The sequence below is a fragment of the Pelobates fuscus genome, chromosome 5 (genome assembly GCF_036172605.1).
Source record: "Pelobates fuscus isolate aPelFus1 chromosome 5, aPelFus1.pri, whole genome shotgun sequence".
NCBI classification, from domain to species: Eukaryota; Metazoa; Chordata; class Amphibia; order Anura; family Pelobatidae; genus Pelobates; species Pelobates fuscus.
The window spans coordinates 53,951,508-54,239,015 of NC_086321.1; the positions used below are offsets into that span (position 1 = coordinate 53,951,508).

General features: G+C 42.7%; 3 protein-coding genes across 3 annotated transcripts; 1 reads left to right on the forward strand and 2 right to left on the reverse strand.

Annotated features, from left to right (window-relative positions):
• Window positions 1-43,253: 43,253 nt before the first annotated feature.
• Window positions 43,254-165,650, reverse strand: PSTPIP2 (proline-serine-threonine phosphatase interacting protein 2). The gene is made up of 14 exons (XM_063456797.1): window positions 165,501-165,650; window positions 123,321-123,421; window positions 101,265-101,342; window positions 100,087-100,121; window positions 88,005-88,111; window positions 78,673-78,735; window positions 60,927-61,028; window positions 54,305-54,350; window positions 53,296-53,375; window positions 51,528-51,626; window positions 49,142-49,238; window positions 48,545-48,623; window positions 44,050-44,084; window positions 43,254-43,309 (listed from the first exon to the last, which is right to left on the reverse strand). Exons 1-14 carry the CDS (start codon window positions 165,531-165,533, stop codon window positions 43,254-43,256), a joined length of 1,011 nt encoding a protein of 336 aa, XP_063312867.1. The 5' UTR covers window positions 165,534-165,650.
• A 9,202-nt stretch (window positions 165,651-174,852) lies between these two features.
• On the reverse strand, window positions 174,853-197,993 carry LOC134612441 (tetraspanin-36-like). The gene is made up of 7 exons (XM_063456799.1): window positions 197,778-197,993; window positions 184,183-184,374; window positions 181,768-181,842; window positions 180,093-180,188; window positions 177,863-178,015; window positions 177,537-177,620; window positions 174,853-175,127 (listed from the first exon to the last, which is right to left on the reverse strand). The coding sequence occupies exons 1-7, from the start codon at window positions 197,835-197,837 to the stop codon at window positions 175,059-175,061; spliced, it is 729 nt and encodes a 242-aa protein (XP_063312869.1). The 5' UTR covers window positions 197,838-197,993; the 3' UTR covers window positions 174,853-175,058.
• A 33,531-nt stretch (window positions 197,994-231,524) lies between these two features.
• Window positions 231,525-275,291, forward strand: CFAP53 (cilia and flagella associated protein 53). The gene is made up of 9 exons (XM_063456800.1): window positions 231,525-231,730; window positions 258,592-258,687; window positions 260,910-261,139; window positions 262,361-262,534; window positions 267,476-267,779; window positions 268,902-269,120; window positions 269,965-270,181; window positions 273,066-273,168; window positions 275,035-275,291. The coding sequence occupies exons 2-9, from the start codon at window positions 258,616-258,618 to the stop codon at window positions 275,273-275,275; spliced, it is 1,560 nt and encodes a 519-aa protein (XP_063312870.1). The 5' UTR covers window positions 231,525-231,730; window positions 258,592-258,615; the 3' UTR covers window positions 275,276-275,291.
• Window positions 275,292-287,508: the final 12,217 nt, after the last annotated feature.

The following is a 287,508-nucleotide window of genomic DNA, read 5'->3' on the forward strand; positions in this document are numbered from 1 at the left end:
AACCAGGGCAAACTAGTATCTCATCACAAAAAAACCCTACTACAGAGATAACCAGGGCAAACTAGTATCTCAACACACAGCAACCCCAACTACAGAGATAACCAGGGCAAACTAGTATCTCATCACACAGCAGCCCCAACTACAGAGATAACAAGGGCAAACTAGTATCTCATCACAAAACAACCCCTACTACAGAGATAACCAGGGCAAACTAGTATCTCATCACACAGCAACCCCTACTACAGAGATAACCAGGGCAAACTAGTATCTCATCACACAGCAACCCCAAGTACAGCGATAACCAGGGCAAACTAGTATCTCATCACAAAACAACCCCTACTACAGAGATAACCAGGGCAAACTAGTATCTCATCACACAGCAGCCCCAACTACAGAGATAACCAGGGCAAACTAGTATCTCATCACACAGCAGCCCCAACTACAGAGATAACCAGGGCAAACTAGTATCTCATCACACAGCAACCCCAACTACAGAGATAACCAGGGCAAACTAGTATCTCATCACACAGCAACCCCAACTACAGAGATAACCAGGGCAAACTAGTATCTCATCACACAGCAGCCCCAACTACAGAGATAACAAGGGCAAACTAGTATCTCAACACACAGCAACCCCAACTATAGAGATAACCAGGGCAAACTAGTATCTCATCACACAGCAACCCCAACTACAGAGATAACCAGGGCAAACTAGTATCTCATCACACAGCAACCCCAACTACAAAGATAACCAGGGCAAACTAGTATCTCATCACACAGCAACCCCAACAACAGACATAACCAGGGCAACTAGTATCTCATCACACAGCAACCCCAACTACAGACATAACCAGGGCAACTAGTATCTCATCACACAGCAACCCCTACTACAGAGATAACCAGGGCAAACTAGTATCTCATCTCAGCAACCCTAACTATAGACATAATCAGGGCAACTAGTATCTCATCACACAGCAACCCTACTACAGAGATAACCAGGGCAAACTAGTATCTCATCACACAGCAACCCCTACTACAGAGATAACCAGGGCAAACTAGTATCTCATCACACAGCAACCCCTACTACAGAGATAACCAGGGCAAACTAGTATCTCATCTCACATCAACCCCTACTACAGAGATAACCAGGGCAACTAGTATCTCGTAACACAGCAACCCCAACTGCAGAGATAACCAGAGCTGTGTATTATCTCATCTCAGCAACCCTAACTATAGACATAACCAGAACTGTGTATTATCTCATCTCACATCAACCCTTACTACAGAGATAACCAGAACAGTGTATTATCTCATCTGAGCAACCCCAACTACAGAGATAACCAGGGCAAACTAGCATCTCATCACACAGCAACCCCTACTACAGAGATAACCAGGGCAAACTAGTATCTCATCACACAGCAACCCCAACTACAGAGATAACCAGGGCAAACTAGTATCTCATCACACAGCAACCCCAACTACAGACATTACCAGGGCAGTGTATTATCTCATCTCAGCAACCCCAACTACAGAGATAACCAGGGCAAACTAGCATCTCATCACACAGCAACCCCTACTACAGAGATAACCAGGGCAAACTAGTATCTCATCACACAGCAACCCCTACTACAGAGATAACCAGGGCAAACTAGTATCTCATCACACAGCAACCCCAAGTACAGCGATAACCAGGGCAAACTAGTATCTCATCACAAAACAACCCCTACTACAGAGATAACCAGGGCAAACTAGTATCTCATCACACAGCAGCCCCAACTACAGAGATAACCAGGGCAAACTAGTATCTCATCACACAGCAGCCCCAACTACAGAGATAACCAGGGCAAACTAGTATCTCATCACACAGCAACCCCAACTACAGAGATAACCAGGGCAAACTAGTATCTCATCACACAGCAACCCCAACTACAGAGATAACCAGGGCAAACTAGTATCTCATCACACAGCAGCCCCAACTACAGAGATAACAAGGGCAAACTAGTATCTCAACACATAGCAACCCCAACTATAGAGATAACCAGGGCAAACTAGTATCTCATCACACAGCAACCCCAACTACAGAGATAACCAGGGCAAACTAGTATCTCATCACACAGCAACCCCAACTACAAAGATAACCAGGGCAAACTAGTATCTCATCACACAGCAACCCCAACTACAGAGATAACCAGGGCAAACTAGTATCTCATCACACAGCAACCCCAACAACAGACATAACCAGGGCAACTAGTATCTCATCACACAGCAACCCCAACTACAGACATAACCAGGGCAACTAGTATCTCATCACACAGCAACCCCTACTACAGAGATAACCAGGGCAAACTAGTATCTCATCTCAGCAACCCTAACTATAGACATAATCAGGGCAACTAGTATCTCATCACACAGCAACCCTACTACAGAGATAACCAGGGCAAACTAGTATCTCATCACACAGCAACCCCTACTACAGAGATAACCAGGGCAAACTAGTATCTCATCACACAGCAACCCCTACTACAGAGATAACCAGGGCAAACTAGTATCTCATCACACAGCAACCCCAACTACAGAGATAACCAGGGCAAGCCAGTATCTCATCTCACATAAACCCCTACTACAGAGATAACCAGGGCAACTAGTATCTCGTAACACAGCAACCCCAACTGCAGAGATAACCAGAGCTGTGTATTATCTCATCTCAGCAACCCTAACTATAGACATAACCAGAACTGTGTATTATCTCATCTCACATCAACCCTTACTACAGAGATAACCAGAACAGTGTATTATCTCATCTGAGCAACCCCAACTACAGAGATAACCAGGGCAAACTAGCATCTCATCACACAGCAACCCCTACTACAGAGATAACCAGGGCAAACTAGTATCTCATCACACAGCAACCCCAACTACAGAGATAACCAGGGCAAACTAGTATCTCATCACACAGCAACCCCAACTACAGACATTACCAGGGCAGTGTATTATCTCATCTCAGCAACCCCAACTACAGAGATAACCAGGGCAAACTAGCATCTCATCACACAGCAACCCCTACTACAGAGATAACCAGGGCAAACTAGTATCTCATCACACAGCAACCCCTACTACAGAGATAACCAGGGCAAACTAGTATCTCATTACACAGCAACCCCAGCTACAGAGATAACCAGGGCAACTAGTATCTCATCACACAGCAACCCCAACTACAGACATTACCAGGGCAGTGTATTATCTCATCTCAGCAACCCCAACTACAGAGATAACCAGGGCAAACTAGCATCTCATCACACAGCAACCCCTACTACAGAGATAACCAGGGCAAACTAGTATCTCATTACACAGCAACCCCAGCTACAGAGATAACCAGGGCAAACTAGTATCTCATCACACAGCAACCCCAACTACAGACATTACCAGGGCAGTGTATTATCTCATCTCAGCAACCCCAACTACAGAGATAACTAGGGCAACTAGTATCTCATAACACAGCAACCCCAACTACAGAGATAACCAGGGCAACTAGTATCTCATAACACAGTGTAACGGACCGTTTCACTTACAAGAGGATAAAACCCAGTTTAGGCGATAATCCCCTTTTTGAGAGACAGGCACAGCTACTGCAGAACACCAAACTCCTGAACTGGATACAAGATAACACTCCGAACTGGAACAGCTGAACAAGAAAAGCATACACTCCGCTTACACTCCTGGCAGTCAGCTTACAATCCAATTCCCCCCAAGAACGAGACGACACTTCATTTTGAGGGTTAAACAGGAACTCTCGACTGGCTCATCCAGCCTGGCTTTTATTTCCAACTCACACATACAGGCCACACCCAGGGGGAGGCATAAAAGAACCAATGACATAGATGTTACATCCCACACATCCCCTCCCCTTAGTGTGACACATAATCCCATTATGCATACAGTTCAAAATATACTTTTACACAACTTTCATAACTTTAACCCCTTAAGGACGGGAGGACGGTTCAGGACCGTCATCGGCATTTTTGCACTGCCGACCGGTGACGGTCCTGAACCGTCCTAACCGTCCAATGTACTTACCCGATCGCCGTCGTTCCCCCGGCGGCGATCGGCGGTGCTCCCGGTGTGGGGAGACTGCCTGCAGCCCAGACAGTCTCCCCATGGCGGTTTAGGACCCCTGTGGCCATGTGATCGCCCAACAGGGCGACCACATGGTCACAATAGGTGTCCTAGTCTCTGCCTGCAGGGGGACTGTCTGTGCTGACAGGCAGTCTCCCTGCATGTGTAAAATCAGTGTAAAATCAAAAAAAATTTTAAAGTTATAGTTAATAAAAAAAAAAAATATTATTATATATGTGTATATATATGATATATAGACATATATTATACCTATATAATATATGTCTGTATATCATATATATAATGTCATGCTAAGTGTATTTTTATATTAATATGTACATATATTAATATAAAAATACACTTATAATTAATTTACACACGTATATATATAATATATATAATAACTATATATATTGTATAGAAAAAATAGAAAAAATAGAAAAAATCCCATGCACTCACGCTTTAATGTTCCTGAAAGTGCCGGGTGCCAAAGCCTGGACTCCAAAGATACATAGAACGCCAAATGATAGCTGCTCACCGGTCTTGTTAAAAATCAAAAGTTTTATTTAATCATATTAAAAATCTGTGACCAACGTTTCAGTCCCCGCTCGGGACTTTCCTCAGGGTCAGACAATAAATGATAGGACAACACATATTACTTGCAATGTATGTCAATATATAGCCATAACAATAATTAAAAGTGACTCACCCAGGTGCATGGTGTCCTCGGCGTTTCCGCCGTGTGTACTTCCGGGTATGCGCATTAGGTATCAGCCCAGCACTGCCCCTTTCATCTACGTATCAAAAAATCCTGTAGCTCAATAGGGAGTGGGCGGCATATTAACCGTGCGTATGGCCTCGGCTATGCTTCCGGGTGTGCGCGAGCACTCAACCCGTGGCTCCACCCTCGATATGACACGTGACTCATATCGTCACGTGACGCGTGCCGTGTAGGAAACGGCAAGCGGGGCGTTGCTAAGCAACGTAATGCGGCTTTTACACCGGTAGTATCTTAAACAAACTCCATGTGTGAATTATAAGGGCGAATACATGTGGATGTGATGAATATAATATTTGATGTGACATAGTCAACTAAAAGACCAATAAATGTTTATCTTATAAAGACATGTAGTGTAATTGGGTCAAACCAAATGACACAATCAAACAGTGTCACTAAGGATACATACCAATATAGTGAAAAGTGTATATATTGTTAAAGTGCTGTAGAAGATACTACGCGAAGTAATTTATTAAAGTGATGACGTGCAATAAATAAAGTGCAAAAAGTTGTGCTGAAAACCATGCAGGAATAATGGTGCAAAGCTTGTGTAAAAAAACATAACTCTTAACATCATAGCCATAACATATCAATTGTATCACTAAGGTATAAGTACATGTCTACAACACCCTAATGGGGGGCAGTAGCTTGTATGTCTAAAATCATAAGGTAATAAAATAATACTGGTACTGTTTTAGGGAGCTAAATAAATGAGTAGTAGGGGATATTTTCATTCAAACCCCTAGGGGCCACCGTGTCTAACTGATGTATCCAATATGCTTCTTTCTGAAGTAGCATTTTGCCTCTATTACCACCTCTCTTAGGAGGGGGGATGTGGTCTATGCCCACAAATTTCAGGGAGGCTAAAGGATGTCCTTTGTCAAAAAAATGCTTGGCCACTGGCTTGTCACTTAGTCCATCCCTATAGGCTAGCCTAACCCCTAATGCGTTCACATAATTGCGTCTCCGTCTTTCCCACGTAATAAAGCCCACATGGGCACATAAGTTTATAAATGACGTGGGTGGTTCGACAAGTGATAGTGTGCTTGATGTCATATACTCTATTAGTATGTGGATGATTGAATTTTTTTGATGGAATCATGTGTCCACATGTCACACAACCAAGGCAGCGAATGCATCCTCGTATATTGCTCTTGGTTGTCTTAGAGTAACTGGCGATCGGATCCGTGTGCATCAATATGTCGCGAAGATTTCTATTGCGTTTATAGCAAATCATCGGAGGTTCTTTGAAAATCTTAGGATGCTGATCGTCAGTAGCCACCATCTTCCAATTTTCTTTAATCATTGTTGAAATCTGATGTGAAGAATTGTGGAACGTCATGGGGAACACCATCCTCTGTATCGGTTGTGCTTTATCTTGATTCGTAACTGTTTTAGCCATATTAAGAGCGTCCTGGAGAACCCGGCTTTCATAGCCTCTATTTGCGAACTTCTGCGTCATGGTGTCCAACTGGACTGCCATCCTATTCGGGTTTGAATTGTTGCGGATCACCCGTTGGAATTGTGCCTTAGGTATCGATCTTTTAAGTGCAATGGGATGAGCGCTGTGGGCATGCAGGAGGGTATTTCTATCGGTGGGCTTTGAGTATAAAGAATACTCAATATCATTCTGCCCCCAGGTTAACTCCAAATCAAGGTATTGTGCCTTATCCGCACTTATGTTAGCTGTAAACCTGATAGGTGATGGTAGATGGTTCAATGCAAGTACCATTTGTTGTGCCTCCACTTGTGTCCCTCTCCAGATTATTAGCAGATCGTCGATGTAGCGGTAGTATCCTATGATGGAGTCCCCATATGGCAATAGGATGTATTCCATTTCGTATACATACATGTATGCGTTTGCATACATTGGGGATACTGATGACCCCATAGATGTTCCCGCCACCTGGAGGTACCATTGTTCCTCAAATCTGAAATTGTTGTTATGGAGAATGAGGGATAATAACTCCAAAACGAACTCTATAGGTGGACTATTATAAACTGGAGAGTTACATAGGACCTGTCGCATGGCCTCTATTCCTTCTGTGTGGGGTATGACCGTGTAGAGGCTGGACACGTCCATTGTAATGAATACCGGTGCAGTGTGGTGTAGTTCCAGGCCCTTAATTCTGTCCAAGAGTGTCTGTGTGTCTTTGACACAGGTAGTCAAGGCCTCTACTGGTTTTTGGCAACATGGTCAAGCCATTGTGCAATGGGTTCTAATATCCCATCAATGGCTGACACTATAGGGCGTCCAGGCGGTCTGTTGGCGTTCTTGTGTATCTTAGGGATACTATAAATCACCGGGGTACGAGGGTGGGCTTTGTTCAAAAATTGATACAGTTCTAATCCTATGTAGCCTGCTCTTAAGGCCATATCCAGGACATCCATGATTTTCCTCTGGATATCTGAGGTAGGGTCCCCAGGGAGTGGACGGTATGTATTTTCGTCCTGAAGCTGCTGTCTAAGATCTGCTGCATAATCAGTGTAGTCCATGAGGACTATACCTCCTCCCTTGTCCGCTGGGCGAACGACAATGGTGTGATCTTTAGCCAGATTGGCCAACGACTTTCTTTCTGATTTCGTGATGTTGTATTGTGCTGTAGGATGTTTCATAGCGATATTCTGTGTCATCTTGGCTGTTGTCATAAGGAATGTCTTGATGGAATGTTTATTACTTGGTGGATCAAATGTTGATTTCAACCTAAATTTATCAATGTCCATATCATTGGACCTGGTGGTATCTTTGGCAGCATGATGAAAGTGATCCTTGAGTCTCATGTGCCTTCCAAATTGGAAAAGTTCAGTGCTCCATTGGAATGGGCTGAGTTTGCTTGTAGGAACGAATGAAAGTCCTTTACTGAGGATGGTAGTTTCTGAGTCGCTTAGATGCCTATGTGAGAGATTAAAGATGGGCGTTATCTCCTGAGAGGTGGTTTGCCCCTGGGTGCTATTTTGGCCCTTGCCCCCTCTCCTAATTCTGTGCCTTCTTCGCTTCGTATGCGGCTCCTGGTTACCGCGCCCATCTCGGCTACATCTAAAAAAGGTGCCGTATGTGCTGGGATGTCGTTGTCTGACGCCGATTCTCCCGATGTAATGTCTATAGTGGGTATATTTGGGCGTATGACCCTTTTTCGGAAGCGTCTTGGTCTGGGTGGCCGGTCGCCAGATAGCCACCTATATACACGATGATCTTGATAATCTTGCTGTACCCTCTCATATTTTTGTTTTTTGAACTTTACGAGCTCATTCTTGTATTTCAGGAGTTCACTTTTGAGCTGCTGTTGGATTTTCAAGCCTTCTGTGGAAGCCAACAAAGCAGCCTGTTCCGTTTCAGCTTCTAATATTTTTTGTGTAACTTCAGCCAGGTCTGTCCTAACATCCCTGATGGCTATCAACATGAGATCCAGAGAGGCTTTATTCAAAACATGGGTCCAGTCTCTACATACCGTAGCCTTAAGTCTGCCTATAGTGGGGATGTTGAGCAACCTGAATCCACGTGGAATCATCTTAGCTTTGTAATAGTCCGATAGAAATAGGCCATGTAGGTCTAAGTCAATACTCTTTTTGTGCAATCGTAGAAGTTTAAAATAGACATCTTTAGGGGTGGTATGGCTAGGAAGCCCCTGACTTGTTTGTTCCCAAAGTATGCCTGCCACTTCATCTGTGGTAAATTGAAGGGTCTCAGCATGTTCTGCATATGCCCCTGCTTGTACCAGAATTCTATATATATAATGTCATGCTAAGTGTATTTTTATATTAATATGTACATATATTAATATAAAAATACACTTATAATTAATTTACACACGTATATATATAATATATATAATAACTATATATATTGTATATATATATTATTATAAAATATGAATAATAAATCATTTAAATTAAATTTAAAAAATTTAAAATAATAATAAAAATTAAAAAAAATTATATATCTATACGAAATTTTATTCTAACTGTATTTTGATATTAATATAGAATGAAATTGTATATATATCTATGTATGTATAAATAAATAAAAAGAATGCGAACTATTCAAATGTCCATATACAAAATTACATAAATAATTATATAAATATACACGTAGACTTCAAATATATAAATATGCATATATATTTAAATTCTACGTGCGTATTTATGTAATATTTTTACATAATTAAGTTATTTTATTGATTGCAATTTAAGGGACCTGCCTGCCAACCCAGGCCGAAAGTACAGAGAATTTAATTTGCTATCACTGTATTTTATCCTGTAACGTTCTACGACACCCTAAAACCTGTACATGGGGGGTACTGTTTTACTCGGGAGACTTCGCTGAACACAAATATTAGTGATTCAAAACAGTAAAACATATCACAGCGATGATATTGTCAGTGAAAGTGACTTTTTTGCATTTTTCACACACAAACAGCACTTTTACTGATGATATAATTGTTGTGATACATTTTCCAGTTTTTAAACACTAATATTTGTGTTCAGCAAAGTCTCCTGAGTAGAACAGTACCCCCCATGTACAGGTTTTATAGCGTTTTTGAAAGTTACAGGGTCAAATATATGGGTAAAATATTTTTACATTGAAAATGGCCCGGTTGGTTACGTTGCCTTTGAGAGCGTATGGTAGCCCAAGAATGAGAATTACCCCCATGATGGCATACCATTTGCAAAAGAAGACAACCCAAGGTATTGCAAATGGGGTATGTCCAGTCTTTTTTAGTAACCACTTAGTCACAAACACTGGCCAAAATTAGCGTTCAATTTAGTTTTTTACTTTTTTCACACACAAACAAATATGAACGCTAACTTTGGCCAGTGTTTGCGACTAAGTGGCTACTAAAAAAGTCTGGACATACCCCATATTGAATACCCTGGGTTGTCTACTTTAAAAAAAATATGTACATGTGGGGTGTTATTTAGCAATTTATGACAGATAATAGTGTTACAATGTCACTATTGATACATTTTAAAAATGTATGTTTTGAAACCGCAATATCCTACTTGTACTTATAGCCCTATAACATGCAAAAAAATAGCAAAAAGCATGTAAACACTGGGTATTTTTGAACTCAGGACAACATTTTGAATCTATTTAGCAGTTTTTTTTCATTCGCTTTTGTAGATGAGTAAAAGATTTTTCACATAAAATTCAAAAAACGTGTATTTTTTTCAATTTTTCATCATATTTTTTCATTTTTTAAAAATTAAATTACATGAGATTATATAAATAATGGTATGTAAAGAAAGCCCCTTTTGTCCTGAAAAAAACAATATATAATTTGTATGGGAACAGTAAATGAGAGAGCGGAAAATTACAGCTAAACACAAACACCACAAAAGTGTCAAAAAGATGCCTGGTCGCAAATGTACAACATCGCAAAAAAAGTCCGGTCCTTAAGGGGTTAAAACCATACATCACATTCACAGAACATATTAAAAAATGGCATGAATCCGACCAGGGGTTCAAAAGTTACTAAAAGTATCTTTTGTCCCTCCTGGCTGGCAGAAAAACATCCCCACAATGCACCCTGGTTTCCTCCCTTCTGCCCTGGAGTTAATTGGAGAAGTAATCCAATTATCCAGGACTAGAGGCAGACTCCATTAACCACATGGTTGCAAAACGACATAAAACACTTTAAAATACATAAAGTCACATTTACACATAACACACAGACATTTCACCTATCCCCAGATAGCTGGGATCTGCGCGCACAAAACTACCGAATAGCGCGCAGATCCTACTCACACAGTACAATTGCCATGGAGCTAAAGTCTTTCCCATAGTCTTTCATTATATGAATATGCTCCATGGTATGGCTATCTGGGGTATCACATTCCCATAAAGTCTGGTCCATAGTCCAAAGGCAAGAGGCAGGCAATCAGCCCCCTCCAAGGACACGTGGCGAGGTCGGTTTCGCCACACTTCTCCCCTTTACCCCCCAGACTAACAGGGTACTTGACCTCCTGCCGGTCAGTGCCCTTGTTAGTCCAGCAGCCCACCCACAAGACAGAAACAGCAGTACAGCCCACCCACAATAAACCATTACTACACCTGGGTAAGGGAGAATCTTGTCCATGTCCAGGTGCCTTACCACGGCTGTGTGGGGGACTGGTAGGCTGCCTTGGTGGGTTGCTGACGGTGCAGAGACCAGCGGTACTCTGTCCTGGTGCCAGCACTACCCCGGGAGTAGTCTGGTTGGAGCCTGGTTGCTGGAGATTGACTGTCTCCACTTTGGATATATCGCTCTGTGGCTGGGGGACAGGACCGACCGTCCCTACCCCTGGTGCTGTAAGTGCAGAGACTACGGTCCCATCTGCACAGTTGTGGGGCTTAACATCTCCCCTTGGTGGGTTAGGCTGCCGTGGGAGAGAGGGTGTAACAAGCTCCTCTCTCTGGACGGTGAACTGCCGCTGGGGAGAGGGGTTAGCAGGCTCCTCTCCCTGACACTCTCTCTGCTGGTGGAAAAGGAGACCAACTGTCTCCCCTTTCATTCTCTGGTCCTGCTGCTGGGGTGCGAAACTGACTGTCTCTGCTCCCTGCAGGACACACTGCCGCTGGGGAGGATGGACGACACCATCAGCTCCCTGGGGTACACACTGCCGCTGGGGAGGAAGGACGATACCTTCTGCTCCCTGGGACACACACTGCCGCTGGGGAGGGAGGACGCTGCTCTCAGCTCCCTTCACTTCACACTGCCTTCTTGGCATATCACTTTGCTGTTGGGGGGCAGGAACAACTACCTCTGCCCCCTGTAACTCAGCCTGCCGCTGGGGAGGATGGACGACACCATCAGCTCCCTGGGGTACACACTGCCACTGGGGAGGAAGGACTGCACCTTCTGCTCCCTGGGACACACACTGCCGCTGGGGAGGATGGACGACACCATCAGCTCCCTGGGGTACACACTGCCGCTGGGGAGGAAGGACTGCACCTTCTGCTCCCTGGGACACACACTGCCGCTGGGGATCTGGGCCGACTGCCCAGCATCCCTGTAGGGCCGGTAGAGAGATCTCGGTCCCATCTCCCCCGGCCATCTGTGGGTCTCTCCAGGGCCAGTCCATGAGGTCCCCCACTTCTGCAGCTGGTAGTGAAGCAGGAGGTACCTCGGCCCCGTTTTTCCCAGCTGTAGGCTAGCAGGTCTGGGTCTGCCACCCAGTTTTCCCGGTCTGCGTCCCTGCTCTGCGGCTGGCCGGAATTTAATAGTTCTACATAGTCCATCTCCAGCCCTTGTTCCATGGCAGCGAAACGGCGGAGGTCTTGTCCCAGTCCAATAGATCTCGGGCCCTGTAACATCTCACTCCGGTAATGCACAATAGCCCAGTACCGTGACTCTGCTGGACTGCGGAAGTCGACGTCTTCTGTTAGGGCCTTCCACAACAGGCCAGGGCTAGTGTAGTGATCCCCCTCCGGCTGGATGCCCTCTGCCCTCCACGTCTCTGGATGGACAGTGCACCACCACAGTGCCCGGTATGAGACGTCCAGGCTCAGTTCCCTTTCCACGAGGTACTCAAGTTGTCTTACCCGCTCCCCTCTGGGTTGGTCCCCCAGAAGCGGCATCCGCCAGGCCATTCGTTCCTCCAACTGGTATGCGGCACCAGGAAAGCGCTGCTGCCGTTGATACTGGACTTCTTCCAGGGCATCATACCATAATTCTATCCGGGCATTATCTCTCCATTCTAATTCACTATCTTCCTCAGGTGTGCGTGTTGCCCAGGTGTGCGTGTTGCCCATTTTCCCAAAATCCTTCGTAGATAGGGTCGCTGTACGGGTACTAGCGTTGCCCTCAATTTGTAATCCAGGAATGGTGTTGTCTGCAGCTGTCCCTCTGGTTGTAGGAACGATCCCGCCGCTTGCCACCAATGTAACGGACCGTTTCACTTACAAGAGGATAAAACCCAGTTTAGGCGATAATCCCCTTTTTGAGAGACAGGCACAGCTACTGCAGAACACCAAACTCCCGAACTGGATACAAGATAACACTCCGAACTGGAACAGCTGAACAAGAAAAGCATACACTCCGCTTACACTCCTGGCAGTCAGCTTACAATCCAATTCCCCCCAAGAACGAGACGACACTTCATTTTGAGGGTTAAACAGGAACTCTCGACTGGCTCATCCAGCCTGGCTTTTATTTCCAACTCACACATACAGGCCACACCCAGGGGGAGGCATAAAAGAACCAATGACATAGATGTTACATCCCACACATCCCCTCCCCTTAGTGTGACACATAATCCCATTATGCATACAGTTCAAAATATACTTTTACACAACTTTCATAACTTTAAAACCATACATCACATTCACATAAAAATACATATCCACAATCAATCCATTCAGGGGAACAACATATTAAAAAATGGCATGAATCCGACCAGGGGTTCAAAAGTTACTAAAAGTATCTTTTGTCCCTCCTGGCTGGCAGAAAAACATCCCCACAATGCACCCTGGTTTCCTCCCTTCTGCCCTGGAGTTAATTGGAGAAGTAATCCAATTATCCAGCACTAGAGGCAGACTCCATTAACCACAGGGTTGCAAAACGACATAAAACACTTTAAAATACATAAAGTCACATTTACACATAACACACAGACATTTCACCTATCCCCAGATAGCTGGGATCTGCGCGCACAAAACTACCGAATAACGCGCAGATCCTACTCACACAGTACAATTGCCATGGAGCTAAAGTCTTTCCCATAGTCTTTCATTATATGAATATGCTCCATGGTATGGCTATCTGGGGTATCACATTCCCATAAAGTCTGGTCCATAGTCCAAAGGCAAGAGGCGGGCAATCAGCCCCCTCCAAGGACACGTGGCGAGGTCGGTTTCGCCACACACAGCAACCCCACCTACTATCTATTTCATTACCCCTACTTATACCCTCTGTATCACTATGCCCCAAGGTCTGTCTATCATCAATTCACACAAAAAACACAAATTCAAGGGTAATAAGGGCTATCAATAGCCTTAAAGGGGCACTTCACTACCCACAAAAAATCACTATTTAGTAGATATGTCCCAATGAAACCATGCATGCATTTAATTATGCATTTTTTAATTGGGGTTATATCTAAAAACAGTTGGCAAAAATATCTCTTTTCAGCTGCCTTTACAAGCCATCCCCTGCCAACCCCACCCAGACATTCTCTGTCTGTCCAATCAGAGACATTCCAATGCAGCCCAATTATAAGTCTTCGCAAAGTGGGTGCTCAGGGCAATTGATGCCTCTTGATTTGGGACACTATATTCACCACATCTACAGCTTAATATAGTTGTTCTGGTGAGTATAGTGAGTCCCTACAGACAGTTTCATGTACACACTAATGGATAGGAGCCAGGGGGATACAATAGGTCCCCCCTCTTATCAGTTGGGATCCCCACCTTCCGCTAATGGGTATTGGCCAGGGTGGAAACAATAGGCCCCCACCCTTTTCACTTAGGGTCCCCGCCCGCCGCTAATGGGTGTGAACCCGGGTTGGAACCCACATTATTAATTAGGGCCCCAATCTACTGCTAATGGAAGGGAACTGGGGTGGAATGCTATATATTTCTTGGGTGGAATGCTATATATTTCTTTTTTTTTATTATTTCTCAAAATGTATCACAATAGACAATAAAAGACTTACATTTAAAGATATAATCAAAAGACAATACAACAATAAATACATTCCGACAGTTCTAGCTCTCTAAGATACCAAATTTTCATTTATTTTACCTTAATTATCACATTATTTATAAATTAATCGTCATACCAAATTTAGTATCTTCACTTCGTCTTGAGAGGACCTTAAATAGTTATTCACTGTCTATGACAAAGAAAGTAAACATAAAAACATACAAACATAAAATCATACTGTGCCGAGATCTATAAATCCTAACAGGTAGTGCCCTACTATAGAGCTTGATATTTCCCCTTTTTTTCCATTTTCTCTTACTTTCTCTCTTTTCTTCTCCTTTTTTCCTCCCCCCCTTCTCCCCTTTCCCATCTTATCTCTGATTCTGGGCTTGACCATAATCCAAGCACACCATAATCCAAGCACAACATCAGAGAATATACACTATAAATAGCCAATAGACAGCTTTATGTAGAGATGCAAAATATAGAAACATTACAACCATATGAACATATCGACAGTGTTAGTTCTCTAAGATATAAAGTTATTAAAACACTTTTCTAATCTGTCTCTATATTCATTAGTTATTTGTCATACTAAGTTTATCATCTTTAGTTCTTCTCAGGAAAATTTTAAGTTATTATTCGCTACCTGTATTTAACAGTAATGTCTAATATTCATACTGTGCCAAGATCAAATAATAGATACAATTATTTTCCTAATGTAGAGCTTATTTTTTTTTACCCATTCCTTCCATTGTTCTATTCAAGAATTAGTATAGTTATCTTGTCTCAGGATTCCAATCTCCATTTTGCAATGGTTCAGGACCTGATATTTTATCATATCCCAAGAGGGGGAATCAGATAATTTCCAGTATCTCGCTAATGTTGCTTTAGTCTCTGTTAAAATGTGTATCACTATATCTTTTTTACTTCTTGAGATTCTAGGCCAACCCAGATGTAGCACAAAAGACCTACAGGTAAAGTCAAGATCAACTTTTATCACCTCTTGACAAAACGTTGCTACTTTATTCCATAGTTGACTTAAGTTTGGGCAAGACCACCAGATATGGACATAGTCTGATCTAAGTGAGCCACATCTCCAACACTTATATTGAGAGGATGGGTACATTTTTGCCAATTTAGTGGGGACATCGTGCCATCTATTAATGATTTTATAATGACTTTCAGTTGAATTTAAACAATGAATAGCCTTAGTTACGGCATTATTTGCATTTATCCACTAATTTTTTGTGATAGTAATTAGTGATGTCCCGAACTATTTGCTTGCTAATAGTTCCTGGCGAACATAGCATGTTCGCGTTCGCCACCGCGGGCGAACACATGCGATGTTCGATCCGCCCCCTATTCGTCATCAAAAAAACAATAAGGGGGGACTTACTGTCCTCCCCCCCCCGGCCCCCAACAGCCTTGCCACGCCCTGCAATTAGGCTAAGAACACTCTGATTGGCTGGTTTAAGGCAATCAGAGTGCTCTTTGTCATTTTACCCACTCCATGGGTGAAGATGGATAATTTTTTTAATTTTTTTTTATTGCGTCGGTTATTATGTTTTTTTTATTTGGCCTTTTTTGGGGCTGAAAAAAGAAGATTTTAGAAGAAAGAAAACATCGAATGGTAAGTTGTTTTTTTCTAATTTCTTTTACAGGTTCTTAGTTAAAGGTGCCCCCTCATTATTTTTAGGGTGAGGGGGGTAGGTAGGGGGATAATTTTTTTTGGGGGGGAGGGGGTGACTAGGGTCCCCCCCATTTGTATTTAGGGCCTCACCCGCCGCTCAGGGGTGGGGGCCAGGGGGGAGGACATTAGGTCCCCCCCCTTATTAGTATTTAGGGCCCCCACCCACCGCTCAGGGGTGGGGGCTGGGGGGGGGACAGTAGGTCCCCCCCTTATTGTTTTTTTTAGGGCCTCCACCCACCGCTCAGGGGTGGGGGCCGGGGGGGGACAGTAGGTCCCCCCCTTATTGTTTTTTTAGGGGCCCCACCCGCCACACAGGAATGGGGGCCGGAGAGGGGGAGGACAGTAGGTCCCCCCTCATTATTTTTATGGCCCCCACCCGCCGCCCAGGGGTGGGGGCCGGGGGGGAGGAGAGTAGGTATCGTGACTCGTAGACCCATATTTAATATTTTTGTATTCACCCTCTGGTTTTTTTCAGCCATATAAACTTCTAGAGTTCCCGCATTTACTTTAATAGCCCCCACTCACGGGCACAGGTGGAGGCTGGAAGGGACACCACTTGTTTATGTCTAACCACTTGTTAATGATTGTAAAATGTTCCTCTCCATGCTTGGTGGACCGGTGTCAGGTCCTCCTTAATTGAATTTGCGGGGGAGGTCTTTTTTACAATATGATCCCCATAGAGTGAAGGGGAGCATGGGGGGGAGGATATAGGAAGTATGAACGAAGACCAAATTGGAATTTGGTCTTCAATCTTTGTAATTTATATTTGTTCATTCTCCTTTCTGACGAATGAACAAATAGCCGAAATTCCTGTCCAAATTCAGGACAATAGCGAATGCCCATGTCTGCAAATGGGCATGCACAGAAATTTCACAGTGCAAGCTACTCTCAGCAGATGTAGTGTCTTCATCTGCCAACACTAAGTTGGTGGCGCCTAGGACCTACATCCGGATAAGAAATAAAGATGTTAAAAAAGTGGAACTGTAGGACCTTAAAGCAGTTGGGGGGGACTAGGGGGACAATAAAGTGTAGTGGAGTTGGGGGAGGGTTAATAAAGGAATGCGGCCATGACAGTGCCATTTTAATCTCAGAAGGGCAGTTATTAGGTTGCCAAGATATGACCTGCCAAAATGGGATACATTGGTATTGTGGCAGGCTTATGCAATGTATGTTCATATACTGTAACTAAACACCCGACCACAGCAGCACACTTATAATGCTTGCATGTTCGGGTGAGTACAGTCCTATTGTTTTCATATGCAATTTTAAAAGTACACATTTCTATTGAAATCTGCACTTTTTTGTAAAATGCAAGCTCTTCATACAAACATAAACATATCAGCAAAATAAGAAAAACAGGAGAGAAATCTGTCCTATAGCGCATATAACAATATACGCAATGTAGAAGAAAAACCAGTTAAAAGAATATACTTTAAAGTATATTCTTTTAACTGTTTTTTCTTCTACATTGCATATATTGTTATATGTGCTATAGGACAGATTTCTCTCCTGTTTTTCTCATTCATACAATTAGGGTTACCCCCTGTTCTGTCCTTTAGGATTGATTTAGGCCTTTTTCTCTTTATTTATTTATCAGCAAAATAATGAGCGTTAGGTGTTCGAAGTGTTTTTTTTTTTCTGAACCAAAATAAAACCTGGAATTTGTGCTATGTGTTTGTTTCAGCATCAAAATTATGTATTCGGAGGAGGTCGAAGGAAATTAATGTTTTTTTTTGTTTTGTTTTTTATGTCCTATATGTATATCTAACACAACATTAATTATGAATATAATGTTAAGATAAAATAGTGACAGTTTTGCTTATAATATCCGGGAGACTGGCAGGATGGGAGCACATTCTGCATTCGCCTTGTCTAACCCTGCATCAATTCCATACAATGTCAGACTATGTTCCCTTATAATGTTGATATCATGCATCATTCTAGGGTGCCAGTTTCCATGGTGTCATTTGGTCAACACTCGTACCTTTTGGCACTGCAAGAATGTCTCTAGTAGGGCACAGGCTGTCCCTATTTAAGCATCTTCCACTCTTTGTACAATTGCCTTGTCATGGTTTATAGTGCTTTAGAGCAGTGGCGCCTCTAGACTTTGTAAGGCCCTAGGTGAAACTCAAACATGATGATCAAGTTAGGAAGCCGCGAGGCCCTAGTTAGCACAAGGCCTTAGACAGCCACCTAACACGCCTAAGAGAGCGACCTCTGCGTTTGAATGCATCTCAACCTTCTGTTCTTCTGACCTTTGCTCTGCTTATTGTGTTGTCATTTATCTAGTATCCCTGAGTTCGACTTGCTCCTGTTTTTTTCTCCTGATTTTTTCTCCGGATTTTTCTCCCGTCTTCACGTGTGTCTTAGTTACCTTTAGGTGTTTCTATTAAGCCCTGCCACCTCTGAGGACCGGTAATACACTCTATCATTTCTTTGACAATACTGTCTCAGGTTTTTGAGTTCTGGATTATACCCTTTCCTGACATTACAACAAGGCCATGGGCACTGCAAACCTGAACCAGCAAATAGCATACTGCAAATCAGAGGTGGAAAACTTAGACGATAGTATGGGCTAGTTTGCTCAGTCATGACACAACATCCTAGCCAGAAAATCTAGTGTACAGACAGAGCCATCCATTGCATCTGTTACACTGCTGCAATATCCCCATCAGCAAGTCTCTTCATTGCCGTTACTCCTCTTCCTAGGTATGGAGTGTAGAGGTTTCCTTAATCAAGTGCATCTAGAATTGTCACCCAGATTACTCCCTACTGATAGAACCATCAGTCGGTTTCTTAATGAACCTCCTTACTGACCTTAACTTAAATAAATTCTCTATGGGAAAATAACAATCCCATTGTGTACGATATTAATGAATTCCTATCTACATTCTGCTGATTTCTAAAATCACCAAAACACTGATAATGATTAAACAAGGAACTAGATCAGTAGTGGATCATGCTATTGAGTTCCTCTATTGTTAGAAACCAGGGCATATGAGGAAACAATGTCCTGTAAGGCCTTGACTCTCTAAAGCCTAAATATAATTAGGAGACTGGCCTTGGGTGTCATGACATTGTTCAAACAGCTACTATTCAAATTGTGACTATCTCTATCCCTTACATTGAATGCTCTCATACTTTTGATCTTCTTAATTTGGTTTCAGCTGAGAATTTCATCAATGTGATCTTTGCCTCTTCTTTAGTTGCATCTCTCAGCTGAGAAATCTTGTCATTATAGAGAGACTATATATCTCTTAACTGACAGCCAATTAGCATAAAATAAATATAAAAGCACGGGACTTATCACAACTCCAAGAATACTAGGAAAGGCCAGGCAAGTGGAGTCTCGTCTGACTCTGCACCCCATGGGCTGCTGGCCGTAATATATTGAAATGGCCCAGGATGTGCCCAATATCCTGGGCCCTTTTATAATAAAAGTTATAAGCCTAGAGCCCAGGAGATGCTCAGTCTCCTGGGCCATATAGAATATAAACTTGACTCACATAGGCCCCAGTGTATGTCAGGTTTGTGAGGGCCCTAAAGGGTTAATCCTGTTAGGGATTAATCCCTCTTAATTTTTACATGCAAAAATGGTCCAGTAAATACCCAGTCTTACTGGTCCAGTAAATACCCAGTCTTCTGAACCCATTTTATGTATTATGGGCCTGAAGGGCCTAGGATATTCCTAGTATTCTGGATTCTTAAATCATAACTTTGTTAAGTGGCTGGGTTCTCCTCAAAATAAGTCCTATAAAACCCACAAAAACCTGTAAAAATAAAATGGAATAATTGCAATTTAAAGTCTTGATCTAGTTTCTCTAATCTTCTTTCTTTGGCCCCATGAAATGCCATATAAAATGCAATCAAAGCCTCCTGAACCATGTATTCAATTGACCTCTCTTGAACAACTCTGTATCTAGGTCACAACATAACTTAACACAGGAAGTTGCAGATAATTAGCGTCAACAGTTCGGACAAAGAAGATTTTTTGATTACCAAAAAAATAAAAAAATTGGTCATCATAATCAAAATGGCTGCCAGACCGTGTGGCCTATGACTTTTTTGCTGCCTAGAATAAATTACCATGTGTTTTTTTTTTTTTTTTTTTTTATTACCGGTTTGGTTTTTATAGACATTTGAAAAAAGAGGTAATACAAGAATATTCTGAATAATAAAAATTCAAACGAAAAATAGATGTTCAGCAATTCCTTTGCTACCCAATAATAATGAAAATGGAGATAGCAAGCCAAGTACTAGAGCATAGGCCCAGCATTTGTGCAGGTACGGATTTCATATATTAAACACGCTGTAACTTAATTCAGGAATTAAATAAGTGCAAATGTATGGTACTCTTGATTTGTTTACATTGACCGTCTTGATTTTGATAAAGACTTACTTTCAACAACCGTAGAAAGAGACCTAACTGTGGATGTGTCTGCCAAAATCTATATTGCTCTAACAAACAGTTTAAAGGTTAGATAAAGGTCAAAAGACGTCACAACGTAGGGTGAAGGCAAAAAAAATATTTATTGAAGATCAAAATGGACAAAAAAAGATATAATGGCCTAGAGTCCTTAATTATGTATGATGATGATTAAAGCCTCTAGATCGAAACTTATCTTTTTTTTGTCCTATTTGTGTGCAGAACTCGTTTGACGTTATGCAGTTTCAGATAACATTTTTGAAATATTTTCTGCTAAAACAATATGGCCGCCTGCCAACAAATCAGAATTTAGGTTACAGTATACCTCACACAGAGAGTTGCAATTTTGTAGCATAAGCCGTTCTAGAGAAGAAGATTTTTGAATATTTGCTAAATTGGTTGACAAAATAAAAATGACTGCCAGACGTGTGACCTATTTGTTGGAAAATATACAGCACATCATAGGTCTCTCCCATTGCACCAACTTTCAAGTGTTTTCGATTAGTGGTTTAGTTTTTATATGCATTTATATGCATTTTCTATCACAACAGTTTTTTAAACATTACAAACAATTATAATAAGTAACAAACAAAAACAATTGCTTGTCCAGCAACTGAATTACTTGTTTACCTACTTATAATACAGAAACAAACCAAAACAATAGGTTGCAATTTTGTTACTTGACTTAATAATATATTTAAATGGACCTGCGACTAAGTTTACTAAGTTAGGCTGAGCTAACGAGCAGGAAAACTTCTGCAGAACTACTTGCTTCATGATCCTCTGCATGATTGTGACTGACCAAGTAAAGCATTATATATGTTGTAATTTACCCGGGCCTCCCAACTGCCCCGCCTTTGGTGTCCTGTACTGCTTTAGTTTCCTGTTGTCCTGTGATGTAATTCCAGTAAAATACAAGTTTAGCAGGCTAAGATTGCCACAAGGCATATGTATGTATATGTGTTTGTAGTATCAGTTAGTTAATTACACGTAGCTAAGATACTGTTATCACTGTACTGACCAGGTGCAGGAATGTAAGAACTGGAATTACGCGTCCCTCTCCTTTGTATCAGATGAGCCACGTGGTTAGACCGGATGGATGAGTTTAGACTCTATTTATTAAATAGGTTAAGGGTATGTGTGGGTGTAGTTAATTGTGGGAGGAGCTACAGTGCTATATAAGGAATGTACTCTATGTATTCAGTACTCAGACTTTGCTGTATTTTGGTGACGCTAGTCCCTCTGAGTCCCGATCGGTGATCCAATAAAGAATCTCTTCCTTCCTGAAGAAACCTGTGTCCATCTCTCTGTGCTTGGCTTCCGTCAGTTTCTCCGGTATCATTTGGTGCATTGGCCGGGAAGCTCATCGTTCAACGGTAGCTGAGAGGCAGAGGCGTGAGACGGTCTATCTTTGCCCACGTTCTCTACGGCTGCACCCCTGAACTTCTGCGTGGACCTCCCTTCGTCTCGGCGCCACTGGTCTGTTGTCCAGGAGATCATCGGCCTCTACGTGAGAAGTGCTGGGGTGTCCCCGTCGATGAGTGTGAACTCAGGTTCAGGAACGAGGAGGTAAGACAACTGCTGTTTTAGACGGCAGGACCCACTAGGGGTATACCGATTGTGCGGTAGGCCCAAAGGGGTTTTGAATCTGTGTATCTGCCCCCTCTGTCGGAGGGAAGGAGCGAAGGCGCACCGCTCGATCGAACGCTCTTTAGTCAGACCGTTTGATTTGGTTAGTCAGGCGGGGTCCTGGTGTAAATAGCCCTAGCCGGACACCGGTGTCTTGTCTAGACTAGCGTTCTAGGGTGTATATTACGTTCGCTAGGTCGGAGGGACCGGGAGACTAAGCGGCGCCTGTGTAAATTCGGTTCGCTAGTTCTCATCCTATCTGGGCTAAGTGGGAAGGCGTGTAAATTTGGAACCCACTAGACTTTTGATAGTGCGACTAAGAGGCGCCTGTGTAAATTCGGTTCTCTAGCTCGCTATATATGTGGTGATTGGGCAGTGTGGCTAACCAAAACGGGTGTATATAGTTTTAGGTAGTCCATTCAAGGTACTGGCCAATAGTTTAGTTGGGAATTGTAAATGTGTTAACGATTGTTTTAGTAAAGTGTATATCTTGTTAGATAGCGCGAGCTCAGCCGTCTAGCGAGAGTGTTAATAGTGTGTTGCTGTATTATAGTGCACGGTACCATAACCCTGTATATTTACTGACATTATATAATAAGTACTAATCATTGTCGTCCATTGCATGTTTAACACCATAACCACTAATAATTGTATTGTGACCTTAACTTGTGCTTTGACCTATGCTAACCGTACTGTAACCGCTATTTGTAAAAGACGATGTTACTGGGGTGTGTTATAGACGGGTAATTCGTATATAGAGAATTATAGCGTGGGTGACTGTATAGTTACGCCAAAGGGCATAATATTGATTATATAGTGACTGGTGTAACAGCTGTGTGTGTACGGGAATTCCCTGAGTGTTTATTGTTATTGTGTACGTTTCACTTGGTAACCGTACCACGTGGTGCTGTTGCCAGAGGAAACGGGTGTGACTGTTGAATAGTACGCGTGTATAGTATTCGTTGTCGACGACGTTCCATTGTTAAGTATGGGTGCGTCGCAGTCAACGATTCCGGATCCCTTAGGATGTATGGTTAAGAATTTTAAAAAGGGATTCAAAGTTTGTGATTTTGGGGTAAAGATGTCTCCTGTACGTTTGGTCACTTTGTGTACTAGGGAGTGGCCTACTTTGGTTGCGGCATGGCCGCCACGTGGCAGTTTGGATCCAACTCTGGTACAGCGCTTACACGTGGCTGTATCGGGTAGGCCTGAACTTTACGGCCAGTTTCCTTATATTGACTGTTGGAGACAGGCCGTAAATGACTCGCCAAAATGGCTCCAGACATGCCACGAGGAGCAGTGTCGCCTCATGGTAGCTAGGACTTGCTCGTCCACTAGGACTGGTGTTAGGCCCATTTTGGACACGCCCCCTGAGTCCGAGATCCCTTTGCCGCCCCCTTACTTTCCGTTAAGAAGAAGTGACGCAAACGCAGGAAGTCCTGCACCCCTCCCCTCATTACCCTCATCCACTTCCGCTTCCTCCTCCAGTACAGGATCCACCCCCCCTCGTACTAAATCTCCCCTTCCGGAACCAGAATCCACCCCCATTAGAAACGAATATCCTGATTTGGCGCCACTTCAGACTTCCGGTCAAGCTTCATCTAGCTCGGCTCGAAGTGTTTTATTTACGACCTTTTCCCAAAACCGACCTCCCACATCCCCATACCCTATCTCTCCCCGACCGGAACCCATGACTGACGCCTCTCTACGTAGCCCCATCCAAACCCGACAGTTGACTGGTGCCCAACAATTAAAGCACTATCAGATGCCTCTTCGTCTGAATCCCGGGTCAGCTTATATCGATGCCGCAGGTCAAATGGCACACGCTGACCCAGTCTTCGTATATGTCCCATTTACCACAACCGATCTTTTAAACTGGAAGACCCATAATTCCTCGTATACTGAGAAACCACAAGCTATGACTGATCTGTTCACCTCAATAGTACAGACGCATAATCCGACATGGGCTGATTGCCAGCAGTTACTAATGACTTTATTTAACAATGAGGAAAGGACAAGAATAAATCAAGCAGCCATTAAAGCATTAGAGGATAGAGCCCGTGCTTTGAACCAAGCCAATCCAGCAGCATGGGCCGCGACACACTATCCCAACACCGATCCCGATTGGAACGTAAATGGTGCTGATATGGTTCAACTCAGAGCCTATAGAGACGCTATAATTGCTGGCATGAAAGCCGGAGGAAAGAAAGCCATTAACATGTCGAAGACAGTTGAGGTGATCCAGAAAAGCGATGAAGCGCCCAGTGTCTTTTATGACCGATTATTGGAGGCATAACGCTTGTATACCCCCTTTAATCCGGAAGACGCAGACAATTCCCGAATGGTTAACTCCGCCTTTGTCAGCCAAGCATACGGAGATATTAAGCGCAAGCTACAAAAGTTAGAAGGGTTTGCAGGTATGTCCATCACCCAACTAATGGAGGTAGCAAATAAGGTCTATATGAACAGGGATACAGAAAGTAAGAAAGAGGAAGAGCGCAAGATGCGTAAAAAGGCTGATATGCTAGCGGTAGCGATCGCAGGCGTAGATAAACGGGGCCCAGATAGAGGCAATAATAGATGGAGTAGGGAGCCTTTGAGTAGGGATCAATGCGCGTATTGCAAGGAAGAAGGGCATTGGAGGAACGAATGTCCGCAAAGAGAGCAGTACGAGAGAGACCAACCCAGGGCAGGCTACGGAAACTTTAGAGGTAGAGCGAGAGGTAGAGGAGGCCCCGGAGGGAGTAATGGTTATAGAGGGAGTAATGGGAACAGAGGAAGTGTTAGGGAAGACAGGTATATTCCAGCAGCGCAAAGGTCCCGCGATAGAGAAGGTAGGGACTTTGTAGGATTGGCTGACACTGTCATGGAGGACTATTGATACCGACCGGGCTCCATCCCCCTTGGTCGAGCGGAGCCTATGGTCGATGTATCAATAGGGGGGAAAAGGAGTGCGTTCATGATCGACACTGGTGCTGAACATTCAGTGGTGACTAATCTAGTTGCTCCTCCATCTGGAAGGACTATTACTGTGATAGGAGCAACTGGAAGAAGTGCTGAAAAACCGGTTCTTAAAAGTCGACTCTGTACATTGGGAGGCCACGTAGTAAAACACCAATTCCTTTATATGCCTGAATGTCCAGTCCAATTGCTGGGACGTGATATGCTATCAAAATTACAAGCGCAGATTACGTTCCTACCAAATGGAACAACATCCTTAAAGTTTAATGGACCTTCAGGTATTATGACTTTATCCGTACCAAAGGAAGAAGAGTGGCGACTTTATACAGTGTTGACTAGCCAAAACCCTAGGAGTGATGAGACATTGTTTAACATACCAGGAGTTTGGGCAGAGAACAACCCACCAGGACTGGCCCGCAATATTCCACCAATAAAAATTGAACTAAAACATGGGGTTTATCCAGTGAGCCTAAGACAATATCACATTCCGCAGAAGGCTAAGAAGAACATCCAATCCTATCTGGATAAGTTCATACGGTATGGTATCCTAAAATTCTGTACTTCCCCCTGGAACACCCCATTGCTGCCTGTTCAAAAGCCCGGTACAGATGAGTATCGACCTGTACAGGACTTAAGAGCAGTCAATGATGCGGTTGTTAGCATACATCCAGTTGTACCCAATCCATATAACCTGCTTGCTTTAATTCCGGGCGGGGCTACTTACTTCACAGTCTTAGATCTCAAAGATGCCTTCTTTTGCCTCCGAATTGCCGCAGAAAGCCAATGTATTTTCGCTTTCCAATGGGAGAACGCTGTAACGGGCTCAAAACGCCAAATGACTTGGACAAGACTGCCCCAAGGGTTTAAAAATTCACCTACCCTATTTGGTTCAGCTCTAAGTCAAGATCTACTGGATTTCGAGTCTATCCCAGGAGAATGTGTATTGTTACAATATGTAGATGACTTGTTGATAGCAGCAGTTACAAAAGAAAAATGTCAGCAAGCAACGCACGATCTACTACATATTCTCTGGAAGGCAGGATACAAGGTGTCCAGGAAGAAGGCTCAGTTGTGTTTGCCAACTGTCAAGTATCTGGGATTCCATATCTCTGAAGGTCAAAGGATTATGGGGCCAGAGAGAAAAGAAGCTGTCTGCCAAATACCAATACCCAAGAATAGAAGACAAGTGCGAGAATTCTTGGGGGCAGCAGGCTTCTGTAGGATATGGATTCCCAGCTATGCGATACTGGCAAAACCTCTGTACGCAGCCATCAAAGGTACAGAGCACGACCCCTTCTTATGGACCCAAGAACAGCAAACGGCATTTGAAGATGTGAAGAAGGCTTTGATGAGTGTCCCAGCATTAGGTCTACCTGATCACACACGACCATTCTACTTATATGTACACGAGCAAAGAAGAATGGCTGTGGGAGTATTGACACAGTACTTGGGATCATGGCAAAGACCTGTTGCCTACATGTCTAAGCAACTGGATGCAGTGGCCAGCGGACTTCCACCTTGTCTAAGAGCCGTAGCTGCAGCCGCCCTGCTAGTAGCTGAAGCCGATAAACTCACTCTGGGTCAAGAACTTTATGTACGAGTCCCACATGCAGTACAGACGTTGTTGGATTACAAAGGAAATCATTGGTTTAGTAACAGCCGTATGACCAAGTATCAAGCAATGTTGTGTGAAAACCCAAGAGTGCATTTAGAGACTGTAAACACCTTAAATCCAGCTACCCTTTTGCCGCAACCTACTGAAAGTCAACATGATTGTTTGGAAGTAATGGATGAAGTATTTTCAAGTAGACCAGATCTTCGTGATTTTCCCATCCAGAACCCCGATGTTCAATATTACACCGACGGCAGTAGTTATGTGAAAGAAGGGATCCGCTATGCAGGATATGCAGTGACAACAATAGACAAGGTGATAGAAGCTCGGCCACTGGCGAAAGAAACATCAGCACAAAAGGCAGAATTAATAGCACTAACACGAGCGTTACAATTGGCTGAAGGTTTAAGAGTAAATATCTATACGGACTCTAAGTATGCGTTTTTAACCACTCATGCCCACGGAGCTTTGTATAAAGAAAGAGGACTACTGAATTCAGAAGGCAAAGAAATCAAGTACGCAGCTGAAATCCTACAACTATTGGAAGCAGTGTGGGAGCCGAAAGAAGTCGGTATCATACATTGTCGAGCGCATCTGAGAGGAGATGGTGATGTAACCAAGGGAAATCGGATGGCAGATAGTGCAGCTAAGCGTGCTGCTGAATCAGGAAGACAGGAGTATGTGGGGCATATAGCTGCTCTTATACCAACTCCACTGTCCCAATGGACTCCAGTTTATACAGCTCAAGAAGAGGAGTGGTTAAAGACTGAACCGGGAAAGTATTTGGAGAACAAGTGGTATCAGCTAGAAGATGGAAGAATAGTCATACCAGCATCACTAGCGGTAGAAATTGTCCAAAATTATCACAACGGGACACATTCTGGGAGAGACAGTACTGAAGAATCTCTCAGGAAACATTTCTACATACCAAGATTGTCCAACTTGACTCAGGCCATTGTACGCAGATGTGTAACGTGTGCTAAGAATAATGCAAGACAAGGACCAGTAAAGCCACCAGGAGTCCAGTTTATGGGGGGACTCCCAATGTCCGATCTACAAATAGACTTTACAGTAATGCCTAAATCGGGTGGACATCGTTACCTGTTGGTAATTGTGTGCACCTATTCAGGCTGGGTAGAAGCATGTCCTACTCGTACAGAGAAAGCAGGAGAAGTTGTAAGATTCCTGCTACGAGAAATAATACCCCGATATGGACTACCCTGTTCTATAGGATCGGACAATGGTCCAGCTTTTGTTCATCAGTGCCTACAACAACTGACTCATATGCTTGGTATAAAGTGGAGGCTTCATACTGCATATAGACCCCAGAGTTCTGGTAAGGTAGAGAGAATGAATAGAACTATAAAGAACCAGTTGGCTAAAATGTGTCAGGAAACCCAACTTAAGTGGAAACGTTCTCTTACCCATAGCTTTATTGCGAATCCGCAGTACCCCTACCAGAAGGATGGGCCTCTCTCCTTTTGAAATCATGTATGGGCGACCACCTCCCGTACTTGGTAACTTAAGGGGGGACTTGAGTCAGTTGGGAGAAGGAATTACCCGGCAGCAGGTTGTAGAGTTGGGTAAGACTATGGAGGAGGTACAGAAATGGGTACAAGATAGATTACCTGTGAATATTTATCCCCCTGTTCATAGTTATCATCCAGGAGACCAAGTGTGGATTAAAGAGTGGAATAATGTACCGTTAGGGCCCAAGTGGAGAGGTCCTTATGTTGTTCTTTTGTCTACCCCTACAGCGATAAAAGTAGCCGAAGTAACTCCGTGGATACATCACTCCAGGGTTAAACCAGCAGCAGTCGATTCTTGGCAAATTACAGCAGATCCAGAGAATCCCTGCAAGATCCGGTTGAAACGCACTACTCAGTCGGAGTAACGAGGAATTATTGTGGATTACAAATTTTATTGTTACAGGTGTGAGTGAGAAGGCCATAATAAAGCCTGTCCGCTTACCAACACATAGTGTATAAGCCAGGAAAGTCTCGAAGGGACACCTGTGAAGACGAGCAGAACTCCATTCCCTGCAGCCCTCACATCCTGGAAGCTGAGGTTCCATCGCACGGACGAAGACTGAGGATGACGGCGAAAGATGTGCTTTTGATTGTGTTTATTTATATGTGTTTTTATATTCAGGAAGGTAGAGGTACCGACACTCCTAGCTGTGAGGTATGCATTAAGACTACGAGAACAGGTAACCATATTTCCCAAACCCTAATTTGGCATTCACAATACGAATGTAAAGGAGAGGTATCAAGATGTAGATACCTAAATATAGACTATAGTGTGTGCCATTTAGGAGTAGGAGAACCTAAGTGCTTCAGTCCAGAGTATCAACCTCGTACAATTTGGTTGACTCTCAGGAATGGAGATCCTCAGGGGACCCTAATTAATAAGACGGTGTTAGAATCCGTACATTCTTCGGGTGTTCTGCTATTTGATGCATGTAAGGCGATATCAAGTGGTAGAAAACCGTGGAATGTATGTGGGGATCTTAGATGGGAGAGGACGTATGGGTCTAATGATAAATATATTTGTCCCAGTAGTAAAAATAAATATGTGAGTCCTAGATGCCCAAATAAAGACTATAACTTTTGTCCATATTGGTCTTGTGTGGGGTGGGCGACTTGGGGACAGACAGTAGATAAAGACATGATAGTGACTAAGTTGCCGACTAGCCCTTATTGTAAGTCTATGGAATGCAACCCAGTCCATATACTTATTAATAACCCCGACAAGTTCCTAGATAAGTATGGAAATTTATTTGGGTTTCAGATATACGGGACGGGTTTAGATCCTGGGACATTATTGTTTATAGGAATAGAGACTGATACGGTATCCTCCCAGACTCATCAAGTATACCATTCCTTTTATGAAGAGATGAGTATAGATAATAAGATCCCCCATAACGCTAAAAACCTGTTCATTGACCTAGCTGAAAGTATTGCCGGTAGTCTTAATGTTACCAACTGCTATGTGTGTGGAGGTACTAACATGGGAGACCAATGGCCTTGGGAAGCAAAGGAGGTAATGTCCGGTTCTGAGGCAGTTGACCAACTAATATCTACACAAGCCGATTATCATTTGAGTGTTAGAGGTAAATCTGAGTGGAGATTAAAGACCTCCATCATAGGTTATGTTTGCATAGCAAGGAAAGGAATAATGTATAATACTTCTGTAGGAGAATTAACTTGTCTAGGGCAAAAAGCTTATGATGATGATACTAAAAATACAACTTGGTGGTCGGCTTCAAATGTCTCAGAACCATCTAACCCGTTTGCTAGATATGCCAGTTTAAAGGATGTGTGGTTTGATTTATCCATCACATCTACCTGGAGAGCCCCAGCAAATTTGTACTGGATCTGTGGTAAGAAAGCCTATTCGGAGTTGCCACAGGACTGGGAAGGGGCATGTGTGTTGGGTATGCTCAAACCATCCTTCTTCTTGTTACCGATTGAAACAGGTGAGACTTTAGGTGTTAAAGTGTATGATGTGAATCATAGGAAGAAAAGGGGACCCTTAGAGATAGGCACCTGGGAAGATAATGAATGGCCTCCCCAGCGTATCATAGATTATTATGGGCCAGCCACGTGGGCAGAAGATGGTACCTTTGGTTATAGAACCCCAATTTATATGCTCAACCGTATTATAAGATTACAGGCGGTGGTTGAGATTATTACTAATGAGACCTCACAAGCACTCAATCTTCTAGCGAAGCATAATACCAGGATGAGGACAGCAGTGTACCAAAATAGATTAGCCTTGGATTACCTTTTGGCAGTAGAGGGAGGTGTATGTGGGAAGTTTAACCTGAGCAATTGCTGTCTTCAAATAGATGACGAAGGGCAAGCAATAGCTGAGCTTACTAGCCATATGGTTAAACTAGTGCATGTGCCTACTCAGGTATGGAAAGGGTACAATCCAAGTAGTTGGTTTGGTAGCTGGTATGAGTGGTTTGGAGGGCTTAAGGCAGTGGTAGGTGGAGTCCTACTGATTTTACTGTTGTGTCTACTCCTACCGTGTCTTATACCCTTAGTAGTTAGGTCTGTGCAAAGCCTGATAGGAAGTATAGCAGAGAGGAAGGCTGCTGCACAGATAATGGCGATATATAAGTATAAGGCTCTAGATCAAGGAGAACCAATGCAGGAAGATGAGTGTTAAAAGATTCACATCATAAGATAAGTCTGGTCTGGTTCATGGTAACCTGAGGTATATGCAAACCAAGGTTAAGTGATGCCTCAAGTAATTGTGAAATATCAGAGGCATCAAAGGGGGGAATGTGATGTAATTCCAGTAAAATACAAGTTTAGCAGGCTAAGATTGCCACAAGGCATATGTATGTATATGTGTTTGTAGTATCAGTTAGTTAATTACACGTAGCTAAGATACTGTTATCACTGTACTGACCAGGTGCAGGAATGTAAGAACTGGAATTACGCGTCCCTCTCCTTTGTATCAGATGAGCCACGTGGTTAGACCGGATGGATGAGTTTAGACTCTATTTATTAAATAGGTTAAGGGTATGTGTGGGTGTAGTTAATTGTGGGAGGAGCTACAGTGCTATATAAGGAATGTACTCTATGTATTCAGTACTCAGACTTTGCTGTATTTTGGTGACGCTAGTCCCTCTGAGTCCCGATCGGTGATCCAATAAAGAATCTCTTCCTTCCTGAAGAAACCTGTGTCCATCTCTCTGTGCTTGGCTTCCGTCAGTTTCTCCGGTATCAGTCCCACATCTGGAGACACCAGGAAACTGTCCCTTTAGTTGCACTAATGTGAAGCTGGCACTAGAACCCTGGAGGGAGTTCTTTAGCGGCGCTCCCTGCATGGTCCTGAAGGCTGGGGGGGGAGGCAATCAAAGAACCTGTCACTGGTAATGCCTCCTCTAGTGGCCCCTTCCACACCGTTTCCATTTTCCCCATCCAAATGTTGGTAGGTATGTAAAATTACCAGCAGCTAAGGCAACCAATTACGGTAATTTAGGCAGAAGATGTCAGACCTGCATATCTCTGTGGGGGACAAAAAGCTCGGTTGAAGGTAAGAAGCTGTTACTTTTTGACTTTTGCTGGTTATTTGATTAGTTTGTGCTTAAGTTTATTTTCTTTTTTTTTTTTTTAAATTATTTATTTTTGCGGGTAATCAAGATCAACAGGTTACAGCGTGTGCAATAAAGGTTTCCATCATAGATCACAGCGTTAAACAACAGCAGCATCACATGCATATTATAGACCCATTTTTGTAATTTTTAGCTTACATTCCTCATGACTGCACTGTCTAGTTGACTAATTATGACCTGGAGGTTGTTGGTAGGTTGCTAATGCGCCCTTAAGGTTTTCAGGGTATAAGCTATGCTTCAAAGGAAGACCGTTTAGGGTGCATAGTAAGTGGTGAAGGTCGTCATATGTCATGTACAGACCTAGTATTTACCTGGTGGTAATCAATAGGTATTTATGCCAGCTAGGTATTCTGATTTATGTGCCCCAGGGTGTCAGCTCGCGTGTTAGGGGAAGGAGCACGTTGAAGTAGAGGGGAAAAAGGGGGGGGGGGGAGTGAATTGCAGGGCCTTTCGACTGACTTTTAGCTTACGGAGCCAGTTATTGGTAGCGGTCATTCATCAACTGAAACTAAGAGTACATAAAATGTTTGTGAACTTGCAGAGAAATAATACAATAAAAATATAAAAATATAAAAACAGTATCAAACATTGTTTGGCAAGATTATAAGCGGCAGCATAGGCTGCATTCCATGGTGGCGTCAGGTAGGTGAGTCAGGCGTGCCCGTTCTCATTCCTCTGGGTACAAATGGGTTGATGTTAGCGACAGTCCAGGAATGGCTCGTGTCCGTTGGGGCCGCCTCTATTGGTAGGCCTAGGGCCTGAAGGAAAGCTGGTGCTTCTGATTTGTGCGTTAAGAGGTGCATTTCGCCTGCTTTCTCTGCCATCAGTCGATTCTGCCCCCATCTATATGTGATGGTGTGCTCTCGAAGCTGCTGTGTAATTGGTCTGAGAGACCTTCTCCCTGTCAGGGTGTGCCTGGAAATGTCTCTAAAGAAAGTTAGGTGAGCCCCTTCAAAGGGAACCGTGGGCAAGCTTCTTGTGGCTCCCATGAGAGCCCCCAGATCAGAGTCCCGGATAAGTTTAACCAGTACATCCCTGGGAGCCCCCTGGGGTGCTTTAGGGAGCCGAAAACAAGAGTCCACTCCTATTTGCTTAGCTTGGTTTGGTAGCAGTAATGTGGCTATCAGCCTCCGGCAGTAGTGTGGTAATTCAGAGTCAGTGACTGAGTCAGGCACCCCTCGGATCCTCAGGTTCCGTGCCTTTGCCTTGTCTTCCAGGGTGGCTAATTGTGGTAAGTTTATTTTCAATCTAGAATGTGTACCTAGATTTTATTTTATCTGTTTACATAAACATATGTCTTGTCTATGACAAACTGTGCTTGGAAGCTTTGATACATTGACACTTTGCTGTCTAAAGAGATTGACCCTTAATACTTTCAATGTGTGAGCTCTGCAATGGTTCTCTAGATAAAACGTGTTTTATAGGGCATTTTCCAAATGGAATACATGCAGAGAAAATTATTTTTTATGTAACATCATTGTACACCGTTGGCTTACATCACTGCACAGTGTGAATATCGGTTTTGTACTAACATTGATAATTGCTCCAGTAGATTTTAATTTTTGGAATTGGGTTTTTAGTTTACCAGCAACTGTGCTTTCTGGGCTGCGGGCAACTAGCTATGGCTGAACTTACTGCGTCATTCTCTGCTGTATGAATGTGACTAAAGGAATCCCTGAGTGCTGTGAAGGAGTCATTAATCACAATCAAGACTATCACTAAAACAACTGTAACTTAATGAAATTTTTTGGTGTATAGATCATGCATCTACAGTCTCACTGTTCAATTATCTGCCAATTTAGGAGTTAAATCACTTTGTTAATGCAGCCCTAGACACAGCTCCCCTTGCTGTGACTCATACAGTCTCCCTGCACATTTCCTGAAAAATAAATCTAAAAGTTTTGGCTTCCCTTATTGCACAGTGTGTTTAATTTAGAAGTTCTTATATCCTGCTCTGTTAACCCCTTAACGACGAGTGACGGACGAGGTCCGTCACTCAGGGGAAACCCTTAACGACGAGTGACGGACCTCGTCCGTCACCCGTTAAAATTAACCCCAGATCGCCGCAATCGCGGTGATCGCGGGGTTAATGGTGCTCCGGTCTGCCTCTGTATTAGAGGCAGACCGGGAGCACCGGATCCGGCTGTCCCAGATCATGTGCCCGCTCTGACAGCATGTCAGAGCGGGCACATGTGCTCAGTATACTCACCTCCGCCTCCCTGCACTTCCTGGTTCTGTGTGAAGTGCAGGGAGACGGATCAGTGCTGATCCTGCCCCCTGGTGAAAAAAAAAACAAAGTTAAATTAAAATCCCACCCCCCTTTACCCATTTTAATTAAAAAAATTAACCCCTTCCCTGCCAATTGATCACTGACTACAGTGATCAATTGGCAGGGATTACATTTTACTATGATCTGATATTTTTTTTTAACCCCTGATGGTTAATTCTTTTTTTTTTAACCCTCAGGGGTTAAATTTCTTTTATTAATTAATTTAAATATTTTAAAATTATAAATTTAGCTAGCTGGGGAGGGTGGAAGTTAGTGGGGAATTGGGGGATTTAGTGTTAGGCTAACTAGGGGTTAACATTAATAAAAATGTTTTAAAATAAGCTTTAACAAGTAAAAAAATTAAGTTAAAAAAAGTTTTAATAACGTTTAAGTAAAAAATTCAAAAAAATAAACCCTTTACCCAGTCCAAATAAAAATTAACCCCTTCCCTGCCAGTCGATCACTGCCTACAGTGATCAAAATACAGATCACAGTATTATACTGTGATCTAATTTTTTTTAACCCCTGACGATTAACTTTTATTTATTTTTTAACCCTCAGGAGTTAAATTTATTTAATTAACTAATTTAAATATTGTATAATTAAATATTGTGCTAGCTGGGGTGGGTGGGAGTTATGGGAAAATGGGGAATTTACGGTTAGTGCTGCTTACTGCTAGTTAGGGGTTAACGGTAAAAAAAAAAGCTTAGAAAAATGTTAAATCTGTAAAAAAAAGTTTTACGAAAGTTTAGGAAACTTTAAAAAAATTAATAAGCAAAACAAAAGTTTAAAAAATAGTTTTAAAAAGTAAAAAAAGTTTTAAAAAGTTAAAAAATACATTTAATAACGCTCATTACCACTACACCTGGTACAAGCTAGCGGAGAAATGATCCCACGCTAAGGTTCAAAATATGCCTTTTGAAATACCCTGGGATGTCTTCTTTAAGAAATGGTATGGCTTTATGGGGTATTTGGATTATATAGCCTGGTAAAATACTCTAAAATGGGACATGGGCACAGCGTAAAAATGTAAAGTTTGAAAAAAAATGGAATGGCTGTGTCCAAATGTGCCCCTCCGATGTCCACATATACATGGCAAAGGTACATACGGGGGTATTTTTGTACTCAGCAGACATAGCTGAGCAACATATGAAGTATTATACAGTGCTAGTACACATATGGTTTGCAAAATATACTGTGCAAACTGACTTTGTGTGTCAAAAAGGCAGAAAAAAACGCTTATTACCACTGCACTTGGTACACGCTAGCGGAAAAATGATCCCACGCTAAAGTTCAAAATATGCCTTTTGAAATACCCTGGGGTGTCTACTTTAAGAAATGGTAGGCCTTTGTGGGGTAGTTTGAATTTAAAACCTGCGAAGATGCTTGGAAATTGCACATAGGCCCAGCGTCAAAATTCAAAGTTCGGTAAAAACTGATAGGGCTTGGTCTCCTATTTGGCACTGTAGCTTCACGAAATAGTGCCAAAGACATTCATTGGGGGTGTCTTTTTACTCAGAAGACTTAGCTGAGCATAATTTGGGGGTTTTGAACTTAGTGGCACATATGAAATATACAAAATGCCCAGCAAAAATGCAATCCGTATGTAAAAAAATGCCCCAAATAATTTTTTACCACATACTTTGGCATATATTGGTGGAAAAATGGGGGCATGCTAAGGCACAATATGCACCTTATGAGATACCCTGGAGTGTCTACTTTTACAAATGGTAGGCCTTTGTGGGGTTTTTATGAACAGTCAAACTGTTATAATACCCCAAATGGAAGCATAGGCTCATTAAATCCGTATCTCTAAACTCTACTGTGAATACTGAAAAGGGCAGGTCTCCTGTATGGCACTGTAGCTTCACGAAATAGTGCCATAGACATACAATGGGGGTGTCCTTTTACTCAGAAGACTTAGCTGAGCATAATTTGGGGGGTTTGAACTTAGTGGCACATATGAAATCTACAAAATGCCCAGCAAAAATGCAATCCGTATGTAAAAAATGCCCAAAATTATTTTTTACCACATACTTTGTCATATATTGGTGAAATGATGGGGGCATGTTAAGGCACAATATGCACCTTATGAGATACCCTGGAGTGTCTACTTTTACAAATGGTAGGCCTTTGTGGTTTTTTTTTTGAACAGTTAAACTGTTATAATACCCCAAATGGAAGCATAAGCTCATTAAATCTGTCTCTCAAAATTCGACTGTGAATACTGAAAAGGACAGGTCTCCTATATGGCACTGTAGCTTCACAAAATAGTGCCAAAGACATACAATGGGGGTGTCATTTTACTCAGCAGATGTAACTGAACACAAAATAAAACTTTGTACAGGAATAGCACACACTAACTTTACAAAATACACATGAGAAATTCTTTGTTATAAGTTTGTGTGCCAAAACCCCCCAAAAATAAAATTTTACTCCAATATTTAGCAGAGGTTGGCGGCATAGGCGTGCGCAGCCTATTGCATTAGGGTATGCACCCTAAAGCACAAACACACGCCGCATGTGTAATATATATATATATATATATATATATATATATATATATACACATACACTGCTGTGTGTGTGTGTGTGCTGCTAGTGTGCTGTGTGAGGGTGGCGTGAGGGTGCTGTTAGTGTGTGTCTGAGGGTGCTGTTAGTGTGATGTGTGTGTGAGGGTGCTGGTAGTGTGCTATGTGGGTGAGGGTGTTTGTGTGGGTGCTGGTAGTGTGATGTGTGTGAGGGTGTTTGTGTGTTTGTGAGGGTGCTGTGTGTGTGAGGGTGCTGTTTGTGTGATGTGTGTGGGTGTCGTGTATTTGTGAGGGTGCTGTTTTGTGTGTGTGGGTGTTTGTGAGGGTGCTGTTAGTGTGCTGTGTGTGAGGGTGTTGTGTGTTTGTAAAGGTGCTGTGTGTGTTTGTGAGGGTGCGGTTAGTGTACTGTGTGTGTGAGCGTGCTGTATGTGTCTAGGTGCTGTGTGTGTGTGGGCTGTATGTTTGGAGGGATTGTGGAGGTGGGGGCAGATTAGTAAATATCCCCCCTCCCTACCTTATGTAGGGAGGGGGGATCCTTGCTGCCATGCGCCATCCCTTGTGGTCCAGTGGAGAGTGAACTCTAGCCTGCGGAGCTAGAGTTAACTCTTGCAAGATCTGAGTGTTGCCGTGGCAATGCTCAGATCTTGTGAGAGGAACCTGGCAGAGCTGCTGTCTAGAGCTCCCCGGGTCCTCTCCTGCCTCCCTCCATGTTGCTGTGGGTTGGTGAGGTAGATCTTTGATCTCCCCGCCAGCCCATGGAGGTTAAGAGCAGAGCCGGCACTCAGATAGTGCCGTCTCTGCGTGAGCCGACAGGGGAGATCCGGAGATCTCCGGAGAAGTCCTGGGGAATAAAGTGTGGGAACTCTTTTCCCACCCCCAAAAAGATAATATACGTGTGTGTGTGTGTGTGTATATATATATATATACTGACACACATACACAGACACACACATATATATATATACACGCGTGCACACACATACTCCCACACACTCACATACAGACACACACACATACACTCACAGACACACACACATTCACAGACACACACACACACACACTCAGACAGACAGACAGACACACTTACAGATACACACACATACACTCACAGACACACACACTCAGACAGACACACACACATACATTCACAGACACATACACACTCAGACAGACAGACACACTTACAGACACAGACAGACACACTTACACACACACACACATACATTCACAGACACACACACACTCAGACAGACACACTTACAGACACACACATACATTCACACACACATACACACACTCAGACAGACAGACACACACACATACACTCACACATTCACAGACACACACACACTCAGACAGACAGACACACACACATACATTCACAGACACATACACACTCAGACAGACAGACAGACACACACACTCAGACAGACAGACACACTTACAGACACACACACATACATTCACAGACACACACACTCAGACAGACAGACACACTTACAGACACACACATACACTCAGACACACACACACACTCAGACAGATGCACTTACAGACACACACACATACATTCACAGACACACACACACACTCAGACAGACAGACACACTTACAGACACACACACATACATTCACAGACACATACACACACACAATCAGACAGACAGACACACTTACAGACACACACACACATACATACACACACACTCACTCAGACAGACAGACACACTTACAGACACACACACACACATTCACAGACACACACACACACACACACACACTCAGACAGACAGACACACTTACAGACACACACACATACACTCAGACACACACACACTCAGGCAGACACACTTACAGACACACACACATACATTCACAGACACACACACACTCAGACAGACACACTTACAGACACACACACACACATACACAGACACACACACACACACACTCAGACAGACACACTTACAGACACACACACACATACATTCACAGACACACACACACTCAGACAGACACACTTACAGACACACACATACATTCACACACACATACACACACTCAGACAGACAGACACACACACACATACACTCACACATTCACAGACACACACACACTCAGACAGACAGACACACTTACAGACACACACACATACATTCACAGACACATACACACTCAGACAGACCGACACACACACACACACACTCAGACAGACAGACACACTTACAGACACACACATACACTCAGACACACACACACTCAGACAGACGCACTTACAGACACACACACATACATTCACAGACACACACACACACTCAGACAGACACACTTACAGACACACACACATACATTCACAGACACATACACACACACACAATCAGACAGACAGACACACTTACAGACACACACACACACACATACATACACACACACTCAGACAGACAGACACACTTACAGACACACACACACACATTCACAGACACACACACACACACACTCAGACAGACAGACACACTTACAGACACACACACATACACACACTCAGGCAGACACACTTACAGACACACACACATACATTCACAGACACAGACACACTTACAGACACACACACACACACATACACAGACACATACACACACACACTCAGACAGACAGACACACTTACAGACACACACACACATACATTCACAGGCACACTTGCAGACACACACATACAAATTATTTTTCTTTTAATAAAAAAAATGTCCACCCAGCCTCCCTACCTGGAGTGCTGGCGTGGACTTGTCCCTGGGGTCCAGTGGGTCGGGTGCCTGTGGGTCGGGGGGGGGTGCCAGTGGGTGGGGGGCAAGAGATGAAGGAACCCCCCCCCCCCCCGGTCGGGTGCCTGTCTTCATCTCAGCCACGGCGAGGGAGCTGTGTGCTCTCTGCTCCCTCTCACCGCGCGGGCTGTCTGCTGTAGCTGGGAGCCGGAATATGACGTCCTATTCCGGCTCCGGCATCAGCAAACGGCGCGCGGCGAGAGGAAGCAGAGAGCACACAGCTCCCTCGCCGCGGCTGAGATGAAGACAGGCACCCGACCGGGGGGGGGGGGTTCCTTCACCTCTTGCCCCCCCCCACCCACTGGCATGACAGGGGGAACATGGGGCCGCAAGGGGGCATTTGGGGGCACTGAGTGCCCGCAGGAACAGCGTTCCTGCTCAAATAAAAGTGCAGGAACACTGTTCCTGCAGGACTCAATACATAGTGCGTGCCATGGGCACACCCCGTGCGCACGCCTATGGTTGGCGGTGAAATGGCTACGTAGAAAGTGTCAAAACAACCTTAGATAAATAGCCTGTGGTGTCTACTTTATTTAAATATATACTTTTGTGTGGCAATTTTGTTTTCTTTTATGGCTATTAAGCTTACAAGACAAACATACCAAATTCTAAAATCGCTCCACATTAAAAGTTTATTTTACTCCTTGTGCTTTGTGACCTGTAACTACCAAAAAAAAACTTTAAATCCCAGACACATTATATATTCTGTAAATCAGAACAACTAAATGAATTTATTTTTAATTACTTTCCTTAACCTGCACTAATTGTGCACACATTATTATTGCAAAAACTGTAAAAAAAAATCAACATTTTTCATTTTTTTTGCATTTTTCTGTATTTTTTAATAATACATAAGCATTTATGTATATATATGTTACATCAAATGCCCTTTCTGTCCTTTAAAAAACGGTATATAATATGCGTCGGTGCAATAAATTAGTAAAATGCAAATTGCAGTTGAACGCAAACAGCAAAAAATGCAAAAAATGCCGTTGTCATTAAGTGAAAGACAAGCTTCTGAAGCTCTGTCCTTAAGGGGTTATTTGCTTGCTAGCACCTGCAGCAGCCTCTGATTGTTATGAAGTTAAATGGAACAGGTCATAAGAGTTTCTAAAGTAATCAATCTGTGCTGCAAAAGTGTAACCTTTTTGGGTTTTTTCCTTGGGGGCTGCATGAGTCACAACCAACAAGGTGTGGCTAGGGCTGCATAAACAAGTTGATTAAACCCCTAAATGGCAGAAAAATATATGCAATAGTGCATGGAGCAGGATATATACAGAAATTTCTTAATTAAAGAAATGTTCCAAACACCATAACCACTTCAGCACACTTCAGAAAGTTGTCAAATAGTAACTTTGTTGGTGTTAGCCTTTTTATTCACGTACTTGTTCTTCAAGTAAAAATGTATTTTACTCATTCTTAACCAGAATGTAATATTTGAGACATGGATGGGAGAAAAACATTTGCAGCCAGACGATATCTATGTAAGAGAGTTTTGAGATTTTCTTTTTCTGAACTTGTTGGGGTGTACATAATATTTAAGTATTTGCCATGATTTTTGTACATATTGTTTCCTTTCGTGTTTCCATTCTCGCCTCCAGCACAAATTCATTTAATGCAAGTAACCAATAAGGCTACATAGTCTGTTAAATTCAAAATATGTTATACACTCAGCAATTGCATAGACCACATATACTTTATTGTATGATCGTCTACAGTGACTTGTATCTTCTCAGTAACTGTACAGGACTACTAGTGATGCCAGAGTGTGCAGTCCAAATTATTACCACCAGAGTACCAATTTGTAGGCTACTTTAATGTCCATTTTATTCTTCCTTCCATGGAATTTTAATAACTTCTATAAGAACATATTTCATCTCGTGTCATTTCTGTTAGATTTACATTCCCAGCTGGATGGGACATTTGTAAATAATTATAAAATATAGAAATTCAAACCCGAAAACAAAAAAAATACATGAACAAAATTGCTATGTAACTTTTTCCTTTCTTCAGCTAGAAGCAAAATGTACACTGTACAGTCTTCCGACTTTGTGACCTAATGGAAAGAGAAGGCTATTTTGAGTAATGCAGTAAATGAAATGGAAATGTGATAATGAGAGACAAAATAGCATCAAAAACAAATCTTCATACGTTTTTCACCAGCCATCAAATAACCCCAACTAAAACCCTTTGAACATTTTCCTGGTGATCTACATGGCGTTGCCGATGTATACACCAGCCAGCTACAGTTTCCTTCTCCTCCGCTGCTGCCATGTGTGGGATCAATAGAAAAAAAATAAATTATCCACAGAGCTCTGATAAATCGGTTTCAGTTCTCAGTGACAAAACAAGGATACATTCCCGTCCAATCCAAGTTAACATTGTGAGCTGAAACTGAATTTTCAGAGGTGCATGCAGGAAGCAGCATAGCTATGTATACAGCTGTCATACATAGAGCTCACCAGCTGGGGGCAGGAGTAGAGAAATAAACTGTATATAACTTTTTCTGACATTTCCAGTTGATACTTTGCCTATAACCATCACAGCCAATAAGGCATTTTTCAGATTTGCCATATGCAGTGGTGTATTTTGGATTTGTGCTGCCCTAGGCACGTCTAAATCCGGGCACCCCTAAAATCTGAATTTGCCCCCCCCAATTCGTGTCAAGGCCACTTTTTTGACTGACAGACACATGACCTCATTGATACATACACTGATATACACTCATTGACAGATACACAGTCATTGGCATGGCCAGTTAGAGCGAGTCTCCAGTGCCAAGAAAACAATCCGTTTTCCTGGCACTGCAGGTACCCTCTCCCTCACACCCCCCAATCCCCAGTTGCTGAAGGGGTGAAAACCCCTTCAGTCACTTACCTGAGACCCCCGCCTATGTCCCTGGGCGGTGGTTTCGGGTCGCCACCGCTCCTCCCAGTCATTACGTCGGCCGGTGGGCGAGACTGATCCCGCCCGCCGGCCGCGGAGACCTAATGCGCATGTGCTCACACAGTGTGAGGACGTCCAGCGACACTCTAGCACAGGTTTTCTGTGCTATGGACAAGGAAGTGCCCTCTAGTGGCTGTCTAGTAGACCGCCACTAGAGGTGGAGTTAACCCTGCAAAGTAATTATTGCAGTTTATGAAAAAACTGCAATAATTACACTTGCAGGGTTAAGGGTAGTGCCCAATGGGCAGAAGTGGTCTGGGTGCCTGATGTGTCCCTTTAAGACCTGTGATAATTGTCACTGTTTAGATTGATCCTAATGCTTTTTCCGAATCACTTTAAACTACCTACTTTCTCACTCTACATATAACTTTGTTTTATCTATTTCCCTGTCTGTGTGTCTGTCTATCTATCCACCTTTCAATCTGTCCATATTTTTCATTCAGTTGTTTACATATCTCATACCCTCTCTTTCAATATTTTAATATTTCATAATTAATTGTTTTACCAATATTTCTACACATCTCTTATTTATATCATTCTCCACCCTGAATCAAACTCCTCTCTGTGCCATCTGTGTCTATCACTGCATTGGTAACTAACCAGTTATTTTCTCTCACTCTATTTACGTCCCATTTCTCTTTCACTATTTACCTCTTTTTAATGCAATCTTGAAGGAGAAAGACTTTTACTAATAGGCTGCTTACATAATCATACTCACTTTTTTATTGGTGATGGTGATATCGTTGAAAATCATCTACACAAGCATACTCAGGATCCACTATTTAAAAAAAAAAAAAAAAAAACATGTATTTTGTGATTTATTTTTTTAGGCAATTCTAATGACACTCTCAGCACAAGAGTGAAAATCAGTTATGTAAAATTGTACCTACGTTTTCTAAAGATAGTATAAAAAATGGGTGCTGAGCGTTTTCGACCACGGAATGAGTATCTGTGCAACAAATATGCACATCATTTACATTAGCCAACCCAGAACTATTTTTCCAGTTGACCAATGGCGATGTCAGAGGTGGAGGTACCCCTCTCTCTGAAACATCAGATATTTCATGCTTAAATGCTGCACATACTGGCTCCTTGCACCATGACCACTTTGGTGTTTTGAAGTGGTTACTTGGAGTAACTCTGCAATAGTAACAAAAATTATACCTTACTATTTTGTCTTAGAATTTGCAGTATTTTGTCAATTAAAACACAGTTCTCAGTTTAGTGACTAAATTAAATACTTCTATTTAAAGAAAGGAATTAAGACAAAAAGAGAAAATCCAGCAATTTCAAGTGTGTGTCACTGACACGTGGACTCTTGTATAAGTTAACAATCTTCATTCTCTTAACAGTATTAAAACAGAGCTTTTGTCGCATACAGTATGAAAAGGGATATAGTTTCATCCACGAGATATATTACAGGGTATCACTATTCCATTGGTGATAGAGAAAACTATGAAATAATGCTAATTTTTTTTTTCTTGGAATTTGGGTCAAGGAAATAATTGAATGACTCACCTGGCTTGTTTGAGGGGAGTGGAAAAGGATTTCGCCTGAAAAATACAAGATTCCTCTTTAGTAAAAGCATAAAACAAGCATAAACCAGAGACATTACTCATCCAAGTTTTTCTACGCTATGTAACATAGGCCTCAATTGTTGGCTAAGCTTTAAATATATATCATATCTAAAAAAAAATATCAATATATAAAAATATTACATTGTAATATTTTTCATCATTTTAAATCGTTTTAAAATATTAAATCATTTGAAAAGGCAAAAGGCAAGTTGGTCATCTTGCAACTGCCCAAGGCAGTTTCGAAGCCCATTCTGAGATAATTGTGTTTTAAAAGCCCACAAAAATATCAGAATTGTCACAAATGGGTTTATGCAAAAAAACTGCACATTCTGTTCTGAACTAAACCAAAATAGAATAATTTAGATTGAAGTAACCAGGCTGTGTTTACAGCAGAGTAAGAGTTGATTTCCAAATCAGATATTGTTGCCTAAAATTTTTAATTTATTTTCACTGAATTCATTGCAATTCACTGTTTAGTGAATAAACCCAAAGTATACAAACTATTCTACTTGTTATGTGTCCAATTACATCTAGATTGAAATAAATGTATTCTTTCATTGGCAAATCCAAATATTTTATGGCTTTATAGCATCAAATTTAAATGTATTAAAATATATGCAAAATATATGAAAAGCATTGAAAACAATAAAGAGAGAATGAAGGACAAACAATTCCTGTATGGGGGTTTCTAGAGAATTCTGAATAACCATAAGAGTACTTGGACTGTAAGTGTGTAAGTGTGTGTGTCTGCAAGTGAATGTGTGTGTGTCTGTAAGTGTTTATGTGTGTGTCGGTCAGTGAGTGTGTATGTGTTGATCAGTGGAGGCGTGCGTCTCTCAGTGGGGGCGTGCGTCTGTCAGTGAGAGTGTGCATCTGTCAGTGAGAGTGTGCATCTGTCAGTGAGAGTGTGCATCTGTCAGTGTGTGTCCAAGTATTAGTGTGTGTGTGTGTGTATGTCATTGTTTGTCAGTGTATATGAGAGTGTGTGTCTGTCAGTGAGTGTGCGTCTGTCAGTGAGTGTGCGTCTGTCAGTGAGTGAGCGTCTGTCAGTCAAAGTGCGGCCTTGACAGGAAGGGGTGGGGGAAATTTAAACTCGGTTACAGGCATGTACACACACACTCAGTTAGAGGCAGTCACACATACAGGCACAGGCACACACAATGGCACAGCTAAAGCATAACACACAATTAGAGTCACACACAGTCAGACAGTCACACACAGACACACACACACAGTCTCACACACACACACAGACAGACAGTTATACACACACACAGGCAGTCACACACACACAGATAGACAGTCACACACACACACAGACACAGGCAGACAGTTACACACACAGACAGTCATACACACAGACAGACAGTAACACACCCGGGTGGAGAATAATTCATCCTCCACCCCGGTACCTGTTTTAGCTCCCCTGCACTCTGGCCATGGCGCCCTGTGCGGCCACACGGCTCGCACACCCCGGCCCTGCCCCCAGCAATATTTGCACCTTAGGTGATTATATGAGAAGTGAAGGCTGTGGTAATTAGTAATTATTGTTTAACCTTGTTATCTTTTGTTATACAGAAAAATCTCTGCTCACATGAATATCACAATTCAAACACAACCCAGGTTTATCAAAACAAATCTTTGTTAAATATATATCTGGCACAAGTATTGGCACACCTATGTATTCATATGAGAAAAATACATTTAAAGGGACACTATAGTCACCAGAACAACTACAGCTTATTGAATTTGTTCTGGTGATTAGAATCATTACCTTCAGGCCTTTTGCTGTAAACACTGTCTTTTCAGAGAAAAAGCAGTGTTTACATTATAGCCTAGTGATAATTTTACTGGCCACTCCTCAGATAGCTGTTAGAGATCCTTCCTGGGTCGTGGCTGCCTAAAATGCATCCAAATATTCAGTGTCTCCTCCCTCTGCATGCAGACACTGAACTGTCCTCATAGAGATTTGTTGATTCAATTCATCTCTATGAGGAGATGCTGATTGGCCAGGGCTGTGTTTGAATCATGCTGGCACTGTCCCTGATCTGCCGCTTTGTCAGTCTCAGCCAATCCTATGGGGAAGCACTGTGATTGGATCAGGCTACCACTTCTGATGATGTCAGCAGACTGCTTGTTTGAATCTAACAGCATGCAGAGTTACAGCTTCAGGCTTGAATACAGTAAGATTTTGATATATTCATGGAGGCATGAGGGGCCCAGTGGGGGCTAGATGATAGTTTTAACATTATAGGGTCAGGAAGACATGTTTGTGTTTCTGACCCTATAGTGATCCTTTAAAGTACATCCCCACTGATATTTAACTTTTTTTTCACAGGGGTATAAATATGAGGTAATGCATAGGCCAAATACCATTAGTCATTCATCACAATGGGTAAGACCAAGGGATAAAGCTAAGATGTGCAGCAAAATGCTGTTGAGCTCCACAAAATGAAAGTGGCTATAAGAAAATAGCAAAAGCTTTGAAAATGCCCATTTCCACCCATGGCCGGCACCTCCATTACGCCCATTAGGCAGTGGCATAGGGCGCTCTGTTAGAGGGGACGCCCACAGGGGCTGGTATGCAGTCTGAAGACCCTATGATTATGTGCTGGCAGTGTACTGGGAGTGTTCAGGCAGTGTTCAGTCACAGAGACCCCGCCTGTTATAGATCTACCAGCACCCTCCCTTAATATCTTAGCTAGATAAATGCTTTCAAGAGCAGAGGGGTTACGATAGTCCCGCCCACAAGCCACTAACCCGCGTGTATACATGCATTAGGCAGTGTGTGTGTCTATTTAAAGTGTGTGTGTGTTTGTATGTATTAGGCAGTGTGTGTGTCTATTTGATTGTGTGTGTGTGTGTATAAATGTATTGGGCAGTCTGTGTATCTATTTAACGGTGTGTGAGTGTGTCCGTCCATTTAACTGTGTGTGTGTGTATGTATTAGGCAGTGTGTGTCTATTGAACAGTGTGCGTGTGTGTATAAATGTATTAGGCAGTGTGTCCGTCCATGTAACTGTGTGTGTTTGTATGTATTAAGCAGCGTGTGTGTCCATTTAAGAGTTTGTGTGTGTGTGTGTATTAAGCAGTGTGTGTGTCTATTAGACACTGTGTGTGTGTGTTTTGTGTGTGTGTGTGTATATATGTATAAGGCAGTGTGTGTGCCCATTAGACTGTTTGTGTGTGTGTGTGTGTGTTTGTGTGTGTATGTATTATATTAAAATATTATTAAAAAAAATATTAAATCATTTGAAAAAAAACTTACCCAACAATATTAAATCGAGGCCAATATGTTGTGAAATCTGATTACAAAATAAACCCATTTCTTTCAGACCGCAGGGGCATGGTTTATACACCAAAATATGAGCTAAAGTTGATTTGGTTGTTCAAGTAGTCCACGAAAAGCATGTCACTTTTTTTTTCAATATAATTGCAGAAAATAGAACATTTAGCTATTGTTGCATGATTTATACAGTACATGGCTCTAAAAACAGGCAGTTAAATGCATTTTGAAACATTAGCAATATAATTGCAAGTTCCTATTTTCAGTTTCTAAATTATTGCTATTTCAAAGAATTGTAGAAGACTCAATACCTGGAATGTTAAAGGGACACTGAAGGCACCCAGACCACTTCAGCTCCTTGAGCTCACCTAGTGCTGCACTGTAAAACATTGCAGTTCCAGAGATCAACCAGACAGCCACTAGAGGGCTTCCGGAATGGTCCTTTATCTGACGCTGGACGTCCTCACAGACCTTAAGCGTCAGATTTTCTCCATAGCAAAGCATTGAATAATGATTTCCTATGGGGAGGTTTATGCGCGCGTAGCCACGGCGCTGGATTCAGGTAAGTGGCTGAAGGTATTTTAACTCCTTCAGCCCTGCGGGAGGGGGGTCAGGAGGGAGGGGGCACTCCAGGAGCCTATAGTGCCAGGAAAACGGCTTTTTTTTCTGGCACTATAGGATCCCTTTAATTCCTGACTGCAGCTAACAATTAAGATCTACTATCAAATTCATGTATATAGTTTAAAAAAAAAAAAAAAGGAGTCTACAACTTATTGTTGGGGTATGTAACCAGGCTTGTAAAATCTCTTTATGAACAACAGACTGGCAAGAGGCTTTCTACTCCTAAGCCTTGTTACACCGATGTACACACACAGACGCCATCTTCACAGCCATTTTCCCATAATATGATGTAATCATCATCAGTAAACAGGGACATATTGCCACTATATCACCTAATATAATATATATAACGTTTACATGTAGACCCAATTCGTACAATACCCATATAAGCTGTGAAGGTCAAACACTCTATTTAATAAACATATAAATAAATAATTTAGAAGCTCCTATTACTCTGAGATTAACTAATACTAGATTATCACAGACACCGTTGTTGGGATAGAGTGATTTAACATAGGTAACGTGTTACCTTATTCCCGGAAGCCCATGATTCCTGACAGCTGGGGCACTTTTCTGAGAATTGTAATAATTTTCATATTGAACAGGTGCTAGAAAATACAAAAGACTGCTTTTACTATGCTTTCATATCATAAAAAATCACAATGTTCTACTTGAGAAATCCAGTCACAGGTGAAATGTAAATCTGTTTCAATCCATGTCATGTTACTGGATGTTAACAGTTCCACCATATGTTGCAATATACATTTCTGTGTAGGATTACCATATCTTTCATTGTGCAATATACCCAAAAATGCAAATAGTTTAACTGTAAACAACAATAGTAAAGCAAAGGTTAATAGTAATATTGCCAGATAATTAAAAACAGTTATCAGAAGGTACAGAGAAGGACTTCAGAGTGTGTTAAACATGTTTTAGTTTTTTTTCAACAGAGAATATAACATGTGACAGGTTTACATGTAATATTACAGAGCCAGATTCTTGATAACAGACTTATTACATGTTTCTGTATTGTATTATTACCACTTTTCTGGTGTGTACGTCTTTTCACTACTTAGAATATTTAAATACTTAAAATTGTCTCAAACTATTTTAGGCGTGAATATACCTGGTGGTGTATCCCCTGTTCTATTTATTTCTGTAAAATACTCGATGTCCTTCTCAATGTAACAACCTTCTAAAGCTTTACGGACCTCTTCGTGCATCTGTACACAAAAAGAAAAGAAAGCAACAGTATATAGTTAGACAGGATAAGAAAACACTGAAAACTAGAAAAGTCTTAAAGATTTTAAAGTATTTAAGCCTGTTATGACCAAAACGTAGTCAACGAGCAGTTTTAGAACGACTTGAAATTATGAACTAACAAGAGCAGTATGAGAAATTATATTAAGGTGCTCAAACTGATCAGTATTATGTATCTCTTATCAATAGCTTATTTATTAACAATTGGGCCTCACACATCAGATTAGCTTCAAAGAGAAGGTGATATAATTACTAGAGACATATTATACACAGAAACACGCTATATAAAGGGGTTTGTTCCCGATCACAGGCCTGATATAGAATTTAAGGTATATATATGCAGTATAGCTATTTTTAGGAGTACTATTTCATCTAAAACATTTAAATGCCTATTACTCATGACATTATTACAACAGTGCTAGACATATTTTAAGATGTCAGGAAGTAAGGCACCATTACTTTAAGAGTACACAGAAAAACATGGGGAAAAAGACAGCATGACGTAAATCTAAATCTGTCCTTGTGGTCCTTATCAGCCTCATCCCACATTACTTGCCTTCTTCTACACTCTCACTCGCTCCTCTCTCCTCAATCCCATGTTGCTTGTCCTTTCTCATTACCCTATGTTACTTGTATATGTCCTTTGTCTCCAATGGCATTCACGTCTCTAACTGCCACCATGCCAATTCCTCTACCATGTCACTTGCTCTCTGCCCAACTTTCCCCTAGCTTCTCATTCCCCCTATCCATGCTCCACATGGCACTATTTCTATATATTTTCCTATTTTCCCATGTAACATGCCTACCTTCCTCTCACCACATCACTCATGGACCCCTCCTTCCCAAGTCCTTTCCCCCATCCCTTGCAATCTACCCCCACCAAGCTCATGTAATCTGCATTCACATTTACCTCATGTGTCACCAGCCAAATCTCTTTATTTTACAATTGACTTATCATTTACTTGTCTCCCATTACCCATTTTACTTGACATGGTACTAACACCTTCGAATTTCCCTCCCCATCTACCTTGATCTGCCCCTTTCCTTAAGTCAATTGTCACATCCTATCTCACAATGTTGTCACTTAAACCTTCAACCCACAGTCCACATGTAACACATACTTTCCATTACCTCTAAATGGTTCCCTCTCACCTGCCGGACCTGGTCACTTGCCAGATTTCCCTTTTTCCTGTACTCTTGTCCCTTTCCACATATCCCCTGTGCCTGTCTACAAGAGGTGATTAATACTACACTGCAGAGCTCAGAGTTCTGACATTGTACACAATGCTGCTCCTCAGTGGGGAATTACTAGCAGAGTAACCATACTATATTTGACCTGGTGCTCACTGCCATATACCACTCTAAACTAATGCCTACAACCCATAAATGTGCAGGTCAACCCTGGGTACCAAGAGAAAGACCCATATAAGCTGTGAAGATCTTGAGAAGGTTAAAGACAATTGAATATTAAATAAACATGGCACTAATGTGACAAACCTTCATATCAAGAGAGAGGCTGTCAAGCTCGAAAGTTATTTCTGCTACGCAGAGAAGAGAGACAATGAGATGACTATCAAGAGTATGACAATTTTGAGAGAAAGGGACAAGTGGTACAATAAAAGACTAGAAGAGGACCCAGTAACCCATCTTTGCAGAATGGAAAGCCAAGTGCTCAGAACTCAGAGCAAGGAGAACCATAGCACACACATCCCAGGGCTGTGTAGATAATGTAGATAGCATCCCTGTCCCCCCATGCAAGCTCCACACCACAGTGCTCCCTAATTTGATGATCTCTTGTTGCGACACAATTCACGTTTCTTTGTGTGTTAAGTTAAGGCATTTATTCATGTATTATGTAAATTACTCCTGTTTAGACTGCAATGCTTTCCAAATTTTGTCACTGATAGTAGGTTAAGTTTATTGTTAAAATAGTTCCATATGTCCAGATTACCCAGTAGTGTTAAATAAAAGAGTAATAATGCACCTTTATAAATCTGCCTTAATTTTTATTCCAATAAAATATAATTCACAAATAAAAACCTCTAATATGTCCAGTGAAGCAGAATCTTGTATAAAACAAGCTATTTTACATAAGACATACTGGTGCTGATCTTTATAGTGGCAACATATAACAAGACAGTTTAGTGACCCTTTTCTGGCCAGGAGCCATGCAAGTTAACTGGTCCATCAAAGTTAAAAAAAAAAATAAAATGATGTCAGATAGACAGACAATGACATATTACGAATCTTACCACATCGCTAGTTACACACTGCTGGGATAACTGGTTGACATGAGTCCACACGGCATTCCTATAATAATTTATTCTCTCCCATTCCTGTTTCTGAAAGTACTGCAAAAAATGACATTTAATGACATTTATAAACTGAACTGAAACAGTTTTGGTAAAAGTGCAGTTTATTCTTCCAATTCCTCACTCTAAAATAATGAAAAATTATTCATTCTAGAAAGTAAAATGGTTACTCAATAAACAGTGAATATTTGCAACATTTCTATGTTGGCCTAAAAATTGTAATCCGATTACAAATTCATCACCATTTGCTTAGTAAACGTCCTTCCATTTGTGACTATATCATCGGCATGACTGTAGGCATTCTCTACTGAAGGGAGATTAACAGAATTTATACATCATAGCTTTGCATAACATAATTCTCATTGATGGGATTGTGCAAAGTGAATAAATTAAAACAAGATATTGTAGCAAAATCTGCTCCAGGATTTGATGTTTGCACTGTATATATGTAAATAGGGTTGTCTGATTGCCATTAGTTTGCATGAATATGTAATAATGTGATGTGGTATATAAATAATCTCGGCAGTATGTGGCATGTAATTCAGCAGAATTGAAAATCATGGCAGGAATCTCAAAGCTAAAGCTGCAATTAATTATTTTTACCCATGCAGCACATGACTGGTTCATACCGCAAAGAGCCCTTTTTCCGGTAAAGTCACAGAGTAATCCAATTAGAAATGACCCATACATAACAGATGGTGAAGAAGAGGTTTACAGAAGTAACCCGTAGCATGGATTAGACCAAATTTGGTGACAAGTCTTAAAGGGGAGCAAAAGGGTAGAATATTGAATTTGTTAACACAATGATTGCTTTCACGGCTGTAAGTAGTGATTTTATTTTTTTTCATTTTTTTAAAAGTAACAATGAATCATTTTTCATTTTATATCTTACCAGTTAGGAGTAGTTTGACAAAAGCCAAGGAAACGCTACAATACTCTTGAGCAGGGCCTTCTACACCTCTTGCTTCTGCTGTATTCTGTATGTCAATTGCTTCTGGTCAAATATTCCTATTGTATAATTGTAATGTGCTGGGGAATATCTTGGCACTTTATGAATGATCATAAAATTAATATGAGCTTCATGGGGCTGGTAGGCCAGTTAACCAACCCCAGAGATAGCTCCGTAGGCTAATGCATCATCAGTACAATCTAGTTGCCGGTTGAATTCCCGGCAGGGTTGACTCAGCCATTTATCCTTCCGAGGTAGATTAAATGAGTACATTCCTTGTATTTTGGGTGAAAGTAACATTCCTAGGATGTGCTTAAAAAACAGAGAATATCTGAATGCGCCTTTCCTGGTTAAATACTTTATTATTGCTCATTGTGTTTCAGGTTAGACAAACATGACATCGATAAGGTCTAAGTGTTAGTTCTGTTTGTCAGTGCAACAGAGGATGATAAGGCAGTCTCGGGGTGCTATGGAAAATCATGATTTTGTTTTCCAAATTATATGAAGCAGAGAATATTGCCGAAAGACTATTGGCAACATAAACAATATGCCAAGCCAACATGGTTATGTTACTTAGGATACCCCATTGACATTAAATGTGTTTTTAGACTCTTCTTAGTATCAAAAGGGATTCCCATTACATTGAGGGAGAAGTACTGGAACAGTTAGCAACTTATTGTGGACAGTTGCCTGCTTCCTAATGAATAGTATTGCTTTCTATTCAAAACTGTAATCATGAAATAGCATGTAGGACATTACCTCACAGGCATTTATATGTTCTTTTTGCCAGTCTTGCCGTACTCTGTCAAGTAAGTTGATATTCTGTTGATATGTCTTATCTGGAAATGTAGAACACCAATCAGATCACTCTGAAGTTTCACATATTGTATAAGTTACATAAGATAGAAGGTGATACAAAGATACAGCAATGCTTTAAAATACATAACTTGATACAACATGCTGCATGCACTAAACAGAGAATAGTGGTAAACAGAAAAATACATTTAAATATATCAGCCAAAACAGCCAATGGAGCCTGTTGGCCATCACGTGTATAAATAATTGTGACTTGTATGATGGTGATTCTTGGTATTTTTAATTTGTTAGATGCTTAACTTCTTAGGTGACTGTATTCCTGACATTATATGATGAGTTTGGTACCTGACAAATGTATGGTTACCTTAAAACCAGCTCATTATCTCATTCTGAGTTACACAGGCATAGAAAAGTTTAATTTTGAAGAATTTACTTGGGACTACAGAGAATTAACATTTGGAAATAACTCTACTTGTCATAGGAAAATAACTCTACTTGTCATAGGAAAATAACTCTACTTGTCATAGGAAAATAACTCTACTTGTCACAGTATTATGTGTCATGTAAACTTGAGTCAGTTTATTATGCTTTGAAGGACATATCTACATACAACTGACCTAGAGTGCTAAAATTGTATTTTGTACCTCCTTTTTAAAATTAGTACTTTTTAGTAAAGTATAGATGTTATTTTCCTCCTTGTGCACACACTAATATATGTACTATGCGTGTACTATGGTGCGAGTCTTGCCAATGCCGAGCTCACAATGCAATCAGTGACGGTGTCTCACAGGTTTTTACGTCACACAGGTTTTTAATACAGTGATTATTACATCTATCATAATATCAATAAAATGATAATGACAACTATCATATGATATAAAAAACAGAGAATATGAGAACTCTGAGAACGGACAAAAGCATATTATCAATATAACGTGAATATTTATCATACCTGCATCTTCTGCACTCACTTTCGAATGAGCCAACTTGGCAAAAATCTAAATCACAAAAAAAAAATGTAATGTTTGCTGAATGTTTTCAGATTGAAAAAACATTTATTTTACTTATTAAATAATGGCTTAATGATGGTATTACAGGACATGGCGTTACAGGATAATTAAATGAGTTATTCCTCTCACTGAGGGGACTTGGATACTTGGTTTGAAATGCTTGGGTCTAATTGCAAAGGAAGCGGAACGTGCATGCAGAACAGTCACAACAGAACCACTAGGAGTAGAGAATATTGATGGAATTATTAAAAACATAGAATGGGTATTTTTAACATTAATTCTGGTTAGCTTAAAGGAACACTCTGGACACATTAAGCATTTCAGTTTGCCGTGTCTGGAGTCTATCATTTTTTCAGCACTCTCTGAGTGAGGATTTCTTCCTCTTCAGTCAGCTTTGCAAAGCTAAAGGAAGTAGCAGCCGCACTGGACACAAGTGCACCAACTCTGTTCTCAATGAGCTGGACTAAAGCTCGTTGAAAAGCATGGGAAAGCCTTGATTGCGGTCTGCAGCTTTGGCAAGTTGTTTTTTTGTTTTTTTTTTATATACAGTAACCTCCAAAGAAAATACAGCAGAATAAAATACATGCATCATTTTTTTCAGGGTTTATCAACTAAACAGTTGAAATTAACAAATCATTTTTTTTTTTTACATTTTGTATTTACTACATCAAACATATTTTTAGATAAATAAATCTATTGAATTGCTAAAAACACGTGTCACTGCATGATGAAAAAAAAAAAAAAGAAACCCTGTCTAATACAGGGAGTGCAGAATTATTAGGCAAGTTGTATTTTTGAGGATTAATTTTATTATTGAACAACAACCATGTTCTCAATGAACCCAAAAAACTCATTAATATCAAAGCTGAATATTTTTGGAAGTAGTTTTTAGTTTGTTTTTAGTTATAGCTATTTTAGGGGGATATCTGTGTGTGCAGGGGACTATTACTGTGCATAATTATTAGGCAACTTAACAAAAAACAAATATATACCCATTTCAATTATTTATTTTTACCAGTGAAACCAATATAACATCTCAACATTCACAAATATACATTTCTTACATTCAAAAACATAACAAAAACAAATCAGTGACCAATATAGCCACCTTTCTTTGCAAGGACACTCAAAAGCCTGCCATCCATGGATTCTGTCAGTGTTTTGATCTGTTCACCATCAACATTGCGTGCAGCAGCAACCACAGCCTCCCAGACATTGTTAAGAGAGGTGTACTGTTTTCCCTCCTTGTAAATCTCACATTTGATGATGGACCACAGGTTCTCAATGGGGTTCAGATCAGGTGAACAAGGAGGCCATGTCATTAGATTTTCTTCTTTTATACCCTTTCTTGCCAGCCACGCTGTGGAGTACTTGGACGCGTGTGATGGAGCATTGTCCTGCATGAAAATCATGTTTTTCTTGAAGGATGCAGACTTCTTCCTGTACCACTGCTTGAAGAAGGTGTCTTCCAGAATCTGGGAGTTGAGCTTGACTCCATCCTCAACCCGAAAAGGCCCCACAAGCTCATCTTTGATGATACCAGCCCAAACCAGTACTCCACCTCCACCTTGCTGGCGTCTGAGTCAGACTGGAGCTCTCTGCCCTTTACCAATCCATCCATCTGGCCCATCAAGACTCACTCTCATTTCATCAGTCCATAAAACCTTAGAAAAATCAGTCTTGAGATATTTCTTGGCCCAGTCTTGACGTTTCAGCTTGTGTGTCTTGTTCAGTGGTGGTCGTCTTTCAGACTTTCTTACCTTGGCCATGTCTCTGAGTATTGCACACCTTGTGCTTTCGGGCACTCCAGTGATGTTGCAGCTCTGAAATATGGCCAAACTGGTGGCAAGTGGCATCTTGGCAGCTGCACGCTTGACTTTTCTCAGTTCATGGGCAGTTATTTTGCGCCTTGGTTTCTCCACACGCTTCTTGCGACCCTGTTGACTATTTTGAATGAAACGCTTGATTGTTCAATGATCACGCTTCAGAAGCTTTGCAATTTTAAGAGTGCTGCATCCCTCTGCAAGATATCTCACTATTTTTGACTTTTCCGAGCCTGTCAAGTCCTTCTTTTGACCCATTTTGCCAAAGGAAAGGAAGTTGCCTAATAATTATGCACACCTGATATAGGGTGTTGATGTCATTAGACCACACCCCTTCTCATTACAGAGATGCACATCACCTAATATGCTTAATTGGTAGTAGGCCTTCGAGCCTATACAGCTTGGAGTAAGACAACATGCATAAAGAGGATGATGTGGTCAAAATACTCATTTGCCTAATAATTCTGCACACAGTGTAGTGAGTCATAAAAGCCTGAACAAAAGTAATGTATCAATAATTCTAGAGAGATATTTACAGTGCTATCACCACATCCTGGTGCCCAATCAAGCATCCTAGAACAGGTAAACATACTATATACAAATATTAAGTGACCAGATATGAGTGGTGGCACTGGGCAAGTGGGCACAGTATACGCTGTGAGCCTGACACACACACTGACAGACAACTAACTGCTATTCAATCTATTACAGTCAAAATTGTATTTATTTTTAAATGTACACTACTGTTACACCAGATATACGTTGCACTGGTGTGACACTGTGCCCTGGCAGGCCCTGAAACGCACACGTGTGAAGGAAACTGACTGCTATTATATTACAGTCAAAAAAGTTTTTTTGTTGTTAAATGCAAGCTATTGTGACACCAGATATGAGTGGTGGCACTGGGCAAGTGGGCACAGTATACGCTGTGAGCCTGACACACACGCTGACAGACAACTAACTGCTATTCAATCTATTACAGTCAAAATTGTATTTATTTTTAAATGTACACTACTGTTACACCAGATATACGTTGCACTGGTGTGACACTGTGCCCTGGCAGGCCCTGAAACGCACACGTGTGAAGGAAACTGACTGCTATTATATTACAGTCAAAAAAGTTTTTTTTGTTAAATGCAAGCTATTGTGACACCAGATATGAGTGGTGGCACTGGGCAAGTGGGCACAGTATACGCTGTGAGCCTGACACACACGCTGGCAGACTGAGGCTTTTTGGGGTTCCCGCCGCTGGCTTAAGGTAAGCAAATAAATGGTTAATTAACCATTTATTTGCTGCAGAACGGGGCCCTAGTCACCTAAACGGTGACTGGGGCTCTATAGGGTTAGGAATACATATTTGTATTCCCAGGGCCGGCGCTTCCTATAAGGCGAGCTAGGCAGCCGCCTAGGGCACCAGATAGGAGGGGGCGCCCTGCGCCCCCATCGCCGGCCCTTTAGTCAGTCCGGCCGGGTACAGGAAACACAAGCTCCTGTACCGCGGACCAGAGAGGAGCTCGGCCACGCTAAAGGGGAGGTGAGGTTAGGAGGAGAACTGGGGAGGGGGAGAGTAAGGAGCAGGGCCGGCGCTTCCTATAAGGCGAACTAGGCAGCCGCCTAGGGTGCCATATAGGAGGGGGCGCCCTGCGCCCCCATCGCCGGCCCTTTAAATGTTGCAGCCGCCTCAGCGCTCAGGCGACTGCCACACTGCCTCACCTCACCTCCCCTGTAGCGTGGCCGAGCTCCTCTCCGGTCCGCGACCCGGCCGGACTGACAGAAAGTGCACACTGAGTGTGCACTTCCTGTCAGTCCGGCCGGGTACAGGAAACACAAGCTCCTGTACAGCGGACCGGAGAGGAGCTCGGCCACGCTACAGGGGAGGTGAGGTTAGGAGGAGAACTGGGGAGGGGGAGGGTAAGGAGAACTGGGGGAGAGGGGGTATGGAGAACTGGGGGAGGTGAGGGGAGGGGGGGTAAGAAGAACTGGTGGGGGTAAGAAGTACGAGGGGAGGGGGGGTAAGAAGAAGAGGGAGGGGGAGTAAGAAGAGGGGTGGGGGGAGTAAGAATAAAGGGGGAGGGGGAGTAAGAAGAAGACACGTGGAGGGGGGGAGTAAGAAGAAGAGGGGTGGGGGGGAGTAAGAAGAAGAGGGGAAGGGGGAGTAAGAAGAAATGGGGGGGAGTAAGAAGAAAGGGGGGGAGTAAGAAGAAAGGGGAGGGGGAAATAAGAAGAAGAGGGGAGGGGGGAGTAAGAAGAAAGAGGGGAGGGGGAGTAAGAAGAAGACAAGTGGAGGTGGGAATAAGAATAAGAGGGGTGGGGGGAGTAAGAAGAAGAGGGGAGGGGGGAGTAAGAAGAAAGGGGGGGAGTAAGAAGAAAGGTGGGAGGGGGAGTAAGAAGAAGACAAGTGGAGGGGGGAGTAAGAAGGGGAGGGGGGAGTAAGAAGAAGAGGGGAGGGGGGAATAAGAAGAAAGGGGGAGGGGGGAGTAAGAAGAAAGGGGGGAGTAAGAAGAAAGGGGGGTAAGAAGAAGGGGGTTAAGAAGAAGAGGGGAGGGGGGAGTAAGAAGAACACGGGGGGAGTGAGAAGAACACAGAGGGGGGTGAGGAGAGGTGAGAAGAACACAGGGAGGGGGGAGTGAGAAGAACACAGAGAGAGGGGGGTGAGGAGAAGGGGAGGTGAGGAGAACACGGGGGGAGGTGAGAAGACACGGGGGGCAGGTGAGAAGAACACAGGAGAGGGGGTGAGGAGAAGTGGAGATGAGGAGAAGGGGAGGTGAGGGAAACACAGGGAGGGTGGGTGGGTGTGAGAAGAGACCCCCAGGGGAGGGTGGGGGGAGAGGAGAGACCACTAAGGGGCAGGGGAGAGCTCTAAGGGACAGAAGGGAGAGCTATTTCACACTACACGCACACACACAATGCACCCCTATGCATACACAGAAACACACAATGCATCCCTTACACACACATGCAAACACACACACACACACACACTGCTTCTCTTACATACACACAGAAACAATGCATTTCTTACACACACTCAATGCACCCACTTACAGACACACACCTTGCATCCCTTATGCATACAAACACAGATTCAAACAATGGATCCCTTACAGACAACCACAAACACACACTGCTTCCACTACACACAAACACACTGCATCACCTACACAAACTGGTATGCCTATACACTACATTCCATAAGCACACACATTAGATCCTCTACAATAACACATAACACATGCCCTACACACTACACTCCCTGTGAGCGAATTTAATGGGTGGAACATATAGGTGGACTTATGGGTGGGCCTTATGGGCATACTCACCGTCAGGCCCTGGGGCCCAGACCTTGAGCTGTGTAAGGGGCCTCAAAAAATTGAGCTGCTTCTAATTCTCCCAGAACATTGAATTTTGTGACCGCAGTTACAGCCTCCAGAGATCCGGTTCTACACCAGACCAGTGGAGCCAGACTGCAGCTAGAGCCCATCACCATCCTCATCTGGTTGTAAGTAGGCAATCTAGTATATTATTAGTGACACTAATCTATAATTAACCTCACATTAAAGGGACACTATAGTCCCCAGAACAACTGCAGCTTAATGAAGTGGTTCCAGTGTCTATAGCCTGTCCATGCAGGCTTTTTAATGTAAGCACAATGTGCAGCACTGGCGTTAGTTCATATGGCAGATCATATGGGTGGGGCATTGTGATGTCACATGGGGGGGCGGCAATTTTTTCTTTTGCCTAGGGCGGCAAAAATCCTTGCACCGGCCCTGTGTATTCCTAGCGCTATAGTGTTCCTTTAACCCCTTAAGGACACATGACATGTGTGACATGTCATGATTCCCTTTTATTCCAGAAGTGTGGTCCTTAAGGCCACAATCACAATTTTTTTTATTCACCTTGAAATTACATTAAATTCCAGATAATTATACTTTAGTGAATAACCTTATGTTAGTATGTACAATCCTTTCACTATATTAAAGGGTTCTACCTTTATGAAATACTCATTTTGACTGTGTTGGAATTTTTACTGAAATTAAAACCCAGTCAAGAGATGTAGAGAGACAGAGTAGGAACTCCTTTGTCTCTGCACATATCCTCCATCTGACTTTCTAAGATTCTGGGCAGAGCTACAGTGACAATCCCGACAGTGGGATCTTCCATAGACCTCAATGCTATTCAATGCTCGAGAGGACCCCTCGAAACAAGATGGCCATGCCCACAAGGGACAGGTTCAGGTAAGTAAATCTGACCTTTATCTGCCCCCTGGTCTATTTGTCTATTGACACATCTATTGACACATCCGATTTTTCAGTCACATTTAATGTAGCTAATCTTTATACTTCAATCCCACACAATAGCATTTAGGTAGTACAAAGGAAGCTGTCCAGCGTCATTCTTGACAATAAATGTTCTTTGTTCGTGATTACCATACTCACGGTGGTTCTAAAAATGCTTTTTTTTTTTGTTATATGACCATTTTTTATGAACAGGTAAAAGGCACGGTGATGGTGGCCAATTATACGCCAACTTATTTACGATGGAGTTTGAGGACAACTTCTAGTACACCAATACTCTGTTACAGACCACGTATCTATTTGGCTAAAGTACATTGACGATTGTTTTATGGTCTTAGGGATTAAGGTATTAGACATAAAGATACAAAGTGCAGAATAGGTAAGCCTGACATATCCAACAACTCTCTTCAATTATAACATTTTCAGACTCAGATAACGGTTCATACCTTTTCCTGTTGCTTATTTGTACTGACTGTGTTTTTAGAGCGATTCACTTGCTGTTCTGCATCATCCTTTTCCCGGCATCTCTGCTCATACATTTTCTTAGACTGTAAATAAAAAATAAATAGATTAATGGCAAGAATGGATTATGTGCACAAGCCTACAATGACATTCTAAGTGTGTCACAAGAAGTTTGCAAAACTAGGTTTGGGAGGATTAATAATATTCGCAGTGTTGTTGTTTTCTCAGGAAAACCCCCAATTTATTTATTTATTTTATTGTAAGGCAAGGTTTACATGCTAGAAGCAAAAAAAATCCTTTTCATTTGAAATCCACACAAAGTGTAAACGGGTCCAAAATTGTTGCGTTGTGGCGCAATCTCATAACAAATGATGTCCCTCAAGGCATCTTTAGAACTTGCAGTAGGACATGCTAAAATTATATAATGATGAAATTACATGTATTAGTATATATGAATATGTATTTAATATTCCCAGTCGACCGGTTTGAAAAATGATGTAGCTGTGTAAATTTTCCATTTTGGCTTACCTTTATTTAAAAGTAAATTTTGCAAAAATTTAGTTTCAACCCCTTAAGGACACAGGACATGTGTGACGTCATGATTCCCTTTTATTCCAGAAGTTTGGTCCTTAAGGGGTTAAATATCTATGACGGATGCAAACTTGTTATACGATTTAGCGTTCGTTTTTAAAGCAAGGCACAGAAAGTGTTTAGTGACTATTTCTAAAAGAACAGTATCTTGTATCTGAAATTCAAACTGTTGCCAAATCCTTCTCCTGAGAATTATCAGACTGTCAGGGTTTCTTTGCTGTTTTAAACAGCGAATCTTCCTTTTTCAGTGACTGAGTTTTCAGCTGTAATTAACGATCAGCTCCTTCAGTATGTTGCCACGGTTACTCACCTGAGAATAGTAACCAACCCTGCTGCTAATCAGTTCAGCCTATTTAACCCCTTAACCCCTTAAGGACAGAGCTTCAGAAGCTTGTCTTTCACTTAATGAAAACTGCATTTTTTGCATTTTTTGATATTTGTGTTCAACTGCAATTTGCATTTTACTAATTTATTGCACCGACACATATTATATACCGTTTTTTAAAGGACAGAAAGGGCTTTAATTTGATGTAACACATATATATATAAATGCTTATTTATTATAAAAAAAAATACAGAAATATGCAAAAAAATTAATTTTTGTGTGTTTTTTTACAGTTTTTGCAATAATAATGTGTACATAATTAGTGCAGGTTAAGGAAAGTAATTAAAAATAAATTCATTTAGTTGTTCTGATTTACAGAATATATAATGTGTCTGGGATTTTAAGTTTTTTTGGTAGTTACAGGTCACAAAGCACAAGGAGTAAAATAAACTTTTAATGTGGAGCGATTTTAGAATTTGGTATGTTTGTCTTGTAAGCCTAATAGCCATAAAAGAAAACAAAATTGCCACACAAAAGTATATATTTATATAAAGTAGACACCACAGGCTATTTACCTAAGGTTGTTTTGACACTTTCTACGTAGCCATTTTACCGCCAACCTCTGCTAAATATTGGAGTCAAATTGTGTTTTTTGGGAGTTTTCACACAAACTTATAACAAAGAACTTCTCATGTGTATTTTGTAAAGTTGGTGTGTGCTATTCCTGTACAAAGTTTTATTATGTGTTCAGTTACTTCTGCTGAGTACAACGGTACCCCCATTGTATGTCTTTGGCACTATTTCGTGAAGCTACAGTGCCATATAGGAGACCTGTCCTTTTCAGTATTCACAGTAGAATTTTGAGAGGCGGATTTAATGAGCCCATGCTTCCATTTGGGGTATTATAACAGTTTGACTGTTCAAAAAACCCACAAAGGCCCACCATTTGTAAAAGTAGACACTCCAGGGTATCTCATAAGGTGCATATTGTGCCTTAACATGCCCCCATTTTTTTACCATTACATGCCAAAGTATTTGGTAAAAAATAATGTTGTGCATTTTTTACATACGGATTGCATTTTTGCTGGGCATTTTGTATATTTCATATGTGCCACTAAGTTCAAACCCCCCAAATTATGCTCAGCTAAGTCTTCTGAGTAAAAGGACACCCCCATTGTATGTCTATGGCACTATTTCGTGAAGCTACAGTGCCATACAGGAGACCTGTCCTTTTCAGTATTCACAGTAGAATTTTGAGAGACGGATTTAATGAGCCTATGCTTCCATTTGGGGTATTATAACAGTTTGACTGTTCAAAAACACCCCACAAAGGCCTACCATTTGTAAAAGTAGACACTCCAGGGTATCTCATAAGGTGCATATTGTGCCTTAACATGCCCCCATTTTTTTACCATTACATGCCAAAGTATGTGGTAAAAAATAATGTTGTGCATTTTTTACATACGGATTGCATTTTTGCTGGGCATTTTGTATATTTCATGTGTGCCACTAAGTTCAAACCCCCCAAATTATGCTCAGCTAAGTCTTCTGAGTAAAAGGACACCCCCATTGTATGTCTATGGCACTATTTTGTGAAGCTACAGTGCCATATAGGAGACCAAGCCATATCAGTTTTGACCAAACTTTGAATTTTGACGCCGGGCCTATGTGCAATTTCCAAGCATCTTTGAAGGTTTTAATTTCAAACTACCCCACAAAGGCCTACCATTTCTTAAAGTAGACACCCCAGGGTGTTTCAAAAGGCATATTTTGAACCTTAGCGTGGGATCATTTTTCCGCTAGCGTGTACCAGGTGTAGTGGTTATAAGCTTTTTTTTCTGCCTTTTTGACACACAAAGTGAGTTTGCACAGTATATTTTGCAAACCATATGTGTACTACTACTGTATAATACTTCATATTTTGCTCAGCTATGTCTGCTGAGTACAAAAATACCCCCGTATGTACCTTTGCCAGGTATATGTGGACATCGGAGGGGCACATTTGGGACACAGCCATTCCATTTTTTTTCAAACTTTAAATTTTTATGCTGTGCCCATGTCCCATTTTAGAGTATTTTACCAGGCTATATAATCCAAATACCCCATAAAGCCATACCATTTCTTAAAGAAGACATCCCAGGGAATTTCAAAAGGCATATTTTGAACCTTAGCGTGGGATCATTTTTCCGCTAGCTTGTACCAGGTGTAGTGGTAATAAGCATTTTTTCTGCCTTTTTGACACACAAAGTGAGTTTGCACAGTATATTTTGCAAACCTTATGTGTACTACCACTGTATAATACTTCATATGTTGCTCAGCTATGTCTGCTGAGTACAAAAATACCTCCGTATGTACCTTTGCCAGGTATATGTGGACATCGGAGGGGCACATTTGGGACACAGCCATTCCATTTTTTTTCAAACTTTGAATTTTTACGCTGTGCCCATGTCCCATTTTAGAGTATTTTACCAGGCTATATAAACCAAATACCCCATAAAGCCATACCATTTCTTAAAGAAGACATCCCAGGGTATTTCAAAAGGCATATTTTGAACCTAAGCGTGGGATCATTTTTCCGCTAGCTTGTACCAGGTGTAGTGGTAATGAGCGTTATTAAATGTATTTTTTTACTTTTTAAAACTTTTTTTACTTTTTAAAACTATTTTTTAAACTTTTGTTTTGCTTATTAATTTTTTTTAAGTTTCCTAAACTTTCGTAAAACTTTTTTTTACAGATTTAACATTTTTCTAAGCTTTTTTTTACGTTAACCCCTAACTAGTAGTAAGCAGCACTAACAGTAAATTCCCCATTTTCCCATAACTCCCACCCACCCCAGCTAGCAAAATATTTAATTATACAATATTTAAATTAGTTAATTAAATAAATTTAACCCCTGAGGGTTAAAAATAAATAAAAGTTAATCGTCAGGGGTTAAAAAAAAAATTAGATAATACTGTGATAAGTATTTTGATCACTGTAGGCAGTGATCGACTGGCAGGGAAGGGGTTAATTTTTATTTGGACTGGGTAAAGGGTTTATTTTTTTAATTTTATACTTAAACGTTATTAAAACTTTTTTTTGAACTTAATTTTTTAACTTTTTAAAGCTTATTTTTAAACTTTTTTTAACGTTAACCCCTAGTTAGCCTAATACTAAATCCCCCAATTCCCCACTAACTTCCACCCTCCCCAGCTAGCTAAATTTATAATTTTAAAATATTTAAATTAATTAATAAAATAAATTGAACCCCTGAGGGTTAAAAAAAAAAAGAATTAACCCTCAGGGGTTAAAAAAAAAATCAGATCATAGTAAAATGTAATCCCTGCCAATTGATCACTGCAGTCAGTGATCAATTGGCAGGGAAGGGGTTCATTTTTTATTAAAATGGGTAAAGGGGGGGTAAAGGGGGGTGGGATTTTAAATAAACTTTATTTTTTTCCAGCAGGGGGCAGGATCAACACTGATCCGTCTCCCTGCACTTCACACTGAACCCGGAAGTGCAGGGAGGCGGAGGTGAGTATAGAGAGCACATGTGCTCGCTCTGGCATGCTGTCAGAGCGGGCACATGTATTGGGGCAGCCGGATCCGGTGCTCCCGGTCTGCCTCTAATGCAGAGGCAGACCGGAGCACCATTAACCCCACGATCGCCGCGAGGTCCGTCACTCATCATTAACGCATTCCCCTGAGTGACGGATCTCGTCCGTCACTCGTCGTTAAGGGGTTAAGGACCGGCCTGTTTTTGCGATGTTTGTACGTTAAGGACCAGAGCAGTTTTAACACTTTTGTGGTGTTTGTGTTTAGCTGTAATTTTCCGCTCTCTCATTTACGGTTCCCATATTAGTTATATATTGTTTTTTTCACGACAAGAAGGGCTTTATTTACATACCATTATTTGTATTATGTCATTTATTGTATTTAAAAAAATAATAAAATATGGTGAAAAATTAAAAAAAAAACATGTTTTTGGACTTTTACTTGAAAAATCTTTTACTTATCTACAAAAGCTAATGAAAAAAACTGCTAAATAGATTCAAAATTTTGTCCCGAGTTTAAAAACACCCAGTGTTTACTTGCTTTATTGCTTTTTTTTGCAAGTTATAGGCCTATAAATACAAGTAGGAAATTGCTGTTTCAATATATATATATTTTAAATGTATCAATAGTGACATTGTAACACCGTTATCTGTCATAAATCCCCGAAACACACCTAACGTACATATTTTTTAAAGTAGACAACCCAGGGTATTCAAAATGGGGTATGTCCAGTCTTTTTTTAGTAGCCACCTAGTCACAAACACTGGCCAAAGTTAGCATTTATATTTGTTTGTGTGTTAAAAATGCAAAAAACGCTAACTTTGGCCGGTGTTTGTGACTAAGTGGCTACTAAAAAAGGCTGAACATACCCCATTTGCAATACCTTGGGTTGTCTTCTTTTGCAAATGGTATGCCATCATGGGGCTAATTCTCATCCCTTGGCTACCATACGCTCTCAAAGGCAACCTAACCAATCTGACAAATTTCAATAAAAAAAAAAAAAAAAAAGTAAAATCAAGCCTTATATTTGACCCTGTAACTTTCACAAACACTATAAAACCTCTACATGTGAGGTACTGTTATACTCGGGAGACTTCGCTGAACACAAATATTAGTGTATCAGAACAGTAAAATATATCACAGCAATAATATCCTCAGTGAAAGAGCTGTTTGTGTGTGAAAAATGCAAAAAACTTCACTTTCACTGACAATATCATCGCTGTGATATGTTTTACTGTTTTGAAACACTAATATTTGTGTTCAGCAAAGTCTCCCGAGTAAAACAGTACCCCCATGTACAGGATTTAGGGTGTTATAGAAAGTTACAGGGTTAAACACAGTGCTAGCAAATTAAATTATCTGGACTTTCGGCCTGGGTTGGCAGGCAGGTCCCTCAAATTGCAATCATTAAAATTACTTAATTAGGTAAAAATATTACATAAATACGCACGTCGAATTTTAATATATATACATATTTATATATTTGACGTCTACGTGTATATTTATGAAATTATTTATGTAATTATGTATGTGGACATATGTATATTTCGTATTATTTTTATTTATTTATTTATACATAGATATATATATCATTACATTCTAAGTGTATTTTGATATAAATATAGATATATCAATATCAAAATACTGTTAGAATAAAATTGCATATATATATATAATTTTTTTAATTATTACAAATTATTTTTATTTTTTGTTATTTATTTTTATTAACATATTATTTGTATTTTATAATAATATATATATACCATATATATAGTTATTATATATATTGTATATATTCGTGTGTAATTTAAATATAAGTGTATTTTTATATTAATATACGTATATATAAATATAAAAATACACTTAGTATGACATTATATATATGATATATATACATATATTATATATAGGTATATATAGATATAATACATGTATATATATCATATATATATATATATATATATATATATACACATATTATTATGTTTTTTTTACACTGATTGATTTTTTCACTTTATTTTTTGATTTTACAGATGCAGGGAGACTGCCTGTCAGCACAGACAGTCCCCCTGCAGGCAGACACTATTGCGGTCATGTGATCGAGTGATCACATGGCCGTGGGGTCCTAATCTGCCGAGGGGGGACTGCCCGGGCAGACAGGCAGTCCCTCTGGACCGGGAGGAGAGCTGATCGCCGCCGTGGGACCGACGGCGATCAGGTAAGTAGCCCCAGACCGTTGTGACGGTTCAGGACCGTCAGCGGTCCAAACGCACGTTTTACCGCTGACGGTCCTGAACCGTCAGCGGTCCTGAAGGGGTTAAGCAGCAAATCCCAGAACCTCCTTGCCCTTGCGTGGTTTCCTGTTCCCCAGAAGTCTCCTTGTTCCTGTGTTTCCTGTTTGTTCCTGGTTCCTGACTCCGGCCTTGTTCCTGACTCCGCTGCTGTCCGTGTTCCTGATCCTGGCTTGTCTGACTACCCGCTCTGGTGACTGACCCCTGCTTGATTCCTGGACTTTGCTTTTGGTTATTTATTTGTTATTTATTAATAAAGGTGTTTTTGCATCTAGCTCTGTCTCTGTCTGGTTTCTGGTCACGGACGGACGGACGGACAAACAACCAGACCAGTCTCATAGCATCAAATATTGCATTTTTTTCTCCGGTTTCCCATTTATTATTACCATTACTACTGACATTCATGGCTAAGGACCCATGGCAAACCCAAAAGTTGCTTAGAAGAAAAAGTACTGTAAATGTTTCCTTTGAATGCATGCCATAAACCACTAACAACACTCTATTTGGTGAAATCTGTATTTCGGTTTCATTTTTAAGTTAATGCGTTACTCCAAGCACTATAACCACTTCACTGATAAGAAGTGGTCATGTTGCCTGTGCCCTGTATGTGCAGCCTATTGCTATGACACTGCACATAAAGAGTTTGACCTCCCTGCTGCCGTGGATATAACTCCAACTATGGCAGCATCTTTTGGGCTTCATGAGGTCCGGACTGGCAAATGTGGATTTTGTTCGAATTTGGCATCTGATAGATAAACTAAAAATGGGCTCAAGTCTGCAAATTCCCACAGTCCCCCTTACATGCCATGTTCATGTCTGAATAAGGTAGTCTAGAATCTAATGCAAAGTCTTGGTGAGATCTTTTTCTCTCTCTTCTATTTCTGCAATACAAAGTATAATTTCTGGAAACAACCAGAAGAGTTAAAATGTTTAGTGAGCATCGGGTAATTCTAGCTTTGCTGTGTTCTCCGCTCATTGTTATGCTAGACATGTAACTACATATTCCACATCATTAAAGGACCACTATGGCACCCAGACCACTTCAGCTTAATGCCTGGTCCAGCTAGGTTTGACCCTTTTTTCTATAAACATAGCAGTTTCATAGAAACTGCTATGTTTCACTTTAGGGTTAATCCAGCCTCTAGTGGCTGTCTCATTGACAGCCGCTAGAGGCGCTTCCGCGCTTTTCACTGTGATTTTCACAGTGAGAAGACGCCAGCGTCCATAGGAAAGCATTGTGCATATTTTTTTGTAATTTAATGTAGTTTAAAGACTCATCACTGTGATTATTATTTCTGTGGAAGCCAAAGGTTGAGGTGGACGGATTCACTCTTTCTGCAATGCTATTCCCTGATAAAACGAGGGCCAACCTTACCATTTTAGTGTCAACAGTTTGTTCTTGTGCTGGTGACCATGGGTCAGAGAATTCAGAAGCAGAGAGTGGACAAACCATCTAGAACTTTGCATATTGGTAACTTGTTCAAACTAAGACATAAAAGGGACAATATACCAATATGGCACCGGAGATGGATGATCTTGCTTCTTCATCCAGAGATCAATCTCTCAGTACAGTAGATGAACTGCCGGTCCATCATTTATTTTCAAAACTTCCTCTCATGGAAATGGCAGCTTCTATACAGAACACAAAAGTGGACTTGCATACCCTTCTTGAGGATATTCACCTAATAATAGCCTCAGATATTTCCATTCTCAAAGATGAAATGAAAGGCCTGGCTGGCAGTGTGAAGGCTGTGGAAGAGAACATAGGGAACCAAAAAAATTGACAGGTCACTATAAAACAGAAGCTAATGTAGCTTCAGCTCTCTCAGCAGGAGACTGCAATAAGGCTGGATACCATGGGGGACAAACTGAGCTATAAGAATATACGGATACGTGACTTGTCCGAAGACATTTCCCCAGCAGAGCTTCTTCATCTTCTCTGCAGGTTACTTACCTCACTCCTCACGCCTAACCAGACAAACCTATCTAGTCTGATAGCATGTTACAAATCCCAGAAGCACCTGCTGCACCTGCCTGTGCTCACATGGACTTCATGATTAAGTTTCAGAACGGCCTGGATAAGGGAATTTTCCTTCATTCAGCGTGCTAATGAATTTGAGGGTTTATCACTTACATTTTACACATACTTTTCAAGTTATACAGCTTCCTGTGACGACTTTCCTCCACAGGCAGACTCCCACCTCCTTTTGCATCTTTACAGGGTCCCATGAGTAACCCATCACCCCCACAATTGGGATGTCTCGAGAATCACACAATTTGTACCCATGATGGCCACAAATGGGGACTCTTAAAAAAATACAGTTGTTCCAGGAATATCAGCCATTCTCCTTATCTTTCTTATTTTTCTGTTTGATCTACTGCATTCTATTTTCTTATTTTCTTGATGAATCTTTGTCTTATCTGTATGGTTGATGCCTTTGGCTCCAGATATGTTTTCTTATGTGCCCTTCCTCTTCATAGTTACATAGCTGAAAAGAGACATGCGTCTATCGAGTTCAGCCTTCCTCACATTTGTTTTCTGCTGTTGACCCAAAAGAAGGCAAAACCTACATAAAGTCCGGTTTGTGAATAGATTTCAACACAATGGTTTGTATTGGCCCCGGATATATTTGTATAATGTTATCATATCCCATATGAGGTGACGTTTTTCTAAACTAAAGAGGTTTAAATTTGTTAACCTTTCTTCATAGCTAAAATGTTCCATTCCTTGTATTAATTTTGTAACCCGCCTCTGCACTCTTTCTAGTGCCATAATATATTTTCTTAGAACAGCTGCACAAAATTGCACAGCATATTTAAGATGTGGTCTTACCAGTTATTTATAAAGAGGCAAAATGATATTCTCGTCCCGAGAATGAATGCCCTTTTTCATGCATGACAATACCTTACTGGCCTTGGCCACTGCTGATTGACATTGCACATTGTTGCATAGTTTGCTGTCTACAACAATTCCCAAGTCCTTCTCGTGTGTTATCACTAATTTTATGGCAAGACAGGAGGCTTCATATTTGCTTATCTTTCTTTACTGAAACTCCCAGCAGCAAAGAAACAGTTAACAGCAGTGTAAAAAAAAGTTTAACCAATCAGAGTGCATCACAGCAATATAAACTGTCATCAGGCTCCTCCCAATTCCTCTTTCTTTGCTGCTTAGCCTCCCAGGTGAGTCTATTCTAATTATACTCCTATTTATGCTCAATTTTTATATACATTTATATGAGTATATTGCTTTAATATTATATATATTTATTCATTTACCTATTCTAGTATTTTCTCAGCCTTTCTGTGCTTTTACACTCTGCTTAGGTGACATGGGCTGACTCCCCAGTCAACCTATAAACACTATTGCCTCTCTTATTTTTTCTACCATACTTGTATTCTTATACCGTCTGTTTAACTGACACACTTTCCCCGCAGCGCCCGGCATTTTGCCGGCCCGCTCCGCTCAGTTTTTTCCCTCACACACTTCGTGTGTTACCTTGCGTCTCCATAGAGACGTTTCCCGCCCTTTTCCTTCCGCGTCCATTTCTAGTTACCTTTTCCCGGGCTTCCTCTCAGCGCCATCTTGCGGAAATTTTATGCGCGGCGGTTCACTCGCATTTCAGCTCCCACTGCAGAACAACGACCCAGCTGTTCGGTAAGTACTTTTTATCCCTTAAAGACCTTTTTATTTTAAATCATTAAGGATACATACTCAAAATTTCCCTTTTTCTTGACAGGTTTTTTGTCAACTTAAAAAAATCCTTGCTTGATACTGAGGGTGACCCCCTCAAGCCTTTATTCTGAGGGTGACCCCCTCTAGCCTTCCTTCAAGGGTGACCCCCCTTTTTTCTGCCTCTATACAGGGTAATCCCTATTTGATGACACAGGCACATACCTGTTATTTGATTTGGACATTTCATTGTCCTTCCTCTCTGGGTGAACCCCATTGATGTATTGTGGATGAACCCCACTGTTACAAAAAATTACTTTTCTGTATAAGTCCACCGCCTCATTGTATTAGTTTGTCTGCATACCAATATTAAAAATAATTAAAATAATAAAAATTTAAAAAAAAAAAAAAAAAATTTTAAACTATATATATATATTGTATATTATATTATTCTCTTTGTGGTGACCCCACTGTTATTGACATTATGTCTGATGTACCAGAACCAGCAGTTTCTGCCGAACTTAAGGCTTGGCTATTCAATGCCATCACTGAATCCATTCCTAAAGCTTTAGCGGCTTTCAGCGAGCAGACAATACCAGCCCCTACGGCGGCCATTACCCAACTCTCAGATTCCGAAGATTCTCACACTTCGGAACATGAAGGAGCCCCTCGCAAACGCCCTTGGAAGGGCGATAGCGCCACCGCCGGTAAAGGCAAAGCGCCCGCTAAACACCCTAAAGTGCCCTATTCAAAACCCAAACATGATAAATTTGACGCATTTGAGGGTTCTACCTCTGATTTTAACCTCCAAGTATTAGACGAATACTACGCAGAACACTCTGATACTGAGGCTCCGCCTCATAAGACATTCCGAGACCTTTATCCATCCGATTCTGCAACTAATGAACCCCTCATACCTCTAGAGGAACTCCAATCGGAGTCTGACCCCATAGATACCTTATTTGACACCTCTGGACGCCCTCTATTTGACCCCAGGTGCATTAAGCACCCTAGATCGGCCGAATGGACACCCCCAGACCACATTGCCAAATACTGTAGAATGTGGCTCCGTCGGCCTTTAGAAAAAGAGGTGAGAGCCAAATTAAGGGCTGAATGCCCACGCCCCACCATCCCAGACAAGGTGGCCAATACACCAGAATTCGACCCCTTCCTTGTGACCTTTCTAACCAAGTCAGGGAAAGACCCCCGTAAAGGTCTAGAACAGGGTCTTAAAACTGCTCAAGACAAGTTGATGGATGTGGCGGGCCCGCTCACACAAATTTTCATTATTGCAGACGAGGCTTTATCAGGTGGCACATTTGACGCACATATGGTGCGAGAGTGGGCACAAAGGGCCTTATGCCTTTTAGGCAATGCCAATGTGGCAATATCAACAGAGCGGCGGAAAGCCGTCCTTTATAAAATTGATGCTAAACTTGCCGAACTAGGCACCAAAGAACTTGGCCCAGAAGCTCAAGGCATGTTATTTGGAGACAAGTTCATAAAAGAACTAAGTAAACACGTCTCTGTTTTTACAACACTGACAAAGGCACAATCCTCTATTCGCAAGGTATTTCGCTCTCAGCGTTTTTCTGGAAGAGCTGGTCGCTATAGAGGCCGAGCGACTGGCAGAGCCGCCTTCACAGGCTACAGGCCTCGACCTTCAGACACCTGGAATTCGGGCAATACCCGATTCCAACACAGACAATTTTTCCCTCTCGCGGAGCAATCCGAGGACGTGGATCCGCTTCCCTACGCGGTCGCTCTGCTACAGGTAATGGACCTTCCTTATTCTATTATTCCTATTGCAGGCCGGTTAACCCTTTTTTCCCAACAGTGGTCTCAACTAACTCCTTGGATCCTTCAAACGGTGTCCGGGTTCCACCTGGATTTTTCAGTCGAACCAATTCAAAATTCCCTTCCTACCCCAATAAAAATGTCTTTGCTAGACGAGTCGACTCTACGGAGCGAACTCAACGATCTATGCACCAAAGGTGCGATCGAACGAGTTGTGGGCCCACAGGTCTTCGTAAGCAACATGTTTCTGGTAAAGAAAAAATCAGGGGGTCTACGACCAGTAATCAACCTGAAAGATCTGAACAATTTCATCGTATACCGTCACTTCAAAATGGAAGTTGGGGTTCCAGATAGACTCAGTTCAAGCAGTCCTTCAACTTCCGGCACCCAGAATAAAATCCATAAAAAGAGACATTCGGAAGTTACTGATATCACCACACCTTCGCCTACGGGATCTAGCCCGCACCATCGGCTTGCTCTCCGCCTCAATACAGGCTATATTCCCTGCCCCACTGCATTACCGGGCACTGCAACGATTAAAGACCCAATACCTACACCAGTCGACATCTTACGACCAACAGATCACACTCACGGACGAGGCCCGGCTCGAGCTCCATTGGTGGCTACAACATATGGATGCCTGGAATGGAAGAGCCATTTTCGGATCCCAACCAGACTTCATCCTGGAATCAGATGCAAGTTTGCTCGGATGGGGCGCAACCTGCTCGGAAACCTCTACAGGAGGACTCTGGTCCCACTCAGAACGCGCACTTCACATCAACTGCCTCGAACTGATTGCAGGCTCATTTGCAATCCGCAGCTTCGCCAAAGATGCCTACAACTGTTCAGTTGTGCTGAAAATGGACAACGTGTCCGCAGTCCGCTACGTGAATCATCTAGGAGGTTCCAAATCAAAGATGCTCTCAGACCTGACCAAGGAATTATATCAGTTCTGCCTAGACAGGAATATCTCCCTGCGAGCGGAATATCTGCCGGGAACAGACAACCTCGTCGCAGACTGGTTCTCCCGCCACTGGAGGGACTCCAGCGATTGGCAACTGAATCCACAAATATTTCATCATCACCAGATTTGCCGGGGACCATTCAACCTGGACCTCTTTGCATCTCGCCTCAACAGGCAGACGGACGCTTTTTACAGCTGGTTACCGGACCCAGCGTGCCTTGCAGTCGATGCCTTCCTACAGAAGTGGCCGATGTCAGGGGCATATGCGTTCCCTCCATTCTCCATGATTCCACGCACGCTACAACTTCTCAGAACTCAAGGTGTCAAGATAACTCTAGTGACCCCGCTATGGCGGGCCCAACCATGGTACCCTTACCTACTGGAAATGTCAGTGGAATTTCCCCTGCTACTACCCTGCACCCACGACCTCCTCAGAGACTCGATAGACAACTTTCACCCATTGGCGATCCAGGACCATCTCCAACTAGTGGCTTGGACCATTTCAGGGGATCGTGGAATGTCTCAGGCCTTTCGACAACTGCTCAGGGACTCCTTTGGGACTCATGGGCCCCAGGAACCAGACGCTCTTACATCTCTGCATGGCGCCTATGGAGTTGCTGGTGCTTGGAAAGGAACCTTGATCCCTTTTCAACACCTATAATTAATATTATTAACTTCCTGTCGTCTTTATTCGACCAGGGTAAATCCTACCGGACCATTAACGTGTTTCGGTCTGCTATTTCTGCAGCGCACGTTCCTATAGAAGGCTCTTCGGTGGGCAAACACCCGTCTGTCTGCAGACTTTTGCGGGGCATCCGCATCGCTAGACCCCCGAATCCCAAATATAATCAATTCTGGGACGTTGCCGTCATGCTCACGTTCCTGGAAGCTTGGCCGGACAACGAAGCGCTTTCCCTACGCCAATTATCAGCCAAATTAGCCCTCCTCCTCTGCTTGGTCTCCTTCCGAAGAGTTTCCGACATCAGGGCTTTCGACTTTCACGCCCTCGATTTCACACCAGAGGGGGTACACTTTCACATCACTAGACGCACTAAGACCAACTCATCTACCGTGAGCTACCCTTACTTCTCGGAGAGACCACTCCTATGCGTAGCCCGGTGCATAAGACACTATATCGCTCGCACTACCCTTCTCAGAGCACCTACCGGGCCCCTCCTGGTATCCTATGTACGGCCTCACAAACCAGTTTCGTGCCCTACCATTGCACGCTGGATTAAATGGCTCCTAGCCCTGGCTGGCATTGATGCATCTTTCGGGGCTCACTCGGTTAGAGGCGCAGCCGCCTCTTCAGCACTCTTAGCTGGAGGTTCCTTAGCGGAAATTCTATCCTCCGCTGATTGGTCTAGAGAATCCACCTTCCGTACCTTTTATTTTAGACACTCTCCTCACGTTTCTCTGTCCTTGCTATCTGTGCGTTAAAATAGCAAATATGAGGCCTCCTGTCTTGCCATAAAATTCGGGATTATTCTAGCTCCTAGTGACCGAATAATCTAAATTTTATTAAAGACAGGAGGCGAATATTTTCCTACCCTAGTTTTCTCTTCCCACCCTTCTAGGTAAGTATCCTGTACTACCTCCAATTTCTAACTATGACTTACATCCTCTCTTTCGCTAACCTAGACTCATTAGGTCGTTATTATTATAACCCGTTTTTTATATTATATCTAGTTCATTAAATTCTAGATGGTCATTTACTGTTATACCACTCTGTTATTACCATAGTTAGAGCTTGCACTAAATTGGAAGTCAGTTCACTGCATTTATTTGGTTTTTCTTTTGCCAAAGAGACCATACTTTCACGATATTTCTCCTTCCTCCTAGTGTGAAGATCGCTTGCCTTCTGCCTTGACTCTACCTGCGGGTTGATCACTACCTTCATCCTTAAAGATACCTTCACCGTTACCTGTTCATCGTTTTAATGACTACTTTTACATGGTTGACTCTACAGCTGATCGGCTACATCAAGAAAGAGGAATTGGGAGGAGCCTGATGACAGTTTATATTGCTGTGATGCACTCTGATTGGTTAAACTTTTTTTTACACTGCTGTTAACTGTTTCTTTGCTGCTGGGAGTTTCAGTAAAGAAAGATAAGCAAATATTCGCCTCCTGTCTTTAATAAAATTTAGATTATTCGGTCACTAGGAGCTAGAATAATCCCGAATTCACATCCATTAAGGGTATACGTTTTTTGTGCATTCCTAACGCCGATGTATATAACTTTGCATTTTCATACATTAAATTTCATTTGCCGGGGGGCGGGGCCCGACCGCCATGCTGCCCGGTCGCGGGTGGAAGAGGCTCCTGCAAAATCTATTCTTCAGGGGCAAAATACCTAAGCTTCCCACATACATTGGAGCCCAGGAGGTACCCCAAGTATCCAGACAGCTGCCGGTAGCGCTGCGGTTCCCGAGATCGGGAGTTTCGGAGCCCCTTGGGGGCGATACGAGGCTTTGGGGCCTGCGGCCTGTGAAGGTGAAGATCGGGACGGACGTCCGCCGTCCTGTATATGAGCCGGACAGCCGTGCAGCAACCTGGTGATGTGCCTCACGGGTCCCGCTCCCCCCCCTTGGGCCGGGGGGGTTATCCCGGACCCCACTCGGGGTAATACTGACTGACATCGGCCCCACACCTGGCCTACCCAGCACAGAGCACCAGGAGCCTGAGTGACAAAATGGCGGCAATCTGGGATGGTGCCCGCGGCTGCCCTCTCGGGCATGGAGCCCTTTGAGTGCTCCTGCAGAAACACGGATTCGCACATTGCAGATCCTGCACGGAGAAGCCAAACACGAGGAACGGGACCTCCAGGAAGCTAGAGCTTTACTACCTACACTGGGATTTCCACAGGACTCTCTGATTGCTATTGAGTCCCAGTGAGCCCCAGGGAGCAACCAAGCTGGCACACGGATGGAACACTGAAAGAGCGACACCCTTCGTTCCTTGCGGATCAAAGGCAGACCTAAACGGGTCTGAAATATGCCTGACACGAGACAGTAATATGCCAGAGCTTTTAGTTAACATACTTACCTGTTCCATAGTCACAGTTATGTTATTAGGCTGTTAGTGTTAACTGCTTGTCTGCTTCTTACACTCCTCTAAGTGGACAGTCCATCGACCAAAGTACTCTCCCCTGCCTGACCCTAATTTAACATGCCATTCGAGAATAACCCAGCTATTGCCAAGTGTAATTATTAACAGCAATAGGTGCAACTCGCTCTACACGAAATGACCTGGTGGTACCACACCAGTGAATAACCGCCAGTAGCACTTACCTAGAAGGTAATATCAATCAGGATGGAACATACAAAATCCTATGTTTGTTTTCCTTCAGGCCTTTGCTTTTTCTTTCTATTTCACCTTTTAAAAGTAATGCCTTCACCTTACTTGCGAGTATATACATACATAGGTTAGCGTACCCACGCACAAAATGTATCCTCAAATGTTCTCTACCAGCATTCTAGCTAGTCACTCTCATGTAAAAATGTATGACATTGCTTGTCTAGACCAGAACATATAGTTCAGTATTTTCTTTATTATAACAAAAAATGTGCCTAGTATCTGAAACCACATCTGTATACTCATCTGTCTAATGCTCCGTTTGCATCAACCGTTGTGGTAGTGCAAACCTGAATGTTATTTCATGCACAACCTAAATAAAGAATTAAAAAAAAAAAAAAAAATGTCATTTGCCATTTGAGTGCCCAGTCCCCCAGTCTATCTAAATCCTTCTGCAGCAAAGTAATATCCTGCTCACATTGTATTACTTTACAGAGTTTTGTGTCATCTGCAAACACTGAAACATGACTTTCAATGCTATTTTAAATATCACTTATAAACATGTTAAATAGAAGGGGTCCCAGAACAGAACCCTGAGGGACACCATTTGCCACCTCTGGCCAGGTAAATTTACCTTTAATGACAACTCTTTGTACTCTGTTTTTAAGCCAGTGTCTACCCAAGAACAAGAATTTTCATCTACACCAATTTTCTTTGAGTTTAAACAGTAATCTATTGTGTGGAACTGTATCAAACGCCTTAGCAAAATCCAAATAGATCACATCCACTGCAACACGCCGATCTATACTTCTACCTACTTCTTCATAGAATGCAATCAAGCTAGTTTGACATGACTTGTGCTTCATAAAACCATGCTTATTTTTGCTGATAACCATGTTCTTCTCAAGGAATTGTTTGTAGAGTTGGAATCTAAGCTCCGAGGCAACAATTATTTATTGCTGTCTTATAATTGCTCCTACCTATTTATGTCTCCTAGAGGCACAGGTATGTTCTCCAACTATACCTACCAAATATACAAATACTATAAGCCCACATTCTGATACTGAGTATTTAATTTATATATATAGCATCTATCTTGTATGTTTTAATTCTGATTGAAACGTGAAAACAAATATAACGAAATAATAAAGAGGTTTTGCAATCTTCACTGAAAATGAAACATAGGAAGATAACACTACATGCTGACATTCTCACTCTTACACAATCTAATTTACAAGAAAATGCAGAAACCTAACTACTTACGTCCATGGTTTTTTTGAACTGCCATTGTTTTTGTTTGTGAATGGCATCCATTGCAGCTTCAATCTGAAAAGGCAAGATAACAAGTTAGACCATTTGTCTCTAGAGAGATACGTGATCTACCTACTTTACGATGGGACACAACAATGTCTTGGAAATTCACATAAAATAGCACACTGTGACAAATTAAAACTAGGTATGTAATAATCAGGGGACTTTTATCATGCATTTATGTGTTGAATACTTTTAGAGAAATTCAGCAAAATTAGAAAGGGGTGATTAATTAACAGGAAATATGGGATGGCGGTAGGTCACAACCCCTGAAATAAATACATTAAATTTTTTATTTTATTTTTTAAATGCAGTCGGCAAGCACATTTTAAAAATAGTTAAAAATTAAAATCTAAAAACATGAAAATAGTTTTGTAACAATAAAAAATACATAACATTTTAACTTCTCCCCAATTATAAAAACTGAAGTTAATACAAATATATTAAGATTAGATACTGTATCTCCATCAACACAAAACACAGAGTCAAGAAGAGGGCCATCCATAATAACTAATAATTAAATAAAAAAATAATGCACACCAGGAAACCATAAGAAATGTCTATATATATATTTATTAAATCACTAATAGGTATACAATACTCATACAGCAGTCAGTGACACAATATAGGCTAAAAATAACAAACAATAGAAAATATTTACCGCAATTCACAAGCCTAACCGGGCAGAAACACGAGTCAAATAAACAAACCCCCCATAATAACGGACACACCATTGTCCATTGCGACCACTCTAACGTAATTTATCACTCTCCCACAAGAGTAATATGCAAACAAACACTCAACACATCATCATTGTTTTCAAACTTCCAACCTAAAAGGTCTGTGTCATCCTTTCACAATGAGCTGCTGTTTTATCATGCTTGGCAAGAATCTTGCTTGTAAACGTACATAGTAAAGTAATATGTCATGAGGGTTGGGTGTAGAATGTTGATAGAGTTGGTGTATTAACCACAATGATTTTTCAGTAGATGACAATATGTTTGAGGTGATAAAGCCAAAGTCACAGGTTAAAGGACCACTCTAGGCACCCAGACCACTTCAGTTTAATGAAGTGGTCTGGGTGCCAGGTCCCTCTAGGATTAACCCTTTTTTTTTTTTTATAAACATAGCAGTTTCAGAGAAAGGTGATTACCCACTAGCCATCCCTATGCACTAAATTATGAGTGAGACTGTTGGACCTTTTGCGTAAGTAGCCTAAAAACCACTCTAGGTTACACCCATAGCCAGCAGTACACCCCTGCTGAGGCTTCTAACGATGTTTCTAGATACCAGCTATTTGGGGAAAATGCTACTATATTACGGTGGAACCATTTTGATTTGTTTTCCTCATGTTTACAAGAAATGTACCGTTGTTAATTGAATTGGAAGCGTGAAAATATTGAACTACTGTTTTGAACCGTGACGGCCTGTTCCAAAGTTTAAAATATCTTAATGCTAACGAGAGGTCCTTTATATTCTAGGACTGTTCAACGTTAATGTCATACACCTGTTATTTATACTGTGCTATTGTATCTACTACACTGTTTATTTTCCTTTCTGTACTACTTTATAACCGAAAAACGAAAATACAGATAAAGATTGTCTAAAAAGGATGGTTGTTACCCTAAATAAATACTTATAAGTATTCAAAGTATATATAATTCATAAGTATGTGTCCCTGTAACTTGCCAGTTAATGTAACAAACCTGTCATGTTTCAAAACTTAATTTCAGAACTGTATTACGTTTCAGTCAATTCGTTCCAGCTGCAATTCCTGTTTTCAACCACTAGTGGCCTCCATAGCCACTAGTCTAACCACGTTTTTTTCACCTGTATAGCATGATCACCTTAACATGCTATAAGAGGCCACACCAGACTTCTCAGGTTGCCTTTACATTGATTGTGACAAGACGTCTGATCCTGGCTCCTACTCTGAGATCCTGCTATATTCTGAACCATCCTAATTCATCCTTTCAACTTGCCTCACTCACCGAAAACTGCTTTACCTACTTGGATACTACTTACTATTGGTACGCTTGAAGAAAACTATCTTCTATTCCTACCAACTTTATTCAGTACTGGACTTTTGATTTGTTATTGCTTTATTTCTACATTTAACTAAATACTTCTGAACTAACCTGGATATTACAACATCTCCTTATATTTGCAACCATCCATAAGTTGCCGAAGTTCCGAAGTGTTGAAGTTCCGAAGCACAGCATTGCCTAAGAACTAATATACTTACCCAGTGGAAGAATGTTACAATGTATACAATTTTAAATAAAAAGTAGCCAGGATTCAGCTGTAAGCATTTGCAACACTTACAACAATCAAGTAACACACATTCATATAAAATGTAAGTTACTTAGCCAGTCAATGTAATGACAGGAATTAATAAGTAGATAACTCCCGAATTCCCACGGCCTGTGGCTGCTCACTGTTAAAAAAAGAAAATAATAAAAAAAAAAAGGTCCCCCCTCCCGAGCCCCCAACCCACCACAGGCTGCTCACTGTTTAAAAGACATGCCCCTACTCGCGGTATAGCGAGTAGGGGCAAAATGTACTAATACTAAGTCATTTTTACTTAGTATTAGTAAATTTGGCGGAAAGACCAATTTAGGTCTTTCAGGCTTTTGGTAGCTAACTCCCTAATACCGTGGGAATTAGGGAGTTATCTACTAAGCGGCTGCAAGAGAAGTCCCGAAATGCCGAAGTTCTGAAGTGTCGAAGTTCCGAAGTGTCAAAGTGCTGAAGTGCCGAAGTTCTGAAGTGCCGAAGTCCTGAATTTCGGAATGCCGAACCAAACCGAAAATATTCTCCATGCACATGCCTAGTTTTCATTCTCTTTGTTTTACTGTAATATCTCTTCTAAATTATCCTGTTACCTTATTGCCTAACTCATTTCTGTAAGCATTCCTTCCTTGTTTACCTATAATTTTGTTTGTAAGTTTTCCTCTATACTTGTCTTTAATTTCATTTATAGGTTCTGTTTTTATTTCTTACACCCTGCATCCTGATAACCTGCTTAGGGCATATTGTCTAAACAACTAGTTCTGTTATCCTTCCTTATTTACCTATTACTTAATTTATAGGTTCTACGTTCTCCTTTGGTCTATATTTCATTTTCCCTTTAAGTTATGCTACTTATTATTTTCTTGTTAAACCATGTCTAAGATTCTAAATAAAGAATCTAATGTTAACCCTGGCATAAGTCTCTTGTCTGACCTGATGCAAAACCTGACAAAACCTTTGCGGATGGGTTAATTTTGTACTTGGGGTAAATGAGTAAACACAAATTGTTGTGTGTGGTTTTTTTTTTTTTTGGTTTTTTTAACCTACACTGTAACACAGTATAAAAAATGTAAGCGGTAGAAAAATATGCAACAGGGTCATTTGCTAAAGTAAAAAATGTCTGGAATTAAAAGTGAATTCAAAGAGAACTTCATATTTTTTTGGCCACAATAGCACAAATCTGACTGAAGCTGACTTTGACAATTGTTTCCTAAAATGTAAGATTCACTTTGGAAATTTACATTGTGGATAACCCAGTGAGAGTACAAAATTAAAATAATCTGTCTATGTAATTGTCACAGTGTAACTATACCATCACACATTCTAAAACATGAACTCTAAAGGTTTATCAAAAGCTCGGTCTCATTCGTTTATTTATCTACTGTGAAGGTCATGCTGATGTCCGTCTGGTTAATGTTTTGCTATACAAGGAAGCTTGCTTAAAAAAAATAAAATACAAAATTACCTGCTGAGCGAAAACACAATTCCAAGTTGCACGTAATGCTCCTGTAGTGCCTGTGAATATTATACCAGCAGGGGGCACTAGATGTTATCGATGAAAACCTGTCTGAGTTTTGCAGGTATAAGATATATTATTATATGGATGTATTATTATATGGATCTTTTACAGCAAATAAAAATGCTACGTTGGACATTTCTGGATGAATGAGTGTTATATGAGCATAACTGCAGTGTCTCGTTGAATTGGTTTAAGTGTCTGGAGTCTGATGGTGCCATGCTTCCATTCAGTGTTCATGCAAAACAAGAATCCTTGGCAGCGTATCCTCTTTGTGCTGCTTGAGCTAATGAGGAAGGATTCAGCCAGAGCAGCAATGGGCAGTTTTAATTGAGCGTGTTAGCAGACCGCATTAAGCTAACATTTCCTTAATTTCTGCGTTAGCCAACTTTCAGTTGATGTGTGGCTAAGGGAAGCCAGGGTTAAAAGGCTCAAAAATAGTTTAACAGTCATACAATCAGGGAAATAAATATATTTATATAACAATATAAGATCATTCTTAAAATTATAAAAGCATTTGGGTTCACATTTGGGTGAAAAAAATAGATTAAAGTATCTTCCAATAGGAGGAAGAATGGAAAGAGTTACTGGATCAACCAAAATACTAAAAATAAAATATGGGGGGCGCGGGGGGGGGAAGGACTAGGGACCTATCTACTAAGCAACTAAAACAGTCAACCAGCAAACAATACAGTATCCCCATATGGGAGTACCATAATTAACCATAAACAACCAAAAGAGAGATCAAAGAAAAACACTTGGAGGAAGGAGGGGAGAGTAAAAAAAAAATGATTTTTTAAATCCAGATTTAAATTTTCTTGGGCAATGTATTCATTAAAAAAATAAAAAAATCAGTCTTGCTCAAATCTTTAACATTATCATCTCCTCTCCAATTCTTTCTACTTCTTTTAATAGCCATAAAAGAGAGTTCCCTCTGTGAAATTTTGTAAAAACCAACTATTCTGACCTTTAGTACCTTTGTGGTCATTCCAATATACTTGAACCCACTTAGACACCAAATCAGATATATAACATTTCTAGAAATACGAAGTTAAATTATTTTTTATTTTAAATATATTTTTCATTGAGTAGGATAGTCACTCTGTTTAATTTTCTTAAAGAGTATTATTACAAGGACCATTGTTCACACCCATCCGATGTGTTATATCGTTTTTACAATCACTGTTAACATTTTTAACCAGAAATCGAAGAATTGCAATTTGGTATTATAAGAGCTTACTATTATCACTATTTAGATGTGTAAAAATACCTCAGGTGTCTCCACACCACCATCCCCCCAGCCCCCCCCCCCCCCCAAAAATCAATCAATGTATCTATAGAGGACCAAGCCCGCCATACAGCCCCGTCCCCTGCCCCCATATATAACTTCCTATTGCCAATGGGCCTTAAAAAGGTTGGCATAACTGGGCGCAAACCTTGTCCCCATCACAGTCCCGAAAAGCTGGAGAAAAAAATTAAAGATTAAGCCAAAAATAATTATTATGAAGAATAAAACAAATATCCTCCCCCCCCAAAAAAAAAATTTGAAGATGATCCATATTTGAATATAATAACAAGTACTCAACACCTTTCAAACCTATCTCAGGTGTGATGATAGTACAGAGACTCTCAGTATCACTTGTCACTAGCAAATAACCATATTTTCCCTGAGTGTTATTAAGAACTTGCATTAATTGGGTGGAATCTTCAAGATAGGATTTATTCTTAATTACAAAGGACCGTAATTGCCTCGTATTGCAATAAATTAATTTAAAGAGACTACACCCCCCAAAACTATTGGACGACCTAGTGGATTAAGTGAATGGATCTTTGTGAACATTCGGGATAATATATAGAACTGGCGGTATTGGGTGAATTTCATTAAAAAAACAATGTTCACATTAGGTAATAATACCTAGCTCCGTAACCTTAATTAATACATTGTAAATATTTGAATTTAATTTCTTTAATTGGATCTGAGCAAAGTTTGTAGGTTGCTTTAATCCCCAAGTAACCTTTACACCTCATTATTACATGTATTCTTAGGAAAAAGGACAATACCTTCTCCCTAATCAGCCAGATTTTATAATTATTTTCTCATCTGATTTGAGTTCTTTTATAACTCTAAATTCTTGAGCATTTAAATTCTTTTTACCAGATAACTTTTTAATTTGCCTTACATCCTTCATAGCTGAGGACTTGTAACCTTCATCGAGTTGTCTACAAATTATTTAGGAAAGAAATATATTTTTTTAAAGTGGTATTTAAATCCCTGTATTGGGGGTCTGTTTGCTGGGCAGCCAAAATTGCACTGCATATTCAAGGTTGGGTTCTTGCTTTATAAAGAGGCAAATTTACTTGAATCAATACTGTTTTATACATGACAGCATCTGATTAGCCTTTGCGATGGCAGGCTGGCATTGTACACTGTCGCCTTGTTTGGTATCTATAATTGTTCCCAATTCCCTTTCATTTAATGCAATCCCTAACTCAACCCCATTTAATGTATACATTGCTTGTGGGTTCCTTTTTCCAAAATGCATGACTTCCTCCAATTTAACCAAATCCTTTTGTAGAGATGTAAAAAGCAATATATCATTGTCTGTTTTGCTACTTATTGCAATGTATTTTCTGCATACAAACCTATGGGACTTGACATACCCTGTGATACCCTATTACGGGCATAACGTGCCAAATATGATCTAAGAAGACACATTTACCAGATACAGTATTACAGATAGATGGGCCTGGAGCAGAGCAGATCTACATACTTATCACATGCAAAAACTCCTGGGCAAAGTGCATACACGTGTGCATTAAAGTCTCCGGACATGGTTATCAACATTAACCCATTCCAAACTGCTACACCTATCATGCAATCTGCTGTAAAGCTTCAGATGATACATACACTTCATTTATAATACAACAAATTAACTAAAAGGATCCAAGTTCTTACATTAACCCTTTTATTGACATCAATCACCATTACAAGCTACCATAACTATAATTCACTAACTGAAGCTACCATAACTATAATTCACTAACTGAAGCTACCATAACTATAATTCACTAACTGAAGCTACCATAACTATAATTCACTAACTGAAGCTACCATAACTATAATTCACTAACTGAAGCTACCATAACTATAATTCACTAACTGAAGTGAGTGCAATGTATTAGACGTACACTGTATTAAAAAATATTTATACTTTAATTGATCCCTCTAAGCACAAAAACCTATCCATCTTAACATAGTGGCTTTGGTGCATACACCTTATCTCTGCATTACGACAAATATAAGTAAAGACAGCTTTTCAAGCACATCGCCAGTCACACTATCAAAAAACAGTAACATGGTACTGAGATTAAGAAAAGGTGATACAATTCTTACTACTTGAATGTATATGAGCAGTGTGTCAAAATGTATATGATGTGTAATAACTTTTCATGCAAGCCAAATAAATCTATCTTTCTGTCTGGTACCCTCCTCCGTCTATCCCTCTATGTCTCTTGTTCACTCTAACGTCTACCATATCTTAACCCTGCATGCTAACTCAAACACAAAACAGAGGGAAGTCATGGTGTCCATGATAATATTTATATGGCTTTTTGAACTTTCATTGACAGCACTTTCAAAGTTGGTCAATTGACTGATTTGATAGATTGTGCGAGTTTGTACATGTAAGTTACTATGTCTTACCATGTGCAATAAGATCTGGTGCAGTGTTAATTTTGGCGGCAAATTTCAATTTAGTTTTAGTCATAGTCTTTTGACTAAAAAAGCCATTTTAGTTTTAGTCGTTTATTCGTCATCTAAATTGTTTTGGTTTTAGTCTAGTCTTAGTCGAATAAAACGCCAGAACATTTGTCGACTTTAATCAACAAGACTAAAATCTAATGGGTTTAGTTAAAGCCTCTATCTGTCTTTTTGTGTCCTCCCATTCCAAAACAGTCGAACTGGACACAGAATTAACTTTTTTTGAAATTCACTTTGTATTGACTTTGAATTCCTGGAAATCCTCAATTTAGTGAATCCTGGGGCTCAAGTAATTATATTGCCATGTAATCTCTGCAACATTAGTGCTGGAGAGAGAAACGGTCACAGGTTTTATATTTTCCAATAGCCGATAGCGAGGTATCCCATTTCAGACTAAGGAATTTCCCTCAATATTTAAAGCTATTTTAAATGCTTAACCCTGAAACAAACTTTATGTATAAATTATGTAAAGGAAGTTCATGGCGACATTCACCAGTTAGTACATAATAACCATTGTGTACATGTAATGCATTCAAACTCCCGATTCTCATATGCAAAACAATAGCATTTCCCGAAGTATTTATGTAGTTCATATTAGGAACATTATATCACATTCCAATATTGGATGGAAACTATTGGCCATTGTTGAATTGCTACTCCCATCATTATTTATAAACTAATAAGGATAATAAAAGTAATACAAGTGATAAATGTAGTTCAGAAAGAGACGGAGGACATGTTAGGGAATATTTATTTGTTTCCTCCTTCATGAGACGAAGAAGCAGACTCCAAGGGTTTATGGGCAAATTCTCATTGTTTCAGATCTAATAAGCACACTCTAAGAGCCTTTTAGTGAAGATAAGGATTCACAGGATAAATTGACATAATGCCAGTGTCTTGGGGTGAACGAGCAAATTCTCTGAAGATTTGGGCAGATTCTCAGAGAAATAGGGAAGGCAGATACTCTAGATCAGGGCAACCTTTGAATCTCCACATGTTGTGGACTAAATCTCCAATAATGCCCTTTCCTGCCCTTGCTCTAGGCCTTGGAGTCGCTGAGAGCACTTCCTGTCAGATCGGGTACCGTGGTCCGCTCAGCCATGCTACTGGACTAGAGCAGGTACGGAGGGGGATAGGGGTGAGACACATGTAGGGGCTGGGTGGGCAGGGGGGAATTGAGGCACATGGAAGGGGGAGAATGAGACAAATGGAGAGGCTGAGGGGGATGAGACACATGGAGGAGCTGGAGGTGAGAATGAGACAAACAGAGGGCCCAGGGGGAAGAATGAAATGCATTAAGGGGCTGGGGGGGTGTAGAATGAGACACATGGCGGGTCTGTGGGGGTCAGACAGATTGAGAGGCTGGGGCAGAGAATGAGACACATGGAGGGACTGAAGGGGTGAGACACATGGAGGGACGGGGCAATTTTTGGTTTCTAGTTTCGTCTCTGGTGAATATAGTGCCCCTTTAACTTTCAAGTTGATAATTAACAGAGACAACCATGTCATGTCATGTCATTTAGTAAATAGACACTGCAATTGTATTATTCTTGCTTATTATTTATTTATGATTACCCCTTTTTGCAACATGACATTGCATTTTCACAGTTCTTTTTGACTAAATGGACGTCGCCCTTAATAAGTCTTCCTTTTTGGTGTTCATAATACTTTAACAAGCTCTCCCACTACTGCTCTTCAGTTTAACTCAAAGTTTACCTTTTTTCTTTCAAGCTTCTGCTGCTCTCTGAATTCTTCCATCCTTCTCGCTTCTTCACGCAATGTCTGGGCCAGCTGAATGTGACACTGGCCCACGTTATCAATTTCTAAAAATCAAATTTAGTGTTAAAATAATTGTTATCTTTTTATATGAACAATGTGAAATTAAGACTACAAGAAATGTTGTTGATTAGAAAAAGAATGCCTGAGGATTTCGTACAATGTATCTCAGACTTTTTTACCTCTTGGGTGCAAGAGGCATAGGTACATGTCATTCCTCTCTGAATAATAAATGGCACGTGTAGTATATTCTTTGGGATGAATACCTCACACTGCCTACATTAAAACATATCAACAGTATTTATTTTCACATGCTTTTCTTTGTGATGAAAAACATCATAAATTCTATAGTTAAACTGAAAGTATTTCTCACATTTTATATCGTTTAGAATCATAATGTACAGTAAATAAAATCGTTCTTGTACTAATTCTACTAAAAGTTGTTGAATTAGTAAAACATAGAAACTGTGAGATCTGTAATTAAAACATATCTTTTACTCTGTTAGTCAAGCTGATTATTACCCTTAAGGACCAAACTTTTGGAATAAAAGGGAATCATGACATGTCACACATGTCATGTGTCCTTAAGGGGTTAAAGTGGATCTGCCACTCTGAAGGTTTTGATTTTAAATTCATTTTATTTATTTTTTTTATTTATCGTTTTTTTTTTTTTTTTTCTTCTTAAAACCACCTTCTTGTGGGGAACATCATCTCTGGAAATTGGCGGAGTGAAAGCAAAGTTACATTCAATTTGCTAAGCTAATTTACCAACAATCCATGTCTAAAGGATCTCACTGATAGGCAGACAAGTGATAATTTGGTTTTACTTATTATGCTTTAAGAAATTAAAGTGTTCCTGTCGTGTTTTTTTTTTTGTAAATTTTTGTTTTTGTTTTTTTATCAGTATCTGTATGTTACACATTTTCGTATTAGGAACAGTGTGGGACACGCAGGTCACATGTAAATCATGCAGTAAATGTTTTAGGCAGTTGTGTGAAGTATCTATGTGGGCACGCAGACCTTGAACATCTGAGGACTCGCAGGTCCCATCTCTTATACGTGTATTCTCCTGTTGTCTGGATTCTTCATATTATATTTTTGGTTCAACGATAAGTAACACTAATAAACAATTCTAGTAACGAGTCGTTCTGCCTTTCAAGAATGGTTGGAACGAGTGGTGTCAGGTCCAGGTGTGTGTTGGACTCGCTAGTCCACTCTAGTTGTGTAGGCCTCCCCCCCCCTTCTGTGTCGTGTGTCATTGCCTCAGGCGAGCTATACGACAGAGGTGTCTGTGTGTGCGGTGTGAGTTCATGTGAAGGGAGAGCAACCCTCGTTACGTATGTCGTCGAGGCACTGGGTTTGTAAATTACAGTCGCTAATGCCATAAGGTGAGTGGTCTATTCTTAGGTCTCTTGATGTCCAGTCATTTCCTGGGTGTTGGTGTTTGAGTCGGCTATGTTAGCCTGGGTTCCTTGTTAGGTCTGTTTGTGTTTGTGTCATTGTTCGTCTGGTTCGTGAGAGTGGTGTGGTTCCACCTATTGTCTGTTTTGAGTCTCGTGTGGTGATTGTCCATCTCTTGTTGTGTGTTTTTCCCTGTTAGGTTGTTCAGGTCAGGGGTGGAAATATGGTGTTGTGCATCTTGCCATTACGTCTTGTGGCTTTGTGGAGTATGTTTGTTGGGCAGACGTGCGTGATGTGTTGTTCGTGTGGGGGTTGCTGCCGTAGTGTGATTAGTGTGTATCATGTGTAGAGGGTATAGCGTGGAGAGGCCCCCCTAGCTCCCTCCTCCTCCAGCCGCACCTCCCGTATCCCGTCTTGCCACATACATTATCCAGGGTTGCCATTTGTCCACGTGTTTTGTGAGGGTGTCCCTCAAGGTCGCGTGCTTTTCTTCTGTGAATCTAATATCTTCTACCCTGGTTAGCCACTGTTCCATTGTAGGGGTTTGTGTCGTTTTCCAAGGGGTAGGGATTAACGCCTTGGCTGCGTCAAGGAGGTGGCGTAGGATAGATCGTTTGTATGTTGAGATCGGGTCTCTGGTGTGGTGTAGGAGTATATTTTCTATAGATAGTTGCAACGTATCCCCTAGTACGTCTTTGATGCAAGATATAATCTGATTCCAGAACGGTTTGATATTGGGACATTCCCAAAAGATTTGTTTCAGCGTTCCTACATCTGTCTCACATCTCCAACACGTCGCTGGGGTGTTGGGGAATATTTTGTGAAGCAGGTCTGGGGTTCTGTACCAGAATGTCAATAGTTTGTAGTTCATTTCTTGCTAGTTTGAACTAATTGTAGATTTGTGGTGGAGGATGAGAATTTTGTCCCATTGTGCGTCGGTGAATACCTTGTCGGTGATGCTTTCCCATTTTTCTTTGTATCTCCGTGTTGCCTGTTGGTTGTCTGTGATTAGGTATTGGCATAGGCGTGCGCACGGGGTGTGCCGGGTGTGCCTGGGCACACCCTAATCCCCGCGGCACGCCTATGTATTGAGACCGGCAGGGGAGATCTCAGGATCTCCCCTGCCGGCTTATGCAGAGCCGACGCTATCCGAGTGCCGGCTCTGCTCTCAGCCTCCCTCCCCACCAACCCACACGCAGGGAGGGAGGCAGGAGAGGACCCGGGGAGCTATTGCCAGCAGCTCCGCCGGGTTCCTCTCGCGAGATCTGAGCGTTGCCGCGGCAATGTTCAGATCTCGCCTGAGTGAACTCTAGCCCTGCAGGGCTAGAGTTCACTCTCCACTGGACCACCAGGGATGGATGGCAGCAGCAGGATCCCCCCTCCCAGGCATAAGGTAAGAAGGGAGGGGGGATATTAAGTAATGTACCCCACCTCCACCCCCCACAATCACCCACACACATACACAGCACACACACACATACACAGCACACACATACACAGCACCCACATACACAGCACCCACACACATACACAGCACCCACAGACATACACAGCACCAACACACATACAGCACCCACACACATACACAGCACCCACACACATACACAGCACCTACACACATACACAGCACCTACACACACACAGCACCCACACACACACAGCACCCACACACATACACAGCACCCACACACATACACAGCACCTACACACATACAGCACCTACACACATACACAGCACCCACACACATACACAGCACCCACACACATACACAGCACCTACACACATACAGCACCTACACACATACAGCACCCACACACATACACAGCACCAACACACATTCAGCACCCACATACATACACATCACCTACACACATACAGCACCCACAGACATACACAGCACCTACACACATACAGCACCCACACACATGCAGCACACACACACACATACAGCACACACACACACACACAGCACACACACATACAGCACCCACAGACATACACATACAGCACACACACACATACAGCACCCACACACATACAGCACCCACAGACATACACAGCACCCACACACATACACATCACCCACACACATACACAGCACCAACACACATACACAGCACCAACACACATACAGCACCCACACACACATACAGCACCCACACACACAGCACCCTCACAAACACACAGCACCCTCACACACATTACACAAACAGCACCCTCACACTCACACAGCACACTAACAGTACCCTCCCAAACACAAACAGGACCCTAACAAACACACACAAACACAGCACACTACCAGTACCCTCACACACAAACAGCACCCTCACACACAGTACATTTACAGCACCCTCACAAGTGCGCACACACACAAACAAACAGCACCCTGACACACAGTACATTCACAGCACCCTCACAAGCACGCACACACAAACACCCTCACCCACATAGTACACTACCAGCACCCTCACACACACATCACACTACCAGCACCCTCACACAGCACACACACAGCTTTGTGTGTGTGTATATATGTATATATATATATATATATATATATATATATATACATATACATACATACATACATACATACATACATATATATATACGCCACGTGTGCTTGTGCTTTAGGGTGCACACCCTAATGCAATAGGCTGCGCACCCCTATGGGTATTGGTAGAGTGTCGCCATTGTTTTCTGGACTGGCGTTTTTTTGTCGCATAATTCCTCAAACCACGTGAGAGTTCTGTGCACTTTGTGTCTGTTCGGTAGTGTGTGATAGAAATGCGTCAGTTGGGAGTATCGGAATCTTTGCATGGGTGATGGCGGGCCCTCTACTAGTTGTTCCAGGGGGGTCAGTCCAGTAGCAGTCAGCATTTTGTGGAGTGGAATGAAGTCTTCCCCTCTCAGAAAGTCCCAGGTTTTGATTGGTAGTCCTCCTCCCAGTGTTTGGTTGTGCGTTAACGTGGTCATCGGGCTAGGAGTTGGAGAGATGGTTGCTGTTTTCCTCACTGTCGACCATGTTTGAAGGGTTTGGCTCGCCGGGGAGAGTGTGTAGGAATCGTCTTTCTGTGTCGCTCTCGTGTTCCAAAGGGGTGTAAACATGGACGGGCTGTACGATTCCTTGTCTAGGGCCACCCATTGTTAATATCTTGGGCTAGTGTGCCATTCCAGGATCCGTTCTAGGGCTGTCGCTTGGTGGTATTTGCGTAGATCTGGGAGTGCCAATCCGCCCTGTCTTCTGGTCCCGCATAGGATTTCATATCTTAGTCGTGGTCTGCATCCTCTCCAGACATAGGTCAGGAATGCGGTCTTTAGTGTGGCGAAAAAGGTCGTCGGTAGTGCCAGTGGGATCGTGTGGAATAGATATAGTATTCTGGGCAGTATATTCATTTTGATGACCGCTATGCGGCCTAGCCATGAGATGTGTGGGTAATTCCATGCTCGTAGATCGTGTTGGATACGTGTGAGGAGCGGAGGAAGTTTTTCTGATAAAGGGTGCTAGGGTCTATCGTCACCCATATCCCTAAGTATCTCATTTGGGTTGGCACCACCGGAACGGGAAGGCCGAGGCTATAGCTCTGTGTTCTCCTGTCGGGTCAGTGATGTTGAGGAGTTCGCATTTACTTAGGTTGAGTTTGAGGCCCGACAGGTGTCCGTATTTTTCAAGTTCGTTCATTAGGCAGGGCAGGGTGAGTCTTGGTTGTGGGATGAAGAATAACATATCGTCCTCATATGCGGCAACCTTGTGTGTGGTTGTTTTCCAGGTGAAGCCCGAGATGTTAATATTTCGCCGGATTGCTTCCAGTAGAGGTTCCAATGTTAGTACGAACAATAGTGGGGAGAGGGGGCAACCCTGCCTCGTACCATTTCGAATTGGGAAGGATTCCGTCAGGGCTCCGTTGATGCGTATTGCTGCCGTTGGGTCCCTGTAGATTGCTCCTATCCATTTCATTATGTTTTAAGTGAATCCCAGAAGGCGCAGTATCGCTTTCAGGAACGTCCAGTCCACTCAGTCGAACGCCTTTTCAGCGTCTGTGTATAGCAGGAGGAGTGGTGATCTGTTTTGTCTCGCTAGGTGTTTGTATAGCGAGGACCCTCAGAGTGCTATCTCGAGCTTCCCGCTCCGGTAGACCCTGTCATGTTTTATTATTTTATTATTTTGGTATTTATTTCCTTATGCCCCCTGTCACGTCTAAACATTTGTTATGAAGGAACACAACTGCAGATTTTGTATAGTTTGAATATTTATTATAAAAAGTAAAAGGTATTGACTTTAATTCCAATTACAGGTACTGTAGCTTTAAGTAGTAAACGATAACTGAAGTCCACAATTATAGGCACTGTAGCTTTAAGTAGTAAACGATAACTGAAGTCCACAATTATATGCACTGTAGCTTTAAGTAGTAAACGATAACTGAAGTCCACAATTATATGCACTGTAGCTTTAAGTAGTAAACGGTGACTGAATCAGAAAGAGTCCTTTAGTAGTATTAATTAATTAGGTGATAAGAAGTTACAATAGCTGTTCCATAGACTCTAACTGAAGTAAGACAGATGCAGCTAACTGAGACAAAGTATGAGTTGAAGTTAGCTGTAACGGGTTTGCTTTAACGTAGGACTTTGGAGACAGTAAATAACAGCTTTGAGATGCAACGCTTATCACAGGGGTTTTACTTAGCTTCCGGCACATAGAACACTGGTTCCCGAGATCTCCTCAGAGGTGGTTTATCCTGAATGGTGAGAGTTCAGCTTTAGTCGTGGATGAGGAAAGGCGAAGGGAACTTGAAGTCTTCCAGTCCGGTCCGGTAACAGAGGGCTTTCACAACGATGTTGCAGCCGGTTCGTGAGTACGGAACGTAGTTCAATAATCCAGCGTCGATCAGCTGGTGCGGTCAGATTAAATAGGGAGACCGTGTCATGAAGAGGTGTGGCTAAGCTCCGTGGAACCAGGAAGTAAGAGGATACCATAATTAAGGCATGACACCCCCATTATCTTAATGACTATATTCCTCCCATCCGCTTGTTTACTTATAGTTTATTATATTTTCTTAATTGTGCTAGATCTCAATAGCTGTGTGCAGTTACTAATAAATGAGAAAAGGACCCTATGTGGGTTCAAATCTCATTAGATTACCATCAAGTTTAAAAAACAATTCATAGAGGTAAAAATAAATAAACTTTATTAATTCAATTTAATATAAACAATAAACCTGGTACCTTTACCACCTGGTAACTTTACCGTCAGTGTGGTCTATGAGAGTTCAGTGCTACACTGCATGGGCTGGCAGGGGAGATCCTTTGATCTCCGCTGCCGGCCTCGACCCATGGCCATCGCGGCCCCCTGGGAATTTGCCTAGTTTGTCCGATGGCTAGTCCAGGCCTGATACCTAGATATGTACATCCTCTGCTGATATTTTAGCATAGCTACATAATTGCATAAAAGTTGCATTTCAGGGAGGTGGCTTCACCAACTATGGCATCCCCCCCGCACCCCCTAAAAGCCTGAGTGTGTACCCCTTCCACACTCAGCCACCAAACATGTATGAACACCTTGACACACAGATACCCACACTGGCAAATACACACACAGATGCACACATTGGTGCTTTCACACTCAGATATCCACGTACATACAAACACACATTGAAACACACACTCATATACACACACTGGCACATCTACTCAGATACACACACTGACACATATATAAACACACTGACATACACACACTCAAATACAAAGACTGGCACATACACTCAGATACATACACTGACTTACACACTCAGATAAACACTGGCACATACACTCAGATACAAACAGTGACACTCAGAAACACACACTGACACATATATACACACACTGGCACACATGGACACAAACTGGCACACACGGACACACCCAGATACACACACTGACAAACACTTAGATACACACACTGGCATATACACTTAGATACACACACTGGCATATACACTCAGATACACACACTGGCACACTCAGATACACACACTGACACACACGCAAATACACACACTGGCTCATCCACTTAGATACACACATTGGCTCATTCAGATACATACATTGACACACACATACACACTCAGATACAAAGACTGGCACATACACTCAGATACATACACTGGCTTACACACTCAGATAAACACTGGTACATACACTCAGATACAAACAGTGACACTCAGAAACACACACTGACACATAGATGCACACACTGACACAAACTGGTACACCCAGATACACACACTGACAAACACTTAGATACACACACTGGCACATACACACACTGGCACACACACTGACACACACGCAGATGCACACACTGGCTCATCCACTTAGACACACACATTGGCTCATTCAGATACATACATTGACACACACTCAGATACACCCTCTAACACACGGATGCACACAATGAAACTCAAACTTGTACATACATTCAGATACACACACTGGTAGATGCACACACACTCAGATACACACTCACACACTCAGATACACACACACACACTCAGATACACACTGACACACTCAGATACACACACTGACATACAGATATACACTGGTACATACACACACTGACATACTGACACCCACAGACATACACACGTCATACTGTATATATTTGTATCCAGGAGGGTGGCTTGCTTGGTGTTCTAATCCTTGATGAGGCTAATGGGCGTGAGCATGCAGCAGCAGCTCATTCCAGACTCTCTTCTGCCTCCATGCTGCTGTGGGCTCCAGCCTCCTGCTGCCTCCCGGCCAGCTCTCTGTGTAGCAGGGAGGAAGTGACAAGCTGTAATTTCCTCCCTGCTGGCTGATATTACAGAAGCCCAGTCTGCTCTTAAAGGGCCACAGCACCTGGCCGGGCTCCTGTTTAGGGAGTATTAGGTTGGAGAGGGACAGAAATTATATATAATAACGTGGAAATTACACACACACACTGTATGTCAGATTGCGTGTGTGATTTTCAGAATATTTTATATATGATTTGCGGGTCAGGGAGCCGCATTCAAAATGTGGGAGTCTCGGGGTACCTCCAGGATACTTGGGATGTCGTAATTGTTATCCAAAAAAACTTCTAATATTGTATGTTGCCATGTATGCAAAATTTTTCGATCCTGATGTCTATGAGAATGTGAAAAGGTATTGTGATTTATTTTTTTTGTGATGTGGGAATATTAAAAAAAAAAAAAAAATTAAATTAAAAAAGAAGAAGTGGATGCCGTGAAAATGCCCTCAATATTTTCGGTTTACTGGGAAGAATTTCCATTCTGCAAAGTACATAAGTAAATAGAGAATGCAGTCGATTACAAAGAGGAACTCTGGGAACGATAAAGAAGAAAACAGTTGGTTGATTTGATAAGGAATGCAAATAACCCATACCATATAAAATCCATTAAAATGAAATTCATATTAAGTCACTTCACATTTGGAAAAAAAAAATGACAAACATTTTGCATCCAATTTGTGGCTTTGCTGGCTATTTCCATGAACTAAGCCACATTTTTATGTGGGCCCACAAACATTTTGTCTAAATTAAGATGCAATTCCAAAAAGAGTTTGGTAACGAGAGACATTAATGCAAAAGTATTTCAGCAAGTTTAACCCAATATTTACACCATGCATGGAATATACAACTGCCTGTGCTGTTGGTAGCATTAAATCCTTGCCTGGTAAAAGTGTGCAAAACATCTCAGTATAGGGACTATAAATGTCAGAACCCATTCCTCTCACATTATATAGAAACTTTTGTAAGTCAAACTTTGCATTTTAACAGCATGGGAGGTAGAGGAGTAAGGCCCTGGTTATACTTATTATAGTACAGACAAAAATACTACTATGCCAGCAGAGAGTGCTTCAGTCTGGTGTTCTTGATGCCAGGCTGACATGTCCACCAACAGGGTAGGCCCGTCCATCATGAGTGTCAACAGTGACATAAGTTGAGTCACTGGCAATGTGTAACGAGAATATACCCCAACACGCAGGATTCAGCTAAACAGAAGACAACACAGAGGGGAGATACGTCTACCGGACCTTAGAGTGGCCGGACTCGACGTATCTAGGAGAAGTACAGAGTCAGGAACGATCCGAGGTCAAGGGCACAAAGAGACAGCGAAAACTAGGACTAGCCGGGGTCTGGTACACAGTAGACAGCAAGCCGGCAAACAGAACAGATAAGGATATAGAGATAACGTAGTCAGAACACAACAAGCGCTAAAGGGAACTGCAACAGAAACCACGATAGGGCAAGGAACTAAGGGAAAGAGGTAAGTATATATAACTGAACATCTATTTTGATTGGTCCCTGTCATATCCACGCCCCCAAAAGGTAATTGTATGGGGAGTGTGGCATGACAGGGACCAATGGGAGGCCTTTTCTAATTTAGGCTCCCACTGTCCCTTTAAGAGCGCGCCCGATACTCGCGGCGCGCTCTTAGACTCAGGCGGGACACGTGACCGCTTCTCGCGGTCACTGCCCGCCTTCCAGTTCCAGCCGTCGGATGAGCCGCACGCGGCTCGTGCAGCAGCAGAGACGCGCGCGTCTTGAACAGAGGACTCCGGCCGGCTCCTGGAAAGGGTAAGTACCGCTACACAATGCCCCTTTGAAGACCCACCCAGACATCCCGTTTTCCATACCTCCCAATAATGCGATATATGTTCTTGGAATAATTAGACTGACTGCTATGTGGGGATTACTACAAACATTGATACATTATTTTGGCATTTTTAGGAAGTTGCATTGCCAGAAATACAACAAGGCATCAAATACCAGATTTTATTTCACCTACATGTGGCAGAAATTGTGTTCTTGTGTGCTAAAATGCATATAAAAAGATAAGTGATACCATATAACCACTACAACTTTGTAGGAACAAATTAAATTTTAGTTTTTTTAATTTACATAATTATAACCCCTTAACAATGTATTTGCCAAATTCAGGTTTTATCCTTTGTTTAGGTGTTAATTATGTCCTCAATTTAATATTTTTGCATAAGCTTTTCAAATAATTTTATATTTTTAGATTAACTGTGAAAAAAAACATTTTCTAAATATTTAAATATAAAAAAATTGATATAAAAATATATCAATATATAAAAAAAATATGTTTTTAAATGTACAGTAAACAAAGTTTATACAAACATTTTAAAAAGAGCCGACGGTCCTGAAAATAACAATAGTTTTTGGGGCACTGTAGGTTCCCCTTTATTACTGTGGCCACTGCCCCCCCCCCTCCTTTGCTAGTAAAAATGTAAGTTAAATAAGAAATTACTTACCTCATTTCCAGCATTGACACTTCCCCACTACAGCAGCCTGCTCTGCTTCCATCAGCATCTTTGCTTATGTCTTTAATTATCTCAGCCAATCCAAAGAGAAGCTTTGGTGGACGAGATATCCATCTGCAGCTAAGCTCAACACTTTTCCAATTAAATGCAGCTATAAGCAGTATTTGATTGCAGGACCGAGTTTGACCCAGTTCTGTACGCAGAAGTGACGCTAGTGGCTGTCAGGAAGACAGCCACTTGAGGTGTATTTAATACGTTAATGCAGGGGTTCCCAATTAATTTTTCCCATAGTGTATCAACATCGTGTCCCCCCCTCCCCTCCCCCATGCTGTGTCAAAGTGTGTGTGTCAAAGTATGTGTATCTGTGTTTGTATGTGTCGGTGTGTGTCAAGGTGTGTGTATCTGTGTTTGTATGTGTCGGTGTGTTTCAAGGTGTGTGTATCTGTGTTTGTATGTGCCAGTGTGTGTATCTGTGTGTATGTATCTGACATAGATATACACACACACTGATACATAGTGACACACAGATACACACTGACACACATTTACACACACCTTGACGCACAGTGTGTATGTGTGTGTGTGTGTATGTGTATTTATCTGTGTGTTAAGGTGTGTGTATCTGTGGTTGTATGTGCTAGTGTGTGTATCTGTGTGTCAGTGTGTATATGTGTGTGTATGTATCTGACACACAGATACGCACACTAGCACATAGTGGCACACAAATACACACATTGACACACAGATACACATACTGACAGATACACACACCTGGACACACAGATACACACACTGGCATACACACACACACTGGCATACACACACACACTGGCATATACACACACTGACATACATATATACACACACAGTGACACATACAAACACCTTGACACACAGATACACAAACTGGCACATACACACAGATTCACACACATTGGGAGATACACACACTCACACACACAGACATACACACATGTTTAAATGTGCTGTTCACTTACCTTTTTTCTGCAGGGGGATCTTCAGTGCTGCTAATTTTTTACAGAACGGCAATGTTTTACATTGAAAGGTTAAAATGACAGGTCCACTGTATCCAGACTACTTAAATAATTTGAAAAGCTTATCCAACAATATAAAATTGAGGTCTATATCAGAGCATTTGGTATTCTCATGCCTACAGACATAACATAATTTAATTTATTGATTTTGCCCTGCCCCCAAAATACAAAATGCTTTTATACCACTCCCAGATCTATATACAACCTGATTTAAATTTTCTAAATCACATATTGGGAACATGAAACAAGCACTTACGTTGTTTGAAGACATCAAGGGCTCGCTTGAGTGTGCTAAAAGAGAAGCAACACCAATTAAATAGGATATTTTAATCTATTAGGGGAAATTGAAATCTAACACTCAGCCATTTCAAAAGTAACTGTAACATTCTGCTTATTTGTTGGAAACGTTATCAAATGGATAACAGGACTGGAAGATTTTTACAGCAAGTATAAAAAATTCATAGAAATACTAATAGAATAGAATGGCGCAAAAATATAAAAAACAAAATGTAACTGCTACAGACAGACTGTAATGTACATATACATGCAGCAACCTACAAGGAACCCTGATAACAATACATCCCGAAAATAGTTGGAGAAGTGTCAATCACAATATCTGTATCTCCCAAAAACACACTAAAACATATTAGTGAGGCAGAGACTATAACATTAAAAAAAAACACACTGTGATAAAAAGGAGGTCTTAAGTGATAAAACAGCCATATGTACTTGCACTCTTCTTTAAAATCTAAAATACAAAAAAAATAGACACAGACCTAGTGCAATATAGTAACAAAATGTAAACGGTATAGCTATGTAAGAAATAAACTCACAATTGTAAAGTGGTTATAGCACCACTCCGGACTATCGGGCACAGGGAGGACATCTTAAATGCAGCCTTTAATTCAGTGGATATCAGAAAAATAAATAGAAATAGTAATAGAATAGAATGGCGCAAACATATAAAAACCTGAATGTAACTGCTATAGACAGACTGTAAAGTACATATACATGCAGCAACCTACAAGCAGATAGTCCGGAGTGGTACTATAACCACTCCACAATTGTGAGTTTATTTCTTACTGAGCTATACAGTTTACATTTTTTTTTTACAATATTGCACTAGGTATGTGTCTATTGTTTTGTACTTTAGATTTTAGAGACCTGCTTTTAAAGTAGAGTGCAAGTATATATGGCTGTTTAATCACTTAAAGGACCACTGTAGTCACCCAGACCACTTCAGCTCAATGAAGTTGTCTGGGTGCCAGGTCCCCCAGGTTTTAACCCTGCAGCTGTAAGAGAAACTGTTATGTTTACATTGCAGGGTTAATCCAGCCTCTAGTTGCTGTCTTCCTGAGGCTTCGAAAATCGCAATCTGGTACTAGTTTGATATTGGTTTTAGTGTTACTAACAGATGAATAAAAAGAAACTTACTTAATTTCTGTGTGTCCACATGGCTTTTTCTTGGTTAAATTAACCAGGTCTTTCCCATATTTTTCTTCTATCGAGGCCCTTTCAAAAAGAAGAAAACCAAAATTAAATAACAAGGGGGGCAGAGTCTGACCGCCAAGCCTAACAGACGTGGGGGAGAAGAGCTCCTGTCAGGCGGGCAACATAAAGGGCACACACAGCGGCTACAAAACCCACAACTCTTCAAGGGGGCACTACCCAGGTTGGGGGTGCACTCCTGTATCGGATTATACCTTTCAGGGGCCTATCGGACAGAAACGCCGGCTGCGGCCTACGGGAGCGGGAGCCGGAGAGAGGCGGCCGCTCACTCCGGCACCGGATCCCCCACAAGACTTTGTTGCTCTCCTACCCCTCTGGACCGGCGGGGGTCATCCCGGTCCCCACTGGACAAGCGGACTACACTTGCAGACGAGTGAGGCCAGTTACAAGGCCTGCGAGGGGCACAGGAACACCGGGACCCATCCAAGATGGCCGTCTGGCATGGGCCAAAGCAGAGGAACACGAGCAGTCGCTTACTCTCTCACCCCCTGGAAAATCTTGATCAGCTATGCCTGAACCTCTGTGCGATCCTGGGTGACAGGGGAGTACCCCATTGCCGAGCGGCCCGCATGGTGGCCGCATGGATCCGGCCTACAACACGCCGAAGCTATTACGACTACCCTCTCCTGGCCTTCAAGGCAGCCACGCGGCCACGCAGGCACCGAAAAACCGACAATGGGGGAAACAAACTCAAGCTACCCAAGCGCATGTACCCGCTCCCACTCGCAAGCAAGCAAGCACACCGGGCAACTCTCACGCTCCGGCATCCCATCGGCCCGGGCTACCCCACACAACCCAGCCTGAAACACTACCTACCTGGGCCGGGGGTCGACACGAGATCCCCCAGAAATTACCATCTTTACTCCTCTGAGGTCCCCAGCCATCGCATGCTACCTAAGGGAAACCGAGCACATGATCCGCTTGCACGCAGACAGGAGACCCGTGCCCACCATCCACGCAGCAGCATACAAACACCACCTGCCTATCACAACGCTAGCCTCACCATGACAGACCTGAGGGGCAGAGGACTGCAGATACCCACCTCACGCCCAGCCACCAGAGGCTCCCCACTGCAGTCAGGACTGGAAACATCACAGCTGAACGGCACCCGCACACTCACGTTCCAGCACTCACAGCAAACCTACAGGATGGCACACGAGACTACTGGGGAAGCAGAGTGGCCGGTCTCCAGCTCAAAGCCGCCAAAAGGCATAGGATGACTCAGCCTGATACCAACTGGGCGCACAGAGTATGGGCCTTATTCGTTTTTATTTTGTTTTTCTAATTTTTTCCACCAGCCCTCTCTGGACTGATACTGTGCTGCATGATTTTGCTACCTAATTACTATTATTTGTGTTATTTGTATTATTATTTGCATTATCCATAACTAATCTAAATGCTAACAGTGACATATCGATGCCTTATTCAATCTATGACTTGCCTACTCAGGCCTGTTTAAATCGTCCAAATGTATAAGTCCATCATTTCTTGTTCCTCACTCTATGCCCAGGAGAATCTCGGCAGTTCAGATTGTTCTTTCGCAACCCCTTAAAGGGTCACTGCGCCTCACCCGGTACACACATTGGCATACCCTATCCTAAATAGACAACTCGGCTTAACTGCAGGAAAAAGGGGAAAAATAAAAAATAAACCTATATCCTCCCTAGCACACCTGGAGTCGTTCTAGCAAGCAGAGATACTATCTCATCTATGTCCAGGTATTAGCTTAAGCCTGTAATCGAGGCGGCTGCGGCACCGTATGTCCATTTACATAATTGAGCACTGCTGTAATGGCTGTTTATTAAACTAGTTCGGTTTTATTTTTTTTGTTTCAACATACCAAGCACTGACATAAGGGCGCCAGGCACTAAGCCACTTATACTCGACTCAAGTACATAAAGCGATGTTTCAGCATGACCTTTACCCCTACCCTTTTCTAAACCACCCTACCAACCGGTGAGCAAAGAGACTGTCTTCTCTAGGTGGTTATGAAGTACACAATGTAATCCTGTTTGTTTTTCTCTCTCAAAAAAAAAAGTGCAATGTCTCTGATGCCATGTAAACATATGTGAACGCAAATCGATCTGCACTAGCTATTGTGGCAGCGCAAATTGCATGTTTCATATCTGCACGAACAAAATAAAGAATTAAAAAAATAACAAAATAGATAAATAAATAAATAAATAAATCATTGCGCCTCATTCTGGAACACAGAGTGTAAATGTTACAGGTTATATATGCATACTGCATGAGTCTACTAAAAAATAATATATTTTGTTTTGTTATCAATTCATTAACTATACTTGTGGCAACCACCATCTGACATGCAAACGTATTTATAGTGAGCATCACGGACAAAGACTAAAACTTTGTGGGTAAAAATACTGTGAAGGTTAAAGGGACACTATAGGCACCCAGCCCACTTCAGCTCATTGAAGTGGTCTGGGTGCAATGTCCCATGTCCATTAACCCTGAGAAACTACAATAATTACCTCTGAGGGTTATCTCCTCTTCTAGTGACTTCTGAAATAAAAATGGACCTTTGGTCTGTTATATGACGCTGAACGTCCTCACACTCTGCATGAGGACCTCCAGCATCAGATTTTTCCCCATAGGAAAGCATTGAAAATAGGCCAGCTTTTGGGCTCCCATAAAATGAGGCAAACAAGGTATTTGCCTTGGCATCTGGGAGCAGCATTTTTTGCGCCCCCCTGGAAATTACCGCCCTAGGCAAATGCCTTGTTTGCCTCGCTGTAGACACATCCCTGGTCCTCTGTACTGGACATTCTGTTCACATCTATCTCCTTTTATTCTTTTGAGCTACTCTATCAATCCCTGCTGTATTGTAAAGAGGACATCCTGGGCTTTCCAGTTATATGTCATGAGATAGGCTGGGAAGCTGGGAACTTCCTTGGTAGGAAATCACACAAAAAAGAAATCGGAAGACTGTTTTTTTCCTAGGTTCCCAGAAGGATAGCAAAAGAAATAAACGGCCATAAAGGGGCCACCCAAACTACTATGTTTTGCAGCTGAAATAACTGTCAAGGAGACAGAGTCTAAAAACTGAATTTGTAGCTGTGATGGCACAAACATGGTGGGATCATTTTTGAGATTATATAATTTGCCATAACAGGTGTTCTTCCACTATTAAAATTAGATTGGAAATTTACGTACCCCTGGCATAGTTAATACATGCTTTCTTTGTGGCCACATGTTTTTGTTCAAATTGGGCTGCTAACAGTGCCCCAGCTCTCTTTCCTTGAGCAAATCATTTGTAAGAAGAAATGATTTAGAAGCTGTTGAGAGGGGCGCTTCTTATTAAGGTTCATTAATTGCCACATCAAAGTTACATATTTAAGTACTCAAGTTGCTTGTTTGAAACTATCGTGTCTGATTAACATTCCTCTTAGAAAGGCTTTGTGGGACAACCATAATGAGTTGATGGCTTGGTTAGGGTTATCATTAGTGACAAAATATGTTTCAAATTCCCCTTGCACATTGAAAATGACCTGTAGGTCCATAAGTTAAGTCCTATTCATATGCCATGTCCGTACTCTCTTAGATGGGAACTGTTCCTTAAAGGGACACCTCATTGAAGTGGTCTGGGTGCAGTGTCCCTGTCACCCTTAGTCCTGCAAAGTAGTTTTTGAGAAACTGCAATGATTACTTTGCAGGAATAACACTGCCCCCAGTGTCTGTCTATCAGACAGTCACAAAAGGCACTTCTAGGATTCTAACGGACTCTGAGTCCCCTATAAGCACTGAGGCAATGCTTTCCTTTGGGGAGGGACTAATAAGCTTGCTGTGCATGCACATTAGATATCCCTGTCGGATTATGTCAGCACGGAGGGACATTGGCACTGGAATCGGGTGAGTAAATAAAGGTTTTTTTAATCCTTTATGTGCTGAAGGGGTGGCCCCCTTATGTGCTGAAGGGGCAGACATGAGAGAGATAGGGACCAGAGGACGCCTTTGCATTCCTGAGACTATATAAACCACTTAAAGGCTAGAATAATCGGGGGAATGGCCAGGTAATCATGCCACCATGTATTGACTCAGTAGTAGTAGTAGTAGTAGTAAGGAAGAGGTATTCATTGAAAATCTGTCAATTGTGGAGTATGTATTAAAAGTCAAGTAGTGAAAATATTCTACTTCAGTGTTGTGTAGTGCTCTCCAAACATCTACACAGTCATTGGTTGAAAGAACAGCTGAGATTTTGTGAGTAATTGTCTGTGTGCTGAGATGGTGGCCGTGACTGTGGGTGAGGACGAAGTGTCAAGTTTGCAATCTAAAATAAAGTTAGTGTCACCTGCTATAATGACCTCTCCAAATGTAAGGGAGTGTACCTTCAAGAAGGAAATTTGATTTGTGTGCAAAGATTTCTCAAGTATAAGGCTTGTTATTAAGGTTGCATTGTATGATTATATATCTACCTTCACAGTCAGCTGCTTTTTAACTAATTTAAAAGAGAGACATCTTTGCAAATCAAGTGGCCAGATAGAGACAGAGGAGAGGTTACTACAGTTAACAAAAATCAGAATTAATCCTAACTCTGTGCTGCTAACCTTGCCCCCTGTTGCTTAAATCCAAGTACTGGAAATACAGAAACCAAGGAAGTGCAACTAGATGCCAGATGTGCTCAGCGAGGTGCTACATACAGTTCATTTGAAGAACCAAAAAGATAGAAGGATTTCGCATTTCCCCTTTGTCGATGTCACAGATTTGGCATTGACAAAAGGGAAACCAGAATTTTTTCTTTCTTTTTGATCCTTCAAATAAACTGTATGTAGCACTATTTGGCATCTATTGGCGCTAGTGTGGTTTCTTTTTTTTCTGTCTTTGCCAATCAAGGTGGAGGCTTCTCTCTTTTTTTAGAGGAATAGCAGAGTGGAAGGCGAGCGAGGGGATAATAGGTCAAATTTGAGGCGATGTCCCCATTTAAAATAAGTCTCATGGAAAAATGCAACAAGAGCCTTAGCTTGTTTTGTGGCTTGTAATGGTAAACAACGTTTGGGGCTGTCGAGTTCAACCCCTATGTATTCAACGAGAAAATAATAAGTGTCACGATGATACGTTCAAAACAAACACCATTGCAAAACAACCTCCATCCCTCTCTGACTAGTACAAGGTGGATACAGTACAGCAGTTATCACAGTAGTACTAAACGTGGGGAAAGTAGTGGTTCATGGTATTACTGACCAAGATTGCCCAACTTGCATACATGAAAAATAAAACAAACGAGACTTACTCATAAAAAGAATGCAACCAAAAGAACTATATACATGTGCACTGCTACAGAGATTCTGTAACATAAGTAAGAAGGGTAAATCCCTCTGGTATGTGAGTTGGGTAAAGAGGATAGCGTGGAAGCCAGGGTCACTAGACACAGATCCATAGAGACCTGTATGCCAGCAAAGGGTCCCATGAGGCTTGTAGAAGGGCATGCAGCATGCATCAGCTAATCTTTGATGTGGTAGTAGTAGATTCTGCCGACTATGACTGTGTCTCAAGGGACAGAAGTTGGCAAATGCCGAAGCTTAGGTATGCAGTGCACTCTGTCCAGCAGCAGCTTGTGATCTGTATTATCAGACAGGTGAACTTGCAGAAGCTGATGGACAAACTCGGGCAGATTGGCTTACATAATGGTCCTGTATGACCATTTTAATGTCCGTAGCCAATTTATTATAGTCTCCTTTCAGAGAAGAATTCAGTTTGTCCAGCATCCTCTCCTAGGGAGATGGAGGTGGTGTCGCTCTTATCAGAGCTAGATATAGGAGACAGGCTCTTCTCCGCACACGCCTTCTTGGTTAGTAACAACCAGAGGGGAAAGTGCCAAGATCTGGAGAGTCAGTGATTTAGTTTTTTAACGGAGCAATTTACCATCTTGCTCCGTTAAAAATGCTCCTCAACTCAGCTTATCAGGGTGACTTTTGCTTCTCTAACCAGGTTGTAGTGTTCTAACACTGGATCAGTTAAAGAGCTACATATCTTGGGCCACTGAAGCCCAGGGCATAAAAACCCCCTTTTTATTTTGTGAATTACATTCATGGCCCTATGTGAAGTTCTTCTTTGTGCCCGCTTTTATTCTTGTTGGCGTTGCGTGTATACATTTCAGTGGAGTGAAAGCATTTATCAAATACATATACAGCTGCAATCTATATCAAATTTGGCACCTTATTTTAAAGGACAGATTTATGACAAAAGGAAATGACACTGTTTCTAACAGTCAATGTGTGAATGCATTTAACTAAATTTCAATATATGATTGTTCTCCAAAATGATAATTTAAACCAGAAACCAGGAAACCATGGGTGACCACATTTTAACGGACATTTGCTTTGCTTGAGAGCAGCATTTAGTGTGGTACTATGACTTCCAGCACAACTCAAGCCACAGACGTATCTAAGAGTATGTGTTATATTAAGCCAACATGTCATGGTTATGCTAGTAAAGATAGCTGGTTCGAGTTTGGTAATGAACATCTACAGCAATTTTAGTTGATTTAAAAATCCCATCGACTTGGCTGAGATTAGTAAGTGTTTCAGTCCATAGCACCTTGAGTGCAATTACTCTGTAAATTAACACGACTAGTCCCACAACAATAAATATTTCCTAAGACAAGCCCTAGGTATCATTTAACCTTACTGGTAGGCTTTCCATATGCACATATTTCAGTAATGCAACGTAAAAGGTGAAACTAATATATGAGATAGACGCATTACATGCAAAACAAGATAGTTCAAGACGGGATTTGTCATAAGTGCGATGATTATGGTTACAGCTCATAAAAACCCCAAATGCACAATCTCAGTAAATTAGAATATTGTGAAAAGGTGCAATCTTCTAGGCCCACTCTAATTAGCTAAGTAAGCCATAACACCTGCAAAGAGTTCCTGAGCCTTTAAATGATCTCTCAGTCTGGTTCAGTAGGAATCACAATCACGGGGAAGACTGCTGACCTGACAGTTGTGTAGCAAACCATCATTGACACTCTCCATAAGGAGGGAAAGCCTCAAAAGGTTATTGCGTATGAAGTTAGATGTTCCCAAAGTGCTGTATCAAAGCACATTAATAGAAAGTTATGTGGAAGGGAAAAGTGTGGAAGAAAAAGGTGCACAAGCAGCAGGGATGACCGCAGCCTGGAGAGGATTGTCAGGAAAAGGCCATTCAAATGTGTTGGGGACTTTCACAAGGAGTGGACTGAGGCTGGAGTCAGTGCATCAAGAGCCACCACACACAGACGGATCCTGGACATGGGCTTTAGATGTCGTATTCCTCTTGTCAAGCCGCTCCTGAACAACAAATAACGTCAGAAGCGTCTTACCTGGGCTAAAGAAAAACAGACCTGGTCTGTTGCTCAGTGGTCCAAAGTCCTCTTTTCTGATGAGAGCAACTTTTGCATCTCATTTGGAAACCAAAGGAAGGGGAAAGGGGCTGTTTTTTAAAAAAAAAAAAAACACCTTTGTTGGACAAAAAACAAAACTGAAAATGGAAGATAGAATAAAAAAAAACAATACAAACTTTAACACAGATCAGAAGATTTCATGGAAATTGAAGCATTTAGTTGGATTTGCAAAAGAGAAAAAAATATAAAAAATTTTAAATGTAAAAACTTTGATTAATTTATAGAACAGAATGGGGAAACGCAACTTAAGAAACTGCTAAACAGATTGTGTAGAGAGGTCTAAAACGGAACACAAAGGGACTCTATAGTCACCAGAAAAAACTACCGCTTTTTGCATTTGTCCTGATGAGTAGAATCATTCCCTTCAGGCTTTGTGCAGTAAACACTTTTCAGAGAAAATGCAGTGTTTACATAACAGTAGATATATGCAATTCATTTCAGTGCGAATTTAAATTTGGACAAATTTCAGCTATTCGGACATTCGGATGCTTCCGAATGTCCTAATTGGCGAAATGCTAAATTGCCAAATTTCAGAAGTGCCCAACCGAATTGCCGAAGTGCCGAATTTCGGAAGTGCCAAACAGGAGAGGGAGGGAAAATGAAGTGAATGATGACTGGAATCTTACCCTAGCCCTAACCCTACTCCTAACCCTACCCCTAACCTAACCCTTCCCTAACCCTACTCCTAACTCTACCCCTAACCCTACTCCTAACCCAACCCCTAACCCTAGTAGGGTAGGGAACTGCCAAAATGCCGAATTTCCGAAGTCCCGAATTTCAGATTACCGAACCAAAGTGCCAAATTTCAGAAGTGCCGAACCAAACCAATTTTTTTTGCCCATGCAGATTACAGCCTAGTGTTAACTCCACTGGTCACTCCTCGGATGGCTACTAGAGCTGCTTCCTGGGACAGTCCTGCCTAGTGTGCAGCACTGCCATTCAGTGTATCCACCCTCTGCATGCAGACACTGAACTTTCCTCATAGAGATGCATTGATTCTATTCATCTCTATGAGGAGATGCTGGTTGGCTAAGGTTGTGTTTCACTTGTGCTGGCTCTGCCCCTGATCTGCCTCCTTGACCATCTCAGCCAGTCCTATCAGGAAGCATTGTGATTGGCTCAGACCACCACTTCTGATGATGTCAGCAGACAGCAGACAGTTCTAGGGCAGAGGCAGGAACTGTAGACTTGAATACAAGTAAGATTTTTACTATATGTAGGGAGGCAAGGTGGTGCTTTTTTACATGTTTGTGTTCCTGATCATAGGCGTGCGCACGGGGTGTGCCGAGGCACACCCTAATCCCCGCGGCACGCCTGTGAGTCCTGCAGGAACGCGTGGGAACAATGTTCCCACGCGTTCCTGCAGGCACTCTGCCACCCCCAAATGCCCTCCTCATTCCCCCTGTCATGGGGGGGAGGGCAAGAGGTAATGGACCCCCCCCGCCGGTCTCCATCTCAGCTGCGGCGAGGGAGCTGTGTGCTGTCTGCTTCCTCTCGCCGCGCGCCGTTTGCTGATGCCGGAGCCGGAATATGACGTCATATTCCGGCTCCTAGCTACAGCAGACAGCCCAATTCAAAATGTAAGTTAGTCTTATATGCATTTGATGGCGACCTGAGAAAACATCCAAAGTGTTTACATGGATGAGTACACTGTGAAACATTAATAAAACTAAAAAAATCTACCAGTTATTCACAAACTCAAGCTCTTCTTCAACAGCTATCAGAATAACAAGAATCGGAAATGAACCCAAATGCAAGAAAATAATTATCCTGAGTGCCTCTGTATTGGGTGCTGATTTTGTCATTGTTCCACTTTTATTCAACATGACTTCACAACCCACAATAGCTGGTGCAATCTTATCAATAAACAATAGTGAACAACAGTGTGGCTTTATGTACAGTGCACATTTTCTTTTTTTTTTTTTAAACAGTAGAGGATTATCTTATGAGCTGGAAATATATGTCTAGATTGCGCATATATTGCATATTTACCATAGGATGTACTGTCTAGACTGAAAGTAAATTATAGCAAAAGAAATAAGAAATAGATTGAAATACACCACAAGTAAAAAAAATTCTCAGCATTCGTGATACATATTAGTAAGGCGTGAGTGTGTGCCCTGTGTTAGACTGAACCTAAATGGGCAGCAGCAGGCTGGACTTTAGTGAAGAGTAACTGCGGTGCTATGAGTTACAGCGGTACATGTCTGGCATGTAGATTGTGTAACGGTTAAGTGGCTTGAGCTTAGGCTCAAAGAGTGTAAGTATCTCTCAGTAGGGCGCTAGGACTTAAGACCAGGAGACAAAAAGCAATGAAAGAGCAGTGTCAAACATAATATGTTAATGATTTTTAGGCTTACGCTTTCCCTGAGCGGGAAGTGCTGTGTGTGTGTGTCTAGACAGGGTTGTAGCAATCAAGCGCTAGGGGACAAGCTAGGGTCACCTATCTGAGCTTAATCTATAAGATAAATTGAAGGGATGTAGCCAGGCTAACATTATAGCAGTGTAATAACAGCGTTAACCTTTTTGAAATGTTGTTGTTCTTGTGCCGTTGGGTTATCAGCAGCTTAGGAAAGAGTCCCTGTCCAGAGGCTGATCTTGGCTGGCAGCCAGCACCCACTGTTAAATAGTTAGCCGATTCCCTGGCTGGGCTTCCATCTGCCTTGTGTATAAAGTCTGCTCCTGGTTGGCAGTGTACGATTTGGGGTGTTGTGGGACCATATGCCGTGTGAACGTGGTTCTAATAAGGCCCATAGAGACTGTCCTGTGGCTGCCATGGTGCGGCCCGTCAAGCCTTGCTTAGGCCGGTGCGGCTGGCTGAGGCGTTGCTGGGGCTGGTCAGATGTTCTCCCAACCCGCTTCCCTTGTCTAGTAGAGGTAGGCCTGCTCGTGCGGTGGGTGGTAGAATGCTTTCGCCCCTTGGTGCACCGTTTGGTCTGTGCGTTTACGGGTCTTGGGGTTCGCCGCTGGGTCCCAGCAGGTAAGTGCGGTAGGCTCGTGCGGACCCTTGTGGTTGCTGCGGGGGCCCGGCCTGGCAGTTGCTGTGGTGGGCTACGCTTTACTGCTTGTGTTGCCCGCCGGCCCTGCCTGCCTGTGGTATCCCTTACGGGCGGTGCCTGTGTGTGGCCTGGGGGTGAGTTTCGGTCGCTTGGTGGGCTTTCTTGGTCTTCTTCTGGTTCTGGCCCAGACATGCTTGCCCCTTGGGGTTATGTGCTGCTGGGGGGTTGCTTCGATGCTCCGCCCGGACTTCCGTGGGGTGCTCTTGTCAGCGGCTGAGAGTGTCCCACTAGCTTCAAGCTTCTCCCAAAATGCAGTGAATATTTTATTGAGTCGCATTTCGGTTTCCCGGCATGTGTTGAAAGGGTCAGCGGTGCTGCAGGCGTCGGCCATTTTGGAGGCTGCAGGGACTTTGGGCTCGGGACCCCTTGGAGCCTGTGCTGGCTTGTTGCTTCGCTGCAAGGGTATGTAGGGATGGACCAGGATGACCCCCACTGGTCCGGGGGGTAGGAACTAGAGCTCACCTCTGAGCGCCCGGCTTGGTGTTGGCTCCAGGGAGCGGCCGTCTCCCTGTTGTCCGCCATGCTGGTAGGACGCATCGTGATTTGGGCTCCGTTTGTCGCTTGTGAGGTGTCGGTCAGTTTGTCTCGGTGCCTTCTCTCATGTGGCGGCCCTTTAGCCTTGATTAGGCGCTGGTGTGGCAGCGTAATTCAGCCTTGAGTGCCCAGCTCAGCAGGAGCCGCCGAGATGAACGTCCTCGTGGCTCCGCGGTCAGGCTCCGCCCCTCACTTCACAACCTTTTTTGAACTACAGACACTCCTCGCTTACCGGCCGGGTCCCGTTCCTACAACAGGGTCATAGAACGAATTGATAATTTGTTGGAAGTCTTTCCAATGCTCCGCCTCGGTTTCCCTTCATTCAAACTGTGCGCTGCGTCTTGTGTGACGCCCTGCCAGTCTACTATGCCCACACAATGCGGGTGAAGTTGATTTTGGTGTCACATGTGACACAAACCAATCAGAGGTCACAGTGGTCTATATTAATCCCTTGTTACCTCTCTTTATTCCCCTGCCATGGTTCTTAGTAGTCCGAGAGTGCTTTCCTTATTTCTTGGTATTTCTGGTATCTGACATGGTTTAATGTTTATTCTGTATTCTGGGATCCTTGACCCAAGGGTCTGTTTCTCTCATTTATCTGTCTCTCTCTAATCCTGACCTAGGCCTGTATTTGACTTCTCTATATCGTATACCTTCCATACACATTAAGCCCGGACACTCTAAGGTTCGATAATAGGTCTTTTCTTTGTATAGGGTTTTACGTGACTCATTGTTTGCGAGTTAGGGTGTCCGTTCTTGACAAAATTTAAAAATCCTTGATTGTTGATACCTGGTTTAAGAAAAGATGTGAGATATCGTGGGTATATCTAATATTTATTTTAGGAATATCTGAAATGCTTGTACAGTTTCACCCAGGCATTGAGCTCTGCATCTCCCAGTAGCTCTCCTCTCTCTGTACTCCATTTACTGTTGACTTGATCTACTGTAGAGAAGGAGTCAGACTGACTTCATTCATAGCACCCGGCCTCGCTGAGTCATCAATGCAGCAAGAGCATTTAACTTTGCAAACTGTTTTCTTCATTTCTTTAAAAAAAATGACATCTTTAAAGTGATCACCATATCAATAGAACTACAAGAGGAAAGGCTATATTTACGGTTTCTTTTCAGCAGAAGGAATATGGTCTCTTAACACCTCAATTGCACCTTCATAAAATTATATATTTTTTTCTTTTACTTCTTTTTAAAATTTTACATTTTCTGGTCTGCTTGTGAACCCAACCACAATGTTTCTTATTAAGATGAATATTCATAGTTGGTCCCGTTGTTCGTCCATCTAAGCAGTCTTCTATGGCCCCGCTCTGGCTGGGGACCCATCTAAAAAAAAGTGGCCGTACAGCAGAGATCCCCACTTCTACTGATACAGTAAATAAAAGTACATTTCAACACCTGTCTAAACACCAGCAAATACAGTAAGATAAGAAACAGAGATCATGAGGATTTGTTTCAGATAAAAATTCTGAATCAATTTTAGTTGCACATCGCACTCTATTAACTAAATGGAGAAGTCTACTGCAGCTGTTGGAGTTTCTCTATCTTTGTGAGTATTTTTCATTAGTCATGCATTATGGTATTATTTTGTTTATTCTACAGATACAGAGGAAGCAACATGAAGATCATAAATAAAAATACTTGCTAAAAAAAAAAAAAAAAAAAAAGGAAAGACCTCACTTCAGCTCCTAGCACACTAGTCTAACCACCATGTATCTAATCCGAAATAGCCTCTACGCTTAGCACTCTTAGGGATAGGGAACCTATATAGGCCTCATCACCATTGTTCAAAAACACCCCAAACAAATCAATAAACCCTATTAGGCACTGATGTGTTTCCCGCAAAGCTTATACCATATGTTAGTACTTGTCTAGTAGTTATAAGACATTATCAAGTCTCGACAACACAGCATGTATTGATCCATGTTGACCCTAACGAGCGGAAAACCCTATCTGTAGACAGATAAGTTCTTTGATATGCCTATACTACACGTCTTATACAGGTTTAGTAGAACCGTGTTTCTTTTTCTATACCTATTCGGCACAACATCTCTTGCCTCACAAAGGCCCAAACAAAGGAGCAATCTCTCCTACATACAGGTATCCATCATTGTAATTAAATTATACACAATAGGCTTGTTTAAAAGTAAAAGGTGTACTAACAGGACTAGTCACTACAGTCGTTAGTATTTTGCGATGACCCAAGCGGGTTAACAATCCCTCCAGCATACAGAAGTGCCCTTAGACACATTCAAATCAAGAGTGCTGCATTTGCCTAAAAATAATTGGTTTTATAAACATGACAGCTAGTAACTATTGTCTAGACCGCTACCAAAAGAAAATGTGCAATGTTCATTAATCTCACACCTCGTGGCGCTAAGACAATTGTCTGCCAACAAAATTGTCAAAATTGTCATGACTTGTACTAAAAATAAAGAATTACAAAATAGAGAAACATTTGCAAAAAATAGCACAAGCCATCACTAATTTGAAGCAGATTATTGGATTTTGAAAAAATCTCACAGATAACAACTTCTCTTTCAGTAAAGTCATTACTATAAAAACAAAACAAAAAAAACAGCCTACGTTTGTGTGAAATTTCTTTGTGTGTCATCCCTGCAAACTAAGTTCTGAGCACAGGGAATTAGGCAAAAATGAGAGTATAAATAGAGGAAATAAGATGAAATGAAATATACGCTGTGTACCATATTCCTTGGGATGGACATTATTCTGCCATGTATCAGGAGTCATACTCCACTTCCTAACAAGGCACACATCACAGTTCACTTCTTATGAGGAAAATGTGATCACCTTTGTTTAAATTGTGAGCCCTTCACCTACTGTTCCTGTATTTCGGACATGTTTTGTTACTATTAAATGTCTTTCTTGTTTCCTATTGGACAGCGCTGGTGCTATATAAATAATTGTAATTGTTATTTATCCTAACCCATTAATGTGACGGCTTTATTTTGTTTGAACAACCAGGTTTTCCAACTTACGAGGAACCTGGGTAATTCATTTCTATCACCAGTGAAGACCTGGCCTGGTACCGGTAATTCTGAATCTCCTAGGACTCATTTGAAAAACGTGGAACAGGAAGGACTTTGGGTGGAAGTAGACCTTCACAGGCTTTTTCTGCTGCAGCAGATAGCTGGCTTTAATTGCCCTTGGGGCAACTAACACAAATAGCCCAACTTGAACATTATATGCAACCAGTACAATCTCTCGCCAATCTCCAGCTCCTTTCTTAAGTTATATGAAATGTTTTAAACTAATACTGCAGTAACTCGGCTAAAATAATAATAAAATAAAGCAATTGCATAATATATTAAGTTTTGTGCGGTATAGTAGCAGCCCACAAACAGTGGCACGGTGGGGGGAAGGAGGTTGGGAGGTGGACATGGATGTACCACTGTCCTCCTTGACAGCCCTCCCAGCCAGTCCTGCTGAAACCTTATTAGAGACTTGAATGTTTTATCCACAGAGACCGATTTCCACAAAGTAGGTAACATCGCCTCGCCTGTGCTAAAACCTCCCTGAACACTAGCGTCCACTAGATTTAGGACATTTCCACAAAGGACAATCAGGCACTAACAGTTTGGCATTAAGACATCGTGCATAATTGGTGCAAAACTTAAAACATGACATCATCAATGTTCTGTAAGAATTACCTGATTTAAATTAAAGCTAAGGTTAAGAGTGGGGTGTCAAATACATTTAGCGTGTTGCTCTTAAAATGACACTCTGCTGCCCAAACGGGTAAAAAAAAGTATAAATCACTGTTTAGTAGATATACCCCCAATGAATAAAGGCATAAAAAGACAATATCATTTGCATAGAGTAATTAGAAATGGGATGATATAACCCTAATATAGATTATCAGGATTCTCACAACAAAGCATTCGTTTTTGAGTTTAGTTTCTAGCTGTACAGAACATTGATAGGGAAACCTAATGTTATGACAAATAAAACAATGAGCATAGAAAACTACAGACCAGCAGGTCTGAGTGAAAACAGAGTGAAGATGTTTGAAAGATAAACAGGTTTATTTACTAAACTGAGAGTTTAAGGTGAATACAAAGTTAATTTTCAATTCAAAGCCAGAGTAGCCAACCTGGAAGAATAGCTTACTTAGAGAATTGATCACATTTGGCTACTACAGCCTTAAATTTACTTGGAATTCAACTTCAATTCTCCCTTTAGTGAATAACCCTGAAAGTGTTTCGAGGAAACCCTTAAAAAGAGGAACAATTGTCAATAGTAGTAACTTGTCTATTTCTTTTTTTGGTTGAGCAATTTGTCCTGTCATCATGAGTTCATAATTATCATAAGACATAGTTGTCAGATGTTCCCATACTTATACTTTCATGCCGAAATATATACATGAGTGCACTAAAGAGAGATTTAAAGGGACACTCCAGGCACCCAGACCACTTCTGCCCATTGGAGTGGTCTGGGTGCCAACTCCCTTAACCCTGCAACTGTAATTATTGCAGTTTTCATAAACTGCAATATTTACCTTGCATGGTTAACTCCACCTCTAGTGGCTGTCTACTAGACAGCCACTAGAGGGCACTTCCGGGTTTATAGCACACATTTTGTGTGCTATAGCGTCGCTGGACGTCCTCACGCTATGTGAGGACCTCCAGTGTCGCTGAAATCCCCATAGGAAAGCATTGAAAACATTTTCAATGCTTTCCTATGGGGAGGTCTAATGCAGTGCGCGGCATTGCCGCACATGCGCATTAGGTCTCCCCCGCTGACGGCCGCGCATACGCAATAGGTCTATCCCGCCGGATGACGTCGGCGGGGGATAAGCGTGGGCGGACCCTGAACCAGCGTCGAGGTACATCGGCGCTGGTTACAGGTAAGTCACTTAAGGGGCTTTAAACGCTTCAGCAACTTGGGATGGGGGGGGGGTGGGAAGGAGAGGGGACCTGCAGTGCCAGGAAAACGGTTTGTTTTCCTGGCACTGGAGAGTCCCTTTAAGAAAAACAAAAAAAATTCCCAGATTAACTTGCAAAATACATACAAGAACTAGTATAGGATTTTCTCTCTTTAAAGAAAATATGACAAACATTGGTGGATATTTCCAATTACTACATTCAGGGTATGAAATCTCTTAATAAACTCTTAGTTCCCCTTTAAAGGTAAACAAATACATATTCCTAGCTTCCTCTATTACAATGATGCCTTCCTGAAGACAGAAGTGGTTTACAAGGAGATCCTGCACAGCACGTACATACCGAGTGTGTCTTAAATAGGATGTATTACGTGACGTGAAATGCAAATTAAAACTAGGGTAAATAGATAAGAGGTAGAGTCAAAGTGAAAAAGTCCCGGCAGAACTGGTTTCCTGACTCATATATTGCAGGATTGCCTCATATCTTCCTGGTTGGGCTGTAGATTCGTATGTGTCCCTTCATCTGAGGTATTGTTTAAATTATGTAATTTATAATACTAAGATTTGCCAAGCTCTTAACTTTGCTGTTAGTCAGGGGTCCGGAACCTATGACACATGTGACATGCACAGCACTCAAGGCTGCCCAAGCTAAACAGGCTCTGGCCTCTCAGGAGTCCCAGTGAGTCTTCAGATATCTGCTAGTGTAAACCGAACGGTGTTAACAGGTGGTGATGGACAATACTCAATTTATGTCCAGTACCCACTGGACCCATGGGAAGCAACCCACACTGATATTCATGAAGCAGTAGAATAAGCCTCCCCCTCATACAAATAATGCCAACAGCCCACACACAAACATGCACAGTTCCCACAAACACAACACCACTGACAATCCACATACATGCACAAAACCCCACATGCAATACCAAAAGCAGCCCCACACAAACACACAAAAAACACACTATGTGACATATCATCCACACACACAATTCCACATGCGGCCACAATACACAGCCCTCATTCATAAGTATCAGACACAATACCACAAACTACTCATGAACATATACGAGATAACAGCATAACATTTACGAGAAAACATATACGAGATAACAAATACAATGCTACAAAACAATTGCAGCACCCATAAATAACACAAGCACAATACAGCAACATACACACTTCAGTTTAAAAAAAATAGGACCTGGGAATTCAAGATCTTGTTTTGGCACAGTACAACTAAAAGACTGCCTACCCCTGCTGTAGGTCATGATTAAAAAACGTTTGTGTATACCTTCTCTAGAAACACTGATATCTTCCTCATTCCCTAGCATGGTCCGAAAGATGTCATCATCAATTACAACATTTTATGAAAAAATCCCAATTTATCCCTATTTATTCTGGCATCTATGGACAACCACTATCCTTTGCACCTCTGTCAATTATTTATGCCTTTGTACTTTTGCAGACCCTGCCCTTTAAAACATGGTCTCTCTTGACTCTCGTGGGGGGTTTGCAATCAATATATGAGTGGAAAAAGGGGGCTCATCCCCATCACCAGGTCAATAAAGACGTGCCAGTATCAGAATTTCACTGTATGTGATGTCACCACACACTACTTCAAGGGACACGCCTTTATAAAACACATATTTGTATTGCAATAACTGCACTAAAACCATTACATAAACGTTATATCAGCTTTCTTTGTAGGCTTTCATGGGCTTTTTGCAGACTTATATTGGCAGTATTGTCTGTGTGGCATCATCATTATGTTATCAGTAGGCCTTATTCAGTAAGATACCTAAACACATCACTGTATGCTTGATTTCTGGAAGCCAATATACGCTTCATAAAGTTTGTATGACTATCCGATCATCTCTCCATTTGCGGTTTCATATTTAAGTCACTTAGAATAGTGACAGTTCTAGAAGTTGTGGTCTGAAACTTTATTAGTCTCTGGAGGCAGAAGGATGCCTATTAATGCTTCCCCGTCTCACATTTGGTATTGCCAACCAGGGCCGCCATCAGAAATTTTGGGGCCCCTGACAAAGCACAAGGTCTGGGCCCCCCGGGCCCGCCCACGCCCTACCTAGTCCGCTGACAATGATGCGGGTCTGAATGTGGTGTGTATAGTGGAAGTGAATTAGAATGTGTGTAATGGATGTAGTGTTTGTGTGTTTTAGATACTGTTTGTGCAGTGAATGCAGAGTGTGTGTTTGTGAAGCGGATGCAGTGTGTATAGTGAACGCAGTGTGTGTTTGAGTAGTGGATGTAGTGTTTGTGTGTACTAGATGCAATGTGTTTAGTGGATGCAGTGTCTGTAGTGGATGTAGGGTGTGTATTAGACGCAGTGTCTGCGTATAGTGAATGCAGAATGTTTCAATGTGTGGTGGATGTAGTGTGTGTACTGTGAATACAGGATGTTTGTGTAGTGGATGCTGTGTGTATAGTTAATGCAGAGTGTGTGTCAGTATAGTAAATGCAGTGTGTATTAGTGTGTAATGAATGCAGTGTGTGTTAGTGTAGTGAATGCAGTGTGTGTTAGTGTGTAGTGAATGCAGAGTGTGTGTCAGTGTAATGAATGTAGTGTGAGTGTGAGTGTCAGTGTAATGAATGTAGTGTGTGTGTCAGTGTAATGAATGTAGTGGGTGTGTTAGTGCAGTGAATGCAGAGTGTGTGTCAATGTGTAGTTAATGCAGAGTGTGTGTGTGTTAGTGTAGTGAATGCAGAGAGTGTGTTAGTGTGTAGTGAATGCAGAGTGTGTGTTGTACTAGTGTATGCAGAGTGTGTGTCAGGGTAGTGTATGCAGAGTGCGTGTCAGGGTAGTGTATGCAGAGTGTATTGAATTAGTGTATGCAGTGTGTGTGTGTTGTACCAGTGTATGCAGTGTGTGTGTCAGTGTAGTGTATGCAGTGTGTGTGTCAGTGTAATGAATGTAGTGTGTGTGTCAGTGTAGTGTATGCAGTGTGTGTCAGTGTAGTGTATGCAGAGTGTGTGTGTCAGTGTAGTGTATGCAGTGTGTGTGTTGTACTAGTGTATGCAGTGTGTGTGTGTGTGTCAGTGTAGTGTATGCAGTGTGTGTTGTACTAGTCTATGCCGTGTGTGTCAGTGTAGTGTATGCAGTGTGTGTGTGTCAGTGTAGTGCGTGTGTGTTGTACTAGTGTATGCAGAGTGTGTGTCAGTGTAGTGTATGTAGTGTGTGTGTGTCAGTGTAGTGTATGCAGTGTGTGTTGTACTAGTGTATGCAGTGTGTGTGTCAGTGTAGTGCATGCAGAGTGTGTATCAGTGCAGTGAATGCAGTGTGTGTGTCAGTGTAGTGTATGCAGTGTGTGTGTCAGTGTAGTGTATGCAGTGTGTGTGTGTCAGTGTAGTGGATGCAGCGTGTGTGTCAGTGTAGTGTATGCAGTGTGTGTCAGTGCAGTGTATGCAGTGTGTGTGTCAGTGTAGTGTATGCAGCGTGTGTGTCAGAACAGTGAATGCAGTGTGGGTGTGTCAGTGTAGTGTATGCAGTGTATGTCAGTGTAGTGTATGCAGTGTGTGTGTCAGTGTAGTGTATGCAGTGTGTGTGTCAGTGTAGTGGATGCAGTGTGTGTGTGTCAGTGTAGTGGATGCAGTGTGTGTGTCAGTGTAGTGGATGCAGTGTGTGTCGGTGTAGTGGATGCAGCATGTGTGTCAGTGTAGTGGATGCAGTGTGTGTGTCAGTGTAGTGGATGCAGTGTGTGTGTCACTGTAGTGTATGCAGTGTGTGTGTCAGTGTAGTGGATGCAGTGTGTGTGTCAGTGTAGTGGATGCAGTGTGGGTGTTAGTGTAGTGGATGCAGTGTGAGTGTTAGTGTAGTGGATGCAGTGTGTGTGTCAGTGTAGTGTATGCAGTGTGTGTCAGTGTAGTGTATGCAGAGTGTGTGTGTCAGTGTAGTGTATGCAGTGTGTGTGTTGTACTAGTGTATGCAGTGTGTGTGTGTGTGTGTAAATGTGCAATCTCTGTGGAGGGGGAGGGGTGGGGAAAGGGACATTTTCAAATTAATTTTCTGATTGTACATTAAATTAATTAAATGTTTCTCCCCCCTCCCTGCTTCTTACCTGTGTCCAGGGAGGGGGGAGATTCCATCCTTGGTGGTCCAGTGGCATGGTGGGGCCCCCTGGCTCCCTGTTACCGCAGAGGGGGGCCCAGCACACAGCTTCTTCACATTCAGCTCATTGCCTCCAATAACTGTCGCGAGACCCGCGGAGCGTTGCCACCGGGTCTCGCAAGAGTTATTAGAAGAGAGCAGAGAAGAGGAGACGCAGTGTGCTGCCTGGGCCCCCTCTGCGGTAACAGAGAGCCGGGGGCCCGCAGCTGCACACATAGATAGTGATATTCGCTATCTATGTGTGCAGAGAGGGAAAGTGGGGCCCAGGACTGCCAGAGCAGTCCGAGCCCCCCAGGGCCGCCAGGCCCGTGACAACCATCATGGTTGTCACCCCCTGATGGCGGCCCTGCTGCCAACTACGCATGCCTCTCAACATTTCAAATGTAAAAAGGACACTTTAATTTTATGGGTGTGGGAGTGGCCAGGGTTTATATTGAAAAAAATTTAAGTGACTTATTAATAACAATTTATGGAACTAAAATGTGATGTAGAACAAAAACATTATATTTTGTTTACACAGACTGATATTTAAACACATTAAATGTAGTTTAATACAAATTACTGTATGTATGATTGCTGTAGAGACACACCAGCAATATGGAGCTCCCATTAAAGAGGGAACAAGGAAGTGGGCCCACAAATAGGGACTGTCCCTCCTAAATAGAGACACTTGGGTACTATGGGTCAGCAGCTAACCTGATTTTGTAGTCTATCCCATCATGGTTTTACTGGGAGCTACATTTTGGTCTGTAGGAAGAGTAAGAAGAAGGACAATCATTTCCCAAGTCTTGATAAAGTCTCACACAGAGACGAAACGCGTAGAAACACAGTCTATTTATTTGACCTGCAGCCAACCTTGCGATCTGCTCCTTAAAAGGCAGCCGCTGCCTTTTATGAAGTTACCGGCCGCGGCTCTACACGAGATTCCAGCTGGTTGTGCTCCATCTGCTCTGCCACTTTGTCTGTATGACAGGCTACGACCTCTTGCTTACTTGGGCAGCTTAATACAGTGCAGTGGGACCAGCGATGCCTGTCTCTACCAGCTAAGAAGTCGAGCTCGCTGGATATTGGATTTTGGGATTTCCTACTACTGCATTTTATGATTGTGTGGAGGGGCCCCCAGCACGGATAAGTACTTTTATTCCATTGCTAACTTATTTATAGTATTCCTTTATATGCAGGATGTTGTCTCCTTAGTCCGATTAGAGTGTATTTATTACTGTGCATGGTTTATTCTTTTTCATATATGTTTCATTTTAGTTCCATTGATCTCTCCCTCACCATTTACATAGAAACATAGAAACATAGAAACATAGAAACATAGAATGTGGCGGCAGATAAGAACCATTCGGCCCATCTAGTCTGCCCAATTTTCTAAATACCTTATCTTATAGTTAGGATAGCCTTATGCCTATCCCACGCATGCTTAAACTCCTTTACTGTGTTAACCTCTACCACTTCAGCTGGAAGGCTATTCCGTGCATTTAGTGGATCTTGGCCCTGATTGTGTGAGGGATATTTCTTGGGATTACAATATATATATTTTTTATTGTATAGTTTGTATCCTTTTCCGTTCTGGTTTAGATACATTTATTTTCATTTTTATTTTGTTCTTGCTACTGTCTCTCCCTTGTTATGTTTTGGCTGTAGTTCTTACTTTTACGGCTATCCTGGGTGGATCTATATTCTGTCTCTACAGTAGCATTTAGTCCTTTTAGAGCTGATAGTATTTCGAGTGCATGCATTTAATTTATGAAAACATTCTTTTATTATATTGATTATACGGATTGTTTATTTAGTAGTTTTATTATAGGAGCGCTCACACTACACCTATATCTGATTCAATCATATACCGAGGTATGATAGCAAGATATTTCTTTCCCATTAAGCTCCCAGACCTGTATCAGAAGGCGTACAAATCAAATCCTAGATATATTTCACGTACCTTTCTTTCAAAAAATCTTCAAATTCTTTGCAATTTTTTCTGCCATTATTCATGTGTTGAATGAGACAGTCATAACCAGCAGTACTGGTAATATCTACGCTCTGCAAAAACAAAGGTAAGAAAGTCTCATTCATAATGTTACTATTGGTTTCTTATTGTACTGAGATTTTTTTCACTTGTTTAATTTGCTTTTCTCAAAGTGGTGGAGAAGGAAATTTTCCTTGGAAAATAAAACACTTTAAATGACCTTATATTATCATTATAGTATGTTTGTTAATTTATCCTACGATAAGAATAATTTACAGATAGGAGAGATAGCAAAGGGACATAAATATATTCAACTATTTAAGACAGAGAATGCGGCTTTTAACAAGAAGGAAATTGCACGTTTTAAAATGCGGAATTCACTTATGAGAAAGGAAGATGGTAAAATGCAATCTCTGAAAATGTGTGTTGCTAATTATTTCAACTAATTTCTCCATTTTCTGGTTCCGCTGCACTAAATGTGTACCAAGCATCCTATCAAAATACATATGTAATTCAAAAAGTAATTTTTCCCTGCAACTTTAATCATCTGATTTTTCATATGCCTATAAGCCACCTCCACATCTTATGAAGTGTCTCACAAACTTAGTTTCCATAAGTGGATTCATTTCAATGTGCTACATCATATAGAACCACAAATATTATAGAGGAACTGGGTTTTATTTCTGTTCCTTTTTCACTTATGGCAGAAAACCATATAGAAGCCTGTTTCACTATAACAACATTTTAAATACAGAATATGAGAGTAAAAATACACTTCCTATGAAGGTATGCACCAGGAACATAGCAGAGCAATCTTTCAATTCTGCTTCCCGAAAACTGATCTCGGTGTAATCTGCGCCCATTAGCCACCAACTGTGAAAACTGTGAATCATGGGTAGTCAGATAATTTGCATAAATTGGCATCAAATGGTATCATACCATTTGTGCATAACCAGATCGACCATAAGCAAACTAAGGTGCCAGCCTAGGGTCATGGGTTTAAACAAGGGTCTGTGCACTTGCAGATGGTTAGTTAAGCTTGGCCCCATTCACCTTCCCATAAGATGGTAACCTGCCAAAGGTCATCTGGGAATCCTATCTAAATTCTCCTCTGTATTTGTAAAATGGTATTCGATCACTATCAAACTTTAAAATTAAAATTTACTAAAAAAAAAAGGAAGAAAAGAAAGCCTACCATTAGTAATTTTTGTTAGTAATTTTAAAGATACCATGACCCATATCTGAGCGTTTGTCTCTAATGTATTAGTGGCATAAAGCACAACTAGAGATCAGTATTTGAAGTATCATAATAGATTGTGTCAAATGCACGTAAACCCAATTTTTGTGTTTTATAGATATTGGAATTCAATGAAACATAACTTAAACGATCAGTTTTATAAGCTATCTTATACCATCACAATAAAATGATACCTCGTCAAACCAATCTCATTTAACGGCTTCAACAAGTTTTCTTATGTTTATACATGGGCTTTAATGACACATGTGATATGAATAATGATGTCCAAACACAAAAATGGCTTTGTATTGAATTGCAAAGGAGAATGTCTGCCTCTCCCACTAGTCTAGGGACAGATCCACCCTTTCCAGTCGATGATCCAGTTACACGGGACAAAAGGAAGCTATATTATCAGGCTCGCTTTTGGCAATGCCATAGGGAAGCATAAATGCAGTGGAAATGGGCAGTATTCAGACAATTGCCCTTAAAGTATTATATGTATTAAATACTATATATTAGATCTATTATAGTCTCTGTGTGCATTATTTTGTTATAATACACACCATAGCTTTCGGAATACAAACCTGGAGTGTAGATACAATGTTAACTTTATTTTTACAGTTACATGCTAAATATATTATTTCAACTATACAATTGTATTGTATTTTAGACATTTATGTTACTATAGTGACATATTTAAAGTACAAATTACTCTGCATTCCATGGCTCCTTTTAATAATAACTATTACAAAAATAATGACACTAGGTATCCTTGTGGAGCATTCTGTTTTGTATATGAAATTACTTATTATTTTGTATACCTTAATTTATTTGTTAGCTAAACGTATGTGTTGCGTCCTAGCAATTCTCTGTGCAGTGTGTGTATATTTCTACTCTATGACTCCAGTTTAGCTGGACATCTAAACCAGATTATGGGGGCATTAATTCACCCTGACCAGATGGGCTTCATAAAAGAAAGTCAACTTTTTGAAAATATGTGACGAGCGGTGGAATTACTCTGGTGAATGGTGGGTTGTGGAACGCCCTCTCTGGTCTTTTCTTTAAATGCAGAGAAGGCGTTCGACCAAGTGCTCTGGCCTTACCTCTTTGAATTGCTGGGTAGCTGGGGTTACCTAAAGGGTTTATGGGGGCTCTCTATGCACTATACAATTATTCCAGGATGCAGCTCTTGATACTGGGGGCCAGATCCTACCAGTTCCGGTTGTCCAGCGGAACTCGACAAGGGTGTCCCTTTTTCTCTTTGCTATTTACATTATTTTAAGAACCATTATGTCACCTCATTAGAGTACATCCGGATATCAGGGTAATTCCTATACCTAGGTTCTATTACACGATATCTACATATGCAGATGCTGCTTACTTACACTGACAAACCCGGGGTGTTTCCCCCACTATCAATCTCCTTCAGTGTTTTGGAGCTATATCCGGGTACAATGTCAACCTTGAGAAATCCTGTACCATGCCATGGAAATATGGAGGCCCAGGATGTGGTGCTGCTGCAGTCTCTTTATGGTCTAAAAGTCCAGAGACGGTCCTTTTGATACCTAGGAATCCAACTGACTGTTGACCAATCATAGCTGGGCCCCACCAACTATAACTCCATTATACGCACACTCTGGGCTGATTAAGAAAATTGCACCTCCAAACCCATCTCTTGGATGGGTAGGATCCACACTATCAAAATGAATGTATTGCCCGGCATTCTATTCTATTTCCAGGTCCTCCCAAGTGCTACTCACAAACAGAGACTTGGCAGTCTGCAGACTGCTATAGATGAGTTTGTGTGGGGGGTTAAATGACAGAATATCCCATGTCCCTTATCTCTCACGCATAAGGGAGGCCTGGGACTTCCCAACCTATATTTATATTATATAGCAGCTAGACTGGCACATATAGTCTTGTGGCATGCTACACTGAACAAGAGGAGATGTGTGGATTTGGAATCAGGTTTGCTCAGATCTCCCCCAGTTCTATATCTGGATAGATAGGCAACACAGGGCTTTACTCAGGATGTCCTATCATAGTATCTTTGATTGCCCTGTGGGACAGGGTCAAGTACAAAATGACACTAGCAACGATCCACTCTCTGATGACCCCTTTTCTCCTCATCAGAACTTTCCCCCCAGGCATGTATGCAAGGAATTTTGGAAGGCTAGAGAGGCAGGTCTACCAGCACCTTTACACTAATCACACATTTATTAAGTTCAAAGACCTATCCAAGGCCTACGCACTATTCCCAAGAGACTTCTTCCGCTACCTAAAACTTAAAGATTTTGAAATGGACAGCGAGTCCAACAGGCAGAAGAACAGACTGCAACCTTTTTTTAAAACCTGTGCAAGGAGAAAGTAGGAGGTAGAGGGTTGATAACCTCCCTATATAGTGCAAGTTTGAAATCCACTGGATTGGGTGACCTGTCCTACGTGAGGCAGAACTGGGGGAAGTGCAAAAGAGTAGGGTATGGCAGGATATATGGGAAGCAACCAATAAGGTTTCCATTAGCATAGAAGCATGCGGTAAAGACAATGATGCGCTTGTATATCACCCGACAAACTACACCATATGGGTAAGGGTGCTTCGACCTGTGTTGAAGGGCCTGTGGTGAGAGGAGCACTTATGTCCATATGTGGTGGGATTGCGTGAAACTGAAGCCACTCTGTAGGGAGGCTGGGATCTCTTAGTTAGAGTGTTAGGGAGACCTATTGACCTTAACCCATTGAACCCATGGCCAGACCTGTACATAGCTTGTCGACCAAGCACCAAAACCGCATGAATAGGATTACCCTAGCAGCAAGGTGGGCGATCACACCTAAATGATTAGAACTCAATATATTTGGTATGCCAGAACAACTTAATGAATAAACTTACGGTGATCCTACATAACACCACACATTTCAATAAAAACATATAGGCTCATTGGACAGATCTGGGGTGCTGGGGGTGGCAGGACACAGACACAAGGACCACAAGTTTCTCAGTTAATGATCCAACATTAAAATCAGCACACCTTATGTCACAACTGATGCTGTGAATGGATTTTATTGATGTATTTCTATGTTATTCTGACTCTCATTCTTTCTTTTTATTTGAAAGTTTAAATATACAAAAAAAGGCAGCGTCACAGTTCATTCCTCGCAGAAAGCGAACAATTGCCATAAAGCTATCCCTGGTACCGGATTTACCGTCAACATCCATACCACTATCTATTGTACTATGATTAAGGTTGTGACGACATACTACGGAATGTATCACCGTTTTTGTAATTTTGTGATCTACCTATACTATGAGGGTTTTTTTTGGTTTTTTTATGTTCTTTATTTTTGTTGTGCATTGGATTTAACAGACACAGGGTTAAACACTTCAACACTTTAAATTTAAATTGGGGAATAGGGGCAGTATTGTCGGAATATGGGGGGACAGTGGCTGTATTGTGGTGGATTGATTCTTTCGTGTGGTTGGATAGGGGCAGTGTTTCCGGTGATTGGGGCATTAGTGAGGAGATGGGAACAGTATTGTGGGGCATTGGGGCTTAGTGGGGGGGGGGGTAAAGGCAGTATTATGGGAGACTGGGGCTGTGGTGGGGGGTGGATAGGAACAGTATTGAGGGCAGGGGCAGTATTGTGTGGTGGTTAGTGCATTATTGATGTAGGTTAGGGAAACATTGTGTGGGGATAGGGACAGTGTGGGGGCATGGGCAGTATGGCGGGGGTTAAGGACAGTATTGGGGGTCAGAGGCAGTATTGTGGGGGGACAGGGACAATATTATGGATCAGAGGCAGTATTGTGGGGGGATAGAGATAGTATTATGGGGCAGGGACAGTATTGTGGGGGGATAGGGACAGTATTGGGGGTCAGGGACCGAATTTTGAATATTTAGGGAGTATTGGGTGTCAGGGGCAGTATTGTGGAGGGATATGGATAATATTATCGGGCAGGGGCAGTGTTGTGGGGGGTTAGGGACAGTATTTGGAGTCAGAGGCAGTATTGTGGGGGGATAGGAAAGTATTATGGGGGGATAGCAACACTATTGGGGGCAGGGGTAGTATTTTGGATGGTTAGGGAGATTTGTGGGGGAGAAAGGAACAGTATTGGGGGGAGTGGGGCTTAGAGAAAACACACACTCCACCCAGTCTCCCTACCTTCTGAAGAACTGTGGTTGATCATGGGGTCCAGTGGACTGGCGCTGGCCTCTGCTGAATGAGCTCCGCTCTACATCCGCTCTCTTCCTGTATAACTCCCTCACGTGCCCTGTACAGTTCCTGGGAGCCGGAATATGACAGGAAGAGAGTGGATGTAGAGCGGAGCTCCCTCGCTTGCCCCCCTACTCTGGTGCCGGGCAGCTGAGCTACTGGCACTCGGCCACGCTACAAGAAATAACCGACAGGAGAGGAACGCTGCGCACTTCCCTCCTGTCGGTCACCCGGACATTTGCGCCCCCTCAGGCCGCCTTGCCACCTTATGGTAGCGCTGGCCCTACTGCAGGACTACTAACGAGAACTGTGTTCCTGCTGTGGAAAAAGTGCAGTAACACAGTTCCCATGCGTTCCTGCAGGACTTGAGCCCTGATAACCACTCATTTTATGTCACATCTGTTATGCATACAAGTCTGCCTAACTTGCCTCTCTAGATTCCAGAGTCCCGCATGGATAATTTAGAATGTTAAGATGTTATTTATGTTACCATGACAAGAGGTTGAACTGGATTGAAGCAGGGGCGGACTGACCGGTCGGGCACTTCGGACATGGTCCGAGGGCCCGGCCGGGAGGGGGGCCCGCCATCAGGGGGCCCGGCCGCCCCTTTAAATGCTGCAGCCACCTGAGCGCTCTCTTAAGAGCCTCAGGCGGCTGCAGCTTCTCACCTCCCCTCCCCTGTAGCTGTGCGGTCCGCGGTGCCCGGCCGGAGTGATAGGAAGGTGCTCAGTGTGCACCTTCCTGTCAGTCCGGCCGGGTACAGGAAACAGAAACTTCTGTTCCGCGCGGAACAGGAGTTTCTGTTTCCTGTACCCGGCCGGACTGACAGGAAGGTGCACACTCAGTGTGCACCTTCCTATCACTCCGGCCGGGCACCGCGGACCGCACAGCAGCTCGGCCACGCTACAGGGGAGGGGGGGGGGGGTTTAAAAAGAGAGTGGGAGAGTGGGAGGGGGGGTGTTAAAAAGAGAGTGGGAGGGGGGGTTAAAAAGAGAGTGGGAGGGGGGGGGTTAAAAAGAGAGTGGGAGGGGGGGGGTTAAAAAGAGAGTGGGAGGGGGGAGTTAAAAAGAGAGTGGGAGGGGGGGTAAAATAGAGTGGGGGGTAAAAATAGAGTGTGTTGGGGGGGTAAAAATAGAGTGGGGGGTAAAAATAGAGTGTGTTGGGTGGGTAAAAAGAGAGTGGGAGGGGGTAAAAAGAGAGGGGGTAAAAAGAGAGAGGGAAGGGGGTAAAGAGAGAGGGGGTAAAAAGAGAGAGGGAGGGGGGGTAAAAATAGAGAGGGAGGGGGGTAAGAAGAGAGAAGGAGGGGTAAGAAGAGAGGGAGGGGGGGTAAGAAGAGAGGGAGGGGGTTAAGAAGAAAGGGAGGGGGTAAAAAGAGAGGGAGGGGGGGTAAAAAGAGAGGGAGGGGGGGTAAAAAGAGAGGGAGGGGGAGTAAGAAGAGTGGGAGGGGGAGTAAGAAGAGCGGGAGGGAGAGTAAGAAGAGTGGGGAGGGGGAGTAAGAAGAGAGGGGGGGAGTAAGAAAGGGGTAAGAAGAGGGGGAGAGAAGAGTAAGAAGAGAGGGAGGGGGGAGTAAGAAGAGAGGGAGGGGGGAGTAAGAAGAGGGGGGAGGGGGGAGGGGGGGAGTAAGAAGGGGGTAAGAAGAGGGGGAGGGGGGAGTAAGAAGAGGGGGAGGGGGGGTAAGAAGAGGGGGAGTAAGAAGAGGGAGGAGTTAGAAGAGGTGGGAGTAAGAAGAGGGGGAGGGGGGAGTAAGAAGAGGGGGAGAGTAAGAAGAGAGTGAGTAAGAAGAGGGTGGGAGTAAGAAGGGGGGTAAGAAGAGGGGGAGGGGGGAGTAAGAGGAGGGCAATTGCCCCCTCCCCTGTCCACAGGCACCGTGCGGGCAGCCGGCAGGGGAGGGAGGAAGAGAGGACCCGGGAGCTCAGCCTGCAGCTCCTCTGGGTCCTTCTTGCGCGAGCACAGATCGTTGCCGCGGTTACCACGGCAACGTTACGGCTCTTGCAAGAGTAAACTCTAGCCCTGGAGCTACTGGCTAGAGTTCACTCTCAACACTGTGACCACCAGGGATTCCTGGTGGTCGCAGTGGTGAGAGTGAACTCTAGCCCCATAAACACACTTCCCCCACACACCATACACACACATACACAGCCCCCTCATACACACATTGCCCCACACACCCTACACATTCACACACTACACCCACTCACACACACTGAACCTTTCACACACACTGCACCCCTTACACATTGCACCACTGCTCCTATACCCTACTACAGCCTCATATCCCAGCAGACCCCAGGTAAGTTGTCAAACTGTTCTTAAACGGTTTGACTACTTACTCTGGGAGGGGGGCCCGGCCCTCCTGGCACCATAACGACTACACAGAGCAGTAGTGGTTATTGTGCATGGATTATTTCTTTAAATAATCTACAAGTGCCCCAGTAGCCAGCAAGCCAGCCAGCCCACAGGCCGGCCAGCCAGCCAGCCCACAGGCTGGCCAGTAGCCAGCCAGCCAGCCCACAGGCCACCAGTTAGGCTTACAGCCAGCAAGCCCACAGCCTGCCAACCGCAGCCAGCAAGCCACAGCCTGCCAGCCAGCAAGCCACAGCCAGCAAGCCACAGCCTGCCAGCCGCAGCCAGCAAGCCCACAGCCTGCCAGTCGCAGCCAGCAAGCCCACAGCCTGCCGGCAGTAGCCAGCAAGCCCACAGCCTGCCAGCCGCAGCCAGCAAGCCCACAGCCTGCCAGCCGCAGCCAGTAAGCCCACAGCCTTCCAGCAAGCCCACAGACTGCCAGCCAGCAACAGTAATTAAGGTAAGAGGAGCCAACTTGGCCTAGGTATCAGCGAGCTATGTTGTGTTACTATATTGTGAATAGGAACCAGAGTGTTGGAGACCCCCCTCCAGGCCCCATTAGACTCCATTGTAGTCTCTAATGGGACCTGGAGGAAATTCTTTCTAACACACTCTCTAAAGGACACTGAGATAGCCTCTGCTAGAATGCTCCCCCCCCCCTCCATGGCCCATTAGCCCTCAATTGTAGTCTCTACTGGGGCCTGGAGGCGACTGTTTCCAGCAGGGACACTGAGATGGCCTCTGTTAGAAAGACCCCCTTCCAAGCCTATTAGACTCCATTGTAGTCTCTAATAGGGCCTGGAGGGGATTCTTTCTAACACACTCTCTAAAGGACACTGAGATAGCCTCTGCTAGAAAGACCCCCTCCATGGCCCATTAGCCCTCAATTGTAGTCTCTACTGGGGCCTTGAAGGGATTATTGCACTTTTGTTCCTTGTGCCTAAAGATTGTGTAGGGTGTGGCTGGAGGCAGTGCATGGAGGCGGGACATGATGGCGCTTGCTGCGGAGTATAGGTGGGGCCTGTAAGGGGGCCCTTGATTTATTTTGCCCGGGGGCCCTGAGGGTTCTCAGTCCGCCCCTGGATTGAAGTGTACTTTTTCAAATTTGAGTCCTTAGGAAACCACTGTGAGAACAGCGTTTAACAAATCCTTTAACACTACACTCGAATAGACAGAGTTACATAAAAGCCATAATGCTGAACATTTGTGTTAATCTCAGCTTCTTTATTTTTAAATGTTATTTGAGCTTCATCTTTACAAATGCATACAGTATTTCAAATATTATTAATGCTTATGGCATTATAAGTGTTCTTTGTAACAGAACACGAGTAGTTGGAAACAAAACCTCAAAATAAAGTTCCCCTTACAGAAATAACAGGTACGTATAAGTTATAAAAATAGGAATTGGAAGTTTCCCTGGCAGTTATCTTTCCTCACACAACTACAGTAGGAGTAATTGTGGAGAGATCTGTTTCCAATTGGTAACACTGAAATCATATTCTTTTTTTTTTTTAATATTCTTTATTTTTGTACTCGACAGGTAAGGCAAGGATAAGACAACCACGAGGCTTGCGCAGAAGCCGAATTTCAGGCAAATCAAGTTCACACAAATAAGGCTGAATGTACTGTAAATGTACTGCTTTCGCAGAAGCTAGCACGTTAGGTGTGATCAATACGTATTCATACATAAACATGGTCTAAAATATCGGCATTCTCCAGTATAACCCGATCCCGGGCCTCTCTTGGGTTGCCCCCTATCGAGGAAAATTAAGAAAATTTTCATTTTTAATTTTAAGAGCCCAATATTCGGGTTGCCAGTGCTCGATGATATCCTATAAGGGTAGCTAAATGGCTCCACTGCTCCTTCCAACCCGCCATTAGGCTAGAGAAATGTTAGAAAAGAACAAGAAGGAGGACAACAAAAACAGACAAGAAAGAGGAAGGAGAGAATAAAGAGGGGGGGGGGGGGAGAGCCCCCCCCCAGGGGGATTAGAAGATAGAGAAGCGGAGAGAGACAAGGTTAGATCTACATTTAGCAGATACATAGAAGTAGATGATGGAGGGGGGGAGGGGGAGGGAGGAGGGTAACCCATCGAATAGCAATCATATCTCGGCTTCCACTTCCTTAACACCTGGTCAAAGGCCATGGGCCTATCCACTTCCGTGTCAGTTTTCTCCTAAAATGCAGTTGTCCCAAGGTTCCCATATTTTCACGAACTTCTCAATGGAGCCATTCACCCTTGCCGTCAAGTCATCCATTATCCTGCAGCCCTTGATTTTGGGTACCACTGTGTGTATATCAGGGCCCTCTGGCGACAGCCATGCGGTAGCAATAGCTCTACGGGCACATAGGGTCACCTTGTGTATTAACGTCTGTTCCCTTTTGGACCATCCCTCCACCGATCTGTTAAGTAGATACGGCCAAGGATCCAGTTGTAATGGCCTACCAAAAATCTGTAACAGTATGTCCTTGACCGCCGTCCAAAAGACCCGGACTTTCGAGCAGTCCCACCACATATGTAAATAAGTGCCGCGCTCATCGCAGCCTCTCCAACAATTGTCAGACTCTGTTTTGTGCATATGGTAAAGTTGGATGGGTGTAGTATACCATCGTAGCATTGTCTTCCAGGACTGTTCTTGAAAAGTGGTGCAAATGGAAGCTTTAGTGTTCGCTTCCCACATTTCCTGCCATTCGAGTCCTTCTAGCACTTCACCCAGGTCTGATTCCCATTTGTCCGTATATGGTAAGTTCCCCCATTCCTTGTTCTTCTCGCTTAGGTGAGCGTATAAAAACGTTATAGATCCCTTAGGAGTTACTCCGTGTAAGCACATAGACTCGTAGAACGTCATCTGTTTCATAGCTGCTGTTTTGATGTGTGATTGTCTGGCGAAGTCTCTGATTTGGAGGAATCTAAAGAAATCCGCTGGGGTCAGGTGAGTGTCTCGTTGGAGATCTGTAAATTGTATTATGTGTCCATTCGGGTATAGCTGATGGATCCGTTGTAGACCGGTCTTTTCAATTTGCTGAAAATCCCTAGGCGCCATTCCTGGAGGAAAATCGCGGTTCCTTAGTATTGGAGTGAGCGGGGATGGCGGCGATGCTAGACTGTATTTGGATCTGCTACGGTCCCATATGTGGATGGAGTTAAGCACGGCTGGGCTCGTCGTCCGTAGTATAGGTCTGCTTTCTTTAGAGGCCCACATGGTGAATTGAGGGACGTCAGATCCAACCATCATGGACTCGATGTCCACCCACCTTCTCTCGGCGGGTGGGGAGTGCCACATCGCAATCTGTGTCAGTTGAGCAGACAGGTAATAAAAGTACAAGTTTGGTAGGCCCAGACCGCCCCTATCTTTGCGTCTGTAAAGCACCTGCCTGGATATCCTATGCCTCTTGTTGTGCCAAATGAAATCTCCTATTGATTTTTGTAGCGGGACTAGTTGAGACTTGGCGACCGGGATTGGTAGGGCCTGAAACAAGAACAGTATACGCGGGAGGATGTTCATTTTTACGGCATTTATCCTGCCAATCCAAGATATAGGTTTGTCGTCCCAGGTTTCCAAGTCGCTGATCAGAGCTCGAATCATGGGGGCGTAGTTGGCAGAGTACAGGCGTCTAGTGTCTGCCGTCAGATGAATCCCTAAGTAGGTTAAGTTATCAGTTTCGATCCGGATCTTATGAATCTCCTGTATTCTTCTCAACTCGTCCTCTGGTACACCTATCGATAAAGCGCTTGATTTCTGCATATTGGCTTTATAGCCTGAAAGGTTCCCGTACTCCGTTATCACGTTCCGCAAGGCCGACATTGATTCTTCCCTGTTCGTTAGTGTCAAGAGGACATCATCAGCATATGCCGATACAGTAAATTCCTCGTTGCCCACTTGTACTCCACAGATCCCCTGGTGACGGCGTATGGCTTGCAGTAGAGGTTCCGGTGCTAAGGTAAAAAGTAGGGGGGACAAAGGGCATCCTTGTCTCGTCCCATTGAAAAGTCGGAAAGGAGACAATGGGGCACCTGTTATCTGTATTTGGGCTCGTACATTGTGGTACATTGCTTTTGTCATTGCAATGTATTCGCAAGGAAATCCCAAGTGTTTCATGACCGTAAACAAGAAATGCCATCGAACCCTGTCGAAGGCTTTTTCCGCGTCGATAGACACCACTAAAGTTGGGGCAGCTACAGTCGTTTGTTTCCATATTAGGTCGATGTTCCTCCTGGTGTTCTCAAAAAACTGCCTGCCCTGAATAAAGCCTACCTGGTCTGCATGGATAAGCGAGTTCAGGAGTGGATTCAATCTATCTGCTTGTACTCTAGCTAGGATTTTCAGATCATGGTTGATCAGAGATATTGGTCTATAATTTTCAGGAGATAGGGGGTCTTTGTTCGGTTTGGGAAGCAAAGACCAAGCAAGATTATGGTCATATCAGGAGTAAGACGTCCCCCTTTCCGCAAGTCTGCGAAGAGGCGAACCAAGTGTGGGGTGAGCTCTTCCCTGAAGGCTTTGTAATAGGCACCGTCAAAGCCGTCAGGTCCCGGTGCTTTACTGCCTTTCAGACTGGAAATGGCCTTGTCTACCTCCTCTATCGTAATGTCTGCAGCCAGGGTAGACGCGGCTTCCCTATTCAATTTGGTCAACCCTAGTCCGTTAAGGTAAGCGAGAATGTTCCGTTCTTCCTCCGGCTTGGTCTGTTCATCTTCTGGCGTGTGGTTGTAAAGTCGCTTGTAAAAATCCTCGAAGATCCTAGCGATCTCGCCGGGTTTGGATGTAGTCAAGCCATCTGAGCGTTTAATCATCATGATATGTGGCCTTTGGCGCCTAGGGCGTAGCGTTCTGGCTAGGAGCGTGTCCATTTTATTCGCGTGTTCAAAATACGTGCGTCTGGTCCAGGTCATGGACTTAGCCGTATCGTCTAGCAACAACGTTCGAATAGACCTTCTCACTGAGTTGAGCCGTGTGAGGGAATCCCCATCAGGCGTAGATTGGTGTGTTTGCTCCAGTGTTCGTAGTCGGCTTAATAGTGTTTCCAGTTGTTGGTGTTTCAGCTTTTTCTTCCTCGTGGCCAATTTAATTAGTGTACCTCTTATCACCGCCTTATGCGCCGCCCAAACTGTACCGGGGCTCACCTCTGGGGTGTCATTCGTGGCAAAATATTCCGTGATCTCCCTTCGTACCTGTTCCGTAATTAGGGGATCCCGGAGAAGAGACGCGTTCAGTTTCCACGTCCATGGCGAGGCTATGCACAGGTTACCTAGGAGTATGGATACGTCTGCGTGGTCAGACCATGAGATATCTCCCACCATTGACTTAATGACGCGTGCCATTCCGGTCTCATTGGTCAGAAAGAAATCTATCCGGGAATACGTTCCGTGAGGAGCGGAGTAGAAAGAGAAGTCCCTAGCATCTGGATGGTGGGCACGCCATATATCCATTAGGCCCGTATCATCCATAAATTGTTTAAGAAGGCGGTCCTGACCGCCTCACCCTTGGGAACACGGCCCTCCGTCTCTCGAGCTCCTGTCCGCGGCTGGGCAAGGGGTTGCGTTAAAATCTCCCCCTACAAAAACCATGCCATGCGGCAATCCCGCTATCCGGTCCCGCAGTGCAGTCCAGAAGTCGGCGTCCGGCCTGTTTGGAGCGTAAATGTTCAAAAAGTGCACGGTATGGGAATGCAGGGTGCCCGATACTTTAACATAGCGGCCTTCCGGGTCCATTTCCTGAGATGTCGCTTGGAAGGGGCAACTGCGCCTGATCAGAACGGCCACTCCATTACATTTACGTTGGGCTCTAGCCTCATACGTTCCAACATACGTTTGATCTCTCAATTGGAACCGTGCCCGTTTAGGTATATGGGTCTCTTGTATGAAAGCTATATCCACGTTCATTCTTTTCAATTCCTTAAACATGAGGCGACGTTTCTTAGGGGCATTGAGCCCTTTAGCATTAAGAGATACTATCTTAATCTCCATCGTGAGAGGTAGTGGTTCTTCTTGCTAATGGAAGTGGAAAAATAGAAAGAGAGAGACAATGCGTCCGGTACCCCATCATCCACACATCCGTATAAACGGTGGAACCCCCATCCCATCCCCCCGTCCCCTCAGAGCAAGGTAGGAGAGAAAGAAAACGCAGGGAAAAAGAGATAGAAGAAGAAGAAGAAGAAGAAGAAGAAGAAGAGTGGGAAAGAAAAAAAGTAAGAAGTGGCAACTGGACATAGTCTATTGCCATAGGATTCTGGACTTACCGCCAGCCAGAATAGTACGGGGAGCGTAGGCCCACTTCCCAGCCACGATCAACGTCGGAAGGAACAGTGGGACATCGGCCCCGACACCCATACGCCCTGACAATTGTAAGAAGGACCATATGTTATAGTACAAGCTTAGAGAGGACATCCGGCAGTAATAAAGCCTATTAGACCCCTTATCAACAGCGTAAACCGAGGGGACATACCCCAAATCTGCGGCACAAAACTGGAGGTTTTTTTTTTTGGGGGGGGAAGTGCTATCCCGGGCCTACAGGGTGAGCTATTCCCATCTGAGGCTATCCACCTGCAACATTGATAACCCGGTTCCCCCCGCTCCCCACCTCCGGCCCCCCCGCACACAGATAAATACAGAAACCTTTAAAAGCAGAGTAATAGCACCTGAAACATAAGTCACACTCCCCTTCATGATAACATGCTTCACTCGCCCCTGTCCTTCACCCCTACAATGCTAACCCGTGTATTTTAGAGAAGGCCGAGTAAATAGGGCCTGGGATATTGAATGGGCCCCGCCCTACGGCTCTGATGGAATACTAGGTGAATGAGGGTCGAGCTTCATTCCAGGTAAAAACATAGACCCCTCCAAATGGCCGTGCGTAACCCCCGAGAAATAAAAGAGTGGTTAATACAACACAGAGTTTTCAACAAACGACCCTAGATATGATGACACCGATACGTTTGTTTGGCTGAAGATTTAGGTGCCGGTTCCCACCTCCCCCCCTGCGGGCACTCTAGGTTACATAGAGACGTCGTGTGGGCCCCTGGAGATTGGATCACCACCCCCAGCCCCCTTTCGACTGTTACTGCACAGTTTTATTATTGTTTTTTATTTTTATTTATATTTATTTATTAATTTTGTAAAAAAAATAATTTTGTGTGTAAATAATGGTGGGGGGGGTGGGGGGGTGCAACCCGCCCCTCCCAATTATGCCTCCATTAGTCCTGCTCAGTCTGTTGGGGGATACCCATGTGTTACCGGAGCAACCACCCTTGGAATCTGGCACCCATCCCCTCTGTACAGGGTCTATATAGGGGGCTAAAGGGACACTACAAAGGCTTCAATTCCCTATCTCCCGGTCCTCTACCCACCCAATCATCCCTCCATCACAAACAAAACAGTAAAACCCCAAACTGAAGGCTATAAGAACCTTGTACATGTTAATATACATTTAACAATCTCAGGCAGAAAATAAGAGCGTCATACACTTATTGCCAGAAAAGTACTCAACAAAGCATGGACAGGCCACAGATATACATATCTCTCTCAGGCATCCATGTTGTAGGAGCCTTCCGGTGGCCACAACACCGACATACATGATGCCCTTGATCCCTCGATCATGAAGTCCTGTGAATGCGCCAACCTCCTCGGCACCCCTCTCCCATGGTATTCCCCCCGCCCAAATGCTGTGGGTGCTTCCCTCATGGCGGCGCAGGGGGATCGGTGCTCCGAGGCTCCCAAAGGGGGGGGGGGCAAACGACCAGGGAGTGGAACACAAAAAATAGCTTCATATGTTTATATGTGTCTCGTGTGGTGATCCATCCATGGAGGGGAAAAAAAAAGAAAAGAAAAAAGGGGGGCGATGATCCCACCAAATAGACGCAATAGCCCCCGGGGGCAAAAGCTACCGCTCATAATTGACTGGTTCCCCACCCCCCACCTCCCCACCCAAGGGCCACCAAGCGGAATCCTCCCCATCCAGCCCAAATTCTCAGCCACGTGAGCGGGTGCAGAGACTTACGGAACCCGGGGGCTTCATCAGCGAACAGCAGTACCAGCTACCTGCCAGTCAAGGCTCAGCTGCGAAATTTCCTCTGGGTAAGGAGACAGGACCGGGAAATCCAGCGGAGGCTGCACGTCCAATCCACGGAAGAAACAAAGAGGGTCACCGCCAGGCAGGAGGGTATGTACCCGGTCACCGTGGAAGACATTTAGTTTAAAGGGGTATCCCCACGCATACCTGAGGCCTGCTCCGCGCAGGGCCCCAGTGATAGGCCTCCAGTCCCTCCGTCTTTGTAACGTAGAGGGCGACAGGTCCTGATATAGGGATAAGACAGTGCTCCGATATCGAATCGGGCCGTCTCTGCTCTTCTTAACTACCGCTTCCTTGGTAGTGAAGTAGAGGAATCGGACAATGACATCCCTCGGAATATTGGAGTCGGGCCTTTGTTTTCTCATCGCCCTGTGCGCCCGCTCAAGGAACCATTGGTCCGCTGGGATATTAGGTAGAAGTGGCTTGAAAATAGCTAGCAGGAGCCCCTGCAGATCTTCGCCTCTCTCCTCCGGTAGGCCTCTTATTCGGAGGTTGTTCCTCCTAGAGCGATTCTCCATATCTTCCAGGGCCAATTCGGAGTCCACCATATGCCTTGTAACGTGGTTCACTCTGTCGACCAGGTCGTTATAGGCCCGAGGTGAGTCCTCCATGCGCTCCTCTAGCTGCGCCGTGCGCTCTCCCAGAGCCCCAATGTCAGCTTGAAGGACGGCAGTCGATCTAGCAATCTCCCCCGCCAGGTATGTCTTGACCTCTGCAAGTTTCGCCAGTACAAGGTCCTGGTCTGTAGGGGAAGCCCCGGTTGTCGCACGAGGCGAGCTCTGTGGAGAGGCTCCGTCGCCATCTTGGGTCCCGGCCCTGCACGACCTATTGGTCGTTAGGAGGTCGAGGACGGTGCTCCCGGACTCGGTAGCCCGCCTCAATTGCTTTTTAGGGGCCTTCTTGTCCATATTAAGTATTCCAAGGTGAGGAATATTCCAGATAATGGTCGCTTTTTGTGGCTTTTGGGCGTTAGGGTAGCGGAGTTCTAGCAAGGCACGTCTATTCCCATCGACGGTCAAGCCACGCCCCTGAAATCATATTCTTACTCTGTATAATAGTTGAATAAATGTCTAAAAGTGTGAAACACATGAAAGTGTGCAGGCATGAGGGGTTTCTAACACATGAAAGCAATATATTTCTAAAAAATCGTAATATTCAACCGGGTTTAGGACATATGTCGTCTCAGGAGAAATGATTGGAAACTGCGCACATCAGGTTTATGTAAACAGCGCTGCTCTCTCGGATGTGACCCATACATAGGGTTACCATATCCACCATGTTTTCAGGTACACATATAATGTTCTCATACTTGAAACCGCATGGTAATGGTGCCCTGCAGTATGTATAATGCATATTCTGCAGGAGTCTTCTTTACCGAATTACCTAATCTTATACACCTTTTTCTGAATTATACATTCCACAGGGCAAGCCTCTATACGTGCTGCCCATCAATATGTATACGTGATATGTGTCCATGAAAACATGATGATGTGGTAACCCTACCAACACATGTGGGTTTTTCCTCTCAACGTCTTCTATCATTTAACAGATATACAGGTGCAAGAAAAAGTATGTGAACCCTTTGGAATGATATGGATTTCTGCACAAATTGGTCATAAAATGTAATCTGATCATCATCTAAGTCACAACAATAGACAATCACAGTCTGCTTAACCCCTTAAGGACACATGACGTGTGTGACACGTCATGATTCCCTTTTATTCCAGAAGTTTGGTCCTTAAGGGGTTAAACTAATAACACACAAAGAATGAAATGTTGCCATGTTTTTATTGAACACACCATGTAAACATTCACAGTGGTGGTGGAAAAAGTATGTGAACTCTTGGATTTAATAACTGGTTGAACCTCCTTTGGTAGCAATAACTTCAACCAAACGTTTCTTGTAGTTGCAGATCAGACGTGCACAATGGTCGGGAGTAATTCTTGACCATTCCTCTTTACAGAACTGTTTCAGTTCAGCAATATTCTTGGGATGTCTGGTGTGAATCGCTTTCTTGAGGTCATGCCACAGCATCTCAATCAGGTTAAGGTCAGGACTCTGACTGGGCCACTTCAGAAGGTGTATTTTCTTCTGTTTAAGCCATTCTGTTGTTGATTTACTTCGATGGGTCATTGCACAAATTGGTCATAAAATGTGATCTGATCATCATCTAAGTCACAACAAAGGGTTCACATACTTTTTCTTGAAACTGTATATATCAGACAGATCCAAGTAGTTCAGTTCTAGAATTCTAGTGAAAATAAAAGAGATTTGAAGAGAAAATGTGCTGATTTCCTAATTCCATGATGATTGGACTTTTTACTTAGAGTTAGCAACCTAAAAATATATGCATTCATCCTCGCATAATGTATTCAGTGGCAAGGTTGCTAGACTCTGCCTCCCGATTTGTGGTCACTCTTTACTTAGCACCATGTATTCAGCCCTTACTCAATGCAAAGTCATGCTCTGGTGAACACCACAAACCTATAGATACACATATATGGGTAAACAATAACCACTTTAAAAAGGTTTCACTCTGCCCATGATGCTGTTATCCAATGATACCCTTAAAAGACAGTACAATGTGCAGTCCTCTTTTGTAAGAGTTGCAAAGCCTGTTGGAGACATTACAAATTCTGTTATAGCAGACTTAGCAACTCTGAGTGATCTATACCTGGAAAAGTGTAGAAAAGTGCGGAAAAGTGCGGAAAAGTGTTTTTATTTTTATTTTTATTTAAAAATTCCTAAAATCATGACTTGATTAGTCACTGAACCTCCTTGCAGCATCTTAGCCATCAGTAACGGGGGCAGGAAATTGCATTTAGAGTCATAACATGCACATTGCACAATATTTTCCTTTGCTCTTCTAATACATAGACACGTATCAGTCCTTGATCACTAGACTTGATTTTTATTTTCCCAAATTCCAGGAAAAAAAAAAAAGAAAAAGGCGATTTGCAGACACATTTTTGAAGACCATTATGTGAATGTACTAGTTACTATTGCAAAAACTATTACACATTGATCTAAATGAGCACCAGAGTAAATTTAAATCCGAAAGTCCTGAATTAAAGGAATAATCCATCCACGGACAAAGGTTTAGAATAAGTAAATACATTGAAAAGTGATTAAGTGCGCAGAATTTTTTTTGTATTTTTCTGTCATTTGTCAATTCTGTGTTTGATAAATACATGAGCACAATCACATTTGGATCTTGGTAGTAAAAAGTTCTTGGTGAGACTTATTGCTTTACAGAACACATTCCAAGCTCCCAAAAGAAGGGACGATGTGAGGGAAAGAGCACCACAGAGATTTTAATCCCAAGGAGCAAATATCTCGTGTGAGGTATCCTGTATCTGGGTCAAAGGACCTGGTCCCCGAGATGCGTTGAGCATGTGTGCCAGTGAGTACCATTTTGGAACGAAACCTTCACATTGGTAAGTAATCAAACATCAAATGGAATTTAAAACATATTACAAGGAGTGAACAGGTTTAACATATAGGCAAAAAAAAAAAGCACATCCCCTTAACATATAATAGACTAATACGAGAACAGTTGTAGAGCCAAGTTGACTAGTAACCTCTGAGACGTTAAAGTCCAAAGCTAAAGTATCATCTTGTATACAAGTAGCCCAGTTGAAAAAAATGGTAACCAAGAAGATTAGGGGAAGGGAGGTTGGTGCATTGTGAGAATAAACATGTAATGTTTATCCAAAAACATAAAATAATTTGAATCGCTTATCTAACAATATTAAGTTGAGGCCTTTGTTGGTAAATACTGTAGCTGTCATCACTTTTTGCTTTTAACCAAAAAACTAGCAACTACTAATTACTAACTGCTTTCCAACCTTTCCTCGCAAAGATACCGACTAATTGCAGATTAGCCATTGTGTGTGTTATTCTAACATCAAATGAGAAGAGTATTACATTTACATTTATTTCTAAAGGGCCAACATTTTCTGCAGTACTGAAATAAGCTAGGTGAGGTGAGCAAGTGAGTCTGGGCATGTCTGTGGGAAAATAACTTTAATTGAATAAAATAATTAAAGGGTTATTCCGACATATCTCCCAAGTGTCCCAATTGGACCCAAATCCCTCTGTCCCTCTTTTTATACTTATGTTCCTTTTTTCTAGTTGTCCCATATTGTTGGTATGTCTGAGTATATGACAGAGCTCCACAGCAATGATACTCACAGTGATGTGTCAGCAAACTACAATAAATGTGTTCAGAAATTGGGTTTTGTAACTTAGATACATTGTTCTTGTTCTATATTACATTTTAGTTACATAAATTATTAGAAAGTCACCTAAAATTTCTTAGAACAGACCTGCCCCTACCCCCCTCAGACACACTCCTAAAAGTGTCCTCTTTGTCCATTTGAAATGTTTGGAGGCACGTTCCAAACACTGAAACCACTACAGCCTGTTGTAGTAGTCATGATGGTAGGAGTACTCTTGTGCTATTTCCTGGTTATGGAGCAAAACATTTTACAATGGTTTGCCCTCTCCCTGGGTCTTGTCCAGCACTGGGTCTCATTCTGCAGAAGCCAGGTGCCGATCCAGCCCTTCATTCATTGACTGCGAGCGTCAGCTGATCACCCTTAGCTAATGAATGTCTTTCTATTTGTAGAAATATGCACCAAATTGCACCAAATAGCCAGTCCAGAACTCTTGTTCCAAGTTGGCTAATGATGCCCCAGTGACGCTGCTGGAGTTGCGGGTTACACCTTCCGGCAGCAAATGGGTTACACTCTGTGTGTGCAGTGTTTTTATGAAGAGAACTGTTCGTGGTGTGTGAGAGCTGAGAGTCAGACAAAATTATCCACCAAACTGTGAATTGTTTGAAATTAAAAGTAAATTTAAAGTGAATTTCACATTTTAGGCCCAAAACAATAGAAACGCTCCCTATATCATCTATGCTTTCTGCTTAGCTATTGTGGCCTAACATTTAAAATTCACATTTAATTCTCAATTTCTCACACTTTAATGAAGAAGCCTAAGGGCAGGGCAGAATGACCCATACGGCAACTCAGGGTGGCCGTCTAGAGGGTAGACATGGCTCTGCAGAAATTAATTTGCTTGGCTCGTTAGCCATCACTTTGTGAAGAATGAAGGGGGTCCCAAACTGGTAACCTGCCTAGGACCCCATGAGATCTTAATTATTCTCTGAGATGTGCACCATGTGTGTTTGTTGGAAAATAGATTTTTTTCTGTGCTGTGCTTTTTATGCTTAATAATTCAGTAGGTATTTCCAAGTAAATGCATGACTTTGATGACTATATGTGAGCAAATAATATGCATCAACGCTGTTTGTTTCTTATGTTTGTATGAAAAGATAGCGTTTGGAGTGTGCACATTGAATTTGATTTTAGTACTGTGTTTGTGGAGGGTAAACCCTACCTGTAATGTATTTTGCGATATGATGGAGGAAAGTTAATCTCTGTGTATATCTGTGTGTGATAGCAGAGTCCACTTGTTTGGTTTGGTTAGTTGAGGAAGTAATAGCAGTTTTAATATAAGAGATATTGCAACAAAGAGCTATTATTTGGTGTCTGTGCTAGGGGATTGGGTAATTTTAGCAAGAAAAAGGAATTGAGTGTCTGGTTGAAACATGCATTTGTGCGGTGGATGAGCAGAGTCTGTATAATCTGCCACGTCAGCAAATTGGGGAAAGCGTATCTGCTGAATTAGTTAGGAAAGCAAAACCGTAGGGGAATATTTAGCAGATTGTTCTCAAAAGTGTAATTTATTTTCGGTCCACAATCTGTTCATATTTATTAAATTGTTCTAAAAAAATGTTGGCTTTTTCTCTGCCTAAATTCCACAATTTATTTACTTTTTTTATTGGAAAAAAATGTATAAATAGAGCATTTTTTTCTGGCTTGAAAAGTAATGCAATGATTGATAAAGTAGACAAGACGAGTATAACGGATTGAAGGGCACCCCGACTGGGTACCTCAGTTGAAGGATGCTCCTAACGCTTCCTGAGGACTCCAAGCACTGCAGCAGACACCACAAACAACGAACCGGAGATGCATACGAATGCTCTGAAGCATAGGAATGCTGTTAACAGCTGAACAGGAAAAGTATACAATCAGCTTACACTCCTGGCAATCAGCATACAATCCAATTCCCCCAATAACGATGCGACACTTCGTTTTGAGGTCAAGCAGAACTGTCTAAAACTTTATTTTACTTGGGACTAGCCCATATGGTCATTACATTAACATTGCTGTGAAAACTCAATAAAATTACAAACAGTCAAATCATAGCAGGCAACATACAGTGACTTATGATAACACAATGGCATTTTTTAAAGAGGTGGGGGAGACATTAATTAACATAAAATATCTCACGTGCCTGTAGAATTAGCAATATGCAAAGCTACCTGAATATGCAAATGAACCAGTCTTGCTATTCAGGTAGTGCATATTGCTGTTGCTACCAACAGAGGGCGCTAGAAAGCTCCATAGCCAAATCCACCTAGTTGGTAGCAAACCTCAGCAGTACAGGAGAGCAGGCAATACATCCCAGGGGCCATAGTCACATGGCAGGAGGATGGCAATCAGTCTTCTCCAACTCCCAGTGGCGAGGTTGGTTCCGCCACAACGAGGTTGGGGTATTTGTGATAAGATTTTCCTCTGGATACAGTAGTTATGCAGTTATCCCCTTCCACATTTTTGTATTTTATAAGGATTTTCCTCTGGATACAGTAGTTATGCATTTACCCCTTTCCACATTTTTGTATTTTATAAGGATTATTCACTAAAAGTGAGAATTGAAAGTGAATTCGAAATGAATTTCAGATTTAAGACCAGAGTAGTTGACTGGAAGGCATTGCTGACTTAGGGAATATTTCCAGTTTGGCAATTTTGACCTTAAGTTTGAAATTCCATTTGAATTCACCCTGAATTCTCACTTTACTGAATAACCCTGATAAACGTGGAGCAAACTCGGAGCCCCAAGACCTAAATCAGTTGCCCTAACAGTTAAAAAATAATAATAATGCAAGTTCTGTAAGGATCTTTAAAATAACATTTACTAAGCTGTAAATGGTACGAATAATGCATTTCCCCGGAACACTGAAAAAAAAACCTATAATGTAAGCCCTGCAAAGAACTCTAAAATAACATTCACTGTGAAGTTAATGCTATAAACAACAACAAAAATATATATATATGTCTGCCTCGGTGCAACAAAGCAATTTGGCACTATACCCCACACTCAAAAGGACTCTAGATATCTGGCTCTACCACGTCTTTACATTAGTAAAAACAATACTGACTGACTGTACAATCTCTCCACACACAGGTAATTTAAATAACATATCTTTTTTATGTGCTGTGTTTAAGCCTTGAATGAGAGAATATAAAGAACTTTGAATTCTCCGTACTTTTTGTCTGATGCAATTGCAGACTAGCTTGTTCAACACACCTTGCCTTACAATAAACCTTCATTTGCTAAATTCTACACTCTCACACGACACGCACATCCCCACTACACAAACCCTTACATCTCTGATATGGAGTCAGGCAACGTACAGCTGCAATACTAAAATAAGCACCATAAAAAAGCAGGGTCACCCGGGACACAGACCCCCTTTTTACCATAGGAGTCATGCAATTGAAAATATTCCCTGTCACCCATTTAGGGATATGGGTATTTTAAAGTTGTAAATCAACAAAAGCATCCTTCACATCACCAGGTGAACCTCAAGGAGACAGACTTTGCGTATCAGTCTCGTGATTCGCTGAGATTGCTTTTCATGCCAACCAATCACAGTGCTGTGAAGGCTCTGCAATCAGGCAGTGGCAAATTAGTATTCCTGCCATTTTAAGAACTCGTATTGAGGCCCAGAGCCTAGTTTTTAAGACCAATTGATTTTGGCTGAAATAAAGAATTGAGACATTTTCAATCAATACATCATTGAGTAAATATGAAATAATTTTGAATAAGTTTAGTTTTCTGTTTAGGTTAAATTCCCTCCCCACTGTAATATGTATTAGAGTGAGGGGGTAGGTAGGGTGTCTACTATTGTTGGAGGTTTGTTGGGAGATGGTAGCTAGAGTTTTGTTGGCTCCCAGGCATCGAGGGGATACTAATTAGAGCCAAGGAACTCACCATTATCTGAACCTGTATTGGGTAATAGGTTTTAGATGGCATTTTGTGGGTTATTTATTAAGTGGTTGGGCCACTTAATAGTCTAATAGTCTGATAGTCTATTTATCTCTGATCTGGGGGGCCCATTGCCACCTAGCCCACCATTATTATCATAATTTCCCTCTACTCTACCAGCAGGGGAGGGCTGGCAGCCTTAGGCCTGAGGGGCAAATCCAGTCAAGTGGCCCATTGCACCAAGAGGAGAGTAAAAACACCTTTCCCATGTGATTGAAAGTGTGTGTGTGGGGGGGGGGGGGGGCAGTCACCTAAACAGACAATCAATGACAGGCACACACACTTGCTGATTTGGCACACACTAAAAAACACACACTCACTGACAGGCACACGCACACACTCACTGACAGGCACACAGACACACACAGAAAGACACATTGTTACAGGCATACTGACTCAGACAGACAGACATACTGACACACACAGGCATACTGTCTGACACAGACAAATTGGCACACACACACAGAGACATACTTGCACACAGACATACTGACACACACACAGAGATACATACTGGTACTCACACAGACACACACAGAAAGACACACTGTTACAGGCATACTGACTCAGACAGACAGACATACTGACACACACACACACACACACAGGCATACTGGCTGACACACACACAGACAAACTGGCACACACACAGAGACATACTTGCACACACATAGACAGACATACTTGCACACACACAGACATACTGACATACTAACGCACACACAGACATACTGACATACTGACGCACACACACACACAGACATACTGACATACTGAATGACACAGACATACTGACACATACAGACATACTCATACACACAGACATACTCATACACACACACCCAAACTTTACACTTTTAAAACCAGTGGGCAGGGGCTGAGTAAGGGGACAGGGCTGTAGTGGGGGACAGGGGGTGGTAGTAGAGGGTATAAGCTGTACTTGGGGGTTTAGGAAATGTATGGGGGGATAGGGGCTGAAGCAAGTTGATGGCTACAATTTGGGAAAGGGGCTGTGGTGTGGGTAATATGGGTTGCAATTGGGGGAGAGGAGCTGTAGTGGGGATGTTATGGGGCTGTGCTGGGGGGCATAGGGCTGAGGAAGGGGGCAGGAGCTGAGAGGGGGGAAAGGAGCAGGGGAAGGGTGGGACAGGGGCTGACCAAGGGCACAGGGGCCTACGTAGGGGACAGGGGCTGACTAAGGGGACAGGGGCTGACTAGGGGGACAGGGGCTGAGGAGGGGGGACAGGGGCTGAGGTAGGGGACAGGGGCTGAAGAGGGGGGACAGGGGCTGAGGTAGGAGCTGACTAAGGGGACAGGGGCTGACGAAGGGGAGGTGGGGACAGGGGCTGAGGTGGGGACAGGGGCTGAGATGGGGACAGGGGCTGAGATGGGGACAGGGGCTGACTAAGGCTGAGGTGGGGACAGGGGCTGAGGTGGGGACAGGGGCTGAGATGGGGACAGGGGCTGAGATGGGGACAGGGGCTGAATAAGGGGACATGGGCTGAGGAGGGGATACAGGGGCTGAGGAGGGGGACATGGGCTGAGGAGGGGTTACAGGGGCTGAGGAGGGGGGACAGGGGCTGAGGAGGGGGGACATGGGCTGAGGAGGGGTTACAGGGGCTGACTAAGGGGACAGGGACTGAGGAGGGGGGTACAGGGGCTGAGGAGGGTGGACAGGGGCTGAGGAGTGGGTACAGGGGCTGAGGAGGGGGGGACAGGGGCTGACTAAGGGGACAGGGGCTGACTAAGGGGACAGGGACTGAGGAGGGGACAGGGCTGAGGAGGGGAATAAAAAAAAAACACTAAAGTGTATTTCCCCCCTCCCTAAATCTTACCTTAGGCCAGGGAGGGGTGAACAGCAGCCAACAGGAGCAGCAACTAGCAGCAGCCAGTGAAGTCGTCCTCTCCTGATGATGTCAGGAGGAGGGGCCGTGACTTCCTCTGCTCTTCTCACAGACTCCCCAGCGGTCCTGTGAGAAGAGCAGTGGAAGTCACGCCCCCTCCTCCTGACATCATCAGGAGAGGCTGGCCGACTCCACTGGCTGCAGACTGCAGGAAGAGTGAGGTAAGTTGAAAAATCTGACTCCTCCTTTTCCTTTTTTTGCTCGGTGTGGGCGGCCCTGGGTTTAGGGCGGCCAGGGGGGCAATTGCCTCCCTGCCCCCCTTCCCAGCCCGCCCCTGTCTACCAGCCAGGTGTGGTAAAAGAGGTTGTGCCATTAATTGGGCTGTTATCTGGGTATTTAGCTTTCTCCACCCTTCCGCATGTGGAATTGAGAAAGAGATGGGCCATTCATCTGGGTCCCTCTGGTTAATTTTGAGGTTTTGGGCATTTTATTTATTTAATGTATTTTATCCTTTCAGTACCACCAAAGAGAACAATAGGTACATTTTCATCCCACTGCATATGGATTAGACTGGCTACATGTCCGTAGAGGGACTAGCGATAACATTTACACCAGATAACCTTTTTCATCCAGAAAACAATAATGTCATCTACAGAGTGCGTCACAGCATTTTAGTAGCTATGTCATTCTAAGAATTCTGGCTAGACCCAATTCTGATTCACCACACAATAAACTTCACTTTTGTATAACTTTACTGCAGATGCTATTTCCTGTAATGGAAGGACCTTCCTCTCTTCCTCTCTATGAGTTTCAGGGATTGGTTCATGAACCTTCGCCGAGTTTTCAGCATACATCATGCAAATCAGTGCTGCATCCCATTGCCACAAATGGGACAGCAGTTTTAGGTTATGATCGCCGAGAGCAGGTTTGCCTACATCAGCTGATCACTACGTATCACTATGTATAGTTCCAGATCAATAATATAAATTCTGTCCAATTCAGGTTGGGCAGAATTTATATTATTGATCTGGAACTATACATTCTCCATTATCAATTCAGCTGAAGTAGGAACTACAACTGGTTGCAGAAGTGAGAAATAGTTTATGTCCTAAAAGGTTTTTAAAAAATTGGCAATGGAGCCTATAGATTCTTGGATGCATAACCACTACAATGAGCTGCAATGGTTATATTGCTCAGCGTTTCTATTTCATGTTATCCATTAATGTGAGATATATTGAGAATATTATTATAACCATCTCTTTAATGTGAGGTTTATTTATTTGGATAGATGTGGATTTTTTTTCTTAAGTCAGCATCTGTATACATGTATGGCAGCTATTCCACTCCAGAGTCTGTTGAATTCCGACACAGAAACACCTCATTCTACTTAATGAGATACCGATTAGATGATCACCTGAACCAAACCTTATTTAATGAAGAAAAGTATAAAACCTAATACAGAGGTCAGCCCTATCCTCTATTGGAAAAATAAATAACTATTGGCCTTGCCAATAAAAGTTTTGAGTAAAGAAAAGAAGCGTTGAATTCTAGTTTTAGGATAAAGTGAGGTTCCTAAGGACAAAGACAAGAAGCAGACATTAGGGCCAAAGCTAGAGGCCAGCAGAGGGCGAAAACAACCCACAATGGCCCAACATGGCTGGTTAGCCAGATAAGAAAGTGACATTTTCTAAAAAACAAAATCAATACACCATCTGAAAAATCATTAAGTTTCATTAAACGTAACAAACTTTAAAAAAAAAACGAGAAGTGAAAATTTGATAACAGGTGACGTTTTAATTCTTTCTTTAGCATTTATCTATTATATTGTCTCAAACCAGGAATAAACATATCATGACAGATAAGATAGGATTATGACATGTTACTTCCTATTGTTTTACCGTTTCAATGGTAACGTGATGTTATTGTCACAATGCCATTACACTATGAAAGTTATGTCTGACCACTGAGAGTCACTTCACGATTATCTGATGTCCGCTGTTCCCTTTTGAAAGGTGACATATGTAGATAATAAAGGCCAATGACACGTTCATATCTGAAAAGCAACTTTTAACCAAAATGGGGAAGTGTCTGAAAGTAAAATCAAAGTATTACTTATTTTAATTTATTATAGCATAAATACATTTTATGTGGTAATGAAATGCATATTTTATTTGAGAAGAAAACCATAATATTTATAGACTCATCACTAAATGCAGAAGCAGCTGATTGATAACATTTCATAAACACAGGTACCACGGATTCAGCAGCTAGGTCCTGCGGACCCTAAAATGTACCTGAAACTAGAAATTCCACTACGTATTGTGACGGTCGATTCAATTCTCATGCCCAGTGTGTGCTGGTACTGTCTCCCCACAGTCTAGCACAGGGGAAGTGTTAAAGAATGCTAGGGACTGATATACCATTGTCCGTGAATTGAGTTGGGCAAAATATTCCTGCCCTCTCTGGACATCACAACCATTCTGCCTTGCTTGAGAGCTTCCACAGAATCTGGACATGTGCAACTTCACATCGCTTACAGTCACATGTTTCAGTATTTACCAAAAGGCAATTTACTCATCCATGATCTATCCTGTCCCAATTTCACTCCTTTTTTTTTTTTAATTTGAAAGGTACACATTCCGATATGTTGCAACATTTTTGTGTTGAGTATGTCATCTTGGAAACACACAAACATGCAATATGTTAACTCTTTGTATAATTAAAATGTGTTGACCCACCAATAAAGCTATGTCTGAAAGGCTAATCTGCTAAGTCAGTTAACCTGTTCAGTGTTAAAAGCAAGTGCAACCAATTTCGTTGCAAATCCTTGCCCAGACGTTTGTCACTCAAAATAGTTTTTTCTAAAACTACTCATAAACAATATACAGTGTCTCTGAAAGACATTCTGAAGATTAATTACAATAGACTTACAGTAATATTTTTCCATATCAAAAGCTCAAAATTTCAACTCATCCTAGCGAAACACACAAAAAATTCAGCCATGGACCTGCAAGACTTGCAGTTTCGAGTCTCTTTTAGGCTTCTCTGGTAAGGTAGGGCTTGATATTTTTAGCCCTGCCACATTCCATGACAGTCTAGTTATCATGAATGTGATATTATTTTAAACTACGGTAGTCTTCAAATTAGAATTTGATGTACTTAGTAGCTTGGATACAAAATAAGTTTACACTACTCTGTCATAGTTTAACGTTATCTCATTCTCAGGAATTTATGCAAAAAGCCAAAGTATTTGCATAAGATTGCAGTGAGACAACATTTTATATCTAGACAAGACCTACTGACGAGCAGGAAATAACATCAAGAATATTTATAATTTTGACTTCCTTTCTATACGGTTACCCTTCTATAATATTTTAACTTCTACTATAAGCACTTTTAGCATTTGTGTATGTATATAAATATGAATGGAAATAATATGACTATATTAACCTCTTTAGGACTGAGCCAGTTGTACAAGTTAAGATCAAAACAAAACGTAAACAAAACCTTGAATTTGCGCTATATGTCTGTCCAACCGTAATTCACCTCTTTCATATTAAATGCATCCACACTTATTATATATTATTATATAATTATAATTTATTATATATTATATATATAATTTATTATATATCATTCTGTTCAGGAGAAACAGGACTTTCATGTCACATCAAATATTTATATATTAAACATAATTTAATATGAGTAAAATGTAAAAAAAAATGTGAAAAATTAAGATTTAAAAAAAATGTATTTTTTACTGCATGGCATTGTAACTGTGAATGTCATAATACTGTTTGCTGTTACTGCAATAAAATGCACATATTTGTATTCAGCAATGTCTCGTATGTAAAACAGTACCCCCTATGTACAGGTTTTATGGTGTTTTGGGAAGTTACAGGGTCAAATTTACCACATTACATTTTTTAGTTTATACTGTAACGAGTATATACCCCTACACGCAGGATCCAGCCAAACAGAAGACAGCACAGAGGAGAGATACGTCTACCGGACCTTAGAGTGGCCGGACTCGACGTAATAGGAGAAGTAACGATCCGAGGTCAAGGGCACAAAGAGACAGCGTAAACGAGAACTAGCCGGGGTCTGGTACACAGGAATCAGCAAGCCGGCAAACAGTACAGACAAGGATAAAGCGAAAACGAAGTCAGAATACAAAGCCAAGGTCAAATACGGAGAAACACAACTGAACACAACAAGCACTAAAGGGAACTGTAGCAGAAACCACGATAGGGCAACGAACTAAGGGAAAAGGGTAAGTATAAGTAGCCTTAAAACTAATGTGATTGGCTCCTGTCACTTCCACACCCCCAAAAGGTAAGTGTATGGGTTGATTGGCATGACAGGAGCCAATGGGAGCCTTTTTGCAATTTAGGCTCCCACTGTCTCTTTAAGAGAGCGCCCGAGACTCGCGGCCTGCTCTTAGCTGCAGGCGGGACATGTGACCGCAACTCGCTGTCACTGCCCGTCTTCCTGTTAAGAGAGTCGGATGAGCCGCGCGCGGTTCGTGCTGCCGCAGGACCGCGCGCGGCTTGAAGAGAGGACCGCGGCCGGCCCCCGGATAAGGTAAGTACCGCTACATATACACATTGAAATTTGCCAGACTGGTTATGTTACCTTTGAGACCGTATGGTAGCCCAGGAATTAAAATTACCCCCATTTTAGTATACCATTTGCAAAAGAAAACAACCCAAGGTATATTATACATGGGGTATGTCCAAACACTGGCCAAAGTTAGCATTCTAATTTGTATGTGTGTGAAAAATGCAAAAAAACTGATTTGAACGATAATTTTGGCCATGGTTTGTGGCTATTAAAAAAGACTGGACATACCCCATTGTCTACTTTTGCAAATGGTATGCCATCATAGAGGTAATTCTCATTCCTGGGCTACCACACGGTCTTAAAGGCAACGTAACCAACCTGGCGAATTTCAATATGAAAAAATGTAAATGCAAGTCTTATATTACACTCTGTAACTTTTGAAAACAACAGAAAAACTGTACATGGCGGGTACTGTTATACTCAAGAGACTTTGCTGAACACAAATATTAGTGTTTCCAAACATTACAACTTACCACAACAATTATATCGTTGGATGGTAATTTTAACACTATGGGGTCAGGAATACATGTTTGTGTTTCTGACCCTATTGTGTTGCTTTAAATTAATATGTTAGAAAAAAAAAACACACAATGGTCAAAACTAGATCCATCTCGTAATATCCCAAATAGGTTTTCTATAAAAATGTTCTCGTCTAGCTGAGCTGAGAAAAAGAAAAAAGAGTAGTGGCCTTACTTTACAAATAATATTTCAGGCAAGATATAACATTGTTTGTCAAATACAAAATGAACTGTATACTATAGTAAACCTATACACCCCAAATTAATCCACTTTGAACTTTATTCAAAAATGATTTGATAAAGTTGGAAAAATAAAGCAAGGAAAATAACTGATAAGTGATGACTTTAATTGCATAGTCGATGGAGAACTAGATAGAAGGTCACTGAAGGGTAAAAATAAGGCCACAAAAATAGAAATACTAATCAGTAATTTTCCCAGATGATTAAAACAATACAATTTACTGGACATATGGAGGATTTCACTAACTTTTCTAAAGTTCATTTGACGTAGTCAAGAATCTCTTTATATTTTGGAAATAGGAGCTCGACTAAGAATGTAAAAGAGGCTCAAATACAGGAGATTACGTGGTCTTTGGAGATAATTTCTGTAGATAAATGGAACAAGAACCTTCTGGTTTACCAGCTTTAAATGATGGATTGATAACTAATATGCAAGATGTAAATGATCACAAGAAACTAACCAGAAACTATTTCCTAGAGCAGAGGTAGGCAACCTTTTAGTAGTACTGTGCCAAAAAAAGATCTGGAAGTCCCTTGGCGTGTTGGTCCTATTTTTTTTAAATTGAGGTGTGCATGTTGCCATGTGTTCCCTATTAAGGGTTAATAAGTATGTAGGGGGTTTAGAAAAATACCCCTCTTTGTCTCATTAGAGATTTTATTTACCTGGAGCTGAAGTAAGCAAGGTGAATTGTTAATGTAGGACCCACCTAAGAGATTTACCTTGACGTGGCAGGTGAGCTTACACCTAATAGCCTTTGGAGCAAGGGCGGTCATGGACAGAGGGCCCGAGGCTCTGGGGGGCCCACCCGTGGTGCACAAAGGAACAGCTCAGCTGGGGAGTTTAACAATCTCCCCAGCCAGCCTGCAGTCATTCAGGGGCCCGCACGGCCCTCCGCGGGTCCCTGTTACAAAATACAATCTCTCCCTGTTCGGCCGGGCACACTGAGAGACAGCTAATGGGGCCCTCCTAAAGACCCACTTGGCGGTCTCTCAGTGTGCCTGTCTGATGAGCACAGCAGGAGAGCTGTCTGTAAGAGATCAGGCAGCTCTGTCCGGCTCCTTATGCAGGAAATTACATCATGTGTCACAAGTTCAGGGAGCCGTGCGGAGCTGCCTGATCTGTGTTACAGGCAGCACGTCAGGGAGACAGCATGCTCCAGTGCTGGCTGGACCACCAGGGTTAAGGATATACCCCTCTCTGGCCAAAGGTAAAGCTCAGGGAGGGGGGAATCAATTTTTTTTTAATTAAAATTTATGTAATGGCCCCCACTGCAGCCTTTCTACCCACAAAAGCCCCTCTAATCACTGAAGCATCTCTACCCACTACAGCCCTTCTGCCCCTCTACCCCCTGCAGCCCCACTACAACCCCTTGCATGCTCTCTACCCAGTAGCAGTTGCAGTTGCAGTTGCAGTTGCAGTTGCATTGTAGAGTTATATTTGTGTGTATGTGGGCTAAAATATTGTATGTATTCATGAGAAGTTTGTGTTATTGTGTATTATACCTATGAATGTGGGCTGTGCATATGGGATGATTGTGTAATTGAGTGTGTGGATGAAATGTCACATTGTGTGTTAGGTGGTGTGTGTATATGTGTGGGGCTGATTGTGGCATTGCATGTAAGAGGCCCATTGTGTGGTTTTGTATGTGTATTTGGGTTGTTAGTGGTGTTGCATTTGTGGGGACTGTGTGTGGGGGCTGTTTGTATTATTTAAGAAAATAGAAATAAAAATATGGCGCTAAAAGCAAAATAAAATATCTCAGGTAGAACCAGTGCAGCATACAGGAAAATCACCAAAGTGTATAGTCACTGAATAACACTTACATATAGAAATTGGAACAAAGATATGGTGATTGCGCACATAGTAGATGATATTTTCGTATTAAGTAGATAATCCCTAGGTTCTTTAAGTATAAAAAAACATTATAGGGTAATATATCTTAATACAGATAATAATAAAAAATACTTGGAAAAACTCACAATATTTAGAGCCTTTCTGAGTTGGCTCTAGTATTTTTATTATTATCTGTGTTAAGATATATTACCCAGATATAGTATCTGTGTGCCAATGTGTGTATGTGTCACTGTGTGTATCTGAGTGTGTATATGTGTCAGTGTGTATCTGTGTGTCATGGTGTGTGCATGTGTCAGAGTGTATATGAACGTGTGTGCATGTGTCAGTGTGTTTATATGTGTATCTGTGCAATAATGTGTATGTATATCTGCGTAAGTATACACCTTGCAGTGTATGTGCATACATCCCAGCAATCAAACAACAACACGACATGCAAACACAAACATTACATACAAACACATCCCTGAATTCCAACACCAATACACCAATACAACACACCTGCATTTTAAAGCCAGCACTACATACAAACACACCCCTGCATTCAAACGCGAATACTATACACACCCATGCAATGGCAAAAGCACCCCTACATGCACAGACATACTCTATACAAAACATGTTTACATTCAAACACTAAATACAACCAAGCAAGAAAGGGATATGGGATAGCATCGTGGGAGTTGTAAGACAGATCTACGACAGATGGGTCTATCTTTTTGGTACTCCTGTGCTAAAGGGGGACGGGTGGGGGCAAAAATGTTTCTTGTACCAGGGTCCTCTCTACATTAGTTCTACCACTGCATTGCCTCCTACCAATATGAAGGACTACGAAACCTAATCCTACACACCTTTAATCAACTGCTACACTTTAATCAAGGGCTACACTGCTGTTCCCCATATCACTACCGTACCAGGTTCAGCAACGTTCTTGGAATACACTGACTGCTGACATTTTAATTATGATACAATGTCACCAAACTAGATTTAATAAGGAAACATGATAACATCTGTATATGGTTGCATGCTTTTTTTTTTTATGTCAACACATAAGTCAACATTTTCAAAATGAATCAAGGGACTGAAAGTGGGTAGTGATTTGTTTCTTTACATTAGTGGAAATAGAGATTTAAGAGAACTGAAAATGAAGGATATCATGATATCTTTACTTTCAGCAAACAAAGGAAGAGGTTTGCCAAAGTAAAATACGTGAGAGACATTTTATTGGTTTCCATGGTGATTTTCATTGTTAACACCTTACTCTACAATAGGTTCTGTGTTTGTCTTAATCAAGTTCCCGACATAATGTGGCATTTTTAACCCCTTAAGGACCAAACTTCTGGAATAATAGGGAATCATGACATGTCACACATGTCATGTGTCCTTAAGGGGTTAAATGTTCAAAGAAGAATTTCTACATTGTGTGGAGTATCTCACACCATGCAAGCATTAATATGCACAATGTAGCTTAAACAGGAAGTATAGATTAAAAATATGGTTACACAGTATTTCTTAAAAATGGCATCAGAGTAAAATCATTACAAGGAAATTTTTCATTAAAAGATTATGATATCTCAAAGTACATGTTTAGTTTGCTGTGTTCTAACTTTGCCACTGGAAAAGCCTTTCTGGTAACCACAGATGTCTATACCGGTGTTTCTCAATGTTTTACTAAGAAGTACCCTTGCAGGTCTGAAAAATAAAATTCTAAATATTCCTGCCTCGACAAAGTCATTTCTTTTTAATGTAAATTCGTGTAGACATTAATATTTAAGTTGATCCCATATTGGAGAACACGCCTGTATAAAGGTAGCAAAGAATATTTTTCAAATAAATATGACAAAATGTAAATATTGTGTATGTAAGGAGGAGTGTATGAACCATTATTCTGAAGTATAAATATGAAAATATAATAGACACATAATAGTTACACACAGAGAGCACTACACACACACACTTACAGATGGCACTGACACACACACAGTTACACATAGAGGACATTGACAATCATATTTACACACAAACTGACACACACATCTACACACAGGGGAAACTGACACACACACAGTTACACACAGAGGGCACTGACACGCATAAGCTATGACTGGTATTTGGTACATTTGTGGCAAAATCCTTTTTCTTATGAAAATATCTAAGCAGAGCACAGGGTTTGGGATAAAATGGATGGGTCATTAATAAATATGTAAAAAAGAAGTGGGAATTGTCAGAAACACATTTAGTTAGTGTTTATTTAGTAAGATCACGCGGTCAGTTGTATCAGTTATCATCATAAAACAAGGAATATGGCTTTAGCAGGATCACCCTGCTCTATGCCACTCATTCAATATGTTTACAAGCTGAACTACTGAATAAATAGAATAAAAGGCAGACTGAAACGTAGACAGAAATTAGGACTTCGGCAACACCGGCACAGTTGCCAAAGGATATATTGTATTGTATTAGTTTGACAGTACTAGGAGTAAACATATTTATTTGGACACTTTATAGATAGAATTGATGTAGAATTATTAAAAATCTTTATTGAACTTGTATTGAATTATTGCACTAATTCCATTTTAACTGCATACTGTGTGACAGATCCTCCATTTTGTCCTCATGACCTGACTTCTCCATTTTAAAACTACATTACATGACAGAATTTCCCAGTACATTTAATACAATGGACAAAGACTGTATTTTCTATAAAGACATGACTAACTCAGAAACTGCTGAATTTCCCCTAACTCGCAACATAGTATAAATTGAAGGCCAATTTGTGCAGAACAATACCACCTATTGGTGGGTGGACACCTAGCTAACCACTTAGTTTTTGAGCCAATTAATTACATTTATAGGTGGACACTAATCCAGACACTTAACAATTAATCCAATTAATGATGTTTATTTGTTATTATCTGATATTCAATGATGACGTAAAATGCCTCTTAAAAGGGCCTGCGAGCCCGCTCTTGCTTCACTTGCCAATAAATTTTCTCGAAGTTATTTTAACCTGAACTCCGTGTGTCAGACTGAATTACTTCAGCGTATATACGCAATTCAATTTTCTTAATTTGGACAGGAACAGATAGACATTTAAACATTTTGGTTTACTGCTAAAAAGTACCATAACAGAATCAACCCTTGCCATCTTCCACAGTTCAGAATCATATTATTTATTTATTACGTTTTATTAAGTTATTTATTAAAAAGGGAAATCTTGTTAAATATACTGATCTGTCTCTGATAGAAATGTCTGTCATGTTATAAAATGGCCAGTCATTGTATAGTGTAATTACAAACAGAAAGCTACAGGTCAGAAACTCAGTATGTACGCAGAGTTCAATCACACTCAAAACTGGGAACTTTAAATGGGCAAAGGTTACATTTTTTTTTTACTTCATGAAACTTTTCGAGACAAATGTAAAAAGAGAATTATATTATTACCAGGGCCGGAGCTAGACTATTTTGCGCCTTAGGCAAGACAAGCTACTTGCACACCCCAAAAAACAGAAATCACCAACTTTGTGTGTCTTTTTCTCCCCTAACCTTGTTGGGTGTCTATTTTTATTTCTCCCTCCCCAGATCCTCTGTGTGTCTTTTCCCAGAAGACCCTTTTTGTTTCTCTTTCTCCCAAGCCCATTTGTGTGTATCTTCCCTCAGCTCCTTTCTGTGTCTCTTCCCCCCAGCCCCTTTCAGTATCTCTTCCCTCCAGCCATTTTGCATGTCTCTTTTCCCCCCTCCCCACTTTCTCGTGTGTCATTGTCCCCTCCCCCAGCCCCTCTGTGTATATCACTATCCCCTTCTCCAGCCCGTCTGTGTGTGTCACTGTCCTCTTTCCCAGCCTCTTTTGTGTGTCTTCATTGTTCCCTTTCCCAGGCCCTTTTGTGTGTCTTCATGGTTTCCTTCCCTAGGCCATGTTGTGTGTCTTCATGGTTTCCTTCCCCAGGCCCTTTTGTGTGTCTTCATTGTTCCCTTTCGCAGGCCCTTTTGTGTGTCTTCATTGTTCCCTTTCGCAGGCCCTTTTGTGTGTCTTCATTGTTCCCTTTCGCAGGCCCTTTTGTGTGTCTTCATTGTTCCCTTTCCCAGGCCCTTTTGTGTGTCTTCATTGTTCCCTTTCGCAGGCCCTATTGTGTGTCTTCATGGTTTCCTTCCCCAGGCCATGTTGTGTGTCTTCATGGTTTCCTTCCCCAGGCCCTTTTGTGTGTCTTCATTGTTCCCTTTCGCAGGCCCTTTTGTGTGTCTTCATTGTTCCCTTTCGCAGGCCCTTTTGTGTGTCTTCATTGTTCCCTTTCCCAGGCCCTTTTGTGTGTCTTCATTGTTCCCTTTCCCAGGCCCTTTTGTGTGTTCATTGTTCCCTTTCCCAGGCCCTTTTGTGTGTCTTCATTGTTCCCTTTCCCAGGCCCTTTTGTGTGTCTCTCCTTTCCCCCTATGCACACCTGCTCACCTCCCCTGTGTAGCGTGGCCAAGCGGACCATGGATAGAGGACTTTCTGTATCCTCTACCTGGTCTGACAGGAAGCTGTTGTTGCTCCCAGTGAGCACTTCCTTTAGAACAACGGAGTCCTGATGTGAAGCTCTGGTAGTACAGATATAAATCCCTATCTAGATAGGATTAGGATAGTCTAGGAATAGGAATGTGAACAGTAACCAGGCACTAAGAAAAAAGTGGGAAGGGTAGAGGTAGAGTATATGTACAGTAAACGGGTAGAGGGAGATACTAATAGTGGAAGGACCACATTTAGAGCCTTACTCCACACCGAATCCCTAAAAAAAACACAAAAAACACAAAAAGAATACCCCAGTCTAGTAACAGAGTCCCCTTCAAAGAGAAGGTAGGCAAAATATGCAAAAATGGGGATCATGGAAAATGGAAGGAGAGCGTACTAGAAGCAGTCAAAGAGTCAAATACACTTCTCCTAAAGATATCTCGGCACCGTGGATAAATCCCCTAGTAACTACCTAAACCAAAACTATCCCTGCCTGGCAAAAAAAGAACTCATGAAGTAAAATAAATTAATAAAGTATAGTGAATGAAGGTGCTACCAAGTGGAAAAAATAAAAAAATATGCTTGACGCGCGTTTCGGCATGTGTGTACGCCGTCGCCAGGAGCTTCCTATTCCTTAGACTTCATCTAGATAGGGATTTATCTCTGTACTACCAGAACTTCACCTCAGGACTCTCTTGTTCCAAGGGATTTCTTATCTTTAAGATTTCATATACACCTACAAAAAACATGCAAAACTAATTACATGCATTTGGGGGTATATCTTTTCTTTGGGGGTATATCTGATAAAATGTTTGCGTTTTTTTTTTATTGAATGGTTCTTTAAAAGGATTCTTTTTTTTTTATCTCTAACAAATAATGTTTATAAATGTACAAGTTTGGGGTTTGATGGATTCCCCACCTAGATATAGGATCACAGAAGAGTTATCTTCAAAATACTTTGATACTCTCTAAGCTGGCTAGAGATGATAGGGGTGGTAAGTCAAGGAGTTGCCTCATCATTTGATATGATAAAAGGGGTTCTGATGTACTAAGTAGAACAAAGATTAGTTATTACATTCTTTAACCGGAGTAGCTGTACTTGGCTGGTCATTCGAGTAATGGGCGACCAGCATCTGGAGATGAAGACTGCTCCATCTTCTCAAATGACAGAACCAGTGTCTATGGCATTGCAGAATGTAGAGAAGATCCTGCACACGCTGAGTACTCACTTTATTCTCTGTAAAGGGACACTCTAATCACCATAACTGCAATAGCTCAGTGCAATGATTATGGTACAATGATTCTATGGATTTCGACTCACTTTGTTTTTGTTTTGTTTTGTTTTATTATCAAACCAACTAGGGGCAGTTTCACAAAATCCAGGACTTTCCCCAGCACCTAGTACACCCTCCCTACGGTAATTATAATGCAGAATTTGCACTTTTGAATTATCAATGTCAATTCCGTCCAAACTGGACAGCAATGATTGATAATTATCCCTATCCCAGATCCTACCAGCAATGCCAAGGTTGGATATCATTGACAGTCATAATCGGTGTAAACTGTGCATTGTCAATGCAGCTGAGGGAGGGGCAGTCCCACGGTGGCAAGGAGAGTCCTGGGTCTTCTATTGAGAATGCATACAGCAAAAAACATTAAGGGGAAACTCTTTTTGGTGTTCGCCCTTTTTTCTCGTTTTTTTGCAGTTTATTCATTCGTATGCAATCTATTTTTTTTCTTGCCTTTTTCATGTCTTTTAGTATGTTTCAATAAAGGTTTATTTTCTATAGAGGGTGCTCCTCCTTGTTTCTTCACATAAAAAAAATAAGTATCTTTGAACCATAATCACTTTACTAAACTTTGCCCCTTTAGGAAGATTTCGTAATAACAAGGTTCAATGCTATACGCAATTAATTGTAGTTTACAAATCAAGCTTTGCATTACGTGGACAAACTGTTCTGCTCTTCATGAAATAGGAATTCGCTATACCACACTAGCATATCAACGTGTCAGTGGTGGTTCTATGAAATTTGGAGGAGTGCCTATCAGCCATGTCTTTACTGGAATGTCTTTGAAAAAAAATAGTTGCGGCGCACTCAGACTACAAAAAAATACAACACAAAGAAGGCTTCTAAATTGCCTATCTAAGAATAAATATGGGTATTTAGTTCCACCATATGGCCCACCACTGCTTTCAAAGTACCCCAATGTTGGTGGGTCCTACGCTAAAATGTGGGGGACAAATTAAATAGTACTAGTGTTATAAAATAAAGTGTATTATTAAATCCTTGTAAGAGCAAAGTGAGTATCCAAATATAAAGTGATGAAAGCAATTAAAAACAGTGTTAAAACTAAACAATTGTGTTAGTGCTAGAATGAATATACTCACTATTGCAGATTATATTTGTGTTGAATGGAGAAAATAAGAAAAGTGACCTCACTATTGAAAACTCCTCCTATATATACACACCTGAGGCCACCTGTAAAGGGGCCTCTGAAGCTGGGGGGCCTTGGCGGGGTGCTTAACCCCAAAGGAATCTGATCTGAATTCCAAATATACTGTGTACAAAGAAAGGATTGGGGGCACACCCGAGACCTGCATTTTGCATGAAAAGTGCTGCCGCAGTGACCAAACTTCATACATGAAAAAAATTGTTGCGGCGCACTCAGACTACAAAAAAATACAACACAAAGAAGGCTTCTAAATTGAATATCTAAGAATAAATATGGGGATTTAGTTCCACAATATGGCCATATGATGTTAAGCCCACCACTGCTCTCTTTACTAGAATGTCTGTCACATCAGTTCAGGTTTGCCAACATCTTCCTTGTGTGTACAAAGTTTACTTTAGTCTCTGTCTGGAAGCCCCAAAGCTAAATTCTTAGAGCTTGTCTGGCAAGCAGAACCGGCTGCACCACTTCCAGCTGGTATGCAGTTTTGACATGTGCCTGAATCACCCACGACAGGTACAGGTGGTTTATATAATTAAGAAAACAGTGCAAAAGAGCTGGAGCTAAACTTTGCAACTATGTAAAAATACATATACGCCAAGGAATACATAAAAATGAGATGGCCTCTCTGTACGCCACTCACAGAATCCAGATGTTACAATTGAACACTGTTTTGGATGTATCATTTGTTTTATTCGTCAATGGGTTATTAGAAATGGAACATGTTTTTCTATGAAGCTCTTCCTGTAATATCAAACAGAGCAGGATTAACCATAAGGCGACTCTAGGCAGCTGCCTAGGACCCAGGCAGGGGCCCCCAGAACCACTCATTTGCATGGCGCCATAAACCATCTCTATCTGAAGAATGGAAGTGGCCCCAAACTGGTAACCTGCTGGGGGCCCAGTCGGATCTTAATCCTTCACTGATATCAAACACTGCTTGATATTGCTGCCAAAGCTGCAGTAATTCCAAACACATATCACATCTACATGCTGTCTCTGTGGGTTCATTACAATACTGCCCAGGTGCCAGTATAGAAATTATACATGTTACTGACTGTCACTATTCATGCACTGCCCAACAGCTTGCAGAAATTATACATGGTGTAAAGTATCACAGAGAATGCATGCTACTGACTGTCACTATTCATGCACTGCCCAACAGCTTGCAGGAATTATACATGGCGTAAAGTATCACAGAGAATGCATGCTACTGGCTGTCACTATTCATGCACTGCCCAACGGCTTGCAGGAATTATACATGGCGTAAAGTAACACAGAGAATGCATGCTACTGGCTGTCACTATTCATGTACTGCCCAACAGCTTGCAGGAATTATACATGGTGTAAAGTATCACAGAGAATGCATGCTACTGGCTGTCACTATTCATGCACTGCCCAACAGTTTGCAGGAATTATACATGGTGTAAAGTAACACAGAGAATGCATGCTACTGGCTGTCACTATTCATGTACTGCCCAACAGCTTGCAGGAATTATACATGGTGTAAAGTAACACAGAGAATGCATGCTACTGGCAATCATTGAAAATAAGTACATGGTGTAAACTGTGAGGATCCTGACCTTGCACTTATATTATATCTGTACAATAGCCACTCTCGTAGTCCAATAAAAGTAGAATTAGTCAGCTGGTGACTTTCCAGCTGTTCTTTATTCTTATACTCCCATGACCCTAAGCCAGGCTTCCCCAAACCCTGGCCCTCCAGATGTTGCTGAACTACAACTCCCATGATTCTCAGCCCATCTATTTTATTCGTAGAGTCATGGGAGTTGTAGTTCAGCAACATCTGGAGGGCCATCCATAGAATAGGTAAGTGATTGGGATTTGAAGACAAAAATTATCTGAAGAGCCACTGCTGTCACCCAACAGAAGTACTGTCTAGACAGCTGGATGAGACAGTAGTGGTGGTGCCTTATCCTGCAGTTGCATACAGATATACAAATGGATTCATTTATCTAGCCCTGATTTACACTACTGAGACTGTTGCAGACATACATTCACATGATTGCAACACTTGTCGCTGTATATGCTATTTTACGGCTTCTATGAAGTTATAATTTAATTCATTCACCAGCTGACTCACCCAGAAGTTTTCTTTGAAGGAGTTCCCATTCATATTCGTGCCTTCTGGAGGTTCAAGAGGAGAGAAAAATGGTATTTAAAGACACAACTATAAGGCTGTGTTGAGAAGCAAATAGTCTTAAGAGCTTGGTACAGCTGTGAATTATGTAATACTAAGTTCCTCAAATGTTCTTTCCTATTTACTAGGCCCTGCCCACTCAAGGTCCAATATTCAAATTAGTGAGGACTGTGCCATCTAAATATTTAAAGTCTCATTAGACAAATTAGCTGAAAGGTGACATCTAGTGGAGGGTTGAAGAATGACATAAAGTGTACAATGTAAAATAGGTGTCCCTCATATCTACTAGGCTCCAATTGTTAGGGTTATTCAACAGAATGTTTTTGTTTTTTTTAATGTATGAACTTTTGTGAAATTAAAGTGAAATTAAAGTGACATTTTACACCAAAACAACAAAACTGGAAATCATAGAGAATTTTTATAATTTAGATATTTTGGCAGAAAATTCCTGAGAATTCTCCTGTGGATTTACTTTGCATTTCTGACAATTCACACTTTAACAAATAACTTGCACGTTGCTAAACTCTGCATCGTCGCAAATGATCGTATACCTATCATGGTGCACACTACCTGTTCTCATTTTATAGAGCATAACATTTCATCTTTTGAGTCTCACAGGGAGAAAAGCGCTATAAAAGTTGCAAATTATTATTATTATTATTATTATGATTTTTACATTGTGCTTGCAGAATTGCTAGTAACTATAGATTGTGAGAAAAAGCTATTTAAAAATGATATTTTTCCCGCCTCTCAATCAATTCTTTGACACTATTCCAAAATATTGACTGACAAGGGAGATCAGAAAAGACCTTCCACGGGTGGTACACTTGCTTTTTACCAGGAAAGGTTAAAGTATCTTAACATGTATAGCTTGGAGGAAAGATGAGACAGGGGGGATATGATAGAAACATTTAAATACATAAAGGGAATCAACACAGGAGGAGACTATATTTAAAAGAAGAAAAACGACTAAATTAGAGGGGCCAAGGTTTAAAAATAATTTCAGGAAGTAATACTTTACAGAGAGGGTAGTGGACGCATGGAATAGCGTTCCAGCTAATGTGGTAGAGGTTAACACAGTAAGGGGGTTGAACCATGCATGGGATAGGCATAAGGCTATCCTAGATTTAAGATAAGGTCAGGGACTATTGAAAATATTTAGAAAATTGGGCAGACTAGATGGGTCAAACAGTTCTTATCTGCCATCACATTCTATGTTTTTTTTGCAAGCTTAGCAAACATAGCGCATGCACTGTTTCAGGTTTCGTCCATACGGCGTTTCACAGTTGTGAATTTCAGACAAATTGCCCCAAATTGGTACAAATTGCAGTTTGTTTGAAACCAAATGCACGAGTCTACTAGAAAACAAATTAGCAAAGGTGATCCGATATGGTCTGAGGTGGGTTTAGGTGTTCAAATTGGGCAAAAACCTCGCAGATATATACTGCTTTTAGGCAAAGTGGTCTTATGGATGGTTTAGAAATGACCTGTCACTTTTAGAGCTTCTTGTTCCTTCATCCAAGTAAATGCTGGAAGATGCAGGGCGGTCTTTAACGGGGGTGGAAACAGGGCAGCTGCCCCGGGCCCAGTTACTCCTGGGGGTCCGAAGCAGCTGCACTGTCTTCCCTGCTGGCCTCAACCATTTCTCCCCCTGGTCAATAAACCGCACACTAAAGGCCACCCGGTGGGCTTCTGTCAGCTGAGGCGCTTTAACAGCCCGACTATGCCCCTTGCTTTTCGGCAGCTGGCTGGGAGGAAGTGACGGCAGTGCATCACTTCCTCCCACAAAGAGAGGAGCGTGCGCCGGAGAAGAGTAGGCAGAGTGGAGGGGGTCTGGCCGAGAGAGCCAGACCCCAACTCCCAACACCTTCAGCCACCAGAAGGAAAACCAGCCTCCAAAGTAGGAAACTGGAGGATGGGTTTAAAAGTGTACGTTTTGTGTGTGTATGTCTGTGTATGTGTCAGTATGTGTGTCCGTATGTCTGTCAAGGTGTGTGTGTCAGTATATCTGTGTGTGTGTCAGTGTGTGTGTGTGTGTTAGTATGTGTGTGTGTGTATCAGTATGTCTGTCATTGTGTGTCAATATGTCTGTCAGTGTGTGTGTGTGTGTGTTTGTCAGTATGTCTGTCAGTGTGTGTGTCAGTATGTCTGTCAGTATGTGCGTCAATATGTCTGTCAGGGTGTGTGTGTATGTCAGTATGTCTGTCAGTGTGCATCAGTATGTCTGTATGTGTCAGTATATCCGTGTGTTTTAGTATGTATGTGTGTGTAAGTATGTCTGTCAGTGTGTGAGTGTGTCAGTATGTCTGTCAGTGTGCGTCAGTGTGGCTGTCTGTGTATGTGTGTGTGTCAATTTGTCTGTCTCTATATGTGCCAGTAATATCTGTTAGTGTTAGTGTGTATATATATGTGAATATCTGTATGAAATCTGTGTGTGTATCTGTATGTTGTCTATGTGTGTTTCAGTGTACCTATGTGTGTGTATCTGTGTGTCAGTGTGTATATGTGTCTGTATATCTATATGTGTGCCAGTGTGTATATCTGTGTGTCTGCATGTGTTTCAGTGTGTATATATCTCTGTGTTTGTATATATGTGCATACATCTCAGCATTCACACACTAAAACTACACACAAATACACTCCTGCATTCAAACTTCAACACTACGTACAAACACACGTCTGTGTTACACACCAAATTTAAATATAAATACACCCCTGCATTCAAAAACCAACACTACACATAATTACATGCTTACAGTCACGCCAACACCACATACAAACATATTCCATTCAAAAACCTGTTTACATTCAAACACACAAAAACTGCTTAGTGCTAAATACAAACCTGCAAACATGGGTAAATGGTAGAGCTCCAGCTGTCAATGCATTTCTGGAGTTCTACAACAAATGGGGTACTACCTTTTAATCACTCGTGCAATAGGGAGGCCCAAAAAATTCTTGCACCTCTCTACTTTAGGTCCGCCACTGCATTGGGGTGGAGGACGTGATTGCATGCCTGGGGAGGGGGGACAGGGTCCAGGGGGCCAAAGCAAATGCTTTGCCCAGGGTTGAGTCAATATTAAAGATGGCCCTTGGGGGATGTATAATGCAACGGAGGTAAATAAAAACAAAAACAAACAAAAACTTACATGTCTCCATTTCACTCCTATTGGGCATCTAACAGAAACATTCTGTAAACATGTATGTGCCATACAAGCACATATGTCATGCGTGTGCCACTATGAGAGTTAACTCTTTTACATAATTACCCAGCAAAGTATGTAAGCAAAAACAGAAACACAGGAATAGAATTTTAAGAAAGTAGCACCAATTGCTAGCATTATTTCTATTCTCATGGGAAAATATTTTCTACAACTTATGCAAATCTCCCTTTGGCCACCACCTTCTCTAGAAGATTTTGAACTCCCAGATGAACTTTACATTTTTTGACTTCTTCTTCCATGTGACCACAGGATTTGAGCATAATAAGGAACGACAAAATTCTTCTACGAAATGAAGTGTCATTGGCAGTTATTCACTAAAGTGAGACTTGTCAAAGCCATTTAAAAGCCTGAACTTTCCCAGTGTTTTATTGAGATGCCAACCCCTTGTAAATTATGCCAGAATACGTAATCACCCTAACTCTTGATTACCTGCGTATATTTTGGTCAAACTAACTGCGTTCCCTACCAAAAAGGACTAGCCAATAGATGCACTGAAAAGAGGTATTTTTTTACCGATATGTAGGAATCACAAAATAAAGCACACATATTCTATCAAAAGAAATCTCTTTTTTTATTAATAATTAAAATTATTAGAGTTTTTCTTTAAAAAAAAGAAGATGCACGCCTCCCGCTCACTGCCTATGCCCCCGTCCCTTCTCTATTACTAACACAGAGCAAATAACCAAGGAAACAATATACAGTTATAACTCATACACTACGTAAAACGTAAATAAGTAGAAAAGTCCTCTAAATAGGAATGCTGTGTTTGAGTAAAATGAATTTAGAGTATAACAGCTTTATGGGCTGTTAAATGCATAATGTTTACAACTGTCTTATTTAATTTGCCAGTTTTATTTTCTAAATTAAGTGTAGTTTAGACACTGATAATGTTGTGTTACAGAATTTAATTTAGATTTTTAATTTGGCAATTTATTTCAAGTTTAGTATTTCATTTTGCAAAGGATATTGCTTATTTGACTTATTTTATCAGCTATAGTATATGTAATGTTGTAGGTACGTTCCAGCCACCGCCCTATAATGGCGCCTGGAACGAAGAGAAGGAGGTTGGCCAAGCCCCCGTGACCTCCACCCAATTACCACTATTTACAGTCACGCCTACTTCTAACGTATACGCTCCCGTCACTTCCGCCCTCACTATGCCCTCACCTCTGCCTCTTCCTTTCCCACACGTCATGGTCGTCACTTCCTCTTCCACCCCTGCCATCACTTCCTTTCCCACCCCTGTCATGGCTGCCTCCATCAAGAGGCCTATTCTTGCTATACCTGTCCTATTTGGGGACATTCATAGAAACATAGAAACATAGAATGTGACGGCAGATAAGAACCATTCGGCCCATCTAGTCTGCCCAGTTTTCTAAATACTTTCATTAGTCCCTGGCATTATCTTATAGTTAGGATAGCCTTATGCCTATCCCACGCATGCTTAAACTCCTTTACTGTGTTAACCTCTACCACTTCAGCTGGAAGGCTATTCCATGCATCCACTACCCTCTCAGTAAAGTAATACTTCCTGATATTATTTTTAAACCTTTGTCCCTCTAATTTTAGACTATGTCCTCTGGTTGTGGTAGTTTTTCTTCTTTTAAATATAGTCTCCTCCTTTACTGTGTTGATTCCCTTTATGTATTTAAATGTTTCTATCATATCCCCCCTGTCTCGTCTTTCCTCCAAGCTATACATGTTAAGATCCTTTAACCTTTCCTGGTAAGTTTTATCCTGCAATCCATGAACCAGTTTAGTAGCCCTTCTTTGAACTCTCTCTAAGGTATCAATATCCTTCTGAAGATATGGTCTCCAGTACTGTGTACAGTACTCCAAGTGAGGTCTCACCAGTGTTCTGTACAATGGCATGAGCACTTCCCTCTTTCTACTGCTAATACCTCTCCCAATACAACCAAGCATTCTGCTAGCATTTCCTTCTGCTCTATTACATTGTCTGCCTACCTTTAAGTCATCAGAAATAATCACCCCTAAATCGCTTTCCTCAGATGTTGAGGTTAGGACTCTATCAAATATTCTGTACTCTGCCCTTGGGTTTTTACGTCCAAGATGCATTATCTTGCACTTATCCACATTAAATGTCAGTTGCCACAACTGCCAAGCAAGCCTCAGTGTCCCTCACAATGACAACCCCAGTGTCCAGTTTCTTACAAATGGAGCCCCTTAGTGTATGTCACATCCATCCTGTTCCAGGCCGCAACTCTGGTGGGCTCTCTCCCAGACCCAGAGAAACTGGCTGCCCATGCCCTCCTACTGAAGAATTGCCCAAAACCTACAGACCCATTCCGCCACATGGCGTGCCTTGTTTAGGCCTAAGATGAATTAGCTGATCAGGCTACCTGTATAAACAATGTCATCCATAATAAGTTAGAATCTGTGGAGAAGTATCACTTCAGGTAGGTCCCAAATTTTCTCTGACTTCAGTTTTAGTATATAACAAGGCCCATACCCAAAGGCTATTTACGGCCTTCATAATGGTGGAGAATCCTGCCTGACTCCTCATTTCTATCCAATAATGTTGCCTCCTGCATAGGTGTAGATGGCACTCCTTGGAGTAGCTCAGTAACGAAACCCTTACAGATTGGCACCTCCAGGCCTGTTTAGTGCTAACCTCTACCTGTCTAATTTATTTTGATAGGTGCAGATGTCCTCCCCCGCTTGCAGGCCTCTATCACTTTTATGCCAGATTCAAATGTCTGCACCACTCTGCTGCCGACACTTCAGCCCTCTGCTCCTTACCTTTTCTGCTCCACATGGAGAAACCTGACCAGGATGCAAGGGTTCCCCAATGCCTTTAGCAGAATTACACTCACCTGGCCACTCTTCTGCCACTCCCCAGGATGTGAATGGTATAGATTAATTGTTTATTTAAACAGTATTATGCTAATGCTATGTCTATTTTGTATACGTTTTTTTTTTTTTTTTTTTTACAGAATGATCAAGAGGTCTCACATTGTGAAGTATTAATCATTATCTGTGTTGCACCCCCATCACTTTGTTGTTTGTATTGTCTAACTAGCCAATGTCTTTTGGAGTGATTTGTAGACACTGGGGGGTTGTTGCTACTTTCTCATTTTATTCAGCGCCAATCAACTTCTATTTTATCCTGTTTTAAAGGTGAAATTTTTTTTTTTATATTTTTTTGGTGTTGGGGAAGCACGATTATATCAGTATTATTCATTGCACAAATATTTGTTGACGTGGTCATCACTTGTTACTTATTTAAATTTCAGAAAAAAAACAAGCAGAACATGGACTATAAAAACAAAGAAAAAGAAAGTCCCCCACAATTCAGTTCAAATGCACCTTTTTTCCCTCCTTACACTAGAGAGAAAAATGATTTCTATCTAGTGTATCTAATAGGTGCTAATATGGAAAGCTGCCAATTGTCCAAATTCTGTACAGAGGATGAAAAGAAAAAAAACAGGTTTCAGGTCTATCAGGTTTCTAGTTGGTACTAAGCAAATGCTCCCAAGTTTTATTTAATTTTTCAGTAATAAAATGCTGTACAAGATAATGAGAATATAAAGGCCTAGATTTTACTGATTGATCAAAAATATCCCTTATTAAAATCACTATACATTAATTATTTAATGGTGGAGAATGTAAGCGCTGAAGTGAAGTTGTGACCAAGACCACACTTCGTGATATCTTCCACATTGAACAAATATGGCTACACATCTAAAGCGGTATATCTAGACAGATTACAGCTGCTCATCAGAAGGTTTCTTTATTTCAGGGGGACTGCAATATGTTACCGACTTATTCTTGCCAAAAAAGAAGCTTGCATTACAATATATATTTACTTTTGCCAAAAAAAATAATTACTCTAAAAACCATGTTTGAATCACCTACAATGGCTCAAGATTAGAGTTGAGCGAACCCGGACTGTAAAGTTCGGGTTCGTACCCAACATTACGGTTTTTGGACCACGGACCCGAACACTGACATATCAGTGTATGTTCGGGTTGGAGTTTGGCGATTTAATGACGTGTTTTGAAAGGCTGCTTTTGGGGGTGCTATAATACTACATTTGTGTACCCTGCCCTGAGCCCAGTGCCTCAGAGAGTCCAGTGCACTTGCAACTGTATGTGTGCCAGGCACATTACTTTAATCCTGTTCGGTTAGTTCAGTGGGCAACATTTAGGCATTTTTAAATACTGCAATTTTTTTGGTGCTAAATAGTACATTTGCGTACTGCATTTCTTGCAGTCCAATAAAACCCTTAAATACTACTCTTACATTGTTGGTTTAAAAAAAAAAAAAAACTTTTTGGTGCTGAATAGTACATTTGCGGCCCGCGGTGCACTTCATATCTGAGAGTCAAATAGAACCGTCAAATACTGCTGTGACAGCAGTTTTAAAAATTTTTTTTTTTTTGGGTGCTAAATAGTACATTTGTGGCCTGCGGTGCATTTCTTGCAGTCCAATAAACTAAAAAAAAAAAAAAAAAAAAAAATTGTTGACTATTGGCGGTTACATTGTCGCCTGACATAAACCATCTGTTAGTTTGGTGGGTGAACGCAAAGAATGAGGAGAGCGTCAAATAAGGGATATGGCCCTGGTGCTGCTGGTGTTGGTGGAACTCCTGTTGCAAGGAGAGGACGTGGTCGATCTGTGCCAGCTTCACGCACAAGTGAAACACCTTCCTCAGGTGCGAGTACGTGACAGAACCTTCAGCGTTATATGGTAGGCCCGAGTGCCGCTCTACGAATGGTGAGGCCAGAACAAGTACAGGCGATAGTAGATTGGATGGCTGACAGTGCCTCCAGTTCCTTCACATTGTCTCCCACCCGGTCCCCTGCTGAAAGCTCAGAATTGGCACCTGCAGCCCATGGCCATCTGTCTTTCACCTCACCCCCTTGCAAATCAGCCAAGCAGTCTGAGCCACAAGTCATGCAGCAGTCTCTTATGCTTTTTGATGACTCTGCTGGCGGGGTTTCCGTGGGCCATCCACCTAGCCCTGCCCCAGAAGTGGAAGAGATTGAGTGCACGGATGCCCAACCACTTATGTGTCAGGATGTGGACATGCAAGGCACGTCCACCGCAGCACGTCTCTGATGATGACGAAAACACAGGTGCCAACTACTGTGGCTTTCTGCAGTGTGCAGACCGGCAAGGTGACCAGGGTTGAGGAGTGGGTGGAAGAGGATGTGGAGGATGATTAGGTCCTAGACCCCACATGGAATCAAGGTCATGCAAGTGACGTGTGTAGCTTGGAGGAAGAGGCGGTGGTCGCACAGAGGCACCAGCACAGCATAAGAGTGAGCAGGGTGCAAAAGCAGAACGGCCGTCCCCTAGGCGGTACGTATGCTACTGCCCACCGCACACCAAAGCCAGCTCCAAGGAGTTCCCTGGTGTGGCAGTTCTTCAGACAATGTGCTGACAAGACACGAGTGGTTTGCACGCTGTGCAATCAGAGCCTGAAGCGAGGCATAAACGTGCTAAACCTGAGCACAACCAGGCATCTACATGCAAAGCACGAGCTGCAGTGGAGTAAGCACCTCAAAAACCAAGAAAGGTCTCAGGCTCCTCCTGCTTCCTCTTCTGCTGCTGTCTCGGTCTTTTCCTCCACCTCTGGAGTCACAGTGGCACTTGCCACCCTGCAGACAGAGGATGTGGCAGCAACGGCACCACGTCTGTCACCGCCCCCAAGCATCTCCACAATGTCCCATGGTAGCGTTCAGTTGTCCATCTCCCAAACACTGGAGAGAAAGAGGAAGTACCCCCCTAGCCACCCGCAATCCCTGGCACTGAACGCCAGCATTTCATAATTCCTCGCCTTTGAATTGCTGTCATTCCGTCTGGTGGAGACGGACAGTTTTTATTGGACTGCAAGAAATGCACCGCAGGCCGCAAATGTTCTCTTTTTTTATATGTCCCAATATTTTGGGGGCTACCCCAATAAAAAGTATTGTAACTTCGAAAGACAAAATAATGTCGTGTTACATTATTTTACCAATAAAATAATTACACTTTCACTGAAACAAAATGACTTTATTTTATGTACAAAAAAAAAAATTATTCCAAAAACATACAAAGAGGTTCTCTTATATATACACACAAAGTACTTAGAATAAATCATTATTAATTTAGCAACTGGTCCCTTTACTATACAGAAGGTCATTTCAGGGTTCACAAAAGGAGATACATCCATTTGTAGCAACTTAATGCAATTTCAAATTGCCAGCAAAAAACATGCAAACAATGCTGATTCTTAGAAATGGAAATCTGCATATTTTTTCCAAGGCACACTTCAAAGTAGCTGGTATCCATTTCGGGAACCCCGGCAAGTTATGACACAAATGCTTATTAATCCAAAAAACTGGGAAAAGAGAAAAGAGAAAGAAAAAAAAAAAAAAGTAGAGGCATAAGTGAATGAATGTGCAACACAAAATAGGAGTTAAGAAATCTATATGAATCATACTTAATATAAGTACATATATTCGTATTAAAATACACTTGAAGAATGAAGTTACATGTTATATATATATATATATATATAACAAAAAAATAATTTTGAAAAATTAAAATTATATATACACATATGTAATTTCATTCTAACTGTATTTTGTTAATATATACATATATTAACAAAATACACTTAGAATGACATCTATATATAAAAAATACAAATAACTGCAAATATATATATATATAATTACTTAAATTATTACATAAGTATACACGTAGAATTTAAATATATATTAAAATTAAATGTGTATATTTAAGTAATCTTTTAACATCTTTTGACAACCCAGGCAGAAAGTACAGAGAATTTAATTCGCAAGCACTATATTTAACCCTGTAACTTTCCAAGACACAATAAAACCTGTACATGGGGCTTACTGTTCTACTCGGGAGACTTCGCTGAACACAAATATTAGTGTTTCAAAATGATAAATTGTATTACAACGATGATATTTTCAGTAAAAAAAGTAATTTTTGCATTTTTCACACACAAATTGCATTTTTACTGACTATATTGTTGTAATACATTTAACGGTTTTGAAACACTAATGTTTGAGTTCAGTGAAGTCTCCCAAGTATAACAGTACCCCCAATGTACAGGTTTTATGGTGTTTTGGAAAGTTAGAGAGCCATATACAAGGCATGCATTTCATTTATTTATTTATTTTTTTATACATTGAAATTTGCCAGTCTGGTAATGTTGCCTTTGAGACCGTATGGTAGCCCAGGAATGAGAATTACCCCCATGATGGCATACCATTTGCAAAAGTAGACAACCCAAGTTATTGCAAATGGGGTATGTCCAGTCTTTTTTAGTAGCCACTTAGTCACAAACACTGGCCAAATGTTTGTTGTTGTTTTTTTGCTTTTTTCACCCAAAAAACAAATATGAATGCCAACTTTGGCTACTAAAAAGACTGGACATACCCCATTTGCAATACCTTGGGTTGTCTACTTTTCCAAATGGTATGCCATCATGGGGGTAATTCTTATTCCTGGGCTACCATACGGTTGTCAATGTGAAAAAAACCTGAAAGATTAAGTGAGCTATATTTGACCCTGTAAGTTTCCAAAACACAGTAAAACCTGTTAATGGGGAGGGGGAAGGAGAGGTACTGTTGGACTTGTGAAACATTGCTGAATACAAATATGTGCATTTTATTGCAGTAAAAGCCAACAGTATTATGATATGTACAGCTAAAATGTCAGGCGGAACTACACATTATAAAAAGAAATAAAAAAATCTTAATTTTAAAAAAAATCTATTATTTTATTTAATTTTATTTTATTTATAAGAAATTATGTTTCATATATGAATACTTCTGATAAATTAAAACCCTGTTTCTCCTGAACAAAATCATATATAATAAGTGTGGGTGCACTTAAAATGAAAGAGGTGGACAAACTATAGCGCAAATTCCAGTTTTTGTTTACATTTTGTTTTGATCAGAACGTGTACTATTGACTTCTTCCTGAAGTGGTTAAGCTTCCAACTTTGTTTTTTGTTAAACTGTGGCAGGTTAAGTAGCAGTTTAAGTATAAGAAAACTCAAACAGCAGATTGTATCAAACAGCAATAAGATTGTTTGTGTAGCTATGGTTATAAATAAACTGTAGGTACAATGTACACCACTTGGTGGCACTCTTGTATTCTGCCACCCCTTTGACCTTTGTGTTTAAAAAAATAAATGTAGTCAGAAAATCTAGTTAAAAGGGACACTAGTCACCAGAACAACTACAGCGTTCCCTTGTGTGCAGCACTGCCATTCAGTGTCTTTACCCTCTGCATGCAGACACTGAACTTTCTCATAGCGATGCACTGATTCAATGTATTTCTGTGAGGAGATGACGATTGGCCAGGGCTGTGTTTGGCTTGTGCTGGCTCTGCCCCTGATGGGCCTCTTTCAGTATCAACCTGGAAGGCAGATCAGGGGCAGAGGCAGCAGCTGCAGAGTTGAATACAAGTAAGATTTTACTATATTTAGGGAAGCAAGGGGGCTTGGTGGTGGTTTGAACACTATAGGGTCAGGAATACATGTTTGTGTTCCTGACCCTATAGTGTTCCTTTAAGACTTATGCAAAATGCTTTTCTAAGAGCACAAATTAGATTTTTGCCACTTTGCAATTTAATATTACTAAAGAGTGCAACATAATTAAACAAGAAGGAAACAATATATCTTTGTACACCGAGGAAGACTCTTAGTAATTGCATCTAGCATCCTCATTAATACAATGTTGCTGTAAGATGTGTACAGAACACTTACCTCTAGCACTGCAAATCCAAGTATAACATACAGTGAATATTCAAGGACTTTGTGAACCAGAGTCTCCAGAATATCTTCGCAGCCCTGTGTGTGATAGAAGATAGATAATGATATTACTAATCGCATCATGGCCCTTTAAACTTGTAAATATCAAATTGTTGGGGAGTAATTGTTACTTAAAAAATCAAGATTGGCCAATAGATGTGTGTTATGATACTATTGTAGACTAAAACAACAGCAGGGGATCATGCACACGATAAGAAGAGTTTAAGGCTAATGAAACGTGATATTACAACAAAAGAACCAAAGTGAAGTGGTCTCCTTACCGCAGTGTTAATTTTCTCCATGTTGGTCAGGTTTCCAGTGCAATTGGTTGCATTCTTCCTACAGCAGCTATAAGGCACAGAGTTATTTTTGCTGGCGATTTGCCATGTGCTGTTATGCCAGAATGTGTAATTCTTTACCCCACAACACTGGAGCTGCCAAAACAGAAATGGTACCGGAACACATTAGAGCAATCATTCCGCCAAGGGTTCAGCATACATTGACTAGAATGCTCAAATAAATAAATAAAAACTACTTGCACCTCAGAGTCTTATATATCTGCCATGTAGAGTGAAACTTGGAAATGACTAGCTAGCTATACAATTTTCCAGAAATTTGGTAGATTCTAACTGTAAATTTTTCTGATCCTGACAGTAGAGGCCCCCTTGTGACATTCCCAGCTCAAGAACCACAATGTGCACCCATTGCTTTATTGCAGAGTTTAGCAATTTTGGTTTCACTCCATTCATTATGGTCCATCATTAATTTATAATAGGGGTAGTAAAGGAACACTAACATTACATTTAACACTACATAAAAACAAACAAAAAAAAACAAAACACAGCAGTGACGAACTGAACCTAGTCACAGGTGCTTGGAGCGGCCTGCTGACCAACCTCTTACCAAAAGCCTGTGGGGCCTTAAAAAAAAAAAAAAAAAAAAAAAAAAAACACACAACTATGTGAACAGACTAGGTTTGTGGGATTTTATATTTGGTTCGGGAACAGCCGCACGATCCGGAGACCACACTGGAGCCATTGTTAAGCCTAATTGCTACTTTGTAGCAATTTCCACCGCAGTGTTCATCTGGGAAGCCGCAATTCCTATGGACGACCACGAGGTGGCGGCCATCTTGTTCGCATGAAAGCAGGCAGCGGTGTTTGTATTAAATTGGTTTTTATTCAGTTAAAAACATTATAACTGACATATAACAAGGGTGTGAAACGTTGCGTCGTTGCCTACACAGAGGCTCAGCACGGTAATTTACGGTGTACTTGCATGTGCCTTCACAGAGGCCTGGTATTGCATCACAATATAATATCAAGCTTCCATACGGCATATAGGTTCAGATCCGTGTATATGCATTATAAGCCACCTGGTGTGACTATCCTAGATTATTCATTAACCACGATATCCGTATCCGGCTCAGTGCTGCGTGAATCGTATGGTCACAGTTGGTGCGGCATTGGTTGTGCATAGACTTATTGTTTTAAATCATTTTTTTTATTGTCATCACATTGTATTTGTGGAATTCAAACATGGTATTGTAAAAGCATATGGTCGCCTATGCAGAGGCGTTAACATTGAAACAGGTAAATTGAACATGTGTAGTTAGTTTAATTAAGCAGGTGCGTACTTCAAGATACATTGACTAGGCAGGTATAACCTGGTGTGATATGGGTCTGTGTGGTTGTCCTGGTTTAACTGGTTTGCGTAGTTTTGTGATAGTTGGTTTGTGTAGATATTTTTTTGGTTATCTGGTTTGTATGGTCGCCTGACGTTAGCTGGTTTGTGTAGGTGCTCATTGGGAGCTAGTTTATGTAGTAATCAAGCAACGTATGTCACTACTGGTTGTAGTGTCAAGTGCGTTGCTGATGGTCCTTGGCGAGCACTAGAAGCATCTTTTGACGGAGGTACCCAGTCTGGGTGGCAGGCGTTCCGTTACAATGGTGTTCTAGTGCGGTGCTTATGGTGCTCGCAAGTACTAGGAAGCAGCAATTGACGGAGGTACCCGGTCGGGGTGCCAGGCGGTCCGTCACAAACACCTTTTGTCCAGCATCACCCTGCTTTTGACATCGCAGTCACTTCACCTGCTGTGAGATTATCAATGATGATAATCTTGGGCCAATCCAATGAATCTCAGAACATTTGATTTCATTATGCGAAGATGTGATAATGCCAATTGTGAAGATTTTCAACAGTGTCACCAGAGGTCATCTGACTGACAGTCACTAGAGGCATATTGACAGACAAATGTAATGGGCAATACTTACATTTGTCAAACTGTAGAAACACACAGTGCATTTGGTGCTTAGAGTATCTCTAATGCATATATGGTAAAAACAGCATGTCCATTTGTGTATTTATAGACTATAAAATGTGCCAACATCCTAGGCAAACTAATTAAGACATACATACCCGAACTCATGATATTCACTTTATAACAAGTACACGCATATTTTTTTTTAATTTGCCATATTTTAAACATTTCCCCTAACAATGTTCCAATACCTGTTCTTGCATAAAATCGACTGGCGAGCTCTGTGGACTTTTTCCATCGTATTCCTGGAAAAGCTTGTTCATGTTCTCGTCCAGTTCTGGGTCTATCTAAAAATGTAAAAAGAAATGCAGACAGACATGATTAACTCATTCTTGAGGTTGCAAACAACTAAATATATTTGTTTATTGGGTTTTCCTGGCTACTTTCTGGACAACAATTTATTTTAAGGGTCCATAATGGCAGGTAAAAGAAGGTTCGCGTTAAGAGCAATCTAAACTCAAACTCACAGAGAGAGCAACGTGGAATGCAAGTCACTACTAGAAGTCCCAATCAAGACTTGAGAATATAACACTTATAAGAGGGGACAGTGAAAACTAATCAACCTTAACAGTGATGGAGCATCGGAAGAAACCTATGCTGCTCCAGAATCAGCAAATTCATATTGTTGGTCAAAGCTTTAAATCTTTAGATTCATAAATGCAGAATATTCACTATACTCCGAGGACAAAATAACCCAGATATTGAAAATACTCATGATCCTTCATAAATTTTTTTATTTTATTTTTTATCCCTACCTCCTCTAGATTGTTATGTCCTTGAAACTGGGTCTTCAACCTATTCTACCTGACATTTGTAGTTCTCATTTGTGGTTAAATCCCCTTTTTAACATTGTGACATGCTGCACAATTCCTAATAAAAATTGAAAAAAAATTTGGTTCAGGGATTTCACCACACACTGTGAAATCATCTGTCATCAAAACAGCTCACAGACAAATGGTAATTTAAAGTAACACTATAGGGTTAGGAACACAAATATGTATACCTGACCCTATAGTGCAATACCCACCATTTAGGTGGTTGGCGCCCCTAAAAGTTTATAATAATAAAAAAAAATTATAAACTCACCTTATTCAGCGTTGCGTGGGTCTGCCGGCGCTGGCCCCGCCCCCATCTGAGGAAAATGCAGCGTCCCTATGCAGAGCGTGGAGACGCTGAACGGCACTGCTGCCTACTGTGCAGCACTGAGCCAGGAAGCACCCCCAGTGGCCATCTGAGGAGTGGCCACTTGGAGGTGTCCCTAGGAGCAATGTAAACACTCGGAAAAGGCAGTGTTTGCATGAAAATGCATGAAGGCAATGATTATACTCACCAGAATAACTACATTAAGCGGTCGTTTTTCTGACGACTATGGTGTCCCTTTAAGGGAGTTTTGTAAAGTCGGAACAGAGGAGGTTGTGTAGATAGCACATAAAATGTGTGTAATAAAAATATTGCAGATCTGATTCTAAAGCAATGGTTACATATGGCATGAAATTAAACAAGCCTTTTTGTGTGCTTCACCAGCAATTTTCAAAAAGATGTCACCGGAATGTGAACCAGGAGATAAAATAACACATTTTCCTTTTTTAATTTTAACCACATTCAAACAAACAAGCACACTTGTTCAAGCAGCACAGATTACAACATGCAAAAACACACACACACACACACACACACACACACAAAAAATAGAGAGTGAGAGACAGTTATGAATGTAAAAGAGAAAACAAGAGATAGTTTCTTTCAATGTATGATATTAGTCCTTTGAAATTTATATTGTAGCTCTATTGATTTCTAAAAGGACAGTGGTACTTAACAGTTATGCCATAGTATACAATGCTGGAGATTAACACACACAAAACTTACTTTATCCTTGTAGATAAGCCCTAAAACAAGGCCAGTTATTCCAGCAGCAAATATGATTGAGGTCAAGAACATAAACTGAAAAAGAGGAAATAAAATGGTGAAAATACGGTTATGTATCAGCATGAAGCATTAGTATTCTACCAATTTAAAGCAAGTCCTGTTAAAAAAAGAGAAAAAAAAAACCTTTGCATTACTGACTAAATCTGTCAAACCATTTTAACAGTGCTTGAGCGGATATGGTATGAGAAGAATAGAGAATAGAATGTTGTAGATCCAGTGGGGGGAAAGCTGGGAGATGCAATGTCCTCATAGCATCCATAGGATTGGACAGGGGCAAACAGAAAGTGGGATCCAGCTTCCTTCCAAATATGAGTAAATGTAAGGCTGCCTCACTTTGTGTTGCTGTTGGTAAAACAAGGGCCAACTTGCCAGGCACCACCTCTGTGAGCAGCCATTTGTCACTTGACATTTAAAACCTGTTGCATTTATTCACTGCAATACAGTGCCAGTTAACTCAAATCTTTAATGTACTCTTAAAAATATAGATTTACTGAATCAATGCGTAGATAACACATAGTTACAAGAAGCATTACTTGGGGATAACAGTGCCCCTTTCACAAGGTTTTTACAGCTATAGCTTTATATTTCTGTATAATGAGATATTGGCACAGCTCCAGTTTGCTTGTTTTATGCATAAGGATACAGGTAATTTTTGCACTGTGTGTGTCCAACCACAATTTCGATCTCATTTATTGTACCAACACATATTATACACAGTTTTTTTGGTTTGTTTTTAAATGACAAAAAGGGATTTAAATTTGATGTGACATACATAAATTCCCATTTATTATAAACACACGTATAGGGGGGTGGGGGGTGTGTGTGATAGATATAGAGATTATATATATATATATATATATATATATATATATAAATTCACAGGTTTGGCAAGCCTAACAGCTTAATGTAGTTGTGCTGGCGAATATAGTCAGCCCCTGTGTGCCATTTTAATGTAAAAACTACAGAGTGGAGACGCTTAACATTCCCCATAGAGATGCATGGATTCAATGCATCTCTAGAAGGAGATGCTGATTGGCCAGTGTGGGAGCTCAGGCAGAACCCCACTGCCTGAACCAGCCCTCCCGGGCGATGTGATCGAGAGGTCATCGCGATCACATGGCCGGAATAGCTGGCTTGTGCAGTGCCTGCAGGGGGCCTGCCTAAGCTCTCAGGCAGTCAGTCACCTTAGTGCCTTAATACAGTACATAAAAGAGTACTTTGATCACATACATAATATATATTCCAAGAACTTTTACATGCACATAAGCCATTATTGAAAAGTGTAATGTAATATATATATATATATATATATATATATATATATATATATATATATATATATATATATATATATATATATATATATATATATACACACACACACACACACACACACACACACAGGTTTAAATTTGTTCCAACTGTATTTTGATATTAATATACATATATTTAAATCAAAATACATTTAGAATGACATTATAAATACATATATAGTACTCCACAAATAACAGTAAAGCATGTTACACAGAATGTAAAGATGTGAGCTTTAAATAAGAGTAGAGTAGGCAGACTTAACCCCTTAAGGACCAAACGTCTGGAATAAAAGGGAATCATGACATGTCACACATGTCATGTGTCCTTAAGGGGTTAAACAATAAAAAAAAATAGAATTCACTGTACATTACACAATCACTGTATATAATTTTGTACAAAGCATTTGGACTAACTGTACATTACACAATGACAGCTAGAGTGACTATAAGACAAGTAGCTGTTTTTACATCAAGATCGGATCTTCGTTCATTTCTACAGTCTGTATATAGAAACCCACAACATGATTCAGGATAAATGGCATCGATTATAAAACACACATACATATGCAAGTGTGGACTTTTATTAAAGTACCACTATAGGTACCCAGACCACTTCAGCTCAATGAAGTTGTCTGGGTGCTAGGTCCATCTAGTGTTAACCCTGCAGCTGTAAACATAGCAGTTTCAGAGAAACTGACAGCCGCTATTGGCGCTTCCACACTTCTCACTGTGAAAATCACAGTGAGAAGATGCTAGACGTCCATAGGAAAGCATTGAGAAATGCTTTCCTATGGACTGTTTGAACGCGCGCAGCTCTTGCCGCGCATTCGGCGCCGACAGAGGGCCGAGAGTTCCCCAGCGCCGAGGGAGCCTGGCGCTGGAAAAAGGTAAGTGTTTAACCCCTTCAGCCCAGCAGGAGTGGGACCCCAAGGGTGGGGGGACCTAAAGACCATATAGTGCCAGGAAAATGTGTGTTTTCCTGGCACTATAGTGGTCCTTTAAAGAATTAATATTCCAACCACATTAAACACTGTATACTTACACATCCCAATCCGAAGCTGGATTCCTGAACTATAGCGAAACAGCCGAAGAAGCCAATGATGAGCATGATAACAGCGATAAATAGGATGACAACAGCTGGAAGAGTTACATAGTAGTTCCCAAGGAATTCGGCATATTGTCTGTAGGTCAGGATAACTTTCAACGCAACGTAAAACAGTCCTGATGCGGAAGCCTGGGATGAAAAAAATGAAAATACTTTATTTTTATTATCTGTCTATAATGTAAACTTTTTCTCTAACAGTCAGGGCATAATCACGTTGCAAAACATCAGGTAGGTAAATGACAAAGATTTTTTATATTCTTTTAGAAACTAGCATTATCACACAGGTACACTACAAACATGCCACTTCCACCTTTAAAATGAAGTTACAAAGGAAGAAATTAGAGTAATTACAGCTAAACAGACTAGAGTAACCTCTACCTTACATACCTGTCTCTTCCTCTCTCCTAAAGGGCAGCACTCTACAACTCTCCTCCAGCTCCGCTTCACTCCCACCTTTTTTGATTGCCATTTCCTGTCCTAATGTGTTTTATACCCCACTTCCTATAGACTGTAAGCTCGTTTGAGCAGGGTCCTCTACAAACTATCATTCCTGCAAGTTTTCTTGTAACTGTCCTATTTATAGTTACATCCCCCCCTCTCAAAATATTGTAAAGCGCTGCGGAATCTGTTGGTGCTATATAAATGGCAATAATAGAATGTTTTTGGATTCAAAATAAAAACAACTTCTTAATAAAATAAATATCTTTAAAGTTGTGATCATATAGGACAATTAAATCAGATATAACCGCATATAGCACAAGGTTTATCCAGTAAGTATCAAGCTTCTATTCCAGAGGGAACATACTCATGGTAAGCTTGCTTGAGCAGACCTCTCCACACCCTTTACATTAAAATAAATAGTACTATCCGTGAGGAACCCAAAAACATAACCACAAACCTGAGAATCGTGGAAAAACATGTATTCGTCATTTCAAAACCTGGTCAAGGCAGTAAGGGAGATGTAGAGACTGAAAGAGAGAAGTAGTGGCTGCCATGTGCATTTCCGGTCTTCCACAGGTGCAATGCAGTGGATACATTGAGGTAAACACTTCTCAATGTATTCATGCACGTGTTACTCACACAGCATTATTTTACACATACAAGACAGAGTAGCTTTAACAAATTGAGCAGAAAAGCAGGACAAAGGAGGAAGTGCAATTAATAATGATATATTTAGGATTAGGTTCCCATTTCTGAATAATGAAAGGAGCACCTTGTGTATCAGTATGTGTCCGTCCATAAGCTAGAGAAAGAAAGTGTGTGTGTGTGTGTGTGTGTGTGTGTCCGTGTCCGTCCATAAGCTAGAGAGAGAAAAAAGTGAATATATATATATATATATATATATATATATATATATATATATATATATATATATATATATATATATATATATATATATATATATGTATTAAGGCCTTTTGGCCTGTAATTGTGGGAGGGGCGTATGACACACCTCTTCCCTACTTAAGGGACACCCCTTACCTGGCTCCATATCGTTCGAGGTCAGCGCTGCATCATTTCCACTTCCGGGTCATCCAGACGCCATTTTACCTGATTACTCCATGAGGTTTTTTAAGCAGAGCTGTGTCAGGAATCCAGCCATAGGCTTTTCCGGCCTACCACCTTCTTTCTTCAATCCATCGCCGTGGATGGTGTCAAAGTGACTCACAAACTGTAAGTCAACCTACCCGTTATGCCAGGCATCAGTCCCACGGCACCATGCACGGGTCAGGTCCTCACTTTACGGCTGCATTTTGTCTAAGTCTGTTCTAAAACCATTGCATGTTCATGCATATCATTCGTTTAAACCCCCTACCGGTCTTTGGGTGTACTACAGGCTTCTTAGACATTATTGCATTTCATGTACAAACCAACGTACCACTGCATTTTCGCCTACACACTGACCCCTACCGGTCATTCAGTGTACTACAGGCTTCTCAGACATTATTGCATTTCATGTAAAAACCAACCTTGCTTCATTTAAACGATTGTCATTTCGGTTTGTGTTTTCTGGTCGGCACTTATTCATAGTATATTCTATGCACGATTGCTGTTCGCATTAAAATGCATACGGTTAAGCTATTCATGCCAACTTCTGTTTCCCTTCATACTAAGATTCGGTTATTCTGCTATGTATTCACATAGATCTTTTTCGTGAGTTACATTTCATGTATTTACATTTGGTTAAAAAGTTGCTTGGTTAAATAGACAGACCATTTTCATGCTATTTTTAAGGTATCACTTATTACATCAAGGGTATGAAACCAGCTAACATTTCTGTTTAGACATTGGACTCCCACGCTTACTAGAGTTTTTTTTTTATAATTATCCATCTCATTACAATTAAATCAGCCTACGTTACAGGCCTCATTTCTTTGTTGTTAACCATGACACAAGGATTTAATTCCTTTTCATGCATACTCGGGTTGAATCACACGTACAGATCCAACCAATCATACGTTTCCTGCACAGTAATCGGTTAAACTTTCAAATACCGTATATACTCGAGTATAAGCCGAGTTTTTCAGCCCATTTTTTGGGCTGAAAAACCCCAACTCGGCTTATACTCGAGTCAAGGTCTGTATTATGGCAATTTACATTGCCATAATACAGACTGGGGGAGAGGGGGGCTGGCAGAGCTGTACTTACCTCTCCTGCAGCTCTCTCCTCCTCCGCGCCGTCCGTTCAGCACCTCGGTCAGCTCCCAGTGTAAATCTCGCGAGAGCGGCGGCTCTCGCGAGACTTACAGTGTGAGCTGATAGAAGGAGCTGCACGGACGGCGCAGAGGAGGAGAGAGCTGACAGGAGCTGCAGAACAGGTAAGTTACAGCTCTGCCAGCCCCCCTCTCCCCCCCACTGAACTGCCACTGGACCACCAGGGAAGGAGAGCCCCCCTCCCTGCCATGTATCAAGCAGGGAGGGGGGTCGAAAAATAAATAAAAATATAAATAAAATAAGAAATAATAATAAAAAATAATAATAATAATAATAATAAAAAAAATAATAATAAAAAAGGGGGTATAAGGACCACTGTGGGAGGGGGGGGGGGGTATAAGGACCGCTATGGGAGGGAGGGGGGGTATAAGGACCACTATGGGAGGGAGGGGGGGGGATAAGGACCACTATGGGAGGGAGGGGGGGGGATAAGGACCACTATGGGAGGGAGGGGGGGATAAGGACCACTATCGGAGGGAGGGGGGTGGGATAAGGACCACTATGGGAGGGAGGGGGGGAGAAAAGAAACACTATGGGAGGGAGGGGGGGATAAGGACCACTATGGGAGGGAGGGAGGGGGGGGGATAAGGACCACTATGGGAGGGAGGGGGATAAGGACCACTATGGGAGGGAGGGGGGTTAAGGACCACTATGGGAGGGAGGGGGGTTAAGGACCACTATGGGAGGGAGGGGGGGATAAGGACCACTAGGGGAGGGGGAAGTAAGGACCACTAGGGGAGGGGGAAGTAAGGACCACTAGGGGAGGGGGGTGAAGGAACACTAGGGGAGGGGGGTGAAGGAACACGGGGGTGGGGAGGTAAGGACCACTGAGGGAGGAGGAGGGGAGGTCAGGACATATGGGGGGGGGGCAAATATCCTTGCACCGGCCCTGCACACACTGCATTCATACACACGCTGCACTCATACACACACACGCTGCACTCATACACACACACGCTGCACTCATACACACACACACGCTGCACTCATACACACACACACGCTGCACTCATACACACACACACGCTGCACTCATACACACACACACACGCTGCACTCATACACACACACACGCTGCACTCATACACACACACACGCTGCACTCATACACACACACACGCTGCACTCATACACACACACACGCTGCACTCATACACACACACACGCTGCACTCATACACACACACACGCTGCACTCATACACACACACACGCTGCACTCATACACACACACGCTGCACTCATACACACACACACGCTGCACTCATACACACACACACGCTGCACTCATACACACACACACGCTGCACTCATACACACACACACGCTGCACTCATACACACACACACGCTGCACTCATACACACACACACGCTGCACTCATACACACACACGCTGCACTCATACACACACACGCTGCACTCATACACACACACGCTGCACTCATACACACACACGCTGCACTCATTATACACACACTGTAAATAAATATTCAATTAATATATTTTTTTTAGGATCTAATTTTATTTAGAAATTTACCAGTAGCTGCTGCATTTCCCACCCTAGTCTTATACTCGAGTCAATAAGTTTTCCCAGTTTTATATTCGGGTCGGCTTATACTCGAGTATATACGGTACTTATTTTACACGATCTTAGGTTGTCTATTTTGTTTCAGTTTGCTTAATATATATATATATATATATATATATATATATATATATATATATATATATATATGGTTTTAATAAGTTATTTTATTTTACAATGCAGATATTACATGTATATTACTGTTATAGTTAGCCTACATTACGGCTCCTTTTTCTGTCATGCTCGTACGACATACCACGAGTTCAAGGACACGGTCCTATTTTCAAAGAGTATAATGGAGATATGATGTTATTACAACCATGTACATTACGATTACATGGCACTAACTATTCAGGCCATTTCTTATCATGCTCATACGATATACCACGAGTATATAAGAACACGGTCCTACCTTCCACAGAGGGTTTCGGGTTGAATCACACGCATTGGTTCAACCACTCATACGTCACGTTACAACATTTTCTGCACAGATTGTCATTTCACATAATTTCACATGGCATTTACAAACTCAGGCCTTTTCTTGACACACTCAGACGACGTAACACGAGTATTCAAGAACACGGCATATACGTCTCACAAGACTTTCGGTTTTTGAATCACACGTTCTGGTTCATACATTCATACGTCACTTTACAGCAACATTTATGATTCTGCATATTGTCACTTCACATTAAAAAGTCCCTTGCATTCCCAGATCAGTTTAGTGACATGCATATCATCTGATCACCTTCCATATATACACATTACACGGCCAATCCCCTGCTGCCAGGTATCGGACTCAGCGTAACGCTTGTCACCAAGCATGGGCAGTCATGTCACTATCATACTCATAGATTTTACACCTCCCAAACATACTGCTAGAAGCCCTAATCCCAGCCTATACAGATTACACAGGTCTCACAGGATCCATTCTCACTCTATCCCTTTTTAGGTTTATCCAGGTTTTCATACCTGTCGAATCTCAAAACTTCATACATACTACCAGGTACGTAAGCCTGCTCACGTGGTAGTTCACATACGTTTCATTCTTCTAGGCCATAGAGTACTGGCAAGTTAGGGGTATAGGCCCAAATAGGTACCTCCCTTCTTGGCATTTCTGCCTATCGTTTAGTGGTCCGCGAGGCCAACACCCCGCCTCAACGTTTCGGAGGCAAACGCCATCGGGCCACACGTGAGTTAGCCGCCTCGCAATATTATAGAGAGGGCCTCACCTGTCACTCCCTCCCCCTGTTTTCTTTTACTATCACCGAGAGGCCTACGATTCCTGCCACTACGACGGGTGGCCTCAATAACCCCTCGCGCCAACTCATAGACAGAGCCTCTCATAGCCACTTGGCAACTAGCAGGGCCTCACCTGTCACAAAACAAGATTAAATTTTCGCCTTTCAGGCCTAGTTAGCCTGCCAGTATCACCCCTGGGGAATCGGTCACTAAACCCCTTACCATGGCTGGGTCGGCCGCTGCGACCCCTCCAGCACTGGTTGAGTTGCAATCACTTTCTCCAGCCATCTGTTTCAGGGCACATGCTAAATCTGTGTCCAAATAAAATGTATCCCAAAGCTATACTTAACATAAATAAACATTTCTGTACTTACGACATTACTGCCACATCATTCATCTAGACATTTGGTGGAATTCATTATCTCGGGTCTATCAGAAGGATTCACACAGGCCTCATACACATGCCTTCCGGAATCCTGGAATGTCCCAATTTACAATCCGCACAACAAACCCTACAGCGGTGGAGACACTCATAGCCAGGAAGTGGCAGAGGACTTCCTATGGGGGCCCTTCTAGTCCCCTCCGTTCACCACATGGCGGACAAACCCCATCGGTATTGTCACGGGGAAATCTTCTCACAAACAGAGACTTATCATTGATCTATCAACACCTCACACCTCTGCCACTCCTAGTCTGGACTCCCTCATACCCTCTGAGGAATTTTCACTGCAATATTCCACCATAGATCACGCCATTACGGCTATCCTGCAGGCAGGGGCCGGAGCATGGCTCAGTAAGACTGATATCACAATGCTTTCAAGTTACTGCCTATCCACCCTACACTGTCACCTGCATGGTATCAAGTGGGCAGGGAACTACTATTTTGCTCACGTTTAACATTTAGGTTCCAAAGTAGTCCGGCCATTTTCGACGTATTCGCCGAAACCCTATGCTGGTTTTATTAACTGCCCTACAGTTATACATTATCTGGATGATTTCTTACTGGTCGAGGAGAATATTTCCCCTCCCAGTAGCCTAAAAGAAACCATCAGTCTATTCGAACATGTGAGTGTCCCAGTCTCCTCCACCAAGACTGAAGGACCAGATACCTTCATCACATTCCTGGGTATCATACTAGACTCAGCCACCATGCAAGCTAGCCTGCCACGCCCAAGGTAGGAAACATTCTGATCAACATAATCTCTACATACAACTCGGTACTTGCAACCGCAAGAATTACAGTCTTTGCTTGGGTCACTGAATTTTGCCATTCGCATCATACCTCAAGGCCGGGCTTTCATCTCAACTCCTTTACATGTTTCCCACTTTTAGACATGATGGACACAGGTCACCCCTGGATACCCAAGCCACGGCAGGCGTAATTATGTGGAGAAAATTTTTAACCACCTTGAATGGTAAATGACTCCTCACCTACCATTTGGTCAGACGCGGCGTCTACCACAGGTTTTGCAGCAATTTTTCAGGAACGAATGGCTTTGGGGCAGCTGGCCTTCAGAAGTTCAGGACCTGGAGGGTTTTTCCACTACCTCAGCTCTGTTTGAGATATATCCCATCGTGACGGTTGCCATGGCATGGGTGCATTTATGGGCAGGTTAGTCTGTACGTTGCTACTCAGACAACCAAGTAACTTGTCACATTATAAACAAGGCCGATCCAAATCACTGACTATTATGAGATTCTTGAGGAAACTCACTTGGCTGGCTGCATGTCATAATTTTCTCTTGTTTTGTATTCATGTTCCAGGTGTATGTAACACTGCTGCTGACAATTTGTCTCGCTTTCATTTCCAGGCTTTTCGTCAAATACTCCCGTCAGCTGCACTCACAGCCACGAACACCCCACTATTCCACCATCTAGTAATGGACTAGATGCTATTATGCAACATAGCAGAACATTGTCCCAATTAGCACTGTCTACTAATACCCGGGAAACTTACGATAGAGCTTTCATTTGATTTAAAGATTCCTTTCTGAACACAACATCTTACAACCTTTCATCGTGACATCCTGGTTGGGCTTTGCTTCTTTTTGCCACCTCAAACTCAAACTATCATACAACACAATCAAACCATATCTGACAGGCATCCAACATCACATGCTAACTTTACAACCAGACAAATCAAGTGTCCTCCTACCAATTAAGAACATCCTTAGGGGTATTCAGAGATCCGAACCCCCACGTACGGCCCAGAGGCTACCCATAGATTTCCATATTTTTAAAGACTTATACAATTCACTAGATTTAAACCCTTTGCCAACAACACAAACCTCATCGTTAAAACCGCCATATACGTAGCCTTGTTTATGGTTTCTTGAGACCAAGAGAATTTACCGCCATCAGCACAACACAGTCCACTCACATCCTACTTCATTCACACTTAACAAAACACATGGACTATTATATCTTGACTCTGCCTCACTCCAAAACCAGTCAACATGCACTTTCAGTAGAGGTTAAGTACTCTCCTACTCACAACAGGTGGAGCCCCGTCAAACTACTGGACTCATATACCCAGCCTAACAACGAACCACCATCTCAACCACTTTCAGTCTACAAGGTTCGGTACTCACTACCACCACCTTTATGACACACGTCAGGTCTTTACTTACACAGCTGGGCCTCAAATCAGCTAACTATTCGGGCCACTCCTTCCGCATAGGAGCGGCCTCCACAGCATCCAGTGCAAACATTCCAGTTCATGTTATCAAGTCACTAGGGCGCTGGAAATCATCGGCTTACTCTAAATACATACCTAACCCGGTACAAGAAGTAAGAAATGCCTTTTAAATTAGATTTTCTACTTTTGCCCTCTTTATTTACAGGCCTACCTCATCGTCGGTTCCGGCACACCACAACCGACTTGCTCTTTTAATACCATCCTACACTTATCAGTGTTTGTATCTTCTGTACTATCATGAGCCCTTAACACAAGTATTAAGGCCTTTTGGCCTGTAATTGTGGGAGGGGCGTATGACACACCTCTTCCCTACTTAAGGGACACCCCTTACCTGGCTCCATATCGTTCGAGGTCAGCGCTGCATCACCCTCCCACCCACTCCTCATTATTAACTCCTTTTCTCTTTACATTTCTTCTTGGTGGGCCCTCTTTATTTACAGGCCTACCTCATCGTCGGTTCCGGCACACCACAACCGACTTGCTCTTTTAATACCATCCTACACTTATCAGTGTTTGTATCTTCTGTACTATCATGAGCCCTTAACACAAATATATATATATATATATATATATATATATATATATATATATATATATATATATATATATATATATATATATATATATATATATATATATATATATATATATATATACATACACATACGTGAGAGTATCAGTGAGTGGCTTGCCCCCTTCCAAATCACACAGGAAAGGTATTTTTACTCACCTCTGAAAAGCATGCAGGGATAGGCTATAGACTCCAAAACAAGTACAATAAGCAGTAGTGGTTCTGATAAGTATATTGTCCCATTAAGAATGGTTTGATTGACGTTGAAAAATCTGGTCCCTAACTTTAGCTGGCTCCTAGATTCCAAGCAAATTTGTAAAGCCCTAGGGCAATATACAAATATAAACTTGGCAAAGGTCATAGGAAACCTCCAACACAATCCACAACATTGTGTCGGTCATAATAACAATGTATGATGGTAAGTTATGGTAAAACAAATGAACCAGCTACCAATGCATGTTTGCCTTTTGGAACCACTGTGGCTCCTCAGACCTTTTTGCCCTATATCAGCACTCAGAAAGAATTATCAAGGGCATAATATCTCCATCATTCCTGACATTTACCACACCTTCAAGCTGAGGATGTAAGATTTTACATATTACCCTGACTCACAAATTCCTTCTAACCATGTGTTGACCATATGGATGGCTACTGTTTTGAGTTATTTCCTTATATTGTTGTCAGACGAAATCACATGCTGAGATTCTGCATTACGGACAACTTCCCTAAATATAGATCAGCAGACGAGATCACACCAAGTACTCACACCACTGAACCACACCTACAAAGACAGCAACTTTTTTTTGCTTCTTTGAAACCACCAAAATGAACACTAAAAGAAGACCATCTTGTATTGATCTGTTGCTTCCAACAAAACTAAAAAAAAAAAAGTTACAGGAATAGGACAACAAGGACCTTGATAATGGTTATGCTTTATCTATTTATCTATAGGGTGTGTTTTGAGCTTGTGCACTTTAAGGTGCGGCTTTACCTTTTTATTTGCATATTGATTTACATCTATTGTAACACAGATTTTAGTATTTTAGCGCCTGTTTATCTTTTTTAATTATTTTATTTTCTAGTTATAACATTCCATTGGGGGGGGGGGGGGGGGGGAATGGGACTGGTAAAGAACAAGACACAGTGAAGAACTTTCGTAGAGTGGGACAAGTGAAATACACGAGTCAACGAAGGACCTTTTTGTTGACGATCGACACGGACATTAAGCAGCTTTGTTAGTGAAATATATCTCGGACTGTTGGCAAATGCTTCTACATCTGTATGGACAGGGGAGATTGAGACAGAGGCAGTATTTGCAAATAGTGATGGACTGCAAGAACTCTAATGGTTCTGCTGTGTGCCAGAGCTGGGCAATCATTCCATTAAGATCTTACCGACTACCGAGGGAGTGAAGGGTAGTGACATGGCAGAAATAGAATAAAGAGTTACAAATCAGCAATACCAACACAGTCACATAATGGCATTGCTTCTTTCACCATATCTAAAATGACAAAATTACAATAAAAAATATAAATATATCCAAAACACAATGAGACAGATATACATGAAGAATCCATGTTTGTGGTTTATTCTTTCACTGCAAAAGCAAATAAGCTCAACAAAACTATATCCCAGGGGCCAACTGTAGAATGAATGCTCTGTGTATCTGGTTCTAGAAAACCAACATTCATCATACAATACTGGTATATATTTAATTCATAAGACAGCTTTTGCGTAGTAACGATCTGATGGGTGGGTCACGTTATCCAACTAGTACTCCTAGCCGCTGCGGTAAAGGATGTTTATCACTTCCCTATAGGGATCACGTGTTTATTCCCATAACTCAGTTACGTAGTAGTCATCTATTTCTCAATGTTTTTTTATTTAGCATGATAAAGCAGTTCTTTCCTCTAGGCATCCTGCCAGAGCAGTACCAAGTTATTTCTGTAGGGAATGGAGATCAATGCAAGTACACTAAATTACTGCTAGAATATGCAATTCAAATGGGGCACTAATGGTACATTTTTTACGAAATTAACTATCCATAGTGCATTTCGCCTAGTACCTGGAGTGTCTCTTTGAGATGTTCCTCTCATCACGTCACGTGTAATGTTACATAGAAAGATCTTTTGTTTGAAAGAATAGAGCAGGTCACAAATGACTTCCATTGTGACTTATAAAATATAACACTTACTTTTGGCGTACTAACATCTGCTGCATTTACTGGTCATATTAAATATGTAATTTATACCATAGCCACAGTACCACTCATCACATAGGACGAGAGCAGTCATTGTACAGAAACAAAGCTGGGTTACATCTCCCTTCCCCTGGTGGTGGCTGGAGCAGAGCATAGCCTTTGTGTGGTGTTTTATACAGACAGAATACAGAAAACTAACATTCCCAGCTTTTTTATACATCAGACTCGGGGGTTAGTGGTCTAATAACTGCATCGATTTTTGCAAAGAAACTAAGCTGTCAGCCACCATGTGAAGCAAGACTTGCAGTAGGGTACTTTCCACACTATTTGTAGAGCCAACCAAATTCTTATAAAGGAGACCGTAAACTGTTGCCCAGTAGCGCTACGGTAAGGTATCAAGCTCTACTAAAACAGGTTGTATATTTAACATGGGACAGCACCATAACCAATACAGAGAGCTGAAGTGGTTATGGTGGTTGGAGTGTTTCTTTAGTTACTTATACAAGATCTATTGTTTGGGACAGTTTCTAATGTGGACCAATCCCTCTGGAAATTAAAATACTTATTACATTTCACACAGTGCTTGTGACACTTGCAGTTTTAAATTGTCCCATCCAACCACACACACACAGATACAGACCACTAAACCCATTAAAAAACAGGCTAATTTAACAGTCAATGTTTGTAACTAGGTAAGTCACTATTAAAATTCACAGCTTTAGACCTTTCCAAACAAGAAGACACACCAGTCTCTCAAAACATTTAAAAAGGCTATTTGTATACATCAACATGTCTGATCCACAACTAAAGGGAAAAAAAAAAATAATCAAACTGACATGGTAAACTTAAAATATCTCTCATTTCGAAACATGATTTTACTCACGTACAGAACACCACACAAAGGCTATGCTCTGCTCCAGCCACCACCAGGGGAAGGGAGATGTAACCCAGGAGAACGGAGTTGCTATAATAGGGGCTTGATGCAACACCAGCTGAAATCAATTGGTGGGATTTAAGTGGTATAAAATGAAATTTTAGGACTTAGCAGGAGAATATGATCATTTTATTTACTCAAACTTCTCATGCAGACAGCAATACCGTACTATCATCCACATCAACGTGTTTATGAGTTAACCACCAAACCGAAAAAAAAATAAAAAAATTGTAAATCTTTAACTTGCCTAAAGTTACAGGTGGGCTATTTAATCCTCAATGCAAATCATTATTTAGTGAAGAAACTCAGGAAGATAAAAAGGGGAAACAGCATAAAAATTAGTTATTATGTAATATTTTCTGTTCACAAAAACCACCACATACTTTGTCGCTGGAAGCCCAAAAAAAAAAAAAAAAAATGTAAAAAAATAAAATAAAAATACCACCATAGTAGCAGTGCAGCATAATTTAAAGCATAAAAAAATCCATTACTGACTCTATGCCTGCGCGGATGGGCGGTTTTCTTGGTAATGCCATGTTTTTATTATGAAGGGAACATTTCATTTTGGACATAGATTGTTAGCTGGCAAAGACCACCGCCGGTCCTAAAGGGGATAGAACAGTTTTAGAGAAAGATTGAAATCCAAATGAAACAAAAATCGTATTCTAAGGCAGGAATAAGTTGGCTGTAATGTACGTGGCTCCTATCTTAATGATAAGATACAGTTATACATACTTCTAATTATTCAACGTTAAAATGCAAATCAGTAGAATGCAGCGTATGTATTGGATAAGCTTGTTGTCTGGTAATAGAAGGGTTAATAGGGAAGAATGTATACTCAGCAATATCATTATTTTGTAACAAAACTTTCACTGATTGTAACCAAGGGTTTCTAAGCCAGCAGGTGTATGGAGTTGTCCCACTCCCAATGTGAGGAATAATCCTCCTCCCAATTAGAAGAGTCTGCTTTCCTGTAAGTAAAATAGGCCCCCAAAAAATAAAAAATGTATGCCAAGCCTGCTTGCCTTTCTGTATTATTTATTATCACTGATATCATGTATCGATTCAAGATTTTGATGTGTATGCTCTCAGAACCAGTCAGGACCACTTCTCCTCTATTGGAATAAAGATCCTTTACTCCCACTATTCCGGTCTCTGACTGGTGAATTGGAAAAGGCTTTTCAGAGGGTATTGGCTCTATGGCGAACATGTATGAGGGGTCTTTCCAGATAGACTGTGTTTTGGTTGGCTATGTGCCAATTATGGTGGGTCAACAATTCCCTTGGAACATGGAGACATTTACAGCATAAACAATTATTACCGAATTTGCCTTGCATTAAAAAAAAAAAATTTATAATATTATAATAATAAAACACATTTAAAAAAAAAAATAACCTTTACTTCCCTATCCAATAAAAAAATCTGAGCTAAATACAATTGTTCGCACTTCTATGGTCTGAGCATGTCTGAGATTGTATTATCTCTCACAATATCGTGTATTATGCTGACTTATGGGTTGATTTAAAAATAAAATATACAGAAAGAGAAGATAAATAATCTTAATATAAAAAGCAAGTGGCATTACTTACCAAGTAAATCAAGCTGAGAAGACACAGGAATGTTTTAGAGGTGATCACTCCGAGCCCCATTGTTGTGTGTCTATTCTCTCTGTATAGTGAGCTTGCAGTGTGCGTGTGTATCTTTACCAAGCTACGAGCACTCACTGAGCTCTACAGAGAGCATCTCATGGCAAGCAGGATCCCTGCAGAGTCATATGACCTTCCCACCTAGAGTCACATGACCAGCAGCCTCCCTGGATAGCCCCAAATAGCCTGGTTAGTTTCTAGAACTGGCAAAGGGTTTACTATGTTACAAATAGGGATCTGTAGCATTACTATACGTATCACGTGGTCTTCAGTTAACAAAAATAGTCATCATCAGTAAGTATGTGGAGCATGGTGAGGGTAGTTCATACAGGAAACCAGGGTTACCAGATCTGTCATGGTTTCCTTGATACACATTACTTCTTAAAATTAAAGAAATATTCAAAAATGCAAACGTGTTTCAGATATAAGAGTGTTTTAAAAACTATTTAGATGTAGCCCCCACCCCCTACAAATGAAAACACTGCCATTTCTCGAAAAAGGCAGTGTTTACACTGCCGGTCTTTTGCACTGCCGGTCTTTTGCATGCAATCCCCCCCATCTGCACCCCAGGTGGGGGACACCAAAGGCAGCTATAGTGCCAGGGGAAAAAAACTTTTTTCCTGGCACTATAGTTTCCCCTTTAATTGCTCAGAGCACCTGCCTTGCAAAAACTTCTCATTGAGCTGCTTTGGGAAGTCTGTTTATTGGACAGCCACAGAAAGTCTGGGCGGGGTTAAAACAGGAAGGTTTGCAAAGGCTGCAGACAAGAAATCTGCAGCTTTTGAAAACGGTTTTTAGATATAATTAAAATGACAAAATGCGTAATTGAACATGTCCAAGTTTCCATTTTGGGTATATCTACTAAATAGTGTTTTTCATTTATTTTGTATTTGGGCTGTATTTAATTTATTAGTCTGTGTCCCTTTAAATTGTTATATACAGATCATTTGATTCCTTTATTTTCCTCTGTATCTTCCTCTGATATTTTAATTCACCATCTTTAGTGTGAATTTCATCCAACCTAGATAGCATGGCTTAAGAGCCATGGGCTAACCTACCCCAGCACTCTCAGCCAATCACAGCCATTCTTGTGGATGAAACTGACATTGATAATGTGATATTATTATAATTATTATTGGCATTTATATAGCACCAACTTATTCTGTGACGTTTTAGAATATTATAAAGGGGAAAATTCAACAATAAAGGGGATAATTACAAAATGTTATAGGGACAATAGGTTGATGAGGACCAGGGCCGGCCTTAGGAGTGTGCGAGGTGTGCGGCTGCACAGGGCGCCATGCGGCTGACACAGCTCACACATTACCTGCCAGGATAAAAATAAAACAAAAATTGCGGCAGGGGTGGTGCTTACCGTATGGCGGGGCGGAGCCAAAAGTGCTGTGTAACTGCTGCAGGGGAAGCAGGAAGGAGTCCCTGCTTCCCCCCAACAACCAGAATCCAGGAGCTGCACTGGTTGTCTGCCTCCACAAGGAACAGAGGTAACTATGTGTGATTGTCTGCCTGTGTGCGTGACTGTCTGTGTGTTTGACTGTCTGCCCTTTTCTGTGTGTGTGACTGTCTGTGTGTTTGACTATCCCTGTGTGTGTGTGTATGTGTGTGACTGGCTGCCTGTGTGTGTGACTGTCTGTGTTTGACTGTCTACCTGTGTGTATGATTGTCTGCCTGTATGTGTGACTGTGTATGTGTATGATTGTCTGCCTGTGTGTGTGTGTGTGTGTGACTGTCTGTGTGTTTGACTGTCTGCCTGTGTGTGTGTGTGTGTGTGTGACTGTGTCTGTGTGTGTGACTGTGTCTGTGTGTATGACTGTGTCTGTGTGTATGACTATCTGCCTGTGTGTTATTATTATTATTACAATTATTATTATTTTATTATTTATATAGCGCCAACAAATTCCGTAGCGCTATACAATGGGTGAACTAACAGACACATAATTGAGATCAGACCACTGGACATACAGGAGCAGAGGGGGTTGAGGGCCCTGCTCGATGAGCTTACATGCTAGAGGGAGTGGGGTATAGTGACACAAAGGGTTAAAGTAGGGGAATTAAATAGTTTGTTAGAGAAGGGTTTATTGAGTGCTTGTGATACCGGAGAAACTGACGGAAGCGAAGCACAGAGAGATGGACACAGGTTTCTTCAGGAAGGAAGAGATTCTTTATTGGATCACCGATCGGGACTCAGAGGGACTAGCGTCACCAAAATACCACAAGTTCTGAGCCCCGGACAATAGTGCAGGCTCCTTATATAGGCACATAACTCCTCCCATATTAAGCTCCACCCGCACATTCTCTTGACCAATCAACACAAATAAGAATTAACTTCCTGTTTGACCGCATGGCTTGTCCAGCACAATGGAGGAGGGGGAATACTACATCCTGTATTCTTGCACATGCTCCGTACACTACTGATCGTATCTTGCCTCGTGCAACCAACTGATCGATACGTCAGCATATGCACGTACACATGCCACGTGGTAATCTCGGCCTACTAAATTTATTTTTACCGAGATTCCACCACATTCCCCCCTTTGATGCCTCTTGATATTTCACAATTACTTGAGGCATCACTTAACCTTGGTTTGCATACACCGCAAGTTACCTTGAACCAGACCAGACTTATCTTATGATGTGAATCTTTTAACACTCATCTTCCTGCATTGGTTCTCCCTGATCTAGAGCCTTATACTTATAAATCGCCATTATCTGTGCAGCAGCCTTCCTCTCTGCTATATTTTCTATCAGGCTTTGCACAGACCTAACTACTAAGGGTATAAGACACGGCAGGAGTAGACACAACATTAAAATCAGTAGGACTCCACCTACCACTGCCTTAAGCCCTCCAAACCACTCATACCAGCTACCAAACCAACTACTTGGATTGTACCCTTTCCATACCTGAGTAGGCACATGCGCTAGTTTAACCATATGGCTAGTAAGCTCAGCTATTGCTTGCCCTTCGTCATCTATTTGAAGACAGCAATTGCTCAGGTTAAACTTCCCACATACACCTCCCTCTACTGCCAAAAGGTAATCCAAGGCTAATCTATTTTGGTAGACTGCTGTCCTCATCCTGGTGTTATGCTTCGCTAGAAGATTGAGCGCTTGTGATGTCTCGTTGGTGATAATCTCAACCACCGCCTGTAATCTTATAATTCGGTTGAGCATATAAATAGGGGTTCTGTAACCAAAGGTACCATCTTCTGCCCACGTGGCTGGCCCATAATAATCTATGATACGCTGGGGAGGCCATTCATCATCTTCCCAGGCGCCTATCTCTATGGGTCCCCTTTTCTTCCTATGATTCACATCATACACTTTAACACCTAAAGTCTCACCTGTTTCAATCGGTAACAAGAAGAAGGATGGTTTGAGCATACCCAACACACATGCCCCTTCCCAGTCCTGTGGCAACTCCGAATAGGCTTTCTTACCACAGATCCAGTACAAATTTGCTGGGGCTCTCCAGGTAGATGTGATGGATAAATCAAACCACACATCCTTTAAATTGGCGTATCTAGCAAACGGGTTGGATGGTTCTGAGACATTTGAAGCCGACCACCAAGTTGTATTCTTTGTATCATCATCATAAGCTTTTTGCCCTAGACAAGTTAATTCTCCTACAGAAGTGTTATACATTATTCCTTTCCTTGCTATGCAAACATAACCTATGATGGAGGTCTTTAATCTCCACTCAGATTTACCTCTAACACTCATATGATAATCGGCTTGTGTAGATATTAGTTGGTCAACTGCCTCAGAACCGGACATTACCTCCTTTGCTTCCCAAGGCCATTGGTCTCCCATGTTAGTACCTCCACACACATAGCAGTTGGTAACATTAAGACTACCGGCAATACTTTCAGCTAAATCAATAAACAGGTTTTTAGCATTATGGGGGATCTTATTATCTATACTCATCTCTTCATAAAAGGAATGGTATACTTGATGAGTTTGGGAGGATACCGTATCAGTCTCTATCCCTATAAATAATACTGTCCCAGGATCTAAACCCGTCCCGTATATTTGAAACCCAAATAAATTGCCATATTTGTCTAAGAACTTATCGGGGTTATTTATAAGTATATGGATGGGATTACATTCCATAGACTTACAATATGGGCTAGTCGGCAACTTAGTCACTATCATGTCCTTGTCTACTGTCTGTCCCCAAGTCGCCCACCCCACACAAGACCAATATGGGCAAAAGTTATAGTCTTTATTTGGGCATCTAGGACTTACATATTTATTTTTACTACTGGGACAAATATATTTATCATTAGACCCATACGTCCTCTCCCATCTAAGATCCCCACATACATTCCACGTCTTTCTACCACTTGATATCGCCTTACACGCATCAAATAGCAGAACACCCGAAGAATGTACGGATTCTAACACCGTCTTATTAATTAGGGTCCCCTGAGGATCTCCATTCCTGAGAGTCAACCAAATTGTACGGGGTTGATACTCCGGACTGAAGCACTTAGGTTCTCCTACTCCTAAATGGCACACACTATAATCTATATTTAGGTATCTACATCTCGATACATCTCCTTTACACTCGTATTGTGAGTGCCAAATTAGGGTTTGGGAAATATGGTTACCTGTTCTCGTAGTCTTAATGCATACCTCACAGCTAGGAGTGTCGGTACCTCTACCTTCCTGAATATAAAAACACACATAAATAAACACTATCAAAAACACATCTTTCGCCGTCATCCTCAGTCTTCGTCCGTGCGAAGGCACCTCAGCTTCCAGGATGTAAGGGCTGCAGGGAATGGAGTTCTGCTCGTCTTCACAGGAGTCCCTTCGAGACTTTTCCTGGCTTATAAACTATACGTCGGTGGGCGGACAGGCTTTATTATGGCCTTCTCACTCACGCACCAAATCCCAAAAATAATAAAATTTGTAATCCACAATAGTTCCTCGTTACTCCGACTGAGTAGTGCGTTTTAACCGGATCTTGCAGGGATTCTCTGGATCTGCTGTAACTTGCCAAGAATCGACTGCTGCTGGTTTAACCCTGGAGTGATGTATCCACGGAGTCACTTCGGCTACTTTTATCGCTGTAGGGGTAGACAAAAGAACAACATAAGGACCTCTCCACTTGGGCCCTAACGGTACATTATTCCACTCTTTAATCCACACTTGATCTCCTGGATGATAACTATGAACAGGGGGATAAATATTCACAGGTAATCTATCTTGTACCCATTTCTGTACCTCCTCCATAGTCTTACCCAACTCTACAACCTGCTGCCGGGTAATTCCTTCTCCCAACTGACTCAAATCCCCCCTTAAGTTACCAAGTACGGGAGGTGGTCGCCCATACATAATTTCAAAAGGAGAGAGGCCCATCCTTCTGGTAGGGGTACTGCGGATTCGCAATAGAGCTATGGGTAAGAGAACGTTCCACTTAAGTTGGGTTTCCTGACACATTTTAGCCAACTGGTTCTTAATAGTTCTATTCATTCTCTCTACCTTACCAGAACTCTGGGGTCTATATGCAGTATGAAGCCTCCACTTTATACCAAGCATATGAGTCAGTTGTTGTAGGCACTGAGTAGGTAGCCCCGCCCGGAATTAAAGCAAGCAGGTTATATGGATTGGGTACAACTGGATGTATACTAACAACCGCATCATTGACTGCTCTCAAGTCCTGCACAGGTCGATACTCATCTGTACCGGGCTTTTGAACAGGCAGCAATGGGGTGTTCCAGGGGGAAGTACAGAATTTTAGGATACCATACCGTATGAACTTATCCAGATAGGATTGGATGTTCTTCTTAGCCTTCTGCGGGATGTGGTATTGTCTTAGGCTCACTGGATAAACCCCAAGTTTTAGTTCAATTTTTATAGGTGGAATATTGCGGGCCAGTCCTGGTGGGTTGTTCTCTGCCCAAACTCCTGGTATGTTAAATAATGTCTCATCACTCCTAGGGTTTTGGCTAGTCAACGCTGTATAAAGTCGCCACTCTTCTTCCTTTGGTACGGATAATGTCATGATACCTGAAGGTCCATTAAACTTTAAAGATGTTGTTCCATTTGGTAGGAACGTAATCTGCGCTTGTAACTTAGATAGCATATCACGTCCCAGCAATTGGACTGGACATTCAGGCATATAAAGGAATTGATGTTTTATTACGTGGCCTCCCAATGTACAGAGTCGACTTTTAAGAACCGGTTTTTCAGCACTTCTTCCAGTTGCTCCTATCACAGTAATAGTCCTTCCAGATGGAGGAGCAACTAGATTAGTCACCACTGAATGTTCAGCACCAGTGTCGATCATGAACGCACTCCTTTTTCCCCCTATTGATACATCGACCATAGGCTCCGCTCGACCAAGGGGGATGGAGCCCGGTCGGTATCAATAGTCCTCCATGACCGTGTCAGCCAATCCTACAAAGTCCCTACCTTCTCTATCGCGGGACCTTTGCGCTGCTGGAATATACCTGTCTTCCCTAACACTTCCCCTGTTCCCATTACTCCCTCTATTACCATTACTCCCTCCGGGGCCTCCTCTACCTCTCGCTCTGCCTCTAAAGTTTCCGTAGCCTGCCCTGGGTAGGTCTCTCTCGTACTGCTCTCTTTGCGGACATTCGTTCCTCCAATGCCCTTCTTCCTTGCAATACGCGCATTGATTCCTACTCAAAGGCTCCCTATTCCATCTACTATCGCCTCTATCTGGGCCCCGTCTATCTACGCCTGCGATCGCTACCGCTAGCATATCAGCCTTTTTACGCATCTTGCGCTCTTCCTCTTTCTTACTTTCTGTTTCCCTATTCATATAAACCTTATTCGCTACCTCCATTAGTTGGGTGATTGACATACCTGCAAACCCTTCTAACTTTTGTAGCTTACGCTTAATATCTCCGTAAGCTTGGCTGACAAAGGCGGAGTTCACCATTCAGGAATTATCTGCGTCTTCCGGATTAAAGGGGGTATACAAGCGGTATGCCTCCAATAATCGGTCATAAAAGACACTGGGCGCTTCATCGCTTTTCTGAATCACCTCAACTGTCTTCGACATGTTAATAGCTTTCTTTCCTCCTGCTTTCATGCCAGCAATTATAGCGTCTCTATAGGCTCTGAGTTGAACCATATCAGCACCATTTACATTCCAATCGGGATCGGTGTTGGGATAATGTGTTGCGGCCCATGCTGATGGATTGGCTTGGTTTAAAGTACGGGCTTTATCCTCTAGTGCTTTAATGGGCGCTTGATTAATTCTTGTCCTTTCCTCATTGTTGAATAAAGTCATTAATAACTGCTGGCAATCAGCCCATGTCGGGTTATGTGTCTGTACTATTGAGGTGAACAGATCAGTCATAGCTTGTGGTTTCTCAGTATACGAGGAATTGTGGGTCTTCCAATTTAAGAGATCGGTTGTCGTGAATGGGACATATACAAAGACTGGGTCAGCATGTGCCATTTGGCCTGCGGCATCGATATAGGCTGACCCAGGATTCAGACGAAGAGGCATCTGATAGTGTTTTAATTGTTGGGCACCGGTCAACTGTCGGGTCTGTATGGGGCTACGTGGAGGGGCATCAGTCATAGGTTCCAGTCGGGGAGAAATAGGGTATGGGGATATGGGAGCTTGGTTTTGGGAAAAGGTTGTAAATAAAACACTTCGAGCCGAGCTAGATGAAGCTTGACCGGAAGTCTGAAGTGGCGCCAAATCAGGATATTCGTTTTTAATGGGGGTTGGTTCTGATTCCGGAAGGGGAGATTTAGTACGAGGGGGGGTGGATCCTGTACTGGAGGAGGAAGCGGAAGTGGATGGGGGTAATGAGGGGAGGGTTGCAGGACTTCCTGCATTTGCGTCACTTCCTCTTAACGGAAAGTAAGGGGGCGGCAAAGGGATCTCGGACTCAGGGGGCGTGTCCAAAATGGGCCTAACACCAGTCCTAGTGGACGAACAAGTCCTAGCTACCATGAGGCGACACTGCTCCTCGTGGCATGTCTGGAGCCATTTTGGCGAGTCATTTACGGCCTGTCTCCAACAATCAATATAAGGAAACTGGCCGTAAAGTTCAGGCCTACCCGATACAGCCACGTGTAAGCGCTGTACCAGAGTTGGATCCAAACTGCCACGTGGCGGCCATGCCGCAACCAAAGTAGGCCACTCCCTAGTACACAAAGTGACCAAACGTACAGGAGACATTTTAACCCCAAAATCACAAGTTTTGAATCCCTTTTTAAAATTCTTCACCATACAACCTAAGGGATCCGGAATCGTTGACTGCGACGCACCCATACTTAACAATGGAACGTCGTCGACAACGAATACTATACACGCGTACTATTCAACAGTCACACCCGTTTCCTCTGGCAACAGCACCACGTGGTACGGTTACCAAGTGAAACGTATACAATAACACAATAAACACTCAGGGAATTCCCGTACACACACAGCTGTTACACCAGTCACTAGATAATCAATATTATGCCCTTTGGCGAAACTATACAGTCACCCACGCTATAATTCTCTATATATGAATTACCCGTCTATAACACACCCCAGTAACATCGTCTTTTACAAATAGCGGTTACAGTACGGTTAGCATAGGTCAAAGCACAAGTTAGGGTCACAATACAATTATTAGTGGTTATGGTGTTAAAACATGCAATAGACGACAATGATTAGTACTTATATACAGTGTCAGTAAATATACAGGGTTATGGTACCGTGCACTATAATACAGCAACACACTATTAACACTCTCGCTAGACGGCTGAGCTCGCGCTATCTAACAAGATATACACTTTACTAAACAATCTTTATCACATTTACAATTCCCAACTAAACTATTGGCCAGTACCTTGATGGACTACCTAAAACTATATACACCCGTTTTGGTTAGCCACACTGCCCAATCACCACATATAGCGAGCTAGAGAACCGAATTTACACAGGCGCCTCTTAGTCGCACTATCAAAAGTCTAGTGGGTTCCAAATTTACACGCCTTCCCACTTAGCCCAGATAGGTTGAGAGCTAGCGAACCGAATTTACACAGGCGCCGCTTAGTCTCCCGGTCCCTCCGACCTAGCGAACGTAATATACACCCTAGAACGCTAGTCTAGACAAGACACCGGTGTCCGGCTAGGGCTATTTACACCAGGACCCCGCCTGACTAACAAAATCAAACGGTCTGACTAAAGAGCGTTCGATCGAGCGGTGCGCCTTCGCTCCTTCCCTCCGACAGAGGGGGCAGATACACAGATTCAAACCCCTTTGGGCCTACCGCACAATCGGTATACCCCTAGTGGGTCCTGCCGTCTAAAACAGCAGTTGTCTTACCTCCTCGTTCCTGAACCTGAGTTCACACTCATCGACGGGGACACCCCAGCACTTCTCACGTAGAGGCCGATGATCTCCTGGACAACATACCAGTGGCGCCGAGACGAAGGGAGGTCCACGCAGAAGTTCAGGGGTGCAGCCGTAGAGAACGTGGGCAAAGATAGACCGTCTCACGCCTCTGCCTCTCAGCTACCGTTGAACGATGAGCTTCCCGGCCAATGCACCAAATGATACCGGAGAAACTGACGGAAGCGAAGCACAGAGAGATGGACACAGGTTTCTTCAGGAAGGAAGAGATTCTTTATTGGATCACCGATCGGGACTCAGAGGGACTAGCGTCACCAAAATACCACAAGTTCTGAGCCCCGGACAATAGTGCAGGCTCCTTATATAGGCACATAACTCCTCCCATATTAAGCTCCACCCGCACATTCTCTTGACCAATCAACACAAATAAGAATTAACTTCCTGTTTGACCGCATGGCTTGTCCAGCACAATGGAGGAGGGAGAATACTACATCCTGTATTCTTGCACATGCTCCGTACACTACTGATCGTATCTTGCCTCGTGCAACCAACTGATCGATACGTCAGCATATGCACGTACACATGCCACGTGGTAATCTCGGCCTACTAAATTTATTTTTACCGAGATTCCACCACACTTGGTATGTCATTTTTGACAGTTGCAGGAAAGGAGTCATGGGGTGGGGGATGAGAAACCTGCTGACAGTGTAATTGATACGATTTAATGAAGAAGTGAGTTTTCAAAGTTTTTTTGAAGGAGTGGAGGCTGGGTGAAAGTCGGATTGAGGAGGGAAGGGAGTTCCACAGAAGAGGTGCAGCCCTGGAGAAGTCTTGAAGGTGAGCATCAGAGGTGGGGATCCGGGCAGAGGATATGCGTAGGTCTTGGGCTGAGCGCAGGGGTCTCGATGGGACATACTTGTGTATGAGGGAGGATAAGTATGTTGGAGCATCATTATGTAGGGATTTGTAAGTGTGTGTGCCTGTCTGCCTGTGTGTGTGCTTGCCTGTGTGTGTGTGTGTGTGTGTGTGACTGCCTATGTGTGACTGTCTGGGCAGACTAGATGGGCCGAATGGTTCTTATCTGTCGTCACATTATATGTTTCTATGTCTGCCTGTGTGTGTGTGTGGCTGTCTGCCTGTGTGTTTGTTTGTGTGTGGCTGTCTGCCTGTATGTTTGTGTGTGGCTGTCTCTGTGTGTGTGGCTGTCTGCCTCTGTGTGTGTGGCTGTCTGCCTCTGTGTTTGTGTGTGGCTGTCTGCCTGCGTGTGGCTGTCTGTGTGTGGCTGTCTGCCTGTGTGTTTGTGTGTGGCTGTCTGCCTGTGTGTTTTGTGTGGCTGTCTGTGTGTGTTTGTGTGTGGCTGTCTGCGTGTGACTGTCTGGGCAGACTAGATGGGCCGATTGGTTCTTATCTGCCGTCACATTCTATGTTTCTATGTCTGTGTCTGCGTGTGGCTGTCTGCGTGTGGCTGTCTGCATGTGGCTGTCTGCCTGTGTATGTGGGAAGGGGGGTGCACTGTGAAGATTTTTCGCACAGGGCGCCCTAAGGCCGGCCCTGATGAGGACCTTGCTCAAATGAGTTTGCAACGTAGATATTGTAAGTTTCACATAATAAATGAGTGGCCTCCAGTGCCTTTTTGTGTACTTTGATCATCTGGAGTGTTGTTTCTATTTACAAATCATTAACACATGGTGTATTACTGCACAATAAGTAAACCAGACCTGCACATAATACAGACAAACAAGTTTGAAATAATTTACTGAATGGATGATTAGTATATTCCTCCCAGGAGTGGGTTAAACATGATGTTACCCAGTTTCTTAAAGTGGCTATGTCACCATTTTGAGTATTTCATAAGGATAAATATGTATATAATACCCATATTGCCTACTGTTGACTACTTTGAAATTTAATTGAAGCTGGCCAGCTCTAGTAGTCATTAACCCTTGAAACGCCATGGGGTTTTAAAGTAATACTGACACAGCAAACTTGGAATGGTGTCATTTTGCACAGAATCAAATTTCACCTATTCATTATCCTATTTACATTCCTCGCAAGTGTTTACAATGAAATGTAACTATATAAAAATTGCTAATGGCTTCCATGGCTTTCTAGCTACATTATTACCTTGTATTCCTAACTCTGTTGTGTTCTAGTGACTATTTAAATGACCGCGCCACCCCAAATTAAATACAATGCATTTTACTAACCTTTACTCCCTCAACCGCCCTGACTCCTCTGCTGAGACCAACAGGAAGGCACCAGGAAGCCCCTCTGAGTGACAGACACTAGAGGTGAACTTTCACAGCAATGTATACATTGCCTATTCTCAAAAAAAGCAGTTTCTACGCGGCTTAGTCTGCAGGGCAGGCTCTAGACCAGGGGTAGGCAACCTTTTATTAGTCCCGTGCCAAAACAAAATTCTGAAGTCCCTTGGCATACCAGTACAATTTTTTATTTTTTTATTTTTTTTTTTAAATGAGGCGTGTATGTTGCTGTTTTCTGATTATGTTATTTATGGGTGCTGCAGTTGCTTTGAAGTGTCATATTTTATATCATACCTATTAAAGTGGGCTGTGTATGGGGGCTGCTTGTGAAATTGTATGTGTGGATGATATATTACATTGTGTGTTTGGTGCTGTGTGTGTCTGTGTATGTGAGAGTCTGCTTGTGGGTTTGTGTGGATGTGGATTGTCAGAGGTGTTTTGTTTGTGGGGAATGTGTGTGTTTGTGGGTGGGCTGTGTGTGTTATTTCTATGAGACGGGAGCTTTATCTTCAGCTCCGTGTATATCTATCAGCGTGGGTTGCTTCCCTGAGGTCCAGTGGGAACTAGGCTGGCTAGGTGTGGATCTAGAGCAGGTTCTGCGATAGCTGCTGCTGACTGCTCTACTTCAGTGCATAGATCACTTATTCTAAGTGCAGTAAGACGTAAACTGAGGATTGTCCCTCACCACTTGCAATCACCGCTAAGTTTGTACTAGTAGATATCGAAAGTCCCATTGGGACTCTTGATAGGCCAGAGCCAGCTTGGCTTTGGGAGCCTTGAGTGCTATGCAAAGGCACCTCGAGTGCCATGCATGTCACATGTGCCATAGGTTGATGACCTCTGCTCTAGACACTAGAGCCACCACATTAATATGTAGTGGTTTTGGTACCTTTAGAGTCCCACTAACTCAGCAAACACTAAAATTATACCTAAGAGTAAACACTATATTGTAGTGAAAACTGATTTGCAAAATGTAGGCAAAAACAACTGATTTGAAAAATTCATCTTGGCTATTTTAGCCTATACATTTCATTTTGATTTTTAATTCACTACGGGTTCTCCACAGGGTTATTCAATTAAGTGAGAATTCAAAGTGATCTTCCAATTTTAAGCCAACATTTCCGAACTGGAAAAATCCTCTGAGTCATCTATACTTTTAGTTTGTCTGCTCTTAAATTGTCTTAAACTTGAAATTCTCTGTGAATTCACTTTGAATTCTCACTTTAGTCAACAGCCCTGTCCGTGTTTAGTGAATAAATCTATTTGTTGTGAGAAAAATTAGGTGCACAAAAACAAGCTAACATTCTAACCAAGTCTTAGTAAATCTTCAGATCAAAGGTCCACACGAGAATCCCAGGATTCCCACTATTTTTCATTTCTGAGTTTCTCCTGAATTCCAGAATTCATAATTTATTTTCGGAATTACACAGAACACTCGAGATGTCCTAGAAACATAAACCCAATCTGTCTTTGCCAATCTGATTCTGTACAGCACAAATGAGATTTATTCATTTTCTGAATGCTAACTTTTGTGTGCAATAAATATAAATACTTATCAGAATCGGAATACACGTGTAACACATATGGGCCAAACTATCTTTACTCATTCTGTCACACCGCAGGTTATTAGGTAGTTCCATGTGATTGTTTTTATGGGGCCAAAGAACACATCTTGTCACATGACATTTAACCTCCTGTTGAGTTAACCTGTACTAGTTACACAAATAAGAAACTATCATAAAAATATGCTGCTCTTTAATGTGCATTTGTAGAATGATACGATTAGTGGGGTTAGAGAAAAGAATTGGGAATGTTTATAGACAGAGCAGTGTTTAAGATTATGGTTAGGGCAGAGGCATAACTAGAGTAGTCTCCCTGTTTAATTATCTGCCATTTAAGACTTAAATCACTTTTGTTTCTTTTTATGCAGCCCTGGCCACTCCTCCCCTTGCTGTAACTGTCAACTGACACAGCCTGCATGAAATAAATAGTTTCATTCTCAATCAGAGATTAACTTGCTTTATACGTTTTTACCACCCGCTTTGTAAATTGAACTTCATTCACACATGGGAGGCTCCTTCAGGGTCTTCAAGACGATCAACAGAGCTGGAGATAAGAAATTCAAAAGAGATCAGAATGTGCAAAAAAGGAAGTTTAAGCATTAGATCTCTCTTTACAGGAAGCTTTTAGGAAGTATGTGCAAGTCACATGCAGGGAGGTGGGACTAGGGGACAATAAAGGGATTTAACTCCCAAGTGGCAGAGCGTTGAACAGTGAGGCGGCAAAGGCATGATCTATATACCAAAACTGCTTCAGTAAGCTAAAGCTGTTTTGGTGCCTAAAGTGTCCCTTTAAGCCAGGGGTTCCCAATTAATTTTTCCCGTGGAACCCTTTGACAAAGTGTGTGTATCTGTGTTTGTATGTGTCTATGTATCAAGGTGTGTGTATCTGTGTTTGTATGTGCCAGTGTGTATGAATCTGACACACAGATACACACACACACACACACACACTGGCAGAAAGTGGCATACAGACACACACACTGACACACATCTTGACTCACAAATACACACACACACTCAGATACACACAGTGGCATATACACACACTTGCACCCACAGATACATACTGGCACATACACACACTGACACACTCAGATACACACACACTGACATACACACACACACACACACACACAGGCACATACAAACACACTGATACACACTGGCACATACACACACACTTAGATACACACAGTGACACATACACAAACATTAACACACAGATACACACACTGACACACTCAGACACACATACTCTTTGACAGACACACACACTCTCACTATCAAACACACATACATTTTAACAGACACACATACACTCTCACTGACAAACACACATACTCTTTTACAGACACACATACAAACACATCTACACACTCACTGACAAAAACACATTCACTCTCACTGACAAACACACATATACTCTTTGACAGACACACAAACACATACAAACTCCCTAACAGACAAACATACAATTTTTTATTTTTTTTACATTTTACTCCACCCAGCCCCCCTACCTTTAGGAGTCCCTGTGGTCCTGTGGGGCTGCTGGGCGGCTGGCGAGCGGTCCTTGGGGTCCAATGGGGCTGCTGGGCGACTGGCGAGCGGTCCAGTGCAGCTGCTGAGCGGCTGGCATGCAGGCGGGGAGGGAGCGGTCTCCCTGCTCAGCTCCCTCGCACGCCTCTTAGTGATGCCGGAACCGGAGTAACGTCATATTCCGGCTCCAGCATCACTGCTGTGTGCGTGAGGGAGCTGAGCAGGGAGATCACTGATCACTGCTCACTCGCCGCCCCCGCGGCCATTTTATTTTTCAAACTTTTGACGGAACCCCAATTGGGAAACGCTGCTTTACGCTAAGAGGGGCACTGAAAATACAGATAAAACTTATGCACTACGTAAAAATTAAACAAGTAGAAAAGTACTCTAAATAAGAATACCTACTAACTTATGAAGAAAGATATATCCTCAAAAGAAGACATTCTTTTTTCATTTTTAATAAGCTGTACGTACGGCTATTATTACATTCAGGGTTTTTACACATACCTATAATCAGAGGAAAATTGAATTTTTTGTTTTATACTATCTTTTCAAAACCAGTGTGAAACATATCAAGATAAAGGATATTGTATCCTGTATAAAGCATTTCATTAACCAAATATTGTTATAAAGGCTGAACAAATAAGTGAGAACTAAAACTCGTGCACATTTAAATAATTTCGTTAATGTTTGTCTGCAAAGCGATCTTTACACAAAATGGTTGTGTTTTGATATTATCATATGCTAGCTACGCACCCCTTGCTTCAAATAAAAGTTACGGTAATATTTGTTTAGGCAAATAGTGCTCAGTAGTGATGGGGTTTATCTATACATGTGCTAAACATTTTATTAGTGCAACGTATAGTTTACATTTATAAATTTAGATCATTTTCTTCTTCTCTATGCTGACTGCGAGGTGCAAAGGACAGAACTTGTAACAATGATTGAAAGATGAAGGCGTCCATTTTCAGGGTTGAAAAAAAAAGTTGAAAATAGATGAAGTGAAGCAATCTGTAAAGGAAAATGTATTGCTTATTAAGACTTCAGCCAGAATTAGTCCCATATCAAAATATAGAATGATAGAACATCGGAGTTGAGCAGTCGTGCCAACTTGAGCTCTAGGCCTCATGCGAGGAAAACTGCGATTTACGATCGAAAAACGAGCTTCTGACAAACTCTTCAGCCCCTCACCCTATGCAGGACAAGGCTAAGGGCCGGAAAAACAAAAAACCAAGAGCCGACAAAGGCCCCCTAAGCCGAAATATAGGGGAGCTGTTACGATGCTCGCAGGCCCCTCTGTGGGACAAAATGGCGCTGGAGGATGAAGGGCCTTCCTACTCCTCGGACAATGAGACATTCAAAGCGGGAGTACGGGCAATGAGTGCTCCAATTGTCAGACCTAAGCCCCAGCAAGCCCCCACTGGAGATCCGGTAACAGCCACCCAGTTAAAGAGCATGCTAGCCAAACTACAGCAGAACATATCGGCAGACATGGCAGGTATTAGAGATGCCATGGAAGGCGTCACATCCAGGATTACCCTGCTGGAAGCCTCATCGAGCTGCCAAGACCAAAGAATCGACTCCATGAAGAGTAAAATAGCTGAAATCCAGCTACAACAAAAAGCTACTGCACCATTGAGTGGCGCAGGGCCCTAGGGATGCCACTGCCTCTGCTCTGAGACAAGGTCATCCAGTATCGGTGGGGGACCCCAAGAATACTCCTCTTCCAACATCAGGGCATCTCAGCATTTTTATCTTGTGAGTGCAATCTAAATAAATGGTTTATTTTTATATATACATCTGCACTATTTGGCTTTTTTTGCTTTGTTTAAAGGGCCAGAAGATCATCTCTAACTTCCATCTCATCCCCTACATTACTATCTAAGGATGATATGCCAGATATCAAATGTCCTCTTGTGAGTTGTATTTTCTACTTTTGTTATTCCGTGGGAGGTGTTACGCTGATTGAAATTCCTATTCAATATATTTCTTTCCCTGAGGAGCTTTAGCACCATGCGACTGCTCCGGTCGGCTATCAGGCCTGCCCCCTTATTTGATTTTAAAGTATTAAAATGTTGTAGAAGATACAGTATCCAGCATACAAATAACGTGAGAATATAAATGCTTTGCAAATGTCCTCAGACTTATTTCTCTTCATTGATTAATCAAACTCGGCTCTTATTAAAATCACTAAACAACATGAATTATTAAATGGTGGGGAATGTAAGCTGGAGAAATAAGTGCTGAAGTGAAGATGTGTGCAAGACCTCGCTTTGTGATATCTTCCGCATTGAACAAATATGGCTACACATCTAAAGCGGAATATCTATCCAGACAGATTACAGCTGCTCATCTGAATTTTTCTTTATTTTATTAACATTTTGTTACCAATTTACTCTTGTTAAAAATTAAGCCTGCGATGTGCTGTCCATTAACTCATGCCCCCAAAAATATTTCAAGACATGTTTTTAATCACCTGCAATGACAATGGCTCAAGATATCTTTTTAAAAACCCTTTTAAGGCATAGAGGTACATGGGAAGATGGGTGCAGACCAGGATGGATAATACCTTTAACTAAAAAGGATCATTACGTAATCTTCTATATTTTCTCAATCTGAAGGGATTCTCCAAGTACCATAAAACCCTCTGATCTTTGCATAGGTTATGGTGCATAGGGCCTGCTGTCAATGTGTCCCTACTACCAATGGCTTATAACAAAAATCTCTGCACCTAAAGGACAGCACCTTCTCTTTAATTTTCAAAAGCAGGTAATTTGCTCATCCTTTTATATGTACAAGATGTGCCCAAACTGTGCACGCAGTACATAGAAACATAAAATGTGACAGCAGATAAGAACCATTCGGCCCATCTAGTCTGCCCAATTTTCTAAATACTTTCATTCGTTCCTGGCCTTATCTTATAGTTAGGATAGCCTTATGCCTATTCAACGCATGCTTAAACTCCTTTACTGTGTTAAAGGGAAACTCCAGTGCCAGAAAAACGATCCGTTTTTCTGGCACTGGAGGGTCCCTCTCCCTCCCACACCCCAATCCCCGGTTACTGAAGGGGTGAAAACCCCTTCAGTGACTTACCTGGGACAGCGGCGATGTCCCTCGCCGCTGTCTCCGCCTCCGCGACGCTCCTCCTTGTGAGTACGTCGGTCGGTGGGCGAGACTAATCTCGCCCACCGGCGAGGAGACCTAATGCGCATGCGCGGAAATGCCGCGCATGCGCATTACGTCTCCCCATAGGAAAGCATTGAAAAAGCATTTCAATGCTTTCCTATGGGGTTTTGAGCAACACTGGAGGTCTTCACACAGCGTGAGGACGTCCAGCGACGCTCGAGCACAGGAAACCTGTGCTAGAAACTAGGAAGTGACCTCTAGTGGCTGTCTAATAGACAGCCACTAGAGGTGGAGTTAACCCTGCAATGTAATTATTGCAGTTTATGAAAAACTGCAATAATTACACTTGCAGGGTTAAGGGTAGTGGGAGTTTGCACCCAGACCACTCCAATGAGCAGAAGTGGTCTGGGTGCCTGGAGTGTCCCTTTAACCTCTACCACTTCAGCTGGAAGGCTATTCCATGCATCCACTACCCTCTCAGTAAAGTAATACTTCCGGATATTATTTTTAAACCTTTGCCACTCTAATTTAAGACTGTCCTCTTGTTGTGGTAGTTTTTCTTCTTTTAAATATAGTCTCCTCCTTTACTGTGTTGATTCCCTTTATGTATTTAAATGTTTCTATCATATCCCCCCCGTCTCGTCTTTCCTCCAAGCTATACATGTTTATTTCCTTTAACCTTTCCTTGTCAGTTTTATCCTGTAATCCATGAACCAGCTTAGAAGCCCTTAGTAGTACGTGCACAGGGTTCTGTAGCCCCATGTAGCTAGAGCGCAGCTAAGCGGAAAAAGGCCTTGACAGGGGTTAGGAGGCGGGCTTAGGAGGAAGTAAGCAAGGGTTGGATTATGGGTAAGTAGGATTGGCTATTTAAATGAGCAGCCATTTTAGGTGAGTCATTCTAACTTTCTACCTGGTTGAGTTTGTGTTCACCTCGGTGTGCGCGGACTTTGCTTGGTTGGATTTCCTTTGTCTCCTCTGCAGGGCCATGGACGACGTGGAGCGTTTGCTGGAGGGGATCAGGTCGGCAGCACGGCATCAGGGTGTCGACTGGCTACGGGCACAGCTCGGCCCTGCCCTGGCGGAGGCGGCGGATCGGGACGGTGATGGCGGGAGACCGGTCAGGGCCCGGAGGCCCCCGAGGAGGCTAAGCCCGGGCGCGGGGCCCGGTGAAGTTGTCCCCGGAAGCAGTGGGGTTTCGGTTGCGACCGGCAGCAGGCCCGGGAGCCGCGTGGTCGAGGCCTTGCCTCCCCGCGTGCGGACGGAGCCTCGGACGAGCACTCGGCGGCAGAAGGATGTCGCGTACGGGGGCGCTGCTGCTTTCGGGTCGGAAGTGGCCGGGCGGCCCCCTGGTGTTGCAGGACCCACGGAGGGGAGGTCTGGGCGGGCTCCCCCCCCATCGGAGAGTAACGAGGATGACGAGGCTGGATCCGGGAGACCGCATGGCCGGCCTGGGAGGCAACAGGCAAGTGCAGGGGGCTCCGGCCGGGGCCCTCTTGGCGGGAAGGTCGTTAGGGGGAGCTCTGCCACGGAGAGGGGCGGGAGTAGGCCAGTTGGGGGTGCCCAGGCCATAGTCCTAAGGGGGGAGGGTTCTGGGGCCCCTAAGCGTAAACGGGGATCGAAAGGTGTGAGTTCCAGGGGCGGGGGGGGGGTCTCGGGATGTGGCCAGGTCAGAGAGCGGGTCCCCCGTAGGGGTGGTGGGTAGGTCTGGGCTGTCGGGGTCTAGTCAGCAGGGGGGTAGGGGTAAAGGGGCGGTGGTGGTAGGCGCGGGAAAAAGGGTTCCGGAGGCAGTCAGTCGGAGGACCAAGGGGGGTCGGGGACCGGGATCCTCGGTAGTGGTCGGCCGGCGGGGGGGCCCGGATTCTGGGAGTGGTAGTGACAGTCCATCACCCGTTAGATCGCAGGGGTCCCGGGAGGCGCGGGGGAGGTCGGGTAGGCACTGCTCCCCCTCGGACAGCTCGGCAGGGGAATGTGCGGCAGCCCCTAGGTATGGTCGGCAGGGGCGGCCTAATAGTAGAGACGGGAGGAGTCGTAGCCCCAGGGGTTCCAGGGTGCCACGTGGTGGTAGAGGTCAGCGGGAGGCTTCGGTACAGAGCAGGCGCTCCCGGGGTCGTGACGGGAGGGGTATTGATGTCCGTTGCACCCTACCCAGGACTTCTTCTCCTTGTCCTAGATCTCGGAGCCGTTCCGCCTCCTCGCAGGCTGGGCACCGGGTGGGCTCCCCGGTCGGCGAGACAGCGGCGGAAGTTCCTCTTCCTGGATGTCGGGCGATCTGCACTGCAGCCCCCACCGTCCCGGTGTCGGGGGGCTTGGCCGGTGAGTCCAGTGGGTCAATACACTCTAGTGCTTTAATTACCACACTTCAGGCACTACTCCACTCATTGGGGGCAGGGGGGTGACACTAGCGGCATTGGTCAGGTGTGGGCTCCGGGTGCTGTGGCTACGGGCTCTCGGGTTGGGAACTCCACATGGCCTAGTTCGGGCGGGGACATGGTGGTGCCGCAGGACGTAGGGGAGTCTGGGAGCGAGCGGGCTGAGTTGACCGGGGGTATTCCCGACGCGGCTAGACAGCACGCGTATGTGTCGTTTGCGGGCCCGTTGGGGGTTCATTTGAAGCAGGAAGTGAAGGATAAGATATGGAAGGGGGAATTCTGTGAGATCTTCTCCCTCCTCCCATTGGAGGACTTTATAGACCTCAAGGAGGAGGATAAGAAGGACGAGAAGAAGGAGGAGGAGGAGAAGAGGAAGCGGTATCGCAAGATTCCGAAATCCTTTGGGAATTGGCTGAGGGCTTTTTGTGTGCTGGCTAGCGTGCTCGGCGAGAAATCGCCGGGGTTATGCTCCTCTCTGTTTTGTTATTTGGATGGCATTTGGGAAGCGTACCGGACTTACGGGGGGTTGGCGTGGTGGCGGTATGACGAGCAGTTTAGGCAGCGGCTGGCGGCTAACCCGGGTATGCGGTGGGACCAAATGGACCTGCCGCTCTGGATGAAGTTAATGATGGCGCAAAAGGCGCAGCCCTTTCAGAACTCGGCCGGCGCTAGGGGGCAGTCCGCCTCGTCGGCCGCCTTGCCAAAGGGCTTATGTTGGCTCTATAATGAGGGCCAATGCAAATGGGGGACCACCTGTCGCTTCAAGCATGAGTGCTCCGGCTGTGGAGGCGCTCATGGGCTCAACCGCTGCTTCAAGAAGGGGAAGTCCGGTGGCGCCGGTGCTGCTGTCGCGACCGGGGGAGGGGGTGCATCTGCTTCCCCTGGGCTTAACCCCAGTGAGGCTAAGCGCGATGGAGCCATGGCTAAGCCGCTACGATAACAAGGCGGATGCCGCTGTGCTCCTGACGGGTTTTGCGAAGGGGTTTTTCATTCCGTTCCAGGAGCGGGAGGGGGGATCAGGGAGGCTGCGCAACCTGAAGTCTGTGGCTGACTTCCCGGACGTGGTTAGGGAGAAGCTGGGCAAGGAAGTCGGGCTGGGCCGCATGGCGGGCCCGTTCGCAGTGCCTCCGCTGGAAGGCCTGCGGATTTCTCCACTTGGGGTGGTTCCCAAGAAGGAGCCGGGTAAATTTAGACTCATTCACCACCTCTCGTACCCGAAAGGGGAATCGGTGAATGACGGTATTCATAAGGACTTGTGCTCGGTGTCTTATGCATCTTTCGACCGGGCGGTCGATCTGGTCCGGCGGGCAGGGCGTGGGGCTCTGATGGCGAAGGTGGACATTGAGGCCGCGTTTCGGCTGCTGCCGGTCCACCGGGACTGTCATCACCTGCTGGGGTGTTTCTTCGAAGGGAACTACTTCGTGGACTTGTGCCTGCCCATGGGTTGTTCCATTTCGTGCTCCTATTTTGAGAAATTTAGCACTTTTCTCGAATGGGTGGTACGGGTGGAAGCGGGGAATCGTTTTATTGTGCATTATCTGGATGATTTTCTGTGCGTGGGGCCGGCTGATTCCTTGGATTGCCTGCGCCTGCTGCGGACGGTTGAGTGGGTGGCGGGCCACTTCGGGGTTCCGCTGGCGGCGGATAAAACTGAAGGCCCGACCACGTGTCTGAGTTTCCTGGGTCTGGAGATTGACTCTGGGTTGGGTGAATGTCGGCTGCCCCGAGATAAGCTGGACAGGCTTCGAGGGGCGGTGGCTGTTGTAGCGGGGGCGCGCAAGGTTACTCTGCGGCAGCTCCAGTCTTTGATTGGGCTGCTCAATTTTGCGTGTCGGGTCATTCCGATGGGAAGGGTCTTCAGTCGCAGCTTGTCGGCCGCTACTGCGGGGGTTCGGTCCCCGCACCATTTCATCCGGGTGTCGGCGGCCATGAAAGCGGACTTGGGCATTTGGGATGCCTTCTTGCGGGATTTTAATGGGACGGTGTTGTTCAGGCAGGAGGGCCAGTCATCGGCCGAGCTTGAGCTTTTCACGGATGCATCGGGCAGTGTAGGTTTTGGGGCATATTTTGGTGGCTGCTGGTGTGCGGAGAGGTGGCCGGACTCTTGGGGTTCGAGCCCTCTTATGCGCAACTTGGCTTTCCTTGAGTTGTTCCCGTTAGTGGTTGCGATGGCACTATGGGGCGACAGGCTGCGTGATCGGAAAGTGGTCTTTTTCTCGGATAACATGGCGGTGGTTCACGCGGTGAATCGTCAGTCTGCGGCCTCAAGGCCGGTGGTTAGGCTGCTTAGGCGACTGGTATTGCTGTGTATGTCTCGGAATGTTGTTTTTCGCGCGCGGCATGTTCCCGGTTATTTGAATGAGGTGGCTGATGCTCTGTCTCGTTTTCAGTGGTCCCGATTCTGGCTGGTGGCGCCGGGGGCTTCGAAGGACGGGCAGGCTTGCCCGGACGAGATTTGGCAGCTGGGAACATCCTGCTTGGAGGACTTGTGAAGGCTTCCCTGGCGCCGGCCACTTGGGCCTCGTACAGTAAGGTTTGGGGCTTGTGGGAGCGGTCGCTGGACGGGCTGGCCATGGACAGCGGGGAGGCTCTGCGGGATGCTTTCCTGTGGTACACCTGTCAGTTGCTGGCAAAAGGGGCGTCGCCTGCCATGGTGGACAGGTCCATGGCGGCGATGGCGTTTTGGTTCAGATGGCATGGGAAGGAGGACTTTATTAAGACTTTCATTATCAGGCAGGCCCTGAAGGGCTATCGCAAGGGATACCAGGCGCCCGGTGTCGGTTCGACTACTGGGGGATTTGGTGGCTTTGTTGCCTGAAATCTGTTTTGATGGGTTCGAGGCTTCGCTGTTCAAGGTGGCGTTTATTTTGGCGTTTTTTGGGGCATTCCGAATTGGGGAACTGGTGAGCGCTAATAAGAGGGTGCAAGGGGGCCTGCAATTTTCGGGGGTTCGTGTCTTGGATGGGAAGGTGGTGGTGCACCTCGGCAGATCCAAAACGGACGTCCGCGGCGTGGGCCGGGACGTGGCACTGGGGGCCTTGCCGGGCTCGGCTTTGTGCCCGTTGGCTGCTACGGCAGAGTACCTGGCGCGGAGGCCGGCGATGGGGGATTCCTTGTTGGTGCATGCCGACGGATCCTCCCTCTCTCGGTTTCAGTTCACGAAAGTTTTTCGGTTGGGCTTGGGCAAGTTAGGGCTTCGTGCTGAACGATTTGGAACGCACTCGTTCCGTATTGGGGCTGCCACGGAGGCGGCTCGGTTGGGATTGGGGGACGAGGTGGTGAAACGGATCGGGAGGTGGGAATCGGTAAGATTCCGTTCCTATGTCAGATTGAGTCTGTTGGAGTAATGAGATTGGGGACCGTTCTATGCAAAAAAAAAAATATATTTTGGGAATAAGTGACTGGTAACTGGCTGTACTAAAATGGTTCACTGTGTTATTTGGGCTGGGGTGGGGGTCTCTGTCGGACTTCCCTCATCATTTGTTTTTCCCCCCAGGGCGTGAGGCATGGATCGTGGGCCATTCGTTTGTCTTCTGGGCCGAGAGGAGGGCCGCAGCTCGAGCGCAAGGCCAGCAGCTGGGTTTTCCGAGAGGCCAGTTGGCAGTTCGCTGGTTTGGGTATCGGGGTTTCTGCTGGGGGGATGTTTGTGGTAAACTGTTTGGGATGCTGGCGGCGGGATACACGCCAGACTTACTGGTCCTGCATATTGGGGGTAATGACCTGGGCCTTACGCCGCAACGCCGGCTGGTGAAGTGGATGAAGCAGGACATCAATAAGTTGAGGGGCCTGCTTCCGGGGGTCATGTTGGTTTGGTCGGAGATTGTCCCGAGGCGCCGGTGGCGGCACGCTCGGGATCCGTTAGCTATGGATAGGTGCAGGAAGAAAGTGAATAGCTTGATGGCAAGCTTTGTGCGGAAGGTAGGAGGTGTGGTGGTGAGGCACCTTGAGCTGGAGGAAGGGTTGCCAGGATACTACCGCTCGGATGGTGTTCACCTCTCGGAGGTGGGTTTGGACCTGCTCAACTTGGGTTGGCAGGATGGTATCAGGATGGCTCTGTTTCTTCGGGGTGGCGGAGCTCAGACAGCTTAAGGGGTCAAGGTCTGAGCTTGTGGCGGGACGGGGAGCCGAAGGAGAGGAAATAGGCTCCCCTGGATGAACGTGAGGTGGAATAAACAGATTGTGGTCATCGGTGGTTGAGAGGTTTCGAGTCCTGGAGGTGACTCAGAACCTGGTGGGGCAGGGGTATCCGGGTATACCCCTGCCGTGGTTAATGGATGGTTGGCACTTTGGAATGTTGGTGTATGTTATAAATATGTTATAAATATGTATAGGTGTTATTATATGGGGGTCATTGCCTTTTGTATGGTAGCCGAAGGAACAGGATGCGAGGGGGCGGAGTATGGGGGGCAATGACCCATGTTTAATATGTTAATTTATTATTGTTATTATTATTATTATTATTATTATTATTATTATTATTATTATTATAATTATTGGTTAATAAAGCTGTGGACAAATTTCCCCATAATACTTAGTGTTCGTGTGTTATTGGGTTAGGTTATGGGGGTGGTTTGTCCTGGATTCCGACTGCCCAAATGGCGACTATACACCTGTCATGTAGCCCCATGTAGCTAGAGCGCAGCTAAGCGGAAAAAGGCCTTGACAGGGGTTAGGAGGCGGGCTTAGGAGGAAGTAAGCAAGGGTTGGATTATGGGTAAGTAGGATTGGCTATTTAAATGAGCAGCCATTTTAGGTGAGTCATTCTAACTTTCTACCTGGTTGAGTTTGTCCCACCCACCCTCCCTTTGTTTGTTATGTGTTTATTTAACCCGTTTCTTTCACAGCGGCGGGACGGGGAGCCGAAGGAAAGGAAATAGGCTCCCCTGGATGAACGTGAGGTGGAATAAACAGATTGTGGTCATCGGTGGTTGAGAGGTTTCGAGTCCTGGAGGTGACTCAGAACCTGGTGGGGCAGGGGTATCCGGGTATACCCCTGCCGTGGTTAATGGATGGTTGGCACTTTGGAATGTTGGTGTATGTTATAAATATGTTATAAATATGTATAGGTGTTATTATATGGGGGTCATTGCCTTTTGTATGGTAGCCGAAGGAACAGGATGCGAGGGGGCGGAGTATGGGGGGCAATGACCCATGTTTAATATGTTAATTTATTATTGTTATTATTATTATTATTATAATTATTATTATTATTATAATTATTGGTTAATAAAGCTGTGGACAAATTTCCCCATAATACTTAGTGTCCGTGTGTTATTGGGTTAGGTTATGGGGGTGGTTTGTCCTGGATTCCGACTGCCCAAATGGCGACTATACACCTGTCATGCTCTCTCTGGCTTTTGTACAAAACACAAGCAGCATGTTTGGCTCAGACAATCACTGTCAATATAGCTATTCACAAACGGGTCTCTGCATAAACTAAGAACAGTTACTGTTACTGTATGCTTATTGAGCAGCTCCAGTCATCAAACCTGCAGTTTGAACTACAGATCCAATAAACATCTGATGGATTATGGAATACAAATTCAAAAACATATGTGTACAGGTTGTCTTGTGTATATACAAAGTACTTAAAATAAATCATTATTAGTTTAGTAACTGGTCCCTTTTACTATTTAGAAGGTCATTTCAGAGTTCACAAAAAGAGAAAATTCCAAATGTTAACAGCTTAATGCAATTTCGAATTGCCTGCAAAACATGCAAACTGAATGCTGATTCTGGAACTTGAATATTTTTTCCAAGGCACTCTTCAAAGTATCTCGTATTCATTTCGGAAATCCTGGAAAGATAAGATACAAATGCTTATTAATTAAAAAAAAACTGCAAAAAAAAAAAAAGGAAAATGGAGACATTAGTTAATGCAATACAAATTATGAGTGGAGAAAAATATATGACTAATAACAACAACAAAAAACCATATACATATATATATGTGTGTGTGTGTGTGTGTGTGTGTGTGTGTGAATTATTTTTTTGTGTAGTCCACCTAAGTGTAGAGTCCACCTATATCTATAACATCAGGAAGAAGGAATACGAGAAGGTGGATAAATAGCAAGGACTGAAATAGGAGCTAGAAAGGATGAGGAAAGTGAAGGCAGCATAGTCCAGTTGTGGTAGGAGCACTCGGGGCTGAGACGCCCAAGTTAGGGAAGTGACATCAACAGATTCCAGGTGGAACATCTGAGATTGCTCTCCAGAAGATGTGTGCAGAACCTTGTCTTCTCTGTAAGCCCAGGAAGACTGGAGGGACTCACAGTAATTGCATCTAGCATCCTCATTAATACAATGTTGTCAGATGTGTACAGAGCACTTACCTCTAACACTGCAAATCCAAGTATAACAAACAGTGAATATTCAAGGACTTCATAAACCAGAGTCTCCAGAATATCTTCGCAGCCCTGTGTGTGATAGTAGAAGATAGATAATGATGTTACAAAGCGCTGCTAATCGGATTAAGAGAGGTTCACCCACTGGAACCTGGAGCCTTGTCGTAGGTCCAAGGTGGGTAGGAGACGGCGAGACCCCAACCAAGCTGCAGCAGTTCGTGGGGTCTGCGGTGGTTATGGTGTCTGGGTTTTTAAAGTAATACTGACATAGCACACTTGGAATGGTGTAATTTTCACAGAATAAATATCACCTATACATTATGCTAATTAAATTCCTAGCAAGTGTTTACAATGAAATGTAACTATATAAAAATGCTAATTGGCTTCCATGGTGTTACAGAGATCCCCTCTATTGGATTCATACAGATACTTTTGTTGCACTTTGATATGTTTGTTTTATGCGAACCCGGCTCTTGGCGTGTGCCGCTAGTTAACCTCATTGACCTCGAAACCACTGAAAGAACCGACAAACAGTGGACCACTCTACCCCAGGCGTGTGCCGACAATTAACCTCCTGGGAGCTGTGGTTTGTGGTTAACCGCAGCCTAATTGGCTGGCGTCAGGGTGGCCACCATTCGTATAAAAGTACCTGTAAAACAAACTGATTTAATGACACTCATGCATGGCAATTTATGCAGTTACCAGGCCAGGGGACAGCCCCCCTCTGGACCTGATGGAACACTGGACAATACAATGTCCCAACCAATAAGAACAAAGTGCATTCTTTGAAACACTCTCCCCTACCTTGGAGATAATTGATCCCAACGGTTACATTAACCTAATTATCTCCAAGGACATGAAAAATGCCACGTTTTATTATACACACTAAAACAGCATAAAAATATCCCATTCGACCATTCCCTGGATAGCTCAGATCTGAACGCACAAAATATACGAATGGCGCTCAGATGTCACAAATGGTGTGCAAAAGTCATGAAAGCAAAGTCTGTTCGTTTGGTTTTGTACGAATGGATGGGATAACCAGCACTTCAGCGGGATTCGTATAAATCAGTACCCGATTATAGATCCAGGAGTTTTAGCTCTAGGCCCCGCTGAGCATTCGACGACACAAGGGAGTCTGGCGCTGGAAAAAGGTAAGTGCTGAAGGGGTTTTAAACACACACTCTCACGAACAGACGGATACACACACATTTACTGACAGAGACACACTCAGTGACAGGCACATACACACTCACTGACAGACAGACACACATACACACTCACTTACAAAACATACACACTCACTAACAGATACCAAACAGACTCACTAACAGACACACACAAACTAACACACTCACTGACACACACTCACTGACACACAAACTAACACTCACTGACACTCACTAGCAGACACACACACAGTAACACACACTGACACAAAAACTAACACTAACACACACACACACACACACACACACACTCTAATACTAAACTCTAATACTTAATTCACCACAATCCACAGGCTTATTCAATAAAGTGAGAATTCAAAGTGAGCTTTAAATTTAAGGCCTGAGTCAGTTACCCTCTGAGTGAGCAATGTTTTCAGTTCGAGTGCTCTGGCCTTAACTTTGAAATTCTCTGTAAATTCACTTTGAATTCTCACTTTAGTCAATAATCCTGTCAGTATTGAATAAATCCATTTGTTGTGAGAAAAATTAGGTTCACAAAAACAAGCTAATTTACATTCTAACCAAGTCTTAGTGAGTCTTCAGATCAAAGGTCCACACGAGAATCCCAGGATTCCGACTATTTTTAATTTCTGAGTTTCTCCAGTTGAATTCCAGAATTCATAATGTATTATCGGAATTATTTAGAGCACTCGAGATGTCCTAGAAACATAAACCCAATCTGTCTTTGACAATCTGATTCTGCACCGCACACATTGACTTTCCACATTTTTTTTTTGTGTGTGTGCAATAAATATAAATACTTATCAGAACAGGAATACAATTATCATTACTCATTCTGTCACACTGCAGGTTATTAGGTAGTTCCATGTGATTGTTTTTATGGGGCCAAAGAACACATCTTGTCACATGACATTTAACCTCCTGTTGAGTTAACTTGTACTAGTTCTGCAAATAACAAACTATCATAAAAATATGCTGCTCTTTAATGTGCGTTTGTAGAATGATACGATTAGTGGGGTTAGAGAAAAGAATTGGGAATGTTTATAGATAGAGAGGTGTTTAAGATTAAGGTTAAGGCAGAGCTGTAACAAGGGTAGTTTGCACCATGGGTGTATGTGTCGCTCTTCAGCGCCCACCCCCCAAATACACCCCCTCAAATACAAATATACAAAAGTTAAGGTGACACTGCAAGCATCATAGCTACTATTGCAATGGTTAGTAGGCAAGGAGGCTATTGGTGGAGTCCATACAGTTTGTGTCAAATTATTTTAGAGTGTTTTTACAAAAATGGACACTATAGGCAAAGCTATAACCGTTCACCTCATTGAATTGGTTATAACGCCTCGAGTTCCCAGAAGCTGTCTATTTAGTGGTGAACTATTTTTGAGCAGTTAAACACTAAATAAGGTTCCCTGCACACCCACAATATGGGTCCCTTCTAGTCTTAAAAATCGGCTTATAGTGTAGGCTAGCATTCTACAATACATTTATTGGTGCCTGGAGTGTCCCTTTTAGTTTCTCATGCTACTAAAAGCCTACACCGGGGAATTTCAGATTGTGAAAATTCTCCAAGTAATCAGTTTTTTTTCAGATCAGTAATTTTGCCCTAAAATTAGAAATTCCCTCTACTATTACTGACAATGCCCAAAATAATGAATAACTCTATCCGTGTTATCACTCCTGTTCCATGTGACCTACTGCAAGTTAGAACTTACTTTAATGGGTGTTATTCAACTAAAGACCTTTGACCTCTGAACATGTGAGTAGGAAGTAAACTACACCCAAACATTCCATTTACATGATAATATGAGAAGACTTTAGAAGATAGTACAAACTAATGGAAATTTGATTTTATATATGTTTTAATTAATAGAATGCGCAGATGAGATAATGCTGTTATTTGAAAATGTGTATTGTCTATTTGTTGCAAGTATGGACAGCTAGCTCTAATATTAGTGACACGTGTATGCAAACATTTGGCCTGAAAGTCGGTTAAATCCTACTGTTTATTCTCTATGATAATGAATTTATTCTCTTTGATAATGTATCAATCCTGTTTGTAAGACACAATGGATGCAAAATAAAAGCTAGTAAATAAAGCAAAAAAAACAATATAAATAATAATTGGCCACGGGAACATGCAAAAGGTGGTAGACTGGCACAAAGGAGGTTCACTCAGAGTCAGAACAGCAGCAGCATTCGGACATGATAAAACAAGGGAAGTGAATGGCGCTTACACAGTAAAAACCAAAACACAGTACTGGAGTGAGAAAGGTGTTCCCCAACACCCTAAAGTCAAAATGTACAGAAGGTATTAGAAGAATAGAATTAATCTTATACTCCTTTTTAGATATATTGGAGATAAATTTGGTTTAAGAAAGATACACAAACCAAATTTATCTCCAATATATCTAAAAAGGAGTATAAGATTAATTCTATTCTTACTTGCCATTCCAGTAATGTGATATACCTCCTCTGGTGCCCTTGTGGACTCCAGTATGTGGGTATGACCACGAGGACTTTAAAAACCCCCATACTGGAACACTTGGGCAACATACAGAGGGGGTATGCCAAACACAGTGTCTCTGCACATTTTTTACAATGCCACAATAGTGACCCTTCATGTGTCAATTTCACTGCCATTGCTCAAAAGAAAAAAGATTGGAGGGGTGAAGATAACTTTAAAGAACTTTGTAAAATTGAAAGTAGGTGGATTTTTGAATTGAATACCTTATCCCCCTACGGTCTAAATTTAGATTTTGAGTTGGTTCATTTTTTATAACTCATCATTTTTTTTATAACTTAATACTTTTTATATTTTTTAATTTTTTTATAGAGACTTTTCTTTTAGTTTTTTTCACCCACCAATCTTATTCTATATGGGCTATATTCATACCACTTAGATGGGATCATTCTGTACCATATACTCACATGCTGTCTAATGTATATATATATTCTCTTTTTTATATATATTACTATACTGCTGCTATTGCTTTAACATTGTGTATTCTTATTTTATTTTTTATTTTATTTTATTTTATACCACATTTCTTATTTCATTGTATTTCAGTAATTATTGTTTACATGGATACATCCTTTAAGATATGTTAGATGTCCATTCTTAATATGAAACTTTTCTGCTCTAGTTGGACAAATGTACTAATTAATCCCACACTGATATTGCACATTATGTATTTAAAATGTCCTTTTATGCATAACATTGCATTATTACCGCTATTTTGTATATATCATTGTGCCACTTCCAATACTGCAAGTTTTTTTCTATGCGAGCATACTAAGAACTATAATAGATGCCCTTTCACAAGATGGAGTCTCCAGCCTCGAATGGGCAATCGCACTAAACATAATCAAGCTGGAAAATGAGCGCCGAAATACCGGAAGTGATGTCAGACGCCGGCCACCCGAACTTCCGCCCATGTGACCGGCAATCAAAATAGCGGTGGATTTAAAACGGAACAGCAACTGGATGATTTTATGCACTGATGAAAACTCGGACTGAGTTGAAACGCGTCTGCATGACTGTGATTTCATGAGTCACCATATGGGACCTGCACAGTTATTATTTTAATTTATATTTACAATAAATCTACATTTTTTATCATCACTCTGCTGCTGTTCCTTCTACCTCTGGGGGATACCATCCAGGATTCTCCAGCAAAGCCTTTTGAGGCACCTTTGGGCACTAAATACAGAGCCTGGTACGGCTCTGGAATCCGTGAGTGTATCCAATTACCTCCATATTTCTCTCGTTGTATGTACAGTCTATACTATGTACCTTTTTTATTATTGTAGGTACGGACTACATGGGACATCCGTCACATAGACCTGTACATGCATAAGTATTGTTTTATATGTTTATACACAGGGAGTGTTGTGTGTATTTTGGCACTTGTTGCTTCTAATACCTTCTGTACATTCGGACATGAGCCCAGAGACAGCAGAGGCCGTCACTTTTTTAATATTTGGTCCCTGTTACATAGTTAATGAAAAACTGCAGTCCTTCACAGGGTGAAGCAAAGCAGCCCTACACCCCAACACCACCATCTCCAGTCTTTAAACCCCCAGAGATTTTAACACATGAATTACCCAAGTTCCGCCCTCTTAGCCAAAACTTAAACAAATATATAACCAAATTCAGCTAGTCTACCCCCTTTTAAAATAGGCAGGTGACCTCAACCTCAATAAAAGACCGCAACATAAAAAAAAAGATTATATAGAGGGGGAGGGTGGGGAACAGGTCCAATTAAACTTTTCTTTAACTTTTTTGGTGCCAGCTGTTACCTCAGGGTGCCTTAGATATCGTATTTTCCCACCCTACAGTGCCCTTGTGGACAAGTGCCCCAATCAGAGCGCTGTCCGCGTGGACCTCTGTGCTACATGACTGCGAGGGCATCACACAGACCATTGCCCTCACGACCCACCAGCAGCGCATGGCAAAATCTCTCCCACGACTAACCCCTCAGCGCACATGTCTGAAAACTTCCAAACCGTTGAAATCTGGCCTTTGCCAAATGATACGGATCATCAAATATGGCACCAAACTGGACACCCTAACATCAATTCTAAATAAGTAGCCATGCCTTTCGAATATGAAATCCATTTTGGCTCACCTTGCATGTTTTCTACTAATTGAGCATCATTCTAAAGGAAAACGTTTAATCTGGTCTGAGCCAATAATATGGCACCAAACTTGCACTCTACCATGCATGCATTTCAATGGGAAATTCTGAATAAGTAACCAAGCCTTTCCTCTATAAAATCCATCTTGGCCCAGTCACATTTGGCTTTGTTTTTGACTATTTGGGCACCACTCTATAGGAAAAAGTTCAATGCGGCCTGAGGTAAACCCAGCACATACAGACACCAGGCACCATGACCATTTCATGTCACTGACGTAGTCATGGTGGTTGGTCCCAAATCCAATAGACTGCCCACCCTCTCTCTCTCCACTCTTATACACTGCCCAATCTCCCCCACTCTAAAACATTGTTCTCCTATATGATACACTGACCCCCCAAACTAATACACTGACCCCCTATATAATACACTGCCCTCCACTAATACACAGCCTCCCCCAATCTAATACACAGTGTCCCGCAGCCCCGCCCCCTGCAATACACTTAAATGTGTATGACGTCACATACATTTACACACTGTATGTGCATATCTGGCGGCCGGCGTGGACTAATGCTTAGTGCTCTTGCGGCCAGAGGAGCACGCGATCGACCGTGGCAGTGCAGACAGGAAAGATATTTCCTATCTTGCAGCTGGTCACAGCCATTGCACAAAACTGCCCCAGGGCAGGCGGGGCCGCAAAGATAGTCATTATATAAATAATAACATAATAACAAGTTTAACATGCTTGATCTATAACATCACCAGATATTACAGTATGGGGTGAGCCCCAAATAGATGTTTAACCCCTTAAGGACCAAACTTCTGGAATAAAAGGGAATCATGACATGTCACACATGTCATGTGTCTGTAAGGGGTTAAAAAAAATAATAATCTTAATTTCAATTATTTTTCCACTAAATTGTGCAAAGGTCATGTTAGTTCTCCATAATGGCTGGTTCAGTGACTGATGTATGGTGGCTGTATATTACTATACTGTTATAATAATCGTATAATATAATCCCAATATGGTTTTACAATAAATGTGAAGACTCTGGCTGAGCTCTACACTGCCCCTAGTTGGTGAATGATGTCCACTGTCACTCTGTTATAACACACAGACACCATGTATTTCTGGTACTCGGGCGCCATCTGCAGGCAGTGTGTGATATTGCTGTACGTGTCCAGTGAGCGCTGCTGGTTGCTAGGGTGTAAGATCAGACACTTCCGTACACAGCGTTACCATAGTAACGAGACGCGGGATCTGCAGCTCCAGCACCTCCTGCACCTCCAGCACAGCACGGCAGGACCCTGAGTGAGTGAGTGAGGGAGGGAGCTGAGAGCCAGGAGCGGGGGCCAGGAGCCGGAGTGAGAGAGCTGAGAGCCAGGAGCCGGAGTGAGCGAGCTGAGAGCCAGTAGCGGGGGCCAGGAGCCGGAGTGAGGGAGCTGAGAGCCAGGAGCGGGGGCCAGGAGCCGGAGTGAGGGAGCTGAGAGCCAGGCAGTGAAGGTAATAGGTAATACTGGACCCTACATATTGTCTACCATGATCATACACTATATATTAGCAGCTATTCAGAATATATATACACAATGTATCTATCTATATACAGGGTACAATGTATCTATCTATATACTGGGTATAATGTATCTATCTATATACTGGGTACAATGTATCTATCTATATACTGGGTACAATGTATCTATCTATATACTGGGTACAATGTATCTATCTATATACTGGGTACAATGTATCCATCTATATACTGGGTACAATGTATCCATCTATATACTGGGTACAATGTATCCATCTATATACTGGGTACAATGTATCTATCTATATACAGGGTACAATGTATCTATCTATATACTGGGTATAATGTATCCATCTATATACTGGGTACAATGTATCCATCTATATACTGGGTACAATGTATCTATCTATATACAGGGTACAATGTATCTATCTTTATACTGGGATCAATGTATCTATCTATATACAGGGTACAATGTATCTATCTATACACAGGGTACAATGTATCTATCTATATACCAGGTACAATGTATCTATCTATATACCGGGTACAATGTATCTATCTATATACTGGGTATAATGTATCCATCTATATACAGGGTACAATGTATCTCTCTATATACTGGGATCAATGTATCTATCTATATACCGAGTACAATGTATCTATCTATATACTGGGTGCAATGTATCTATCTATATACAGGGTATACTGTATCTATCTATATACAGGGTGCAATGTATCTATCTATATACTGGGTGCAATGTATCTATCTATATACTGGGTGCAATGTATCTATCTATATACTGGGTACAATGTATCTATCTATATACTGGGTGCAATGTATCTATCTATATACAGGGTATACTGTATCTATCTATATACAGGGTGCAATGTATCTATCTATATACAGGGTGCAATGTATCTATCTATATACTGGGTGCAATGTATCTATCTATATACTGGGTACAATGTATCTATCTATATACCGGGTACAATGTATCTATCTATATACTGGGTGATGTAGATTAATTTAGAAATAAACAAATGTGTTTAAATGTCTGTTCCTGTCCAAATCTGAGATGATTAAATTGCGTATACGCAGAAGTAAGTTCACACTGACACACGGAGTTCAGGTTAAAAGCACTTCGAGAAAATTTAATGGCATCTGATTAAAAGCGGGCTCGCAGACCCTTATAAGAGAAAAATTACATCATCATTGCATATCAAGATAACAGTAAATAAACACCATTAATTGGATTAAGTGTTACGTGGTTATGTCAATGTCCACCCATCAATATTATTAATTGGCTCAAGAACTAAGTGGTTAGCTAGGTGTCCTCCCACCGGGAGGTGGCGTTATTCTGGACACGGGTGTGGACAGATGGCTCAAGCGCCATCTTACCCAGCACGAGGCTTACTCGGTGGGAAGGGGGGCTTGGGCGTCATTTTGGGTAGTTAGTGATGTCAGACTCGTGGTCAGACTAAGGGTTCTTTTTTATGAAAAGAACATTTCATTAGAGCAGCTTTCTCATGGCCTTGGCTATACTTTGTTACATGTTACAGGAACTCAATAAGTCCGGTGTTCGTCATGTCCTTCTAGAAAATACAGTCTCTATTCATTATACTAAATGCTGTTAGGAAATTCTGTCATGTAATGTAGTTAAAATGGAGGATCTGTCATGAAATGAAGTTAAAATGGAGTTAGTACAAAAATTCAATACAGGTTTTTTAATAATTCTACATCAGTCCCCCCTATGAAATGTTAGATTCTAAAAAAGATAAACTTTATTTGTTAATACCAGAAGACGTGTTAGCCCAAAGGCACAGAAACCCAGTGACCGCTAGCTAGGTGTTATTGCAAAGTGCAATTCTGTCCCTTCCTTTCCCTGACAGGCTGCAGCACATCCGTCAATACGGTCAGGAAATCTCTTCACTCCGCTGGTGGCCCATGGTGGCTAGTCCACCACTTCTCCGCATGGCAGTCAGTTCCATAGAGACGGACGCTGTCCCTAAGCTGGTTCCCTACCTAAAACTCTTGCACTTTATCAGTGAAAGGGATAGTTTGCAGCGGTATACAGGGTGAGATCTTGGAAATCTTGGTCATCAACTGTCAGATGTGCAAAAGTTGGTGTTGCTTGGTCTACAGTCTTCTGTAGGAATTTTCTCAGACAAGGGAGGACACAACAAACGAGAAGAGCAAAGATAAAAAGAGAAATTAGTATTGCCATACCAATATGCATTAAAGCTTTTTGCCATCCTGTCATCCAACCAAACCATCTTTCCCAGGGATCTTTTATCCCAGAATTCCTTTTTAACTCTTCAGAGAGCTCATTTAATTTCTCTATGGCCAAAGTCACTTTACCATTAGGACCTGTGTTTTCTGGGATGTAAGTACAACAGGTCATGGTGTCGGGCAATATTTTACATACACCCCCTTTTTCAGCTAGAATCATGTCTAAGGCCATTCTATTCTGGAGGGACATTTGAGATGTAGCCTGCAGCTGTTCAGCTAAACCCTGGGACATTGCCCCCCCCGAGATTCTCCCCTGCCGGCTAGTGCAGGGCTGACATTGCCCAAGTGCCAGCCCTGCATTGTGCCTGCAGACCGGGAGGGAGATCAGTGATCTCCCTCCCCGGTCCGCAGGCACATTACTGACAGCCGACCGGCAGGGGAGGGAGAGAGGACCCGGGAGCTGTTACCTGCAGCTCCTCCGGGTCCTCCTCTCGCGAGATTTGGAGCGTTGCCGCGGTTACCACGGCAACGCTCCAAATCTCGCGAGAGTGAACTCTAGCCCTGGAGCGCGGGCTAGAGTTCACTGGAACCACTGGACCACCAGGGATTCCCCACTGGGACCACCAGGGATCCAGAAATGTCCCCCCTCCTCCTCAATAAAGGTAAGAAGGGAGGGGGGACATAATATATTTTATTAAATACTTTTTTTTTTTTTTTTAAATTAAAAAGCCTCCCTTCCCTCCTCCCCTCCCCCATACACACTGCCCCACATACACTGCCCCCATACACACACTGCCCCCATACACACACTGACCCCATACACACACTGACCCCATACACACACTGACCCCATACACACACTACACACACTGACCCCATACACACACTGACCCCATGCACACACTGACCCCATACACACACTACACACACTGACCCCATACACACACTGACCCCATACACACACTGACCCCATACACACACTGACCCCATACACACTACACACACTGTCCCCATACACACACTGTCCCCATACACACACTGTCCCCATACACACACTGTCCCCATACACACACTGTCCCCATATACACACTGTCCCCATATACACACTGCCCCCATATACACACTGTCCCCATATACACACTGTCCCCATATACACACTGTCCCCATATACACACTGTCCCCATATACACACTGTCCCCATATACACACTGTCCCCATACACACACTGACCCCATACACACACTACACACACTGACCCCATACACACACTACACACACTGACCCCATACACACACTACACACACTGACCCCATACACACACTACACACACTGACCCCATACACACACTACACACACTGACTCCATACACACACTACACACACTGACCCCATACACACACTGACCCCATACACACACCATACACACACTACACACACTGACCCCATACACACACTGACCCCATACACACACACACTGCCCACATACACACAAACACTGCCCCCATACACACACACACTGCCCCCATACACACACACACTGCCCCATACACACAAACACTGCCCCATACACACAAACACTGTCCCCATACACACACTGTCCCCATACACACACTGTCCCCATACACACACTGTCCCCATACACACACTGTCCCTATATACACACTGTCCCCATATACACACTGTCCCCATACACACTACACACACTGACCCCATACACACACTGACCCCATACACACACTACACACATTGACCCCATACACACACTGACCCCATACACACACTGACGCCATACACACACTGACCCCATACACACACTGACCCCATACACACACTACACACACTGACCCCACACACACTGCCCCCATACACACACACACTGCCCCCATACACACAAACACTGCCCCCATACACACAAACACTGCCCCCATACACACAAACACTGCCCCCATACACACAAACACTGCCCCACAAACACTGCCCCCTTACACACACTGACCCCATACACACACTGACCCACAAACACTGCCCCACATACAAACACTACACACACTGACCCCATACACACACTGCCCCCACAAACACTGCCTCCATACACACACTGCCCCACAAACACTGTCCCCATACAACACTGTCCCACAAACACTGTCCCCATACACACTGCCCCACAAACACTGCCCCATTCACATACTGCCCCGCACACACTGCACACCTATACACACAGTGCCCTACACACCCTGCTGCCCCCCCATACACACATTGCCCCAAACACACACACACGACCCCCCCATACACACAGTGCCCCCCATACACACACTGCCCCACACAGACATACAGTGCCCCCCCATACACACACTGCCCCACACAGACATACAGTGCCCCCATACACACACTGCCCCCTAACACACACACTGCCACCCTTACGCACTCACACTCACTTCACCGCTCACACACACACTCTGCACCTTTCACACACACTTCACCCCTAACACACACCACTTCTCCTATGCCCTATATCCCAGCAGACCCCAGGTAAGTTGTCAAACTGTTCTTAAACGGTATGACTACTTACTCCGGGGTGGGATCCTGGCACTACTGGCACCATAACTACTACACTGAGCTGTAGTGGTTATTGTGCTAGGATTATTTTTTTTAAATAATCTACAAGTGCCCCTCCCGAGATCAGGCTCTGGATCCGCCACTGCCCTGGGAGGGCATCCCTGGTGTAGTTAACAAAACGTTGTTGGTTGTAGTAAATGTAATTTATCCAATTTAAATTCTTGTTTGCAGTAAATATGGTAAAAAGTGATTCAAACCCCGCAGCAACTTCATCTCTTGCTTTAAATTCATTAGGCACCCCCCTAGGCACCCCAATGGCATCAATGTAAATGTGGGGGTCAAAACTGCCTCTTACTGGGGCTTCACGCTTAACCTTGGCTGGTGTGTGTATGGACTCATGTATGTCAGGGTGTGTGTCAGAGATAATATGTATAGGCATAATGGCTTTAGCCAGAGTACACTCCCCCCACCATTCCTTGTCCATCCTGGATCTTAGCTGTAAATCCCCACACAACCAGTAAATAAACCCCAATGACCTAGTATGGAATTGCAACAGGTTCATAGAGACAGTTCTGTAGGTGGCACAATACCCTTTGGAGAAGTTACCCAAGAATTTACCAATTCCATCATAATTAGCATAACAGGTGTAGTTACCTTTATATACTGTAACACCATCTGGGGGTTTGACATCCTTGGTTATAAGAGGGTATTCTACTGTCCATGCCTTGCAGAGGGACCTATTGAAGTTGTAGTGGTAGGCAAAAAGACTCAAAACACATTCTTCTATGTCTACTGGCAAGGTTAAAGGTACGGTGCCGAGGTGAGGCCGGGCACCACCACACACATAGCATGCAGTTCTGTTATGTTTGTTGGCATTATATTTCATCCATTCTAACCATAAATTAACATCATTAAAACCTGTTTCAGCGGCCATGGTATCTTCAAAGGTGGGGTTAGCAATGGCCATCATGTCTTTAAAGGACTGGATGTGTGGTTTTAATGGATTTGAGACCATATGGGTGGCCCCTTGCCACTCTGGGGAGTGGCACATATCTTTCAGGTAGAAGTGCCCTAATTTGTTATAGGAACCTTTCTTCCAATACATTCCCATTACATACTGGTCTGCATCTGTTGGGCTGGGATGCTCAATATTTAGGATTAATTTCATGGGCGTACCTCCTCCAGGCTTCCTTAAAGTCATTCTTTGGAGGAGGGATCTACCATGGTCATCTACCTTAGATAGGGCACTTTTGGGTTTGTAACCCCAGGCAGGCCCGTCATTCCACCCTGCAGCCCCCCAATGGTTACAGTTATGCCCCATATGTTTATCAACTACACAAACATAGGGGTCTTTCACATGTGGGATATCTCTATAGATATTTTGAATTTGTGATGTAGGGAATGGGCAGTCTACAATGTCACAGTAATCAAAAGTGTAAGTAGCCACACGGGTACATGAAGAATTGTACCAGAAGGTATACCCACTGGCATCTTTAGTAATGGCTACTTGTTGGGCCTTAATTAAGCTAATTAAGGAGATGATGTACCAGAGGCACATGGTTGTGCAGTATCTGCTTCGTCTGGGGCAGAGGTCTTCTTGCAATGGGAAGCGTGGATCCAATGTGGCCTGCCGGCCAATTTGACGGAGGTTGAGGTGATCAGGAGAACTTGGAATGGTCCGTCAAATCTTGGTTCCAGGGTATGTTTCCGCACAAATTTCTTGACCAGAACCCAATCTCCGGGAAGCAGGTTGTGGGTACCTGTGTCAGAATCGGGATCTGGAATTGAAGAGAAAACTTTGAAGCTGTAACTGTTGCGGGTAATAACAACCTAGTCTGGGTGCAGTTCCAAATAGAATCTCATATGGGGATAATGAGTGTTTCCCTCTAGGTGTGTGCCTAACGCTGAATAAAGCTATTGACAAGCTTTCTGGCCAGGGCATCTTCGTTTCTTGTGACATTTTTAACATTCTGGCTTTTAGGGTGCCATTCATGCGTTCCACTTTGCCACTACTTTGTTGGTGGTAAGGGGTGTGAAAAGCTAGGGTCACTCCCAGAGCAGTCCAAATCTCTTTAGTCACTGTCGCTGTAAAGGCTGGGCCCTGGTCACTTTCAATAACTTCTGGAAGTCCAAATCTACATACAATATCTGTAAGTAGGCGTCTTGCTGTTGTTTTTGCAGTGATATTGGTTACTGGGTAGGCTTCAGGCCAGCCTGAAAACATGTCCACTATTACTAGTGCATATTCATGAGGCCCACTCTTGGGCATTTGTATGTGATCAATCTGAATTCTCTGGAATGGGTACATAGGCTTAGCCAGATGTTTCAAGGGCACTTTAGTGGGTTTTCCTGGGTTGCATTTTGCGCAAATGACACAGGCCCTACAGAAGCTGTTGATCAATGTTGTGATTCCAGGTGCTTCATAATACTTCTGTATGAGGGCAGCCATTAAGTCTTTTGACAGATGTGCAGGTCCATGTGCCCATTGGACAACTGCTGGATATAAATTCTTAGGAAGGCAGAATCTAAAGTTGTTGTAGTATACTCCATCCTTTAGGACTGCTCCTTTCTTCTTCCATTTCTGTATTTCTTCGGGGGCAGTTGTAGCTTGCTGTTCCCGTAAGATTCTTGGGTCAGTAGGAAGAGTCTGCAAGGTAAAAATAGGAATATCTTCGTGTCCGGACACTTCTTCATCCACTTCCTGCAATTTTCTTGCTGCTTGCTTAGCAGCCTGATCAGCCAAGTGGTTGCCCTTTGCTTCATCTGTATCTAACTTCCCATGTGCCTTCACTTTCAAGATGGCCACTTCTTCAGGGAGTAGGAGGGCGTCCATTAGTTCCTTGATTGCAGAGCTGTGTTTGACTGGTGTACCGGCAGTGGTAAGAAATCCTCTTGTTTTCCAAATTAGTCCGAAGTCATGTGCCACACCCAGAGCGTATCTTGAATCTGTGTAGATGTTGGCACGTTTTCCTTCGGAGATCTTGCATGCTGAAGTCAGAGCTTGCACTTCAGCTTCTTGTGCAGACATTGCTGGTGGTAAAGATGATGATTTGATAACTTCATCTGTTGTGGTTACGGCATATCCTGTGTGGTATTTTCCTTCTTCATCAGCATACCTTGAACCGTCCACAAACAGAGTAAGATCAGGATTTGTTAATGGATTCTCATGTACAGTTGGTAGATGTATTGTCTCCATTTTCATTTGTTCAAAGCAGTCATGAGGTGTTTCTAGGTCATATTCATTCACTATGACTAGATCTTGAAATTCATTTTCCAGGAAGTGGCGTGGCCATGCTTCAAGATGGTCAGTTGTTGGGTATTTGGCAATGCCATTTTCCTGTAGCTGTGGTTCATCCATGGTGGCCCACAATTTTGCCATGGGCCCAAGATCATGCCTGATTTTGTTTTCAACTTGGTGACAGGGACATGTGGAATAGAAGTATCTGACAGGGTACCTGAAGCCTCTACCTCTGAGAGAGGTAGAGACTTAGAAGTTTATCCGTCCGGACGGCATGTCTTCTCGGCCCCTCGCGGTTCACTCGGTCTTGCTAACGCCGGCCGCGAGGGAGTCACTTCCTTTTATAACAGGAGGACCGGAGGTAGACGTCATGACGCCAACCCGGAACGTCCTGTCACTCAAATCTCGGGAGACGAATCAGGACTCGCCGGAGGCGTGTCTTCTCTCCCTAGCCAGGATACTTAACAGTGGCTCTCTCATTCACTCATTGCCCTGTCGTGGTTCTAGTCCGCCTAGTCACACAGTGCTTTGTTATTCTCTTGTCTTTTGGTTCTGACCCGGCTTTGGTATTTACTCTCCTGTCTTTCCGTTATCCTTGACCCGGCTTGTCTCTCGCTTACCTGTCTTCTCGTTCCCTCGACCTCGGCTTGTCTCTGACCATTCTATCGTAGTTATACGTTAAGTCCGGCCATTCTAAGGACCGGTATACGTATCTGCTACTCTTTGTACTCTGCGTGTTGGATCCCTGACCCGATCCTGACATTACGACAGGGCCATGGATCCTGCAGGTACAAATTGTCAGCTTGGTTCTCCTGATCCTAGGTTTGACGCCATGGATCATAGGATGGATCAGATGGCTCTAGCACTACAGGCGCTGCTGTCTCGTCCTATTAATCCACCTGAGGAGATGCGTAATATGTCTGCTTCTTCTGTGGGTTCAGGACTAGAGGTAGCTACTGTAGGTGCTTCTTCCCGAGTTACCCCACCTGTACGTTATGCTGGTTCTCCTGAGAGGTGTCGTGGCTTTTTGAACCAGATCAGTATTCATTTCGAACTGCAGCCTCGTTCATACCCTACTGATAGGGCAAAAGTGGGATTTATTATTACCTTACTCATTGAGAAAGCTCTGAGATGGGCTAATCCGTTGTGGGAGAATGATAATCCATTAGTCTACAACTATAATGCCTTTGTAGCTGCTTTTAAAAGAACTTTTGATCCTCCTGGCAGGAGGGTTAATGCAGCCAGATTACTGTTGCGCCTTAGACAAGACAACCAAACGCTTGTGGATTACGCACTAGAGTTCAGGTCTTTGGCGGCAGAGATAAAATGGAATGAACAGGCCTATATAGACGTATTCTTAAATGGATTATCTGATGTAATACTTGATGAGGTAGCAACAAGAGAGCTTCCCGAGAATCTGGAGGACTTAATTTCCTTTATCTCTCGTATTGACGAACGTCTAAGGGAGAGACAGAATACTCGAGATAGAACCGGTAAATCTTCCTTTAGACTAGCACCATCATTTCAAATTTCTGAAACCAAAAATCCACAGGTTTCAGAACCTATGCAGTTAGGCCTTACTCGTCTCTCAGAGGAGGAGAGACAGTACAGGAGAAGGGAGGGACTGTGTATGTATTGTGGGGCCAGAGGTCATGTACGTTTGAGCTGTCCCAGTCGTCCGGGAAACGCTCGCACCTAAGTTTCTCTAGAGGACAGACCTTGGGTGTTTCGATTTTGTCCTCTACTCATAACTACAAGGAACATAGACTCCTATTACCGGTCTCTTTAACTTGGGAGAAGGGAACTTTAGAGACTATGGCATTGATAGACTCCGGCGCTGCTGAGAGTTTTATCGACCAAAAGTTTCTCACCAAACACACTATCCCATCCCAGTTAAGGAAGACACCCTTGGCTGTTGAAGCCATTGATGGTAGACCTTTAGTTGAGCCTGTGATTTTCCGGGAGACCACACCTCTTTACTTAACTACTGGTATTCTACACAAGGAGGAAATATCCCTACTACTCATTTCATCTCCTTCTGTTCCCATAGTCCTGGGATACTCCTGGCTTAAGAGACATAACCCCGTTATAGATTGGAGATCAGGGGAAATAGTTTCGTGGGGTCAGGATTGTCAAGAGAATTGTTTAAAGAAAGTGTCACCTCTTTGTAGTGTCAACTCACTTAATAACGCTACCGACTCTACCAAAGTACAAATACCGTCCTTGTATCAAGATTTAAAGGCAGTATTTGACAAAGGAAAGGCTGATACCTTACCACCACATAGGCCTTTTGATTGCAAAATTAATTTACTTTCTGGTACCATGCCTCCCAGGGGTCATATATACCCTTTGTCTACGAATGAAAACTTAGTTCTAGAGGAGTATATTCGTGAAAACCTAGACAAGGGGTTCATTAGAAGATCCTCCTCTCCTGCTGGGGCTGGATTTTTTTTTGTTAAAAAGAAGGATGGTTCTTTAAGACCCTGCATTGACTACCGAGGTCTTAACAAGATAACCATCAGAAATGTATATCCGATTCCCTTGATCACCGAGCTTTTTGATCGATTAAAAAGTTCTAAAATTTTCACTAAGTTAGACCTTAGGGGTGCTTATAATTTGGTGAGAATTCACGACGGTGACGAGTGGAAAACTGCATTCAATACTCGATATGGGCACTATGAGTATACTGTAATGCCTTTTGGTCTCTGCAATGCCCCGGCAGTATTTCAGGACCTTATTAATGAGGTTCTTAGGGAGTTTCAGGATGACTGTGTGATTGTATACCTTGATGATATACTTATACATTCCAGGGATATTGAGACTCACCACGGACAAGTCAGAAGGGTTCTACACAAACTCCTTCAGCATGGCTTATACTGCAAACTAGAGAAATGCAGCTTTGACCAATCCCAAACTACCTTTCTTGGTTATGTGATTTCTGGGGAAAGGTTTGAAATGGACCCGGAGAAGCTCCAATCCATATTAGATTGGCCTTTACCTAAGGGTCTCAAGGCTATCCAGAGATTTATTGGTTTCTCCAATTACTACAGACGTTTCATTAAGGGATACTCCTCTATCATTGCTCCCATCACCAATATGACCAAACAAGGGGCTGAGACTAAGAATTGGTCTACTGAAGCACTTCTGGCTTTTAAGACACTCAAGGAGCTGTTTGCTTCCGCACCAATTTTAGTTCACCCTGATACTACACTACCTTTCCTACTCGAAGTTGACGCTTCTGAGACAGGTATAGGTGCTGTTCTGTCCCAAAGGTTGGGTGTAGATAAACCATTACATCCTTGTGGATACTTTTCCAAAAAATTGTCAGGTACTGAAAGCAGATATGACATTGGTGACAGGGAACTACTAGCGGTTATAATGGCCTTGAAGGAGTGGAGACATTTATTAGAGGGTACTTTGCATCCTGTTACTATTTTGACAGATCATAAAAACTTATCCTATATTGGAGAGGCTAAACGACTTTCATCTAGACAGGCTCGTTGGTCCATATTTCTCACTCACTTCAACTACGTACTCACATATAGGCCAGGTTCTAAGAATTCTAAAGCCGACGCCTTATCTCGCCAATATGAACCTGCTGCCGTACCTGAGCCGGTTTTGTCCTCTATAGTCCCCAAGTGTAACATTATCGCTAACACTACTCTCAAAGTCCATTCTCCGCTACTTGATCAGATAAGGAGCTTGCAGCATCTGGCACCTAGACTGACTCCGGCTTCCAGACTTTTCGTTCCTCCTGAACTCCAATTGGAGCTCTTACAGTGTCTTCACGAGGGTAAGGTGGCTGGTCATCCGGGTGTTCGCAAGACGTATTCTTTGATCTCCAAGGATTTCTGGTGGCCTTCGTTACGGAAGGATATTAAGGATTTTATCGGAGTTTGTGTGGTCTGTACTAAAACTAAACTACCGCATTCGCTTCCTTGTGGCCTTCTACAACCTCTGGAAATTCCTGACAAACCTTGGTCCTGTGTGGCAATGGACTTTATTGTGGATTTGCCTGTTTCTAAAAAGCACACTGTTATCCTCACCGTAGTCGATAGGTTTACCAAGATGGCACATTTCGTACCTTTGCCTAAACTCCCGACTTCTCCTGAATTGGCGGAAATCTTTGCTAAAGAGATTTTTCGCTTGCATGGGATTCCCTCGGAGATTACTTCTGATAGAGGCTCCCAATTTGTTTCACGTTTTTGGAGGTCGTTCTGTTCTCAATTAGGCATCAAATTGAATTTTTCGTCCGCCTATCATCCTCAGTCTAACGGAGCTGCCGAACGAACCAACCAGAAGATTGAGCAATACTTACGTTGTTTTGTTTCCGAGCACCAGGACGATTGGGTCGGTTTGATTCCTTGGGCGGAGTTTGCGCACAACAATCTCGTTTGTGACTCTACGCATTCAAGCCCCTTCTTCATGAACTATGGCTTTCATCCATCTATTCTTCCCTCGGTTTCTCCTTCCCAAGGAGTACCGTCGGTTGATGTCCATGTGGCCAATTTGAGGAAGTTGTGGGATCAGACTCGACAGATTCTTCTACATAATTCTGTACTGGTTAAGAAACATGCTGACAAACGTAGAAGGGCGGCTCCGAATTTTGTTCCAGGCGATAGAGTTTGGTTGAGTACTAGGAATATTCGCCTTAAAGTTCCTTCCATGAAATTCGCTCCTCGTTATATTGGTCCCTACAGGATCTTGACTCGAATTAACCCAGTGGCGTATCGTCTAGCTCTCCCAGCTACGTTACGCATCCCGAACTCCTTTCACGTGTCATTGCTGAAACCTCTAATCTGTAACAGATTTTCCTCCACAATCGCCCCTCCGCGCCCTGTTCAGGTGGAGGGTCAGGAGGAGTATGAGGTTAACTCCATTATTGACTCTCGTGTCTCCCGGGGGAGAGTACAATATTTAGTTGACTGGAAGGGATATGGTCCTGAGGAGAGGAGTTGGGTACCACAAGAGGATGTTCATGCTCCTCGCCTTCGCAGGGCATTTCACTCCCGCTTTCCATCTCACCCCGGCTCCTTCCGCCCGGTGGGCGTATCTGAGAGGGGGGGTACTGTCAGGGTACCTGAAGCCTCTACCTCTGAGAGAGGTAGAGACTTAGAAGTTTATCCGTCCGGACGGCATGTCTTCTCGGCCCCTCGCGGTTCACTCGGTCTTGCTAACGCCGGCCGCGAGGGAGTCACTTCCTTTTATAACAGGAGGACCGGAGGTAGACGTCATGACGCCAACCCGGAACGTCCTGTCACTCAAATCTCGGGAGACGAATCAGGACTCGCCGGAGGCGTGTCTTCTCTCCCTAGCCAGGATACTTAACAGTGGCTCTCTCATTCACTCATTGCCCTGTCGTGGTTCTAGTCCGCCTAGTCACACAGTGCTTTGTTATTCTCTTGTCTTTTGGTTCTGACCCGGCTTTGGTATTTACTCTCCTGTCTTTCCGTTATCCTTGACCCGGCTTGTCTCTCGCTTACCTGTCTTCTCGTTCCCTCGACCTCGGCTTGTCTCTGACCATTCTATCGTAGTTATACGTTAAGTCCGGCCATTCTAAGGACCGGTATACGTATCTGCTACTCTTTGTACTCTGCGTGTTGGATCCCTGACCCGATCCTGACAGTATCCCAATGATGGTACAAGTATTTGAGTTCTGAAGGCAGTTGAATCAAGACCATGCTGTTGCCTTCAGAGTCACAGTAGAAGTCTTGTGCAGTGAGTTTCACCTCCACCAGATGATAGAGTTCATCTTCATAGCAAGGTTCAGGAGTGATGTTTGGCTTGTACCACATGGTACAGAAGGCATATCCTGCTCCCTCGCAGAGAGGTGTTTGTCCATCATAAATCCGGATGCATTTTCTTAATGGTACCAGTAAGAAGGTAGATGTAGGTTTCATCCATGATAAACCCATAGTGGATACCTCCCTCAGGTAGTGGGAGAAGAGTGGACGGATTGAGAACTTGACATCTTTGTATGGTAATGTTGTCAGGTAACAGGAGATGACATTGAAGACGTAGGTGCCTTGCAGGAGACACATGCTTGAGTTGTACTTGGTTGATGATGGCAGAAATGTCAACTAAAGGGTGGCCAAGGACCAGGTCTGCAGTTCTTTCAATAAGTTCTCTTGCTGCAAAAACGGCCCGAAGACAAGAAGGGGTCCCTCTGGCCACGATATCCAGCTGGCAGGAGAAAAATCCAATAGGCCTTTGACGGCCTCTTAACTAATTTGTTTGAGTAAGGACTCCTGTAGCATGGCCTTGTCTCTCAGAGACAAATAACTTGAAGGGTTTGGAATAGTCTGATAGGCCTAGAGCAGGAGCAGATGCAATGGCACGTTTTAGTGTACCGAAGTTGTCTAGTGCCTCATTGGTCAGGCAGAATGGGTCTGACTTGAGTGCATCATAGAGTGGTTGCATGAGCAGAGAGGCTTCTGGGATCCATGCTCGGCAGTAGAAAATGAGGCCTAAGAAGGCATGTAGAGATTTTGAAGTCCTTGGAGGTGGAATTTCCAGTACTGCTCTAACTCGGTCGCGGGTGAGATGTCTAGTACCTTGGGATAGACAATGACCAAGGAAGATGACAGTAGGTTGACACAATTGAAGCTTGAGAAGTGAAGCTTTGCATCCTTGGTCTGCTAGATAGCAAAGGAGATTAATTGAACATTCTTCTGTTGTGGGTATGTCATCTCCACAGAGCAGCAAATCATCCACATACTGGAGCAGGACAACATTTGGATGGTCTGCTTGCCATGGATCAAGGATTGAGCACATGGCCTTTGCAAATTGACTTGGAGAGTTTTGTGCCCCTTGGGGCATGACAGTCCATGTATACTGTTGCATTTCATGTGTGAAGGCAAACAGGTATTGGCAGATTGGATCCAGGGGTACACTGAAGAAGGCATTGGCCAGATCAATGACTTTGAAGTATTTTGCAGAAGGTGGGACCCCACAGAGCAGAGTGTGTGGGTTTGGCACAATTGGGGTGTCCAGGACTGTGGCTTCATTCACTGCACGGAGATCCTGGACCATTCTGTACTTCTCTGGTTCACCTTTTGGAGTCTTCTTCTTCACAGGAAACAATGGGGTGTTGCACTTTGATTCACATTTCATGAGAGCACACTTCTCCAAGAGTGCTTTGATTTGAATTGAAATAGCTGCAGCTTGAGCTGGTTTTAAAGGATATTGTGGTTTCCTTGGTAGCTTTGCTCCTGGAATGAGTTTCACCACCACAGGTGGAACCTTTAGGTGACCTATGTCCTCTGGGCCTGAGGACCACAGTTTTGCAGGTACTTGTGTCTTCAGTGAATCAGGGAAATTGGACCTCAGTTCCTTTGCTTCCCCATGGGGTTCTTCTAAATGGAGCATCAAAGGCAGGGAGCACAAGGCTGAGGTGTCTGACACAGACAGAGGGGTAGATAACTCTACTTGTCCATCTGGGGTGAAAATGATAGATGCCTGCAGACGTGAGAGGACATCAGCGCCCAACAGGTTAATGGGGCATGTGGAGGATACCACAAAACGAGCAAGCAAACTAGGGTAGTTGCCAACTCGTAATGGAGTTGTTAAAGGACTGTGTTTTGGTAGGCCATCCACTCCTACACAAGAGACATCAATATTTGACAGAAATGATGGGTCTGGCAGATCTTGTTCTCGCAGAACACTTCGGGCTGCACCTGTGTCAACAAGAAATGTAGTAGGTTGTCCTTCAATGGGTAGAGTCACAGTGGCAAGTGCCCCCCCCCCCCTTATCCCCTGAAGACACTGCCATGACAGGGGTTAATGACACAGGCTTGCCAATTTCCTAATCATCTGGTTCCTCAACAATTGGAACTGTTTTTGGGGCTTTGGGGACATGTGCAGCCTTTGTCACTTTCTTGGGCTCCGGGCATTCACCTCTGAAATGTCCTTTAGCACCACAATTTAAGCAATGTCCATCCTCGGGTTTGGTGCCTTTTGGGACAGGTCCGGTGCGGGACACCATGAGAGGAGATGAATTTGGCCTTCTAGGAGTCTGGGCAGATTCCAGACCTCTAGCAACTAAGAGTAAGGTATCCAGAGGGACTACCTTATATTCAGGGCGTGCAGCAATGATTCCCTTGCGTATGGAGTCCTTGACACCTTGGACAAATGCACCAGACAGCATTTGAGAATGGATCTTGTCTGTGAGATCAAATCATAAATCTGTAAACAGTTGAAACAGTCTTGCATGAAACCTTTCCACTGATTCTCCTTTGTCTTGTACAATATCAGTAAGGCCAGCAGCCTGATCTGCAAGTTTGTCCTTAGCCCATTCCTTTAGCTGGTTGCAGAATGCTACTCCGGAGGGGTAATCAATGTCACTTATGAGCAAATCTGTGCTGAGGTGGCGGGCTATGCTGGGCCAGTATGCATCTCCGGCTTTAATAGCACAAATGCTCAACAAATCACGCCATGCAGCGGAATAAGTCTTTTGGATTTGAACTATCCCTCGGTAAAAAGGCATAGGTTGCTTTTCTGTGTCAGGGAGTGATTTCATCAGAGTACTAGCCTGGGTAGGAATAAAAGCTACATATTTAGGAGGGGCCCGATCTCCCCGGCCCGTATGTCCGAAAGGATCATCGAGGGAACGGCGAGGCAGAGGCCCCGTGGCATCCTGTGAACCCTGGGATCCCTCCTCATACTCATCTTCGTCTGTGACCTGGACCCCTCTGAGTAATGGGGCCATTTGAGGTGTCAGAACCGGGGGAAATGAGGGAATCCCAGATGCTGGGGTGGCCAGTGGATTATGAGCTTGGGGTGAGTAGTCACCGGGAAGCACCGGCATTAGGGGTGCTGGATGACTGGGGGCCGCCATATTGGAGGCGTGAAAGGAAGCTGCGTTGGGGTTAAGGGAGGTAGTGGCGGCCATGTTGGATGTGGGCACATCCGGGGCAGACTGTGCCGGATTGGGCGTGACCGGGGTCTGGGGAGTGGCTTGGGAAAGGAAGTAGGCTTGGTTTGGATAGGGCAGGGTCATAGGGTAGGGGAAGGGGTAGGGCCAGGCCATCTGGGTAGGGGTTTGGGCGGAACCTGGGGAGGGCGGGTTAGTTGGGCAGGGATTAGGGAAGGAGGTGGGACATCCGGGGTACGGAAATGAAGCTGAAGGGGTGGGAACTTGGGCTGTGGGAGGAGTGGGAAGGAGAGAGAACGGAGAGAGATTAGCAGAGGCAGGAGTAGTAGGAGGGACTGGAGTGGGTGTAGTGGGATTGACAGTAGCAGGTGAGGCGGGGTTAGAGAGCTGGGTGGATGCAAGTGGGAGGGTAGGATTATTGACGGAGAGAGAGCGCAGGGAAGGAATGGCGGATGAAATGTTAGGATTAGGCAGAGAAGGTAGTGCAGGGATGGATGAGGATGATGGAAATGTTAGGGATGATGATGGGGAAAATAATGATCCATCAGAATTCAGGACCGGACAAACAGGGGAAATGACGGGATGGGTGTTGGGAGGATTGGGAGTGGGGAACATGGTCAGTTGGCTGTCACTTATTGCTGACTGAACCTTGGGAATGGACATCCCCTGGGCGCCATTTTGGGGCGCTGGCTGAGGGAATGCCCCAGCAACACAATTATTATGATACACAAACAATTTTACACCTTTGTGATCTATTTCTTCCTCAACCCAACCTTCCTGCTGAATAGCCTTTGCTACTCTATACCATGCTTCTGCAGTACGTAATAAATCATTATCTGTAAGCTTGCCTTTCTTCTCTGTCAGTAATCTACGCCAGCTTTCTGGCTGCAATCTACCACATGAAGGCACAGCAATTTTACACACTTTAGCAATCTTTTCAACTCCCTTAACCATCTCTTCACCCTCTCTATCTTCAACTAGATCACACGCTAACCAGCCCTTACCGGGCTTACCCAATCCCTGTCCCATATCCCCCTATAAAAGGCGTCCCAGATATAGGGAAAGGAAGATGAAACAGAGTGTCTACAATGCTCGACTGCCACTCGGAAGGGTGGGTCCCCCCAAGTGTGTCTTCCCAAAACGTAGACTAGTCACTAATTTCCGCCTACCCAAGGTAGCCACGGATTGGAGCGAGGTGAGAAGTGTGTGACCAATCACTTCTCTCACGAGAGAAATAGGAGTGGAAAGTGTAAATAACACAGGAAGTAGAGTAAAAAGTAAAAGTAAAGTGAAAGTAGAGACAGACACAGGAGTTTGAATGACTCCCAATTAAAACAACAATTCAATTGAAATACAGTGCATGCATCACAGTTCAAATAAATTCAACAGTAATCCCTTTCCTTTACTCATGTGACCAAAGTCACCTCCCTCAACCTCGTAGTGTCCCCGCTCGGAGAATGACTTCCTCAAGTCTCACTACCAGCGGCCACAGGAAACTGCAACCATCTCCGACCCGAATCCTGTATAGCCTCCCTTGTTACAGCAGTCCACTAAGTGTGGCCACCACTATCCTCACCCCCGTAGCGCCCCTACGGACCCACCCGTAAGTCTCACTACCACGTGGTGCTGGAGACAGCAATACCTGCTTGAATCCACCCGCTACAAATAAAATTGGAATTCCACCAGCCTCAGCGCTCGAAGCTGGAGGGTACCACCTCTCTGCAAGCAGAGTTATGTGCACAATGAGGCTAGCTAGGCTATCAAAGTGACACCATGGGGAATCCCCAGGAAGCAATGAGTCTACACCCCTCCACAGATTCCCCCCTCCTCTTTTTCCTTACTGCTGCAGCTACCCAGCACCTAAAAGAGTTAAACAGGCAAAGAAGACCCCCAGGAAAACTTCCACAGGTCCACCCCCCTTTTTCCCTACAGCCACAGCCACGTGGCTCCTAAAAGGAGTAAACAGGCAACAGAGGACCCCCAGGCAAACACCCACAGGTCCACCCCCCTTTATCCCAAAAGGGGTAAACAGACAAACAGAGGACCCCCAGGCAAACTACCACAGGTCCACCCCCCCTTATCCCAAAAGGGGTACACAGATAAACACTCTACCCGGGCACTTAAGCTAAAGACAGGCCAATACAAACACACCCAGGCAACAGATAGACTAAATGCTGGTAAACAAATGGGTAACAACAATAAGACACCGGGCAAGATATTACCTGTCTTTGATGTCCTCCCGGTAGCAGTCACAGACACTTGGACGGGTCAATCAAAGGGGCTGGAACATACCGGATAGGCTCTGCAGTAGTCTCTACTGTGTATTCAGAGGTGATCAGTCTCTTATCCTTCCCCCAGGATTCCTCCGTCCAACAGCGTCTTCCTTAGGACGGCTTACCGGCCAGAGGCCATAGCCCGGTGCCCCACGTTGGGCGCCAAATTGATGTAGATTAATTTAGAAATAAACAAATGTGTTTAAATGTCTATCTGTTCCTGTCCAAATCTGAGATGATTAAATTGTGTATACGCAGAAGTAAGTTCACACTGACACACGGAGTTCAGGTTAAAAGCACTTCGAGAAAATTTAATGTGTTACGTGGTTATGTCAATGTCCACCCATCAATATTATTAATTGGCTCAAGAACTAAGTGGTTAGCTAGGTGTCCTCCCACCGGGAGGTGGCGTTATTCTGGACACGGGTGTGGACAGATGGCTCAAGCGCCATCTTACCCAGCACGAGGCTTACTCGGTGGGAAGGGGGGCTTGGGCGTCATTTTGGGTAGTTAGTAATGTCAGACTCGGGGTCAGGTTCAGGGTCTTTTTTATGAAAGAACATTTCATTAGAGCAGTTTTCTCATGGCCTAGCTATAGTATACTTTGTTTCATATTACAGGAACTTGATAATTCCGGTGTTAGTCATGTCCTTCTAGAAAATACATTCTCTATTCAATATTCTAAATGCTGTTAGGAAAATCTGTCATGTAATGTAGTTATAATGGAGTTAGTACAAAAAATTCAATACAGGATCAATAAAGGTTTTTAATAATTCTACATCAGCGTAAGCATTCCAGAAGGCGTTAGGGAATTGAGACACACTCAGCGAACCAATCACTCACACTCCATGACCCATACACACACTCATGGTTCCCTACCCATGCAAGCACTCAGTGACCTAAAGGTAGAAGGTGTTAAACATATAACAAAGGTGCAACAAGTGAGAGATGTAATAAGGTGCTATTATTTATAAGGAAAGTTCTATAAAGTAAAAAACTATATAAGTACCTAGTGAGAATAATAAACATGAGCAAATGACCAATATGTAATAGGCCTGGTAATGATATATATATGTGGAACAATTTGCATAATCCCTAGTTCCCGCTCTACCCCCATGGATATGTAAGTAACAAAAAATTTTTTTGTTTTTATAATGACTAAAAAATCCTCTTTATGTTAAATAAAGAATAAAATTATGTAAAAAGCAGTACTAGATTATTATTTGAACTACGTACAATAGAGATAGAATGTCCATCCCTATACCTCAGATACCACTGTGATGCTTTGTACTGTAATCAACCTAGTACTAGGGAATTATAGGAACATAGTGAAAGAACATTTTTCGTTCAGGCCCCTGGGCGAAATAGTGTCCAACCGTGTTATCCAGTACGTTTCTCTCTGTAACAGGAGTTTGCCCCGATCTCCCCCCCGAAGAGGGGTCGGTACGTGGTCAATGGCCACACACCTGAGTGAAGCCAGGGGATGTGATAGTTCCAGAAAATGTCGGGCCACAGGTTTGTCCGACTTGCCATCACGATAGGCAAGTCGGATACTCGATCTGTGGCCCCTGATTCTTTCACAGAGTGCCGTCTCTGTCTTGCCGACATAGTTCAAGCCACACGGGCAAGTCAGTTTATAGATTACAAAGTCACTCCGACAATGAATCCGGTGTTGGATTCGAAAAGTCTGTCCCGTGTGTGGATGACTAAAGGTTTTGGCAGGGATAATGTGTCCACAGGTGACACACCCCAAACACCTTACACATCCCGTGTTTTTGGAATCTTTAGATGTCGGCTTGTAGCAGTGTGTAGGGTCTGTGTTCACTAACATGTCCCTTAAATTCCTGTTTCTTCGAAAGCAAAACAGTGGTTTCTGACGTAGGCTCTTGGGAAGGGATGGATCCAGTGTAATGATATTCCAGTTACTCCGGACCGATGTGGTTAGTTCCGTGCTAGCGGTGTTGAAAAGCATTGGAAAAATTGGTCTAGAGTTGGTCAATTTGTCAGCACGTGTTGCAGGAACAGTATGGGTACTTCTGGCTTTCTTAAGAGCCTCTTCAAGTACAGGACGGGGATATCCTCTTGTTTGAAATTTCTTGTACATGATTTCAAGTTGGAGGTCACATTGATTTGCTTGGGAATTGTTGCGTAACACTCTCAGAAACTGGGAGAACGGTAGTGACATTTTCAGATGCCTGGGGTGGAAGCTCCCGTAATGTAAGATAGTATTACGGTCGGTTGGTTTAGTAAAGAGTTTATACTCTAGCTTATGGTCAATGACCATGATCTCAACGTCAAGGAACTGAACACTATGTTCATCTATATGACTGGTCATTTTGACTGGAGTAGGTAACTCATTAAGGCCTTTCGTGAATTGGGCCGCTTCCTCCAATGTGCCGTTCCATAGAATGAGGATGTCATCGATAAATCTGAAATATCTGATGACTTTATCTTCATATTGTTGCAAAATATATTTCAACTCATATTGGTACATGTATGCATTCGCATACATGGGGGCCATGGCCGCCCCCATAGAGGTCCCTGCTATCTGCAAGTACCATGAGGTCTCAAAACGAAAATAATTATTCTGCAACGCTATATCCAACAATTCCAAAACGTATTCAATAGTTGGACCATGATAGTTTGGTGACTGTGTGAGGAGATCCCGCATTGCCTGTACACCATCATCGTGTGGGATGATGGTGTACAGGCTACCGACATCCATGGTAATCAGAACCCCTTGGAAAGTTCCCACCTGCTTCAATCGTTGTAGAAGATCTGGGGTATCCTTGATACATGTTGCTAGTGCCGTCACGGGGCCCTTAAATAAGAAATCCAGGTATTTGGCTATTGGTTCTAACAGCCCCTGTACTGCAGAGACAATGGGTCGTCCCGGAGGTTGAGTCAGGCTTTTATGGACTTTGGGAAGTGTGTATATTATAGGAGACTTAGGATGTTTCTTTTGTAAAAAATGGTATAAATCCAAGTCTATGTGTCCCGCTTGGAGTCCAAAGGAAAGAGATTCTTCAATTTTTCTGGCTATTGAACTGGTGGGGTCCTGGTCCAATTTCTTATAGATTTTTGTATCATTCAATTGAGATCTGATTTCCTCAGCATATTCCTCATAGTTCAAAACGACAATACCTCCCCCCTTATCTGCCGGGCGTATCACTATGGTCGGATCTGAAGCCAAATTCTTAATCAGGGCCAAATTTTCTTTAGACAAGTTGTAGTGTTTAGGCTGGTGGCTCTGTAAAATAGAGTTCGTATCTTGCCTCACTGTTCTTAAAAAAGACTTGATGGCCACCTGAGTTGTGGGTGGATCAAACACACTAGTGGGTTTGAATCTATAGGATGTTGCGCTGTTAGAAGAAATTTGTGATTTGGTGTTACTGAAGAAATCTTTAAGTCTTAAACTCCGACCAAACTTAAAAAGTTCGACCTCCCATTGAAAGTGATTAGGGGGGGTAGTGGGTATGAAAGAAAGGCCTTTACTCAGGATGTCGATTTCGGTCGGGGTTAGTGCCCGTTTTGATAAATTGAAAATGGGGATTAATTGCGCCTCGGAGGTTTGCCCTTTGGACCAGTGGACTCGTCCTTTCTGTCCTCGCCTGGTGAAGGTTCTTTTCCTAGCCTGTGCATGCTCCTTGTCATCGTGGTCGGTAACCTGGTTGTATCTTGATGCATTGTCTCGTCTAAAAAATGGGCCGATGGGCCCGCCTGGTTCCCTTCACCCTCTGAGGCGGACTCCCCAGACGTTACATCAATAGTCGGAACATTCGGTTTGGTAATCCTTTTGCGATACCTCCTCGGTCTCCCCCTGTACTCGCCTGACAACCATCTGTACACTGCGGACTCTTGATAGTCCTGGTGGACCCTCTCCATTTTCTGCCGTTTGAACTTAATCAACTGGTTTTTGTATTTAAGGAGTTCCTCACTCAATTTCAGTGTGATGTTGTTCCCTTCTTGTGTATCAAGCAGTAATGCATATTCATTCTCCACTGTCTGGATCTTCCTTCTGATGTCTACCAGGTCATCCTTAACATCTTGAATTGTTATCAACATGAGATCCAGAGAGCACTTATTCAGAACTGCAGTCCAGTCCTTGCAAACCCTTGCCTTTGTCCTCCCTATAGTGGGTATATTTCTTACTCGAAAACCCCTTGGGATTTGTTTTGCTCTGTGGTAGTCAGAGAGAAAGATTCCGTGGAGATCCAAGTCAATTTCTTTCTTCTTCAACTTGAGAAGTTTGAAATACACATCCTTTAGTGTTGTGGTAGTGGGTAATTCTAGACTAGTCGTACTCCACAGGATCTCTGCCGCTTGTGCATCACTAAATTGTAGTATGGTGGCCTGAGAGTCACATCCGCCTGCTTGGGTAAGGAAGTTCTCCATGTCCACACACTGGACAGTAACTATAGTACTGGTCACCAAGAGGTATTAAGGTGGTCGTTCCACTTCAAGTTCTAAATAAAACTTAACTTTTATTAGCTTAGATTAAAAAATCAAATGAGTACTGTTGCTTTAAAAAATAAAAATAAAAACAAAGTATTTCCAGCAAATTCAAGCTGAAAAAAAACAGAAAGTCCCATAGGAAGCTGCTATCCCTTCAAAGCTAGGGAAATTGTGCGCAGGATGCACAAAGACTCTGTGGGTGCATAGAAAGGGTATGTGCCAAACACCCTATATGTACAAAGACGAGAGGATATTCTTGCACTCCAACAAAACAATATTAAGGTACCTGGTGCTCTGGTAGCAAAAATCATAAATATCCAAAAAATACCGGCACTCCAGGAATTCTCAGTGATACAAGTTTTCTTTTATTCAGTTCAGGACGTCAACGTTTCAGCTCCTCATGGAGCTTTCATCAGGACAACTTAAACAATGAAACAAGCAAGCTTATATAGGGAGAATCTAAATTAGTAAACTTACATATTCAGGTGTTTCACCTCCATTCCCGCCATCGGACGGACCACAGCTGCCTGCCGTATCAGCACACTACACTTCCGGGTTCCTGGCCCACATGACCAGATCCGAGGTATCTGATTCGCCGACTGTCGTTACCGGGCAACCAGGGACGCCAACGTCACTATGGTCAAACCCTTTACTTACGGACAGCGGCATGAGTCAATCCTCCCAAGCCCTTCGGTGTAAAAATGTGTTGCCGTGGCATATTTATGATTTTTGCTACCAGAGCACCAGGTACCTTAATATTGTTTTGTTGGAGTGCAAGAATATCCTCTCGTCTTTATATATATATATATATATACACCGGTTACAGTGTATCTATCTATATACAGGGTACAATGTATCTATCTATATACAGGGTACAATGTATCCATCTATATACAGGGTGCAATGTATCTATCTATATACTGGGTACAATGTATCTATCGATATTCCGGGTGCAATGTATCTATCTATATACTGGGTACAATGTATCTATCTATATACAGGGTACAATGTATCTATCTATATACTGGGTACAATGTATCTATCTATATACCGGGATCAATGTGTCTATCTATATACTGGGTACAATGTATCTATATACCGGGTACAATGTATCTATCTATATACTGGGTATAATGTATCTATATACAGGGTACAATGTATCTATCTATATACCGGGTGCAATGTATCTATCTATATAAAGGGTACAATGTATCTATCTATATACTGGGTACAATGTATCTATCTATATACTGGGTACAATGTATCTATCTATATACCGGGTACAATGTATCTATCTATATACAGGGTACAATGTATATATCTATATACTGCGTACAATGTATCTATCTATATACTGGGTACAATGTATCTATCTATATACTTGGTACAATGTATCTATCTATATACTGGGTACAATGTATCTATATATATATATACACCGGTTACAGTGTATCTATCTATATACAGGGTACAATGTATCTATCTATATACAGGGTACAATGTATCCATCTATATACAGGGTACAATGTATCCATCTATATACAGGGTGCAATGTATCTATCTATATACCGGGTATTATGTATCTATCTATATTCCGGGTGCAATGTATCTATCTATATACAGGGTACACTGTATCTATCTATATACTGGGTACAATGTATCTATCTATATACTGGGTACAATGTATCTATCTATATACAGGGTACAATGTATCTATCTATATACTGGGTACAATGTATCTATCTATATACTGGGTATAATGTATCTATCTATATACCGGGATCAATGTGTCTATCTATATACTGGGTATAATGTATCTATATACCGGGTACAATGTATCTATCTATATACTGGGTATAATGTATCTATATACCGGGATCAATGTATCTATCTATATACAGGGTACAATGTATCTATCTATATACCGGGTACAATGTATCTATCTATATACCGGGTACAATGTATCTATCTGTATACAGGGTACAATGTATCTATCTGTATACAGGGTGCACTGTATCTATCTATATACCGGGTACAATGTATCTATCTGTATACAATGTATCTATCATGTTTACAGTTTGCACAAGAGCACCTGGATGTTCCACAGCAGTACTGGCAAAATATTTTGTGGACAGATGAGACCAAATTTGAGTTGTTTGGAAGAAACACACAACACTATGTGTGGTGAAAAAGAGGCACAGCACACCAACATCAAAACCTCATCCCAACTGTGAAGTATGGTGGTGGGGGCATCATGGTTTGGGGCTGCTTTGCTGCGTCAGGGCCTGGACGGATTGCTATCATCGCAGGAAAAATTAATTCCCAAGTTTATCAAGACATTTTGCAGGAGAACTTAAGGCCATCTGTCTACCAGCTGAAGCTCAACAGAAGAGGGGTGTTGCAACAGGACAATGACCCAAAGCATAGAAGTAAATCAACAACAGAATGGCTTAAACAGAAGAAAATACGCCTTCTGAAGTGGCCCAGTCAGAGTCCTGACCTCAACCCGATTGAGATGCTGTGGCATGACCTCAAGAAAGCGATTCACACCAGACATCCCAAGAATATTGCTGAAGTGAAACAGTTCTGTAAAGAGGAATGGTCAAGAATTACTCCTGACCGTTGTGCACGTCTGATCTGCAACTACAGGAAACATTTGGTTGAAGTTATTGCTGCCAAAGGAGGTTCAACCAGTTATTAAATCCAAGGGTTCACATACTTTTTCCACCTGCACTGTGAATGTTTACATGGTGTGTTCAATAAAACCATGGCAACATTTCATTCTTTGTGTGTTATTAGTTTAAGCAGACTGTGATTGTCTATTGTTGTGACTTAGATGATGATCAGATCCCATTTTATGACCAATTTGTGCAGAAATCCATATAATTCCAAAGGGTTCACATACTTTTTCTTGCAACTGTATCTATCTATATACTGGGTACAATGTATCTATCTATATACAGGGTATAATGTATCTATCTATATACTGGGGAAAATGAAATATATATATAAATAATTATATATAAAACAATATATACTTTATCCCAGATCCCAGGTTCATTTATATTTCTTGCTAAAAACGTTATGTTTTATGTTTCTTGTTTTTAGTTTCATATTTTTTAGACTTTTTGTTGTTTTCTGTAAACAATTGTAAAATCCTCAATATAATTTTAATGAAACAAAAAAAACTGTATGTTTGTCTCTGTCTTGGTTTTAGAGTGGCACTTGCAGAAAAGGCAGTATGCTTGTCAGCCAGAGGACTCGACCCCGTTGCAGGGAAGTGAGAGGACCAGACCCTCACTCTGTGGCTGTGGTAAGTCACTGTACCTCTTATAGGCCACGTTATTCAAGGGATGAAGCCATTTAAATGGATGCACCTCATTGCTGTGTCTCTGTAAAGGCTAATGTTAAATTTCAAAGCTTCTCACATAGTTACAAATTGTTTAGGTAGACCTTCATGCATAGCACTGATATACTACAAGGAGCACTTCATATGAATGTTTTGTTCCATGAGTTATAGAACGTACAAGAAAGTGAACAACTAGACCCCCTGCAAATCAAGAAAATATTATCATGTACCAAAATGAAAAAAAATGTCAGAATATATATTAAAAAAAATGTAACCTATGCAGACTTGTAGTCAAAAGCAAAAAAGTAATAAATACAATTTACCTGTACTCTATCCCAGATCCCGTTGCACATTTAAATAGCAGGAGGTTTTTTTAATATCATTCCAATCGCCATTTAAGGGTAAGCTCACATGTCACGTCAAGACAAATCCTCTCCAGTAAGTATTACTCTAGCAATTCATTTTTCTGCTTTTAGCTAAAAACAAAATCTCTATTGAATTAGAAAGAGGTATAGTTATAAACCTCTACGCACTTATTAACCCTTAACATTACACACATAGTGTGGTCAGCAGCACTATAACATGGTTGTGTAACACAGAAGCACATTCAGATATTCAAACTGGAAATATAGGTGAATTTGTTCATTTCACTTTAAATTCACTTTGAATTCCCAAAAGTTCTCACTTTAGCGAATAATGCTGATATATTGTAACGGATCACCTGGCACCCCGACTGGGCACCTCCGTTAAAGGATGCTCCTAGCGCTCCTGAGGACTTCAAGCACTGCAGCAGACACCACAACCACCGAATCTGAGAAGCATATGAATGCTCTCAAGCCTCTGAATGCTGGAGACAGTTGAATAGGAAAAACCATGCGAATAGGCTTACACTCCTAGCAGTCAACTGGAACAGCATGCAATAAATCCTTCCCCCAATAATGAGACGACACTTCACTTTGAGGGTAAAACAGGAACTCTCGACTGGCACATCCAGCCTGGCTTTTATTACAATTGTACACATACAGGCCACACCCAGGGGGAGGCATAAAATAACCAGTCAGATACATGGTACAACCCACACATCCCCTCCCCTCAGATAACCAGTTAACATAATAATACAGCCAGGAAAACTACAGTTTTTATACATGTGCTATAACTTTAAATCCATACATCCATAAATAAACATATTTAGAATCAGCACACTTTAAACATACACCCTTCCAAAAATCAGACAAATCCCTCCAGAGGATCAAAAGTTAGCTGGAGGTCCCTTTATGACCGACCGCAAGCACATTTTCCTGCCCAAAACAGGACCATAGATTTGGGCTGTGCGGTCGGTCAATTTCATGCGGAAAAAACAACTAAGTCCCATTTCGAACGGGACTTAGTCTCTGGAGCTGAAAAACGAAGTGTAGGAGAAGGTAAGGGTCAGCGGTGTTCGGTAAAATGTGTAGCCGATTTCAGTTCCACAGAATCTTCGACTGAACAAAGATGGCTGCCGCCACGTGTTCGTTTGCATGAACTGCGGCCACCCAGTGGTCGGCAATTAACCTGCAGTAACCTCACAGCCTGGGAGGTAAATTGCCTGCACACTTTAACTTCTGGGTGGTCTGCCTGTGTGGTACTTGGTTCAGTAAGCCCTATTTACTGAACCAAGCGGGAGAAAGCCAGGGGCAAGTTATTTTACAGGTCTGGGGACATAGTCTTAAAGGAGCATTGTTCACCAAAGTTACAAGATGTCCCCAGACGGTTCTTAAAGGGCCATACACACCGAATAAAAGTCCATACGTTTTCAGGGGCCATAGTCTTAAAGGGTATTGTTACCCAAAGTCTCAATATGTCCCCAGACAGTTCTTAAAGGGCCAGCAGCAGTACAATAAAATACCATTCACTGTGCTTAAAGGGCCAGCAGTCGCACAATAAAATACAATATGCCCCAAATAACCCAGGGGCCATAGTCAGCAGGTAGGAGGCGGGCAAACAGGCTTCTCCAGGGCCCAGTGGCGAGGTTGGTTTCGCCACATATATGTAATGTTGATTGTTTAATTTAGTGTATAGAATTCCTGTTTATGAGGGTGGGGGGGGGGGGGGGAATTGAGGACGTTTCTTAAAAAATATGACAAATGTAATTGAAATTAAATTTACGTGGAAATTGCATGAAACTATTGTTTATTATTCTTTTCCAGAAAGCCAAGTTACCTTCGCGACGACAAACTGATTATTTCAATCTTGAGATCAGGCGTCAAAATGAGGTTCGGGACCAGTTGCTGGCCTATACAAAGGATAATAAATTTGAATTAATGAAGAACAAATGGGTAAAAAACACAGACTATAAAATAATGCACAACACCGTTCAGAGAAAGGTCTACGAGACAATGGAGGAATACCGGATGCATATTGAGGAGAGACGAGACAGGTGACAAAATGGCCTCTTTGTATCAATATTCTATTTTATTAAAACGCAGTATTCCACACCGAGAAGAAAATTAAGGCGGATATAACAGGAGATCATTCTCATGACATGTTAGCTCGGTTTCCATCAACCTACGTACTGTCTTGATTAGTCAGAATTTAGCATCTTAGGTTATGTTAAAAGATATTTATCTGTAATACGAGTGCAGTAAAGAATGAACCCATTCCTATTATTGCTTAGAATCACTACTAGTAAGTACCCCAGGGACATATACTCATTTGGAAATGAAATCATTGGTTCACCTGATTTTTAGTATATACGCAAAAAATATCTTAACAAGACCTGGCCCTAGGACTAATTCCTGAGGGATATCATTAGTACATAATCTTTACTATGAAAGCTTACCATGTATCACTGCACATTGTCATCTGTCTTCTAGCCAATTCTTTATTCATACTATCATCCACACACACAGAATTCTTATATGTGCATGTTCTATGAGGAAGATTCACTGTACATTGTAAAAATCTTAATGACATCTTCAGCAAATCCTCTATTTCTTGTCAAATCAAAAATAGCCATTTAGCACTATAATAAGTTAGAATGGTTCGGATATGTGGAGTGTCTCTTTTATGTTCCTGTTAGGACTGAGATAACTTTGGATAATTGGAACTATAGCATTATGAGGCACTAACAATTAGGGACACTTCGGGTTAAGATAATTGGGTACTTATGGTTAGGCATTCTTTGGTGTATGGACTTTCAACTTTGAAGAGTAATGATTCATGGAAACTAGATGAATTGCTGAGAATGTAAAATCCACAATGCAATTTCAGAAACCATATATTAATTCAAATTGGGCAAATGTTCTGCATGCTATTAACTAAAGAGTAAGAAAGTGCTGTCGGATGACTTATAATTAAGGTACATGGTGGCAAACGGGGGAAAATCGTCAGAATAACTGGCATGTAATTGTAAACTGAGAAGGTAAACACAATAAAAAAATAAGCCAATGACACAGTTACCAAAGTGTGCCTAGTTATGTTATGTCAATCTGATCTAGCACTTGATCTATTATGTAGCATCTTTAAATTATGCCATGGGTTAGTGCTTGGTTCATTAAGCAGAATGCCATGGGTTAATGTGTTTACGGCTGCTATCTACAAACACTGATTCATTTATTACAGTCTTCAAACCGATTATATATTTCTCTTGCTAACCTAGACTCAAGTCCTTGCTGGAAAAGGAAGAGGTGGAACAGATCAAGGAAATGGAGTCTATGGAGGAAACTACTGTGGAAAGACAAGCCAAAATGAGGGAAAGAGTCAAGAGTCTGAGAGAAAGAAGAGAGAATGAAAGATTGGCCTTAGTTGCCGAGAAGCGTGACCAGCAATTCAGGTAAATAGCTTTGCTTCTGAAACTTATGGAACTCAGCAGTTATCTCTAGCTTGTTAAATTAGTTTGACTTTTGGTTTAAAAAGGATGAAAGGTGATAAAACAACTGCTGTGCCTGACGTTGTTTCTTGAAAGCCTAAAAGTAGGATATGCACTTCTATACAACCAACCTCTGTCCAAGCAGGCTAGTGGAGATTACAATTCATCTAGGTAGAGAATACCAGCACAGGGGCTGTTCAAAGTGTTATGCCAAAGGATAAGACAAATTTGTCAACAGTTCTTTAGGACAGATCTGGTAACAAAGCTTCAAGGGACACTATAGTCACCTGAACAACTTCAGCTTAATGAGGTTGTTTAGGTGAGTGCTACAGCTACCCGGAGCCTTTTTCTTGTAAGCACTGTATTTTCTGAGAAAATGCAGTGTTTACATTAGAAGCTTGGAACACCTCTTGTTGCAGTCAATCAGACGGCCACCAGAGGGACTTCCGAGTTCAGAGGCCCTAAAAAGGCTTCTCGTCCGATGCATTCTGGGTGAATGCATCAGACGGGCTATCAGCACACAAAGCACTGTGAACGCGCTTTGTGTGCTGACAGCCTGTCAGCACTGCTGTGGGCGTGGCTTCAGCTGACAGCTGAAGCCCGAACCCACAGGGATGCTGTCCGGCCACAATAGTGGTTGAAGGGGGGGGGGGGACCTACTCTCCTCCCCCCCCCCCGGCCCCCACCCCTGAGCGGTGGGTGGGGGCCCTAAAAATAAGGGGGGCACATACTGCCCCCCCGGCCCCCACCCCTGTGCGGTGGGTGGGGGCCCTAAAATTATCAATAAGGGGGGACCTATTGTCCCCCCCCGGCCCCCACCCCTGTGCGGTGGGTGGGGGCCTTAAAATAAAAAATAAGGGGGGGACATACTGCCCCCCCCCGGCCCCCACCCCTGTGCGGCGGGTGGGGGCCCTAAAATTCACAATAGGGAGGGGACCTACTGTCCCACCCCGGCCCCCACCCCTGTGCGGCGGGTGGGGGCCCTAAAATTCACAATAAGGGGGGGGGGCTACTGTCCCCCCCCGGCCCCCACCCCTGTGCGGCGGGTGGGGGCCCTAAAATAAAAAATAAGGGGGGGGACCTACTGTCCCCCCCCCCCCCGGCCCCCACCCCTGTGCGGCGGGTGGGGGCCCTAAAATTATCAATAAGGGGGGACCTATTGTCCCCCCCCGGCCCCCACCCCTGTGCGGCGGGTGGGGGCCCTAAAATAAAAAATAAGGGGGGGGACCTACTGTCCCCCCCCCCCGGCCCCCACCCCTGTGCGGCGGGTGGGGGCCCTAAAATTCACAATAAGGGGGGGGACCTACTGCCCCCCCCCCGGCCCCCACCCCTGAGCGGTGGGTGGGGGCCCTAAAATTATCAATAGGGGGGGACCTATTGTCCCCCCCCCGGCCCCCACCCCTGAGCGGTGGGTGGGGGCCCTAAATACAAAGGGGGTGGGGACCCTAGTTAACCCTCTCCCCCCCACCCCCCCTCCCCAAAAAAAAACTTATCTCCCTACCTACCCCCCTCACCCTAAAAATAATGAGGGGGGACCCTTTAACTAAAAACCTGTAAAGAAAAAAAAATAAGATAAAAACAACTTACCATTCGATGTTTTCTTTCTTCTAAAATCTTCTTTCTTCAGCCCCAAAAAAGGCCAAATAAAAATCCATAATAACCGACGGAATAAAAAAAAAAAAAAAAAAACCCGAGCGCAAAAAAAATAATCCATCTTCACCCATGGAGGGCTCCGCGCAGACTGAGCTCCGCAGGGCGGGGGAAGGCTTATAAAGCCTTGCCCCGCCCTGCAATTAGGCTAAGAACACTCTGATTGGTGGGTTTAAGCCAATCAGAGTGCTCTTTGTCATTTTACAAGCGTGGGAAAATTCCAAAGAACTTTCCCACGCTTGTAAAATGACAAAGAGCACTGTGATTGGATGGCTTGAAATCCATCCAATCACAGTGCTCTGTGTCATTTTACAAGCGTGGGAAAATTCCAAAGAACTTTCCCACGCTTGTAAAATGACACAGAGCACTGTGATTGGATGGCTTTAAATCCATCCAATCACAGTGCTCTGTGTCATTTTACAAGCGTGGGAAAATTCCAAAGAACTTTCCCACGCTTGTAAAATGACAAAGAGCACTCTGATTGGCTTAAACCCACCAATCAGAGTGTTCTTAGCATAATTGCAGGGCGGGGCAAGGCTTTATAAGCCTTCCCCCGCCCTGCGGAGCTCAGTCTGCGCGGAGCCCTCCATGGGTGAAGATGGATTATTTTTTTTTGCGCTCGTTTTTTTTTTTTTTTTTTTTTTAATTGCGTCGGTTATTATGGATTTTTATTTGGCCTTTTTTGGGGCTGAAGAAAGAAGATTTTAGAAGAAAGAAAACATCGAATGGTAAGTTGATTTTATCTCATTTTTTCTTTTTTTACAGGTTTTTAGTTAATGGTCCCCCCTCATTATTTTTAGGGTGAGGGGGGTAGGTAGAGAGATATTTTTTTTGGGGGGGGGGGGGAGGGTTAACTAGGGTCCCCCCCCCCTTTGTATTTAGGGCCCCCACCCACCGCTCAGGGGTGGGGGCCGGGGGGGACAATAGGTCCCCCCCCTTATTGATAATTTTAGGGCCCCCACCCGCCGCTCAGGGGTGGGGGCCGGGGGGGGGGACAGTAGGTCCCCCCCCCTTATTGATAATTTTAGGGCCCCCACCCGCCGCTCAGGGGTGGGGGCCGGGGGGGGGACAGTAAGTCCCCACCCTCATTGATAATTTTAGGGCCCCCACCCGCCGCACAGGGGTGGGGGCCGGGGGGGACAGTAGGTCCCCCCCTTATTGATAATTGTAGGGCCCCCACCCGCCGCTCAGGGGTGGGGGCCGGGGGGGACAGTAGGTCCCCCCCTCATTGATCATTTTAGGGCCCCCACCCGCCGCTCAGGGGTGGGGGCCGGGGGGGGCAGTAAGTCCCCCCCCTCATTGATAATTTTAGGGCCCCCACCCGCCGCACAGGGGTGGGGGCCGGGGGGGACAGTAGGTCCCCCCCTCATTGATCATTTTAGGGCCCCCACCCGCCGCACAGGGGTGGGGGCCGGGGGGGGGACAGTAGGTCCCCCCCTTATTGATAATTTTAGGGCCCCCACCCGCTGCACAGGGGTGGGGGCCGGGGGGGGACAGTAGGTCCCCCCCCTTATTGATAATTTTAGAAAGCGAGCTGAGCTGTCAGTCAGACAGCTCAGCTCGCGAACGCGCATTCCGCGCACATGCGCGGTAAAGCGCTCAGGTTCTTCATAGGGCGGCATTCAATGCCGCTCTATGAAGAACGCGATTGGTGCAGCGCGAAGCCGTCCCATTGGGCCCCGCGATTTCGTCATTTTGACGAAAAAGGGGGCGCGGCCTAGCGGGGAGCTCGGCGCTGGAACGGAGGTAAGTTTTTAATATAAAAACACCTCGAAATTTATTTTTAATAAATGAAAGTACATATAAAAGCAAGAAGGAAGGCTGGGGGACCTGTCTTTCTTGCTTTTATATGGTGACTATAGAGTCCCTTTCAGTTCTAAAGGGCAGAGCAGGCAACATGCTTCCAAATCAATAAGAATAGCCAGGAGTGTGAAAATGAAAATCAGATACAAGGAGTAAAATGACAATCGAAAACCACAGACGTTGTAACAACTGAGAACTGTTGGTCTCTATGGGTTTTATACAGGAGGGAGAAGAAATGCAAGGAGATAGATAGGTTATAGTTCATTCAATTATTTAGAAAATGTTTTACCAGAATAATACATTAAGGCTTCCCTCATTTTCACACATGGCACTATAATTACACTGTAAATCTCTTTAAAGGAACTCTCTGGGCACCATAACAACTGCATATCAATTAAGTCATTATGGTATCTGGAGGTCCTGGGCACCATTTCACCTTGAGGGGTTAAACCGTTTACAATTAGTTTGAACCCGAAGTTGTGCAATTGGCACCTGTCAGCCTGACCCTTTTCTATTGTTTGTGATTTTTTTTTCTTGCATTTACATGGAGCACTACCTGATGCTACATATCATTTTTGCATTAAAAAAATGTTCAGTTTTCTCTTAATAGTAATTTTTTTGGACTAAAAGGCAAGGTCTTATGTGCACCGGATATTCACACAGTATTCATTGGGGACATGATTACAATTAAAACACTAATAAATTAGAACAGATTTTGAATACCCTCATATTTCAGTACATTTTGGACTTTGATAAATCTTGTGTCTAGTCTGACATGTATTTAGAGGAAGTCAATGACGAAAGGTACAGGCACTCCAAGGTTTTAAATAGGCAAATTTATTAGACCCAAATGTCCAACAAAGTTTATTTTTCAAGCTTCGAGCAAGGTGCAAGAGAGTACTGAGAATGGACAACAGGTCAAATAACCTGCCCTTTGGTGGGTCATTCTCAGATCTCATGCTAGGTTTCGCTCATCTTGTGCCATTACAAAAAGAACCAGGACCATTTGCATGTTAGACTGATTCCACCCAAGAGGGTGGTCCAGAACCCGAATGCAAGCCAGCTCTCTTTGCACGAGAGATACAGCAACCCCAGACGATCATTTCAGCCTTTTTAGGCATCGTCAGTGAGGTATAGCTGATATCTCTCTGGGCACCGTGAGCAAGGGGTCCATGTCTGGACTACCCTTTAAACTTAGGGAGAACAAAAAAAGCTATTATCTGGAGTTGCTGTATCTCTCGTGCAGAGAAAGAGCTGCCTGCATTTCGGTCCTGGACCGCCCTTTTGAGTAAATGGTTGATGTGCAAATGGTCATGGTAATGGCACAAGATGAGCTAAAATAAGCTTGAGATCTGAGTGGGAACCTCAGTACTCTCTTGCACCTTGTTTTTTTGCGGTCTTTATAATTGTTTATAATATTTCAATGTATATTACTTATTTAAATGTTTTCAGGGAGCAGTGTGAGGAGCTGCGTTCTCTAAGGTCCAAAATTACCCAAAATGAGGTGTGCACAGAGAGAATGGCTCAGCTCATACTTAAAGATGAACTGAATAGGCAACGCAAGGAAGAGGATGACCTCTTTGCTGAGCTTTGGGAAAAGGATCGAATGGCCAAAGAGAAGCGTGAGGAGAAGGACAGCCAAAGACAATGGAAACTCAACCGTCAAATGTCAAATGTGCTTCAAGCCCAAAGAGCTGCTTCTGAAGCACAGAAGATAGAGGAAAAGCGGCTTAAAGCTGAGGAAGCTCAGTTACTGGTAACAACTAAAGATATACGGTTTCCTGTTGGTTTATATGTCATTATGATTTTTCTGCAACAAATTAAAGTGGCTCTGTCAACTTCTGGGGTATTCGCATATTTTGAGATCACACTGACCAGTCACAACATTAAAACCACCTGCCTAATATCGTGTTCCCCTCGTGCTGCTAAACCAGATTTGATTAAGCATGGACTCTACAAGACCTCTGAATGTGTCCTGTGGTATCTGACACCAATAAATTAGCAGCAAGTTCTGCTAGTTGGGAGGTGGGGCCTCCAATGATCGGATTTGTAACTTAATCTGACGAATGTTTGGGTATTTAACTGAAACATCGATTTTAGTTTTTGAACAATAATAGCTTTTAAGTTTGCATAAGTCCCGAGAGTGCTATCTGGATTTTGAGTTGTGTATATATATCTAATTTCCTCCTTCAATTCATCTAGCAGATGCTAGTACTTTACATCCATGGAGCATACAGGACCCATTTAATGCCCATAAATCATTTGACACAGATATACAGAACACAAATGATACCCACATTGCATTCCGTAAATAAAAATACATATTATACAGGACATTGATCAAAACAATAGCCTCCAGTGCATACCGGCATGCACTTTACAATACTCAGCATGTAGTTAGAAATATTCTACAAATATTATACCTCTTAGAAAAGGATGGGAACGCTGTAGCTCACGTTTGTCTATGTTACATAGTAGCAGATCATTGTTTTTTTATGAACCAGTTATAAAATAAGAGCTTGAAATTGCTTGATACAGCTCGAATTAGTGTATTTCCATATATTGTTTATTATATTTTGACGTACCACAGTATTAGATTCTCCTTGTTGGGACTACTTTTCTCATTCATGTATTGGTATACTCTGAACTCTTGCCCCGAGTCCCAACTTCCAACATCCTTCACAAGTTGTATCTTTGTTGGCCAAGAAAGAGAGACTCCTGGCTGGGTGGTTTTGCTGCCTTTAACCAACTACTCTCTGTTAGCGCTTTGCTTTGTGGGTTTTTTGTTATTAATATAAAATCAGCTATACATTTGAATCCACAGAGAAGTTGATAGGTTAGGTGTGTGCGATATGTAAGTGTTGTGTTTTGGGTGCAGGAGGAGCAGCGATGGTTAATGAAGATGGAGGATGAGCGGGCCTTGCATGAAAAGCTCCAGAAGCAAGCAAATGTGAGAAACGTGTTGGACAAATCCGTCCGTCTAAAGATGAAGCGTCTTGCTCAGGACCAACAAGAGGAGCTAGCACTTGACATGAAGATCATGGATCAAATCATGCAAGACACTCATGATGATACCAAGGAGAAAAATCTTAGAAAGGTAACACATTTATGCTCTGTAATTTTATTACAGTTTTATAGTCTCACATCTGTAATAATTTTGGTCATATGTATATCAGTAGTGGCTTGTAGGTGGCTCCCGCTGTTGTTAAATTACAACACCTATGATGCTTTGCCACTGATAACAGATATAGAGATACCTAATGGATACCCCTTAGTTTGCTTCCAGTAGTAAAATGAATTAAATTGTAGGTTGCTCTAAGTAAATAAGAAAGTTGGTGATGGGAAATGTAAGTGGATCATATCAGACAATAGCACTGTTGGTTTACATTGCTTATGTCATATTTTAGGAAACATACAGTCATCATTTTATTCCTTTTTCCATGAAGCCAGTATCTGCAAATATGCTCATAGATCCATAATTCCTACAACATGCTGTTGGAATGATCATGAATAATGCATTGTGCTCATATTTATAGCTCACTACCATATATTGGCAAACAGAAAATGTTTCTCAAAAATATACATTTGCCTACAAGTTTGCTATGAATTTGGGGATATTTAATGACGTAATACGTTTATGATAGATGCTAAGTAAACATATGATAAAATATATTTGCCATATTTTCGGCCATTCATTATAGGGGCACTCTATTCACCTAATTTCAAGGGTTAATTGTGTGTTAAATGCTTGTTCCATCTGCCTTATTATATAAAAGTGCTAATTTTAAGGGAAATCAGCATTTATAAATGCTCCTTAATAACACTTTGACAACTAGGAAGGTTTCCACACTCATTTGTCTCCTAAGAAATATGTACAGTATATGAATAATTTTTGTAGGTTTTAACTTCTTTTAATAATATGATATTTGGTCTACTTGTAGCTGGAGCTTCAGAAAGAGCAACAGGTGTACCGGGAATACCTGGCCCAACAGTTAGAAGAAGAGAAGCGACAGGAGAAGGAAATGGACAAACTGATTGAGGCAGAATTAGAAAAATCCTGGGCTAAGCGGACAGCACAACTAAGACTGGAGAAAGAGGCCAGAAACCGCCTGATGAAGGATGTCTTGGACACACGCCGACTTCAGATTCAAGAGAAGTGTAAGAAATCATTTGTTGGGTTTTAACAATCTGAGTGATATCATGCTTTAAAGGGACACTCCAGTCATACTGTGGCACCAACATCACTTAGGTGCATTTAATAGATCTTAGCCTCATATGGCTACTGTGTTTTTCTTCACATTCAAATCTCATCAGTTTTGCTTAAAAAAAAATAAAAAAAAAAGTTTTTCCGCATAACCATGTACATTTTGTTACGATCTTTCCTTTCACCAAACAACTTCCTTATCAGATGTATTTTAAAGTACGCAGCTGGAAGCTGAGCTGCTGACATCACTCCGCAGTCCGCCCCATAGCCAATCAATATCCTCTTATTATTTGTACCCACGCCCTTTCCTTTTTTTAAACCAGGCAGCAAACACTTTTTTAAACAAATATAGAAACTATATTTCACTACCGGCTCCCAGACCACTTCATCTCATGCATGAGGACAACTAACAGCTTCAATTTCCCCCATAGGAAAGCATTGATTCAATGTTTTGAATCAAGCTTCAGTGCTGTGCATTCACATTTAGTTCCGCCTCTGGGAGGAGACCTAGCATGTGCCGAGGGAGCATTGGCACTGGAACTAAAGTAAAAAAAAGTTTTTTAACCCTTTACTTACCGGGGTTAAAGGGGATCCAGATCATACAACACATTGTGTTTACCTTAGAAGTTCTTTTCTCCTGCTCTGTTAACTGAACTTTAAACATACATAGTAGGCTGTTGTCATGCTCTAGCATGCTATTAATAGAGCAGGAGATAAGACATTCAAAACTAAACACACTGTGCAAAAAAGGAAGTTAATACATTTAGACAGTTTTTTTCAGGGAGATTTGCCTAGCGCTGCATAAACAGGGTGATTTAACTCTTAAATGCCAAATTATTAAGCAGTGAGACTACAGGGTCATAATCTATACACCAAAAGCAATTACTAAAACTAGAGTTTTCTGGTGCTTAGAGTATTCCATAAAAAAACACAATTTCACAGCTTCACTTTAATAAGCTATTGGTTTGTGCAAAAAGTCTCATTAGTGATGATTATTCTTTAAATATCTTCTCCAAGTTAAGCTGTGCCCTGTATCAGCCCATTCCATCTTGTGTGGTTTATAAAGGATAGTTATGTGATATGCTCACAGAGCTTGTTTCTACAAATGCTCTGAAAATGTCACTTGTAATTTCTTGCAATGTGTAATGGCCCCTTTGAGGTCTTGCATTAATCTGCAGAAACTAAATCATTTGACATGTTATTATTCTTGTCCATCTGCAAAATTCTTTCTTGTTTGCCGGCATCATACACAAAGCTCTGACAGTGATTATGTTAGCAATTTTGTCAGAATATGTTGGCGCTTTATAAATGCCCCCAAAAAGTTAATATAAATATAGTCTGTAATTACAATATTGTGTAAAAAGTTGTGTTTTACCTTTAAAGCAGCACTGTAACATCCTTCCCACTGAAAAATTAGTATTTTGTAAAGATAGAATCTTTATGAAACTCATCTTGACTGTGTTGGAGTTTCACTAAAATCCCAACCAAGTCAAAAGATATACTGAGACAAAGTAGGGACTACATTGTTTCACTATTTCTCCTATGCCCGACACAACTTGACATTGGACAGAGCTACCTCCGTTAAATAGTGTTGATCCCCCAGCCATCACCATAAATGGCTGCAGGGAAATTAGCTCTGACAGGAGTGAGGTCTATGGAGAATCCTGTGAAACCGCTGGATCCTCCATGGCCCTCATGGCTGTACTCTCACTGAAACGCCAGGAGCAGAAGAGAACCGGCAGGTGATGATGGCGGTACCTGCGAGGGCCAGCTGACCTACCAGCGGTGATGTCACCGGTGGGGTCTTTGCAAATTACGCAGCGTCCCCAGACGGTGATAGATCCACTTTAATAATATATGTGAGACTTCTGTCAGTTCATGAATACCTTTGTTTCTCAGTTCTCAAAAGCTAAAGCCTTTAAATGAAAACACTGCAGACATCCTTCACATATTCTTTGTTGTACTAAATTACCTGTAAAATTGCAGGAGGGTTGTTTATGTCCTTCTCCAAGTTTCTTATTACTTATGAAGCCAGATAGGGTGTGGGTGGAGAATTTGAAAGGATAAATTAATTAATGGCCGTAGGAACCATTATAAAATATTTTAAATCTTAAATCATCCAGCCTACTTACACAATTGGCTGAAATAACCTTTATTTATCTAACAGGATTGTTATTTTTTGTTTAAAAGTTATTTTTTTTAATTTCCTTTAATATGTTACTCCATGGTGCTTATACAATTAGCTGACATATTTATTTCGAAGCTCAATTCAATGTCTTAAGAGATGGTGAGGTGACTTCCAGTTAGCTACCCCAAATTAATCATTTCTTTTTTACATATGATATATAGCGAAATTGTTGTACCGTGCATTGAAATTCAGTTTCAGATTATTTTATTACTGTTAAGTAAATTACCCATAATTGCCCCTGCTTTTACTTGAAGCTATTTCAAATATAAGCCAAAAACTGCTATTCACTTGGCAGAAAGCTGTTGGGGAGGTTTGTCATATCCCTATTCTCAAAATACATGCACCTACTGATCTACACAGTCCTGTCCGGTTTTTGAGGAAAGGGAAAGCAAATGAAAGTTTTTCCTCTGTCAAATACTTTGGCTCTGTTATGGCATTATAAGACAGGGATAACAAATAGAGATTGCAGATCTGAGGTCACTGTGAAGATACCTCTGATCAGTGGAGCAGATCATTTCATTTTGTAGGCCAATCAGGTTGAAGTTTAAATAAAGCCCGCCCCCTACCAATCCGTCAAATGTGTTGTTTCGAAAAGGGCATGAATCTTTCATTACTTAATTGTCAATGTAATGAAATTTTTTTTTTTTCAGTGGAAGGAAATGCAATAAAACTGGAAGAACTTGCTCGTGACAAAGAACTTTTGGAAATGGCCGTTGAAGAACACAAACAGCTCGAAAAGGAAAGAAATGAAAAGTATGTATGTCAAAACCAATGCCGGCTAGTTTTTCACAACACATTACATCTTAAATCTTCTGTTTCTATTCCTGGAAAAAAAGGTATATGAAATCCTCCGGTCTTATAAATTCATGTACATTTATCAAGAAATTTCTGCATTGTTAGACTATTACAAGAAAACTGGATGGTGGAGGAAGGTGGCTTCTGCTGGGGGAGCTTAGTCATTGCCAGCTACTATTGTAGCTCATGTTGCTGAAAAACGTATGCTGGCCAAGATAGAAAGGTGCAGAAGACTCAATGCATCATAGTTTGCTGAGTATGGGACTGCCTAGCTACAGACCAGTCAGAGTTCCCGTGATGACCCATGTCCATCACCAAAGCACCTTTAATAGGGACGTGAGCATCAGAGCTGGAATCATGGAGTAATGGAAGAAGGTTGCCTGATCTGATCAATCACATTTTCTTTTAGATCAGGTGGATGGCCAGGTGCAATTGTGTGTGTGTGTGTTGTTTACCTGAGGAAGAAACAGCAGCAGGATGCACTATGGGAAGAATGCAGGCCAACGAAGGCAGTATTATTATTATTATTTATAAAGTGCCAACAAGTTCCGTAGCGCTGTACAATGGGTGGGCTAACAGACAAGTATTTGTAACCAGACGAGTTGGACACACAGGAACAGAGGGATTGAGGGCCCTGCTCAATGAGCTTTCATGCTAGAGGGAGTGGGGTAATGTGACACTAAAGGTAAAGATAGGGTAGAGAAGTAGGTAGCTAGGATAGTGTTCATTGAGTGTTCATTTTTTTAATGAGTTTCAGGAGAGGAATTGGGGTGCAGGGAGGGAAAATTGTTCACAGTTTAATTGATATGCTTTCCTAAAGAAGTACGTTTTCAAAGAATTTTTGAAGGAGTGGAGACTGGGTGAAAGTTTAACAGAGAGGGGAAGGGCGTTCCATAGGAATGGTGCAGCTCTAGAGAAGACTTTTAGAGAAGTTGAGCATCAGAGGTAGGAGTACAAACAGAGGTTACACATAGGTCTCCGGCAGATAATTAGGTCAGAGCAGCATTGTGTAGAGATTTGTAAGCAATATCAGGATCTTAAATTGAGACCTATATCTTACGGGCAGCCAATGTAGGGACTGACAAAGGGGGAGCTGTGGGAGTGGCTTCCTGCACTTAAAAGGTAGGAAACAGTAGGGTGACTAAACCTGTATGTATGTGTGTGTTTCTCTGTATGTGTGTGTCTCTGTGTGTGTGTGTGTGTCTGTATGCGTTTGTCTCTGTGTGTTTGTCTTTGTGTTTGTGTGTCTACATATGTATCGGTTTCTCTGTGTATCTGTATGTCTGCACTGTATGTCAGTGCGTGCCCTGTGTATCTGTACGTGTGTCACTGTTTGTATTTGTATGAGTGTCATTCTGTGTATTTGAATGTTTGTCCTTAAGTGTTTGTGTATCTGTCTGTATGTGTGTCTGTGTATCTGTCTGTATGTGTGTCTGTGTGTTTGTATTTGTTTTTATCTATAGGAGTGTCATTCTGTGTATCTCAAAGTTTGTAATTCTGTGACAACATGAGTTGATGCCCCCTTACAAGGAGCCAGAATGTATCCTTCTATTTTGCCATATTGCCTATATGTATATCTATCAGTAAACATGTAATAGAATTCCATTTGGGTTGTCCACAATGTCTAAAATCAGTTTTAGACTAGTTGTTTTGCTGTAACGGCAACCTCTACCACTATATACAGGTTTTATTTAATTTAATGAATCCCACGTTCATAGTTCTTCAAACATGACGTATAAATGAAACCGGTATTTCCAGAATGTGTGTACAATGTGCTGTGATGTGGTCATATAATGGTCTGTGTGGTCATTTTTGTCTCTGTAGGAAAATAAAGCAAACCCAGAAATACAGGGAGCAGCTCCTAACCCAGGTGGATTTCCAGCAGCGCCAGCGAGATGCTGGGAGAGAGGAAGAACGGAGAGAATATGAAGCTGGCCTAGTGGCTGAAAATGCCTACCAACAGACACTTCGAGAAATTCTCTCCCGACCATACATGGACCAGGGCCATGTTCATCCCCTGAGAAAGGCACGCATCTCCAGCCCAAAGGATTGGCTTAATCAATAAAGCGAATTCGTGTTTAGCCATATTACCATGCTTTTTCCTTACGAGTAAACCGTACATATTCTGATAGTTGAACAATAGCTATTTCTCTGCCTTCTTGCTAACACATAGTCATCAACAAATCTTATGCTGGGGGTGATGGCAGCAGGGAATGTAAGGACATTTTTATCAATTTTATCGTTAAAAAATATGTTTATTATATTAAATATCTGGTGCATTTTATGATTTGTAGAGGTAAGAAACTTGTCCATTTAAATCAATGAGATACATCCACTTTTATACCAGCCAACTAATATGATCAATTGAAGAGAGGAGTCACTGGTCTTTCCAATGCAACAGTAATTTATTCAGACAAACTTTACAGAACAGTCTAATATATATATATTAAATTATAGACTGCTCATTTATTTGTCAGTGGGCAAATGTTCAAAATCAGCAGGGGATCAAATAATTTTTTTCTTTCAATATATATATATAGTGAAAGAAAAAAATAATTTGATCCCCTGCTGATTTTGAACATTTGCCCACTGACAAATAAATTTATTTTTTTTTTTTTTTTTTTTTTTGTCAATCTTTCTTTTATTAAGGCATGAAAGATGGGGTACAGAAGAGAAGATGGGGGAAATGTTCAAGTGATTTTACAGTATAGGGTTGATACATCAATCAGTAATATGAGGTTACATTTCCAGAATAGCGATGCCTTATTTTTTAAATTTTTCGTTGTTAAACATCAAACTGATAACTACATGCTATGGATCAGAAGATCCGATTGGTAACTCATTATATTGTGAAAGTCAGGCAATTAGTAACACATGGATAGAACGTTAGCCCACAATTAAGAGTAAAACAGGAGTGAAATTAGATGCTGACACTAGGTAAGGGACGATAACAACCTTGCTTGGAGTGTGTTAGCATGGCTACAAGAATAAACATGTGAACATAAACAGTAGTTTATGCACAGGGTACGTGGGTAGTTACTTTTAACTCCGTAAGATGCAAGCTGTGAAAATACTGTTATAATAGGTGAACATGCAGTGCTCCCATGTCAGTGAGAGAATCAACATTCAATTTATCTGAGAGGCGCTAGACATTTGCGGCTGTGTAGTCAGGCTAGCTAAACATGTAGTCATATAGGCAGTGGGAACAATATGCCCCTGGGTATAGGCCCATGCACTGCAAAATGCGGGACCTGTAGGGTTAAAAATTATAGGTTACAAACTGAACAGAGCGAAGCTAGTAAGTCCTCGACGACAAAAAGAAAAAATGAAAAAATAAATGGGGAGTCTCTTATCAGGCATGTCCCTGCTCTCGGTGTCGTCAGTGAGGCACCAGGAGCTCGGGGTGATGTCTCCAGTGCCCGGTCGTCCGGTCCCCGATTGCGGCAGGGGCGATACAAGTGTAGGTGAGTCCCATCGAGTGTGGACAGTGCAGTTCTTATAGCCCTTGGGACCGCTGCAGCGGAAAAACGAGGATCCTTCGTTCCATGAGGAGAATCACGGTTGGCACATTGATGGTACCGCTGAAGCGGTTCTTCTTGGGACAAAAGTCTCTGAGGTGGCCGGGTTCCAGGTGTGGGTGGCGATGGGCCTGATGGGTTGTTGTAAGGCGTCGTGAGGGAGGCCCCAGACCGTTAGGTGTCTTCTCGCCTCTGTTAGGTCGGCTATCAGGTGAGAGTCATCTCCCTTAAACACCCGTAGTTTATGGGGTGTGTGCCACTGGTATTTCAAGCCGTGTGCACGGAGTAGGGTGGTGAGCGGCCTGAGGGATGCCCGCCATGCCATCGTGCCTCTAGACAGGTCCGCATAAAAAGTGAGGGACATATCCTCAAATACGTAAGGAGTGTGGTTTCTAAGGGCGGCCATTAGGGTCGTTTTATCCTGACGCTTTTGGAATTTAATTATTGTGTCCCTGGATGCCGCCGTCGGGGCCGTTGTGGGTTTGGGTATGCGGAATGTGTGTTCAATGCAGATACCTTTGGCCTGCTTTGCGGGGAGGATCGTGCTCACCAGTCGTCGCATGAGGTGGGGCACTTCAGCGTCTGAGACTGTGTCCGCAATTCCTCTCACCTTGAGGTTGTGAGCCCTCCTCGTGTCTTCCATCACCGCCATTTTCTGCTCTGCTTGCAGTTGCTGGCGTTGTATGGAGGCTACGTCTCTTTGTAGAGCGGTGAGTTGTTGGGTATGGCTTTGGGAGTCACGTTCAGCTGCTCTCATGCGGTCCGACAGGCCCTGGATGTCTTTTTTCATACCCGCCATGTCAGCCTGGAGGCCTAGTCGTAGCTCCTTCAGCAGCTCTTTCATCTCGGCCTTCGTGACCGGAGACGCGTCCGAGGGCGTCTGAGGGTGTATCTGTGGTCGGGTATTGGGCATGGACGTCTCTTCATGGTCCGAGGTTGGGGCATCAGAGTTGGTGAGGTCGTCAGTAAAGTCCGCGTAGTCCGCCATGCGGGATTCTTGTACTTCGCATGCCCTCCGCCACAGGTCTCCAATACTTGCACCTGGGCGAGTCCCGTCTGATTTCAGTTTTTTGTTCTTCTTCCCCATTGTCCCCTAGATCGTCGGGGTAAGCAGCGAGCTACTTTAGTCGATTTTGGGGGTGATTTTCGTAACTTTAGGCAGTAGTTTTGCTTGTACAGCGCGGAGCTCGCTGAAGTTGCGACCGCTCGCTTCGGCTGTTGGCTCCGCCCCCCCCACTGACAAATAAATGAGCCGTCTATAATTTAATGGTAGGTGTATTTTAACAGTGAGAGACAGAATAACAAAACAAAAAAAAAAAAATCCAGAAAAACGCATGTCAAAAAAGTTATAAATTAATTTGCATGTCAATCAGTGAAATAAGTATTTGACCCCTTCCACTTAGTACTTGGTGGCAAAACCCTTGTTGGCAATCACAGAGGTCAGACGTTTCTTGTGGCTGGCCACCAGGTTTTCACACATCTCAGGAGGAATTTGTCCCACTCCTCTTTGCAGATCCTTTCCAAGTCATTAAGGTTTCAAGGCTGACGTTTAGCAACTCGAACCTTCAGCTCCCTCAGCAGATTTTCTATGAGATTAAGGTCCGGAGACTGGCTAGGCCACTCCAGGACCTTAGTGTGCTTCTTCTTGAGCCACTCCTTTGTTGCCTTGGCTGTGTGTTTGGGTCATTGTCATGCTGGAATACCCATCCTCGACCCATTTTCAATGCCCTGGCTGAGGGAAGGAAGTTCTCACCCAAGAATTGACGGCACATGGCCCCGTCCATCATCCCTTTGATGCGGTGCAGATGTGCAGTTGTCCTGTCCCATTAGTAGAAAAACACCCTCAAAGCATAATGTTTCCACCTCCATGTTTGACGGTGGGGATGGTGTTCTTGGGGTCATAGGCAGCATTCCTCCTCCTTCAAACACGGCAAGTTGGTGCCAAAGAGCTCGATTTTGGTCTCATCTGACCACAACACTTTCACCCAGTTCTCCTCTGAATCACTCAGATGTTTATTGGCAAACTTTAGACGGGTCTGTACATGTGCTTTCTTAAGCAGGGGGACCTCGCGGGCACTGCAGGATTTCAGTCCTTCATGGCGTAGTGTGTTACCAATTGTTATCTTGGTGACTATGGTCCCTGCTGCCTTGAGATCATTAACAAGATCCTCCCGTGTAGTGCTGGGCGGATTCCTCACTGTTCGCATGATCATTGAAACTACACGAGGTGAGATGTTGCATGGAGCACCAGACTGAGGGAGACAGTTATTTTGTGTTTCCTCCATTTGCGAATAATCGCACCAACTGTCACCTTGCTGCTTGGCGATGGTCTTGTAGCCCATTCCAGCCTTGTGTAGGTCTACAATCATGATCCTGACATCCATGGACAGCTCTTTGGTCTTGGCCATGGTGGAGAGTTTGGAATCTGATTGATTGATTCCAGGTGTCTTTTTATAAAGGTAACGAGCTGAGATTAGGAGCACTCCCTTTAAGGGGTTAAAAGAGTGCTCCTAATCTCATCTCGTTACCTGTATAAAAGAAACCAGGGAGCCAAAAAATCTTGCTGATTGATAAGGGATCAAATACTTATTTCACTTATTGACATACAAATCAATTTATAACTTTTTTGACATGCGTTTTTCTGGATTTTTTTGTTTGTTTTTCTGTCTCTCACTGTTAAAATATACTTGTATTATACCATTAAAATTATGACTTATATCATTAATTTGTCAGTGGGCAAACGTTCAAAATCAGCAGTGGATCAAATAATTTTATCCCTCACTGTATGTGTATATATATATATATATATATATATAATTGACAATAATAATACAGTAACTGTGGATTATATGACAACTAAAACTTCTGCTTAAGGGCTACTTTATGGCCAGGTGACTTTCCACTAGCTGTGGCATTTAGGAATAGAAAGTTTACAATCCAGTATAGTGCATGTAAGTTACAGTATGCAGAAAATAAGTGACATACAATGCAGCTTCCTAATGCACAATCATTAATAGTGGAGGAGCACTCTAGGGTTTTGCAAATAAATGTCAGCCATTTATTGTTCACTCACAGTTCCATCAACTTTTTAGATCTTACAAGGTTCTTTATCAAGCTTGATCCATTTAGAATCCTACAATCAAAGTAACATAATGCACACCTGCCTCTGCTTTAGCTATAAAGAAAAGCTAAACCTTTTTTTTTCATAGTTACCCAGCCTAGGTTTATTGTTTTAGTCTGTAGTCACATGGTGTAGAGGGTTGACAACTAACAGGAAACTATGGTGTAAAAAAAGCTATGTAATGTTATATAGGCGGAAGGCAGGTACCTCGCTGTCTGATGATTGAGAGCCATGTTGGTGTTTCTGCCCTTAATTAGAAAAGTGCATAATTTCTATTGAAGGTCTTGATTTAATCATGTTGAGTAAGCTTTTCAAATTATTAGATATTTTTGGATAAACTTTTCAAATGAATTGTTTTTTTGATACATTTTAAATTTTTATATTTTAATATTTTGAAAAAAATATTTTAAGTCTTTGCAAAAATATGAAACTATTTGAAAACCTTATCCACAAATATAAAGTTGAGGCCGATATTGGCAATTTAATAAACTGTCACAAATGTGGCAGGCTCCAGATACATAAAGCACTTCAGCAAGTCTATGTGCTTTATGTGTGAGGATTGTACCTTTGTGACCCTTTCTATTATATCCACTACTGGTTATCCATGTTGCAAAATCTTTTGGAATAAACCCACACCACTAATCTCATCAGAGCTTCTAGTGTCCAGCTTTTATTTGTACATCTACACTAGCATGAGGCTAGCAGGCATCCATACCTCCAGATTCATACGGAGCACATTGGAGAAGGTGAACAGCCTCCCAAGAGGATATATTGAAAAACGGGTGGATACATTGCTAACTATAGCGGAGCAAACACGAGTAGTTGAGGTACCCTCAAAAAATCCCAACAGAAGGCTTAATATACACAAAAGCTTGAGAAAAGTTGATGCCTAGTAATGATTAAGGTGTAAAGGTGGGGGGCGAAGCCTAACACTCGTGCAGTTTGGACACCATTCTCATTCTCATGCAAGTTGGCAATCGATCCTTTAATAATCGTGGTTCTGGTGAGCCATCTGCGTGTGAGACTTCCTACATTCTCTCCCCGACATAACTGGCTACCAGCACATGCCTTTCTTGATTACCCAAACGGACAGAAGAGCTTGCCGACATTAAGGGTTACCAGGGCTGCCCACGCCCTACCTAGTCCACTGACAATGATGCAGGACTGAATGTGGTGTGTATAGTGGAAGTGAATTAGAATGTGTGTAATGGATGTAGTGTTTGTGTGTATTAGATACTGTTTGTGCAGTGAATGCAGAGTGTGCGTTTGTGTAGCGGATGCAGTGTGTATAGTAAATGCAGAGTGTGTTTGAGTAGTGGATGTAGTGTGTGTACAGTGATGTAGTGTGTGTTTGTGTAGTGGATGTAGTGTTTGTATGTACTATATGAAATGTGTTTAGTGGATGCAGTGTCTGTAGTGGATGTAGTGTGTGTATTAGACGCAGTGTCTGTGTATAGTGAATGCAGAGTGTTTCAATTTGTGGTGGATGTAGTGTGTGTACTGTGAATACAGGATGTTTGTGTAGTGGATGCTGTGTGTACAGTTAATGCAGAGTGTGTGTCAGTATAGTGAATCCAGAGTGTGTGCATAGTTTAGTGAATGCAGAGTGTGTGTTAGTGTGTAATTAATGCAGAGTGTGTGTTAGTGTGTAGTGAATGCAGAGTGTGTCAGTGTAATGAATGTAGTGTGTGTGTTAGTGCAGTGAATGCAGAGTGTGTGTAAATGTGTAGTGAATGCAGAGTGTGTTAATGTGTAGTGAATGCAGAGAGTGTGTTAATGTGTAGTGAATGCAGAGAGTGTGTTAGTGTGTAGCGGATGCAGAGTGTGTGTGTTAGTGTAGTGAATGCAGAGGGTGTGTTAGTGTGTAGTGAATGCAGAGAGTGTTTGAGTAGTCGATATAGTGTGTGTACAGTGATGTAGTGTGTGTCTGTGTAGCGGATGTAGTGTTTGTATGTACTAGATAAAATGTGTTTAGTGAATGCAGAGTGTGTGTTAGTGTGTAATAAATGCAGGTAAGCGAGGAACAAGCCGGGTCAAGGATAACAGAGGTAAACAGAATAAGTCAAACAAGCCGGGTTGGAACCAAAGGGATAACTGAAAATACCAGAGCACTGTGTGACTAGGCAGGCTAGAACCACGACAGGGCAATGAGCAAATGAGAGAAGCACTGTTAAATACCCTGGCTCAGAAGGGTAGACACGCCTCCGACGAGTCCTGATTAGTCTCCAAACAATTGAGTGACAGGTCGTTCCGGGTTGGCGTCATGACGTCGACTTCCGGACGTCATGCTACAAAAGGAAGTGACTCCCTCGCGGCCGGCGTTTATGTGACCGGGTGGACCGCGAGGAACAGGGGAAACAGACCGCCGGATGGATAGACGTCTAAGTCTCTACCTCTCCCAGAGGTAGAGACTTCAGGTACCCTGACAGTACCCCCCCTCTCAGATACGCCCACCGGGCGGAATGAACCGGGACGAGATGGGAAGCGGAAGTGAAACGCCCTGCGGAGATGAGGAGCATGAACATCCTTTTGAGGCACCCAACTCCTCTCCTCAGGACCATATCCCTTCCAATCGACCAGATATTGTACTCTCCCCCGGGAGATTTGAGAATCGATGATAGCGTTAACCTCATACTCCTCCTGACCCTCCACCTGGACAGGGCGAGGGAAGGAGACCGTGGAGGAAAATCTGTTACAGACTAGTGGTTTCAGCAATGAAACATGAAATGAGTTAGGGATGCGTAGGGCAGATGGAAGAGCTAGACGATACGCAACTGGGTTAATTCGAGTCAGCACTCTGTAAGGTCCAATATAACGAGGAGCGAAATTCATGGAAGGCACCTTTAAACGAATGTTTCTTGTACTCAACCATACTCTATCACCTGGAGCCAACACTGGAGCCGCCCTTCTACGTTTATCAGCGTGTTTCTTAACCAGCATAGAATTGTGCAGAAGAATTTGTCGAGTCTGATCCCACAACTTCCTCAAATTGGCAACATGAACATCAACCGACGGTAACCCTTGGGAAGGAGAAGCCGAGGGAAGAATAGATGGATGAAAGCCATAATTCATGAAGAAGGGGCTTGAATGAGTAGAATCACAAACGAGATTGTTGTGTGCAAACTCCGCCCAAGGAATCAAACCAACCCAATCGTCCTGGTGTTCAGAAACAAAACAACGTAAATATTGTTCAATCTTTTGGTTGGTGCGTTCAGCGGCTCTGTTAGACTGAGGATGATAGGCAGAAGAGAAATTCAATTTGATACCCAGTTGAGAGCAGAAGGACCTCCAAAAACGGGAAACAAATTGGGAACCTCTGTCAGACACAATTTGGGAGGGTATCCCATGTAAACGAAAAATCTCCCTTGCGAATATCTCTGCCAATTCGGGGGAAGACGGGAGTTTAGGCAGAGGAACGAAGTGAGCCATCTTGGTGAATCTGTCAACCACGGTGAGGATAACAGTCTGTTTTTTAGAGATAGGTAAATCGACAATGAAGTCCATAGCTAAACAGGACCATGGCTTCTCTGGAACCTCTAAGGGATGCAGAAATCCACATGGGAGCGTATGAGGCTGCTTAGTCTTAGTACAGACCTCACACGTACCGATGAAATCCTTAACATCCTTACGTAAAGCAGGCCACCAGAAATCTTTGGAGATTAAAGCATACGTCTTGCGAATGCCAGGATGCCCAGCTACCTTGCTGTTGTGGAAACATCGTAACACTTCCAGTTGGAGAGCAGGAGGAACGAAGTGTCTATCCCCAGGAGTCTGTTTAGGAGCTAGATGTTGTAACTTCATGATCTCAGCAAGCAACGGAGAATGAATCCTGAGATTCGTGTTAGCGATGATATTACATTTAGGAACTATCGAGGAAAGAACTGGCACAGCTATAGTGGACGGTTCATATTGGCGAGATAAAGCATCGGCTTTAGAGTTCTTAGAACCAGGTCTATAAGTAAGCACATAATTGAAGTGAGTCAGGAATAAGGACCAACGAGCTTGCCTGGCGGATAGGCGCTTAGCCTCCCCAATATAGGACAAGTTCTTGTGGTCCGTTAGAATCGTAACAGGATGTAAGGTCCCTTCTAATAAATGTCTCCACTCCTTTAGAGCCATAATGACCGCTAACAGTTCCCTGTCACCGATGTCATATCTGCTTTCAGGACCAGATAGTTTCTTAGAGAAAAAACCACAAGGGTGTAACGGTTTGTCCACCCCTAACCTTTGTGACAGAACAGCACCTACTCCCGTCTCAGAGGCATCGACCTCGAGTAGGAACGGCAGAGTCGTATCAGGATGGACTAAAATTGGGGCAGAAGCAAAAAGTTCCTTGAGAGTCTTGAAAGCAACAAGGGCCTCAGTAGACCAGGTCTTAGTATCAGCCCCTTGTTTGGTCATATTGGTAATAGGCGCAATAATAGAAGAGTATCCCTTAATAAAGCGCCTATAATAATTAGAGAAACCAATAAACCCCTGAATCGCCTTGAGTCCCTTAGGCAATGGCCAATCTAAAATAGATTGGAGTTTGTCAGGATCCATCTTAAAGCCTTCCCCAGAAATCACGTAACCAAGAAAGTCTATCTGAGACTGGTCAAAACTGCATTTCTCCAATTTACAGTATAAGCCATGTTGCAGAAGTTTGTGCAATACCTTTCTGACTTGTCTGTGGTGGGTCTCAATCTCCCTAGAGTGTATAAGTATGTCATCCAGGTATACAATAACACAATCATGTTGAAACTCCCTAAGAACTTCATTAATCAAATCCTGAAAGACTGCCGGAGCATTACAAAGACCAAATGGCATAACCGTGTATTCATAGTGACCATGTATGTACGTAGTGGGGAATCGCGATGCAGCCTAGAACAAAATCTAACCCCATTAAACCCCCCAATAACGACAGACCACTTAGTATGGATGAAACAGGCCACAGCATTTATTATCACAACTAAATTACTGCATAACACATCCATAACTTTATTTATTAAATCTCTTCTTTTCTGTAACCAAAACATTAGACATAAATAAGCATAAATTAACATATATACATATATAACTACACCCATAGTGTTATACAGTGACCCAACCGTCCTTGCCAATAAAAACATGGAGTGGTTCCTAATCACCACTCCCTCTCACCTCCCCCCTTGTCAAAAAAATCCTTCCAATGCCTGCCATCAGCCGACCTTATCCACGCTCGATGGGCACGAGACCTCAGGCAACCTAAAGTTAAACCTTTAGAGCAGGGGAGGTTTGAGACCTTAAAAAACTTGTTCATCTCATTCCATCTACTTAAACGTAACCTCAAACTCAATTGGCAAGGACATACCCCCGCCACAACCCCGCTGTTTTACGCCTAAAATCAGCGGGGGACCCCACCACAACCAGCCATGGCCTGTTCCACCACTTCACGCAGAGCTAGAGTAACAGAGGTCAAGTCCGACCTCCAGCAAGCGCACCCTTCCCTCGAGATAACTAGGCCACCTCCGGCCAAACCCAAAAGGCGAACTGGAAATCTAAAAAAAAGAATTTTTTCATTTTTTATTTTATTTATTTATTTATTTTTTTTATTATTATATTCATGGCCACGACAAACCCAGAAACACATCCAGTCAATGACCGACCGCAGCGCACCAGGGCACTCACCTGCGGGGCGCACTGCCAAAAGGAAAGGGCGATAGCCCCCGAGAACCTTGGGGAAGAAACATAATGCGGAACATGTCCATATTGAAGAGCACCCAAGTCCGAAACCGTTACTGACCCATGTCATGCCACCCAGGGATGACAAAACCCCTGGTACCCCATGAGGCGGAACAGCTGACCTCGTATGAGGAGGAGCCACACCCCCTTCACGTATACGGTGCCAGACCACCGAACCTCCGCTCCCAAAGGTGGAAGATCCAACCACCCGCCCTCGCCTCCTGGCCCAAATTACACACGAACATCCCACCCTCCCCAGTCCAGGGTGGAGGGGGGACCGTACCGCGGAGATACATCCAGTCAGAGACCAGCAAGGCGAACCCAAGGAACCCACCACCCTGACTCCCCCCATTCGAGCCCTCTGAACCATTGGCGCAGGCACGCCCAGCCTGGCGGCGTCCGTAGCCGCCCCCAACCAAAATAAATGCCCCTTGAATTCCCCACCATCCTTATCCAGGAAATCGAGCCCCCAAGAGGAACACCACGACTAAATGGACGCGGGGGTGAAAAACCCAATCTCCTAGAACCAAACAGGGTGAGAAGGCTGAATAATCCAGGGGACTGAACAGCATTCCCAATGAAAAACAGGCAAAGGACGGAACCCTGCACTGTCCCCGATCGAACGGTATAACTCAGACTATCCTGGAACCCATTACAGCATGGAAGGAGCCCAACCATAACCCCGTGCATTCCCTCTACCTCAGGAGGATGCAGAAAGTCAACCCCGCAACATCTAAGAATTCCACCCACTTGCCGGCTACCGTAACATGAACGGGAAGCCGACCCCAGCCAATCGCAGAAATCGCCCCCAACCCCGTAACCAAACATGTAGATGAGCAGTCCCATCCCGGAACCCACAAAGAAACATTCTCATACGTCCCAATCACTCCCACCTTACTGGAGCGGGCCACCACGCCGCCGCAGAGATCAACCCACGGACCAGTCTCATCAGACCGGTGGACCAAGCGACCACCCCTCCACCGCCATATAAATCGACACCGCGCCCTATAATGAACAAGGCAGAGCATCGGCAAACACAATGGTAATAACCGGCAAAAAAAAAAAAACCTGGACCAGCCGCCCCTAGCCCAAGCCACTCCGAGCCAGGAACATAGAAACATAGAAACATAGAATGTGACGGCAGATAAGAACCATTCGGCCCATCTAGTCTGCCCAGTTTTCTAAATACTTTCATTAGTCCCTGGCCTTATCTTATAGTTAGGATAGCCTTATGCCTATCCCACGCATGCTTAAACTCCTTTACTGTGTTAACCTCTACCACTTCAGCTGGAAGGCTATTCCATGCATCCACTACCCTCTCAGTAAAGTAATACTTCCTGATATTATTTTTAAACCTTTGTCCCTCTAATTTAAGACTATGTCCTCTTGTTGTGGTAGTTTTTCTTCTTTTAAATATAGTCTCCTCCTTTACTGTGTTGATTCCCTTTATGTATTTAAATGTTTCTATCATATCCCCCCTGTCTCGTCTTTCCTCCATGCTATACATGTTAAGATCCTTTAACCTTTCCTGGTAAGTTTTATCCTGCAATCCATGAACCAGTTTAGTAGCCCTTCTTTGAACTCTCTCTAAGGTATCAATATCCTTCTGAAGATAGGGTCTCCAGTACTGTGTACAGTACTCTTAGTACAGACCTCACACGTACCGATGAAATCCTTAACATCCTTACGTAAAGCAGGCCACCAGAAATCTTTGGAGATTAAAGCATACGTCTTGCGAATGCCAGGATGCCCAGCTACCTTGCTGTTGTGGAAACATCGTAACACTTCCAGTTGGAGAGCAGGAGGAACGAAGTGTCTATCCCCAGGAGTCTGTTTAGGAGCTAGATGTTGTAACTTCATGATCTCAGCAAGCAACGGAGAATGAATCCTGAGATTCGTGTTAGCGATGATATTACATTTAGGAACTATCGAGGAAAGAACTGGCACAGCTATAGTGGA

Coding starts and splice junctions, on each gene's coding strand:
- PSTPIP2 (XM_063456797.1), bottom strand. CDS start 165,533: ATGAATGGGAACTCCTTCAAAGAAAACTTCTGG. Junction 78,736..88,004: donor AGAAGCTTGAAAGAAAAAAG/GTAAACTTTGAG, acceptor TTGCCTTTTCAG/ATTGAAGCTGCAATGGATGC. Junction 48,624..49,141: donor AACAGGGGATACACCACCAG/GTATATTCACGC, acceptor TGTATTTTCTAG/CACCTGTTCAATATGAAAAT.
- LOC134612441 (XM_063456799.1), bottom strand. CDS start 197,837: ATGGGGCTCGGAGTGATCACCTCTAAAACATTCCTGTGTCTTCTCAGC. Junction 181,843..184,182: donor CCAGCTTCGGATTGGGATGT/GTAAGTATACAG, acceptor CCTCTTTTTCAG/TTTATGTTCTTGACCTCAAT. Junction 177,621..177,862: donor TGGAGAAAATTAACACTGCG/GTAAGGAGACCA, acceptor TATCACACACAG/GGCTGCGAAGATATTCTGGA.
- CFAP53 (XM_063456800.1), top strand. CDS start 258,616: ATGCTTGTCAGCCAGAGGACTCGACCCCGTTGCAGGGAAGTGAGAGGA. Junction 258,688..260,909: donor ACCCTCACTCTGTGGCTGTG/GTAAGTCACTGT, acceptor ATTCTTTTCCAG/AAAGCCAAGTTACCTTCGCG. Junction 273,169..275,034: donor GAAAAGGAAAGAAATGAAAA/GTATGTATGTCA, acceptor TTGTCTCTGTAG/GAAAATAAAGCAAACCCAGA.